This window comes from Pinus tabuliformis, chromosome 2_1 (assembly GCF_031772625.1).
Source record: "Pinus tabuliformis cultivar Carrire ecotype Pingquan chromosome 2_1, CPIR1, whole genome shotgun sequence".
NCBI lineage: Eukaryota > Viridiplantae > Streptophyta > Pinopsida > Pinales > Pinaceae > Pinus > Pinus tabuliformis.
In genome coordinates, this window is record NC_142299.1 from 631,712,389 (window position 1) to 632,000,746 (window position 288,358).

At 40.0% G+C, this 288,358-nt stretch overlaps 1 protein-coding gene across 1 annotated transcript; it reads left to right on the forward strand.

The window, feature by feature from the left end:
• Positions 1-3,161: 3,161 nt before the first annotated feature.
• On the forward strand, positions 3,162-118,849 carry EMB3113 (Ribosomal protein S5 family protein). The gene is made up of 2 exons (XM_089403084.1): positions 3,162-4,015; positions 118,616-118,849. The coding sequence occupies exons 1-2, from the start codon at positions 3,192-3,194 to the stop codon at positions 118,812-118,814; spliced, it is 1,023 nt and encodes a 340-aa protein (XP_089259210.1). The 5' UTR covers positions 3,162-3,191; the 3' UTR covers positions 118,815-118,849.
• The last annotated feature ends 169,509 nt before the right edge of the window (positions 118,850-288,358 follow it).

Below are 288,358 nucleotides of genomic sequence, written 5' to 3' on the forward strand. Positions count from 1 at the left end.
ATTCCCATTATCGTACAACCAATGGGGATGTATCATCACCCCAACCCACTACATTTTTCCAATTTTTCTCCCACCATGCCTTTATCCATCACCCCCGAACCATGCCTATATCCATCACCAAGTGCTCCACCATCTACCGAGGAAGGGCAGTCTTCTCCATTGCCATAGATATTCATGGTGAGAATGAGTAGTTGATCAAAAACTTATCATTAATTAACAAAATTGATTATATGCATTTTGGATTTTACAACTAATTGGTTATTGAATTTTTGCAGCAATATCACTTTGGAAATGCACTTGGGAGTGCCGAGAGTGGCGATGGTGACTTATACACCCAATTTCTAGATTAGTCGTGAGGCGGCATTTCCATAATGTCATTCATGGGCATGAACTTCCATTATCTATGTTGGGAATGAAGTTCCATTTTGTAGAAAAGAAAAATGTATAACTAGACAAATTTGGAATACAAATACATGAATTTGAACTTGTGTGTATGACAATGTCTTCATTGACTTTTAAATTCATGATGTGGATTTGATGTTATATTCTATCAATGTTACATTAGTTTTGAGGAATGTAGTTAGAATGGATTTATTTGTTTCATTTACAAGTTATCAAGTTTGCAAGTTAAGTTACTTTTATATTTATATCTTACTCAATGTTGCACGCATGAAAAAACATATCATTACCAAGGAACTTTGCTTAGTTATAATAATAGATGTATCATGTACATGAAGAGATCATATATATGGATTTAGAATTATTTTAATTTTTTATTTATGAAAAAGAAAACTAATTAGTTGAATTTATGAAAAAGAAAAGTACACTATACATGCCATATAAGAAAATATGCAAAAATAGATAATGATTTGAGCCTTTACCACTTAACTACTAACATTTAAAGATGAAAACTTTATTGATAAGTGGTGTAATATTATTTAAGTTTTATTATATATATATATATATATATTAACAATTCCTTTATTTATCTTTGGAGCCCTGTAACATAATGTACACAACTCAATGCAACATAATGTCTTACATAAATTCCATTAGGTAGATCAAATTAAGTATCCTATTGAACTTTACAATACCTTATAGAATATGTGCCACATGTCAAGTTTAGGTAGCTCAAAGTGGATAGAGACAAAGAGAGCACAATTGAGAGGGTTTACATTTGTAATAGCCCATGGACCACATGTCTCAGGTAACTACATAGATAATGTCTTCTCCTTTGCACTTGCATTATTTCAATTCGAGATAAAAGAGGACATAGTAGATTCACCTTTCGAATGAATTTTCTTTTGAAAGGGTTTTCCATAAAATAATTGACATTCATTGTGGTTTGTGAGTGATTGTGAATAATTTTCTTTATTTTTCACATTTAATTTATTGCATACATAAACAACAAAATTGGTAATAAGGGATCTCGAATCTAAAGGAATTAACCCTTCATAGTATAGATTTATATTTAAGTAACATATATGTTTTGATGGACTATCTAGTGGAATATCCATGATAGTTTATAGATCAACTATGGTTAAGGACCTAATGTACATGAACAAGATAAACGACATGGATGATAAGAGAATCCTCAATTTTTTTTTGAACTCTATCCATTACTATCAACACCTTAAGCAAAGATGGCATCAAGATGATGTGCTGGTTAAATCATTAGGGAATATAGGAGGATGTCATCCTACCCATACGGACAATATTACAAATATAACTGTATCTAAATTTAAAGAGGATTTGTGGTGCAATGAAGAGGTAGACATTAAAAGGAAGCCAAGATATTACGAGGGAGTAACCCGGATTCTAAAAGATCAAAAATATCTTTTAGTTCTAACTAGTATAAAAAAGAAATCAACATTACTAAAACAAGAACCAACTCCCATGAACTACATAACTACAATGGTCATTGGGAAAATTCCTAAAACTGTGGGATGTAAAAATTTGTCACCTTTGTGATGGTTGAAGATGAAAATCAATTTCTCAAATTAAAACTCATTTACCTTTCTAACCTCCCAAATCTAAAAAACTATGATAATCTTGGAATGCTTCTCTTACAACTTTTAAAGCATAAAAACAAGATTTCAATGAATTTAAATAAACTTTCCCTTTTAAAAACAAATTTTTTTAAAAATTTAAATAATCTTTACCTTTTAAAAATGAGATAAACTAATTTTGATCTCAATGAACATGAATTATCATTATTATAATCACATTAACATAAACATTATTATTTGGTATTAATATAGATACCATTATTTCCATAATTAAAATCTATTCTTTATATTCAATGTATTTCTTCTTTATAAAAAAATGATAATAATAAATGAGATTTAAATAATAAGTTTGATGCCTATGTTGAATTTTGTCAAATTTTTTATAAATTATATATATATATATATATTTTTTTTTCTTTCTAAAATTATATCATATCCATATGTCAATAATTATTATTTATAAAAAAATAAAAATAAAAATTATTATAACATTTTAATTAACTTATAATCTTTAATTCATAAATATGTATTTCAAAATATTTCAAGTAATTGTAAAAATAATTATTTTTTATTAAATATAAATTATATTTTATAACATATTATTTTTTATTAAATTAATAATTAATAATAAATTATATATAATTTATTCTAAATTATTTGAAATATATTATAATATAAATAAAAGATTAGAATGAACATAGTAATTGAAATAAATATTTTTAATTTTTTTTTTTATAGGTTTAACATTACTCATTTTAAACACTTATCATAAATAAAATAAAATAAAAGTTTAACAAATATGATACAAACAAAAACCAAATTCCGATTGAATTGACAAGTACGATCGGAATGTAATATTTAATGTTATTATAATGTTGATGCTATTTTGGTTGATCTCATCACACGAAACCAGTAATATGTAGATGCCGTAACCACATTTATTGTGGCCGATTACCATGGCATGAAATGGCTATGGTCATACATAAAAGGGCGTACTATAAGGCATTAAAATCCCAATAGCATGGGATTTATGGCTTGCCGTTCTAAATTACCATTTGAGGTATTCAAGGTGCTACTTTGTGTAATGCTATCTCAAACTTAACCGTGCAATTTAGCTTACATGGAACTAACCGTGCAATTTAGCTTACATGGAACTAAGTTGAAGCACATTAAGGGGCTTGGATGATTGGATCACATTTTAGATGGTTGTCAGCGGGAGCAGCTGGAGGAAGCTCATCCCAAAAACGAGACTCTGTATCATCTCCAATGGCGACCTCCTCAATTTGCTCCATGTTCTCGGCTTTCTCAGTCTCCACTACCACCTCCACTTCCAACCATGCCAATTTCATCTGCAGCAGCACTTCTACCAAATTCTCCTCCATATCGCCATCTGGATTTTGCCCAAAACGTTCTCTGTTACTTCCCAGAACTAAGTTTTCCTTCCAATGCAGAACTCCTCGCCTTTCAATTGCAATGGCAGGGGCCTCGGAGCAACTAGCGGATCCAGAAGAAGAGGAATCAGAGGAAGGAAAAGGCGAAGGCGACGATGCAGAAGAAGAGGAAAGTCTGGAAGGCTCAGACCCTGTGAGCAGCACTAGTACTGTTTACTTCGGTAAAAAACGCCCTGAAACGGAACTAGAAATCGCTGCAGCGTACGAGGCCCTATATGGGCCGGGCTACAGTGGAATCAGTGTGCTGGGCAACGATGTGGATGCGGTGGATAAGAACAAGGAGAAGAAGGGATTTAGGCTGACGAGGAAGACAGACAAGATAAAGGATGGGTTCGAGGAGAGGGTGGTGCAGGTGAGGAGGGTGACCAAAGTGGTTAAAGGGGGAAAGCAGTTGTCCTTTAGGGCCGTGGTTGTGGTCGGCGACAAGAATGGCAAGGTGGGGGTGGGCGTGGGCAAGGCCAAGGAGGTCATTACTGCTGTGCAGAAGTCTGCTGTTGATGCCAGGAGACATGTTGTTACTGTGCCCATGACCAAGTATCTCACATTCCCTCACAGGTCTGAATACTTTCTGCCCTTCGTGCTCTTCTTTCTCTCCGATTTTGTTTTGGCCATTACGCGCAGTCCGATTTTTTGGTTTTCTTGTTTTTTGATATAGCTTTGTTTGATTTGGGTAAGGTTAATAAAGGCACAAGAGGCTTCCCCACTCCAACATTATGATATACAATCTTTGGAATTAGTTGCGTAAAGTATTTAAATTCATTCACATATATATGACCCTTCATTATTTTATCATTGGGATGTTCATTGAACTCAGCAAAATAAATGAAACAATTTGATTAAATAACTATAAGAAAATTGTGAACAAGCCACTGGAGCATAATATCTGCGACCTATGTAATTCTCATCTATAAATCAAAGTTTCCAAGGTCGAATTTCTATTATACAATGATTTGCTTATTTTAATCCCAATTTGAGCAAGACGTGCAGGCAAGTACCAAGTATACCAAAATTTTGAGCAAGAATGTATACTTAGATGAGTGGATTTATGTGTTGATTTTTTCCTTTCTCAATGTTTCGAAGTTCGAACCTTAAATAGGTTAATCAATGCTCACATTAATTCTATAGTACTTGGTTAATTATCAATAATAGTTCATCGAAGGATTATCGAAGCAGGAATTAATATTGGCTGGGTTAAGGTCTGTCAATATTAGAGCTATTGGCATAGTTCACGAGATGTTGAACTTCTGGTTTCCAAGCATCTTTTAAATTCATACCATTATCCAGGTTCATGTTTTTATTTCTTGTTATTCTTTTTATAGTAATGTGGAACCTTTGCTAACATGATGTTTGGAGGTGTGAGAATGCTCTGTAACGATGGATTTTTCTATTCTATTTTGTATTACAACTGCATTATGTTCTTTCAACCTAACTTGAATCGAACGACCAGTCTTGCCAGTGTGAACTTTGACATAATAACAAGGAATGTATGTTAAAACACATGGCTCAGCAAAACAATTCACTTGGACTTAGACTTGGAAAAAGCGCAAGAGCTAGACTTAGACTTGGCAAAAACTTGGCAGCGGGAATTGGATTTTTCTTTTCCCTTTTGGCATTTTTAGTTGACGCTGATGAGTTTTTCTATATGCCTGCAAGTTGGAGTATGGGTTCCCAGATAACCTGCAATCACTGTCAGGTCTGACTCAGTTCTGGCTGGTTTGACTGCCTGCAGAGAGTCAGAATCAAGACAATTTCTAGTATGGAATTCCTAGGAAAAAATTAGGAAAGGTCTAGTCCCAAGTCCCGATAGCTATGTGAAGTGCTAGTAAGACACTTTTGGTGGATCTTCTTGATCCAACGAAGTTAGATGACTCGAGGGAGATAACAACCAAAGGGACAGGCGCTGAAAGTTCAACCATCCATTGAGTCATCCATCCATCAAGTACTAAATTTTTTGTAATCTAAATTCTTAACCAATATCAGAAGATAGTTTTCAAGACTCCAAAAAAGGGTTCAAAAGCAGAGATAAAGAGGAGTGTTGATATGATCTTAGCTATGGAAATGGAAAACATATGCACATATGAGAGAAACACGAGAGAGTGTGTAAGTTTTGAGAAGAGCGTTGCTGCAACTGTACACATTGTACACTTTCCATTGTATTAGTTTGAGAAGAGCATTGTTGCAACTGTACACATATGGTACACTCTTCATTCTATTATCTATTTATAGAGGTACAAAATTGTTAGAGAGTGATCATCTTTGACCAAGTCTCCTAAGGTTATTATGAAAATATACATATTTAGATGGGTGATTAAATGTAACGAAGTCCTCTATGAATATGTGAATAAATAGCTTAACTAATTCCACTATGAATGTCATCAATTCTTCCCTATTGAGAGGAAAGTAATGTTGATGGTGTTTGGAGTCCAAGTGAGAATGACATAAGTTGTAGAGGTCTGTATGTGGGTTGAAATTCCCTGATGGAATACTAGAAGGCAAACCTTTACAAAAATTTAAGCTAGTGCAACCATTGATTTTTGGTTGGAAGAAGGGATGTCTTCCCCACTAAAGACTTATGCTCACCACATGTTGTTGAATGGCAAGTGTAGAAACTCTAACATGCAGATCTTTGTGAGAAGGAAAACTATGAATAGGAGTTCTTGAGAAAGATGCAATGCTATTTGGTTTGAAACTAAAGTACGACATAAAGCATTATGAGGAGTAGGATGTGGACTCAATGCTTTAAGTGGCATCTATATTGTGAAGCCTAAAGCCTATTGTAGAGGCTACAATAGGTCAGAAGGAATGAACCTTAGAGCATAACAAATAATTATGATATTGTGGTGGTTGACTTGCTTAACAACTTGTTGCCTATACTAGGGAGAGAAAATGTGATTTGGTAACTTTTAACATCCTTATGAACTTTGTAGGTATTGAATAATCCATCATACCATACCTTTTTGTTAAATTGGTGGAGTTGGCCAAGAAGTCTGGCACAACAATTCTAGGGTGTAAGATCATAGTCAATTGTATCTGTTACCTACCAAAAATGGGTAACTCATAGGATCAATTTTTTCTCCTCATTTGTCAGCTAGCCAGCCAACAACACTATGATGGACCACAAATATCTTTACATCAAAGCTCTCCATCTCTGATCCTATGAGTGCTCTCTCCCATCTGGCATACTTCTTGAAGAAAGGTAGGTCATCTATTGGAAGGTACATTATGTTGTTTTTCCACGATACCGAAGTCTAGGATAGAATGTTAAATCACTGACGCTACCAATCCAAGTATCACAACAAGACTACTTTGCAAAACAAAACAATATACAACAATAAATCTACTAGTGCATAAAATATATACAACTTTTTACAAATTTATACAACAACCCAACTTCGTTATATTAATCACCGATAATACAACATTCTAGGGCTCTCGTACCAGGGATAATAGCACTTAAAAATCCACTAGTACAAGAATACAAGGACAAGATACACTGACGATCTAGCTGATGTAGAGCTCAATCACAACTGCTTTGTCCTATCCTGAACACACTACAGGTCCTTTGCTTGTGTTTTGCAACACTGCCTCTTTTAACATACCAACTCCTTTAGACCATTGAACTTGGCTCTCCAATCTGCCCTCTAGCTGATCATAAGTCCATCTACAACTAACACATAGGGTCTTCACGCTCACTAGCTGCTCCTTCGTCCTTCAAGGCCACAACACTTCGAGTCTTCTTGCCCACTGTTGCTCCTTGACTACTTAGGGACTTCTTCCCACTATTGTCTTCCTACATTGCTCTAATGAAGACAAACATAGTGTTGAAAAGTATCGAAGGAATGGATTCCTTGATCTGTGCCTTGATTCAAGGAATCGATTTGGAGATCTTCTTAGTCATGTACGAGTTCCAGTGATGAGGATGAGTTCAGGAAGCAGTTTGACTAGTGCGAGTTTGTGGAGGATGAGTTATTTGTCCTCTAGTGTGAGTTAAATTGTGAATTGAGTGAACAAGTGGAGTTAGCCTCCTAAATTTTAGGAGGATCCAGTTAATTAAGTGTTGACTTTTGTTAACTAGAAAAGCTCTAGTTCAACTCCTAATTTAGAAAACTCACTAACAATAGCCTAATCAAAAAGCTTATAAGGAGATCAAAGGCACACAATTGCTCATTCAATTCTTGAGCACGAGTTTGTGAGCAAGAGAGCTTGCGGAGGAACAAGCCAAGTGTTCCTTGTGCGAATTATTGAGGAGGGCAATTTCTCTTTGGAGTGCACATAGAAATAGGGGAAATACCTATTTAATAAGAGCTCAATCAACACTAGGAATTAGGAGATTAGTTCCTAAATTTTTGTGCTGGAAATCAGAGCCTCTAGTGCGTATAGGAGGAGGAAGCGGGTCAACTATTTCAGGCCTAGGACAAGCAGGAAAATTATTTTCAGATTGGAACCAGATTGTATGTGTATCAAATCTGTTGCATAATTTTCCTTAATAAAATTCTGAAGCAAGTGAGGGTTTTCCTTGTTGGGTTCCCTAGAAAAATTGTGTGTTTTATTGTTTGAATTTTTTGTGAAGTTATTTTTGTTCTCTTCTGCTGTTATTTGGTAGAGAAATTTTGTGTTGTGTGAAAAGAAAATTTGTTTTCAGATTGTTCATAACAACCTATCATGATTTCGTGGAATTTCTACATGGTATAAGAGCTGTGAACAGAGATCAATTAGCACATAGTCTTCAAAGATGACAACTCACACATGATTGGGATTGTGAGAGCAAGATAGATTGGATGGCTCTTCAAATTTTGGTGTTTGGAAGGTCCACATATTATTTTTATTGGACAAGTTTGGGATGAAAGATTTCGCTGAGAAAGGTGTTGTAGAACCTTCAGATCCAGACGAGTTGAGGCTTTTGCAAAGACAGATGGTGAATACCAAGAGAATGATCTTGGATGGACTTCGAGATCATGTAGTTCTTCATGTTGCAGGTAAAGATACAACTAAGGACATGTGGGATGCCTTAGTCAAGCTCTACTAGAACCCTTTAGAGAATCGGAAGATGGTCCTCAAAGAGAAGCTGAGGACAATCAAGATGCAGAAGGGTGAGAGTGTAACTGCCTATCTCACCAGAATCCAGGAAGTTCGTGATGAGCTAGCAACTATTGGAGAGCAACCCATGGACACAGAGCTAGTGCGTGTGGCTCTGAATGGGTTTACCAAAGATTGGCATACTTTTGTTCAGAGTATCACTGGATGAGATAAGTTGCCGGATTGGGAACACCTATGGAGTGACTTCATCCAGGAGGAGCTAAGGCTCAGGCTAGTTGAGACTTCTAGCAGCAGTGGCAAGGGTTCCAAGGTTGAGAAGGAGGAGGAGAATCTTGCTCTTATAGGCAAAGGCAAGAAAGTCAAGGTGAAGAGCGAAAACAGTCAAAAGGGTGACAAGAAGAAGACAAATTTGAATAATATCAAAGGCTTCCATTTCCATACTTTCGGACACGATGCTTCCAAGTGTCCTAATCGGAAGAAGAAGGGGTCGAATAAGGAGCATGTAGCTGCATCAGCTGAGGTAGATGAGTTTGCCTCTTAGTTTGAGAAGGACTTCTCATTGATAGCTTGCATGGCAAGCTCAATAGGGAGCAGTACGTGGTATATTGATTCAGGAGCCTCTTTCCATATGACTGGAAATAGAGAGTATTTCAGCTAGCTGGATGAGAAGGATATGTAGGTGAATATCGAGCTTGGAGATAATGGCAAGTATGCTACCAAGGGAGTTGGTACTATCAGCTTTGAGAGGGAGTTAGGTAATTCTCTTCATCTCAAAGATGTGCTCTATGTTCCAAGGCTGAAGAAGAACCTGGTTTCAGTAGCTATCCTTGAGGATAAAGGATATGATGTTATCTTCAACAGAGGTAAGGCTTACCTCGAGCACTTGGCTTCTAGATGTAAGAAGCAGATAGGTTGGAGGGTGAAAAATCTCTACAAGTTGCATGTAGAGACTGATGTAGCCTTGAGGAGCAGGGTAGGATGTGCAGATGTAGGTGAACTTTGACACAAGTGCATGGGACACTTGCATCATGGGGCGTTGAAAATTCTACAACAGATTACCGGCAGGAGGCCTTGACAAGGGTGGAGTGTGCAAGGGGTGCATGCTTGGCAAGTATGCCAAGTCTTCCTTCCATAGTCAAGATAGCAGAGCCAAAGGTATTTTGGAGCTAGTGCATTTAGATGTGTTTGGACCCTTCTCTTCTCCATCACTGATGAGGCATAGGTATTATGTTACTTTCATTGATGAATTTTCTCGGAAAACTTGGATTTATTTTATGAAAAAGAAAGATGAGGTCTTAGACAGGTTCATGGAGTTTAAGGCCTTGGTAGAGAAGCAGATCAGGAAGAAAATCAAGACAGTGAGAAGTGATAATGGTGGAGAATATATCTCTAATGCCTTCAAGTAGTTTTGTGCAAAATAAGGTATTAGGAGAGAGTTGATAACACCTCATAACCCTCAGCATATCGGTGTCGCCAAGAGGAAGAATAGGAGCATTGTTGGAGCAACTTGAATGACTAAGATCTGCCTAGATTCTTGTGGGTAGAAGCATGCAACACTGTAGTATTTCTGCAGAACAAGGGTCCACATAGGGTGCTTGGACGAGTCACACCAGAGGAGGCTTTCATAGGCAAGAAGCCTGATGTTTCACACTTCCGGATCTTTGGCACAAAAGTCTATTGTCATGTGTCCAAAGATAACATGAAGAAGTTGGATGCCACAATAAAGAAGGGTATCTTTGTGGGGTATAGTGAGACATCTCAAGCATACAGGGCGTATCTTCCAGGACTTAAGAAGACAATTATCATGTGAGACGTGAGATTCTAGGAGATGTTGACCATGCCGCCTACACCTACCTACAAGTCAGTGAGAAAAGTCTTTTAACCCCACAAGGTGTGGTTGGTGGCAGGGAACTTAGAGAAGGGGCTGTCACACTAATCCCGACTCTCTCCGTTTGAGCTATCTCCTAGGTTAGCTAAGGGGGGTGGTCCCTAATGAAAAGTTAAGTTAAAAGATGTGAGTTTCTAGGAGAGTGTTATAGTGAAAATGGATTACTTTTAAGGATTTATGAGCAAATATGAAGTGAACAACTTGAAATAACAATGCCAATCATTAATATGATTAAAAACCATAAAACCAGTGCCTTATAAGGAATTTGCTCAACAATTTAAAGATATATTTGCTCAAAGTAAAATGCAATGCTCTCAAAAGAGAAAACAAAGTAACCCTGAAATGTAAATAAGAATTGTTAGCACAAGATATGTAAGATACAAATTGCTTTTGAGATGATCAACTTTATAAATCAAAATATGTGAAACATATCTTGGCAAAACCCAAAAATTAGTAATTAACTTGGAAATGTAAAAGAAAGGAAGTGCTAAACCAATACATCAATATGCAATTAGACTTGAAACATGAAAAGAAAACACTTGTTTGAAATGATTACAATACTTGCTTTTGGAATAGACTTTGCATATGAAAACTCAAACCATCAAGAGACAAGTAAAGTAAATGTAATGGAAAGTGCTTTTGGTTAATTTTATTAATTAGCTCTACAACAAGATTACAATTTAACTCTTCAATCCTTAGACCTAACCCTTGCTCAATGATATGGATTTCATAGTGAGGAGTCAATAGAGGAGTAGAGGATCCCTAAAATTGTCTACTTCAACCAAGTTATGTTGGAGGTAAAATTTTAATGAGGCTTGGGGCCTTCCTACACTAAAATGCCTAGATGAAATGCAAATTGTGTTAATTCCCCAAATTAAAATAATGATACATGCAAATGCTTCAAAGAGATTGATTTGCAATGCTTGAAAATGAAATAGTGTTCAACATAAGTTGCAATTATAACTTCAATTGGAGGAATAAAATTAGCTTACAAGTGTTGCATGTGTTTCATCAATGAATTAAAATGATACAAGTAATTTGCTTGAAAGTAAAATTTGTTTCAAATAGACAATGACAATAAATTGCTCCAATATTCAAGATAACAATGTAGCATAAAATTGAAGCATGTATTCAAGTGCTCATGAAACAATTTACCAAGGTAAATGGAAATGAATCAAAGTTTGTTAAGAATATAAAATGCTTGCATGTATAGGATGAATTGCTCAAAGTAAAGTGTAAGCTTGTAACTCCAAGCAACAATGAGAAAGAAAATGCAAAGCTCAAATGAAATTGTAACAAACTTTAACTTAATGAAATGTGATAGTGAGGTTGTGTTAATTCCCAATTAAAGCATGCAAGTGAATGAAGTATGAAAGCTTAAACCATGCAAATGTCAATCCACCCAAAAGAAACCTCCCTCTAAATGAGGAGATAAGATACCATGGGAGAAATCCCAAGCTCCCACAAGCAAGTTAGATCTTTTATTAATAGTACACTAAGAAGAGGGCCCTTCAAAGTTCTCAACTATATTTCAAGGAGAGTCCTCACAATAATTGCTTGAAACTTGGACACTAGACCTCCTTTCTTGAGAAAGTAGTGACAAGATCTCACAAAACTTATGCAAGGGAAACAAGGTGTGAGTTTCCTCCAAATGCCCACGGCTTAAAGAGGAAAATGGGCAGCCCTTTAGTGAATTCAACTTGGCCAAAATAAGCCTCAAAAGGGCTCACAACATCCTTGGAAATCGAACTCCCAACACTTGCCAAAAGTCCTGCAAACACTTGTTAGATGTTGCAGGAAGTTGCTTTTCAAAATCTGCCACACAAGAGTTAGCAAACAATCCAAACAATATCTGCAAAATAAGTTAAGTATTAATGGAAAAATCAGCAAGATAAAATGTATATGTACAATTATAATTTACAAAAGGCTAAGTTAAAGAGTGAGAGTAAACTCTCGTCTTTGCTTAGCCATCTTCAAGCTCTTAGATAACAAATGAAAGAAATGAAATACAATTTAGAAGTTCTCGGCTTGTGTACAAGCTATGTGCCGAAATCCCTACAAAACCACTTTGTAAGATAAGACTATGAAGGTTCAAAGAACAAATGAGAGCTCCTTTAAGAATGTATCAAGAGTGGGTTGGTCTCTCCAAAGACTTCCCCTCACGCTTGTTTCTGTAATCCCAGCAAGATGTTTCCTCTACAAAACTTCAATCAAGAATTAGTTCCACATAGATTTAGCAATAAACAATGATAAGAAACTCTAGAGATTTATTTAAAACCAACTAGAGCATTCTATACCTAGAGTATACTTCTAAATCAAATGTCAATGCAAGATAGCTTTACGTTAACAAATCTACAAGAGCATATGGAAGCAAATTAAATCAAAGCATGAGTAAAGAAATTATACCAATGTTCAACAATTCATCACACTCTAAAAGGAGGAACACCTCATGAATGAAACCCCAAAGTCTTTATTGATATTTCTGAAAGTGTACAAGGCAGCGGCGCTTCCGCAAGCACAATAGCTAGTAACAATATTATTCAATGTGAGAGCCTATGGCTCTATTATATAGAGAGTTGGGAGCAAATTCCAATGAAGAATGACAATGACAAATGGCATTGGAGGCAATTCCAATGAGAAATTCGAATTTGTTGAATGGAACTCCAATGCCAAGTGTAAAAATTGAATTCTGGCAAGTGGACATCATTTTCTTCTTCCCTTATGTGCCAAATTCAAATTTTATGGTGGAATGACAAGTGTATATGGGTGGTAACCCATGTGGGGACAATTTCCCACAAAAATCTCCACCAAATATTCTCCCAAATCCTCCCAAATGTGCATTAACTTCACAAATTGGAATTTCCAAACATCTTTTTCATTTAATGCCAGAAATTCAATTTTATTTGAGCACATGTCATTTCCTTGATTTTAGGAGTCCATATCACCTTGGGACTTCACTTTAACTCTCCCATAATTTTCCACCTCATTTCTACAACATTTAGCATGTGTGGATATTTATTTTTCTCCATTTATTTAATTTCTGGCTTAATTAATTGCCAAATTTCCCACTAAACTTAGGAAAAGTGGGTTTTGAGGGTCGAAAACACATTATTAACCCCTCAAAGTGTGTCATAATAGAAAGTTGAGGGTGAGAGGTGTAATTTTGATTACTCATACCCCATACAACTTCTCTAAACTACACTTATTACAATTTAAATACAATTTTATTTGCAATTTTTGACCTACGGCAAATCTAAAAAATTAAAAAATGACTACCTAGACCTAACCGAATTCCACAAATTTTTTTGTGTGATCTAGTATGGTAATATACATAGACTCTAGACACTACGATGTGTTAGGGCCTCAATCTTCAAACCGTCACCCCGGCTTTGGGGTAAAACGTGAGTGAAAAACCTAAAAAGTTATCCGCCTCTGAAAAAGAAGGGATAATTAACTAGATTAAAAAAACACTCCAAGGTGTACTCGTTCGCTGATCGAGTCCCAACATCCTAGGCCTGTTATAGACTCAAAACTCATCATTACTAGCATCACTTATTACAATTCTCCGTAGGGTGTGGAATCGGGGTACAAGAAAGATGATGAGAAAATAGAAGTAGAGTTAAAAAACTCTGTTGACTGACGATATCTGATGGTACCAGTGTCCTCTGGATCATCCTTGGGCATGGAGACTTCATATAATCATCAGGTCCCATTCTAGTGATCAACAGGAGGATCGGGTTCTGAGAGTTTCCTTAGAGCGTGAGCAGATTGTAGTACCTGAGGAGGAGCTACTCACTTCCAAACAGGAGGCACAACCAACACCTCAGAGTAGGCCACAACCACAGTCTAGTGGCAAGAGGGTAGCGCAACAGGATTTGCAGTAGGATGAGGGGGACAAGCCAGGTCGAGAGCAGATAGATCAACCAGAGCTAACTACCACAGGGAGGAAGAAGGCCAAGTGGGCCAAAAGGTTGCTCTAGGAGGCTAAGCAGTAGGTCGAGGCTCCTAGCACCATGTTTAGGCAGAGTAAACAGTTAAAGAGGTACACAGGTTATATGGCACTAATGACAGAGTTGGTGGACACTGAGCCTTCTTCTTATGAGGAGGTAGCTTCTCAACAAGTTTGGCAGGATGCCATGGTGGAGGAGTATTCCTCTATCATGAAGAATGATGTCTGGGAGGTTGTTCCACGACCTGAGGGGAAATCAGTAGTTGGATCTAGATGGGTGTACAAGCTGAAGCATGGAGCAGATGGGAGCGTGGAGAAGTTCAAGGCCAGGTTTGTGGCCAAGGGCTTCTCACAGATTGAGGGCATAGACTATGAGGAGACTTTTGCCCTAGTAGCACGATATTCATCCATCAGGACTATTTTGGCACTTGCAACACAGATGGGGTGGAAGATCCACCAGATGGACGTGAAGACAACCTTTCTCAATGGGGTTGTTGAGGAGGAGATCTATATAGAGCAGCCAAAGGGGTTCGAGCAGTTCAATAGAGACACACGTGTGCAGGCTGAAGAGAGCTCTTTATGGGCTCAAGCAGGCTTCGAGAGCATGGTACACTCAGATTGACAACTACCTTTGAGGATTGGGCTTCACTAAGAGTGAGGCAGATCCCAACCTGTACTACATCATGGTTGGAGGGCTTCTGCTCATTCTAGTTCTCTGTGTCGATGAATTTCTATTGATTGGAGATGAGAGCCTGATCTAGGATTGCAAGGAATACCTTGCAAGGGAGTTTGCAATGACGGATATGCACTATTTCCTTGGCTTGGAGGTTTGGTAGGGTGATGGTGAGATCTTCGTGGGACAAGGCAAGTACACAACAAAGATTCTCCAGAGATTTCATATGCAGGATTGCAGGCCCATGGCCACACCTCTAGTCACAAACTGGAGGAAGGTGGATGTTGGCAGAGGAGAGCGAGTGGATCCTACAATATACAGGCAACTCATTGGGTTGTTGATGTATTTGGTCAACACACAACTTGATATTTGTTTTGCAGTCAACCAACTGAGTCTGTTCATGGTTGAACCAACTAGAGTGCATTGGGTTGCTGCAAAGCATGTGTTGAGGTATTTGAGAGGCACAACATACTATGGATTGTGGTACAGACAGGTTGATGGAGTGAGGCTTGAGGGCTTCATAGATGCAGATTAGGCAGGGAGTTCCACAGATAGAAAGAATACCTCAGGTGGCATCTTCAACATTGGGTCAACAGTAGTTTCTTGGTACAATAGGAAGTAGAGATCAGTTGCATTCAGTACAACAGAGGTCGAGTATATAGCTGCTAGTCAGGTAGCTTGCGAGGCTATTTGGATGAGGAAGTTACTTGTGGGACTTTTCAGACAAGGGATGGAACCTACCATGATACATTGTGATAATCAGAGTTGCATTAAGCTCTTTGAGAATCCAGTGTTTCACGATTGCTCAAAGCATATCGAGATCTGGTATCACCATCTTAGAGATTGTGTTCAGAAGGGGATAGTCAAGCTATCGTACATTGCAACAGGGGAGTAGACAACAGACATCTTGACCAAGGCATTGGCAAGAGGTAGTTTTGTTCATCACAAAGATAAGTTGGGAGTTGTACAAAATCCCTTCCTCGCTAAGAGGTAGTGTTAAAAAGTAGCAAAGGAATGGATTCCTTGATTTGTCCCTTGATTCAAGGAATTGATTTGAAGATTTTCTTAGTCATGTACGAGTTCTAGTGATGAGGACAAGTTCAAGAAGCAGTTTGACTAGTGCAAGTTTGTGGAGGATGAGTTATTCTGGTGTGAGTTAAATTGGGAATTGAGTGAAGAAGTGGAGTTAGCCTCCTAAATTTTAGGAGGAACCAGTTGACTAAGTGTGTTGGCTTTTGTTAACTAGAAAAGCTCCAATTCAACTCCTAATTTAGAAAATTCACTAACAATAGCCTAATCGAAAATCTTATAAGGAGATCGAAGGCACACAATTGATCATTCAATTCTTGAGCATGAGTTTGTGAGCAAGAGAGCTTGTGGAGGAACAAGCCAAGTGTTCCTTGTGTGAATTCTTAAAGAGGACAATTTCTCTTTGGAGTGCACATAGACATAGGGGAAATCCCTATTTAATAGGAGCTCAGCCAGCACTAGAAATCAGGAGATTATTTCCTAAAGTTTTGTGCTGGAAAATTAGAGCCTCTAGTGCATAGAGGAGGAGGACGCAGGTCAACTATCAAGAAGAGGTTTTAGGCCTAGGACAAGCATGAAAATTATTGTATTTTTAGATTGGAACCAACTTGTATGTGTATTAGATCTGTTGCTTAATTTTCCTTAATAAAATTCTGAAGCAAGCGAGGGTTTTCCCTGTAGGGTTCCCTAGAAAAATTATGTTTTATTGTGTGAATTTATTTTTGTTCTATTCTGCTGCTATTTGGTAGAGAAATTCTGTGTCTATATGAAAAGAAAATTTGTTTTCAGATTGTTCATAACAGCAGATTAGAATTTCATGGAAATTCTACACATAGGGCAGGAGGGCTGCCACATATAACTGTCAAATGTCTCTTCTCCAACAATGAACTTGGGCTACAATCTGCTCCTTTATGACGTCCTTCTTTAGTCCTTCAAAGATCAGTCAATGAGCTCATCAACTCTGCCACTCCTAGCAGCTTATTAGTCCTTCAATGTACTGCACTTAGGGCTCCCTTGGTCCACTTTCTTGCTGCCCACCAACAGTCCACAAGTGTCCAATACAACTACCCTCTTCTAGGACCCATCCACCTAGCAACAATTCAACTTAAATACAACATCAACATACCTCAAATCTGGTGTATCTTTGCTGTAGGTTAGGCTGACTGGTTAGGGCAGCAAACAGTCTTTGTTTTAGCCCTTTCAAACACTCCAACAAGCCCTCTAACATCTGCAGCCTCCTTTCCCTGTCAAATCTGGATGGTCTGTTCCTCTAAACAAGTGTCATGACCCTCTTTAGGCTGCCCTAAATAGGTTTGACCTCCCTGCAATTGAACATATCTCCTGCAACAGTAAAACATAGATGAAATCAGCCACAATCCTCCACGAAAATAACCCAGAAATGATCCTTGAAGCTTCGACCTTCTTGCTTCTGCACTCGGCTCTCCAAACAGTCATAGAAAGACCCTAAACTCAGTTCCTTTCCTCCTTCATTTGGCTCTTGGGCTCTGCGGCTTAGCTTCAGATGATGTTTTGCTATGAATGTTGCACTTGGATGTGTGTCTCAAGCCTCCAACAAATCTTTATTTATATGCAACATGTGGGTTTCGTTGAACAACCGTTGTGACACTCTAACACACCAAGCCGCCCTGCTCTAGGTGCCACGAAACCTACCAACAACATCTAAAAATTAATATCTCACATTAGAGACCTCCGATTTGAGTAATTTTCGCTGCCCCTTGCTCCTCTAGGGATCCTCTTAACACCTCTATGTGTCAAATCACTCAACCTCCTCTTGGTTTTGGTCCCACATCGATGGGTACAAAACCCCAAGCTTGGGTTCTAAGCCCATAAAGCACTTTTGTGGCGCTCCAACCTCCAAACCCCGAACCCCAGGGCTTAGAGTACTTCCCAAGCTACCAAATCTTAGCACTCCCTCTTAGCAAGGGATGTACTTCCAAGACTAGGAAGTAACTCGTCATCATCACTGTCACTGCTCACAACACTCACCCAACTCTTGGTGCCCATAACTGCAGCAAACCCTGAGCACGGACTACGCCTCTCTCGGAAGTGTCACTGTCACTGGAAGCTTCCTGCTTCTTCTTCTCTTGAAATGTCTTCGAGTCTCTCCATGATTCCCTCTTGCTAGATGTAGAAGCACCCTTGCTCCCCACTGACCATGCGCTCTTCTTGGGCTGCACATTCTCCCTCTGAACTTGCAAACTCCCTCTAGAACTTGACTCCCTCTGAGCCTTTGGAACCTAGACCTTCTTCTCTGGAACCTGTACCTGCTCATTTGAAACCTGCACCTGCTTGTTTGGAACTTGTACTTGGTTCTGCTCATCATGATTTATAGGCTTGCCCATCAGCTTGTATAGACCATACTTTCTAACTCCAATTACGACACCTATGGAGCTAGAGCCTTTGGGCCTGAGTCTTGTCTTACCACTCTGGAACAAGACCTCAAACCCCTTTTGCTTGGTCGCTTAAACAAACACCACGTTGTATCCGAGTCTTGGTACAAATAATACATCTTGAACTCGCATCACCTGACCTGACTCCATCTTGAATGGCACAACTCCCGATCCTCTGATCTCTTTCTGACTCTTTTTGCTCAACACTATGTTCAACTTTGGGTCTCGCTCAGCTAGAGTCTCGAACACATCTTGTGACCTTGTCATATGCTTCGATGTTACACTGTCCACGTACCATGTAGCCTTGTCGATGGTACCCTGTGAGAAATGGGAGATCAAAGCAAAGTCTTCCTTCTCCAACCTCCTCTATCTCGACAGAAGTGGCGACACCTATGACTTGCTTCCATTTCTTCTTCTCTTCATCTCCCTTCTTCTTCATCGGACACCTCGTCGAGAAATGACCCATCTCGCCACAATTGAAGCACTCGATCTTACTCAAGTCCTTTTGCTTGCCCTTCATTCTTGTTGCAAGTGCCACGTCATCATCTGAAGCCTTCTTGTTCGAATGAAGATCCTTGTCTCACAACTCTTCCTGAATGAAGTCATCCCATTGCCTATTCCAGTCTGGCAGCTTGTCCTTGGCAACGATACCCTTAATGAACGACTTTCACTCTGGAGTAAACCCCTTAAAGGCAATCCTCACCATCTCAGAATTTGCAATAGTCACATCAACGACGACAAGCTCATCTTGAACTTGAGACAATATTGTCAGATACGAAGTCACCCCTTCACCCTGTATCATCTTGGTGGCCTTCAATTTATCCTCTAATACCAATACCCGATTCTCGTTCTTATTCTAGAACAAATTCTGAAGAGCCTCCCACATCTCATGGGCAGTGTTCTTCCCGGACAGATGAGGTATTAAGGAATCCTTGACACCATCTAGGATGATCAACTTTGCCTTTGTATCCAACTCCTTGTACACTTCCAACTCCTTAGGGTTTGTTGGCTTCTTGATTGCTTTCTTAGCGAACTCCCAAATCTTGTTGACCATCAAAAGCAACTTGATCCTTTCATTCCATACACTATAGTTGGACAACCCTTCCAACCTGTCCTCATACCAAATACCAACTTGCAACTTCGACATTGTGTGATCTCTTCAACAACAATGTGACCAACTATTTCTTACGCTGTACTTCGCTATGCACACTCTAATGCATTGGCCCTTCAAAGTAGCTTTGATACCATGTTGTTTTTCCACAATACTAGAGTATGGGATAGAATCTTAAATCATTGACGCTACCAATCCAACTATCACAACAAGACTACTTTTCACAATGGAACAATATACAATAGAAAATCTACTAGTGCACAAAATATATACAATTTTTCTACAAATTTATATAACCCAACTTCATTATATTAATCAACTAATAATACAACAGTCTAGGGCTCCCATACCAGGGATAATGGCCCTCATACATCCACTATTACAAGAATACTAGAACAAGATACAATGACTATCTAGCTGATGTAGAGTTCAATCACATCTGCTTTGTCATATCCTGAACACATTGCGGTGTGAAAAATCAATTACCTGATTCCTACTGCAACAACCGATGTTAATTCTTCTAATTGTTAATTTGATTAAACAATTTACTTGCTGTGTGCTATGACAAATATTGAATTAAATACACTGCAGCCTTCACAAATAAAAACTGCGGAAACTAAATACAACACAGGAGAGAAATAGTCTTCGCACATCTACACAATTATTTTTGGACAAATGTCCCCGGAAAAACCCAGTGTGGGAAAACCGGTGCAACAGTTGAGGGTTTGTATTATTAAGCAATAGTAATCTGAGTACAAATCTATGGATGCTTCAAAACTAGCAATCCATGCAGAGAAAATAACTGACAAACATCTAGTGAGAAAATTCTCACTTCCACTGGTGATCCGACATTGACCTTAGTTCTAGATGAGCTGCCCCTTGCTGCCTCTGCATCAGCTTGCTGGGACCAATGTCTCTCTCTCTTTCGCTGCTGATCAATTGTTGCTCTGGGAAATCGATCTTCTAGCTCTTCGAGCTCCCACTCTGGCTTCTGCCTTTGAAACTCGACTTCTCCTCAACAAATACAAATCTCCCTCAGAAGCTCTGCGCTGCCTCTCTGCACTGCGTCAGCCTCTCTGTGGAGTACACTCTCTTTGTTATGCACTCCCTGGATTTGGAAAACTTCCTTTCGAATACTATCCCCATCCCTCACTGCAAGAAATCACTTCGAATGTCTCTCTGGCAACTGTTGCGCTGCTCTCTTCAGAAATCCGATCTGTGATCTCTTACTTGATGTCATTTCCAAATGGCCATCAAGCCTCCTCTTATAATCCTTTAGTTGAGAACCAACGACCTAAATAGATGCTAAAATCAATGGCTCAGATAATTTTGGATTGATCCTCGTCTTCTTCTAGAAGTTTCACGCACAGTTTAATGAATACCCTTTAATTATTTTAATTTCCTAAGTTTAGACTTAGGTCTCCATTAAGAATAATTAATTATTTTAATAAAACTGTCTCGGTGGAATTTCCCAAAACGATTTCTGGGTATTGTGGAATACATGTGTCCAAGCCTTCTTGCAAATTTTGAGGCTTAGAGCACATCTGATGCTACCAGGAATCAACACTCCCTCTTAGTGAGGAATGTGCTCTAGTACTGCAACCTACTAAAGCATTACTCTGACTCTGAAACATCTCCCTCTGCGCTGCTGATGTCTGACATCGCTGCCCACCAACTACTGCTCAAATGCTGCATTTGTACTGTTGCTGACATTGCCACTGCCAACACTGCATCTGTACTGCAACCCTCATAAGTTCTGCGTCTGTGCTGTTGCTGACACTGCCACTGCCAACACTGCATCTGTGTTGCTGTTGGCACTGCCATTGCCACTGCCAACACTGCATCTGCACTGCTACCTTCTCCCACTGTTGGTTCTACTTCATCAACAACAAAAAAGCATCCAAAATTACTGAACATGTGTTTAGCATGATGCATCTGTTGCTAGAGTTCTGATTGTTGCTAGTCTCTGCGCTGACCCTCTGAAGCCTTTGCGTCGCCGCTGACTCTGCACTGTGCCAACTGCACTGCTGCCAACTCTGCTCTGTGCTGCTCAATCTCTGGCGCTCCTAGCCACTCTAACTGTCACTCCGACACTCCTCTGCACCAACTAACACTGGACCATCTTGCTACTATTGATCTGGGCTCCGGTAGCAAGGTATTGATACAAAAGGTGGACTCCTCAACGATCCTGCCCATTTGCAGTTCTTTCGAACTATAGTTCTAGATCACCCCACCTCTCCCCTGAAGGTATCTGGGCAATCATGGCAAACTCTTCCTCCTCGATCTTTGTGGATGCAACCTTCAGATCATGCTTCTCGTCCTTGTCCTTCTTCTTGAGAGGACACTATGTAGCGCAGTGACCAAGTTCACCACACCGGAAACACTTGGTCTTCGAAACATCTCTCTTCTTCTTTCGCTGCTCTTGCTGCCCCTTAGATACAAGGGCTGCATTCTCTTCCTCCTCCTTTAGCTTCGTCCCACTGCTGCTGCTGCTACTATCAAGGTTGCACTTGACTAAGTCTCTCCTCATCTCTTCCTGCTGAAGAGCAGCCCACATTCCTTCCTAATATGGAAATTTGTCTCTGCCCAAGATACTTTGGACAAACACTTGCCATTCCTTTGAGACTGAGTTCAGGGCCAACCTCTCCATCTCAGTACGCTGAGGGGTTGACCCCACAACTGCCAACGAGTCTCAGATCTCCTGAAACTTCGTAAGGAATGGATCAATGCGTTCCCCCTTATGCATCTGCATGTATCTCATCTTTGCTCCAAGTACATCTTTTGCTGCTTGGAAGATCCTTCGTATAGCGTGGCCAACGCTTCCCACATTTTTCGAGCAGTATCCTTGCCGACAATGTGACATACTACATGATCCCTCACTCCATCGAGGATCAACCTCTTGGCCTTCGCCATCTCGGCCTTGTACTTCTTGAGCGGATCTAGATTTGCGGGTACAACTACCACACTGTCGACATAGGTTTTGTGATCGTGCTCATCCAGAAGGCATGAGATCCTTGCCTTCCAAATCACATAGTTGGATGCACCCTCCAATTGATCCTGATCTTGCAACCCATGGTTTGCCATCTCTGCCAGTGAAATGTCGAATTGCCTCCTCTCTCCTTTGCGTTGCTGCTGGCCTGGCCTATGCACTCCCTGCTGGAGTTAGTAGATCTGTTGCTCCCTGTCGCTGCTCAACAAATGAGAATTCAGACTTCTTGGCTAGAAGTCCTCTGAGGAAGAATTCCCTCAAGTGTGTCTTCTTCTTCCCCACTGATGCTATTATGCCTGCAACTACTGCAAAATATCTGCGTCCCAGCTGAAGATTTGCTTTGTAAGGAAAAGTATGCTGCTCACTTCTGCCTCTGGAAAGCTTCGATCTGGAGATCAAATTTCTATGTCAACTCACTCAGAGAAATCATATTCTCCTCAAAACTTCGACCTCCTTGGCCCATGAATTGTGCTTCCTTGGGGTTTCGAATTGTTGCCTACGCAGTGTTTTTCAAACTCTCTCTTCTGTCTTCAACTGAGCTCTTCTACTCACGATCTGTGCTTTGATACCATGTGAAAAATCAGTTACCGGATTCCTAATGCAACAACTGATGTTAATTCTTCGAATTTCTAATTTGATTAAATAATTTACTTGCTGTGTGCTACCGCAAATATCGAATTAAATACACTGTAGCTTACAAAAATAAAAACTGCGGAATCTAAATACAACACAAGAGAGAAATGGTCATCACACACATCTACACAGTTATTTTTTTGACAAATGTCCTCGAAAAAACTCAATGTGGGTAAATTGTTGCAGCAGCTGAGGGTTTGTATTATTAAGCAGTAGTAATCTGAGTACAAATCTATGGATGCTTCAGAACTAGCAATCCATGCAGAGAAAATAACTGACAAACATCTAGTGAGAAAATTCTCACTTCCACCGATGATCCGACATTGACCTTAGCTCGAGATGAGCTGCCCCTTGCTACCTCTACGCTGCCTTTGCATTAGCTTGCTGGGACCAACGTCTTTCTCTCTCTTGCTGTTGATCAATTGTTGCTCTGGGAAATCGATCTTCTAGCTCTCCGGGCTCTCACTCCGGCTTTTGCCTCTGAAACTTGACTTCTCCTCAACAAATATGAATCTCCATCTGAAGCTTTGCGTTGCCTACCTGCACTGCGCCATCCTCTCCATGGAGTACGCTGTCTCTCTGCTATGCACTCCCCGGATCTGGAAAAACTTCCTTCCAGATGCTATCCCTGGCCCTCACTGCAAGAAGTCACTTCGAATCTCTCTCTGGCAACTACTACGCTGCTCTCTTCAGAAATTCGATCTCTGAACTCTTACTCCATGTCATTTCCAAATGCCCATCAAGCCTTCTCTTATAATCCTTCAGTTGAGAACCAACCACCTAGATTAGATGCTAATCAATGGCTTAGATCATTTTGGTTTGATCCTCGTCTTCTTCTAGAAGTTTCACCCACAATTTGATTAATAACCTTTAATTATTTAATTTCCTAAGTTTAGACTTAGGCCTCCATTAATTTTTTTAATTATTTTAATAAAACTGTCTCCGGGTGGAATTTCCCAAAACGATTTCTGGGTATTGTGGAATACATGTGTCCAAGCCTCCCTGCAAATTTTGAGGCTTAGAGCGCATCCGATGCTACTAGAAATCAGCATGTGGGTCCTTCGCTTCCGTTCTGCAACATTGCCTCTATCAATGTTCCAACTCCTTTAGGCCACTGAACTCGGCTCTCTAATCTGCCCTGTAGCTGATCATAAGTCCATCTACAACCAACACATAGGGTCTTCACACTCACTAGCTGCTCCTCCGTCCTTCAAGGCCACAACACTTTGAGTCTTCTTGCCCACTGCTGTTCCTCAACTACTTAGGGACTTCTTCCCACTATTGTCTTCCTGCGCTGCTCTAATGAAGACAAACATAGGGCAGGAGGGCTGCCACTTATCACTGTCAAATGTCTCTTCTCCAACAATGAACTTGGGCTACAATTTGCTCCTCTATGATGTCCTTCTTTAGTTCTTCAAAGATTAATTAATGAGCTCATCAACTCTGCTACTTGGGCTCCCTTAGTCCACTTTCTTGCTGTCCTCCAACAGTTCACAAGTGTCTAATACAACTATCCTCTTCTAGGACCCATCCACCTAGCAACAATTCAACTTAAATACAACATCAACAAACCTCAAATCTGGTGTATCTTTGCAGTAGGTTAGGCTGACTGGTTAGGGCAACAAGCAATCCTTCTTTTAGCCCTTCCAAACACTCCAACTAGCCCTCTAACAGTTGCGACCTCCTTCCCTGTCAAATCTGGGTGGCCTGTTCCTCTAAACAAGTGTCACGACCCTCTTTAGGCTGCCCTAAATAGGCTCGACCTCCCTGCAATTGAATAGAGCTCCTATGGCCCTAAAACAATGATGAAATCAACCACAACCCTCCATGAAAACATCCTAGAAATGATCCTTAAAGCTTCGGCCTTCTTGCTCTTGCACTTGACCCTCCAAACAGTTAAACTCAACTCCTTTCCTCCTTTGTTTGGCTCCTAGGCTCTGCGGCTTAGCTTTAGATGATGTATTGCTATGAATTGCACTTGGATGTGTGTCTCAAGCCTCCAACGAACCTTTATTTATATGCAACATGTGGGTTTCATTGAACAACCCTTGTGGCACTCTAACACACCAAGCCAACCTGCTCTAGATGCCACAAAACCCAACAACAACATATAAAGATTAATATATCACATTAACCTCTGATTTGAGTGATTTTCGCTGCCCCTTGCTCCTCTAGGGATCCTCTAACACCTCTATGTGTCAAATCACTCAACCTCCTCTTGGTTTTGGTTCCACATCGATGGGTACAAAACTCCAAGCTTGGGTTCTAAGCCCACAAAACACTTTTGTGGTGCTCCAACCCATAAACTCCAAACCTTAGGGCTTGGAGTACCTCCTAAGCTACCAAATCTCAACACATTAACCTTTTTTGTACTCATGTGCTTTCATTTAATGTTTTGGGGCACACTAATATGGATCACAGGCCAAGCTATATGATTGACTGTTCTTGATTGTACCCTTGTTCCCATGCTTCACCTGTGAGGTTATCCTTTGCCACTAGTCTAGTGTGACCTCCACCGAGGTCCTTTCTTCATGAGGGGCACTAATAGGATGCACTGATCGAAGTGGCATGCCGAAGGTGATCCATACCTACCACATTCCATGTTTCCCTTATTATACACATTCTTTGGGTTGATTTGTCATTAGGAATGGCACCTTACATCTTCATCTCTGAGTCACGGCCCAAAAATTTGCCCTAAGAGGTTGATGTAGTTGAAAGAATGATAAAAGTGTATGAAGCCATAGCTAAAGAAAGGAAAAATGAAAAAGAAGGCTAGGACATAGTAAGCGCATGGGGAAAGGCCTAGCATGAGCTCTGGCCCCCGCATTAGCCATCATCCAATTCCTTAGCATTTCATGCCAAATCTAGAAGGAACTCTTGAATGTCCCAACCTCCATGAGTGAGAAATTGTGACATCTTTAAGGGGTATTGGAAAAGCATAAAGAAAGCTTGGTTTCCTACACTATGCACAAAAGAAAGACAAATCATTAAAGAAAAAGGTGTACTAGAGGGGTGGAAAAATAGGCCGAGCAAAGGGGTAACTTGTGCCTCAACAATTGCGTCTTCTCATTAGAGAATTCAGAGATGTTGGACCGCCTCTATCTGGTACCATGGCTATGGCCATCTTCTTGAAGTCTTGCCCACTTCATTACAGTCATTATCCTATGCACATATGGATTGATGGGTCTACCTATGACATGTGTTTTCACTTGGTTGTTGGAAGCACCTAATAGGGTTGAAGGTATAAGCATCCCTAACACAAGTGTGGTACTTGCTTACAAATTTTGAGCTAGAAAGATATTGGAAGAAAAGGTTTCTGTGAACTATTTTTGTGCCCACATTGAATATGTCCACTATGATTCTTTAGTGGTTTTTATCCTTGATGATGTTGATCTCACTTGATCTTGAAGTATGTTTTAGTTTGTTCGTTGCTCATGCAATGAAGATCCTTTGAATGAAGACTTGGCACTTATCCAACACCATTCATACGACGTTTTGCCCATTCTTAAGAGTAGACATGACAGTATAGCCCCAATATTTCCCTTCTAAGATGGACGTTGGGCTTTGGCGAGCCTCCACATGGTTGTACCCCTATTGATACATTCCTAGATGTTGAAACGATGTATAAGCAAGCCAAGGCATTGGTTTGTTTGATGATGTGCTGAGATGGGCCCAAGTTGTCCCTTGGCTAGTCTTGACTCATTTGATGGATGTTGCTTTGTTCTCGAGCTTAAATGAGTATGGAGATCACTGAGATGGTTTAGGAGGGCTAGTAGATCATGCCAAGGTGCTAGTGCTTGCCTCAGAGCTTGCCACATCATCCCCACATGCTCCAAAGGGTGACATGAACCTTCTTGGAGATGATGCTATGGTGGAGATATAATCATGCACTTCGATGATTTTCTTGGAGTGAGGAGCACTCATGGACCACTTTATCACTTGTTTGATGGAGATTGTCCATTCTAGGAGGATGATGTCATCATGGAGAACAATGTTGATTTGGGGTAGCATCAGATGTGCTCTAGCCACGAAAATAGGTGGAGAGGCTAAAGCACATGAGATCTCCAATACCCAGAAATGGTTTGGGCAGAATCTAACCAGTTTGGGAGATATTAAAATAATTAATATTTTAATGGAGTCCCTAAGTCTAAACTTAGGGAAAATAAAATATTAATGTGTATTAATATAAAACTGTGTTAGAAAGGTCCAAAAGTCATGGATCAAGCTAGAATTAATCTTAGCCGTTGATTAGGGACTTAATCTCGGCTGTTGAATTGTCAATGAGAAAAGTATAAGAGGAGGCTTGAGGGTCACTTGGAGAACACACCGAGTTGATCAAGATTTTGATTTTCTGGGGTTGGGCTTGCTAAGGAAATCGAAGGAGTGATCAGAGTTACAGCTGAGGGGCAGTGAATATAGAAGCAGAGAGGCAGAGATGGTACCGGGAGGATCAGCGCAAAAGCCGGGAGAGAGGGACGCAGAGCTAGCCAAAGGTTCACATAGAACTAGCCAGGGCTCATGTAGAGGCAGCCAGGAGTTGCACAGTACCTCAGAGAGCCAGCGTGGGTGACGCAGAGGCTCTAAGGGTTGACGCAGTGCCTCCAGAGGCTGATGTAGGGTGAGCTAGGGTGACGCTGGGCCAAAAAGGGCTGACGCAATCCCTAGAGGCTGATGCTAGGGTTTTGTGGGGCAGATTGGAGCTAGGAGCTGTCGTTGTGTTTATCAGGGGTTTCAGCCAGAATACCTGCTTCTGAGTAGAGAGGTACTACTGCCGAGTTTATTCTCTGTTGGGTGAGCTGGTTTTGGCACCAAGATTGTATTAAAAAACTGCATAATAATAAAATCCTCATATAGCTGCACCGGTTTTCCCGCATTGGGTTTTTCCGGGGACATTGGTCCAAAAACAACGGTGTCACTTGTGTGCTTGTTTTGTTTCCTTCAGTTGATGATCTATAATGTGTTGAGCATGTACTTGTATTTATTTTCTGTATTTACATGGTAAATAGCTTGTTAATTAACAGAACAAGTAGGAAGAAATAAGTCAGAAAAGTACATGAAGGGTTTCTAACGGGTTAGACTTAGAAATTCCAACAAACATTTTTTTTAATAACTGGTGGAATCACTGACGCGCCACCTCTCGTACTTGCGTGACATAGGGTCGATCCCCGGAGGTTGCCACTATAACCTCCAGTTGCAACTACATCGCCCCCAAGCACAATGCACATGTAAGTGGAGGATTGAACTTGTGACCTACATAGCGGCACGAACGCATTAGCAATGCGTTCGCTAGCCAACAGGCCGCACCCCTAGGGGCTATCATGGAGAGCATTTATTCGCACACGTGTAGGAGATTTTGGTGTATTTATCATGTTTTAAAGCTATCTTAAGGTCAGCTTGTGACCTTTAGGCCTAGTTGAATGCTCAAGTGAACTTTTAGGGCTTTTACTTGTGAATTTATGAAAAGCGGCTTGGTTGCCCTCATATAAATAGAGGGAAATCACTTTCATTTGTATCATCACCACACATTCATGACACTTCTCTCTTTCTTAAGAAGTCCACATTAGCTATCTTGTCTTTTTCTCTTGGTCACTATGGATGAATGATGGAGCAAATTGTCTTGGGAGGGATATTTTTGCATGAGGAGACTATCTTGGATTGATGAAGTGATTCTTGATTGAATAGTGTAAGTTTATTGTTGATTTTCTTCCATTTTGCATGCAATTTTATGAAATTAGGGTTTTTATTGTGCCATATTAAAAAGTGCAAAATCTTTCATGAAATCTTGTTTCTATATGTTATGCAAAATTTGTCTTTCAAGAATCCATCAAAGGAACTTGGTATATGCATCCTTTGATCTTAAATCTCCACCTTTAGCTAGGGTTTCTAAGAGAGGATGTTTAGTCTTCCACCCTCCCCATATAGGTCCTTCTATCTTTGACGGTTGACCTCACCATTATTGACTCCATTGCCCAATTGAGAAAAGGCACTAGACTAGTTGCCAATGATCATCTTAATTTCTCCTTTTTCTTCTTAATTCATGGCAACTAGGGTTAGGGTTAGTTTAAATTTGCATTTTATAGCAATTTTATGTCTATTTGGTTTTTCCCTATTGATAGGATTGCATCTAGTAAATATAAAAAGGCAAAATCTAGCATTAATTGCATATTTTCACCCCAAAATTATGGTTGACGTCTAGATAATTATTGCTGTGATATTCATTTTCAACCATAAAACTTAATTATTCAACTAACCCTTGCTTGCCTCTCTAAGAGTTTTTGCTCCTTTGTTGATCTTATCATTGATAAGCTAATTCTCAAGCTGTTATATGCCATTGTATGCCCTCAATCGACATATCACAAATACACTTATAATAGCTTTCTTCTAAATCATAAAGGTCTTAGGAAAGAGTACTTGAACTTTTGCAACTCTTATCTTAGACTTTTCAAGGTTTGGCCGATACCTTTCTCTTTAATCATTAGACATTATATCTCCCTTGAGCCTTCCTTTGTTGAATATCTTGTTAGTGATTTCTTTAGGGAAGCCTTCCTTGTGGAGATACAATCTACCACTAAATAGCTAGAGAGAGGCCACTAAGGTGACAATGTTGGCTGATCTCTTGTTGCCATAAGACTTAGGTTGCCTAGTGAGGATCTGCACTAGGCTTGCTAGATTTTGCGTTAACATTTTTGGCACTATTACCAGGGAGGAGTTTAGTCCTCGTGATCCGATGTCTACTCTTCAATTCTCTTTGAATGAGCTCGTCCCAAAGCCAAGGAAAAATATGTTCATTTGGCAACTCTATAGGAAGAATGAAGCCCTAGTGATTGATTGATCTTCAAAGATTCCATGCCTGTAGGGTAAAACAAGCATCCTCTAAGGCATTTAAGTTCACCTTGACAAATCTACAGTTGCTTGTTATGCAAAGTTCAAGGAAATGGCTCATTGGGATTTGCATGAAATGTACCCTTCTTTGGATGTCAAGGATATTTCTAGATATCCTAATTGTTATGGTACAAATTGTATAACAACTATTTTAAAATTTGATGGTGATCCTTCTTCAACCATTGATCATATGGTAAGATTCTTAAAATATGCTCATTTGGAAACTCTATAGGAAGAATGAAGCCCTATTTCTTGATTGATCTTCAAAGATTCCATTCCTGTAGGGTAAAACAAGCATCCTCTAAGGCATTTAAGTTCGCCTTGACAAATCTAAAGTTGCTTGTTATGCAAAGTTCAAGGAAATGGTTCATTGGGATTTGCATGAAATGTACCCTTCTTTGGACGTCAAGGATATTTCTAGATATCCTAATTGTTATGGTACAAATTGTATAACAACTATTTCAAAATTTGATGGTGATCCTTCTTCAACCATTGATCATGTGGTAAGATTCTTAAAATATAATTCAGAGATCAACATGGTTCATGTAGATGCTCTTATGAGGCTGTTCGTTGATTCTCTTGGAGAAAATAAGAGGAAACGGGTTAAGTATTCTAGTGAATTGAAGGCATGCCTTCTATTAAAGTGTTTATTGAAAAAATTCTCGAGTAGTGGGGACCAATGTTTCAAAGTTATGAAGATACCCTTCAAGACTTGGATGAGGCCCTTCAATAGGAAAACCTTTTAGACCTTTTTGAAGACATAGAGGAAGTTGATGAAGGAGATTACCATAAACAAGAAGAGGTCCTTCTCTATCATCAAGAGAAACATGTTGAAGAAGACCTTGATAATTTTCTAAGTGTCAATCATATTTATTTTCTCATGTAATTATTTAATGCCTAGAAATTTTCTTTTACCAGTAAATAATTTTCTGCTGTAAATTTTAATTTTTGTAAATTATAAACAACGATACTTGGCACTTTCAACAACAATTTTATTACGAAAACAAAATAGAAAATAACCCAAAAAATCGAATGGAACAACAACACAATTTTGCCCTCCAACTTCGCATCATATTCAATTAACTTAGAGAAATCACTGGGCTCACTAACCAAGGAAATGGCCCACAGAAAATACAAAGAAATTACAACAAAACTAGAGCAAAAAATTTAGCCTCCCAAACACACGTGGCCCTCCTTCAGCCTTCTGCGCGTCACATGTGCAACCCAATTTGCTAACCGCTTCACATGTGCAGCTCTCCTAGCTGCACGACCCTCATGGATTCACACATGCGACGTTTACCAAGTTGTCACATCACTTGTGCGAGCTTCTCCTATGCGCAGAAACCCTTCCTGGCCTCACACGTGTCGCCTAGTTCCTGTAGAAAGTCGCTCTTCCTTCTCACGTGTAGGTTCCCTAATAGTTTTCTTGTTGCTAAAAATATGCTCCTGTTATCTTTTCTTCTTTCCTTAGCCATGTGACTCACAAAAATCTGCAATTTAGAAAATCTCTCTAAATTTTCTCACTCTCAGTTAAGTAGTTGTAATGTGTAATGTGTCTTCATCCTTTCCCTTTGGCTCCTTTTATAATTTTCTAAGGCTGAATCCCTAATCTTCAAAGTGATCGAGGGATTGGATTAAATCCTACCTCACATAGATTAATGGTAGATATTAGATCCAAGTCACTTAAATAATTAAATATTTTGTTGAAGTTTCCAACTCTAATAGTTAGAAACCCTCCCTGCACTTTACGGATTTATTCCTACCTACTTGTTCTGTTAATTAACAAGTTATTTACCATGTAAATACTGAAAATAAATACAAGTGCATGCTCAACACATTACAGATCATCAACTGAAGAAAACATAAACAAGCACACAAACGACACCGTTATTTTTGGACTAATGTCCCCGGAAAAACCCAATGCGGGAAAACCGATGCAACGATCTGAGGGTTTTATTATTAAGCAACTCTTTTCTGAGTACACTGGGTGCCAAATTGGCTAACCCGACAGAGATAAAAAAGAAATCTGGGAGCAATACCTCTCTTCGGAAACAGGTATTCGGAAAGCCTGCTCCACGAAATCCCTCTCTAGCACAATCTGAAGCTCAGCGTCAGCCTGAAACCCTTTGCGTCAACCTACTGAGGCTCTGCGCAGCCTCTCTGGCTCTTTGCATCACTCCTGCAGCCTCGTCGCAGCCTCTCTGGCTCTCTGCATCACTCTTGCAACCTCTGCGTGGATGACACAGGCCCTTCTAGCTCTGCGCATTCTCTGCTGCTTCTGCATGGCTCCCTTTGGCTCTATGTTTGCCTCTCTCTGCTTCTGCGCTACTCTCTCGGCATTTTCCTTGCCTCACTGCCCCTTGCTGCAACTGATCATTGATTCTATCTCTCTTAGCAAACCCCGCTCTAGAGAATAGAATGACTGATCACTCTGGTGTGTTCTCCAACTGACCCTCAAGCCTCCTTTTATACTTTTCTCGTTGACAAATCAATGGCCGAGATCAAGTCCTTAATCAACGACTAAGATTAGATCTGGCTTGATCCATGTCTTTTGGACCATTCTAACACAATTTTATATTAATTCACAATAATATTTTAATTTCCCTAAGTTTAGACTTAGGAACTCCATTAAAAATATTAATTATTTTAATATCTCCCTAATTGTTTAGAATCTGCCCAAACCCTTTCTAGGTATTGGACATCTCATGTGCCCTAACCTCCACCAAATTTCGTGGCTAGAGCATATCTGATGCTACCCCAAATTAACACTCCCTCTTAGCGAGGACTGTGCTCAAGCAATACTTCTTACTGAGTATCACTCTGATCATTTGGCATTGGTCCCTGTGCTGATGTTAGGTCTGCTGCCCATCATCCTCTGCACTGTTGCCCATAGCTCTGCCACTGCCATTGCTTCATCTGTATGACAACTCCTTCTGCATCTATGCTGCTGTCCATGGCCCTGTCACTGCCACTGCTGCGTTTGCACTGCATCTCCTCTCATCATGCTGCATCGTGCTGCCCATAGCACTCCCACTGTTAACTGCTGCACTGCAACTCAGTTACTGAGAAGTAAGTAACTGATCTCCCAACTTTGACTTCTCTGTCAAGCTAGAGTACACCTGATGCTGAAGCTCCCTCTGTCGCTGACAAGTGCTCCCTCTCTGACCTTTGCGCTGCTGCAACAACTCCCTGCATCTCACACTGTTGCACACCTCTCTGTGCCATCTTGCACTGGTGCAACACTCCCGTGCCTCTCGCACTGTTGCAGCCTGCTAGCCTCACACTGTCCTGGGAATTTTGCACTGTAGCTCTCTTTGCCACTTCATCCGCATCTGTCTCTACCCACATCTGCCAGTCCTGCTACTCCTCTTCGGGGCTCCTGTAGCATGGTCTAATCCAAGAGGTTGGGTACCTCAAGGATCCTGCCCCTCATCGCCTGTAGTCTTCTTGACTACAACTTGATGTCTCCCCACCTCTTCTCTAGAGGTACATGAGCACTCATGGCACAATCATCGTCTGTCTCCACTTCCTTCTCTGCCCTTGCTGGCGCTGCCTTGGTCTCGGAGGCCTGTCCCTTGTTCTTCTTACTTGGACACTGGGTCGCATAATGACCCAACTCCCCACAATGGAAGCATTTGATCTTGGAGAGGTCCTTCTTCTTCCGTTTCTCTTGCTTTCCCTCAGATGCTAGGGCAACATCCTCCCCCTCCTCCTTCTTGACTCTGATCCCCTTGCTGCTGCTTCTCGTCTTGCTTAGCCTTCTGATCTCTTCTTGGCGAAGAGCCGCCCACATTTCCTCCCAATGTGGAAGGGTCGCTCTGCCTAGTATACTTTGAACAAATACCTCCCAGTCTTCTGACACTGTGTTCAGCGCTGTTCTCACCATCAATTCCTGATGCGGCGTGGCCTCTATGGAAGTCAGATGATCCCGGATCTCATTTAGTTGACCGAGGAAGGTGTCGATCAGTTCTCCCTTCTTCATCTAGTATGATCGCAACTGATTTTCTAGTAACATCCTTCTCTGCACATAAGTATGCTAGTACAATTTCTTTAGGGTCTCCCACATCTCATTTGCCATTTCCTTCTCGGCAATGTGTGGTACTACATGGTCCTTGACCCCGTTAAGGATGATGCTCTTGGCCCTGGCCATTGCCTCCTCATACTTATTGTTATCAGCTGGGTCAACTGGGATCGCTATTGTCCTCAAGATGAAGTGTTTGACACGATTTCTGTCAAGTACGGATAAGATTTCGGCCTTCCAGACTGCGAAGTTTGAGGCTCTGTCCAGTCTGTCCTCGTCTCTTATTCCGTGTAGTGCCATGCTGCTCTTCTACTTCCCTTTTGGAAGTTCTCGATGTGACTCCCTCTGAGCCTTGATTTCCCTCCTAGAAACCCTTCTGCCGATGTCGAGATGCCCCCTACTCTGATCGTCTATGCAATTGCACCACTGATCTAGATTTCTCGGCTAGAAACCCTCGGTAGCAACTCCCTCCTCCTTGGCCTTGCCCTGTTAGGTACTGTTCTGACTACAGTACCCCACCAGCTCCACTCTGCAACTTACCCACAGCCTCCTAAACCCCAACAACCTGAAGGTGAGAGCTCCTAGGCTCTGCGCAGTCCCGAGACCGGCAAACTAGCTCCCTCAACCAACTGCGTCAGCCCTCTTGGCCTCTGCGTGACCCTGTCTTTGGCTCCTTTAACCTCTGCGCAACCTCTTATTGGCTTGAACTTGATGACACAGGCACTGCGTCACCCCTTCCTTACTGCTTTGCTACTAGGAACAGTTTCTGTCACTTGGGACAACTGTTTTCTGCGGCTCTGCTCTGCTTTGCTGATGTCCTCAGTTCTCCTGTGATCTACAACCACCCTTTGATACCATGTTGAAGTTTCTATGCCTAACAGTTAGAAACCCTCCCTGCACTTTACTGATTTATTCCTACCTACTTGTTCTGTTAATTAACAAGTTATTTACCATGTAAATATTGAAAATAAATACAAGTGCATGCTCAAAACATTACGGATCATCAACTGAAGGAAACAGAAACAAATACACAAATGACACCGTTATTTTTGGACTAATGTCCCTGGAAAAACCCAATGCGGGAAAACCGATGAAATTATTTGATGGTTTTATTATTAAGTATCTTTTTTTTGAGTACACTGGGTACCAAACTGGCTAACCGGACAGAGATAAAAAAAATCTGGAAGCAATACCTCTCTTCAGAAACAGTGATTCGGAAAGCCTGCTCCACAAAATCCCTCTCTAGCATACTCTGAAGCTCAGCATTAGCCCTGCTGGCCTCTGCGTCAGCCTACTGAGGCTCTGCGCAGCCTCTCTGGCTCTTTGCGTCACTCCTGCAGCCTTTGCGTGGATGATGTAGGCCCTTCTGGCTCTCCGCAGTCTCTACTGCCTATGCGTGGCTCCCTCTGGCTCTGCGTCTGCCTCTCTCTGCTTCTGCGCTGGTCTCTCGGCACTGTCCCTGCCTCTTTGCCTCGTACTGACTGCCCCTTGTTGCAACTGATCACTAATTCTATCTTTCTTAGCAAATCCCACTCTAGAGAATAGAATGACTGATCACTCTGGTGTGCTCTCCAACTGACCCTCAAGCCTCCTCTTATACTTTTCTCATTGACAAATCAACGGTCGAGATTAAGTCTCTAATCGACGACTAAGATTAGATTTGGCTTGATCCACGTCTTTTGGACCATTCTAACACAATTTTATATTAATTCACATTAATATTTTAATTTCCCTAAGTTTAGACTTAGGTACTCCATTAAAAATATTAATTATTTTAATATCTCCCTAACTATTTAGAATCTGCGCAAACCCTTTCTGGGTATTGGAGATCTCATGTGCCTTAACCTCTCCACCAAATTTCGTGGCTAGAGCACATCCGATGCTACTCCAAATCAACATATTTATCCTTAGATAAAACATTAGCCCAAGCCTACATTAATCATTTTAATTGATCAATGTACTTTTTCTAAGTTAAACTTAGGAAGAAGATCATATTAGTTGCTCCTCTTAAACAACCACTAAAGAGGACTTCACTTCCAAGCCTATGTGGAAGACCTTCCGATGCTACAAAACTCAACACTCCCTCCTAGCAAGGAAGGGATTCTACACCACCCCCAACTTGTTTTTGTAGAAAACAAATTTCTCCTTCACTAGAGGCTTGGTGAGAATATCTGCTACCTACCCCCTTGTGGAACTGTACTACAATCTCACAGCACCTCTGTGAACCTTGCCTTTGATGAAGTGGTATTTGATTATGAAGATGTAACTAGTGTCGATCTTCATAGTTGTAATTTGTATCATGACTTGATGTAATCATTGTACCTGTCAAAAGAAAGAAAAATAAAATATATTTTTGTAAAAGCAAAAATTATTTATTTGTAAATGGGTTTCTTGCCCATGATTTTTGGTCTTAGGTCAAGCACCCATTGAGTTTTTTAGGGAGTCAAGTCAAAGTCATAACATATTATGTAATTGAAAAGTCTAGAAACCACCAAGATGATTAGGTCGGCCAACCCTGTATGTCGACCTTGAAGAGGCATGTGCAGTGTGCACCCACAAGAAGGCCTATAAAAAGAAGAGGATTCAACCTCTTTCAATACACTTGAGTACTCGACTTTCTTGAGCATTATGAGGTTGGAACAGAGGTGCGAAGAAGAGCAGAAGGAAAGTAGCAAAGGATCTCTCTTTTTTTAGTCTTGGACGAGTTTCTCTCTCCTATCTCACATGTGTGAAGTACAAAAAAGAGGGTGCCTGGCTTGATTCTTATTTGATGGTTTGGTCTTGGAAGTCTTTATTGAAAGTGATTCTATAAGAGTTCTTTGTGTTTTCCCCTTGGTGGGTTTTGCTTTGGCTCGGAGCCTATTTTTGGTGTCTCTTGCATTGTGATCTTCTTGTTTGGCATTTGTTTTGATGTTGAACAAAACGTAATAATGATGATGTACTAATGTAATAATAATCACAAGCACCTGTCAAAGTTAAAAGAGAATTCTGTAATAAAACCTTAATATATCTCGACCCTAGATTTCTCAACATGGTATCAGAGCTTGGTTCACGTACATAAGGGTAGGAAGGAGATCACAAAGGATTACAAGACAAGCAAAGGAAGTCTTTTACTTGGGGCCGAGCTCCTAGAAAAGGAAGATCCGAATTCTTGGCCTATTTACAAGCCCTAATTACAGTGATAAGACTGAAGTCCTGAGCAAATAGAGTGAGGGTTTTGAAGAGTTTAAAAGCTCTGTTTTAAGGGACCATGAGGCTAATCTTCTAGCCCAAAGAAGGCCAAGTCCATCAAGCCAAGGATCGAAGTCTTGGGCACATTCTACAAGGGCTGAAATCATTGCTAAAAGAAGTTTGAAATCTGGTGCTATCTCAGAGATCCGAATCTCACATGTTCTGGGTACTTTTTGTTTCTCATAGTAATCAAGGAATAACCTTTATGATCAATTAGAAAGGCAAGCTAGTGCGAAGTGTTTGTAAGACTTATAGGGCTGGTTGGAAGATTCACTTTGTAACTACAATCACTATAAGAGAGGGAGCCGAGCCTCCTTAGACCTGGGCATGAGCCACAATCATCTTGTGAAAGGGTCGAGACCCATTCTAAACATGTGCATTGAAAAACGAATTGTTTAGAAGGCTTGTCATCTATCCTTAAGCTCACTACAGTCACCCTAAAGGAGGAATCGAAAGTTCTGGGCATAAGTGTTTTGGATAAAGTATATCCACAATCATATTCAAAGAAAGTTGAGATTCCTATTGTAAAGAAGCTTCAGTCATTTGGAGAAGGAGCCGAGCCTTCTACCTTAGTCTTGGGCTTAAATTTATTCACTGTCACCTTAAAAAAGGTTGAGACCTTTTCTATAGACCCGTGCATTAAGAAAACTGTGGAACGAATTAAGTTTGTCATCCATCTAAAGGAGAAACACAAGTAGTTCTATACATACATATCAATAGTGATATAGAGGACAAGAATTTATGTCAAAAAGGCAATAATCCTATAGCATATATACACAGAGTTTGAGCTTGAGAAGTCACATAGAAAGCCAACCTTGTGACACCTGTTTCGAGCATATATACATATATCTCGAAGTCAGTGTCTTGGAAAGCCCTACTTATAGGGTCATCTCAAGTCTTTGAAACCTATTCTCCTTGTCACGTTTAAGGACAAATATCCCTATAGTGGAGAGAGGAAGAAGCTACAAGCAATTATGATTATTTAACAATGGGTTTCTAAGTTTTTGAAGGAACAATCTCCTATATACAGTGGTGGGAAGCTTCAAGATCCATCTTGAAGTCCTGTAGCAGAGCATAGATACTGTTGAAGATATGTTGAGAGATAATCTTGGCAAAGATCTTAGATCTCTGTCTCAAGAAAGGAAGAAACCACAATCTTGTATCAATGATAGAAAAAAAAAGATCTTTGAAAAGGAATAGTCTCCCTGGAAGCAGTGATAGAAGATCACCTTGAAGACCTAAAGTTGTCATAAAAGTCAAGGGTAGCAACACTATTGTTTGGAGGAAGCAAGTCTGAAGCAAGTCAAGGTCTCAAAAGAAATGTCTGACCGCTTTTTGATAAGAAGATCATGGCATCTTGGAGCAGGCCTTATAGCAGCATCTATGATCATGAAGGACAAAGGTATGTAATCATGAGGTATGTACAATATGTTTATTTGTTAAACATGAAATATTTTAGGGTTAGTTGGTTGTATGGTTTTAGGGTTTGTAGTTTTCGTTGTTTTTGAAAGTTGTTGATGTCTAGGATTGTGAACCCTAGATGGTATGTGGAAAGCCCTAATCATATGGAAACCCTAACCCTAACCTGCTTGTTCCCTCATCAAAACCATATTTCTTGATTTCTTGTATGGATTGATGAGGAGGATAAGTTGAATATGACATCACGTCCCATGATCTAGGGTTTGTACTTGAAATACCTAGGAGTACATTCTCTAATTTTCCACGAAAACCCTAGATTGACAAATTGACATCATGCTTTTGTTATCACATATTTTGCTTGGTTGTACTTGTCAATGAATACTGCAGGTATAGGAAGTAAAGGAAGATGATGGCTAAGTAAAACAAATCCTTTGTTTTTGGCAAGCATGATGAGAGGAGGGAACTGTAAGGACCCTGGAAAATGGTATATTGGTAATCTAGTTGGATCCTTGGGCACTCTGATATAAAGTAAGGTTCGTAAGGAGAATGGTCATGAAAATATGAATGCCTAGTAAAGAAGATTATCTAGAAAAATCGTTATACGAAATCCTGATGCATTGATAGTAGTCATCTAGCACATGATAGTAAAGAAGCTTGTGCAACACTTGGTTAGTGAGGGTCACTCAAGGATCCTCCTTCGAATGACTTCATGGGAAGATTTCTTCACTTGGTGGAAAAAGGACCATGATGATATTGCAGACATTTTCTACTCTGTCAAATTTAGAGCAAGCTTCCTAGAAGTTTGTCGGTTTGATGATATGGAAAGAGATGGTGTACCTTGTCTTGTTGAATAAAGTTGTTTATGAGGAAGGGCTCTGTGATGCTCAAAGAGGTCAAAGCTCGCACGTGTGATGATGATAGAGCCCTAATAGCTACTATTATGATCTTGGAGATCATAGTAGTTGATGATGGACACATCTCCCTAGATGAGAGGGAGCTCCTCCCTGTTTGAGAGGGAGTGATAAATATGGTTCTTTGCTTCATGTGTCATGCACTAGACCAGGACTAACAACCATAAGCCTTAGTGAAGGCCATGAGGAGAGAATGGAGTCGAGAGAATTGGGTAAGCATCCGAGACTAATACTTCTTGAGGATTGTAAATCCAAGATGGGTAGTAGTCTCGTCACCGACACTCTTTGAGGATCTGACGGGGTATCCAAGACAAGAGTGTTCGAAGAGGACCGATATTCTTTGAGGATCGGGAATCCAAGATAAGAATAGTCCTAGAATGACATACCTTGTGAACATCCAGATGGGGTATGTGCCTTGAGAGGTAGTTTGGTGTCCCACATGAATCCTCCCAGCATTGTGGTCTGATCTATTGAGAGATAGAGCTTGTTAGTCAAGGCCTTGGTATGTTGACAATGTTGGTTGTATATTGATCATAATGTTGATGCTTACAAGATGGCTTACCAATCCGATTCTTCTGATGAGAACTTTTCAATGGAAGTACTGTCCTTGTACCTGTGGTCAATTATGAATACCAACCTAGTTAAGAGGGAGTGTTGGAGATGTAACTAGTGTCTGTCTTCATAATTGTAATTTACATCATGATTTGATGTAATCATTGTACTTGTCAAAAGAAAGAAAAATAAATATATTTTTGTAAAAGAAAAAATTATTTATTTGTGAATGGGTTTCTTGCCCTTGATTTTTGGTCCTAGGTCAAGCACCCATTGAGTGCTCTAGGGATTCAAGTTGAAGTCATAATGTAAAGTCCTTTGTGGGCTTATGTATCAATGAAAAAGAAACATATTATGTAATTGGAAGGTCTAGAAACCACCAAGGTGATTAGGTTGGCCAACTCCTTATGTCGACCTTGAAGAGGCATGTGCACCCACAAGAAGGCCTATAAAAAGAAGAGGATACCCACAAGAAGGCCTATAAAAAGAAGAGGATTCGACCTCTTTTGATACACTAGAGTACTCGACTTTCTTGAGTATCTTGAGGTTGGAATAGAGGTGCGAAGAAGAGCAGAAGGAAGGTAGAAAAGGATCTCTCTCTTGTTTGGGTCTTGGACGAGTTTCTCTCTCCTATCTCACATGTGCGAAGTACAAAAAAGAGGGTGTCTGGCGTGATTCTTTTTTGGTGGTTTGGTCTTGGTTAGAGGTCTTGGAAGTCTTCATTTAAAGTGATTCTATAAGAACAGTTCTCTGGGTTTTCCCCTTGGTGTGTTTTGCCCTGGCTTGGAGCCTATTTCTAGTCTCTTTATGTTGCGGTCTTCTTGTTTGGCATTTGTTTTGATGATGAAAATAACATAATAATGATGATGTACTAATGTAATAATAATCACAAGAACTTGTTAAAGTTAAAAGAGAAATCTGTAATAAAACCCTAATATATCTTTGCCCTAGATTTCTTAATATTTGAATCTCTGCGTGCTTGGACTTGCCATAAAACATTGGATTCTCCAAAAGCTTGATGCAACTTTGGTTATCACAATGGATCATTGTAGGTCCCATCTTAAGACCAAACAACCCTATGAGCACCTTGTGAAGCCATATGGCTTCACAACTTGCTAGGTTTGTTGCCATGTAGTCGACCTCTGCTGAGTTAAGTGCCATTGTGTGTTGCTTCCTGTTGAACCATGGATCATAATTGAGCCCAAGCTAAAACAACATCCAGGGGTACTCTTCTTGTCCATTGCACTCCTAGCCCGGTCCAAATTTGTATAGCCCTGCAACTACACTCCACCAACTCTGACATATCTCAATTCATAGTCCACTGTACCAAGGAGATACCTCAACACATGCTTCACTCCCACCCAGTGAACCCTCCTAGATGCCACCAAAAATTGGCTGAGTGTATTCATTGCAAAGCATATCTCTGGTTTAGTAATGACTAGATACATCAATGACCTAATCAACTAATTGTACAATGTGGGATCCACCAACTCACTCTCAAAAGCATCAATCTTCCTCAAGTTAGTGATCATAGGTGTGGACATAGGTCTACAATTTTCCATCTCGAACCTCTTCAGGATCCCAACTACATACTTGCCTTGCCCTAGGAAAATCTTTCCTCCCTGTTGTCACACCTTCAGTCCGAAAAAGCAATGCATTAATCCAATATCCTTCATCTCGAACTCCAATGCAAGGTCCTCCTTGCACATTCCAGTGAGCTTCTCTGATCTTGTCAAAAAGAGATCATCAACATACAGTACCAAGATAAGTGGCTCACCATCAACAAGTATATGGTAAGTTGGAGTCTGCCTCAATCTTGGTGAAGCCCAATCCAAGTAGGTACCCATCAATCCTAGAGTACCATGCACAAGGTGCCTACTTAAGTTCGTATAAGGCCTTCTTCAGTTTGCATACATGGGATTCCCTCCCATGCACCTCAAATCCCTGAGGCTGCTTAATATACACCTCTTCCTCATTTACCCCATTGAGGAATGTAGTCTTCACATCCATCTGATGAATCATCCACCCCATATTTGAGGCGATAAATATAATTGCCTTTATAGATGCATAACTGGTGATAGGAGCAAATGTTTCCTCATAATTAACTCCCTCCTCCTAGGAGAACCATCTTGCCACAAACTCACTTTATGCTTCTTGATACTGCCATCTGTTGCATGCTTGTTCTTGAAGATCCATAAAGAAATGACCACTGACTTCCCCTTAAGCCTTAGTTCTATTTCCCACAAATTGTTCCTCTTGATGGAACTATACTCTTCCACCATCGCGTCCCTCCAAACCCGCTAGTTTGTTGCCTCCTTAAAGGTAGAAGGAATCAGACTCACTAATGCTGCCCATTATGGCCATATAACTGGAAAATGTGGCTAGTGGTCTACTTTCCTTGAAGGTCCTACTAGTTGCCTCCATATTCTCCTCCACATTCCTCATGGTCTGCTTGGTGCATCTCGGCCTTCTCTTGGTAAAGATCGAAGGAATAACTTGCTCCTCTTCCTGATCAGAAGGCTATTACCCTGCTGTTGGTGCTGTTGGTCCTTGCTCAACCTTTGGAGCCTCTTGCTCCCAATCCTCTGCCACTACTGGACCTATCTCATGTGACGTCCTAAAGGTCTTACCCTTCTCAAATCTGACATTCCAACTCATTACTATCTTCCTCTACCTCGGAATGTAGACATTGTAGGCCTTTGAGATCTCACTGCATCCAACAAAAATCCCTTTCTGAGGTGAGGTTCCTAGCTTAGTCCTCTTCTTTGATGGAATATGTACATACACTGGGCTATCCAAGATGTGAAGATGGCTCACCTTTGGTCTCACCCTTGTAAATGCCTCCTTAGGAGTCTTGTCCTCCACTGCCTTGTGAGGACTCTTGTTTTGTAGGTACATTACTATGTTACAAGTCTCCACCCACAAGAACATATGCAAGTCCTCATCATGGATCATTGCCTTTGTTGCTGATTGTAGGGCACTGTTAGTTCTTTCTTGATTCTTGACTCCCTGCAGGAACCCTTGAACTCATTGGAGGTGTACTCACCTCCATTTTTTGATCTCAGGTTTTTGATCTTCTTCCTAATCTGGTTCTCCATAAGAGCTTTAAACTCTTAGAACCAATTGAAGACCTCATCCTTGGCCTTAAGGAAGTAGATCCATGTGCTTCTTAAATAGTCATCTATGAAGGTCGTAAAATAACTAAACCCAAAGATAGACTCCACTAACATAGGACCACAAACATTGGAATGCATCAAATCCAACACTCCCATGCACTCAGTCTCATTGTTAGGAAATGCTACATTGGCATGCTTGCCAAGTGCACATATTTTGTACACACCATCTTGCTCCACACTAAACTCTGGAAACCAAGTGACCATCTCCCATAATATTGGTAGAGCCCTATAGTGTAGATGCCACATTCTCTTATGCTAAAGCTCACTCTGGCTGTCACTGTCATATACAAGGGCCTTCACTGGCTTCCCTTTCAACAGATACAAGTTGCTTTCTTTACTGCCTATCACTCACATCACGCTAGGATCAACTCCTTTCGGCCCACCAGATACCTCACCTTTTGTGAAATTGACCTCAAGTCCTCTGTTCTCCATAGCCGAAACAAAGAGCAAGTTCTTTTCCAACCTAGGTACATACAAAACTTCCTTCACCTCCCTAGGACTGCTAGGGTCTAGCTAGAATAATATGCCGCAATCACCCTCCACTGCATATCTGGTGTTAATTTTACACTGCTCTATGCTGTTTCAATTACTTTAGCCCAATTCAATTCTTCAATTACAATAATAATTAATACTTTTCATCAATCAATAGTAATTGAAGATAAAACAATAATGCAATGACAATAGGAGACAATCAACACATCAACAAGAGACACCAGATTTGGTCAAAGACCGGGGAAAAACCCACTATGGGGAAAACCCTTTGAAATTCTTCTTCTATTAGATTGTCATAAAATGTTCAACAGAGAGTATAATGAGCCCATACAAAAGTATCCAACAATATCAACCAAACAATATCAGAAATATGATCCCAACAACAATACTGATCAAAGATAGCTTTCCCAATTTGCGGTCAACTATGGTCAACTGCAGTCAATTGTCAAATTGTAACCCTAGGTCCCAACTGCATGGAAGGAGAGTTATGCGTGCGGTTGAGAAGCTCCAACCACACAGATGAGCTTGTGTGCCTGTGGTTATGATCGAAAATTGCCTGTGTCAACCCTGCGGCTGGAAACCAAAAACCCTAATCACACGGGCGAGCTTTGGATCCTGCAATTTCAGATCTGTACGAACCAAACTCCACGAACGTACTTCAAACCTGTGCGAACCAATCAAAGAAGAGAGAAGAAGATGCTTGATGATGATGTCCAAATGAGCTTGAGGTCACTTGTATTTATAAGCTTCCAAGGGTGTCCAATTCCCCGTTAGGGCCGACTTGTCCTTTTGTGATTTTGTGGGCTTCAATTCAAAAATACACTTTCCCTTGTCCAAATTGAGTGCTTTGAAAGTCAAAATTGGTCCTCTTGAAAAGAGGAATCTAGTTCCATGATTGGAATTTGTTACCGAGCTGCCAAATTAACACTCCCTCTTACGCAGGGAGAAATTCCAACTGCATCATGTTCCAAATTGAGTGCTTCAAAAGTCAAAGTTTGTCCTCTTGAAAAGAGGAATCTAGTCCCATGATTGGAATTTTTCATAGAGCTGCCAAATTAACACTCCCTCTCAGCTAGGGAGAAATTCCAACTGCATCATGTGATCATATTAAGTATCCTATCATCATCTCATGTCTCATCTCTCCTCAACTTGATTTGCTAAATCATTCTCGAATCTAAAGAAGAAGAATTATTGGGGAGCATCAACTACCAACCTCTCAGGACAATGAGGAAGGTCCTATGGGACACTCTCTATGGGACACTCTCACCTCATGTCATCTCATGGGGGAGCATACGTCTTCCACCCTATGTCAAGCAATAGGCGTGATACAATATCTCATCCATCCTATTGCTTCTTAATCTTCCCAAAAATGACCCTCAAGAGTCATGTGGTAGAACACCTTGCATCATAAGCTTGGGTGAGATACCTGACTTACCAAAGGTAAGGATCACACACCCCCAAGCCCTCTCAACCCATTGGCCAAATGGGGAGCGATAATCCCAACAAGCCTAGCTTGTGGGTATGATGAAAACTGGGGTATACTATGCTAGACCAAGATAGGGGAGCAACATCTTCCACCCTATGGGTGACAGATAGGGATGATACCCTATTGTCCAGAGATCCCTCAACCCTAGGAGCCCTACATCTCAATTCCTCGCCCTGGGAGCTCAGACAGGGGGGAAGAGCTGGCTCAATGTCCTCGATTAGTGATGCCCCTTATTAGAAGGGGTCACATCCATCAGTCCAAGCTACTCTCTGAAGACCAAGAACTTCCCTTTCGACAAAGCCTTGGTGAGAATATCTGTAATCTGCTTATCTGTTGATATGTGATGGAGTCTAATGGCTCCTCTCTGCACCATGTCTCGAATATAATTATTTCGGATCTCTATGTGCTTGGACTTGTCATGAAACATGAGATTCTTTGCCAGACGGATCCCACTCTCGTTTTCGCAGTATATCATTGTAGTGTCTAAGATCTGCTCAAACAGCTCTCCAAAGAGCTTTCTCAACCAAACTGCTTCGTAGCTAGCCATGCTAGTGGCTATATATTTTTCCTTTGCGGTACTCAATGCCACAGACTTTTGTTTCCTGCTCATCCAAGATATCATGGCATATCTAAGGCTAAAACAACTTCCATAAGTACTCTTCCTGTCTACAACATTTCCAGCCCAGTCAACATCGGTATATCCATGTAGTCGAACATCTCTAGCATAATATCTCAGACCAAGGGTGATCATCCCATGCAAGTATCACAAAATGTGTTTGGCAACAACCCAATGTGCATGGAGAGTTCGGTTGTGAATTGACCCAATGTATTCATTGCGTAGCATATGTCCGGTCGAGTGTTCACTAAGAACATCAGAGCCCCGATCAACTGTCTATACTCGAATGGATTTGCAAAATTGGGTCCTGCAGCGTCTCCACATAGCTTCTTGAAATTCATTTCCATTGGTGTGGCTAAGGACTTGCATTCCGTCATTCCAAATCTCTCCAACAACTTCACGACATATTTTCCTTGTGAAAGTAAGATCTCACCAAGCCTTTGCCACACCTCAAGGCCTAGGAAGTAGTGCATGAGTCCAAGGTCCTTCATCTTGAATTTAGAGGCTAGCTCCCTCTTACACTCGATCATCAGGGGCTCACTACCTATCATAAATAAATCGTCAACATATAAAACCAAAATCAATGGCATACCTTGGACCACTTTGAAGTAGAGGTTGGGATTGACATTGCTTCTTGTGAATCCAAGCTTCATCAGGTAACTATCTATGCAGGTGTACCATGCTCTAGGGGCTTGCTTCAAACCATACAATGCTTTCTTCAACCTGCAAACAAGTGTCTTTCTATCCTCTACTTCAAATCCTCGTGGCTGCTCAACGTACACTTCTTGTGACATACAATGAAGGAATGTTGTCTTCACGTGCATCGGATGAAGGGTCCATCCTTGACTTGCAGTAAGGGTAACTATCAAACGAATGGTGGTGTGTTGTCGCGCGAATTGACACGACAACGCTCAGACCAGGGGCTGTCACTCTTATCCCCGATCCCTCCGTTTAAGCCTGTCTCCCGCGGCTAAGGGGGGTAGTCCCTGTGAGATGATGAGACCAACTGTCGACCAGTTGGTTGGGAGACACGAGACACGATATGAAAAGCACTCGATGGATTTGATTAACTTAGCAGACCAGTGCCTTAAGAGATTGATTACTTGTTAAATGATATAAAATATGGACCATGAACAGCAATCATTTGTTATGAAAAGGTGTCAGCTAAATCATATGATCAAAACGATATCCGACAACTGAAAACTTCGAAAAGATAAATGCTTAAAACCACCACGAGAATCGTAAATCATTAACCAGATATCAACTTCGCATCTCGACTTGAAAATTTAGATCTCAGCGTGAAAAATGATAATTTCCGAAGATAACTGGATCTGACGAAATTTTTTTTTTTTTTTTTTTTTTTTTTTTTAATGAAATCTAAAAACTAAATCTAAAATCCTCCTCTTTTTTTTTTTTTTTTTTTTATATAAATTTAAAAGAAAATGAATTTAAAATGAGACTTAACCTAAAAAAAATAAAACTAAAATTTTAAGATCTAATTCTAACTAAGATCTAAAATTCTAAGTCTAAACTAAACTAAAAGTAAACAAATTAAAATCTAAAAAAGAAATAAAATGAAGTTAAAATCTAGAACCAAACAAAGCCTAAACAATGAAATGCCTTTTATATTATTATTATTTTTTTTTATATGAATTTATATGTAACAAAATGAAACTAAAAAAAAAAACAGAACTAAAATCTAAATACGTAAAAAAAACTATAAAAGAAATTTTAAATCTAAATCTAATCTAACCTAAGCTAAACTAAAAGAAATAATTTAAAATGAAATTTTATGAACTAACTAAGGACTACAAGTAAACAAAATCTAAAATATATGCTACCCTGCTTAATCGCTATAACCATCCGAATATATTTCATGCCATTGATACCTGTGGCGAGTTCTGCAAGCGACGGCGGAGATCGATGGTGATACGTGACCGCAGCAAAGATGACAACAGACCTCTGAAAACGCTGGGGAGGATACACGCAAAGGGTTCCGGGAACAATACCTTGCAAATGCGTTTCAGGTGTAATAGTCTGGTTTTATGCACAGTCGACGGCGGAAGAGGATAACTGAGGATCCCGATTTGCAGATCACCTGCGTGACTGCTGCGCTGAATGAAATGAGCGTTTATGAACACCACCGAACCCTTACCATACCCAATACGCAGCAAATCGCAAGGAGAAACGCAGCCACGTTTGGAAAAGCATATGATCATAGGACGAGCGAAGATATGCAACGTTAATGCCCCTACCCTTACGATTTATTAGAAACAGGCATACCGGTGGTGGAGACAGCAGATAAAATGCGAAATTTCAAATGAAAACGATGCTGCGTATCACCCTGAGCCAGTTCTGCGTTTGAATGATGCGGATATGACTTGCTGCGGATGCCGTTTTGAGATAGGTTCAGCTCCAAAACGTGCTCATCATACCCTTGCTGGATCCATATTGAAGCACAATGTTGATGCCAGAAAACGCAGGAGGATCAACTGATCACCGGAGTTTTGGAGGCTGGCGTGATGAAAACTCATTTTCCTTGCTCACGGATGCACTTCGACGGACAGGCATACAGATTTATAGCTTCCAAAGTTACTCATTACACAGGATGTCTGCTGGCATTTGCTGAGTAATTGGACCGTTTCATGTGAGACTTTGCCTGATGCATACACGTGATGGCCTGGCTTTGTTACGCTTATCAAACTTTCTCAAGGGTATTGCACAACGACTGTGTCTCGCCAACTGATTGCAAAACGATGCAGCTAGTGATGGAATAGGAGGGAGCAGCGAAACTGTGTCATGTGCCCTCAGATCGATATTTGGTGTTTGCTTCTGCCACCTGAAATCACCCCAAAAATAGTATGTACATAAAAACAGATTCAAAACCCTAAGTAAACCTGATCTAAGCAAACTCTTGAAACCCTAATGAAAAAAAAATTGTGAAAAGCAGAAGCTTGAAAACCCTAAAAAAAAAAATGAAACCCTAAGACAGCTTAATAATTTACAGATTTGGCCCCTTTAACAGCGAGATTTAACAATAAGAACAGGAAAATTTTTAAAGATAAGAAATTTCAGATTGTCACTGTGAGAAACTTCAGAAATTTTCTCATGCAAACTAAAACATAAAACCGAATGATAGACCCAGGATCAAATCCAGCTGGGCTCAACAAAAAACGCTTGTGGGAGTTGGCTGGTTCAGCCGAGAACTTCCCCGAACGCCCACAAAATTCCTTCAGAAAATGTTTTCTGCACAGCTCAAAACAACCGTCAACAAAGAGGGCAAAAATGCTGCTAGATCTCAAACAGTAATGGAGATACCTGCCATTACTTCAGAAACCCTAACAGCACCCAAACCCCAGCAAGTGAACAAGATACCTGTGCTCACAATACTCTATAAGAAGCTAATATTAATGGCTGAAAATAACATATGCAAAAAATGAAATGATCTCACAGCATTCCAAGAGAGTAACACCAGCAAGATATGGACCCCAAAGTCTTCCTTTATTGACCAGAAACAGATTTACAAGAGAGCTTCTTCAGTCTTAGACTCACAGATCGAATGAATCGAAAATGACTCCTAGCACCCTATTTAAAGGAAATGATCCAACGGCTAGTTCGATTGATCCATGTAGAAATGATCTCGACCGTTGATGAGGATCAAGACATCTCTTGATCTCATCCGTCGATTTATTCACTTAAAATATTATTATTTTATTAGTTAGGGTTTTTTGCTTTATTTTTTATTTATTTAATTTTTTTAATTTTTTAATTTATTTTATTATTTTTATTCATTTTTTAATTTTTTAATTCATTTTAAAATGGATCATCGAACTAAGCCTTCGGAAACATCACCTAGGACCTAGGACTTAGGACTCATGAGGGGATTTAGAACACTTTTCGACCCTCAAGACACATTACATCATGACTTTTACAACTTACATCTCAAGGGGACAAGCCCACTTAACACAGACCCTCATAAATCACCCAGTTCTGCGACACAACTATAATCTAGCAGATTAACACACTAGGATTCTCCTAAAGTTCTAATGACAAAATCCATCCCGGCTTTGGGGTCAGGTTTGAAGGAAAACTCTGCCGATCCATGGATCGGTGAGACGAAAAACCTTCCGGGACATAGATTATCATAGAAAGTTAGGTTCACCTAGGAAATTTACATACATGACTCTGATCTGCTTAGATTATTTACAATTCATACATGCAGACTGGGTTTACAATGAAAATGATCAAGCTGCTGATGACTGCTGGATGGCACGGACACGCTGATCAAGTGCTGCCCTTTTCTTGCAAAGAAAAAGGGGGTGTACTGCATGGGTAGTTGACCGGTAGAGGTCAACAGTGGTGTATCAAGCTACATGAGCAAATATATCATCGTAATCTTCTCCCTCTTTCTGGAAGAATCCTCGGGCTCGAACCTTGCCTTGTATTTCTCAATGTTTCCATCGACTCCATGCTTGATCTTGAATAGCCATTTTGAGGTCACGACAGATTTCCCCTTCGGTCTTGGCACAATATCCCATATGTTATTCTTCATAATTGATTCATATTCTTCAGCCATAGCATCCTTCCAAACTTGTTCTTTCATGGCTTCTTCAAAGGTGTGGGGCTTAGCGTGAATCATATTGCTCATAGCTACAACATATCCTTGGTACCTGCATGACTGCTTGCTTTCTCTAAATGATCTTCTGGCGGGAATGTGTCTCTCGACATCATGTAATGTATCACGAAGCCAAAGTGGTCTCTTCCGGATCACATGGAGGAGGATCCAAGGGGACCATGGGCTCCATGGGATCATCAACAATGTCTCTCGGATTTAGGCACGGAAGGACCATCTAAAATATCCATATCATCATTCTTTTTCTCAGGCGAAGGAGGCAGAGAAAGGTCCCTTGCTTTCCGAAGGGCAACATCTTCATCGAACGTTACATCCCTGCTAATTTCAACCTTCCTTTGACTAGGAATATATATTCTAAATGCTTTAGAATCTTCACAATATCCAACAAACATACCTTTTCTTCCCGTGGCTTCCAACTTGTTCCTTTTGTCCTTTGACACATGAATATATATGGGCAACCAAATATACATAGGTGACTAACATCGGGTTTGACACCTGTGAATACTTCTTCGGGAGTTTTGTTTTCCAATGCTTGATGAGGCACCTTGTTTTGAACATATACAACTGCATTAGTTGCTTCCCCCCAAAGGAACTTTGACAACTTTTGATCATGGAGCATGACACAGGGAACTTCTACAGTAGACCTGTTCTTCCTTTCAACTACTCCATTTTGTTCGGGATTATAGGGCACACTTGTCTCTTTCTTGATGCCTTCTTGCAAAAATCTATGAATTCATTGAAAATGCCGTCTCCACCATTGTCAGACTTGAAGATCTTATTTTTCTTCCTTGTTTAATTTTCGAGTCGACTTGTTGAAGAATCTAGGGAAAATTAGGTGTAGTGTGATTCTTCGTTACTTGATAACAATTTGTGGAGTCCTTTTACTTTTCTTCTTAGCTTAATCTTCTTCTTCTTCTTATTAATCCCTGTGTGTGTACTTCATCAAATTTCTACCAAAACATAAGAACAAGAACACAAGATGTTGGCTCTCTGCCAGGGCCAAAACCTCTCTTCTCTTGAGAGGAAAACCCTTGAGTGAATTTCTCTTATTGAAGCTTCTATTGATCAATGCCAAACCCTAGACCCTTGACTAGAATATCCTCCAAGCACAAGTCAAGTCCTCTCCTCCTTTCTGCACTTTGTTCCCCGGCACATAGGCTTCCTCCTTCTGGCACTTCGTCCTCCTCCTTTGTTTCTTGTCTAGAGATAGACCTTCCTTGAGTGAGCCTTCTAGATGAGGTTTTCCTCTTCTATCCCTTGCTCAAGTAGACTTCTAAAGTTTTGATCCTTCTTGATGTATGGGTGTATGACTGTACTGCTGTTTTGCTGCCCTAGTTTTCTTATGTGTAGAAGGTACCCTTAGTGAATTAGGGTCATTCCACCTTCACTAGAGAGATAGGCTCCTTCGCTAGGCTTGGGAGTCCTTGTAGACTTGATTTCTTACCCAAACAATGATATGTCATGGACTGTTTACCAGCTGCAGACTTATCTTCTTCTTTTCTGCACATGTGACTGTTTCTAGCCCTAGAAACAGTCCTCTTCTCCTCGACCTTATTCCTTCTTCCTTCGTTTGTGAGGGTCTCTTCTTCGCTCTTAGAGGGAGGCCTTATAGACCTTAATTTCTAGCCCAAACAGTGATAAGTATGGGACTGATGTACTATTGTTGTTATGACCGCATATAGGCCTCCTTCCTTCGCACGTTTGGCTGTGTTTTACCCTTAGAACAACCCTCTAACCTTCAGTCTTGTAGCCTCTTCCTTCACTGCCCTTGTAGACCCTTTACTTTGTCTTTCTTCGTTCTTTTCTTGCCTCCTTTGCATTGCAGATTTCAGAGCTCATTGAGTGCGTTGTATTGGAGTGGACAACCTCTATAAATAGAGGACTGTCCCTCCTTTTAGGCCGACTTGTAGGCCAACTAGTTGTCCTTAGGCCGACTTGACTTTTCCTTCATTATTTTCTTTGTTTTGCTTCTTGAGGAGGACGTTGCTGCATGGAGAGGACTTGCACTTGTCTTGGAGGTATGTATTTGACCTTTATACTATTTTATACAGTGTAACATGCCCTCAAAGGGTCTTACATAAATACATTTGACTCTTGACTTCCTAGAAGCACTTAAACATGTGCTTGACCTAATTCAATGAGCAAGAAACTTATTGACAAGTATCATAAAAATAATTTCTCTTTTCTTGAATAAATACAAAAGTCAAACTTACATTTATGAAGACCGAACCTAGTTACACTTCCTTCAACACTCCCTCTTAACTAGGGAGGTATTCATACAACAATACAAGGTGTTTGGCTATTATCAATCTTGAAAAATTCACATAAGAGAAACCGGATTTGCAATCCATCTGTTATAACGTTATATCCATCAGCATTGTCATAGTGCAAGGCCTTGACTAATAGCTCCATCTCTCTACGAGACCATGAGCTACAATGCTGGCGAGACCAATGATTTATAGACACCTTCATCATTGTCTCTCAAGGTACATACCCACCCAGGTGTTCACTGAGTATGACCTTCTAGGACTATTCTTATTTTGGGTTCCCAGCCCTCAAAGAATATCGGTCCTCTTGCCTACCCTTGTCTTGGATGCCCTACACATCCTCAAAGAGTATCGGATGCCAGATGATTACCTAATCCTCCCATTCTTTCTTCCCAAGTGAAGACAAGAATGTTGTGTCTATCTTGTGTCTACATTTCCTTTCATGGCCTTCATCTAGACTTATGGCTGTTAGTCCTGGTTTAGTGCATGACCCATGAAAATGGAAAAACACAATTGTCACTCCTTTGTAATCAGGGGTGATCCAAAACTCCCTCTTGATCAGGGACCTGTCAGAGCTCCCTCTTAACTAGGGACTCTTTCCTTCGTCAACAACTTCTTCTTCGTGGGTTCTTCAACTGCTTGATTTCCTTCCTTTCTTTGATGTCATGAAGTCTTTGTTCGAACTTCTTCTAGGTAGGGCACCATCCATCGATCACTTTCCTTCCTGGTTTGTCATGTCATTGCTTCCTTCGTGGAAAGTGTCTTTCTTGCCATACATCAAGTTTCGTCATCTGGCTACTCTTTTGTCATTTGTCCATGCTTCAGAATACTCTTCTCATGGATGCTTTGTTGTACTTGCTTCGACCTAGTAGCCCATCATGACTTTATCTTGATATTGCTTCAACGTTTCTTTTCTTTTGTTGGATGGCTTCTTCATGACGACATCTTTGTAGAGTAGAATTAATTATCTGCATCTTTCATATCTCCAAGGCCTTCATAGGTGTCAAGGGTCCTTCCTTCCTTTGTCAGAGTTGTCTTGCCTTCTTTCAGGAGATATCTTCAAAGTATTTTATCAGATAGTGATTCTCGGTGATCATGGTGTTCCTCACATGCTTGATCTCTTTCTTCATTTGCTCCTTCTTAGGTAGATAGGTCAACCATCTTATGCTTCTTGTGAGAGTATTTCTTCCTTGCTTGTTTCCTGGACTAGTCAACATTTCTTCTTGTTTTGTAGTCAGCAATCTTATACTCCTTATGTGAGCATATTCTTTTGTTGACCTTCATTGCATTGTAGTACATGCCTTCGAACATGTTCTTGGTGAAAGAGATTCTTTCATACTTGATCATGTTATAGAACTATTCCCATGACTCAATAATATACAAATGATAACATGACTAAACTTTGATGCATACATACCTCATCTTGATTCTCCTTTGATCACCTTAGCTACATTTGGTTGTCCTTGGTGTGGCCCTTCTTGCTTCATCTTAGCTTGCCTGTATATCATCCTCATCTTGATTCTCCTTTGATCACCTTAGCTACATTTGGTTGTCCTTGGTGTGGCCCTTCTTGCTTCATCTTAGCTTGCCTGTATATCATCCTTTTCTTGAATCCCATGAATGGGATTCCCAATGAGACATTTGCTTTGGTTCATGAACCTTCTTTTGAAGATTCCATCATAGGATCTTAGAGACCCTTGCCTTGCAAATGTTCCTTTCCTTTTGATGATGGAGGTCTTCTAAGATTCTTAATTATGATAAATTTTCTTTTCATCATGGATGAGGTCCTATTCTAGGTATGCTCCTTCTACATGAATATCTTGAGCTATATTTGCCATGCTCCTATATTCTAGAAGATATTTCTACCCATGCATTTTTGTTCTTATTATAAATGCTACATCTTCATGAGTATCTAGAACCCTATGTATATCATGCTTCTAGATTCTAGAGGATGTTTCTAGCCATGCAATTTTATTCTATTCCTACATGCTCCTATGCTACTCAAAACTTTGAAAGAAGACTTGAAGTAAAGAGTTTGACCTAGTCATAGTAGAGATCCGAAGGATCTTCCTTCTTTTGCTTCTTTTCTTCTTCGTGCACCTCTTCAGCCATGTGAGCTTCTTCCCTCTTTCTTTTGTTGTTGTTGTCCTTCTTAAGCTTAGGACAATTCCTTTTGTAGTGTCCATATTCTTGACATCCAAAACATTGGATTTTGGACATGTCTTTGTTGTTTGTTCTTTGTGGACCAAACTTGCCAAATTTACCCTTTCTCTTGGCCATGGTAGCAAATGCTTGCTCCTTTGATCCCACATCTTCTTTTGCCTTGAGTCTGGTTTCCTCTGTCCTGCATAGAGACCACATTTCACTGAGAGTGGTTGCTTCCTTCTTGGCATATATGCTTGATGTGAAGTTGCCCCAATCCTCAGGTAGAGCATTGAGTACTACAATGGTCATTTCTTTGTCAGACATGACTTCCCCAAGCTCTTGAAGTTGATCTCTCATTTCAGAGATTTTCATGAAGTAGGGAGCTATTCCTTCCTTTGTTATCTTCATCTTGTATAATTCATTCCTCAGAGATATCACTTCTCCGGTTGTGGATACCGAGAATAACTCTACTAGCTTATCATAAATTTCTTTCGATGTCTCAAATTTGGAGACATAGGGAATGAGAGAGTCTTTGATTGATTCTATCAGAATCCTTTGAGCTCTTGTCTCATCCTTATTGTACTTGGCTAAGGCTTGAGTTTGTTCCTTAGTAGGAACAGTGATATTCCCTTTGACATGTTCTAGGAGTTCATTCTCCTTGAGAAGTAGATCAATCCTCTTCTTCCATGCAAGAAAGTTATTGGTACCTACCAATTTATTGCTTTCCTTGCAAAAAGACATTGATGTATATTTAGAAGGGGACATGTACTTACTTGATAGATTTTGAGATGTAATGGATTTGCTTCCTCCTTGAAGACTTGATGGCTTGCCTTCCTAGGATCTTGATGTTCTTCAGGTTGCCTTCTTCAAGTGGACTTGCTTGATGACGAGATTTGCTTGATGAATTGTAGCTTGATGTAAGTCCTGCTTCAATATGCTCTTCTTTGTAGGTGCCTTTATGTAAGGCTCTTCTTCTAACTTTGTAGACCTCCTTGATGAATGATGGATTGTATACCCTTCTTGTCCTTGAAGTGATTAAGACTTCTCGGCTTGATGTTTCAACTTTGTAGATGCTTCTTCTTGATGAGTGTTCTTGAGTTGCCCTTTCCTTAATGTGTCACCTTAGTTCTGATACCATGTTGAAGAATTTAGGGCAAATTAGGTGTAGTGTGATTCTTTGTTACTTGATAACAATTTGTGGAGTCTTTTTACTTTTCTTCTTAGCTTAATCTTCTTCTTCTTCTTATTAATGCATGTGTGTGTACTTCATCAAACTGCTACCAAAACATAAGAACAAGAACACAAGATGTTGGCTCTCTGTCAGGGCCAAAAATTCTCTTCTTTTGAGAGGAAAACCCTTGAGTGAATTTCTCTTATTGAAGCTTCTATTGATCAATTCCAAACCCTAGAACCTTGACTAGAATATCCTCCAAGCACAAGTCAAGTCCTCTCCTCCTTTCTGCACTTTGTTCCCCGGCACATAGGCTTCCTCCTTCCGGCACTTTGTTCCCCGACACTTCGTCCTCCTCCTTTGTTTCTTGTCTAGAGATAGACCTTCCTTGAGTGAGCCTTCTAGATGAGGTGTTCCTCTTCTATCCCTTGCTCAAGTAGACTTCTTAAGTGAGATCCTTCTTGATGTATGGGTGTATGACTGTACAATTGTTTTGCTGCGTTAGTTTTCTTATCTGTAGAATGTACCCTTAGTGAATTAGGGTCATTTCACCTTCACTAAAGAGATAGGCTCCTTCGCTAGGCTTGGGAGTCCTTGTAGACTTGATTTCTTACCCAAACAATGATATGTCATGGACTGTTTACCAGCTGCAGACTTATCTTCTTCTTTTCCGCATGTGTGACTGTTTCTAGCCCTAGAAACAATCCTCTTCTCCTCGGCCTTATTCCTTCTTCCTTCGTTTGTGAGGGTCTCTTCTTCGCTCTTAGAGGGAGGCCTTATAGACCTTAATTTCTAGCCCAAACAGTGATAAGTATGGGATTGATGTATTGCTGCTGTTATGACCACAGAGAGGCCTCCTTCCTTCACACGTGTGGCTATGTTTTACCCTTAGAACAACCCTCTAACCTTCGGTCTTGTAGCCTCTTCCTTCGCTGCCCTTGTAGACCCTTTACTTCGTCTTTCTTCGTTCTTTTCTTGCCTCCTTTGCATTGTGGATTTCAGAGCTCATTGAGTGCATTGTATTGGAGTGGACAACCTCTATAAATAGAGGATTGTCCCTCCTTTTCTGCCGCCTTGAATTTTCCTTCATTATTTTCTTTGTTTTGCTTCTTGAGGAGGACGTTGTTGCATGGAGAGGACTTGCACTTGTCTTGGAGGTATTTCTTTGACCTTTATACTATTTTATACATAGTGTAACATGCCCTCAAAGGGTCTTACATAAATACATTTGACTCTTGACTTCCTAGAAGCACTTAAACATGTGCTTGACCTAATTCAATGAGCAAGAAACTCATTGACAAGTATCATAAAAATAATTTCTCTTTTCTTGAATAAATACAAAAGTCAAACTTACATTTATGAAGACCGAACCTAGTTACACTTCCTTCAACACGACCAAAGCCTTGAAAGTCTTCAACAAATAGAAGGCCTCATCCTTATGCTTCAAGTAATATATCCATGCTTCCTTGAGAAATCATCAATGAAGATAATGTAGTAGAGATGGCCACCAAGAGAGTGTACGGGCATCAAACCACATATGTCGGAATGAATGAGTTGGAGGATGTCATTTGTCTTGTTCTTACTAGAGGGGAATGGTCCCCTTGTCTTCTTTCCATTGGCACATCCAAGACATACTCCATCGTGTTGGGCTTGAACATCGGGAATTCCAGAGACCAATTTCTTCAATTTCAGAAGGGCTTCATAGTGTATATGGGCCAATCTTCGATGCCATAGCTCGCTTTGATGATTAGTATCATGGACCAATGCTAGAAGAGGTCTTCTATCGATTTTGTAGTGTCCTTCAAATCTAGATCCCAATGTGAATTCATCTTTCATAGGGCTTCCTACTAGCCAAGTAAGTACTTTTCCCTTGATGACGACAACCCTCATCCCGTTGTCTTCCAAAGCAGATATAGATACCAAATTCTTCTTCAATCTTGGCACATACATCACATCATGAAGTAAAATAGATTCCCCAGAGTCCAAATGAAATTTAACAGACCCAAAACCTTTCACGAGATGAGTGGAGTTGTCTCTAAGAATAATTTTCAAACTTGACTCCCTCTCCACCAAATTAGAGAGAACTTCCTTATACCCAGAGAAATGATGAGAGGCCCCACTATCAACCAACCAACTATCCCAAGTATTCAGAGGAGAGGAACTAGAAAGTGCATAAGAATATATTTAGATTGATTTGCAACATTACTTTCATACCTGGTGTTTCTTGACTTCTTTTGAGGATGGTGGTCTTCTTCATGATCACTTGGAGCATCTCTTCTTCTTCTTTCATCTCTTCCATTACGATCATTCCTTCAATCATCTCTTCTTCTTTGATTATTAAACCTACTATTGTTGCTTCTAGTGTTGTAGCGTGGACCATTGTTCTTCTTAGGGCAATCTCGAGCATAGTGACCTTTCTTGTGACAATTGTAACATTCAATGTGTGATGCTTCTCTTTCATTCCTTCTTTTTGAATTTCGAGGAGGAGGCTTCCTTGAATTTGATGGACCTCCTTTTCCCTTCTTTTTCTTGTTATGAGTGACGAATGCAATGAGTTCTCCTTCTTCATGCTTTTGTATCCTGCCTCTAGAAACCATCCTTGATTCTTCTTGAGTGAGTTTTCCAACGAGCTTATCAAATGATGGGACCACATTGTTATTGCTTATAGTGGTAATGAAGGTTTCCCAAATAGGAGGGATACCTCTAAGGGTCACAATCACCAATTCCCTGTCATGCACAGTTTCCCCAACTCTCTGCAATTGATCTTTAAGACGAGATATCCTCATAATGTAGGATTGCACAGACTCTCCTTTATTCATCTTCATATCTTTGAGTTGATCTTTCAAGGAGATGATTTCATTCAAATTGTTGACTTCATACATGCCAGCTAGCTTATCATACATATCCTTAGACTTTTCCAATTTCCAACATATGCAAGAAAATGATCTTGGAAACCATTAGCTATAATTTGTTTTGCTTTCAACTAACCTTTCTTGTACTTGTTTTTGGTAGCAATGGAAGCATTTTCCAGAGGCTCAAGTATCTTTCCTTGAATGTATTCTAAAACATCATTGTTATCAACTATGATTTCCAACTTCATTTTCCAAGCAACAAAGTTAAATGAGTCACCCAGCTTCTCATTTTCCTTGAAGAAGGAGGAAGACATCTTGACATGATTAGATAGGCTTTTCAAAGATGATTGCTCTAACTCTCGTCTCCTTTGGGCTTGTCCTTCACCTTGGCTCTCATTCCATGTAAATTTTACACTACTCTATGTTGTTTCAATTACTTTAGGCCAATTCAATTCTTCAATTTCAAATTAATAATTAATACTTTTCATCAATCAATAGTAATTGAAGATAGAACAATAATGCAATGACAATAGGAGACAATCAACACATCATCAAGACCAATGTTTTAAAACTCCGACTTCGGTTCGGAAACGGTCGAGGGTCAGCTCCGACTCTGACTCTGACTCGGTATCGACTTGCCCGGTTTGATTTCAATGACTCGGTTGTTGTAAAAAATACATTAAATATTTATTTCTTTATAAAAAACATAATTTTAAAGATTTTCTTTCATGTTTCCAAACACAAAGCTTTAGAATATAGAGAGAAGACAACATATGATCAAAGTAGGCTCATGAATATATCCATTATATCAAAATGGCACCCAGTGCACTGTCCAATACATACATGATGATGATATAGAGATCAAAACAAAAACACATAACCAAGGAGGCTCTAAATGGCCTCTACAACAAAAGTAAACTGTGAAACATCACTAGTCACCACTAACCAATACTACTGGCTACTGCTAGAGGAGCCAACATCATCTGGCTCAACCTCTGAATCAGAGTCAAACAGGGAAACCCATGGCTCCTCCTCAACATCATCTCCAACTGCAACTGTAGTAGTGGTAGCACTAGCAGGCTGTGCAGCAGCTGCACGTTGAGATAGACGAGATATGCGCTTCCGTTGTGGCTGAGTAGAGGAAGCGCCTGCAACTGGAGGACTTGGGGCTGGGCCTGAGGTTGGTACAAGTGGATCTGCATTCAACTGAACATTATGTTCGAGTGATGCCTCCACTTGTAAATCCAAATCAAGATCCTCATCAGAATCAAACTTTGCTGGATGACTCTCCACTACTCAATCTGATGTTGGATGAATATCTTCCAACACAATGGGATCTGAATCAGGTCTTTTGTTCAACAATTGGTTGCCTCTGAGTCGGAGGTTGTATTGGACATAGACTAGATCATTTAACCGTTTTTGATCCAAACGGTTTCTTTTCTTCATGTGAATCCTCTTAAAGACAGACCAATTGAGCTCACACCTATTAGCACTGCAAGTTTGACTCAAAATACGAATTGCAAACTTCTGCAATTGAGGACAATGGCTACCGAAAGCCTCCCACCATTGTACTGCAAAAAACATAGTAGTGTAATGAGTTAGCTCAAGTTTCAACAAATTATATCCAACTTTCAAATTATAAATAATTTAACAAAATAAATATTAAGAATTTGAAAATTGAAATTTTTGTTTACCTGGTTTATCTGCTCCCCTTGCAACCTTTGCTAGGTTCTTCCCAAAGGTACCTGTGGTTTTGCTGAAGGTTGTGACCTGTTGATGTATCTCCAGCTGATCACACTTTAATGGGATCATGCGATCAATGTAGTCAATCAATCCATCTCTAACCTCCCCACTCAAAGCTCCTGCCTTTAGAGCTTTATAATTATACTGTGGGTTCAAAAAATACCCAACTGCATGTATAGGGCGATGGAGTTGATTGTTCCATCTTTCATCAATGTTGCCCAAATGGGCCCATACTTAGCCACTCTATCCTTGTATGCCCTCTTTATTTGCTTCTTTGCTTGATCCATAGCCTCATAAATGAAGCCCATAGCCAATATTTCCCCATCCACCAACCGCAACACCTTAACCAGTGGCTCAACAACCTTCATAATCTCTGATGCCTTTCTCCAAAATATTTCTTCATTAACTTTCTTTTTCAATTCTTTGCCTTCCTGTTTGAGAGACCATTGGCTTTGATTCCAATCATCACTGGAAAACATCTTTTGCAAGTTTCTATGTTGTGAAAGCATAGATTGCAATGTCAAAAAATGAGTTGCAAATCTAGTGATGGCAGGCCTAATAATATCTCTGCCCCTTATGTGTTTCCTCATCATGCTCAAAATCCATGAATGATTATAGATAAATTTTGTTATGCTTTTGGCATGATCTACAGTGTTCTTGACCCAATCTAATTTGCTAATATCCTCAAGCATGAGGTCTATGCAATGTGCAGCACATGGGGTCCAAAAGATGGTTTTGTGTTTTTCCTCTAACAGTTTACCAGCAAGAACATATTTAGAGGCATTATCTGTGATGACTTGAACAACATTAGCCACCCCCGCCTCCTCAACAACCTCATCCAATAGATGAAACAACAATTGTCCATCTTTCACCCTATCAGATGCATGAACTGATTTTAGAAACATGGTTCCCTGTGGGCAAAAGATAGGAAATTTTATGATGGTACGGTTCTTTTGATCAGTCCATCCATCTGACATGATGGTACATCCTGTTTTTGCCTGTGAGTTCTTGAAATCTTTCAAATACTCATTAATGGAGGAAATTTCTTTCTGGAAACAATACCAACTTAACTCATGCATAGTAGGGCCTTTGAAACCCTTTCCAGCAACAAATATGGCATCAAAGATAGGTTCATAATATGGTGAATGGGAAGCATTGAAGGCGATATCAACATCATACCACCATCTAGATATGTAATCACAAGCAGTCTCCCTCAATTCTTTCTTCCAATGGTCATCTAAAGTGGGTTGCAAAGTTCTACTAGCTTCAGGACCATGTGCATTTGATGGAGAGGAGGGTGTGACAATGAAATAACTTTTGATATTCATATCACCCTTCTTTTTTGTTTTATCCTTACCTTTTTCTTGAATAGACTCCAAAGAGGGAGGAACATAGCGGAAGGGGTTGGATGCATCAGTACAAGGGATAGAAGAAGAACCCTCAAAATCAAAATGGGGGTTGGTAGCCATCATTTTTTGTATACTCCTCTTCCTCCCAATTTCAGCCTCTATTTCTTTTTGCCTAACTTTTTCTTCCTGAAACTTCTCAAAGCTATTTAACAACTCCTTCCTAATCTCCCCAATTTGTGGTGATTCACATGGAGTAATTTGGCCTCTAATCCCTGCCAAGTGTTGTTTCAACCTATTAATGCCTCCAGGACCCTCAATTTTTCTATGGAAAAAATTGCAATGCATTTGATTATCAACCATTTCAGCATACACGCAAGCAACATCTTTCACTCTAGAAGCCATTTTTTGACTTGGAAATGAAAGGAAAAATTCTGAAAATGAAAACAAAAAAAATAGCATTGCTTCAATCCTCATTTCTTTTACAAAAAATACTCTTTTCAATTTTCAGATTTGCACAAAAAAATAAATAAGCAAAAACAGATTTTAGAAGTGAAAAAAAAAATACCTCTAGGCACAAACTGCCTCCTCAAAGTTGCTCCAACAAACCAACTCCTCAATGCTGCTCTAATGGCTGCCCAAGAAGCTCCTCACTCTTGCTTCAGTGCTTGCCCAAGACTCCTCACTGTTGCTCCAAAAACAAACTCCACAACTCTTCACAAACTCCTCACAAATTCTCACTCAAATGCAATGATATAGCTGTGAGGAAATGAGAGGGGTTGGGTAGCTTTTACAGGGTTTGGGAGAGGGAAATGGACCCCAAAGAACCCAAAGGCATAAAAGAATGGACTTTGGGGTCTTGAAATCCACGAAAAAAAAACAACGCTTTTTGGCCGCATCCACCGAGTCGACGGAGTCAGTCACCGGCTTGGTAACAACTTGGTTGGCCGAATCGATTTGGTCACCACGCCGACCCGGCCAGGCCCTGGCTCGGTTTGGCTCGACCGTTTCGGTTTCGACCAAGCTGTTTTTTAAAACAGTGATCAAGACACACCAGATTTGGTTAAAGACCAGGGAAGGACCCACTATGGGTAAAATCCTTTGAAATTCTTTTTCTATTAGGTTGTCATAAAATGTTCATCAGAGAGTACAATGAATCCATACAAAAGTATCCAACAATATCAACCAAACAATATCAAAAATATGATCCCAACAACAACACTGATCAGAGATAGTTTTCCCAAACTGCGGTCAACTACGATCAACTGTCAAATTGTAACCTTAGGTCCCAACTGCATGGAAGGAGAGTTATGCGTGCGGTTGAGAAGCTCCAACTGCATGGATGAGCCTGTGTGCTTGCGGTTATGACCGAAAATTGATTGTGTCAACCCTGCGGCTAGGAACCAAAAACCCTAATCACACGTGCGAGCTTCGGACCCTGCAATTTCTGATCTGTACGAACCAAACTCCGCGAACTTACTTCAGACCTGTGCGAACCAATCAAAGGAGAGAGAAGAAGATGCTTGATGATGATGTCTAAATGAGCTTGAGGTCACTTTTATATATAGGCTTCCAAGGGTGTCCAATTTCCTGTTAGGGCTGACCTGTCCTTTTGTGACATTGTGGGCTTCAATTCAAAAATACACTTTCCCTTGTCCAAATTGAGTGCTTCAAATGTCAAAATTGGCCCTCTCGAAAAGAGGAATTTAGTCCCATGATTGGAATTTGTCACTGAGTTGCCAAATTAACACCTGACATTATTACCAAGCTCCATACACATGTCATGGTGCTTGAAAGACATGACACCAATGCAAACTCCTTGAATTTCTCAACTAGCTCATCTATTTGCGTAGATACAAATGTTTATGTCTTCCCTTTGCCTTTCTTCTCACTGGGGCATTGTCGAACATAGTGACCATACTCGTGCGATGCAAAGCACTTGACTTTGCTCATGTCCCTCCTTTTCTCTCCTTGTGAATATCCTCCTCAACTCTAGTTTTGCTTGGCTTTGACCTTGCCCTTCTTTGCTTGCCCAACAAGAGCAAGTTCATCATCTCCACCTCCAAGGCTCCACCTATACACTGTCCACTAGATATCGAACTCTCCTATATCTCTTTTTGGGTGAACTCATCTCACAACTTGGTCCAATTTGGAAACTGTACTCTAGCAAGGATGCCTTCCACAAGGTAGCCCAATGCTTTGTACAACTGCTTAGGGCGGTATCTTTACAAGTTCCTTTTCATCCACAACCTCCCCAACTGCTAACCATTCATCATAAATTTGCTGGATTCGTGTGAAGTGTGAGGCTATAGTCTCATGTCTACTCATTCTTACGTTTCTTAGTTTCTCTCTCAGCACCATCTTCCTGTTTTGGTTGTCACTTTGGTATAGCTTTATCAAAGCTGACCACATTTCATGAGTTGTTTGCTTCCCTGTTATGTGAGGGATTATGTGATCCTTCACACCATCCAATATGATGCCCTTAGCTTTTACATCCTTTAATTTATGTTCAACTACTTGTGTGGCATTTGAAGGAACTTGGATCTCTTGCTCTGCAAATTTCACAAACCATTAACCATCAAAACAATGGTGATCCACTCCTTCCATGGACTGAAGGTTGCAGCCCCCTTCAACATGTCTTCAAATCTCAGACTTGATGATGCCATCTTACTAGATCGATTTTAGCCACAAAACCCTTGATGCAAAATAAAAAATTCAGTTTGGAAAAAAAATAAAATGTTGCTGTTTGAAACCTTCATAGAGCTTGCTCAATGTTCTAATACCATGTTAATTTTCCAAGTGCCAATTAGATTTACCGTCTCTTGTAATTATTTTATACCCATTACCTGTAAATAATTTTCTGCTGTAAATTGTAATTTCTGAAAATTACAAACAACAATACTTGCCACTTTTAACAATAATTTGCGGTGGAAACAAAACAAAAAATGACCCAAAAAATCAGATTGAAGAACACAAATTTTCCCTCCAACTTCTCATCAAATTCAATTAACTTAGAGAAATCATTGGGCTCTCTAACCAGGGAAAATGGCCCACAGAAAGTACAAAGAAATAGTAGCAAAACCTAAGGAATTTTCCAACAAAAATTCTAGCCTCCCAATCACATGTGCAACTGTCCTTTAGCCTAATGCGAGTCACATGTGCAGCCCTATCTACTAGCCACTTCACATGTGTGGTTCCCCTAGGTGAGCGACCCCCTAGGATTCTCACATGTGTGGCCTCTAGCCAGCTGTTGCCTCAAACGTGTGAGCTTCTCTTGAGCCCAAAAACCCTTCTTGATCTCACACGTGCGGCGTAGTTCCTGCAGGGAGTCACTCTTCCTTCCTACGCGGGTTCCCTACTAATTTTCTTGTTGCCAAAAACTTTCTTCTATTGTCTTTTCTTCTAAATCTTTCTTTGAATTTTCTCACTCTCACTTGAGTGGCTGCAATATATAATGTGTTTTCATCCTCTCCCTTAGGCTCCTTCTATAATTCTTGAAGGTCAAATCCCTAATCCTCTCCCTAGCTGCATTGCCCTCCTGGATTCACATGTGTGGCTTCTACCAAGCTGTTGCGTCACACGTGTGAGCTTTTCCTATTCCGAGAAACCCTTCTCGGCCTCACATGTGCAGCCTAGTTCCTGCAGAAAGTCTCTTTTCCTTCCCACGTGCAGATTCCCTGTTAGTTTTCCTGTAGCTAAGAAATTTCTCCTGTTGTCTTTTCTTCTTTCCTCAACCTTGTGACTCACTCACAAAAATCTGCAATTCAGAAAATATTTCTTTGGATTATCTCACTCTCACTTGAGTAGTTGCAATATGCGTTGTGTCTTCATTCTCTCCCTTAGGCTTCTTTTATAATTCTCGAAGGTCTAATTCCTAATCTTCAAAGTCATTGAGGGCTAGGATCAAATCCTAGCTCACTTAGATCAATGGTGGAGATTATATCTAAGTCACTTAAATAATTAAATATTCATGCTTAGATAAAACATAAGCCCAAGCCTACATTAATCATTTTAATTGATCAATGTACTTTTCCTAAGTTAAACTCAGGAAGGAGATTACATTAGTTGCTCCTCTTGAACAACGACCTAAAGAGGACTTCACTTCCACATGCTAAGACACCAAGCCCATGTGGAAGACCTTCTGATGCTACAAAACTCAACAGAGCTAGAGGAAAATCATGATCCTTATAAGGATTTTATCTATGAAGAGGATAATGATTTAGCCCAAGCCTACATTAATCATTTTAATTGATCAATGTACTTTTCCTAAGTTAAACTCAGGAAGGAGATTACATTAGTTGCTCCTCTTGAACAACGACCTAAAGAGGACTTCACTTCCACATGCTAAGACACCAAGCCCATGTGGAAGACCTTCTGATGCTACAAAACTCAACAGAGCTAGAGGAAAATCATGATCCTTACAAGGATTTTATCTATGAAGATGATAATGATTTGAGTGAAGATCCTAATAGTGATAAAGTGTACTCTATTGAAGATGATGCCTTATCACATACAGACGAGGTAAGTTGCATCCTTTCCATGTTTGTTGAGCTTGATGATAAATCTTTTGAAATCCTTGAGAGGAATAATCTCATTGATCTTTTAAAGAGCAATATTGATGATTTATTTCATATGGAAAAGGGTAAATGGGATGTGAGTTGTTATCACTTTGATGAGGGTCCAATTTATGATATCGACAATGATGCAATGCATGAAACTGATGATAGCATTCTTTTCCAACCTTACTTATCATGTGGTGATCAAGATCTTTAGCATCACGAATAGGATATGATTATGGATTTGTTTGAGCCATCTATACCTCCTTTTTATGCCAATTTTTAGTCATATTTAGGTTCAAAGGATTGTCGATGTGATAAGCTAACTGCGGTTAACCCTTTTGAATCTGTCATTTATGAAGTGCAACAAGTTTTTTAGTATGAGGTCCCTCGGCCATTTCTTCTTCCATGCCGTCATCAACTTGTTCCCAAGGGTACAATTGGGAGTTGTATGTTTGGTACGTGTTACCCACCATTTTGTGGGTGATATCCCTAGGAGATTTTTTTTTTTTTCTCCATGGTGGTCCTCACTCGACAACCAACAACCCCTTGCAACCACCATCTAGCTCATTGTGCCATTTCTCCGCCACCTTAGCTAGCCATGTGGTCCCTCACCCATCTGTCATGATTGTATGTTTGAAGGTGGGCATCCCAAACCTAAAGGTATGCCTTGTCATTTGGTGATTGAGTATTGTAATTTATTTATCATGGAAACTCTTGGGCATGGATTAATGGGGGGATTTGGCGGAAAGAGTGGACTAGGTCTCTTTTGTATGTTAGCCTTGGACTCTTGAGGGTCAAGTTGGGAATATCAACAGACAATAGGACAGTCTATGATCCTTACCTCACGATAATTGGTATCCTGCCTATTGTCATAGGTCAATAGGATAGAGTGTGATCGTTACCTCTCGGTAAGTGGTATCTTGCCTATTGTTCTTAGATAGAGGGTGGTAGCTTGAGCTCCCCTATGATGCCAAATTCTTCTTCTTTTAGATTCGGGAGTGTTCAATAGATGATCTAAGATGAGTCGAGACGACATTTGATGATGACGAGACATTTGAGATGGGACATATGATGTAGTTGGAAATTTCTCCCTAGTTGAGAGGGAGTGTTAATTTTGGTGGCTCAAGGATAAATTTCCTCATTTGGATAACCTTCCTCATCCAGAGAAGGCCCTCGTTGCCCTTGGAAGAATTTAATTTGGTCAAGGAAAAAAATATTTTTAATATAAAATTCCACATTGCACAAAAGTTCAGGGCGGCCTAAAGGACAAATTGGGTCTCCAAGGAAGCATATAAATACAAGACAAGTCAACCTCATTTGGCATCACATCAACTCATCCATTCTTCTCTCTCTCCTCTTGTGCTTGGTTTGTACATCTGAAATTGTAGGTCTCACACGTGTGAAGGAAAGGAAGGACAATTTTAAAATTGCATTGACTTTTTCGGTTGGAACAATTTGACCATCTGTTGACCACCTTGACTTGGCATTTTGACTTGGTTTGACTTGCATAATTTCGATTTTGGGAGGTCGAATACTTTGGCATAGAGATCAAGGTGTTCTAGGCAGTTTGACTATAGTTGAGCGCAGGAAATTTGCGTTTCACTGTGGACTTTCTTTGTCCTTTGACTGTGGATTTTTGGCACTGTTTTGGCTAACTTTGACCAACTCGAAAGGTCATATTGACTGGCAGTTTGATTGAGACTTTTGGAGGGCTATTGACCGTTAACTTGAGGATTGGTGAGGGCATCATTTGATGTTGTTGACTTTGACCAGATTTGACTTTTGGCTCATCATTTGGATATTGGTTGGTTGATTTTGTTGGATAGTAAAAGGATTGAATTTGACTCTTGGTTGATGAATTGGATCATGGTATCTCTCTACTGAACATTTTATGACAATCTAATAAGAAGAAGAATTTGAAAGGGTTTTCCCCCTTGTGGGGTTTTTCCTTGGTCTTTGACCAAATTTCGTGTCTCTTGTTATTGCTCTTGATTGTCTTTTACTATCATTGCATTTACTGTTCTATCTACAATTGCTATTTATCATTGGAAGATTAATTGATTGCTAATTGAAAATAATAATTGGGCTAAAGTGATTGTAACAAGATAGAACAATGGAAAATTAATACTTAATGGTAATGTTAAATTCTTAAAGTAGAAGTGACATTCTCCTTATCTTTCATTTTCAATCCATTTACTTAAATTTCTAACATTACCATGAAATGACTTGGAATGTTGGAGAGTGGTTCCAACCTCATCGAACTCATATGGAGAAAATAGAAATTCACATCCCATTGAAAATTCAATAGACTTAACAGTTTTGAAGATTTCAGGATCAATCGGATTGTGGCATTTTATTAGATTATATCACGGATGACTATATGTTCTTGGCATTTAATCAAGAGCACCGAGCCCTATATGTACCCCAATGTTGGTGGTGTTGATTGTTGAAGTCCTTTGCCATGGCCTTAGCAAAAATGTACTCTTCACTCAAGTCAAAATGATTGATCAGGCATCTTAAGCCTTTTCTACCATATTTTAAGACTTGGATTAGGCAATTTGACTAATGTCCCTAGAGAATTGAGGTAGAGGCAAAGGCTAGACAAGAGGAGAAGAATCTAGATTCTAGATGGTTGATGCTCATTAATCATTAATGTACTATGCATTTCATTTCTATCTTGATTTATGTAAAAGTATGCATGCTTTGACATATTCTACAACTAATTTGATGCTTCCAGGATGCTTTGCCTCCGAGGTTTTTGGAAAATAATGCTTCTGACACTTCACTTGAAAAAACACAACCACTTTGTGCAACATTGGTTACAGGGCCTGAAAAGCAATCTTGGTGTAGGTATAAGACTTCTCTCCAGATTTTTGATTCTAATTGGAAGAAGAAGAGTCTAGACTATGGGGGATGGTACATGTGGTGCAACATGTGACAGGTAAAGGATAGTGCAAACCAAACTAGATAGGTTTATAGCTCACAAGATGGTCTTTGTAAGCTGTAGACAGTGGGTGTGATTATGAATATGGTTGATTTTAACGATCATCCTTTCATCGCTATTATATGCTTTGGGTAGACCCCTAATGATCTTACTTCTTCCATGGTTAAGTTTAATGTTTCCAATCTAGAATCTAAATATTTCAGATGCATTGTTCATAGGGTTGGGTTCTAGAACCTTTCACTTAGGCCTCAGGGAGGGGGGTTGATCCTATGGTGGGAGTCAACAATTCATAGGAATGTGAAGTTTATGCATGGTTGGAGAAGAATGATGTCTTAGAATTGTAAAGAAAGATTGAGTTTTAATTTGATTTTTAAAGAAAAAGAATGCTTCAAAAAGGGTCTCTCCCTTGGATAGGAACAATTTGAATAATGATATCTAAAAGGATGAGCTCTTGTGTTCCTCAACATCTATAAAGTATGATAAATTTCTTAGTTTGAATAGACTCAATTTTAATTTGATTTTTAAAGAAAAAGAATGCTTCAAAAAGGGTCTCTCCCTTGGATAGGAACAATTTGAATAATGATATATAAAAGGATGAACTTTTGTTTTCCTCAACATCTATAAAGTAAGGTAAATTTCTTGGTTTGAATAGACTCCCCCAGGAATTATGAAAAAAATTGTGGGATATTGTGGGCAAGGATTTGTTTGAGACGGAAAGAGGAGCATTCTCTTCTAGTCACCTCACAATTTTTTTAAATCATGGGTTGATCAAGAGACATTTAGAAGAATTCGGCCATGGATACTTTTGGGTAGTGGAGACAAACTACTCTTTTGAAAGTTTTCTATAAAATTCTTGCGAAGGTTGTAGTTCTCTACATTCATAAGATTGCCTATTAGGTGGTTCGACAGGAGCAAATAGTGTTTATTTAGGGGATATTTATTTGAATACTATGATCTTGGTATGGGATGCCATGGAGTCACAACATAACTCTTTTCGTCAAAATTGACTTCGAAAAAACATATGACAAGATTCATTGACCTTCTATTAAAGAATTGCTTCTTTGCCTTGGATTTGGGTCCAAATGTTTCTCCATGGTGAATGCCCTTTTTTCATAGGTTTCCGCATTTGTCTTGATGAATGGATACTTCCCTAACAAGATTTTTCTACACTATTATATTAGGAAAGGGTGCCCCTTAGCCCCCTACTTGTATTGTGCTTATGGCTGGTGCCTTAGCCTACCTATGGGAGTTTGCTAGAATTTAAAGGAAGACAAGAAAATTTCTCTCTTGGGAGGGTCTTATATAGTGTGATATTTGCTCAAGTTGACAAAACTTAGTTCATTTGGTTAGAGAGTGCCTTTATGTACTTTTGCTATGGTTGTGAGTGATAAAAAACATGCTTTTGGCTGCTAGGTTTGGATGAGGTTCCTAGATTGGATACCTCCTGGCTAGAACTTTATTTGACCTAGGGTAATTTGGGGATCCCTTTTGACATAGGTCTTTCTTCCATGACCATGTGGAAATGGTGTTTACAAAAGCATAAGATAAAGCTACACTACTAGGAATTCAAGGACCATCATTTGGCAGGTAATTTGATAATCATTTCCATAATTTTACATGCCTCATATTTACTATGTTTCTTCATTCTTGTTGCTTGCCTAGTCATTGTTAGTTTTAATAGGTTGGAAAAACTCTTGAGGACATTCCTATTGTCGAAATATGGTGGAGACCATGGGTTGTTGATGGTCTCATGCATTAGTTTTTGATGGATATGGTACCATCATACGTGTTCTAGTCTTAAATGATGCTAAGAGGCTAAGGAACATGAGATCTCCAAAACCCATAAAAGGTTTCGCGAGATAAGCTTGGGAAACACCTTAATTAAATTAATTTGCCATAATTAAATTATTTCTTAAGTCTAACTTAGGAAAAGTGGTAAATTAAAGTTAATTAATTAAGGATGTTTGAGATTGCTCTAGAGACTTCTATTGATGAAGTCTAATTGATCTTAGCTATCGATGGAGATTAAATCGTGGTCGTTGAGACTCCAATGAGAGATTATAAGAGCAAGTCGAAGGGCTTGGAGATAACATCAGTGTGATCATTGTGAGCAAGGCAGATTGAGCTACCCAGTTTGTAGTTTTTAGTGAGAGCACAGTTCGAGCCAGGGAAAGAGCATTGGAGAGAGGGAGCAATAGAGATCCAGAGGAGTTTTTCCGCAATTTTCTAGTGTCCAGGAGTGAAGAAAAGAGGTGGCCGATTTGTGCAGTGCGAGTTATCCAAAAACCCCAATAGTGTGAGTTGCCAAAAGAGGTTCATTTTAGTTGCCGGAGGCTGGATCAGTATCCCGGAGGCTAAGTGAGTCATTTCCAAAGGCAGAGGGAGGCAGTACGACTCACCTAGAAGGGTTCCAGGGGCTGTGCGAGTTTATCCAGAGCCACTAGTGCGCATTCTGGGCAGAGGTGCAAATAGCCTAGAGGAGATGCAAGTCGCTGGAGAGAGGCTAGCGTGATTGTAGAGAGAGACAGATTGTCTCTAACATATTTTGCTAGTATATTGCAGGAGGCTTACTAGTTGGGCAATCGGTTCTAATTATTCTCTCAAATTGTTGCATAATAATAAAACCCTCATTTGTTGCACCAGTTTTCCCTTCGGGGACGTTTAGTCGAAAATAATAGTGTCATTATTTTGTGTGTCTGTGCATCTATTTCTCAGTTCCTATTTTATTTCCGCAACATATTTTATTGGTGAAGAGTTGCAGTGTGGTTTATTCGTTATTTGTCGTAATAATAATTACATAAGACAAATAAACTATTAAAGTTAGGAGAATAATATCTAGTTGCTATAGTTCAAGGAATTTTCACATGGTATTAGAGCATTGAAGATCATATTAGTGGATTAGAAGCGAAGTAAGCAATTTTGTGTAGTTTTAGAGGGAGATTTGAAGCACCAGTTTCTAGATCTGCGCAGGCCAACCAGAAAGTGCGAATTGCTGGGGAAGGAAAATCAATTTCCAGTTCAGAGTGAAGGAAAAGTTCGATTTGCCTTAGAGCAGTAGAATCAGGTAGTGTGGTTGCCGTGAAGAGATTCTGGAGAGCAGATCAGCTAATTTGCAGAGTAGATCTGGGTGCAGAGATTTGCAGCAAGGGTTTGCATTCGCAGATTTGCATAGGGTAGGAAGAGAAAATCACACAAGCGAAATTACAAGCTTATTTTTCAGGAGGTTTCTAGTTTTTCCAGCTGCAGGAAAGGAGGCACTGATTTGTAGTAGCAGAAGGCCATAGGAGACTTGTCAGCCCAACCAGTACGAGTTTTAGGGTTAATTAGTGTGTGTTCTAGAATCTGGAGAAGTACATCCGAGAGTTAGAGCGAGTTACCTAGTAGAAGTAGCAGGCAATGCGAATTCCGGGGAGGACACCGAAAGGCAAGTGTAGAAGTAGATCTGTGCATTCTAGGGGGAGTGTGTGTAGTAGAGAGAAGGTCGAGTTGTTGGAAGAAGGAGATTTCCGGCATATAGTTCTCCATTTTTTTTGAGTTTTACAAAGATGGCTACAGTAGGACTCAAAGATAAGGATAAAATTGACGAAGCCTCAAACTTTCGTGTCTGGAAGGCCAGGATGCAATTCCTTTTGGATGAGCATGGTCTGATGGAGTTCGCGACAACAATTGTCACTGAATTAACAAACCCTATCCAGTATCTTGATTACAAGAAGGATATGGCCAAAGCAAAGAGGATGGTCCTAGACAGGGTTCAGGATCACATTGTCTCGCATATTGCAGACAAGAATACGACAAAGGAAATGTGGGAGGCTGTTGTGAAGCTATACCAGGATCCATCTGAGAATCGGAAAATGATTCTCAAGGAGAAGCTGAGAATGACCAAGATGCAAAAGGGTGAGAGCGTAACTTCCTATCTCATTAAGATTGAGGGAGTTCGAGATGAACTTGCAGTTGTTGAAGAGAAATCAACAGATAATGAATTGGTGCGAATAACTCTAAATGGGTTTACCAAGGAATGGAAAACCTTCATTCAGGGAATCATTGGATGAGATAAGCTACCAGATTGGGAACGCCTATGGAGTGACTTCACTCAAGAGGAGCTAAGGCTCAGTCTCACAGATGGTGCTACCAGCAACAGTAGCAAGGGATTGAAGGTGGAGAAGGAAGAAGAAAATGTAGCCCTTGCAGGAAAGGGAAAGGTGAAGAAAGGTCCCAGTCAGGGACAAGACTCAAAGGGAGAGAAGAAGAAGAAGGACTTGTCGAAGGTCAAGTGCTTCGAATGTGGTGAGTTTGGTCACTACGTCACCCAATGTCCAAAGAGAAAGAAGGACAAGAAGGGGCAACAAACATCACTATGACAGAGATAGCAGCAGTACCTCCAGATGGAGGAGCATGATGCTTTAGATGTCCAGTATGGGTAGGGTCCATGGGTGAGCAACAAGAAGTTTAGATCAGATCCAATTACTGTTCACATGGATTAGTACCTTTGCTACAGGGGCCCACAGTAGTAAAGTAGCAGGAGGATCGAGGTTTCAGCAAGGCATAGTCAGATCTTGAGGGACAGTGCAAAGCTAGTTGCAGTGAAATACTTGAGAGGCAGTTGCGGAGCCAGTTGGGCGCAGTTGGGTACTCAATAGACAATGCAGTTCTAGTTGTAGTCAGAGGCTCAAGGGATGGTTACAAAGGCAGTTGCAGTGACATAGTAGATCAGTGAGAGTTTGAGACTTAGAGGGAGTCTAGCTTCAGAGGAAGCAACCCTATGAAAGGTTGATCTTTGGGTTTCGAGCATATCAGTACACATAGTTGCAGTGGTAGCAGCAATGTAGAGGCAATGCAGTAATAGTAGTGCAGAGGTACCAACAGTGTGAGATCAGATATTGGTTCAGCGATAGTTAGTGGTAGGTGAATTAGAGTATGCACAGTAATTGATGGACGATGTTTGCTAGATTGACTTCTTCCCAGTGATTTACAGTGATAGGGATTCAAATCAATTGAGATGTGAAGAAAGGAGGTAAAACAAAAGTCAAACATTAGCTGCGTGGAGTAGTCCAAGTACATGTTTCCCATCAGAGAACAGATGGAGTATAGTGGAGAACGCCTTCCTTGTTAAGAGGGAGTGTTTTTGATGGATATGGTAGCATCAGAGAGGTGCTCTAGTTTCAGATGATGCTAAGAGGCTAAGGAACACAAGATCTCCAAAACCCAAAAAAAGTTTTGAGAGATAAGCTTGGGAAACACCTTAATTAAATTAATTTGCCATAATTAAATTATTTCCAAGTCTAACTTAGGAAAAGTGGTATATTAAAGTTAATTAATTAAGGATGTTCGAGATTGCTATAGAGACTTCTATTGGTGAAGTCTAATTGATATTAGCCATCGATGAAGATTAAATCGTGGTTGTTGAGACTCCAATGAGAGATTATAAGAGCAAATCGAAGGACTTGGAGATAGCCTTAGTGTGATCATTGTGAGCAAGGCAGATCGAGCTACACAGTTCACAATTTTCAGTGAGGGCATAGTCCAAGCCAGGGAAAGAGCATCAGAGACAGGGAGCAACAGAGGTTTGAGAGAAGAATTTCGGAGGAGATTTTCGTTAGTTTTCACGTGTCCAGGAGGCAGGAAAAGAGGAGGCCAAATTTTCTGCAGAGGAGGCCACCTTGTGCAGTGCGAGTTAGCTAGAAACCCAATAGTGCGAGTTGCTGGAAGAGGTTCGTTTCAGTTGCTAGAGGCCGGATCAGTGTCCTAGAGGCAGAGGGAGTCATTTCCAGAGGCAAAGGGAGACAATACGACTCACCTAGAATGGTTCCAAGGGCTGTGCAAGTTTATCCAAAGCCACCAGTAGGCATTCTGGGCAGAGGTGTGAATGGCTTAGAAGAGGTGCGAGTCGCTGGAGAGAGGCCAATGTGATTGCAGAGAGAGATAGATTGTCTCCAACATATTTTGCCAGTATATTGCCGGAGGCTTTCTAGTTGGGCAACCAATTGTAATTATTCTCTCAAATTGTTGCATAATAATAAAACCCTCATCTACTGCACCAATTTTCCCTTTAGGGTTTTTCTGGCGACGTTTAGTCCAGAATAACAATGTCATTATTTTGTGTGTATGTGCATCTATTTCTCAGTTCCTATTTTATTTCCGCATCTTATTTTGTTGGTGAAAATTTGTAGTTTGGTTTATTCGTTATTTGCTTAATAATAATTACAGAAGACAAATACATTGTTAAATTTAGGAGAATAATATCTAGTGGTTGCAGTTCAAGGAATTTTCACATCATGTGATGTTTATATTTTGCCTAATAAGGGTGGCTTGGGATTGATTGATGTGGTAGCTTAGGGTGAAGGCTTAACAACGAAATGGATTATGAGGTGCTTTGAAGGTTCAACATCTTGGTAGATTTTATTGAGATCTAGGTTTTTGATATTTATAGGCTCAACATGTGCACAAGATCTAGGTTAACTTCAACGTATGTAAAATTATGAAACTTTGCACCTTTTCCTAGTCAGAGGATCATCTATTATAAAATGTGGTTTGGTTGGAAGAATGCTACCAAATATGTGTGTTGGCATTACATGCGTAGTAGATGTAGTTGAGACTCAACACTATGACCAATCCTGTGATGGAAATATCACAACCAATGTCTTGTGGATAATGCTCAATATCAAGCTTTGCAGACTAAGCATGAAGGGCATATTCCTTTGGAAGGACATGTGGGATTTAGATTCAAGATCATGTGAAGATTGGAAGGTGCCAACTCATCATATAAATCTCCTTTTTTGAATGATCATTGGGAGATCCAAAAGATGATCCCCTCCAAGGATTTATTTAAGATGAACATTCAAATGCTAGGCCTCATTTGGAGGGATTGGCGTTAATCCTTTGGTAAGGCAATCCAAAGTTATGATGTGGGGAAGCTCTACTCCTTGCTACATCAGAAACACCTTTTGGCCGCATTCTTGAATGGTAGATGAACCTCTTTAAATCTAGAGACCAATTGGATACATAGATTGCATAGTTTGTGGTCTTTTCAACTATCCTACAAATTACAAGTTTTTTCTTGGTTGGTCATCTACTAAGGTTTAGGCAACAAAATCTTGTTGCGAAAAAAGCGGTTTTATGAATGCCCAATGCTTGATTTGTTTCAAAATGGAGTCTTTGAAGCACATTTTGTGGGAGTGTCAGATTGCCAGACGTTGTTGGTAGTAGGTTTAGATGCAGGTTTCTTTTGTTTTTAGGGTGTTATCCATTGGATGGCAACCCCGTTGGGTGACACCAAATAGTTAGTTCTTTCAATGTTAATCGAATTGTGGAATTGCCACTTAATTTCTGCTTTGTTCTCTATTTGGAAATTTCAAGTTTTTTCTTGGTTGGTCCTCTACTAAGGACTGCCAACAAAATCTTGTTGAGAAAAAAGTGGTTTTATGAATGCCCAATGGCTGCTTTGTGGTAAAATGGGGTCTTTGAAGCAATTTTGTGGGAGTGTTAAATTGCCAGATGCTGTTGGCAGTAGGTTCAGATGCATGTTTGTTTTCTTTTTAGGGTGTTATCCATTGGAGGGAAGTGTTACCCACCAAAAGTGGGTGATCCCTAGGAGAATTTTTTCTCTTATTCATCTCTTCCAGTCAGTAGCCAACAACCCCTTGAGCCACTGAGTAGCTGATGTGATGTGCCATCGATATCTTCGCCACTTGCATCAGTGATATATTTCCTTGTCCAATTGCCAAGACCACATTGGAAATCGGGCCTCTGATGAAAAGGTACTTTATTCATTTTGCAATCGGGTGCTTATGCTTGTTTGTATTTGGGCAGTTCGACATGGATTATGGGCTAATTTGAAAGAAAGAAATGTCTTGGCCGTAGTCTTGTTCCCTCATTTGAAATGGGGGGTTAATATTCAATCCTAGTCTAGTGGGACTTCCCATAATGGCCCATGGATTTGGGAAGGGACACTACTTGGGAAACCATGATTGAGATAGCACAGCCCCATCTAGCCCTATTCCATACTTACCACTTTCCATCTTACATTACAATCCCTTATTCTACCTCCCTTCTTCGGGTTCAACTGACCATTGGTTCATTGGGATTTGGCATCCACACATCCCCATACCTGGGTAGGGCCTGGAAATGTGCCGTGGGAGCTTTATGCAGCTAAAAGAAACAAAAAAAGCATATGATGGCACAAGAAAAACAAAAGAAGAATCTAAATGCAAAGGATGGTTGGGACTTACAAATTAGCAAGTGGGCAAAAGCCAAGCATGAGCTCTACTTCTCCGATATGGCCATCACCCAGTTCCTGGGCCAATGTTGCCCTATATCATAGAAAACAAGGAACCCTTGCATATCCCAACCCCTAATGGGCGATGAATTGCCCCATCCTAAAGGGGGTAATAACTACTATACATCATACAAAGCAAGCTCTCATTCCTCGAGCTACGAGTAGTAATACAAGGAAAAATAAAGAAAAAGTAAAAGGAAATATAGAAGGGTGGAAAAACAAAGGCCGAGGTAACTCATGTATCCACGATTGCTCCCTCCTCACATCTATACACCCAAGATGAAGTTTCACCATAGCTGGTCTCTTTGACTATGGCACTTGGCCATGAAGTCTTTTCCCCTTCGTTCCATCACTATTCACATGGCACCTATCGATTGACGGGTGGACCAAGGACGTCACATCCCTTTCGGGGTTGGGAATACCTAATAGAGTCGTCTATTAACCACTCCTACCTAGGGAGGTAACACCATTACATGACTAAGGCCCCAATTTTGGAAGAGAAGCCTCATATGAAGTGTTATTTTGCCCATTTCTTTCAAGCTTGGTTCACTTAGATGCAATAATGATTAATGTACCTGATGGTGAAAGTTGTAGCACTAGATATTGTGTGTAATTGGCAGGTGGTTCCATCTATAGGTTTGGGCAACTTAACTGGGATCTAGGTCCTCTAGAGGAACATATTGACATCCACAGGTGATGCGTTGAGATCCATGGGACTCCTGATAGTTTTAGAGCATCATTTATAGCCATGGGCACCTTGAGCACCCATAATGTTCTTGCATTTCCTTTATTATTCATGGGATGGTGCTCTTGGACTAGTGTGCGCCCCGCCGGTTTAGTAGTGATCACATGGTTTGGCAGTTGATCTAGGGCCTAAATGAGGCTTATCTCATGCCTTGAGACATGAGAGGGCTAGCACCATCTTCAGTGCCCTCAACGTTGGAGCAGAATCAGGGTTATTCATCACTTGGTGACCCATGAAACCCAATTTTGTGCTCCAAACCCACATTTGGGGGCTACAAGATGTTTTTCATAGAGATCTAGGGGCCAACCCCTAAACCTTGATTTTAGGAGCCCTCTACACTTGTCATGGCACCAAAGGAGCTTAACGCAAGCCCTAGAAGGGCTTACAACAACATGACATCAACACTTTGACCCTCTTGTTGGGAGATTTTTTATGATTCACATTGGCTACAAGGTCGGCTTATGATCTTAATTAGTTCTTGCCCATTATTTTAATGTTTGAGGGTCTTCTAGGCACAATTAAACGTTACTAGCATACATATATATTAGAGATCATTCATTTGTGATCTCTCATCATCTCATCACTTGGAATTTCGACCCTCTTGAGCGATTCACACATTTCTCTTGTGGAGGATTTGGAGTAACCTTGATGCAATTTGACATTTGGATTTGATTTGTTTATCTTTGGAGCTATTATTTGGATGAATGGAATGGATTCTTTGCATGTTATCTTGTAAGTGTAACTAGTTGTTGAAAATTTATTACTTACATGTTTAATGTGTGGAATTTTGTTTGATTCTAGTAATTGCAATTGTGCCCTAATTTGTTGAATGCCAAAGTAGAGGATCTATTGCATGCATTACTCATAAATAATATATAAATGAATGTCCTTAGTGGTGAACTCTTGGTAGCTCTCCCATGAAAAATCCATCTTCCATTGCATAGGTAATTGTTGAAACTTCGCTTGCTAGGGCATCAAAATTTTGGCCTCCTCAGAAGCTCTTGGCTGATCTAACGCATTGAGGACTCCATTCTCCCAAGGAACAAGGGACTGGTCCATTTGGTTGGTGATCACATCTTACTTTTATCCATTTTCACTTTCTCCTAATTCGGCCCTTTCAAGGCTAAGTTATGAAACTAGGGCTTGGTGTGAATCCCTAGGAAATAGTAATTTTGGTGGTTGGAGAGCCTAAATGTCAAAATAATAATATTTGCCAGTAAATATATCATTTTGTTGGCATCCACTTCAATTTCATCCATAAATTTCCTTGCATTAGTTGTTTGACTAAGAGGGAAACCCTAGTTCTCCTTCAACTTAAGGGTTTCTTTGAACTTTTGAAGGTTTCATGAGCCTTGGCATACCTGATATACATTGTAAGAAACCCTTCCTCCTTGCCTTGACCTTGAGTTTCGCCAACACTCGTCATATCTATCAAACCCTAGGTCTTGTGCCCTTGTTTCTAGACTCTTCATAGAAAACGAATTGCTTCCTTGTGAAGCTTTGAACCTAAATTGCGTCTTTCTTGAAGACTTCCCAGTGAGATCACTTCACACATTGACCCTAGAATACTTATTATAAGTGATCTCTTTATTACCGAGACTCATCCCATCAGTGAAAGTCCATAAAGAGTAGGGGGTTTTGGCTGTGGTGATGGTGGGCCACTACCCCATCGTTGCTTCTTGGTTTAGTTTACACCTTGTAGGGTTCCCCTCTTCAAGGCTTGCTATATTTTGCGGCAACAGTTTTGGCGCTGTTGCTGGGGACATAAAGCGTGTGTCTTGTCTTGATACAACAATATAGATCCTTGTTTGGCGACTCCATTGAAAGAACAAAACCCTTGTTCTTCATTGAACCTCAAATCCAATCCTTTATCTCTCTTTTCCTTCGTTGAGTATTAGGCTTCTTCTTCTAGCTTGATCGAACTTCTTGATGCTTGAATGAATGATCTTTTGGTGAGGTCGATGACTCTTATATATAGTCTTCCTTGGAGGTCGAATAATTGTTCAATGAGGCCGAATTGTCCTCTCCTTAGGCCGACTTGTGCTTCGCATGATGACAAGGTCTTGGAGGGTCTATTTTACACTTTGACTTCACATAAATTTTCTTTTACAATATGTAACATGCCCAAGAGGGCCTTCCATACATGACAATGACTCAATTGACTTGTAGACTCAATGACAAACCCTAGAAGCACTCAATGGGTGCTTGACCTATAAATCAAATAGCCTTGAGCATGAAACCCATGCCTCAAGAAATAACAATAATAATTTTATTTTTCTCTTTACATCAAATACATAAAATCATGATTACATATGTCATAATGAAGACCGAACCTAGTTACATATTTCAACATGAGCCATCTATCTCCTCATGCCCTGAGGATGATATGCCTGAGTTTTCACTTCATTGAAAGTTTATGAGCTTGATTGTTGAATTCTCCATTCTTTGGTTATAGGAGAGGATCCAATGGCGCAAGTTGGATTCCTCTTCCTCATCCATGATCCTTGATGCATGGTTTTCTTACTTTCCCACCTCCCACCCTTGTCATTCATGAAGCCAATCTTGCTAAGGAGGATGTGATATTTTGATGTCCTATCTCATAAGAACTCATATGAACAAAAGATGTTATATTGATCTAATGATATGTTGGTTACATTGGTTGCATGACTATACTTAGCTCATGCATTATATGCTAACATTGCATAGTAATGCAGGTACATTGATATTGTTTTCTTGCATAGCTAATACCATCATATCATGTTCTCATGTATACTAGAATTGCACTTAGCTTAGATTTACTTTTCTGTATGGATTATCTTTTTTATGAAAAACATGGGTAATACTCTACACCTAGTGCACATGCCCCCAAACAGTGGCATTGTAGTGTGCAAGTTACAGGCCTACGGTCCTAGGAGATTGCTGGAGTTCTCATGAACTCCCTGTTTGAGCACATGGATCATGTGCTCTATGGTCAGCTCATGTCCCAATTGGAGCTCGATGTTACCCACCAAAAGTGGGTGACCCCTAGGAGAAATTTTTCTCCTATTCATTTCTTCCAGCTGACAACCAACAACTCATGAGAGCCGTTGAGTAGTCGATGTGATGTGCCATCCATATCTCCGCTACCTGTATTAGTCATGTTATCTCATCTATTTTTAAGACCACACATTGGAAGGTGTGCTTCTGATCAAAAGGTACTTTCATTTTGCAATCGGCTGCTTATGCTTGTTTGTATTTGGGCATTTCGACATGGACTATGGGGTAACTTGGAAGAAAGAAGGGTCTTGGTCGTAGTCTTGTTCCTTCACCTTAAATGGGGTGTTAAGCTTCAATCATAGTCCAGTGGGAACACCCCTAATGGCCCACGACTTTAGGAAGGGGCATTGCTTGGGAAATCATGATTGAGATAATGTAGCCCCAATCTATCCCTATTCCATACTTACCACTTTCCATCTTACATTACAAGCCCTTATTCCACCTCCCTTCTTCGGGCTGACCAATGGTTCATTAGGATTTGGCACCCACACATCCCCATACCTCGGTAGGGCCTGGAATTGCCCCCCTAGGAGGTTGATGTGGCTAAAGGAAATAGAAAAAACATAGGATGACCACAAGAAAAACAAAATAAAAATCAAAATGCAAAAGATGGCCATGACTTACAAATTAACACATGGGCAAAAGCCAAGCATGAGCTCTACTTTTCTCAAATGGCCATCACTCAATTCCTGGACCAATGTTTCCCTATCTCATAGAAGACAATGAACCCTTGCATGTCCCAACCCTTGATGAGCAATGAACAACCCCATCCTAAAGGGGGTAATAACTGCTATACATCATAAAAAGCAAGCTCTCATTCCTCGAGCTATGAGCAGTAATACAATGAAAAATAATGAAAAGTAAAAGGCAATATAGAGTGGTGGAAAAACAAAGGCCGAGGTAACTCATGCATCCACAAATGCTCCCTCCTCACATCTATACACCCAAGATGGGGTGTTCCACCATAGCCAGTCCGTTTGACCATGGTACTTGGCCATGAAGTCTTTCCCCCTTTGTACCATCATTATTCACATGGCACCTATCGATTGATTGGTGGACCAAGGACATGTCACTTCCCTTTCGGGGTTGGGAACAACTAATTGGTTCATCTATTAACCACTCCTACCTAGGGAGGTAACACCATTACGTGACTAAGGCCCCAATTTTGGAAATGAAGCTTCATATGAAGTGTTATTTTGCCAATTTCTTTCAAGCTTGGTTCACTTAGAAGCAATAATGATTAATGTACCTGATGGTGAAAGTTGCAGCACTGAATATTGTGTGTAATTGGCAGGTGGTTCTATCTATAGCTTTGGGCAAATTATCTGGGGTGTAGGTCCTCTAGAGGAACATATTGGCTCCCACAAGTGATGCATTGAGAGCCATGGGACTCCGGACAATTTTAAAGCATCATTCATAGCCATGGGCACCTTGAGCACCCACAACGTTCTTGCATTTGCTTTATTATTCATGGGATGATGCCCCCGGACCAACATGTCCCCTGTCGGTTTAGTAGTGATCACATGGTTTGGCAGTTGATCCAAGGCCCAAATGAGGTTTGTCTCATGCCTTGAGACATGGGAGGACTAGCACCATCTTTAGTGCCCTCAACGTTAGAGCAAATCAAGCTTATTCATCACTTGGAGACCCACGAGACCCAATTTTGTTCCCCAAACCAATGTCACATGGTTCAGGTTCGAGTTTGGGTTCGACAATGATTGGGTTCAGTTTGAGTTCGAATTTTTTGATGAGGTTCGCTATTAGGTTCGTCTATATATATAAACATATATTAATTTAAAATGAATTATAGGATAAAATAGTAACAAATCAACATCAATAAACATAAAATATGCTATCACAAACTTGGAAACTGCAAGGATAAAATACAAGCTTGAGTTGTGACATGAAGTTATGAGTTTTGATCTATGGACTTGGTCATTGGCTATGAGGTTTGATGAGGTTCGCCAAAATTCGAACCTCAAGGTTAAAGTTCGACGAACCTTGTGACATAGCCCCAAACCCACATTTGGGGGCTACAGGATGATTTTCAGAGAGATCTAAGGGCCAACCCCTTGACCTTCATTTTAGGAGCCCTCTAAACTTGTCATGGCACCACAGGAGCTCAACGCAAGTCCCAGAAGGGCCTACGACAGCATGACGTGAGCACTTCAGGCCTCTTGTTGGGAGATTTATTATGTTTCACATTGGCTACAAGGTCGACTTGTGACCTTGATTAGTTCTTGCCCATTATTTTAATGTTTAAGGGGCTTCTAGGCATAATTAGGCATTAGTAGCGCGCGCGCGCACACACATATTAGAAATCATTCATTTGTGATCTCTCATCATCTCATCACTTGGAATTTCAGCCCTCTTGAGCAATTCACACTTTTCTCTTATGGAGGATTTGGAGTAATCTTGATGCACTTTGACATTTGGAGCTGATTTGTCTATCTTTGGAGCTATTCTTTGGATGAATGGAATGGATTCTTTGCATGTTATCTTGTAAGTGTAACTAGATGTTGAAAATTTATTTCTTACATGTCTAATGTATGGAATTTTGTTGATTCTAGTAATTGCAATTGTGCCCTAATTTGTTGAATATCTATTGAATGCCAATCTAGATGATCTATTGCATGCATTACTCATAAATAATGTGTAAATGAATGTCCTTAGTGGTGAACTCTTGGTAGCTCTCCCATGAAAAATCCATCTTCCATTGCATAGGTAATTGTTGGAATTTTGCTTGCTAGGGCATCAAAATTTTGGCCTCCTTAGAAGCTCTTTGGCTGATCTAATGCATTGAGGACTCCATACTCCCAAGGAACAAGGGACTGGTCCATTTGGTTGGTGATCACATCTTAATTTTATCCATTTTCTCTCTCCTAATTCGACCCTTTCAAGGCTAAGTTAGGAAACTAGGGCTTGGTGCGAATCCCTAGGCAAGAGTAATTTTGGTGGTTGGAGAGCCTAAACATCAAAATTATAGTATTTACTAGTAATTCTATCATTTTGGTGGGCATCCACTTTAATTTCATCCATAAATTTCCTTGCCCTAGTTGTTTTCCTAAGAGGGAAACCCTAGTTTTCCTTCCTTCAACTTAAGGGCTTCCTTGAAGGTTTCATGAGCCTTGGCATAGCTGATATACATTGTAAGAAACCTTTTCTCCTTGCCTTGACCTTGAGTTGCTCCAACACTCACCAAATTTATCAAACCCTAGTTTGTGTCCTTTTTTCTTGGACTCTTCATAGGAAGCGAATTGCTTCCTTGTGAAGCCTCAAACCTAAATTGTGTCTTTTTTGAAGACTTCCTAGTGAGATCACTTTACACATTAATCCTAGAATACCTATTATAAGTGATCTCCTTATTATCAGGACTCCTCCCATTAGTGAAAGTTCGTAAAGGGCGTGGGGCTTTGGTTGTGGTGACAGTTGGCCACTGCCCCATCGTTGCTTCTTGGTCGAGTTTACACCTTTTAGGGTTTCCCTCTTCAAGGCCTACTAGATTTTGTGGCAATAGGAGCCTTGTTGGTTGAGTCCAAATAGTTAGTTCTTTCAATGTTAATTTGATTGTGGAATCGCTGCTTAAATTATGTTGTGTTCTCTATTTGAAAACAAAGGTGTAAGTGCATTTTTGCCAATGAGGATAGTTGTGTGTCAAATCCCACTAGTGTGATTGAATTTTAAGGGTTTCGTTCTGTAAGGCGGCCAAGGTTTGAAACTTGCAGTAGTTGGGAGGAGACACCAAAAAAACTCCAACAATGTTAAGGGTTGGTGTGGCCCAAGCCAGTTGCGATCCCTGGGTAATTTTGGTAGCTTAGATTTGTTAATTTTTACAACTAGGGTCAAATTCCACCTTGGATAGCTCAAATGACCGAGATGATGATTGCATTAAATTCCTCTTTTCGAGAGGACCAAAATTGACCTAAAGATCACCCCATTTGGACAAGCGGAAGTTGATTTTTGAATTATTTTATTCATTCATGTATACTGGAATGGGTTGCCCTAAGCACATGTGAAATTGGTTAGGTTAGCCTCAACCCCAAGTGGACCCTCATGAAAGCCTATAAATAGAAGTGACCTCAAGCTCATTTCTACACATTGATCAAGCCATCTTTTACTCTTCTCTTTTGTCTTGGTTCACACAGGTCTGACGGATGAAGTTCGCGCAAGGGTCCAAAATCACAGGGGTGAAGCTCGCACGGATCTAGGGTTTCTGTTTCTGGGATGTAGGCATGTAACTGAGCTTTTCCAACCTTGGATGCATGCACAAAGTAGCTAAGGGAGCATCCAGGAAGTCTCAGACGCTCGCACAAAGGCCTGAAGGGAGTGTCCAGGGTTTCAGAGGTAGATCAAATAGTATTAGTCCCTGGACGCTCGCATAGAGTGGTCAAGGGAGCGTCCAGGCAGTCTCGGACGCACGCATAGTAACTGGAAGAGAGTGTTTGGGGGTTTGGAGCGGATCTGAGTGAGTTTGACCTCGGACGCACGCACACAGTTTTACTTAGAGCGTCTGAGCAAATACATACACCCTCACACAGTGGCTGAGGGAGCGTCCAGGGAGTTTCAGACGCACACAAATAGTCTTGCTGAGAGCGTCCAGGGTTTTGATCTAAATTTTGACAGTTGAATTCAGTTGGCTTCAGTGGTTTGATGGATCAAGGGTTTCTCTCTGCTGTTTTGTAGATCTGCAATATGTTCCTGTAAATCTCTGTTGCAAATTTATGTATTGGGTTCATTGTACTCTGCTAAAAACTTTCTATGACGATTTAATAAAGAAGAAGGTTTGAAAGGGTTTTACCCTATGTTGCAGGAAACGTAGGGCAAGGGGGTTTCCGTACGGAAACGGGTACAAAACGTTGAAACACGTATAGTACGGCCCTGAAACGTGTTTCAGGCCGTACTGCCACGTTTCACAAAACTGAAACGTGGCCAGTACGGCCTGGAATGCGTTTTAGGGCCGTACGACTCACGTTTCAACTTTTTACTTGTGTTTTTATTTTTATTTTTAATTTGTTTTCTAATTTATTTTTAGGTTATCCTAGTGACTTCTAGTTGCTTCTAGATGCCTGTCTAAAGTTATAAAAGTGAACTTTTGCCTTAGTGTTGATATGCAGTTCATGGTAATGTTAAATTCTTAAAGTAAAAGTGATATTCTCCTTTATTTTTCATTTTCATCCGTTTACTTAAATTTTTAACATTACCATGAAATGACTCAGGATGTTTGAGAGTGGTTTCGCCCTCATTGGATTTCATATGGAGAAAGTAGACTTTTAGATCTCACTCAAAATCCAGCAGACTTATCTGTTTTTCAGGATTTCAGGGTTTGGGGGATTGCAATGTTTCCATTGGATTTTATCATGTCCTAGGGTATGGAACTTGTATTTAATCAAGAGAACCAAGCCCTCTATGCAGGGGAGGCTCCCAATAATGAAGAGCATGTAGGGTACTAGGGTATGAAACTTGTATTTAATCAAGAGCACTAAGGTCGTTCGACTATGTAGGAAGAGACTCCCAATCAAGCACGAGACAAGAAATTAGAAATTTCTCGTGGCTGATTTTGGATATTTCTATTTTCATTATGTGATCATTCATGAGTAAATGTGATGTAAATTTAGAGACTTATAGTTTATGTATTGACAATTGACAATTTTATCATAATGTAATAAATTAGAATGTATCATATATGCTTTATGATTGCACATATTTCTGAAATGTCCATATATATATATATTCGCGTTTCCCCGTTTCCAAAATTTGGGGAGGTCGTGTTTCGTATCGGTTCCTTTTTCGGAAACTCGTACCCGTTTCCTCGTTTCGTGCAACCTAGGTCTTACCCCTTGTGGTATTTTTTTCTTGTCTTAGACCAATCCACTGTCTCTTATGGTTGTGTTGTTGTCTTCTTTGTCATTTCATATATTGTTCTATCTTCAGCTATAGTTTATGATTGGTTACATTGGTAATAATCAGATGCATTGTTAATGAAAAAGTAAATTGGCTAAAATAATTGATACAACATAGAACAATTTGAAAAATTACCATGGTATAGGCGCTGAGGTGAAGGACAAGCCCAAAAGAAGAAAAGCATTGAAGCCCTCATCATTAGAAACAAGATTGTCTAGTCAAGGTCAATATGTCTTCCTCTACCTTCAAGGAGCATGAAATGTTGGGTGACGCATCAAACATTGCCGCATGGAAAGTCAGGTTGGAGATCATAGCTGGCAACCATAATGTGCTGGAATACATTCAAGGAAGGATGCTCGAGCCTCTAGAAAATGCTTCCGCTTCCCTCAAAAATAGGTACAAGAAAGGTGAGTCCAAAGCAAAGCAAATTATAGTTGATGGTTTACAAGATCATTTACTTGCATATGTTGGGAATTTAAGAAAGTCTAAAGACATGTATGACAAGATAGCCGACATGTATGAAATCAACAATTTGAATGAGATCATCACCTTGAAAGATCAACTCAAGGAAACCAAGATGAACAAAGGAGAAGCTGTTCAATCCTACATTATGAGGATTTCTCACCTTAGAGATCAATTGTAGAGAGTTGGAGAAAATGTGCTTGACAGGGAACTAGTAGTTGTGACTCTTAGAGGTCTCCCTCCTATTTGGGAAACCTTCATTACTACAATCAACAACAACAATGTCCTTCCGTCATTTGATGAAATTGTTGGGAAGCTTACTCAAGAAGAATCGAGGATGATAGCAAGAGGAAGGATTCAAAAGCATGAAGAGGGAGAGCTCGCTGAATATATCACTCATGACAAAAAGAAGAAGGGAAAAGGAAGTCCGTCAAGGAAGCCTCCTTCTCAAAATGCAAAAGGAAGGAATGACAGATCGTTATCTCATATTGAATGCTACAATTGCCACAAGAAAGGTCATTATGCACGAGACTGTCCCGAGAAGAGAAAAAGGCCACGTTACAACACCAGAAGCAACAACAATAATAAAAGAAGAAAAGATAATCAAAGGAATAACCACGATAGAAGATATGAAAGAAGAAGAAGGGATTCCTCAAGTGACCGTGAAGAAGATCATCCTCCTCAAAAGAAGTCAAGAGCTCCCAGCTATGAAAGTAATGCTGTAAATAAATCTGAATACATTCTTATTTCTGCCCTTACTAATTCTTCTCCACCGGATTCGTGAGATGGTTGGTTGGTAGTGGGGCTACTCATCATTTCTCTGGATACAAGGAAGTCCTATCTAATCTGGTAGAGGGAGAATAAGCTGAAGATCATTCTTGGAGACAACTCCACTCATCTCGTGAAAGGCTTTGGTCCGTCAAATTTCAGTTGAATTCTGGGGAATCAATTATGTTGCATGATGTTATGTATGTGCCAGGATTAATGAAGAATTTGGTATCTATATCCGTTTTGGAAGATAAAGGGACGAGGTTTGCGTTCATCAAAGGAAAAGTTTTGACTTGGTTTGCTGATTCACCTATGAGAGATGCATTCACATTAGGATCAAGATTTGAAGGACTCTATAGAGTCACTGGAAGGCCTCTCCTAGCATTGGTTCATAATACCAATCATCTGAGCAAGTTGTGGCACCGCAGATTGACTCATCTACACTATGATGCTCTTCCGAAATTGAAGAAACTGGTCTCAGGTATTCCCGATGTTCAAGCTCATCATGATGGAGTTTGTCCAGGTTGTGCAAGTGGAAAGAAAACAAGGGGACCATTCCCCTCTAGTGAGAATAAGACAAATGACATCCTCCATCTCATTCATTTCGATATATGTGGTCCAATGCCTGTGCATTCTATTGGTGGTCATCTCTACTACATCACCTTTATTGACGACTTCTCAAGAAAGACATGGATATACTACCTTAAGCACAAGGATGAAGCCTTTGAAATGTTCAAGGAATTCAAAGCCTTGATCGAAAATCAAACAGGAAAGAGAATCAAAGTATTCAGGTCTGACAATGGAGGGGAATACATGTCAAATGAATTCATAGCATTTTGCAAGAAAGAAGGGATCAAGAAGGAAACAATTGTGCCATATACTCCTGAACAAAATGGTTTAGTTGAAAGGAAGAACAAGTCTATATTAGAAGCTGCTCGTGCCATGCTCCATGATCAAAAGGTGCCAAAGTTCCTTTGGGCTGAAGCCACACATGCTGCTATATATGTTCAAAACAGGGTGCCTCATCAAGCATTAGAAAACAAGACCCCTGAAGAAATATTCACGGGTGTCAAGCCTGATATTAGCCATGGAAGTCCCGTGTATTTTCATGTGCCGAAGGACAAAAGGAACAAGTTGGAAGCTACAGGAAGAAAAGGTATGTTTGTGGGTTATTGTGAAAATTCTAAAGCATATAGAATATATATTCCTAGTCAAAGGAAGGTCGAAATTAGCAGGGACGTAACATTTGATGAAGATGCAGCTCTTGGAAATGTGAGACCTTCCTCCGCCTCCTCCTCCCAAGAAGGAGAATGATGATTGGGATATTCTATATGGTCCTTCTGTGCCCAAGTCCGATATTGTTGATGATCCCATGGAGCCTATGGATCCTTTAGATCCTCCTCCAAGTGATCCTCCTACTAGGAAGAGACCACTTTGGCTCCGTGATACTCTACAGAATGCTGAAAGAAATGTTCCCATTCGTAGATCATTTAGAGAAAGGAAGCAACCATGCAGGTATCAGGGATATGTTGCAACCATGAGCACTATGATTCAAGCTGAATTGTCCTCATTCGAAGAAGCTGTAAAATAACAAGTTTGGAAGGATTCTATGGTCGAGGAATATGAATCGATTGTGAAAAATGATGTATGGGATGTTGTGCCAAGACCAAATGGGAAGTTTGTCGTGACTTCAAAGTGGCTATTCAAGATCAAACATGGAATTGATGGCAGCATTGAGAAATACAAAGCAAGGTTCGTAGCTCGAGGATTCTCTCAGAAAGAGGGAGAAGATTATGATGACATATTTGCTCCTGTGGCTTGATATACAACCATCCGTTCGATAGTTGCCCTTGCTGCTAGTCAAGGATGGACTCTTCATCAGATGGACGTAAAGACTGCATTCCTTCATGGCATGTTATAGGAAGAAGTATATGTTGAACAACCATAGGGATTTGAAGTGGAAGATCGAAGAATGCATGTTTGCAGGTTGAAGAAGGCATTGTATGGTTTGAAGCAAGCTCCCCGAGCTTAGTATGCATGCATTGACAGTTACTTAATGAAGTCGGGATTCACAAGAAGCAATGCTGATCCCAACCTCTACTTCAAGGTAGTCCAAGGTATGCCATTGATTTTGGTTTTATATGTTGACGATCTATTCTTGACCGGTAGTGAGCCTCTAATGATAGAGTGTAAGAGGTAACTAGCCTTCGAATTCGAGATAAGGATCTTGGTCTCATGCACTACTTTCTAGGCATTGAGGTGTGGCAAAGGCCTGGCGAGATTTTCCTTTCACAAGGAAACATTGTGAAGTTGCTAGAAAGATTTGGAATGACTGAATGCAAATCCATGGCTACACCGATGGAAATGAACTTCAAGAAGTTATGTGGAGACGCTGCAGGACCTGATTTGGCAAATCCATCCAAGTATAGACAATTGATTGGGGCTCTGATGTTCCTTGTGAACACCCGTCCAGACATATGCTATGCAGTGAACACATTGAGTCAATTCATGACCGAGCCCCTCCATGCACATTGGATCACTACCAAACATGTATTGAGATATTTGCATGGGACGATCACACTTGGTCTGAGATATTCTGCTGGAGATGTTCAACTTCATGGATACACTGATGCTGACTGGGCAGGAAATGTTATCGACAGAAAAAGTACATCTGGATGTTGCTTTAGCCTTGGATCTGCCATGATATCCTGGATGAGCAGGAAACAAAAGTCTGTAGCATTGAGCACCGCCGAAGCAGAATACATTGCCGCTAGCATGGCTAGCTGCGAAGAAATTTGGTTGAGGAAGCTCTTTGGAGAGCTATTTGAGTAGGTCCTAGACACTACAGTGATATATTGTGACAACAAGAGTGGGATCTATTTGGCAGAGAATCCCGTGTTTCATGACAAGTCCAAGCACATTGAGATTTGATATCACTTTATTCGAGACATGGTGCAAAGAGGAGCTGTTAGACTCCATCACATTTCAACAGATGAACAGATTGTAGATATTCTCACCAAGGCATTACTGAAAGGAAAGTTCTTGGTCTTCAGAGAGCAACTTGGACTGATGGATGTGGCCCCTCCGGATAAGGGGCAACACTGATCGAGGACACTAAGCCAACTCTTCCCACCCTGTTTGAGCTCCTAGGGTGAGGAATTGAGATAAAGGGCTCCTGGGGTTGAGGGATCTCTGGACAATAGGGTACTCCCCTATCTGTTACCCATAGGGTTGGAGATGCTGCTCCCCTATATTCATAGGGTCAGAGATGCTGCTCCCCTATTTGGTCTATGTAGAGTATACCCTAGTTGGCATCATACCCTCAAGCAAGGCTTGTTGGGAATACTGCTCCCTGTTTGGCCAACAGGTTGAGAGTGTACTTGGGGTGTACAACCCAAGTCGATTATGATGTAGGTGTTCTACCACATGACTATTGAGGGTCATTGATGGGAAGATCGGTAGGCAATAGGATTGGGTTGAGACTTGCTCCCCTTTTGAGATTCCGGGTTGAGAATGAGCTCCTCGATGAGATTCCAAGGTCGAAGATGTGCTCCCCTGTATGATTAAGTTATCCTATTGCTTGGTATGGGTGGAAGCTATTGCTCCCCGATTCTTCTTCTTTTAGATCCAAGAAAGTTTCAGCAGATAGAGTTGAGTAGAGACAACCAAAGCATGACGACAACATGACAGGATGATGTGATGATCAATAGATAGATATTGGCAGGTGGAATTCTTCCTAGTTGAGAGGGAGTGTTAATTTTTGCAACTAGGGTCAAATTCCACCTTGGACAACTTAGATGACCGAGATGATGATTGCATTAAATTCCTCTTTTCGAGAGGACCAAAATCGACCTAAAGATCACCCCATTTGGACAAACGAAAGTTGATTTTTTTGAATTGCTTAGGTCAGCCTCAACCCCAAGTGGACCCTCATGAAAGCCTATAAATAGAAGCAACCTCAAGCTCATTTCTACACATTGATCAAGCCATCTTCTACTCTTCTCTTTTGTCTTGGTTCGCACAGGTTTGATGGATGAAGTTCGTGCAAGGGTCCGAAATCACAGGGGTGAAGCTCGCATGGATCTAGGGTTTTTGTTTCTTGGATGCAGGCACGTAACTGAGCTTTTTCATCCCCGGACGCATGCACAGAGTAGCTAAGGGAGCATCCAGGAAGTCTCGGACGCTCGCACAAAGGCCCGAAGGGAGTCTCCAGGCAGTCTCAGACGCACGCATAGTAACTGGAAGAGAGCGTTTAGGGGTTTGGATCGGATCTGAGTGAGTTTGACCCCGAACACACGCACAGTAACTGGAAGAGAGCATTTGGGGGTTTGGATCAGATCTGAGTGAGCTTGACCTCGGACGCATGCACACAGTCTTCTTGAGAGCGTCCGGGCAAACACAGATGCCCTCACACAATGGCTGAGGCGCATCCAGGGAGTTTCAGACACATGCAGTCAGTCTTGCTGAGAGCGTCCAGGGTTTTGATCTAGGGTTTGACAGTTGACTTTAGTTGGCTTCAATGGTCTAATGGATCAAGGGTTTCTCTCTGCTGTTCTGTAGATCTGCAATCTGTTTCTGTAAATCTCTGCTACAAATTTATGTATTGGGCTCATTGTACTCTTTGTTGAAAACTTTTTATGATGATCTAATAAAGAAGAAGATTTGAAAGGGTTTTCCCCCTTGTGGGGTTTTTTCCTGGTCTTGGACCAATCTGTTGTCTCTTATGGTTGTGCTGTTGTCTTCTTTGTCATTGCATATATTGTTCTATCTTCAATTACAATTTATGATTGGTTACATTGCTAATAATTGGATGCATTGTTAATGAAGAAGTAAATTGGGCTAAAGTAATTGATACAACATAGAACAATCTGAAAAATTAATAAGATTCCCCAAGGTCATAGTTTCTTAGACCACAAGCTAGTCATGCAAGTCACAAACACAATAGCAAACAAAATAGAATGAGAATTGTGTGTCTGCATTTTGTGGGATTTTGCAGGAAGAGGTTTGTAGCTAGCTCCATTCTAGCTATCTCATAGTGAGGGAAGCCAAGCGTCTGGATGCTTTAGTCTATTTTGATTCGATTTCCACTTTACTAGAGTTAAGAACTTGTTGGACCTTTTCTGTTAGGGTTATGGTGCATTATGTGGACAATTACTGGAGGTCCAAGAAACCATGGAATTTAAAGCCAACGATGATGATGTTGTATTTATATGTATATCGCCTTTAATGTAATTGGATTTATTGCCAATTCCTTTGTTCTGTCAATGCATTCCAACAGTGGTATCAGAGCAAAGCACATGTCCTTAGGCTTTCTGAGCGATGGGTTTTGTGTGGCCTTTAGGTGTGTGAGGTGTTACCACAAAATCTAGCAAGCCTTGGAGAGGGAAACCTTACAAGACAAGAGCTAGACAAAGTGCTAACAATGGGGTAGAGGCCCAATGTCACCTCAGCAAAAACCCCCTGCTCTTTACGGACTTTCATTAATGGGAGGAGTCCCAGTAGGAGGGAGATCACTTAAAATAGATATGCTAGGTACAAGGCACAAGGTGCTCAAGTTAGAGCTCATTCAAGGGAGAGGCTCAATCATGGTTCAATACTTCAAGGAAACAAAACACTCTGTAAGAAAAGCCCTAGAAATCAAGGTTCAAGATGTAGGGCTTTGAGGCTTTTTCGATGGTGATAGGTATTCTCAAGGTCAAGAACAAAGAGAAAGGGTTTCTAGCAAAGATAATCAACTATTCCAAGGCTCATGAAACCCTCAAGAAAGTCCTCAAGTTGAGGGGAAAAGAGGCTAGGGTTTCCCTCTTAGAGCAATACCTAGGGCAAGAGATTTTATGGATGAAATTTGAGTGGATGCCCACCAAATTGATAGGTTAGGTAGCCTAGACCTATCTCTTGATGTGTAGGCTCTCAAATCAACAAAAAGCCTTCTCCCTTAAAGGATAAGTTACCGGAAAAGTCCCTTCCAAACCCCAAAAATGCCGTTCAGCATTTCAGAAATTGAAATGGGTACGATCCACCTTTGAAACGCCGTTGAAATGTTTCCGAGCTATTTCAGGTTTTTGGAAACACAGGGTTCAGGTTTCGAAATGTTTCAAGACTTTGTAAATTTACCCGTGAAGGTCAAAAACTTTTTTCAAAACCGCTTCTGTTTGTTCAGGTTCGTGTTTATTAGATTGCTGCATTATCCAAATTTCACTCTTGTAGTTTGAAATGCCACGTGCATTCACGAAGGAGCCATGTAAATTGAAAAATTCCAACCCATCAATCCACCAATCAATTGAGCCGCTATTTAAAATTTACTTTCAATATATGTTTCAGTTGTTGCGAAAGGAGACATCGGGTAATGTGTAAAAGTTGATTGGTTTGTTTCTAGTCGTGTTGTCAAAAACTCATCCATTTTCTATGGTGTATATACCAGACCATTGGTATTCGTATTTGCATACATGGCCCACTCAATATTCCACCGACGGTGCCATGGTACGGGCCCTTTGTTTACAGATATTAGACTCGAAGTCTAAGTGTGAACAGGTATTCCCTTCCGTGGAAAGATGTATCACTGTGATGCCGTAATTAACAAATGCACTAAGCTTTTAAACACATGCAATAAGCTTTTAACTCATTAACTTATGTCTCGCTGCTATTGAAAACCATAGATAATTAGATATATAACATAAATTATATAAATGTTTATTATATAAGTTACAAATTTATAATATGAATTTATATATCGCTTTATAAATATAATATTTAATATGTAAGAAATTTTATATAGTTGAAAAAAATGGATTAAATTTTTTATAAATTAATTTATTTAAAAATTATATATATATATTGAATTAATATTTAAAAAAATTATATAATAAAAAATATTTAAATTAGAAAATTTATAAATTAATTTATATAAAAAATTATATATATAGGCTTTGCGATGAGAGATGAGAGTTGATTAAGGTGAAGGGGACCTGGCAACAAAGGGAAGAAAGAGATCAGGCCTTCCATTGTAGAGAGGAAGTTGTTGTTTCCACTCATAGAGAAAGACAAATGCCTTTCTACTTTTGAACATTGAATAATATGTCATATGATAGTACACTGCCAGTCATAGTTCATTTTGTAATTTGTATTATGTACTCTGCATTATTAATTTTGGTGATGATGTTGATGATTGAAATTGGAAACAGAAACTTGATGATATATTGAATATTATAATAATTACTAATGACGATGATAATGTTTATGTTGAATTGATGATGATGATTTGTTTATGTTGAATTCATGATGACGATTATATATTTTTAAATATAGAGTCTAGATTCTAAAAGATGAATGGTAGTATAATTTTTTAATTGTCATATATATATATATATATATATATATATATATATATATATATATATATATATATATATGCTGTTTCCTTGCCGTATCGAATCCAAAATTTTTGAAAATTTGACGTATCCGTTTTAGTGCAACTTAGCTTAGAAGGACGAAAATTTAGAAGAAATTTATGGATGAAAAATGAGAATGATCATCAAAGACTTGGACTAGTGTGTTCTTTAGGCATATGGAATCGAGGATGTGATAGATAAGCCAAATTTGTTGCTAAGGAGGCCGAAATTTGAAGCCCTAGGTATCAAAATTCCAGCATATACCCTCTTAATGATGAATGGGGTTTGATGGAGAGTTATAAGAATTCCTCCACTAGGAACATTCATTACATGTTATACAATGAGTAACTTATGCAACTAGATAGCTTTCCAAAAATTATCTTCAACAAATTAGGGCACAAATAAGCATAATCTAGAAGCAACAATTCCATACATTAGACATATTCAAAACTTTAACAATAGGCACTTACAAGATAAAATGTAGTATATCCATCCATTCAACAAATAAATAGCTCCAAAGACAATCCAAAATAGCTTTCAAACATCAAAATGCATTCCAAGAATCTCTAATAGCCAAGTAGGAACAAGTGCAAATTCTCCCTTGAGGTTCGAATTCTCCAAATGATGATGATGAGAGAGTGAAATTACCTCTCTCTTATTTATACTAGCTTAAAGGCGCTTCAAGTTGTAAAATAATGGGCAAAACTAGGTGTGGTTACAACCCAACCTCATAGCCAATGCAAAACATAAAAATTAACTCACAAAATAGGCTGAAACGCTGATGTCATGCATGCGTAGGCCCTTCTAGGGCATGTGTTGGGCTCCTCTAGTGCCAATTCGAGTGTAGAGGGCTCCAAAAATATGAATCTAGAGGGTGGCCCTTGAATCTCCATGCAAATCATCTTGTGTAACCTAGTTTTGTGTTTGGGGCACAAAATGGGTCTTATGGTTCTCCTAGTGATAGAATAAGTTGGTTTTGCTCCAATGTTGAGGGCTTAGAGGATGCTGCCAGCCCTCCCATGTCTCAAGGGATGAAACAAAACTCATATGGGCCTCTGATCAATTGCCAAAACTGGTATATATTGCTAAGCTGATTGGGGGCACGCTACTCCAAGTGCAACATCTCATGAATAATGTGGGGCAAAGTGCATACTGCCGGGGCGCTGTAGGTACCCATGGAATCGAATGATGCTTTGCAAGTGAGAGGAGTCCCATGGCTCTCAATGCTTTGTTGAATTTTGTAGTGATGGTCAGTCTTGATAATATTCATTCGTACTTGTAATAATGAAATATAAATTATATTTGTCACAAAAGAAAAATTATTTGAAGCGTGTTCTTCATATGAAAATTTGGATGCCCAAATTTCTACTGCAACAATTGATTACGTTTCTCGTATTTGTTAATTATTGAACCAAATTATTTACTGTTTCCTACTGTAAACACTGAAATGAATACACTGCAACCTACACCATTTAAATTATAAGTGGAAACAAGAAACTGAATAGCAAAGAAATACAACACATCTACACGGTTCTTTTTGGACAAATGTCCCCGGAAAAACGCAATGCGGGAAAACCGGTGCAACAGCTGAGGGTTTTATTATTAAGCAGTAGTAATTTCTGAATATAATCTCTGGATGCCTTCTCGACAATCCAGTTATAGAGAATATCATTGACAGAAAGATAAGTGATGTTACCTCACATTATCACTGGAAATCTTGGCTGATTCAGCCACTGAATGGCCAGCGCCTGGCTACCTCTGTGCAGTATCTACGCAATAACTACGTAGTCCCTGCGCCACAGCTACTGGGGTTTGCGTCACTCCTCCTGGCTGATCGATTTGCCTCTGAGATTTCGACATCTGCCCTTCCGGTCTCACACCCCAGCTTTTGGCTCAGAAATCGATCTCCTCGACAAGTTTTCGAACTTCCTCAAGGCTCTGCGCTGCCTCTGCGTGGCCTTGCGTCAACCCCTTCTGGCTCTGCGCTGCCTCTCCCAAATCTTTCTCTGCCTCCTCTGCTAAGTATTCTCTGACTGGGAAAGATTTCCCTTCGGATATTATCCATGCCCCTCACTGCAAAAGATCACTATTGAAAATCTCTCTGACAGCTGCTCTGCTTCAAAAAATTGAACTTTTGATCTCCCCTCTGTGTGTCCTCTAAGTTCCCCTCAAGCCTCTTCTTATATCTTTCTGTTGGACAATCAATGACTCATATTAACTTCTAATCAAGGGCTTAGATCATTTTGGCTTAATCCTCGTCTTCTTCTAGAGAAGTTTCACTCACAGTTAGATTAATGCCCTTTAATTATTTTAATTTCCTAAGTTTAGACTTAGGGTCCCATTAAAAAAATTAATTATTTTAATAAAACTGTCTTCGGGTGTATTTTCTCAAAACGGTTTTTGGGTATTGGAGAATGCATGTGTCTAAGCCTCCCTGCAAATTTTGAGACTTAGAGCACATCCGATGCTACCATAAATGGACACTCCCTCTTAGCGAGGAATGTGCTCTAACAATGCACCCTGCTGAAGCATCACTCTGTTCTGTAACATTTCCTTTTGCGCTACTGATGTCTAACATCCTATCCACAAACTACTATGCAAATGCTGCATCCGTACTGCTGCTGACCCTGCCACAGTCAATACTACATCTGTACTGCAACTACCTCTCAATTCTGCATTCGTGCTGCTGCTGGCACTGGCACTGCCAACTGCATCTGCACTGCAACCTTCTCCAACTATTGCTGCTACTGCATCAACAACGGAAAAGCATCCCAAATTACTGAACTGGTGTTCAATATGATGCATCTCGTTGCTGGAGTTCTGACTGCTGCTAGTCTCTATGCTGACCCTCTGAAGCCTCTGCGCTACTGCTGACCTCTGCTCTGTGCCATCTGCACTGCTGCCAACTCTGCTCTGCGCTGCTCAATCTCTGGCACTACTAGCCACTGCAACTGTCACTCTGACACTCCTCTGCACCTATTGAAACTGGTCCATCCTACTACTTTTGATTTGGGTTCCCGTAGCAAGGAATTGATCCAAGAGGTGGGATCTTCAAGGATCCTGTCCATCTGTAGTCCTTTCGAACTACAACTCTAAATCACCCCACCTCCCTCTTGGAGATGCTTGGGCTATCATGGCGAACTCCTCCTCGATCTTCGTGGCTGCAACCTTCGGATCATGCTTCTCATCTTTGTCCTTCTTCCTGAGAGGACACTATGTTGTGTAGTGACTGAATTCACCACACCTGAAGCATTTGATCTTTGAAACATCTTTCTTCTTCTTCTGTTGCTCCTGTTGTCCCTTGGATACGAGGAATGCATTCTTTTCCTCCTCCTTGGGCTTCAACCCACTGCTGCTGCTTCTGTCAATTTTACAGTTGACCAAGTCTCTCCTCGGCTCCTCTTGCTTAAGAGCTACCCACATTTCATCCCAGTTTGGCAAAGTCGCCCTGCCTAGGATGCTTTGGACAAAGGCTTTCCACTCCTTAGATACTGAATTTAGGGCTAGTCTTACCATCTCGAAACCTTGAGGTGTTGATCCCATAGCTGCCAACTCATCTCGGGTCTCCTAAATCTTAGTGAGGAACGGATCAATGCACTCCCCCTTTTGCATCTGCAGAGATTTCATCTTCTGCTCTAAGTACATCTTCCGCTGCTCAGAAGATCCTTGATACGCGTCGACAATGCATCCCACATCTCTTTGGCAGTGCCTCTGCCAACGATGTGACAGACTACATGATCCTTCACTCCGTTGAGGATCATTTTCTTTGTCTTTGCCATCTCTTCCTTGTACTTCTTGAGCGGATCTGGATCCGCGGGCACAACTACCACACTATCGACATGGGTCTTGAGAAAATGCTCATCTAGAAGGCATGACATCCTCGCCTTCCAGATCACATAGTTGGATGAACCATCCAACCTATCTTGATCTCTCAACCCACTGGTTGCCATCCCTGCCAACGAAAAAATCGAATAGCCTCCTCTCTCGTCTTTGCAGCACTGGCCTACACACTCCTTGCTGGAGCTTGTAGATCTACCCTTCTCCGCTGCTGCTCAACAAGTGAGAATTCAGACTCCTTGGCTGGAAGTCCTGTGAGGAAGAATTCCCTCAACCGTGTCTCTCTCTTCCCTTTGACGTCTTTCTGCCCAACAACTGCCTATAGAAAACTACGTCACACCAGAAGCCTCCTCCTCGCTGAAGCTTTTGCGTTGCTCCCTCTGACACTGGCAAACTTCGATCTGGAAGTCTTACCTCTTTGTTGACTCACTCAGAGAGAGCCCTTCCTCGAAAATTTTGCCCTCCTGGCCTGGACTGCGCAATCCTTCTGGGGATTTGATTTGTTGCCTACGCAACACTTCGACCTTCCTTCTCTTCAGCGCTGGGTTCTTCTGGCTCTACTCTCTTGCTTCACCTGCAACTCTAATACCATGTGAAAATTTGGATGCCCAAATTTCTACTGCAGCAACTGATTATGCTTCTCCTATTTGTTAATTACTGGACCAAATTATTTATTGTTTCCTACAGTAAACACTGAAACGAATACACTGCAGCCTACACCATTCAAATTATAAGCGGAAACAAGAGACTGAACATGAAAGAAATACACCACATTTACACAATTATTTTTGGACAAATATCCCCGAAAAAACCCAATGCGGGAAAACTGGTGCAACACTTGAGGGTCTTATTATTAAGTAGTAGTAATTTCTGAATACAATCTCTGGATGCCTTCCCGATAATCCAGTTACAAAGAATATCACTGATAGAAAGATAAGTGAGGTTACCTCACACTATCACTGGAAATCCTGGCTGATCCAGCCACTGAATGGCTAGCCCCTGGCTGCCTTTGCACAATCTCTACGTAATCACTGCATAGGCCCTGCATCACAGCTACTGGGGTCTGTGTCACTCCTCTAGGTTGATCGATTTGCCTCTGAGATTTCGATTTCTGCCCTTCCAGTCTCACACCCCAGCTTCTGGCTCAGAAATTGATCTCCCCAGCAAATTTTTGGACTTCCTCAAGGCTCTGTGTTGCCTCTGCATCAGCCTACCCTGCCTCTGCGTGGCCCTGCGTCAACCTCTTCTGTCTCTGCGTTGCCTCTCCCAAATCTCTCTCTGCCTCCTCTGCTGAGTATTCTCCGACCGAGAAAGATTTCCCTTTGGATACTATCCCTGCTCCTCACTGCAAAATATCACTATCGAAAATCTCTCCAGCAGCTGCTATGCTTTAGAAAATCGAACGTATGATCTCCCCTCTGTGTGTCCTCCAAGTGCCCTTCAAGCCTGTTCTTATATCTTTCTGTTGGACAACCAACGACCCAATATTAACTTCTAATCAATGGCTTAGATCATTTTGGCTTAATCCTCGTCTTCTTTTAGACGTTTCACCCACAGTTAGATTAATACCCTTTAATTATCTTAATTTACTAAGTTTAGACTTAGGGTCCCATTAAAAATAATTAATTATTTTAATAAAACTGTCTTCATGTGGAATTTCTCAAAACAACTTCTAGGTATTGGAGAATGCATGCCTCTAAGCCTCGCTACAAATTTTGAGACTTAGAGCACATCCGATGCTACTAGAAATCAACACTTCATGCTTGCAAGAAAAATAAAATATTTATGTTATATCCAAAAAGAAATTTTACAAGGCATGTTCTTCATGACCTTATCAAGAGTGGGAAAATGAAATTTGAATTTGTATTCTAGACACCCCAAGATGCCTAATTCAGCCTCCCAATGATGAAGTTGGCCCTGCCCAAGAGACACCTATTTGACCCCTCCAGTGTGTATATATAGAGGGCACTTGTCTCCACTCCAAGCAAATTCACACCTTAACAATCAAGTAAATTTTTTGATCTAGCATAGCGAAGGAGGACTGGGAAGGAGGTTGAGTTGAAGAAGAGGAGGTTGAGCTCTAGGAAAAGACTCCTTGCATGTGTGATCTCTCTCTGTTGCCCTCGAACGTGTGAAATTGCAGGTCCGAACTTCTGTGGTAAAGTCTGGTCATAAGTCCAAAAATTCTTAGGTGAAGGAGAGGCTGAAATTCAGCCCTAGTGCAGACCTAGAGTGAGTTTGTGAAGAGGCTCCTTGAAGTGATTTGAAGAAGTTCGACTTGGCATCTTGAGGCATCTTGTGGTTGTCATCTTGTTGGTTGGTTTGACTTTGATGTATCTCTTGTTGTATTGTTTCTCTAAGGAAAAGGTTGGCTGGGATTTTCCCCCTAGTGGTTTTTCCCATGGTAAAATCTTGTTGTCTCTTTGTGCATTGTGATCTCTATTGCTCTATTGTCTCTATGGTTGAATTCCTGAATGTGTAATTGCTTAATGATACATTGAAAGTACAAAATAATCATCTACATCATTGGAAGTAATTATGAAGTTTCAGAAATAAGTGCTTGTATAATTTGCACAAGAAACATCAACACACTTCACTTGTAGGGTGTCATAATGCTCCTCTAGTGGACTTGGGCCCCAATTAAGTTGCTCATCCCATGATGAAAACCACCTGCCAATCACATACAATGTCCAGTGTTGCATACTCACCATTAGGTACAATTAATCATTTGTGCATCTAAGTGAACCAAGCTTGTTAATCAAGGGAAAATTGACACTTCATACGTGGCTTTTCTTCCAAATTTAGGGCTTTGATCATGTAATATTGTTAACTCCCTAGGTAGGAGTGGCTAATAGACGACCCTATTACGTGTTCCCAACTCCTAAGGAGAAAGACATTTCCCTGGTACATCCTTCAATCAATAGGTGGCATATGAATAATGATGGTACAAAATGGGGATGAAGGGGTCTAAGGGCCAAATGCCATGGACCAAGGGGTAGCAATAATGAGGAAATCCACATATCGGGTGTACAAATGTGAGAAGGGAGCAATCGTGGTTGCATGAGTTACCCTAGCCTTTGTTTTTCCACCTCCCTTGATTTGCCTTTTGTTTTTTCTTGATTTTTCTTTGTATTACTGCTCAAAGCTCTAGGAAATGAGAGCATGCTGTGAATGATGTATAACAGTTATTACCCCCTTAAAGGTGGGGTAGTTCATCGCCCACCAAGGGTTGGGACGTGCATGGGTTCCTTTAATGATGTGATGGGGCAACTAGGCTCGAGGAACCAGAGTGATGGCCATAATGATAAGGGGTAGAGCTCATGCTTGGCTTTTGCCCACGTGCTATTATTAATGTCTTGACCATCTTTTGCATTTTATGATTTTCTTTTTCTTTTGTTTCTTGCTTGTGGCCATGATATGCTTTTAACTTTCTTTTAGCTGCATCAACCTCTAGGGCAACGTTTCCAGGCCTGACCCAGATATGTGGACAAGGGACAGGGGTATGCCAATGCCTTGTGGACCCAATGGTCATGTGGACCTAAAGAAGGGAAATAGTGAATAGGGCTCATAATGTGCGGAGGGAAGTGATAAATATGGAATGGGAAAATGGGACCACGCTACCAAAATCGAGGTTTCCCAAGTAGTGCCCTTCCTAAAGCCATAGGCCAATAGGGGAGATCCCATGGGACTAGGATTGAAGATTAACCCCCCATTTAAGGTGAGGGAACAAAACCATGGTCAAAGCCCTTCCTTCTTCCAAGTCACCCAATAGTCCATGCCGAAATACCCAAATGAAAAACAAGCATAAGCACCTGATTGCACAATGAAAAACATACCTTTTGGGTCGGATTTCCCACCTTCTAACATGTGCTCTTGACAAATGGGCGAGGAAACATACAATTGATGCAGGTGGCGGAGATAAAGTGGCACATCACATCGGCTACAAGGTGGCTGTTAGGGGCTACCGGTTGGAAGAAGATGAATAGGAGAATTTCTCTCCTAGGGTAAACCACTTTTAGTGGGTAACATGAGGCACAGGTTGTGGCCTTTCCCAAGTAGCTCTACAGTCTACTTGTGTAAGTGCGTTTTCACTGTGCAAGAGGTTAAGCAACACATGGTTCTGACTTATGGGGAATGAAGAGCAGAGAAGCATTGATAATAGTAAAGTGTAAATGTGCTTGCGACAGATATTCATCGGATGTAAGTTGGTAGGGCTTTGCTTTTGTTATTGAGCTTTTCTTTTGTATGTGGGAATTGAAACTACGCTGTGAGTTGCAAACTTGCGGCTCCTCGCATTGGGATACTGTTAGTGGAGGTTGCCTCCATGTTCCTTTAAATGAAGTTGTAGCGATTTGAAGATTCAACAGATAGTAATGGCTATCGACAATGCGAAGAAGCTGGCCTCAATTTCTACCATGAAAAGGATTGGCTCAATTAAGAAGCCCCTTGAAACCAGATTTACTGACAACACAATGAAAAGATCATAGGCTTCCAACCCAGTCTTTGTTTTTGTCTGCGCAAACTGCGTCTCTACACAGAGAGAGCATGAGAAGCAGATCCACAAAGTGTGGATGAGTCATCAGACAACTTTTCTGCAATTTAGTTGGGCAAACATCAACGTCCCAAAGTATTTCTAGACAGACGATACAAGAGAGCAGAAGTCTATTATTATTTGTGAGTATGCATGTCCCAATGATGATTGTTTGAACTTCATTGCTCCAACAACGCCGTATAATCTTCGGTAGAGCTTGAGCTTAATTTATAAGAGAGGTACAAGCCAATAGATAAAAGTACCATTGTTGATGCCACGATCACTGTAGAAGCTATCCCTACTATGTGCTCAGAAATTTTGAAGTACAATGAGAATGATTTTGAATTCATTTCTTTTGAAATGCCTAGGTGGAAAAGGTAGCGAAAGATACAACGTTTCATGCTCAAACTTGGTGGTGATGCCCTCCAAATTCAAATTATGAGCTAGGATCCTCGTCGAATTTATGAATGCATTGTTGTTTGTCCATGTCGCCAACATCGTAACTGAATTGATGGTCAATTACTAGCTTCAAAGATTCATCAAGTGAGCCTGAGCCATAGCTTGAACCAGAACCAACTGCCAGAGCCTAGAGCTAGAGTCAGCCATATCCAGATTCAGAGTTGTAGCCAGAGACAGATTCATGCTCCATGAACATGCTTTTTGGTTGGTGGCCAACCTTAAACCACCACCTGCAGAAGACTTTGGTTTCTACTACATCAGTTTGTGTTCATCATTGAACTGTTCTAGGAACTGCTTCGAGCTTTAGATCCAGAGTTGGTGGTGAGCCTTAAACCACCACCGGTAGAGATGTCGTGTTCTTCTACCTCATTTGGTTTGTCATCTTCCTTAAACTACTACTGGTTTTTGGTCTTCCTTAAACCACCATTTCATACAGCACATTCAAGTTTCAGCCATTGGTTGCCATGCATTTTTGCACTTTAGCTCTCTTCTTGGACTCATATACACCCCTTCGGATTAAAGGTGGGAATGTTGGAAACCTAATCCATTAGGGTTATGGTGTGTTATGTGGACAATTACTGAAGGTCCAAGAAACTTTGGAATTTTAATCCAACGGTGATGATGATGTATTTATATGTATATTGCCTTTAATGAAATTGGATTTATTGCCCATTCCTTTGTTATGTCTGCGCATTCCAACAAAACTTTTTATTTATTTTTCTTCTCTGTCCATTATACATATTCTTCCATGATGCTGCCCTTTGTAGATGTTATCAAGTTTAATATAAGATGTATTTAAAAGAAAACTTGTAACAAGGTAAATTTGCCTGATGTTCAGATAGAGGAAATGTTGCACAGGTCAAGACATTCATTGTAGAAAACAATGTTGCAGGAAGCGTCCCCCTCCCAGCGGTTTTAATGCCCGAAGCGCGTCCCGTGCGGATGCGTCTAGGAAGCATCCCCGGAAGCGCGCTTCCGCCTGTTTTGGACGCTTCTTGGATGCTTCCTAGACGCTTTCGCCTGTTTTGGACGCTTCCGCCTGTTTTGGATGTTTGTTTCGAGTATAAATGCAATATATATATATATATATATATATATATATATATATCTATATATATATATATATATATATATATATATATATATATATATATATATATATATATAGCAGAGGCTTCGCTTCCTAGATTTTTGGAAAATGACGCTTCCACGTCCCCGCTTCCAAAAAACGTCCCCGCTTCGTGCAAAATTGGTAGAAAATACAACATTGGTTGTATTTGCATTCACCTAATCTCTCTGAGGAAACAATGATGGAGCAAATCATGCAACAAATTTTCCCTGTCTACCTACCTTGTAACTTTTTGATTATCACTATCCCATAATTGATCACAATGTAGTACAAACTCAATGAAATATTATGTCAAACCAATCTAGTATGAACTCAATGGCATAGAAGGTAAAATAAATCCATGAGTATTGATGTCAAAACTCCTTTAGTTAAACATAAGTATTCAAAATAATTATAACAGAATTCTCATGTCGGCATGAGAGAAGCATCCATTCTGGGGTCGGGGATCCTGCCCAGGGACATACTTTTTATGGCAGCCAAATATTCAGTGTAACTAAGTACAACTGTCAGTGCCCAGTAATATTGGAGCTCTACTTGACTTTGTGTCTTAAGTCAAGGCATTGGATCTCATTAAACCATTCTCTGCTCTATATAGTATAGACTATAACGTAGGTACAAGAAACAGAATGGGGAGGCAACATTTAAGGGTTTAGAAATGGAAAATAGGTTAGAAATGGAGGTTCCAGCTTACATTTGTAGTTTCTTGACACATAACCCTTTTGCCAATAAAGAAAATGAATCATGAGAAACAATCTTGGTTTTTCCAGATGGCGAGGGAAGGTTATAACTCATGGAAATTACTGTAGTGAAGGGCAGCTACAAAATTATGGAGTTGTCTTTAGTGCGACTTTTTGGAGTTTTCGGTGCTGGAATCCGGTGGAAAAATTTGTGGTGAAATCTTGATTTGTGTTATTTAAACTAGTTTTTTGACTGTATATATGGATTCAACACCATGAAAAACCCCTAGGGCACTTCTATTGTGCAGGGTTTACCCATCAAACTTGTGATTTCAATGAATTCCTACCGAATTTTAGAGAAATTAAACCGGAAAAATCCACCGGAAAAGCTTCCAAAAAGTCACACTAAAGACAACTCGCAAAATTATAATCCCGTTATGTAGGTTGGAAGACATGTGCATTTTTAAAAGAACTCAATGTCCTCTTTCAAATACCGCAATGCATAACGCCTTGATGCTGCATGACATTTATAATTTCCAATTCCAATTGTCTGAACACAAGGGAATTTGCAAGATTTTATGTTAATCTCCTCATTCACTACACTATGGGCTGAGCTTGTTACTAACAGTAGAAGCATAACATTAATCCCCTCATTGTCCATAGCATCTACCCTGCCTTCTTATGTTTCAAACCAAAAAACTAGTCGTCTCAATCACACTATGACTAGATTAATCTCTCATTTCAAAACTTGTTCTTCCGTCGTGTGATTTAATCAATCCCCTCTTCTTCAACTAGCCTAGGTGGCTCAATTACATCAACGCATCAGTAAGTTCAAGTGTTTGACATCACCGCTTATTATGCCATAACAAGGCTTGAAAAGTAACATTTAAAATTTTCTAGTAAAAATAATATATGAGATTATTCCTCTCTTTGGAATTCTTTAAAATTTTCCCTCTACTTAATCCAAGTATTCTGTAGCATTCAACACAGATAAACCAGCCCTAGGCACTGCCAAATATATGCTAAAGAAAATATAGTAAAATTATAATCCTTCTTACAGCTATGGAGTAGTCCACTCTTCAACACAAGGATTCTAGCAGATAGCGGAGACTTTGATGGAATCGATCTTGACAACATCTTTTATCCAAAATCAGCTGCAAAGCAATATTATGCCCTAATGACAACCATTCTCTATTGACCCGAAGTCAGTCTGAGATAAAAGAGAGTGTCTCATACCACTATTATTGACCTGAAGTCAGTTCCAATCAAAAGAGAGTGTCTCATACCACTCTCACTGACCCAAAGTCAGTTCCAATTGATCCCAGATCAATATCGGTCATCTTGGCATAGGGAGTACAATAGTACACGATGCATCCATCTGTAGTACTATGGTTCCTATCCACGTTTCCCTACTCATTGGCCAGATGAGAGGTACTTCCCATGAGTCCCAGACTGCATGGGTAGGATGTCTCAACAGAAGAAGGATGAACCACTCATCCGACCTACATGACGCCATAGGGTATCACAAGGGAAGGTTGAACCACTCACCCTGTACACAACAAACCACTAGGGGAAGGCTGAAACACTCACCCTATGGTTGCTCATCGCTCCAAGAAGTACCCCAAGCCCCCCAGAGCTTCCTAGAGCTCAATGTCCATATCATACAGGAACCTCAGAAGAGGGTGTCTCCACGACTCCGAAAAATCCAAGTTGTTTTCGGAAGGCTAAGAACTTGACCTTCCCTAGGGGCTTTGTCAGAATATCGATGACCTACTCATCAGTCACAATGTGATGGAGCCTTATTGCTCCTTGTTGTACCATATCCCGGATAAAGTGGTACCCGATATCTATGTGCTTGGAGTGATCATGAAATACACGATTCTCTGATAATCGGATCCCACTCTGGTTGTCGCAGAGGATCACGGTGGTATCCAACACATGTCGAAATAGCTCATTGAAGAGCTTCCTCAACCAGAGAACTTCACAGGAGGCCATACTAGCAGCGATGTATTTGGCCTCAGCGGTGCTTAAGGCAACCAATTTCTGCTTCCTGCTCATCCAAGATATCGAAGCAGAACCCAAAGAAAAACAACACCCAGAAGTGCTCTTGCGATCCACCACACTGTCGGCCCAATCAACATCAAAATAACCATGCAGCCTCACATCTCCGGTAGTGTATCTCAGTCCATGAGTGATTGTGCCCCGAAGATATCTCAAAAGATTCTTGACACCAATCCAATGTATATGATGAGGCTCAACCATATATTGGCTCAACGTATTAACTGCAAAACATATGCCCAGATGGGAGTTCACCAAGAACATCAGTGCTCCTATGAATTGACGATACTGAAAAGCATTCCCAATTCAGGTTCGACAGCGCTACCACATAACTTCTTGAAGTTAAGTTCCATCAGGGTAGTCATAGGCTTGCAGTCCACCATCCCAAATCTTTCCAATGTCTTCACAACATACTTTCCTTGAGATAGGAAAATTTCTCCTGGCTTTTGCCAGACCTCCAACCCTAGGAAGTAGTGCATTAGTCCTAGGTCCTTCATTTCAAATTTAGAAGCCAACTCCCTCTTACATTTGTGAATGAGAGGGTCTGCACCTGTCAAAGAGAGGTTGTCCACATAAAGTACCAGTATGAGAGGTTTATCATTTTCAACCTTAAAGTAAAGGTTCGGATCGACTTCACTTCTAGTGAATCTCAACTTCATTTCGGATCGACTTCACTTCTAGTGAATCTCAACTTCATCAAATAACTATCAATCCTCTCATACCAAGCCCGGGGTGCTTGCTTCAAGCCATAAAGAGCTTTCTTCAACCTGCATACATGAGATTCCCGGTCATGAACCTCAAACCCCTCGGGTTGTTCCACATAGACTTTGTCTTTGATCGAACCATGCAAGAAAGCGGTCTTGACATCCATCTGATGTAGGTTCCATCCTTGCGAGGCAACAAGGGCTATGATTGAGTAGATGGTGGTGTATCGGGCAACAGGTGCAAATATCTCATCGTAATCTACACTTGCCTTTTCAGAGAAACCTCGAGCAACAAAGCGAGCCTTAAACTTTTCTGCACTTCCATCAGCGCCATGCTTGATTTTGTAGAGCCACTTAGAGGTGACAACTGATTTGTCTTGGGGTCTAGGGACCACATCCCAGACATCGTTCTTCATAACTAACTCGTATTCTTCATTCATAGCATCCTACCATATTTGTTGCTTCACGACTTCTTCAAATGATGAAGGCTCATTTTGAATGATAGTGCTCATGATGGTCAAGTATCCTTGATACTTGTTCGACTTCTTGCTCTTATGGAAAGTCCCCCTTGGTGCAATATGTCTCTCAGCATCTTCGAGAGTCTCCCTAAGCCATGAGGGTCTCCTCTTGGAGGAGGAGGGTTCTTGGGGAGGAGGATCAATAGGATCCATGGGTTCATCAACATCAGGCATCATTTTGTCCTCTTTTTCACCCTGTTTTCCTGTGTCAGTTTCTTTGTCCTTCCTTGGGATAGGAAGGTTGTTGATCTTGCTGAGGGCCATATCTTCGTCAAAGGGGACATTATGACTTATCTCGACTTCCGTTTGACCAGCCACATAAATTCTATAGCCCTTAGAATTTTCACTATAGCCCACAAAGATTCCTTTCTTTCATGATGCACCCAATTTGCTTCTTTTCTCTTTCTGCCCATGAAAATATACGGGACTTCCAAAAATTCTGAAATGAGAGACATCGAGTTTCTTACCAGTGAACATTTTTTCGGGAGTCTTGGAGTCCAATGCTTGATGAGGGCATTGGTTTTGAACATACACAATGGTATTTGCAGCTTCGGCCCATAGAAACTTCGGAAGCCCTTGATCATGAAGCATGGCACGAACAACTTCTACAATAGTACAATTCTTCCTTTCAGCTACACCATTATGCTCGAGAGTGTATGGTGTTGAGGTCTCCCTCTTAATGCTGGCTTCTCTGCAACAGTCAAGGAATTCATTTGATTCGTACTCAGTGCCATTATCAACCCTCAATATCTTGAGTCTCTTCTTGGATTGATTTTCGATCATGGCTTTGAAGTGACGAAACCAGGTGAACACTTCATCCTTCTTTTTCAAGAAGTAGATCCAGGTCTTGTGAGAATAATCATCTGTAAAGGTGAGATAATAATAAATATAAGTATCCTCCCAAAGAGTTTACAGGCATCATACCAGATATGTCAGAGTGGATCAATTGCAATATATCTGTGGTCTTTGTATTACTTGAGGGGAATGGTCCCCTTGTAAGTTTTCCTTTGGTACATCCCGAACATACACCTTCATGCTCTACTTTGAACTCGGGCATACCTATCACCATCTATCTCACATCGGGTAGGGCCTTAGAGTGAAGATGGGCAAACATTCGGTGCCATAATTCAAATTGTAGAGATGTGTCGCAAGACATGGCTCCCAATGGACTTCCCCCAACTTGATACGAAGTGTCAACCCTGAACCCAAGAGTAAAAGCATCTTTAAAATTTCTTTTCCAAACACGTACCTTTCCATCGATGAATGCCACCTTGTATCCTTTGTCTTCCATTTCCAAAATGGACACTAGGTTCTTCTTGAGATTAGGTTCACATAGAACTTCTTGTAAATGAATCATGTTACCTTGATTCAATTGAAGAGTAACATTCCCTACTCCCTTTACAGGATAGGTGGCATCGTCTCCAAGGATAGTCTCCAAGGATAATCTCCAAGTTGGTCTCCTTCTCTATCAAATTAGAGAGAGCTTCCTTGTATCCGGTGAAGTGCCTTAAGGCACCACTATCAATTAGCCAATTCCCCAAAGTGTCCGGCGGAGAGGTAGTGGAGAGGGCCGATATAAGATAGTATTCCTTTTGCTTATTGTTAACAGCATTTGATTCTTCATATCTGGAGTTCCTTGCTTTCTTGGAGGGTTGACCATTTCCTTGATGTCTCGCATTCCTTTTTCCTTTGCCATTGAACCTACCATTCCTTTGGTTGTTGTTGTTGAAGTTGCCCCTGGAATGATTGTGATCATCGTCATGTGATGTGCCCTTTCTATTTGGACATTCCCTTGCATAGTGGCCAAACTTATTGCAAACAAAGCACCTGCCCTTCCTTCCACCCTTAGATCCAGGATTTCCATTGAAATGACCTTTAGATCTTGCATTATTTCTCCTTTTGGATGAGCGGAGAGAGCAGTGGGGTTGCTTCTATTAGAAGGCATTTCGTGCTCCACCATTCTTGTTTCTTCTTGAATGCATCTCGACATCAATTCTTCAAATCCTGGAATTCGATCATTATTGAGAATAGTGGTTCTAAATATATACCACTCGGGTGGGAGTCCTCCAAGGGTGGTGATAGTAAGTTGCATGTCAAGAATGACCTCTCCAATCGTAAGTAGATCATTCTTGATCTCAGTGATCCTTAAGAAGTAGGATTAAATATCTTCGTCCTTTCCCTTCTTAATATCCTTCAACTTATTTTTGAGAAATAAAATTTGATTTGCATCACTAACCTTGAACACGCTGACCAACCTGTCATAGATCTCCTTGGAGGTGTTCAAATCGGAGATGTAGGCCACCAGACGCTTGTCAATAGAATCTTTGATAATCTTCTTTGCTTTGACTTCAACCTTATTGTATTTGGTCTTCGTAGCAGCGGGTGCATTTGAAGGAGGCTCAGGGATTTTACCCTTTACATAATCCAACACTTCTTCTTCTTCCAAGGTCAAATCAAGAGACATTTTCCATCCATGATAGTTAGACTTTATATGGAGCTTGTCTTCAGCCGGGAAGTGGGATGAGGAACCCATTGAGCCTTTAGTCCTTGGCCAAATGTGTTTGGTGATTGCTCTTTCACTCTTGCTTGGGCTTTGTCTTCACCTCAGCTCCGATACCATGTTAATTTTAGGTAACAATGGTATGTTCTATGCTTAAGAGCAATTTACTTCAATTTCTTTATTAGCCAAATATGAATATCCAGTTTAGCAATCACATCAGCATGATAGTAAAATGCAGATAGAACATAAACATAAATAGTAGAAGATAAGACAAAACAAGAAGACACAAGATGTGGCACCAACTAGGGACAAACCCCAATGTGGGGAAACCCTTGATCAAGTCTTCTTATATTCCTGAATAGTTTAGCAGAGAGATACAAATTACAAATCTAATAATTTATGACAACAACAAGAAGCCCTAACCAAAAAAGTCAACACTGGTCAAATAGGGCAAAATTCTTCCTCTAAACAGCTCGGTCAAGCCCAGACAACTTCGGCCTCCAACAACAAGCCCAAACAGCCCAAAATAGTCCGAAAAAGTCTAGTCAAAGGCTAGTCAACGAAAGTCAAATTGCAGCCAACCCTAGGACAGTCAACGTTGGTCAAATGAGAGGTCAGATCACCTCGATTTCAGTGCCCAGATCTGCGGCCTACCAAGGAGAAGATACCTCACCCAATCCGCAGTCAAAACGGGTCAACGCTAGCGGTCAATGCAGTCAAACAACAGTTCTGTAGTTTGGTCAACGTTGGTCAAACAGTGAAACAAAAAATCGTCCTCCTTCCTTTGCACGTGTGAGAGACAGCTGCTCAGATTTCCGTACCCAATCAAGTGAGGAGAGAGAGATGTGTGAAGATGAGATGATGATACAATGACTTGAGGTCTCCTTTGTTTATATGCAACGTTGAGGATGAGTTGGGGTTTTGAATCCTTGTTTTGCTTGCTAGTCGACCTTGACAATTTGTCTATAATATAAATAAATCCATATCTTCATTTTTACATGTCGGAATCGGATGATCTTTAGATCAATCCTACATCTCTCGGAGAGAGGAATCCAAGAAAAAATATCTGTTGTCATAAATAAGATGACCCATGTGGAGTTTGGCCCTAGTTCCCAATTTTAACAAACTTCTAAGTGATGTAGATAAACAATCATTAGCAAGAAATATGAGACAATTAATGGCAAGATATAAGGAAATGAAGAAAACAAAATCCACATTGCAAGTTGAAAGCCCATCATCACTCCTACCAAATGATGTAATCCAGTGTACCAAGAAATTGCAGCTAGAAGATCAAGAGAATGGAAAAATAGCCAAACTTCAGCAAAACAAGAAAGCGTTACAACACAAACATAAAAATCTTGTGGATATGCATTACAAAGAAATAATGGAAAAAGATGAAGAAATTTCTCGCCTCAAGGACCACGTTGAAAAATTAATTGCACAAGTCAAGAAGACTAAAGTCACAAAGAAGGAACTCAAGCAGCACTTATCAGAACAAGAAGAGGAAAATTTACTTTTAAAGAACTTTAATAATTTTTTTTAGAACAAATCAGAGATCTAAAAGATGAAAACCTTAAAAGTCAAAACACTGAAAATAAGGTTGATAAATCAGAAATCAAAGAACTTTTACGTCTGAGAAACCATAATCAAAGTCTACTCACTCAAATTAAGAAACTTAAGGATGATAAGAAAACATTAAAAGACAAGTTAGAACAATTTACTCAAGAAGATGTATCGAATGAATACCGATCCAGTGAATATGAAAACTCAAGAAGACAAGTCAGTTGAAGAAACGACACACTTAGATGTTGCAGTTCAGATGATAAACATCCCAAGTGAAGGTTTTGTAACCAACTCAACAACATCGTCCCCTGAAGTAAATAAAAAAATTCCACACACTTAATAAGGGAATGTCAAACCAAAAAAGTTCCCTATCGACATTCGAATCATGAGAGTAGACAACTCAATCATTCCACGTATCGGGGCCATTCAGAACAGAAACAACAAACTGATGTTTCAAAGAGTAGTGATGTAACCTCAATCCAGTCCTATGATGACAAGTCGTTACGAAATTCCAGTCATCAAAATATTACACAGAAGATTAATCTAGGATGGTCTGATCCCTTCTCAGTGCGACAATTTTGTTTGTTACTTAGAAGATCATATCAACTTGTATCGATGAAGACGACTGTTCTGAGATGAAAAGACATTTGAAACCGGAAAACAGATCAAGCCTTTTTCATCGATAAGCTTCGAGGACAAAGCTTTTTGGGGAGGAAGGCAATGTTATGAATAAATATATAGGAAATAATGTAAAATAATGTAAATGATAATAATCATAAATGATGATTAGTTAATTAGTAATTAGGTTGAAGAGTCATGTCTAAATGAGACATGATTCTCCATGAAGAGACACCTGCTTCGTATATAAGCAAGCCTCTCTCTCATTGAACATCATTCTTATTCATATATTTAATATAATATTTATATCCTCAATGGATAACTTCATATTCCAAGTCTTCTGGAGTAATTAATCTGAAGAAGGGACTTTGTTTGCTTCACTCTGGTCCTCTTTAATGCACGTTGATCAATTTGGACAACAGAAAATTGCTAGAAATTGCACCAGGAAATCTGATAATCGCATTGAGGGCTGAGAGAGATATTCAGTCTTCCTTTATATGGCGGTTTTCTTTTATATGGCTTTTGGGCACTCAATTGGACCTTGCTGGCTAAACTCTCCTTTTCAAAACCAACATGCCATGAATTCTTACAACAGGTAGAATGCGTCACTGGAAGGGTTAGTGGGCTCTACACAGGGTTCTCAGCTTTCTGGCTAGCGTCCTGGTCATCTTAGTGGTCAAGACGGCTCTTGGAGATGCTAATAATAATCCCAAGACTATCTTGCATGCCTTTAACTAAGTTTGCCAGGTTTCTCTGCATTAATATCATTTTTTCATCTTTATCCTTGTGTGTAACACCCCTCTATTCAAGGCTTGGACAAATAATTTTTTATCATAAAAAATTGAGATTTATATCTTTTGTCTTTAAAATTATCCATGACGAGTGGAGTATGGATGAGCAAGATATGTTCCCAGTAAGTTCAGGTATCATCTGAGCATTCTGTTCATTAGATTTTGGTCAAGTTGTATTTGGTTCTAGCTAATTTCATAATTCTCGGGAGTCTCCAACTAGATTACTTGGACTGTATGGGGTCTGCCATAATCAGTTACCAGAAAATTACGTCTGCTGGACTTCATGCTCATGTTAGATCAATCTAGAGCCAGACCAAGTGAGCCTCAGTCCAGTGTGCAATTGAATACACCACCAAAATGTTCTCAAGATGATCCATACGCCCAGAATATTCTTCAAAGTTTTGAAGCAATGATTCGAAATTTATATTTCTTTTTATTAATGGTTGTTATTCATGCTGCTAAATCAAAGACTGTCAGATCTGCTTGGTTTGCGTCGTGATACTGCTTTTTAGGGTGACTTTGTATTACAGATTTGTCAGGTGACCTAAGTCTTTTATTTTTATTTTTTTACAGTACTGCTATTGAAGTGTTCTACAACTTCCATGCAAATTGACTTGAAATGTGGGACTCTCGTCACCTTTATATCGGCAGCTTTCATGCGTATTTTTTTTAATATGGCAGCCTGCATATGTCATACATTTTTTGTTCTGTTCTTATCAGTGTTGATAATATCGCCGAGATATCGGCGATATTCGGAAATATCGCGATATTTTCGGCGAGCCGATATATCGCCGACAAAATATCGCGATATTTTCGGCTTTTGAAAATATCGCGTGATTTCCGAAATATCGCCGATATTTCGGAAAATATCGCGCGACAATCGAAAATATCGCCCGGTGACTGTAAAAAATTTCTGCACGGCCTATAAAAATCCGATTTTGGTTTTTTTTCATATCATTTTCATTTCTGATTGCTGGAGAAGGAAGGGGAGAGCTATGTGGTTGCTGCCAAGGAGGGTTTGAGCGTTCTAGGCCCTAGTATTGATATGCTATTCATGGTAATGTTAAATTCTTAAAGTAAAAGTGACATTCTCCTTAATCTTCATTTTCATCCTTTTACTTAAATTTTTAACATTACCATGAAATGACTCAGGATGTTTGAGAGTGGTTCCAGCCTCATTGGATTTCATATGGAGAAAGTAGAATTTTAGATTTCATTCAAAATGCAACAGACTTATCAATTTTTTAGGATTTCGGGATTGGGAGATTGTAATGTTTCCAGGTGACACCACCTGCCCGGGCTACCCCTGCCACCAGTAGAGGACGTGGTCTACCTCCTATAGCTCCTACTTCTAGTTCTTCAGCTTCTAGAGCATAGCAAACTCCACTGCCAACTCCACCAGCATCAGCATCTACATCTAGAGGGAAAGGGAAAGCTGTGGCATTTTCTCGCAAGAGGGGCAGAGGAAATCAATAGGATTACACTTTAGTTATTTTCTTATGTGCTTGTAAGTTGTACATGAACAATGAACATTGAATATTCAAGAATCAAGACCAAGCATATCACATTCTAATTTCTAAATAGTAAATTTTGATTCTATTTATTTTTTTTAAGTGAACTATGAACTTTGAGAAGTAATTATATTTTAATTTGATTAGATAAGCTGCAACCTGCAATTTAATATGGATAAAAAACTATATTTTGGTATATATATATATATATATATATATATATAACGTGTCCCCTGTGTCTTGTTTCCAGGTCGTTGTGTTTCGTATTGAATACTCGTATTTACGTGTCCTCTATGTCTCGTGTCCTCGTGTCATGTGACTTAGCTTAGACAATATTGATGTATTGTCTCCGTGGAGGGTGGAGTCTGAGGAGCCCCTCTTGGAGGAGTCACCTTCATGGTTAGAGCCAGTGGCAGATGATCCATTAGAGCAGGGGCAGCAAGAGGAGGACTCAGAGTCAGAGGAGCAGCAGCACTCAGAGGAGGAGCAGGAGGAGGAGGAGGAGGACACTACCGGAGCATCATCGTCAACACCATCTGGTATAGATATAGGAGAGCATAGCCCCATACCTAGCACTCATTATTTGACATTAGGTGCAGAGGGGTCAGGGCCTCCTAGTACTAGGGGTAGGCTTGGCAAACAGCCCATCATGTTTTCCCGTAAAAGGGGGAGAGGGCAGTGATTTCAGATAGATAGCTGCTAGTTTTATTTGTTGTGCTACATATAACTCATGATGATGAGATACTTTTATATATGTGATTTTATTTTGTATTGGTTCTCCACATTTGAGTCCTTGAATGGACAATTATCAGGGATCAGCAGGATTTGGTATCGCCTTTGATGTATCATTTCTATTTGACATCATATATATCAGTGTTTTCTTCATATTTATGTGCCAATATATTTATTTCATGTTGTTATTGCTTTATATGTTTAAAAATCTGAAAAAAATGAATATATTATGCATTTTTTATGCTTGCCGATATTTGCCGATATTTTGCCGATATTTTCGCCGATATTGCCGAGAAGATATTTTCTAGACCCTCGCCGATATTTTCCCGATACCGATATTATCAACACTGGTTCTTATTACCATCTTTTATGCAGAACAGACATGAATACAAGGAAACAGAAAAATAGTCCATAAGTTGTGCTCCAGAAGCTTCAACACTTCAATTCTTTCAGCTGCTTATAGGCTGGGAAGTTGGAAACCCTTGGAAAATTAGGTACCCATCAAAATGTGAAGAAGATACCGTGAAATTTTTTTGACTGTTCTCTCTCTTTCTATTTGTTGTGTATAATACTTTTATCTATGAACATTTTTTTTGGTATTCTCAGTGAAGACGAGATCAATGAATTTTTCTGCCCGCAAATTTCAATCGCATTTCATGGATTGTCAGCTTGACAAATTCTGTATATCCTTTAAACACAACGCTGCGGAATTATAAGCACACTAACTTGTTTCTGTTTCAATTGTCTATTATTTATGCTTAGCTTTCTTATCTCACGTTATGATTGCAGGGCTGATGGACATTATGGTGCTGCTAAGGTGATGCTTAGACCGGCTACTGCTGGTACTGGTGTCATTTTAGGAAAACAACTAGGGAGTGATAATCCTCTCAATAATGCTAGGGCAGTTATTGATGCTGTTTCGCAAATAAGGCAGTTCAGTGAAGTCGCAGCGTACCGTGGTATTCCAATGGAGGAGCTCTGGAAATGAGAGGAGATTTTTGCAAAACCTTTGTATTATGTTATTCATGTCTTCTAGTAACTTCATGAAGAAGAGAAGAATTTCTTACATGCTTTCCCGTAGCTGAAATAGCTGGGCAATCTTGTTTTGACCTTTGTGGCCATGTAACTATCCTTTTCACCGCCACGAGATATATGTTTTGCTTCTTTCCATCCATTGTATGCTTTGGGTTTCAGCCCACAGTGTGGAATCAGACTTTTATTTTGTCTTTGTATTAAAAGCGAAGGGGCCACACTTGAGTCGATTGATTTAGTTATTGAGCTATCTTTCGAGGTTCAATTTTCTCTACGAATGTTCACTTATTGACTCTGTAAGCATGCACATGTGCAGCTTCTTGGTTGACTATATTGTTAAATAGTTTGAATCAGTCTTCTTCATTGGATGAAATTGAATGAACAAATGTTAATACACATCCATGCATTTCCAAGAAATTCTCGTTAAAGTAGTGCAGATTTTGATTTTAATATTATACCTGATTTTTTTCTTTAATTCTTCCCAAGGTCTTTGTTAACATGTGATGTTAATTTATATTAATTTCTAATTTATAGTGTTGCAGGCTGTTTGATATTGTAAAAGGTTCGGTTGAAAGCTACTTCAAAACTTATGTAAATGCTTTTTGGGTGAAAATAAAGTTTGCAATAGGGAAGAAATGCCTGCGAAATATCTTCAATAATATGAACAGAAACGCTTTGTAATGGGTAGAGTGAATGATATGCACTGGCAGGAAGTTTTGCATTTGGAATTTTGCTCAATTATAACTTTCCGGTAAGCACCAACTCTGGATGTTGATTGGTGCACCTTCATCTTTAGGAGAATTTAAAGTAACTTGGTGCTACTTATATATTTTCCTTCATTTAACAACCCTTTTTCTTAAGGATTTAATAATGCTTACATGATGAGATCGAGGAGTTATATTGTTGATGGAATGGGTGTTATTAGTTCCAAAACTGAGCTACATAATAGAAAGTATTCCTACGAGTTTATTTTTGATCTATTAAAGTGTTCATTAATGATCTGTAATTGAGGGACTGAGAGTTCACACAATTTGCCAACAATTGTAAACTTGGTTTCTGAGAAGGGGGTTTGAGCTTGGTCTACTAATTGTGTTGCCAAATCCAGTGTTCATCAATTAATCTAGTGAAAGTGCTTCAATTTGGATTCAAAACTTAATTGGTCTGTTGACAAACTGATGGAACTCTGTTTTCTACAGTTTGAACACATTCAATCGAGAAGCTTGGCTGTATGTTCAGTGGCTCAACACAAATCTCATTACACCCAATCTCATTTCTCCATCAAGGAGTTAATACGGGTGATTTGAGAAGGGGGTTTGAGCTTGGTCTACTAATTGTGTTGCCAAATCCAGTGCTCATCAATTAATCTAGTGAAAGTGCTTCAATTTGGATTCAAAACTTAATTGATCTGTTGACAAACTGATGGAACTCTGTTTTCTACAGTTTGAACGCTCATTCAATCGAGAAGCTTGGCTGTAGGTTCAGTGGCTCAACACAAATCTCAAAATTCATAACATCCAATCTCATTTCTCCATCAAGGAGTTAATACTGGTGATTTGAGTCGAATTCCTTAGTGCAGTGCAATTTGAATGATTCCATGTAGTTTCCAACACTGTAAAAATTTAACCACTGCGGTGTCTTACCCAGGGCGTCTCTCATTCATAGACAAAGATCCATAACCTTTTGGCTTGCTTAGCACTCAAAATATGGCGAGGGTCATGTTAGTGTTTGTAACTCAGACAGGTATTTCCATGATGGTGTCTACTTATGGAAATCTTTATTAAATGTATCCTATGCTTTTTCCAGATTAAAGTAACTTTTAATTAATAAAGTGACTAAAGTGGGTCACCTGATTTAATTGAAAGAGACCCATTGATCTCGTGGTTAGATCTTAACCGTTGAAGATTAGGTTTTTGGCTCAAGACAGAGAAGGCAAAGGATAAAGACATAGAGAGCATTCATTTCACAAATCACAGGAGTGAAGGAGAAAATCAGAGATCTGGTTTTTAGCCATTGGCGAGGAGTTTCAACAGTGGTTCAGCAAAGGTGAAGGCACCCAGGCAACATTTAGGAAGAGTAGCCATATAGCCCAGCAGAGCAGGCCGTATGCATTCCATACAGCCGTACAGATTGCAGAGCAGGCTGCACGTGTGGTGCAAAATTACCTCGATTTCTATGCAGATTGGAATTTTCCAAGTTTGTTGTTTGTTTGTTAATTTCTCAGAGTATTTTTCCTTGTAAGGGAGCTCTTGTAAGTTCTGAAGATATTTTGAATGATGAATTGATCTAGAAGAGCAGAAATAATTGTGCACTATGTGATTGTTTTTATTGTTTTCCGTTGCATATAAGAGTTAATAATTCCAACAAGTAACTAGATCTGATTTGTTTGCTTAGATAACTGGTTTTAGGATAATTTAACATGGTATCAGAGCAATTGCTTTGAGAGAAAAACAAATCTATTGTTTTCTAGGTTACTTCAGCGAGCTTGAGAGACAAAGCTCAGGACAACCATGTCTGTAACCAGTGTGAAAGTTGAGGATCAACTTGATGGAGTTTCAAATTTCTTGTCATGGAAGAAAGAATGTTAGTGATCTTGAAGGAGCAAGACTTGTGGGAAGTTGTGTCCAACCCTCCTCTAGCTCCAATTCAGGCCTTGGGGAGCATGCAAATGCGAGTAGTGGTAACACTGACAATAGTAGAGTAGTGCAAGCAACGTGGGATAATAATGACATAAATGCATAGAGGCTGATCCTTGAAGATATTAAGGATCACCTGATTCTGCATGTATGTTGCAGAAATAAGACTAGATCTAAGGAGATGTTTGATGCCCTCGTATCACTTTTTGAAAGTGAAAGCATGAGTTGGAAAGTGATTCTCAAAACTAAGCTTAGAGAGTGAAGAATGAACCCTTACAACAATGTGACCAACTACCTTATGAGGATCACACAAATCCGTGAACAACTTGCAGCTATTGGAGACGCTATATTGGATGCAAAGCTAGTGAATGCTACTTTGAATGGGTTCACGAATGCTCGGGAACCATTCATCATGTGCATCTGTGCCGGGAGCATCTTCGTAAGTGGGAGAGACTTTGGGATGATTGCATCCAAGAGGAGACTCATAAAGAGTCTAGGACCAACAATTATTAGGGAGAAGGAACAACAAATAAAGATTTGGCCCTGGTCGGCAAGACGAAGAAGACCAAAGATAAAGTTTCCATCAAGGGTGACAACTAGGGACAGGAATAATAGTCCGAGCAGAAGAGAGATATGAGCAAGATCAAATCTATATCTACCATAAGAATGGCCCTTTTGCTTTTCAGTGCCCAAAGAGGAAGAAGGGCGAGGGGAAATTGCAAACAATTGCAGTGACAACAAAGACATAGTTGAGCAAGTTTGCTTCCAAGTTCGAGAGTGTTTTTTCACTTGTGTCTTGCCTTTTTACCCATGCTATTACTAGAAGTGCCTGCTACTTGGACAATGGTGCCTCCCACCACATGACAAAGGCTAGAAAGATATTCAATAGTTTTGCAGAGGGCGACTTAAGGATCCATGTTGAGCTTCGTGATGATACCAAGTATGCAGTTAGGGGACAGGGGACAGTTCAACTCCAACTTGAGTTTAGAGGGTCCTTTTATGCATACGAGGTACTCTATGTACTTGGCCTAAGGAAGAACCTTTTGTCCATCTTAGTCATGGAGGACAAAGGTTGTGAGGTTAACTTCCACAAGGGGCAAGTGTTCATCTGCCTAGAGGGAACCAATATAGACATTGCAATGAGGATTGGAGTTCGAGAGTGGAACCTATATATACTTTAGAATCAACCTGCTCAGGCACTAATGCAGACCAAGGGGAGCATATGCGAACTTTGGCACAGGAGGATGGGGCATCTCCATCATGGAGCTCTACCATTATTGAGATGGATAGTCATTGGGCTTCGAGACTCAAGTTTGGACCAACAAGGGGTGTGCAAATATGTGCACTTGGCAAGAATGTCAAGGCATCTTTCCTTAGCATTGAGACTCGATCGAAAGGCATTTTGGATCTGATCCATTTTGATTTAGTAGGGCCTATTACCCACCATTTTGTGGGTGATATCCCTAGGAGAATTTTTTTTCTCGAAGATGGTCCTTAGTCGGTAACCAACAACCCCTTGCAACTGCCAGTTAGCTCATTGTGCCATTTCTCCGCCACCCGAGGCAGCCAAATGGTCCCTCACCCATTGACCATGATTGTATGCTTGAAGGTGGGCCTCTCGAACCTAAAGGTATGCCTTGTCATTTGGTAATAGAGTATTGTAGTTTTCTTATCATGGTCACTTCTAGTCATGGGTTAATGGGGGGGGGATTCAGCAGAAAGAATGGACTATCTCTGTGCTCTTCTCCCCTAGACCCCTTTTGGATATTAACCTTGGATTCTAGTTCCATGGGATCTCTTTTACTGACCATTTGGCTTTGAAGATGGTATTTCACGGGAAACCCTGATTTTGGTTGTGTGGTCCTGCTTCCTTCGCTGCATATATTACTTATTTTCCGCTCGTTACTTCCCCATTCATCATTTCTCCCACCTGGGTTCACATCCCTCCACCTGGGTCCACATACCTCCAGAGTGATTTATTCATGGTTGAGTAGAACAAAGGCACGCTACTATAAAATGGTTTCTATGGGATCCAAGTATTTATGCTTAGTTGCACAGGACCATCATACTGGTAGGCAGATGTGGATTGCTTGAGGTGGGAGGATTTGTAATGTACCTTTTCCTAGATTCCCTTATGGTGTGGTCAGAATATACTTCTAGTGTTGGCGGCAGCCAGGTCACAGTAGTAGGTTTACTTCATCAGCGTACCCAAGATTTTGGAGAGGATTTATGGGATTTAATGGAGTTTGCTTACCATATTCCATCATCGTGGTCAGTTCTGCACAACTTTCTTTTTGGTTCCATTGCATTACAATAATCCCTGTAAAACGAGGTTATTATTGAGCCTAACTTAATTAATTATGCTTAAGATGGCATTTCAGGAAGAATAGTTGATATAATATCTTACCATAATAGCTCGTTGGAACTGGAACAAGAAGATCTACAAAATGGGATGGTGAGTAGCGACTTTTAGTGGTTCGAGGAGGGATGGTCGCCGTTTCATTATTTTTCCACATTAAAAAGGTGGTTTAATTAAATAAGAGCGAAAAGTACTAAATGGAGAAAAAGTCCAAGTGACTAAAATAATAATAAAATAAAGGCTTCTAGAGGGTTCTATTTGATCTATAAAAAGAGGAGATAATTTGGAAACATCTTGGAGTTGAGTATTTTTTTTTGTGGGGAGCTGTGGAGAACCGGGAGTTCCTAGCTTCATCTGTAGCCCCAGGATGAAAATTGTTAGGTGATTTAGTGAGGTTGGGCGAGGACCCATCTCTTCCCTAGGTGAATTCATCCAAAATTCATAGGTGCCCTCATCAGTTTAGTTTAGTTTGGTTTTGGAGGGCCGGTGCATCATTGCAACATATCATTTGGAGGTTAGTCTTTTTGTCTCAGCTATATCAATACATCTGCTTGTAAATCCTATTCAATTAATGAAATAACGCTGAGCGTATATTTGTTCATCGTGTTATGAATTGTCATGTTCTGTGTGTTGCATTTTACTGGAATTTTGCTGTTAAATGAACAAATTTTTTATATGAATAATTATGGTTGAATTAAGTTCCGAAAATTAGCCAAATATTCCATTCTGGAATATTACAGTGTTATCAGCATTGGTTTTCTTGCCATCCTGAGGGATTCTTTGTCGAATTAGCAGAAACAATGTTAGGGTCCAACCCTAACCCCCTTATATATGTAATAGGGTTGAGTCATAGTTATAGTTAGTTAAAGAGTCAATAAAGCCCATATTAATAATTGTAAGTGGTTGACCTGCATTTAAAGAAAGGGACCACAGTTAGTTGCAAATGGGCCATGGTATTAGATAAATGGTATTAATAGAACCATGGTACTAACCCATGGTATTGCATGTATGAATTCTATATAAAGGATAGAGACTCTCCATTGAAGAGTGTTATGTCTTATTCTGTAATCGAACACTGCTCTATTAGAGGTTGCCCCCTCGAAGAGGCAAGTGAACATTGCTTTCATCTCTGAATAATAAAATACATGTTGTTATTTCTCATTTTGTTCTGTGTTGTGGGTTGTATTTCTTCGCATATTTGGTATCCGGGCATCTTCTCGCAGGTCAAGAGAATAACAAGTGGTATCAGAGCGCTTTCCAGGGCCGGTGGTATCTCCATTTGTAGCAGATTTTTTTTTTTTTTGGCTAGAGACGTGTTCCGGTGTCTTTAAACCACGAGATCTTTTGTTGAGCGTATAAACCTACAGATTTGGCGAGGTATGCACGTAGGAAATACGAGAGGTGGTCACACTTGTTGGACTCCCTTGTAACCCCTGTGGGTACCTCTTCGAGTAGTAGCGCATTAGACAGAACCGCGCACGAACTGTCTTCCATGTACCCTCTGGGTATATCGGAAGCCCCCTAGGCTCACTTGAAACCTCGTCGTAGATAAACCGTTGACCGTCTTGCTGCTACAGTACACCAAGAACAACACTTAGGGAGATTACTCGCGCATACGGTAGGGTAGTCGGGTAGTACGACTAAGGGTACGGTTGATCCTCCTTAGTTAGTGCCCTGAAAGATTGGGCCGAGTACTATTGTTGGACCCTTATGTATATTGCGATCTCAGACACTCCTTGAGACCATAGTTCCCTTGTCTCTCTGAAGATCGCCCATCATCTTCTTTGCCAGATCAGATCTAGCAGATTGGGTTCTGCGCTGCTGCAACAATCAGATCCACCAGAATACCATTCAGATTTAGCAGCAGGGGTTCGGTCGCTGCCGCATTCCTACTCACACTCTGCAGTTGAGGGTTTCACAGACAGATCTGACCATTTGTGCAGGGAGGCTTGTGGCTCCTATACCTTGGGGTGATTCTCGTAGGACATTGGGCAGGATTAACCTTTCTGGGAATTGGCTACTGCAGTATTGATAAGTGGGGAGTAAAACTCCTTTCAGAGTAAAAAAAAAGAAGTCTGAAGCCCTCCTGGAATGCTTATAAGAGACTTAGTCCATAAGAATTAGGGCGACGGGCTGAGCGAGGTGGTACCATTCACTTGTCAGCTTCAATTTTTGGGCGGTCCCAAATTTTTTCACAGTGACAACCAGATCTGTGTATGGTAGAAACCAGAGCTCAAGCTATGGCTAATGAGAAGATAGAATCCCTTGAAAACAAGTTGGAGGAATTAACAAGGCAGATCCAGACATTGAACGACACATTCACAAAGGGCAAGTCGGCGGCACAATCGGAGGCATATGCTTTTAATGAAAATCATCAAGGAGAATCTAGTCATTCTCTTCACTTCCATGGAAACCACCAACATTCCCACCCTCGACCACCCAAGCTGGACATGTACAAATTTGATGGCTCTAATCCGGCAATATGGCTATCACAAATGGACCAATATTTCACGTTGAATCACATCAGAGATGATGAGACTAAGCTACGTGTGGGAGGCCTTTACTTGGACCAAGAAAGATGGCAATGGTGGCAGTGGCATAAAAAATGCTATGCAAGGCCAATTACTTGGCAGGCGTTCTCAAAATCCCTTTGTGAACGCTTTGAATGTGAATCCAATTTTTTGGGTCGTCTTACTAAGCTCAGACAGACAGGCACAATACACGACTATATTATAGCCTTTGAGAAATTAGCTTTCCGCACAGGAGGTCTGGCAAATGAATTCTACTTGGAATGTTTTATCAGTGGTCTCAAAGACGCCATCCAAGCTCACGTCCAGATGCACCACCCACCCACATGGTTGGAAGCTTGCACAACGGCTCGCGAAGTGGAACGCGTGTTAGCGGCCCAGTCGCCTCGTCCAAATTTCATAGCCAAGGGACGCCCCACCTAGGCTCCGGGCACTACCCAAACACTTAAGGTTCAAAAGGTGTCACCAACAGAAATGGAAGAAATAAGAAAGCAAGGATTGTGTTACTACTGTGATGACAAATACTCCTCGGGGAATAAATGCAAGGAACCCAAATTCTTTCAAATTGATGCTACTAATCACAGTTCATCTGAGGAAGCCCCATCCTTTGAGGGACCAGAGGAGGAAGATGAGGACAACCAACAGGACAATGAGCTCCCAACTACACCAGAAGAACTAGTTATCTCGCTCCATGCTTTGGCAGGCATTTCTTCTCCCCAAACTCTCAAAATCAGAGGTTTTATTAAACATCACCCTGTAGTAGTCTTGATTGATAGTGGCATCACGCATAACTTTATCCATCAGAGAGTCGCTGTTATCAATAAATATATGGGGAATAATGTGAATGATAATAATCATAAATAATGATTAGTTAATTAGTAATTAGGTTGAAGAATCATGTCTAAATGAGCCATGACTCTCCATGAAGAGACACATGCTTGATATATAAGCAAGCATCTCACTCTCATTGTATTATCATTCTTACTCATACATTTTAATATATTCTTGTATCTCAATGGAGATCTACATATTCCAAGTTTTCTGGAGTATTTAATCTAAAGAACGAACTTTGTTCGCTTCATTGGTATCAGAGCTTCGTCTGATCTGGCCTTTGGCCATTAACCTATCGTCAATTGTGTTGCCGTCGTGAAATTGGAAGTGTTTTGCTACCAAGGTTTCTGGAGGTTCTCCATTTTGCCATTTAGGCCTTTAGCCACTTAACCAAAAAAAAAAAAAACCTTAAAAAAGGAAAAAGGAGTTATATATTGAAAAAAAAGTTATAAGAAAAGAGTCAAAAAATAATTGACCATATATATAAACAAAAACAATTATATATTTATATTAAAAAATAAAATAAAAAACAAAAAACAACACAGTTGCAGAATCGACTACATAGACACCGCAGCAGACAATTCGTCGACCTGTTACCACTCAACTAGACCAAGTCGTCGCCCGCTTTGTTTCACTGGCCACCATACGAAGACATTTGAGCAGTCTCGCTAAACTCGCTGCCAATATTCTCACCAACACCATCAACCTCTCATTGCTACAACGACCTTTTCTCTTCCATTGTCGTGAATTCTACATCCGTCATCCACGACTTAATCACCGATGCACGCCACCGATAGGCCATAGTCCTCACCGTTGTGCGTCTATCTTTGCCATCACTACCCTCTCCATTGTGCCTCCCTCTCCGCCTTGACTTTTGTCGTCGTGCCCTCAGCCTTTGACGTCCGCACTGAATATTTATTCGTCTGCCACTGTTCATTTCGTTGCTGCAAGCATTCCAATCGTTGCCTAGGCCGCAGTCCTTCATCGCGACCTGCAACTTCAGAGGTCCATTGTCACCATCTACTAGAATATTTATTCGTCTGCCACCGTCACTTGAATTGACAGTGGCCATTCAACCTCCATTTCCAGAAGTCCCTATTGCCTTAAATCGTGCTGGTTGAAAGAATAATCACTAAAGAAAATAATAAATTTAATTCTATTTGACCGTAGGGATTATATCACCATAAAAATTAATAATATTAATCAATTTCCATCGAACCTATAGGTGGTACGTCATAGCCCATTGAATCGACAAAGTGATACGACATGGCTCTTGAAAGATCGAAGGAAATTGTTGTTTGAGGGAATATTCAATTCTCTAGAACTTAGTTACCTTATCACATAAAAAGTAATTAAGTGGATAAAACATTTCAACGCTTAAAAGAGTATTAAAACAAACAGAGGAAAAATGAATTTAAAATATATATATATATATATATATATATATATATATATATTGTCAGTGAAAAAAAGTATTATTACAAGATTTAAAAGGTCATTTTAAACCCTTTGATCAAAGTATCATTTGACGGAAAATAAAGTCAATCACTGAAGGCAAACAAAAAAAGAAGAAGATGATTTCCACAAAGTAACGGTTTCTTTGCAATATGTCTTTTTTGTTCAGAACAATACCCTAATTGTCAAGAATCATTCCAAAATCAAACTTTTACCTTAGTTGAACTTTTAAGTGATACAGAAAAATAATCATTAGCAAGAAATATGAGACAATGTAACGACCAAAAGTCGTATACGCAACATAAATATTAAAATACTTCGTAGACAAATACATCCATTGTAGGATAGTAAATGTAAATTGTATGTTATATAAAAAATTGATGTAGGATGAGTACAAATGACAATGAGGGTCCTGTATATATAGCCAGGTAAGTACCCTTTCACGAACAAGCATGTCTCTAAGACATGCCTTTTCATTATTAAATAACTAACCATTGGTTAATTTACTTATTATTTATTATTATATTTATATTATTATGATTATTATTTATTATCTATTTTTATTTATTTTTACATAATTTATGTTCATAACATTATGCTTTCTAGACTTTTTGTGTGGACACTTTGTATCATAGTGTCCAAATTATGACAATTGAAGCATTTTATTTTAGACAATTCTTTATTCTTTCCCCCTTTGTTGGATTTTGGTTTGGTTTGAGATTTCTTCCCTTTCCAACCAATGCAATTTTTTCTTCATCCTCTCCCTTGGATGAACCTCCATCTCTGGTATTTTGCCTGATTTCTTCTTATACCAAATCATACCATAAGCATTCCCAATTCGGTAATTTCTCCCTCCCGTTCACTGAGTCCTGGTAGCTATGCCAACTTTTGGGAAGGCCTAGAAGAGCTAGGCTCACCAGGTCATCTTTTGCAACATTCACACCAACCCCTCCAAGCTCATCCCGAACTTGTGTAAATTTGATGAGATACTACAGAATAGTATCATTCTTCTGCATCTTAATGTTTCGAAGTTTGTCTTTGAGGGCCAGTTTTCTATGGTCACTGCTATTCTCGAATAACTCAGTTAGTGCCTTCCACATTGCGAAAGGAGTTTCTTTCCCATGGAGATTTGAGACAATGTGGTCTCGCACTCCCTCCAAGATTATTCTCCTCGCCTTGGCTACATCTTTCTTCCATTGGGCTAGGTTCTAGGAATCAACTAATCTTGGTTTTGGAATTTTTGTCTTGACATATTCCAACAATCCATTGTCATCAAGTACTATCTCCATGCGATCCTTCCAGGCAATGAAATTCGAGCTTCCTTCCAAGGAATACTTGAATTCTAGAACGCTCTTAATATACGTCATAAATTACGTTAATGGAAAATTTCAATGGACAAGTAGCCATGGATTCTCACACTTATTTAAGATTTTGAGGATGAAGGTCATCTTATTTTCTCACAAAACCACTTTTATTAGATTTTCCTCATCATACTGATTTTGATGGTATATGGCATGTCACGAGGGTCCTCATGATTTGAGAGATAAGCTTGTTCAAAGATGAAGTCCCTTACTTGTGGTTGAAGTACTGTTGACGGTGCTGGACCTGCCAATATGTCAAGGGATCTCCCCGGTAAGAAGTCCCAATTAGACCTCAAACTATTTGGTGGAGGAGTCTCAGCAGTGGGTCGTACGGTCATGCCTTGACCGTGATTTTGCACAGAGGCAAGTAAGATAACTCTGTTGGTAGCAAGGGTGTGATAGCTGCAGTGAATCAAGGAAGGTGCATGGGAGGTTCTAACACATGGGGGTTGAGATGAGTACACCCCTTGGAAAATTGTGATAGCACTCGTCTTGGAAGGGAACACACGAGAAAAGATACATCACAACATGGAAGGCAAGTTAGCGAGCAATCCAAAGTGATGGTTAAACCAACAACACATTTCAGAAAGATTCATACATACTTATACATAATAGTCTATACATGCATGTGTAAGAAAACCAATACATATATCATTTAGAGTAAACTAGATAGCATAGAATAAAATAAAACATATGCATGAAATGTGTTGGCTCTTATTATATAAAGAAGTGTAAGTTCCAATCATACAATACATTCATGTCCAACCACTAGTCTCGATAGCGGAACGTTACAACCACAAGCGCCTTCTCCTCCAAAGAGATGTACTAGCTTTGCACAATGGAGAAGCCAAGACTCGTTACAATATTGTCCAAGCTCTCTCCAAGATAGTCTTATCAGAAGCTTGGCTGACCAAAAGCTTATACAATGAGTTCTGAGGGACTATTTACAACAAAGGGTGGGGTGACCCTTGACATTCCCCTTTGTGACAGTTCAACTACCCTCATGAATCTTCATCTACTCTATTGCTGCTCCATGTCTGCATCCAACTGTTGGAGTGTTTGTTCTATCTCAAGAGGGAAGTCTTGCTCCTGTGACGGTTCACCCTGTTTGCCTGATGCCAGCTGTTCTAATGAATCAACTACTTGTATGGGTGTTGTTTCATCTATTTGCACATGTTGCACCCCTTGTTGTACCTGTTGCTGCTGCGCTTCCCTCTCCTATTTGTGCAGCTCTTGTTCCTTCCGGAGTTGCTCCCTCAGCTCATGCAACTCCTTCTCTGCTTCTTCCATTCTTCTCTTATCCCTCTGCCTCTGCGCGATTTGCATGTCACGCTGGTGCCTCTTTGCCTCTATAGCCATAGCTGCTTTCTCTACTAATGGATATGATCGGAACTTGCAACTTTTCTCCTCCTCTATGCGATCGACAATCTTCCTCTTGCCCTTGTCGCGCATTGGTATGTTTGCCTCTACTACTAATGTTGCTACTAGTGTTGGTTCTATCTGAGATGTTGTTTCATGTCGCTTCGCTAGCCACTCCACAATGAAGCCAACCTATTCATTGAGTCTGGAGGAGTTGTAACAATATCTCCATGGGTCCTCCTCCGCCCAATGACATGCCCTGTGGATCCAGTGGAACTGTACTCTTGTGCAGTGATCTTTCACAATACAATGTGGGTCATAAAGATGGTAGCTTCGGAGGTCGAATGGATACTTATTCATCAATTCTGCTTCAGCATTCGCTTGCTTGATACTTCGGATCTCATATAACCCAATTCGCAATGGAAGAGCGGGCCAAGGTGCCTTATTCTTCTAGTGCAGTTTAGTTGTCAATCCTACCGAGATGTGATATGCTACTTCCTGCATGACAAGTATGTCCAAGGAAAACTTCGATAGAACATGCAGAGGCTTCTCCGCACTGAACATTCGAATGAAGGTGCCGGGCGGTGAGGCATACCAATCAACAATGTCTATCAGTGCCTCCATTGCTTCCTTTGACATGCAGGGTGGACCCTGTTCGAATATCATCTTCTAAAATGGGGTGACAAAATGATCAGATAGCTGTGTGATTACTCCTTTGAAGCTGCATTCAGACAACAATTTGAAATATGTGTTCACAACAGTCTCCACCGGTCACCATGCCCACTCCAAGCCCGGGAACTCTTGTCAGGCACAGATTACATCTAATATGTAGGCGGACATGTAAATTATGCATCCATACCTTCGGGTGACAATCGAGCCTTCGTTACTTGTTCCTTCAGCTTATGAGCTAACATGTCAGACCAGTTACATGGTTTTCCTTCTCTAGCCAGTTGGTCCAACGCGATCACCCAAATCTGTGGGAAGGTTTCTGTGCTTTCTTGGCCATACAGTCGACATGCAAATATGACCAAGTATTGATATGCCTTCCACAGTATCTTCATCTTGTAGATCTGGTTGGGTGTCAACTTGAATCGAGCCGACTCCTTTACCCAGTTCTTCAGAATGTCTCTGGAGTTAGCACTGCTGTTGGGTAAGCTGAAGGGAGTCTTCATGATAGTCGCGGGCTCTGAAATCTGATACATCTCATCATAATCTCATGCCTAGAAGGTTGCAAGCTTCGTCCCACTAACACTGCTCAAGGTCATCGTCTTGGGATCAGTGTGAGAGACGATCTAGTGTATCATGTCCGCGCATGGGAATGCGGGGTATCTGCATGCAATACGGTACAAGCCGGACTTGTGAATGTTCACATACACTTGACGGTCTTCGAGGTCTTCCTCAGAAGTTCCTTCGAATGCTTCATTAACCTCTTGTCACTTTAGTTTGATGTGCTTGTCTAGAAACAATTTGGTATCTTCATAGATTGGTAGACTAGAGGACACTCACTCAACTGCTGCTCCAGCTGCATTTCCGTCAGTGTCCTGTGATCCTACTCTCTTGGAGGCCATTGATCTTGTATTACTAAGAGGCGGATGAACACCTGAAATATTTGGAGACAAAGCAACATGCATGGCAAGAAATCTATCAGTGAAAACCAAAGCAAATTTGGGGAATGACATAGCACATACCTGGGGAACTGATAGGCAAGATTGCACAATTTCTTCTGGGAGGCTGGGTGACTGGCTACCAAAACTGCGCAAAAGGTAGTATGGGCTATCTGAGAGGCAAGACTGGCTACTGGATCTGTGCAATGCACAATCCAGACTGGTTGTTGACTGGTGGGATTGTGTAATGCACAATGTTGCACGAAACGGGGACGCGGAAGTGTCATTTTCCAAAAAATCTAGGAAGCGAAGCATCCGCGGAAGCGTCTGCTATATATATATATATTTATATTTTTTTGCATTTATACTCAAAGCAAACATCCCAAATACCAAATTAATTGTAGAAGACTTGAAAACATGCATATTTTTGCATAAATCAAGATAGATATGGCATCCATGATTCCATTGTAGTTACTAGTATGTACAACAATCATCTATATTATAGCTATTGCAAACATACATCAAATTTTTAAGCATATTATAAAACATAAAACATTTAAGCATATTATAAAACATAAAACATAGAGAATATTATGATTTATCTAGCAAGTGAACAACTGTCAACATTTGTCATGTCCAAAATTGAAATAATAATGTTTACAAAATATGTCATTTGGTCACCGCCAAGACAAAAAAAGTTCAAAATTCAAATTCACAAGCCTACAAGTCTAATGAGTAATCTATGACAAAAAGTAGTAGATTGTGAATATATCTACTAATCTCTCCTCCTTCCACCACGAAGAGAACGTGGCGGCAGGCCTCCAATGAAGAAGATGGTGCTTGTGGAAGTTGTGGCACTGAAACTGATGAAGAAGAACCCCTTGCTATTGGTGTTGAACCATGGAACCTAGGAACCAAGGGACTAGATGGGGGTGGGGGTGGCATATCAACACGATCATCATCATCCTGGAATTGCTCAAAAAATTCATGCAAAAAAAAAAAACACTATTTAACAAAAAAATTAAAAACGTGAATTAGAGAAATGCTTTATAAGGAAAAATTGGAAAATTCATACCACAATGGACATACCTAGATAAGAGCACCTTCTAATTGCTCTAATCACAACACTCCATCCTCCAAATTGGGGTCCTCTGGATTCTTGTCCCAAATCAACAGGTCTTTATTAGACTTTGCATATTCACAGTAATGGGACAACAATCACAAGTTGTAATGAACATAAACCAAGCTCTTTGCCCGGTCTAAACTCAACCTGTTTCTTTTAACACTGTGGATGAAAGAATAAGAGCTCCAACACCTCTCTGCAGAAGAAGTGTTTACCACCTGTGATAGCACCCGCAATGCCAAACCCTGTAGAAGTGGAGTATCCCCTCCATGCATGTTCCACCACTCAAGAGAAGAAAAAGTCTCTCGTCTTTAATTGCATGCATGCTCCCAAATGGACTAGTGTTAAGCGTATAGTTGCTCACCTGTCTCTGTACCAATGCAGCTTCCGCCTCATCAGGGATTAATTTACTCAATTTATCCATATATTTTCTATGAACCTCTTGATCTTGGTGTGGTTTTCTCCTGCTTCCCCACCCAGGTGCTGGTGTTGAAAGCCATGATGGATGATAGTATTTAGGTGTCAAAACATATGCTAATGCATGCAATGGAACATTTAGCATTTCCCATCGGTTTTCCACCTCTATACGAATATAATTGTACAAGGTGGTATCTCTAGGCTCAACAATGTCTTTAATCTGCCCCAACATGCTATCCATTTTCTCATACACCTCCCCAATTACTGGTCGATCTGAATCTGCAAACTTGATCATGTAATAAATTGGTTTGGTGAATTGCAAAACATATTTAACCTGTGCCCAAAAGTAACTGTCAAGAACAGTGTCCTTGACTGCATTAGCACCATCTATGTCAGTGTTAATTTCATCCCATGATTCAGCACACACCAGATTAGTTAAAGCTTCTCTCACCTTCACTAGCCGCCTAAAGGTGAGGTAATAACTAGCAAATCTTGTCTTTGCAATTTTAAGCAACTGCAACTTGGAGTAAGTGCCATAGAAGTAGTTTACCCTTGTATGCCGTGTGATGAATTTAATGAGTTGCTTCCCTCTCCTGTAAAGCTTAGTAATCCACCCACATTCTTTGTGCTTCACAATATCATGCATCAAAAGGTTCAATGTGTGAACCAGGCATCTACACCAAAAGATGTGTGGATGAGTACGCTCAATAATTTTTTCTGCTGCCTTACAATTTGCTGCATTATCTGTGATCACTTGAACCACATTATTTGGACCAACATCTTTGATTGATTGCAATAGGAGATCTGCAATGTTTTGTGCAGATGCACTGATTGGAGGAGGAGTCATGACATGTAATAAATATTGTACCACTAGAAGAAACACCAAGAACATTTATCAAATGTTGGTTTCTAATATTTGTCCACCCATCTGATACAATGGATACCCCAGAATCTACCCACTCATTTGTAAAACGTGTCAAAGCTCTTTTAACCTTAGCTTTTTCTCTTTCTGATAACACTGTTCTAGCTTTCTCATAGCTGGGGGCCTTGTATCCTTTGGGGCTTCATTGATGGCCTTTACCATTTCATGCCAATAGGGAGAGCGAAGCACATTGAATGGTACACTGCAAGCACAAAGAAAACAGACTATCTTTCCATCCACATCATCCCTCCCAACAACATTAAGGAAATCCCCTATTGTTCTTCTACCTCCAGAGCTTGCAGAAGTACCATGAGGAGATGAGCAGCTACCACATTTAGAGGTTGCACTTGATTTAGAATGAGTTTTTTGTTTCTTGTTTTTTTGTTGTGCAATTATGTCTATTTGGATGTATTTTCTTCTTTCTTCAGTTGAAATGTTTGGGCAAATTTGTACCCCCACAGGACCCTTTTTTTCATCACTGTCCAGCACCCCACAAAGATGCCTCATCAGACAGGTATATGAACCACAATATGGTTTTCCTCCATGACAACCATGAGGGCTCACAAATTTGTAAGATCCACCACCCTTTCCCCCATCAAGTTTGGTCACATAGTTCCACAAGGGTGTTGATGTAGCTTTCCCATCTTGTGTTTCAGTGTCCCCTTCAGGTTCATCCCCTTCCTCTTCAAACCCTTCCTCCTCATCATACATTGGGTCACTCATATTGGGACCACTGTCCTTTTGTGTTTCTTCCCTTCTATTCCTATTCCCCTTTGCCATTATTAAAACCAAGAGTGGAATGATACATAGAAGCCAAAAGAACACCATTTTGGAATATGGATATAGGTGGTGGACAACCTGTAAGTAAAGGAGCAAGTAGAAACAATGGGAAAGAGTAGGAGAGGGAGGAGAAAAATACAAAAAAATTGTCAAAAAAATAGGGGAGTTTGGGGTTTGAACTTACCTCTTTAGCTCTTGTAGATGAAGTCCTCCAAGCTCTTGCTCCAAGCTCCTCCTCCTTCACTCCTCCAAGCTCTCCTCTCTTCTCCTCTCCTTTTCTCTCTTCTCTTCTCCTCTCCTCTCTTCTCTTCTCCAACTCTCATAAACTCAAAGTGAGAAAATGAGGAATGAATGGGGGCTTTATTCTCTTCATTCTTCACCTTAACCTCACTCTAAGCTCACCCTAACCCACCCCCTTTATGTTAAGTTAACATAAATAAAAAAATAAAAAAATAAAAAAATGATTTTTTGCCTTACGCGCTGCCTCTTCCGGAAGCGTACGAAAGCATACGCTTCCTCCTCCGAAGCGCCACGCTTCCGAGCCCGAAGCGCCGTGTGAAGCGTGCTTCGGAGGCCTGGAAGCAGCGCTTCCATACCATGCTTCCGAATTTCCAGGAAGCGGCAAAAAATTAGGAAGCGGCGCTTCCGGCCAAGCTTCCTAGGTGCTTCCATACGGGACGCGCTTCGGGGCTTGGAACCGGGGGGGGTGGGGCGCGCTTCGTGCAACATTGGTAATGCACAATTATTGCTCAGGGACTGCATTGCGCAATTTTCTGGGCTAGCCGTCACTGTCCCTCAGAAATGCGAAAAAAGAGTCCTGGAGAACAATGCCTAGGCAGAAATGCACATTTCTGGAGAGGAAGACAGAGCCTTCCTTCCCCAGATTGCGCAATGTTGTCTCACTGAAGGCAAAGTCCGGGCCAAGGTTGGCCAGACTTGCCGACGGGCAACTGAAACAAATATGAAAGTGAATGCATGGTGACACCAAGTGAAAGCATAAGTGATTGACAGTGCATGAAAATATGAATAAAAGATTCAGTAAATGGATCAACATGCACGTGGGTGAAGCGAGTCACCGAATTGGCGACCGTTCGTGCAAAACAGTTTCATGCATGCGGTAGCAATGAGATAGCAACGAAAACTGAAACGGTGCTAGTAAAAGCTAGTATACATGTAAACGACAACAATAATTCAAAGAAATCAAGCAAACAACACTCGCACAAGAGAAAACACAAAAAGCGATACAAATGCTGAAAAAGACAAGTTGAGGCCACTTACCCATGAATAGCTGAGCCAAATGTATCGAAGAGTCCTGGATGTGCTGTGGGATGTCAGACCTACAAGATTGATGTGAAAGAATGAGTTCTGATGCATCGAATAAGTTTTGCGCTCATAACGCGCATGCCACAAATCTAGGAAAAAGTGAAACTTGGAGGAAAGTTCCTAAACAAAGTTTGCATGTAACCTCCAGCTACTAAAAATAGCTCCATGAATCATGGGATACCTTTTGCATGTGGCCTTTTGCTATTTTGGGAAAAAGCAAGACATGCATGCAAGTTGAGTTTCCTTGGTCCCCGCTGGAATTGGTCAACCAAATTGCTCATGCATGAAGCTGCTTAATTGCTGGAAGGAAATGCACATTTCTCTCTGGGAGCTGGGTTTGCTGCCCAAGAGATTTACACAATTTTTGGACGAAGCAGTTGACTGCTGCCTAGATTTGCGCAAATTCTGGTCTGAGCAACCCTGCTGGGGAAAATTGTGCAATTTTCACTGTGAGGGTTGACTGTGAGAATTGCACAATTCTAGAGCCCAACAAGCTACCAGACAGGATTGCACAATTTCTGGAGGGAAGGTTGGTTGCCCTCTAGAATTGTACAATTTCTTGGGGGTGCTGCTCAGCCTGTAGCTGGACCAAGTCCAGATGAGCATCTTGTGAGGGGAATGCATCAAGTTGTGATCGATAGGCTGCCTTTGTGCAGGAAAAACACTGAATCTTGTGTACTTGACGAAGCGAGACAAGGTGTTGTGAAAGATTGGTAGTGAGGCTCCAAAATGACGCTAAGGAAAACATTTTGGAGGGTGGTTGTAGCTGCTACAACACTTGGCAACACACTGGTAGAACTTCATCTCTCTGAACGGACCTTGTTCGTGAAAAGCAAGTCTAACGCCTCCGGAAGTATTGTTCAGTTCTCAGTTCGTCTTGGTTTCACACTAGATGGATTGTAAGATGTAGGATCTGCCAAGCTCTTGGTCGATTGACACACATTCCAAGCCAAGGCAACATAGTTGTTTCGATTGGGGTTGAGGGGTATATTAGTGCACAAGCAGTATAGTCGTCAGAGTCTTAGTTTCATCTCTGGTGTTGCTCCGCTGCCAGCAGTCCTGGAGAGTACCTCGACGGAGTCACATAGGAACACAAGCATGGCTCCGCTACCAGCGAGCCTAGTCAGTACCCCGGTGGAGTTACTTGCATCACCTCTTTGTGCAGGAAGCCTTTATCTTCTTTTGCCTTATTCATTTTCATTTTGAATTTTTCTTACTTTTCATTTTTTATTTTTCTCAACTATGCATGGCACTTATTTATTTTAGAGGTGGAAGAGGGATCCCGACTTATTGAGAGCATAAGAGGTTGTTCTAACAGAGTAGTAATTTGTTATACCTCTGACATTCCTGTTAAGGTTTTCCCCCTCACCTTACTCTACTTGACTAAGCTGACAAGGATTAACCCAAAAACGACCGACTATAGTAGGTGACACTAGTTAGCGCGCAAGAGTTGTGTTTTCACCAAGGTTCACTTTGAACAGTACATATATTCCTTCGACGTATCATGGACTAAAAGTAACAAGATATTCATACAAAGGCAATATGACAGATAACTAAGCAGTGATAGCTGTACAAGCCCTCTTGTACTTTACCCAACTCGTTTCAAGAATCATACATGGTTTCATGCGAAACTAACCTATGAATGAAACAAGTGAACTAACTAACAACAAAACAAAGCAAGAGCAGAAGCAAAAGCGAGTAAGAAAACAAGAAAGCAAACAAACAAACAAACAAAGCAAGTAAGCAAACAAGAATGCAAGAAAACTAACTGAAAGCAAATACTAATCCTACTCCTAAGCTAACGATGCATGGACCTAATTACGTGAAGTGATATTTCTAATGCAGCCACCAGCACATTGGTTGACCCATGTTGGTGAAGGCTTGGTCTATGAGCAACTGAGTTGTGCGAACCAACAAGCAAGAAAGATATAACAATGAAGACAACCACACTTCGTGTTTCAAAGTGCCCACATGACATAAGTGAGTACAAGTGCATGATAAGCAGTCCGTGGACTTATCATGAAGTTGTGCGACACTGCGTGCAACTTTGAAGCATAAGCACACTCTTGACCGTGACATGCAAGAAAATGAAAGAAACAAAGACAACTTGCATCGTACACGTGTGCTTGCAATGTAAGACTCCTCCAATGCATGAGCGATAGGATCGTGTAGTTCCGGTGGAGGAAGTATGATCTGTGTATGAGATGGATCTTCAATGCATACATATGAGTGATGAGGAGCCTTGTGTGATTGAACAGTTTCCTAATCGGAAGTGAGACTAACCCGAAGAGAGCGAGGACTTGACATAACCATAAGCTCGGGCTGAAGTGCCTCGACAGTCTTGGGTGTTTCAATTTCATCATCAGATAGATCATCATAGACCGGTGGCTTTAAAAGATAAACTGTGATAGAGTGATGATCGTGATCAAATATGGGAGTAAATGGATCACGATAGACACGATCAGAAAATAAATGATTTCATCGACATCCTCATGATCAGATGAATCAAATAGAGGGGTAGATGAAAAGTGAACAAAATCATCCTCTGTGTTTCCGGAAAAGGCAGATGAAAGATCAAAAGGATTTTCAATGAATAACTTATCCTCTTCATTGTCGAATGATGGACCAACATCCGATGTATCATGCGAGTGATCAACAATGGGTGCATCCGTGGATGAATATACACATGCAAAATCATGGATGGTAGGTTAACCAAAGATGTCAGGAAGGAACGGAGGGAGGTTAAACGGAAGGGAGTCATCCTTTGCCAAGTGTTGATGCTCAAGTTCCCACTCATACTCTTCGTGAATGACAACACATGTTGGTTGTGCAACACCAACTCCATCAGTGGCTTGTTCCTCATTCACAATAAGTGTAGAGTCTGACATAGAAGAACACAAGACAATATCATCCGAAGGAACAACCGAGTGCGAAGACGGAGGTTGTGGAGAAAAATTCATATGATAACTCGAAGGACTCACAACCAAATCTGCGCAAAAATTTAGTGAAGTGATGTTGGGAGGATGTTAAAGCTGAATATGTGTGTGAGCATGATCCTCAACATCACTTGATAGTGGTGGAGCTGTTTAATGAGGAGATGGCGGGCATTCACTCGTGACAATGACAACATCCGTCTGAGATTGCGCAACTCCATCACTGAAGAAGGTTGAGCGAGGCTTGATTTCAAAATTCTTCTTGGGACGAGGAGATTTCTTAATATTATACTCGAATCGATCCAAAAGATAGAGGAATTTCATCTGGCTCTGCAGAGCTTGAAACTGCAAGTCACGGAAGCGCTGCCAAAAATCCATAATCAATTCATGCGGAGCCTTCCGTTGTTGTAATATTTTTTGGTCAAGATGGTTTGGATCAAAATGATAGTAAGTGTCTTCAATGACATCACAGAAGTGCTCAAGTGAGTGCATGTTTTCAGTCGGTAGGTTGAACAACCATCAAAGTGGAGATTCACGAAGTGTGTATGCAAGAAGCAAGCTGGCTTGTTTGTTAGTACACCCATCTTCCTCATGAAGCATAGAAAGAAAACCGTGTAAGTACTTAGGCCAAGCCACTTCACCTTCACCATCATACGTGTAAGTGGAAAAATGATCGAAAAAATCCCTCATGATGGTGACATCTTCATGATTCGAAAAACATCGCAGAGGGAGAAGAGTGCAAGAATCCATGAAAGATATGCAAAGGTTCAAAACAGGATGAGAGGACATAGCTTGTCATCTAGCCCTCCTCCTAGTGCCAGAAATGTTGACGGTGCTGGACCCACCAACATGTCAGGGGATCTCCCCGGTAAGAAGTCTCAATTAGACCTTATACTGTTTGGTGTAGGAGTCCCAGCTATGGGTCATACGGTAATGCCTTGACCGCGATTTCGAACAGAGGCAAGTAAGATAACTCTGTGGGTAGCAAGGGTGTGAGAGCTGCAGTGAATCAAGGAAGGTGCATGAGAGGTTCTAACACATGGGGGTTGAGATGAGTGCGCCCCTTGGAAACCTGTGATAACACTCGTCTTGGAAGGGAACACATGAACAAAGATACATCACAACATGGAAGGCAAGTTCGCGAGCGATCCAAAGTGATGGTTAAACGAACAACACATTTCATAAATATTCATACATACTTATACAAAATAGTCTATACATGCATGCGTATGCAAACCAATACATATATCATTTAGTGTAAACCATATAGCATAGAATACAATACAACATATGCATGAAACACGTTGTCTCTTATTATAAAAAGAAGTGTAAGTTCCAGTCATACAATACATCCATGTCCAACCACTAGTCCCGATAGCGGAACGTTACAACAACAATTGCTTGCTCCTCCAAAGACATGTACTAGCTCTGTGTAGTGGAGAAGCCAAGGCTCGTTACAATACTGTCCAAGCTCTCTCCAAGATAGTCTTATTAGAAGCTTGGCTAACCAAAAGCCTATACAATGAGTTATGAGGGACTATTTATAGCAAAGGGTGGGGTGACTTGTGACATTCCCCTTTGTGATAGTTCAACCACCCTCATGGCTCTTCATCTACTCTATGACTGTTACATCCAACTATCGGCACTTGACTTACACTTGACAAGAAATTACATTACAATGCATATGTACCCATGTGAAACAAAATGGCTTGAGCAAGCCATGCTAGACATCACTCTGACTTAGACAACCATGGAAGTCCAACTCCTCAACATCTTCATGCTGATCGACAGTAACATATTGATGCCAAGATTGGTAGTCCTTGATGGTGTCCGTGTGCTCCACGGTGACATCTGTTTGAAACCTGACTCTTGCCTCCATAGCATCCGAGTACACTGCTCGAGCTCCCTTGTCCAACTCGTTTGAAAGCATGCACATCATTGTCTTCAGTGTGGTCGGAACAACAACATACTTGTGGATGGTCTGCACTGATGGGAAGGTCTTGGCTGGTGGAAATGCGCATCAACTCGTTGAAGTACGGGTTAAGCTCTAGTCAGACATGTGCCTTTATATTCACATGGGTGAGAGTCCCAAAAGATGGGATTACATGTGTGCGCACCACAACATCCATACTCTTGAATACTCGTGCATGGGAAGCTTGTATGCTAGTGATGAGCTGTGGGAGCTCGTCATAATTCTGGATCTGACTCCAGATATGTGCGTTCAGCTCGACCGCATTGGCCCTCATCATCTTAGGTAAGTGAAGCGGGGCTCCCTTGTATTTCTTCGTCCATGTGTGCATGTCATCAACAACAGCATGCAAGTTCATTAAGATACGTGCTCTTCTAGCAGATCGTTGTTGCCATCCATTGAGATGGACAACTGCCTTATGCACCGTACCAAACTAGGAGTACAAAGTTCGCATAACCGTATCAAGGGACAATACTTCATCTAGTATTTCCTTCTTAAGTGCAGCGCGGCGGACGCTGTCACCAACTCTCCTGCTTGTTTGGACATCTGCAGTTCCTTCACCATTTGCTCATTCTCAGCGATCAGAAAGTGAACACTTGAGCTAGTGTCTTCGGCATACACTCTGGTTGTATTGGCCAAGGCTGATGGATGTTTGCGCACATCAGTCAAGATCACTCGTTCCTCAACTTATGCAGGAGATGTATGATCCTCCAGAGTTGACACTCTGCGATATTGCACAACTCTATGTTGAGATTTGTCGAATGAGAAATTGTGCATCTCTCCTTCCGGCTGATCACCAAGGATCTCAGTGCGTCCTTGGTCACTTGAGACTTGCTCATCATCTGGATGCAGTGAAGCGGGTAAGTCGACCCTCTTGGTGATGAGGCATGATTTCAGTGTCTCGTTCCAACTCTTGCTGCTCCATGTCCGCATCCAATTGTTGGAGTGCTTGTTCTATCTCATGAGCGAAGTCTTTCTCTTACGACAGTTCATCCTGTTTTCCTGATGTGTGTTGTTCTGATGAATCAACTACTTGTACGAGTGTTGTTTCATCTATTTGCACATGTTGCACCCCTTGCTGTACCTGCTGTTGCTGCGCTTCCCTCTCCTATTTGCGCAACTCTTGTTCCTTCTAGAGTTGCTCCCTCAGCTCATGCAACTCCTTCTTTGCTTCTTCCATTCTTCTCTTATCCCTCTGCCTCTGCATGATTCACATGTCGTGTTCGTGCCTCTTTGCCTCTATAGCCATAGTTTCTTTCTCTACTAATGGATCTGCTCTGAGCTTGTAGCTTTGCTCCTCCTCCATGCGATCGACAATCTTCCTCTTGCCCTTGTTGCGCACTAGTATGCCTACCTCTGCTGCTACTCCTGGTGCTGGTGCTGGTGCTCTTCGAGATGTTGCTTCATGTCGCTTCGCTAACCACTCCATAGTGAAGCCGACCGGTTCATTGAGTCAGGAGGAGTTGTAACAATATCTCCATGTGTCCTCCTCTGCCCAATGACATACCTCGTGGATCCAGTTGAACTGTACTCTCGTGCAGTGATCTTTCAAAATACAATGTGGGTCATACAGATGGTAGCTTCGGAGGTCGAATGATACTTCTTCATCAGTTCTTCTTCGACATCCGCTTGCTTAATACTACGGATCTCATATAACCCAATCCATAGCGGAAGAGTGGGCCAAGGTGCCTTTTTCTTCCGGTGCAGTCTAGTTGTCAATCCTGCTGAGATGTGATATGCTACTTCCTGCATGACAAGTATGTCCAAACATTGGTAGAACATGTGGAGGCTTTTCCGTGTTTAACATTTGGATGAAGGTGCCAGACGGTGAGGCATACCAATCAGCAATGTCTATCAGTGCCTCCATTTCTTCCTTTGACATGCAGGGTGGATCCTATTCGAATATCATCTTGTAAATTGGGGTGACAAAATGATCAGACAGTCATGTGATTACTCCTCTGAAGCTGAATTCGAACAACTTGAAATATGTGTTCACAACAATCTCTGTCGGTGACCATGCCCACTCCAAGCCTAGGAACTCTTGTCGGGCACAGATTGCATCTAAGATGTAGGCGGACATGTAAATCTCTGCATGCATACCTCCGGGTGACTGTCGAGCCTTCAATACTTGTTACTTTAGCTGATGAACCACCATGCTAGACCATTTACATGGTTTTCCTTCTCTAGCCAGTTGGTCTAGCGTGATCACCCAACTCTGTGGGACGGTTTCCGTGCTTTCTTGGCCATACAATCGACATGAAAATATGACCAAGTATTGATACACCTTCCATAGTATCTTTGTCTTGTAGACCTGGTTGAGTGTCAACCTGAATTGAGCAGGCTCTTTACGCAATTCTTTAGAATGTCTCTGGAGTTAGCACTGTTGTTAGGTAAGCTGAAGGGAGTCTTCATGATAGTCGCGGGCTCTGACATCTAATACGTCTCATCATAATCTCATGCCCATAAGGTTTCAAGATTAGTCCCAATGACACTGCTCAAGGTCATCGTCTCGGGATCAGTGTGAGAAGATCCAGTGTATCATGTCCATGCATGGGAACGCGGGGTATCTGCATGCAATTTGGTACAGGCTGGACTTGTGAATGTTCACATACACCTGACGGTCTTCGAGATCTTCCTCAAAAGTTCCTGTGAATGCTTCATTAACCTCTTGCGACTTCAGTTTGATGTCCTTGTCTAGAAATAGTTTGGTATCTTCATAGGTCTGTAGACTAGAGGACACTCGCTCAACTACTTCTCTAGCTGCATTTCTGTTAGTGTCCTGTGATCCTGCGCTCTTGGAGGCCATTAATCCTGTACTGCTAAGAGGTGGATGAAAACCTAAAATATCTGGAGACAAAGCAACATGCATGGTAAGAAATCTATCAGCGAAAACCAAAGAAAATTTGGGGAATGACATAGCACATACCTGGGGAACTGATAGGCAAGATTGTGCAATTTCTTCTGGGAGGCTGGGTGACTGGCTGCCAAAAATACGCAAAAGGAAATTTGGGCTGTCTGAGAGGCAAGACTGGCTGTTGGATTTGCGCAATGCTCAATCCAGACTGGCTTCTTACTGTTGGGATTGTGCAATGCACAATTCCAGCTGGGAGTGACTACAGGCTCAGGGACTGCATTGCGCAATTTTCTGGGCTAGCAGTCACTGTCCCTCAGAAATGTGAAAAAAGAGTCCTGGAGGACAATGTTTGGGCAGAAATGCACATTTCTGGAGAGGAAGACAGAGCCTTCCTTCCCCAGATTGGACAATGTTGTCCCATTGAAGGCAGAGTCCGGGCCAAGGTTGGGCAGACTTGCCGACGGGCAACTGAAACAAATATGAAAGTGAATGCATGGTGACATCAAGTGAAAGAATAAGTGATTGACAGTGCATGAAAACATGAATGAAAGATTCAATACATGGATCAACATGCAAGTGGGTGAAGCGAGTCACCGAATCGACGATTGTTCGTGCAAAACAATTTCATGCATGCGACAACGATGACATAGAAACAAAAACTGAAATGGTGCTAGTAGAAGCTAGTATACATGTAAACGACAACAAGCGTTCAAAGAAATCAAGCAAACAATACTCGCACAAGCGAAAACACAAAAAGCGACAGAAATGTTGAAAAAGACAAGTTGAGGCTACTTACCCATGAATAGCTAAGCCGAATGTGTTGAAGAGTCCTGGATGCGCTGTTGGATGTCATAGCTCCAAGATCGACGTGAAAGAATGATTTATGATGCATCGAATAAGTTTTGAGCTCATGAGATGCATGCCACAAATCTAGGAAAAAGCAACACTTGGAAGAAATTTCCTAAACGAACTTTGCATGTAACCTCTAGCTGCTAAAACTAGCTCCCTGAATCATGGGATACCTTTTGCATGTGGCCTTTTTCTATTCCAGGAAAAAGAAAGACATGCATGCAAGTCAAATTTCCTTGGTCTTGGGTGGAACTGGTCAACCAAACTGCTCATGCATGACGCTGCTCAACTGCTAGAAGGAAATGCACATTTCTGGCTAGGTGATGGGCTCATTGCCTAGGAGATTTGCACAAATTTTGGGCAGAGCAACTGATTGCTACCCAGATTTGTGCAAATTCTGGGCTGAGCAGCCCTGCTGGGGAAAATTGTGCAATTTTCACTGTGAGGGTTAACTGTTACAATTGCGTAATTTTGGATCCCAGCAACCTGCCAGACATGATTGCGCAATTTTTGGAGGGAAGGATGGTTTCCCTTCAAAATTGTGCAATTTCTTGGGGGAGATGCTCAGCCTACAACTAAACCAAGTCTGGATGTGCACCTGTGAGGGGAATGCATCAAGCTGTGATCGACAGGCTGCCTTTGTGTAGGAAAAACACTGAAGCTTGTGTACTTGATGAAGTGAGACAAGGTGTTGTGAAAGGTTGGTAGGGAGGCTCCAAAACAAAGCTAAGGAAAAATTTTGGAGGGTGGTTGTAGCCGCTACAAGTACCCAAAGGGTGATAATGCGACAACATTTGATTGAGTCATCTATGGAACATTTTATAAAGAGGTAAATTTAATTATTGAAATAAAAAGAAATTTTATGAATATTTTCGAACTCAAATGGAGGGAAAATTTTGGCTCTACTATTCGAATTTCAAAATTAATTTTGGTTCCTTTGTGGGTAAGTAGGCCTTCTAAGTGCCATACTCTCTACTATAAATTGGTGATCAATCTTCTTCAAATGGGTAAGAAAATAACTCACATTTTCTCTTTGAAATTTGACCTTGTATACTCACACTTATCACAAGAGGAGGTTGAAATATATTGCAGAAGGGTTATTGTTTTGGTTACTCTTGGGCTAAGGGTTTTAATGGAAGTTTTTTTTCTTTGTAATAGATCTTAGGGCCTCATCATATGGATACAAATCTCCCTTGAGAGGGATCCAATATATTGATTCTTGTATCAACAAAGGAAGGGTGGTTCGTTCTGGCTGAAGCTGACCTCATAGACAAATTTAATAAATAACTATTGCCCAAATCATCTTGAAAAACATAGTCTTCCTTTGCGGCCTAGAAGCAGTGAAGTCGTTTGGGCATTCAAGAGTTTAATTTTCATTGGGCACATCTCTACGACATTGTTTTGTGGCATCATTATCACATATTGTGACATCAAGTTTGTTTTAATATTTGAACAAAGTCTACAATTATTGTTCTGGCCTAGGTTGTGGAATAATTGGTTGTTGATCCATAGATTGTTTGTTAATATATAAAATGTGCGCATATTACCTTTGTTTGAAGTGCGTGTTGAATTGTTGAATGGAGAGTGTGATATGACTAGTGCATATAGTCTTAATTAATGAAGGAGGTTTCTTTCACAATAATTACGATGTTTTCTTGTGCATCATAATTTATGCACACTATGTCAATTGAAAATCCTTGTTGTGACACACATGTAGGGCCCCTATAGTAATTTGTTTAGAGATCATTTGAAGTGATTTTGCAGATCTTAATGTGCACACTAGAAATCCAAAGTGATATTATGAAAGAATATTTGTTATGCTTGCATACATTGAATGTCAATGAAGAGATTTGAAGTATCAAGTCATTATATAAAAATTGCAGAGGTCGTTGAGATTGTTGGATGAAATGAATGTACAATGCAAGAATTAATATGAAAATAAAAGGACAAAGACTAATGAATTTGATGTATTTCTACTTGCCTTTTGAAGCGAGCATACAAATGAATGTCTTGCAAAAGTGTGTCTTGTTGAATGCATAGGACAAAGATCTATTATGCTGCTGATTTCCATTGATATTTTCACTAGGGCGTAGTGGTTGGAAATATTATTTGATTACTCATATCATTGGGGTATGTATATGTGGCTGCCAATGTATTGTCTCTTATCTGTGAGCATGAAGAAAGAATGTTGTTGCTGAGATAATGAGTTAGAAGAAGATGCATGAGTGAAGATAATATGATTTTGTGAGTTATGGATTTGATCCCATGGGTGAGAAGAGTCATTAAATGTATGTTTGTTGTCAGTTCTTTACAAATTGGCATTGTTGAGAAATATAGGGGCAACAAGGTAGGTGATTTCGCTTCTTGATAACTTCTTGTGATGTGTTTTTACTCCACTTAGTTACCTTCTTTTTCACTTATTATTATTAGTATTCTCTATCATCAGACAACTATCAAAGCATAAATAACAATGAGACAATATGACACAATACATAGGTTATCATTCAGGGCCAAAACCTTTCCAACTGAGAGGAAAACCCATAAGAATTCTTCTTATAGAATCTTCAATTGACCAATTCCAAGACCTAGACTCTTGACCAAGACCAAGTCAAATCTTGCTTCTATTAACTTCTGCAAATTCTGACTTCCAACAGCTTCTTCTGCAACTTCGACCTGCCCAACAACTTCTTCTGCAACTTCGACCTGCCCAACAACTTCTTTTGCAACTTCGACCTGCCCAACAACTTCTTCTCCAACTTCAATCTCCCCAATAGATTCTTCTGCAACTTCGAACTACTTAGCAAATTCTTCTGTGACTTCGATCTATCCAGAAAAATCTTCTACAGGAACCCTGGATCTTGTTCCTTTCTTCTTTGCTTGTATAGATTCTCTCTCCTAGATAATTTTGCTTCCAAAATAGCTCCTTTTGATGACCTAACTTCACTTCTGCGACTCGACTTTTCTGCAACAACAAGAAACCCTAATTCCTTCGCACATGTGGAGAAAATTAGCCCAAAAACAATCCCAAAAAATTGAATTTCTTTTCCTCCTTCGTCCTTTCCTCTTTTCCGCACTCCTTTACTCCTTTGTGATCGAACTTAAGTGTGAGTGTTGCGTGTCTCCAAGTGAGGGCGAGATATCCTTTATATAGGCTTTCCTCTAGGTCAAATTGCTCCTCTTTAGGCCGACTTGATCATGAGTTTAGGGTAACGTGTATATCGCATCATGACTTGGTCTTGGAGGGTTCTTTGACTTTATTTCTACTCAAATAAATTCTTTTTACAATATGTAACATGCCTAAATGGGTCATTCATATATGATAGCGACTCATAAGCCCTAGAAGCTCTCAATGGGAGCTTGACCTATAAAAATAAATTTCCTTGAGGATGAAACCCATGTCTCAAGAACAACAATAACAAATTTATTTTTTCTCATTACATCAAATACATAAAATCATAATTACATATGTCATTATGAAGACCGAACCTAGTTACATATTTCAACACTCCCTCTTAACTAGGAAGGTATTCATAATTCATACAAGGTACTTGGACATTTTCAATCTGAAGAATTCTCATAAGAAGAGTCAGATTGGTAACCCATATGTATAGCATCATATCAACCAACATTGTCACATAGCAAGTCTTTGACTAACAATTCTATCTCTCCACAAGATTAGAGCACAATGTTGGCGAGACCAATGATTTATAAACACCATCATCATTGTCTCTCAATGTACATACCCCACCTAGGTGTTTCACAGGGTATGTCCTTCTAGGACTATTCTTATCTTGGATTCCCAATCCTCAAAGAATATCGGTCCTCTACGACTATTCTTATCTCGAGTTCCCTACCACATCCTCAAAGAGTATCAAATGTCATATTCTTACCCAATCCTCCATTCTTTCTTCCCAAGTGAAGATAAGAATAATGTGATTATCTCTCCCTCTAAACTAGGAAGGATATACCCATTCCCAGGAAAAAATGTACTCATTCCTATAAAAGGAATGAACCCAATCTCCCTCTCAACTAAAGACTTGTCCAAGATCCCACTTATCTAGGGACTTGCTTTACAAGTTTTAACCAGAAACTTATTGATAATTCAATAGGGCAGTAAGTAGGTTAATTATCTTAACTTGATAACTATTTGTGTTACCTTTTTACTTATTAGTTTTGTTCCTTATTATTATAGTGTGTGATACATCAAAAAACTACCAAAATAATAAGAACAATGACATAGTATATAGGCTGCAAGCCAGGGCCAAAACCCCTCCTCTTGAGGGGAAAACCCATAAATCTCTTCTCTTCTTATAGATTCTTCAATTGATGAATACCATGATCTAGTGACTCAGACAAATACCCTCCAAGATCAAGATCAACTCGGCCTCCTGCTATAGTGACTTCGACCTCCCACTATAGATAAAAATTCTAGCTCATGGCAATTGCTGCATTGTTGCTGCTTCTCTTGGAGACTTTGATCTTCCTCAAAGATCCTTCTCCTCCCTTCACGTGCCTTTACTTCAGTCTTAGGGCTAATGAGACACCCTTAGAGACCTTCTATTTCCTTTCCTTCTCTTCTTCTTCCAAGATCGAACCAGAGATAGTCCCAGTGCAGAAACCCTAACTTTAACCTTCTCAAGAGAGAGATATCTAGCCCAAGCACTTCGACTCTTCGACTTCCTCTTCTTTGTACCCTCTTCTTTGACTTCTTCTCTTACTATTCTTTGCATAGAATGAGATGAGTTAATGTGTAGAATGGAGGATGAGTTCCTCTCTATATATAGGCTCTTCCAAGGGGTAGACATGGCTCTTCATGTAGGCCGACTTGATCTTGGAGGTATTTCGACACTTCAGATACAAAATAATTTTTTCTTTACAAGATACAATGTTGTCATAGGGTCTTCAATATATTACAATGACTCTTTAACCTAGGACAAACCCTAGAAGCACTCAATGGGTGCTTGACCTATAAAATAAAATAACTTGAGCATGAAACCCATGCTCCAATAATAATTTATTTTCATTTTATTATTTACAAGAATACATTTCATACTTATGAAGAACGAACCTAGTTACACATTCTTCAACACTCCCTGTTAACTAGGGAGGTATTCGTAAGAGGTACATGGCCATTCTCAATCTGAAGAGATATCATAAAAAAACGTTGGATTGGTAACCCATTTGTTTAGTATCATATCCATCAACATTGTTAGATAGCAACACCTTAACTAATAGCTCTTTCCACATGGTCAGAGCACAATGTTGGTGAGACCAATGATTCATAGACACCAAAATCATTGTCTCTCAAGGTACATACTCCACCTGGGTGTTCATATAGTATGACCTTCCATTGGACTATTCTTACCTTGGCTAGCTAATCCTCAAACAATATTGGTCCATGACTACTCTTGTCCTGAATTCCTTGCAACATTCTCACAGAGTATCGAATACCATATGGTTACCCAATCCTCTAGTGTTTCTTCCCAAGTGAAGACAAGATTGTAGTGTCTATCTCTCCCTCTCAATTAGGGAGGATATATAAACCAAACCAAGCTTGTCTCTTAAGTATACAAGCTTCTTGTTTGGAAGTGGTTTCGTTAATATGTTAGCTACCTACTCATCAGTGGAGACATATTGTAGCTTCAACACACCATTTTGTACTAGATCTCGAATATGGTGATACTTGTTGTTTATATGCTTAGTATTTCCATGAAACACTCGATCTTCAGACAAACGTATACAACTGGTGTTATCACAAAGTATCACTGTAGGGTTCATCGGTCCTTCAAACAAGTCAGATAACAACTTCCTCAACCATACTACTTCTATGCTTACTTCACAGGATGCAACGTATTCAACTTCAACGCTACTCAAATCAACTGTGTCTTTCTTTCTGCTCATCCACGAAACCATGGAGGATCCCAAACTGAAACATCCTCTCATAGTTCTCCTTCCATGTTGTTCACTGCCTCCCTAGTTAGAATCTGTTTATCCAATCAGTTGGACATCATTTCTTCAGTCATGCTTCAGACAATAACGAATGGTTCCCTGTAGATGAGTGTTGCAAGAACTATCCCCCCCAAGGATCTAGAGGTATATCTGCGTCTCATACGGATCTGCCACCGATCCTTCGGCGAAACCGCGGATCGGAAAATCAGATCCGTGATTCCACCTTTTTTTGGCGATTCCTGGAAAATTGGATTCATGGGGGCCCGATCTGTGGTTCCTACTACTCGATCTGCGGTTCTTACTATCCGATTCGTGGATCCAGAAAGGATCAGGTGCGGATCTGTGGAGGTTCGGGTGTGTATCCACCGCAAATTGCGAGCGGATCCGAGAGAAGGTGAACGAATATGTGGGGATTCTTTTGTTTTTTTTTTTTGAAATTTCGAACTATTATGTGAGGAAATACATTTTCTGAATACTCCTAAGGTGCCCCTTGATGCTACCTAGATGCTTAATAGATACTCCCTAACGGTAATGTTAAATTCTTAAAAGTGACATTCTCCTTTATCTTTCATTTCCATCCTTTTACTTAAATTTTTAACATTACCATGAAATGACTTAGGATGTTTAAGAGTGGTTCCAACCTCATCAGACTTCATATGGAGAAAATAGAATTTCTTATCACATTCAAAATTCAACATACTTAATAGTTTTCAGGATCAATGGGATTGTTGTGTTTCATTGGATTATATGATGTATGAGGGCATGTGATTGACATTTAATAAAGAGCACCAAGCCCTATATGTACCAAAATGTTGGTGTTATTGATTATTGAACTCCTTTGTCATGGCCTTAGAAATTATGTACCCTTTACTCAAGTCAAAATAATTGATCAGGCATGTTAATCTTTCTCTATCATATTATAAGGCTTGGATTAAGTTGTTTGATCAAAATTAGGCAATGTTGACTAAAGTCCCTATAGAATTGTAGAGGCAAAGGCTAGACAAGAGAAGAGGAATCTAGATTGTAGATGGTTGATGCTAGAATAATTAATCATTGATGTACAATGGATGCCATATCTATCTTGATTTATGTAAAAATATGCATGTTTTCTTGTCTTCTACAACTAATTTGGTATTTTGGATGGTTTTTTTAATATAAATGCAAATATATATATAGTAGACGCTTATGAGATGCTTCGGTTCCTAGATTTTTGGGAAATGATGCTTCCACGTCTCCACTTCCAAAAAATGTCCCCGCTTCATGCAACATTGCTGCAAATATCTCAGAATATGTTTTGCTGCCACCCAATGATCATGCTTCGACTTCACTTGGAATTGATTGAGAACATTTATTGCAAATCATGTGTCTGGTTGAGTATTCACCAAGTACATCATTGAGACAATGAGTTGCATACACTTGGAAGGATCCACAGGGTTAGATTCAGAAATTCTTATTCTCTTCAAGTTAGTGATCATCAAAGTAGTCATAGGTTTGCAGTCCAGCATGTCAAATCTTTTCAGTATCTCGATCATGTACTTTCCTTGTCCCAAATAAACTTGATTAGGACCTTTCCAAACTTCTAGTCCCAAGTAATAATGCATCAACCCAAGATCTTTCATGTCAAATTTTGTTGCCATTTGCTTCTTACATTCTTCAATTCGGCCTTCTACGCCTATTAAGAGGAGATCATCTACATATATAAGAATCATTATAGGTTCTCCATCTACAACCTTGATATAAAGGTTTGAATCAACAAAACTTTTTGAGAAGCCTATTCTTTGTAGATATGCATCCATTCTAGCATACCATGCCCTTGGTGCTTGCTTGAGGCCATATAATGCTTTCTTCAATCTGCAACATATGCATTTCTATCTTTAACTTCGAATCCCAAATGTTTCGCTATGTAGACTTCTTCATCTATTGTGCCATTCAAAAACACAATCTTGACATCCATTTTGTGGATGTTCCATCCCATCGATGCCGCCAGAGAGACTAATGATCAAATTGTTGTATATCTTGTCATTGGAAAAAATGTCTCTTCATAGTCGATGCCTTCAAGTTGAGATAAATGTCTAACCGCAAATATTTATTTATACTTATCTATACTTCCATTGGCTGCATGCTTGATCTTATGGATCCAGTTGGAAGTAACCACAGATTTGTCTTCGGGCCAAGGTACGATATCCCAGACTCCATTCTTCATTATAGATTGGTACTCTTCATTCATGGCATCCTTCCATTCTAGATGATTTATAGCCTCTTCAAATGAGGATGGTTTTGCTTCTATTAGTTTTTTCATTTATGCAACATACTGAAAATATCTCTTTGGTTTCTTGCTTTCTCTAAATGAGTTTATCGCTGCTCCATGACCTTCTGCATCAAGTAGCGTAGACTTCAACCAATTAGGTCTTTTCCTTGTTTCAAGAATGACAATAGATTCAATAGGTTCACAGGGACCTTCTTCTTCATGGTGTGATTCTTCATTTCCTTGGTCAACTTCTTCCTCAAATATGGGAAGTTCTTCATCATCAGAGTCGATGGAAAGTTCCTCTGATTTCTTGAATGCAATGCTTTCATCAAATATGACATCATGATTGACTTCTATGTGATGTCCATCTTTCATGTAGATCCTATAAGATTTTGATGAGTTTCTATACCCCACAAATGTACCCTTCAGATCAGAAGGATCCAACTTCTTTATTTTATCCTTTGGTATATGGATATATACAGGAAACCGAAAGATCCAAATATGATCTACATATGGCCTCTTTCCATTGAACACTTCTTCCAGAGTTTTGTTGTCTAGAGATATATGGGGACTTCGATTTTGAATGTAGACGACTGTCTTTGTGGATTCTCCCCATAGAAACTTAAGTAGATCCTGATCGTGTAACATTGCCTTTACACTTTCTCCAATGGACCTATTCTTTCTTTCTGTAACTCCATTTTGTTCAGGATTATATGGGACTACCAGCTCCCTCTTAATCCCAGATTCCTTACAAAATTATATAATCTCTTTGGATTTATATTATCTTCGATTATCAGATCTTAGTATCTTGTTTCTCCTTTCTGTAAGGTTTTCCACTTCAGCTTTGAATTCTTGAAATTTTGTAAATACTTCATCCTTGGTTTTCATTAAGTAAACCCAAGTCTTTCTTGAATGTTCATCTATAATTGTGACATAATATAGATGTCCTCCAAGATATTTAGGAGCCATAGGGCCACATACATCAGAATGTATGAGATCCAAGATTTATTTTGACTGTGAAGCACTTCTTCCAAATGGTACCTTGGTATTATTACCCAATGCACATCCCTTGCAGACACCTTCATGATCCTCCTTCAAATTAGGAATTCCATATACTATGGAGCTTAGAGTTGGAATGATTTTGAAATGTAGATGACCAAATCTTCAATGCCAAAGCTCACATGGGCTAATTTCAATGTGAACTAGGGCTTGGGCCATAAGAGATATTAATATGTACAGTCTTCCTTCTCGGATTCCAATGACCTTGGTTTGATTATATTTGAGTCTTTTCCCCAGACAACAACCTTTCCATCAATGAAGGCTATTCTATCACCCTTATCTTCTAGACTTGAAATAGAAAGTAATTTATTATGTAAACCTGGAACAAATAGAATGTTGTTGAGGTGTATGTTGCTTCCATCTTCCAACTTTATGGAGGTTTATCTAATGCCTTTCACGGGATAGCTCTGGTTATCTCCAAGTTCCAATGAATAAGAAGATTTACCTTTTGATAAGGTCTTCAATCAGTTGGAGTGGCCAGTCATGTGCCTTGATGCACCACTATCAATTACCCAAATGTCTTCATCTTGAAATGTGTTAGAGAGAGCCGAGAATAAACCTTCATCCCTTTATTTGATTGATACCTTCCTTGTAGGGAATACAGAATTCCATTCTTCCTTACTACCTTTCTTGAGATGGATTTCAATCTTCTTGATGAACTTCTTCACTGTAGAAGAGATCTTCATGATGCTCTTAGATAACCTTAGCTCTAATACCATGTTGAGAATTCAATAGGGTAGTAAGTAGGTTAATTCTCTTAACTTGATAATTGTTTTTGTTACCTTTTTATTTATTAGCTTTGTTCCTTATTATTACAGTGTGCGATACATCAAACTATCAAAACAATAAGAAAAGTGACATAGTATATAGGCTGCAAGCCATAGCCAAAACTCCTCCTCTTGAGGGGAAAACCCGTAAATCTCTTCTCTTCTTATAAATTTCAATTGACGAATACCATGACCTAGTGACTAAGACAAATATCCTCCAAGATCAAGATCAACTCGACCTCCTACTATAGTGACTTTGAGCTCCCACTGTAGATCAAAAATTCTAGCTCACGACAACCACTGTCATTGTTGTTGCTTCTCTTGGATACTTTGATCTTCCTCGAATAGCCTTCTCCTCCCTTCGAATTCCTTTCCTTGAGTCTTAGAGATAACAAGACACCCTAAGAGACCTTCACTTGCCTTTCCTCCCCTTCTTCTTATAAGATCGAACCAGAGATAGTTCCATCACAGAAACCTTAACTTCAACCTTCTCAAGAGAGAGAGATCTAGATCAAGCACTTTGACTTCTTCCACTTCCTCTTCTTCGACTTATTCTATTCCTCTTCTTCATATAGAATGAGATGAGTGAATGTGTAGAATGGAGGATTATTTCCTCTCTATATATAGGCTCTTCCAAGTGGTAGACGTGGCTCTTCATAGGCCGACTTGATATTGGAGGTATTTCGACACTTTGCAGACAAAATAATTTTTTCTTTACAAGATACAATGTGCCCATAGGGTCTTCAATATATGACAATGACTCCTTAACCTAGGAAAAACCCTAGAATCACTCAACGGGTGCTTGACCTATAAAATAAAAGAATTTGAGCATGAAACACATGCTCCAAGAATAATTTCTTTTCATTTATTATTCACAAGTATACATTGCATGCTTATGAAGAATGAACCTAGTTACACATTCTTCAACAAAACTTGCTTCCAGGCTCACTCTTAACTAGGCACCTATTTCCTGCAACAACTATCTCTTCTTTGGTGGAGATCATGGGACCTTCAACTACTTGTAGAGAAACTTCATTCACCGTCATGAATTTTATCTTATTTTTCTTGTAGGGCATCAGTCATCCATCACTTTCCTTCATGAACCATGTTAGTCATGTCATTCTTCCTTTCTTCGGATAGTGATCTGTTATTCCATATCTAGATTTCCTTCATACAACTACCTCTTCCACATCATGTATCCTTCAATATATTCCATCCTTCCACATAAGTACTTATTTGTAGATGACATCCACAATTCTCTTTTGAGAATCATGTATTAACCCATATAGATATTGTTCAAAAATCAAAATGAACATTACATCAGAAATTACCTTTGTGATGGCCCTTCATCTTGACATCTGCTTGTTGCAACATCAACATCCTGCATATATATTGACACATCTCCAAGATATTCAATTGTTAAGGGTCTTATTTCTTTCCATACTTTTCCAAAGCCTTTGTATCTTTCCCATGGAGATATCATGGTCAATTCCTCTAATCATTAGATGTTGATTTCCTTTTCTAGGTGACCATAGTTTCATCTTTCACAGTATCTTTGTTATGAAACCAGCTCAAGAAAAGATAGAAAAGATAGATCAACGCCTTAGAATTCAGCGTCTTCGAGGGGGAAACCTCCTTTACATTACATAAATGAACAATTCTTGGATGATTCAAATGAAAAAACCTCCTTTCTATATATATGATTCTAAGGAGTCACAATATAATCCAGCCGAACTAACAATAATAATATAAAACCACAAAAATAACAATAGAGGGATTCTATTGGGCACAGTAATAACAATATGGGGGCAATAGGGGCACAACAATATTAATAAGGGGTATAACTACAATAGTAATGGGGTAATCACTAGTATTATAGGGACCCAACAATCTTCTTGTCTTTATTCACATATTGCTTCCCAAGAACTTCCAGTCATAGTTCCTTCATCTTTGTCAACCACCTCATATTTCATATGAGGACATATTATGTTGATTTCATCTAGTCAATATGTGAACCCTGCCTTTATGCATTTCTAGAAGAAAACTCTTTCCTTTGATCCTACTCATGAGATAGAGTATCCATCCATGCTATGATGGAATGACCTAATGTATTAAACATATGCATACATACCTCTTTTATTCTTTTGTTCATCTAGACAAACTTCAACAATTTCTTTCCCTTGATCGAAAGTACTTCAATCATCTTGAAATGATGTATTCCTTTGTGTTCATATCATTATTCTTCCAAATAATGAATCCCATCCAAGTTGGAATTCTTAGTGAGCCAGTGGCTTCTTCTAAGAGATGAACCTTCTAATGAATATTCTAGCGGAGGATCTTGATTATCCTCATCTTGTAAATTCTCCTTACCAATGATGTATGATGAGTTCTATACTAGATGAATTTCTTCTATTCATAAGTACTACTTATGCTTCCAATGAGGTTACCGATAGCTACTTCCTTCTAATGATGACTGCCATAGACTTCTACTTCAACTATCTTTCAAGGTTTTGTTAATGATGTCATGAGATCTCGCTTCATTCATTTTCTCTTGTGATGCCATCTCCTAAAACAATGCATCCTATCATGCTTCTAATGCTTCCTACCATGGTAGTTATACAAAAACTGAAAAGAACTTGGTGAGTAATATTGTCTTAATCATAGTAGATACCTTTCACTCTTTCCTTCTTTGACTTCTTCTTCTCAACATCTTTCACTTCTTTTGTTATATGGGCTTCCTCCCTTCCTCTTTTGTTGTTGTCCTTCTTGATATTTGGAAATTCTCTCTTGTAGTGCCCATATTCTTGACAACCATAATATTGAACCTTCACCATATTATTCTTCCTTTTTGGAGGACCATATTTCCCAAACTTTCGTTTTCTCTTTGCCATGACAACAAATGCTTGTTTTTTCTCGTTTGATCCTACATCAATTTTTTTCGTTACCCTGATTTCTTCAATTTTTCATAGTGACCATAGTTCATTTAACATAGTAGCTTCTTTATTTTCATAAATTCTTGATGTAAAGTTGATCCATTCCTCTAGTAGTGCATTGAGCGCTATAATTTTCATTTCCTTATCAGATATTATTTCTCCCAACTCTTATAGTTGGTCTCTAATTTATGACACCCTCATAAAGTATGAGGCTATTCCTTATTCTTTTGATATATTCATCTTGTAGAGTTATTGTCTTAACGAGATCACTTCTCCTGTAATTCTTACAGAGAATAATTCTCCAAGTTTTTCATATATTTATTTTGATGTTTCTAATTTTGATACATAGGGTATGAGGGGATATTTAATGGATTCTATGAGAATCCTTTGGTCCCTTACTTCTCCTTTCATGTAATTTGCAAGAGTTTGATATTCTTCCTCTGGAGGTATAGTGATGTAGCCCTTAACATGATTCGTGACAACTTCATTTTCTATGAGGATCAAATCTATCCTCTTCTTCCATGCAAGAAAGTTTGATGCCCCAACCAACTTGTTTCTCTCAATGAAAATATCTTCAACTCATTTCCTTCTTGATTTTGATGATGATATTGATAGTGTAAGATGACTTCTTGATGCATATGTCTTCCTTCAAAAGTGGTCCTTCAAAGAGAGGGAGATCTTGATGATGAAGACAATGCATTCTCCTTGATTTTCTTTGATGTAGAAGATTCAAAATGCTCCAATTTGTAGTTATTATTTCTTTGAGTAGGGTCTTTGAGGTATCCTTCTTCTCAAGGTGATGATTGCATGAGGTTCCCAAGAATGCTCCAAGTATAGAATTCTTCTTTGAACGAACTAGGGTTTGTAGCTCTTCTTCTAGTTACTTTCTTCAAGATGATGATTTAATCCTTGTCCTTGTAGTGACTTTGATATGAGAGGTCCCTTTTGATGGTTAATGCTCTTGATGATCTTCTATTGCTTTGGTACTTGAGTTTCCTTCTTTGAGCCGCCCTTCCTTGCTTTGTCACCTAAGCTCTGATACCATGTTGAGAAATCTAGGGGAAGCAAGGTAGGTGATTTCTCTTCTTGATAACTTCTTGTGATGTGTTTTTACTCCAATTAGTTAGCTTCTTCTTTGACTTATTATGATTAATATTCTCTATCATAAAACAACTATCAAAGTATAAAGAATAACGAGACAATATGACATAATATGTAGGCTATTAGCGAGGGCCAAAACCTCTCCAACTGAGAGGAAAACCCATCAGAATTATTATTCTTATAGAATCTTCATTTGATCAATTACAAGACCTAGACTCTTGGCCAAGACCCTCTAAGACCAAGTCAAAACTTTCTTCTAAAAATTTTTGCAAATTCTAACTTCCAACAGCCTCTCCTACAATTTCGACCTGTCCAGCAACTTCTTTTGCAACTTTGACTTGCCCAAAAACTTCTTCTGCAACTTTGATTTTCCCAACAATTTTTTCTGCAACTTCGACCTGCCCCACAGATTCTTCTACAACTTTGATCTACCTAGAAAAATGTTCTCCATAAACGATAGATGTTGTTCCTTTCTTCTTAGCTTGGATATATTTTTCTCCTAGAGAATCTGACTTCCAAAATAGTTCCTTTTGATGACCCGACTTCACTTTTGCAACTAGGCTTTTTGCAGTAGCAAGAACCCTAATTCCTTCAAACGTGTGTAGAGAATTAGACTAGAAACAATAAAAAAAACTCAACTTTCTTTTCCTCCTTCATCCTCTTCTCTTTTTCACGCTAGTTTTCTCTTTTGTGATCGAACTTGAGTGTGAGTGTTGCGTGTCTCCAAGTGAGGTCGAGGTCTCCTTTATATAGGCTTTCCTTTGGGTCGAATTTCTCCTCTTTAGGCTGACTTAATCATGAGTGTAGGACGACTTGTATATTGCATCATGACTTGGTATTGGAGGGTTCTTTGACTTGATTTTGACTCAAATAAATTATTTTTACAATATGTAACATGCCTGAATGGGTCATTCATACATGAAAATGACTCATAAGCCCTCAAAGCTCTCAATGGGAGCTTGACCTATAAAAATAAATTTCCTTGAGCATGAAACCCATGCCCCAATAACAACAATAACAAATTTATTTTTTCTCATTACATCAAATACATAAAAGCATAATTACATATGTCATTATGAAGACCAAAACTAGTTACATATTTCAATAGGCACGAGCTAAAGTTTGATGTTCGTAGAGGGTTTTGAGTTGTTTTACTACTGATTGTTAAAGGATGTCTTGATAAGTATGTTCAGTGTGCTGATGATGGTAGAGTTATGAGAAATCTGTGATATGGTAATGTACAACAATTGAGTTTTTACATAAAATATTGTAATTAGTACAAAGAGGGTTTTGTATTGTTGAGAATTTATTTATTGCTGATTTCCAAGGGATGCCTCGATGAGATTGGTTGGTTTTGTGTTCAACTAGGGTTTGACAATCTAATTAGTAGTTTTTTGTTGTTGATAAAAGAGTTATTGCAGTGAGAATTTTGTTGACATTTGTGCAGGGGTCAGAAGTGTATTGAGTAGAGGCATAATGGGTTAGAGTTTTATCTTTATTACTACTAGGTAGTGAAAGATGATGTGTGCCAGGGTTCTCTCAACATTTATACTATTGGAGAGTTGATGATGTATTGATGATGAAAAAAACATATTTAATGATTGGACAAATATTGTATTGTAGTTGTTTGTGTTCTATTGATTCAGTTTCAAAATTGTGAAAAGTGGTCCATCGATTGATCAGGGTGGTAGAGTGGTGCAAGGAAATAGAGTGGAGTCTCCTTCAGGTTATATCTTGAGAACACTTCAGGGTGGTAGGGTGATTTTAGGGTAAGTTGGAGTCTGCATATGGCGTTGGAGTATCCTTCTAGTTGGAGCTAGTAAACCAAGGTATTGGAGTGTCCTTTAGGTTGGAGCCTCCCTTAGTTGGAGATGAAAATACTAGAAGTTGGAGGTTCCTATTGATGTAAATTTATTGAAGACAAATATTAAGAAGTGTTCGATGGTTTTTCTGTCGGAAGGGTTTCCACCTAAAAATCTCTAGTGTCTACTATCTTTGATATTATGGATTGTTGAATGGTGTTGATGTATGTTATGATCTAATTATAATATTAAATAATTCTCTGTAAAGTAAACTTAACTAATTGAAGAGAAATACCGATTCACCCCCTCTCAGTTTTTCCAATAGATGGCAACCTCACCTCTTTTCTACTCTCTTCCAAGCTTCTAAAAATAGATACTCATTTTCTATCTACCTTTTCCTCCATTGGAATGGCTTCATTTATGATTCCTATTTCCTTGCCAAAAGTGGCTTGAGTTTCACTTGTGCTAGCTTCTTGTCCACTGAATCCTAAGGCTTCATGCCTGGGTATTTATTGAGTTAAAATGGGGTTCAAAATCCCTTGGCCTTCCTTGTCTAGCCCTTGACTATTATAACCCATTTTCCTCATGAGCTTGGAGCCAATGCCTCTCGTGTCATTTTCAAATTCACCAAAGGTCTCTTGGAGAAGGGTCTCAAAAGGTGAGTTTACCATGGTCGACTCCATCATGGTGTTGGTGTCCTTACCCTTCATTACCAACAGTTGTGTTACCAGTTTTGTTAATGCAACAATGTGATGCTCCAGGTAGGAAAATTTGACCTTTGAGTCTTCCTTTTCATTTTATTCAAGGTTTCTCCTTGCCATTAGTGGTCTTCTCCTTGTTCACTACTTTAGTTCTGGCTGCAAATCGTTACTATGTAGGTGTTCTCCAAGTCTTTGGAACTCTCTTTGATACCATATGTCCCATCACTGAGGGACTAATAGTCCGCACAATTAAATGACATGAATCTTCTATGTAATAAACACATATTTATTTATAAATTCTATTTTTGAGAAGGGGTTTGAGCTTGGATTGTTAATTGCATTGCCAAATCCAATGATCATCGATTTATCTAGTTAAATTTCTTTAATTTGGCTTCATAACTTTATTGTTTTTTTTGTTTTCACGGTAACTGGTAAATTGGTAACTTTGGAGTATTTTTATGGGAAAGACACAGGATCGAATCACAACGACTGCCACTATTCACCTTAATATCAAGATATTAAAATTTTTCTTGCCCAATTAGGACTTATAGGAATTACTCATCACGGTTTTAAACTTGTTAAAATTCATGCCACATAGGCTAACATGTCTTTGGAGAATAGAACCTAGGTGGAGGAGGAATTAAACCCGTTATCTACCACTCGAGATATTTTCCTTAGAAAAAATTTCATTGCTCTATCGAAAAAATGATGGAACTCTATTTACTACAGTTCAAACCCTCATTCAATAAAAAAGACTAGCCATATGTTCAATTTCTCAACATGAATCTCAAAATTCATAACAACTAATCACATGTCTCCATCAATGAGTTAGTATGGCAATTTATTAATGCAAGGAGTCAAATTCCTTGAGGCAATTCAAATGATTCAATGTAGTTTCCAACTTTCCAGTGCTTAGAAAATGTGCCCACTGTAATCTCTTCCCTGCAACATCTCTTGTTCATAGACACAGATCCATAACCATTTGAATTCCTTCCTTAGAACTCAAAATATGGAGAGGGTCATGTTGTTGCTCAAATATAGGATGTGGCAATGCTTAGGGCAGGGGCTATCACTCTGATCTCAACCCTATCCATTTATGTTGTCTCCCTAAAGAAGGCTAAGGGGGGAGTCTCTATGGATGTGATGATGAGTTCGAGAGACACAATTGAATGGCCTAGCAAATTGTTTAACGATAATTGACAAGTATGATTATCTAAGCATCATTTGATTAGATTTATTGAAATTATTAATTAGAGACCAATACCTTAGGAGTATATTTACTTGCACAATATGAATAAAAATTCCAAGCTACTAGGTAAACAATTGTTGTAGGATGCAAATATATCCTATATGAAGTGAAAATCCTAGATCTAAGTGAAATGCAAGATCTTGGTAATTTTTATTTAAATTCCCTATCTAGGCGAGTCCTTACTCTCAACTGTTTTGAAGTCAGCCTCAAATGTAGGTTGTATAGAGAGTCCCATAAGAAGGAGGCTATGGCCTCATTAACAATACCTCCCGTGAGGTTCTAACCACCCAAATGCATCTGTTACTAGAAGGGATTGTCCACAAGAGAACGACAAGGTCACCAATGTTAACCATAAATGAGGGTCTAAACTTCGCAAGTTGGGTGAGAAAGGTAGCCCTATATGTTTACAACAAAGATTATGCTTGGAGGTATATTTTAAAATTACACCTCTAATCCTAGAATGAAATGAAAAATGTGAGTCAACGCTTCAATAAGATTACTAATATGATTAACTACTTCAGATGATTTTGATTCACACACTTAAATATGAGAGCAATTAGATGAAGCACTTAAGTACTTATCCCAAATGAAGCAAGATGGAATACAAGGGAGATCATAATTAACAAAAGATTGATAGGTCTTGTTATCACTTATGATAACAATAACACCTAAATAACCAAGATTAGCAAACAATTTCAAGAGCTTATATTGTGATTAGCAATATTGGGAAATCAAGATATACAACAAGATTGATTGGATTTCAAACACTTCTACAATTAACAAGAGGATTTTGAAATCACAATGTTTTAAGATATGATGCCCAATTTGAATTACTCCACTAACTCAATTCTCATCAATGATTTTCAATTATGAGAAAATAATTGACAAGATATCAATAACAAGATCTCTTTAAATTTGATATGTCAATATTGACATCCACCACAATGACTTTCTAAGATTACTATTTATGCCAATTAAGAATGACATTAATTCTTATTATGAGAACATAATTATCTTGAAAAGAGATTGCTAACAATGATATTTATCATTAGAGCACATTTACCATCAATGAAATGCAAGAAACTTAAATGCAATTATGAGATCAAGGATGCAACCAATCAATGATGTTATGCAAATGATGCAATATGCAATATGAGAATGAGATGAAATCATAGATCTTTTCACCACTTAGATCAACACAACATAAGATGAAAATGATTCAAGATAAGGGACACAAAGTCCTCTAAGGCTAGAGATGAGTTATTATGAGTTTAGAGCCTCTTTAGGTGTTCTTTTTCCACTGATGCAAATGTATATCAAACTTCAAAATGTTTATAGCAGAGCTCCAAAATCACTTAGAAGAGGCACAAGAAACCAACACATGAGTTTATTATCCTTATTAGGTTAATGTGTAATTGTTATACCTTAAGTGAAAATGTTTTTAGGCTTTTTTAATGTGATTAGATCATATTTATTCCACTGTTATAAGAATGCTTCAGATCTAGTTATGGAAAAAAATGAGGAGAATAAAGGGGTAAGAGAGAAAACCCTAGGCCTAAAGGCCTTACTTGATGGAGAGATGGGATTCTTGTATGAACTAGAATTTATTCAACCACTTGAAACACAAGTATTAGCTTAGGGCTTCTAATGCTATTTGGTGGATTAGTATATCTCGAAGGCCTTGAAATCCCTCTTCAACTAGTGACAAGTTTGCAAAACAAAATGTTAGCCTAAAAATCCAATGGATCAATGGAAAAATGATATGGAAATTAATTCAACCCCTTGTTGAATTTACCATAAGCTTTCAAACACAAAGTATTAGTGAAAAAATCAAATTCCAACGCCATAATTATGCCAAAAATGGACTGCTATGAAGGGATAAAGGCCTAATTAGGCTAGCGGCTAGGGCTAGAGGGCCAAGTAGGTCTACGAATAGGGCTAGAAGTCCAAGTAGTCCTACGGATGCCCCTAAAAAGGAATCTAAAGCCTGTGTCAAGGAGGAAGAGTCCTCCTTAGGGTTGCGGGTGCCAAGATAAACCCTCAAAAGGGTTGCTGCTAGGGGAAATAATCCCAAAAGGGTTGTGCCTAAGGGAATGAGACCCCTTTTGGGCTGGGGCATAGAAAAATAGGCTCACAAAGGGCTACAGTCAGGCCTAAAAGGCCCTAAAAACCCTGTGACTAGCCTCCATGAGGCTCCAAATCCTCAAAGCCCCCTGCAACCACACAAATTTTATTTTTTACCTCAAAATCACTGTAAAAATGCCTCCAAGGGATGCAAGCCTCCTTTCTGAGCTAGACATTGAAAAATGTAGCTTGGGCAGGCTAGATATAGCCCTCAAGGCCTTAGATCAATCCTCAAAATCCCAACGATCTCTTCCTTCATCTTGGGCGACTTGCTCAAAGGGTTTAGATACCCTCAAAACCCTAGCCATTTAGGCTAGTGAGGCTAATGGCTTCTCAAAATTAAAAATATCTTCAAATCCTTGAGCCATTGTACTTGCAAAAATGAGAAATAGAGAACCAAGAACCCATGAGAAAAGTAAATAAATTTGGAGATAATGTGAAAATAATTTTAAATTTTTTTGCAATGCCATTTTTCATAAAATTTTCATTAGATCAAGGCTTGGAGCCAAGCAAGGGTGTGATCCCCTCACAGTCTGTGGAATTGGAGGCCAAGGGATGGAGCAACCTGTAACTCAATGCATTTCAAATGATAGATTATTAAACAAAAGGGGTTTGATTCACACAAGAGATCTATAAATTTGGAGATACCTACCAGACTTCGCTAGATCTAGAGTGCTTACTCTTTCCTTACACCTAAAGGTGGATACTTGTGCTAATAGATGTTCCTACTATTGGAAATTGAAATAATAGTCAATGTTATAATAGTTCAAAATATATCAATAAATCATCCAACACATACTACATATCAACAAACGAGAGACACTTTGAATTGAATCCCAAAGACTTTTTATTAAGTTCAAATAAATTCTAGTAGAGCCTTGCTCAATACATCAGATAATTGTTACATCATCCAAAGATGAAATGTGGAGCTTGATAGCTTCCTTATATAGAAAATGAGAGAAGACAACCCCTCCAAGTGGAAAATAATGGCTAGTTGGGTTGATCCTCATCAAAATAATCTCATCCATCGATCTTCATATGAAATAACTTGATATCCTTCGTTGATTTGAAGTTTTTTATTTTTATTTTTATTTTTTTTTGAGGAAAAATTCGAATTTCACTTAAAATCCCTTTTTTCCTAGTCATTTCTTTTTTTGAACTTTTAACCTCAAAAATCTCAATTTGACTTGACCACCAAGGTGCAAGGGGTCAATTTCTCTTAAAAAAATTCATCATTCCCCTGGTGGAGGACCTCCAAAATTTAATTGTTTTTTGACCCACAAATTTTTGATGATTTTCCACTTGGAGAGAATTTAATTTCTCTCAAATTAGTTTTTGACTAAAAAATAATTAATTTTCTAGCTAATCATTTCTTTTATTTTTTCCAAAAAATTAATTAAAAGATTCAAAAGGGGAATCTGTTGGGTCCCTATAATACTAGTGATTACCCCATTACTATTGTAGTTATACCCCTTATTTATATTTTTGTGCCCCTATTACCCCCATATTGTTATTTCTGTGCCTCATAGAATCCCTCTATTGTTATTTTTGTGGCTTTATATTATTATTGTTAGGTCGGCTGGATTATATTGTGACTCCTTAGACTCCTATATATAGAAAGGAGGTTTTGTCATTTGTATCATCTAAGAATTGTTCATTTATGTAATGTAAAGGAGGTTGCCCCCTCGAAGAGGCCGAATTCTAAGGCGTTGATCTATCTTTTCTATCTTTTCTTGAGCTGGTTTCATAACATTTGGTATCAGAGCTTTGGATTCTAGGGTTTCGCTGCTCCAAACAGGTCATCGTGGAATTTTCGCAAAAAAACCCATTTGAAAAGAAACCGCGTTGAACCTTAGGTCCGAATTTCAGAGCTTTTCACGCAATATTTGCGGAGATATGATCTGAGGAAGTTGGTCTTTTTGCAGACTCCTTAATTACATTCAAAACAGGTGACCTGGGGAAAATCGTCATAACTTTCTCTCTGGGGATCGGATTGAAATTTCGTAAGAAGGTATAGAAAGAGGACGGACTGTAGTTTTTTGTGTGTGTTTCAGATTCAAAGGTTGAAACAGTGACTCGTGGCACGTCGTACAAGTTCGCTCTACTGAACCAGTCTAAAAGCAAGTCACTGCGGGAGATTTAACATAACTCTTCATTGGAGAATCCAATTTCGCTCAGACTTGTGGCATTGGAAAGAGGACGCAGAAGGCTACTACAGGTAGCAATTTCAGAATTGGATGATCCGAAGTTACAGAGATACATCAGATTCAATATTAGGCTTCTATAAAGTGAAAAAAAGGTGTGTAGTTTTTTTTAAAATTTTTGTGTAAGCTTGGTTTAACAGAATTCAAAGAGCATAGTAAAGCATGATTATCGGTAACTGATGCCCCAAGGAAAGAAAATGCAAACACCTAGTAAGGAACCTGAAAGCTCTAGCATGACTCATGAAGAAGAGGAAGAAATGCTACATGATATATCAAAATTACAAGAATAAGTGCAACAAATGTCATGCTCACAAAAGCTAACAGAAGCTAAGATAAGTGGCGTGGAATCTAAGATAAAGGGCATGGAAGCTAAGACGGATGATTCGAAGACAGATTTGAAGAGAGACATGGCAGATTTGATGATAGATTTGAAGGTAAACATGGAAGAATTGAAGAAGTTGCTACAAGAAAGGGTCACTAATGGTGAAAAGGTAGTAAATGAAACTCATGATGAGAACAAAAGAAATGTTAATCATGATTCCATAGACGCTAATGTTGGATCGAAGAATCACCATATTCCAAAAATCGATATGAGGAAGTTTGATGGCAAGGATCCTACCACATGGATATTACAGATGGAGCAATTCTTTGATCTCAATAATGTGCAAAACGCACAAAAGGTACGTATGGCAACTGTATATTTGGAACCAAATCAGTTTGTATGGTATCAATGGCTTTGCTCTCGTAAACAATTTATCACTTGGGCAATTTTTACGGAAGAATTGATAGCACATTATGAAGATACAAAAAGCAACACTTTTTTTAGCCAATTGATAAGTCTCAAACAAAAGGGTTCAGTAATGGAGCACATTGAGGAGTTCCAAAAATTGAACATAAGGGTAAAAGATATTCCAGAGGAGCATAGGATTGACGTGTTCATAGGGTCTTTAAAGGATAATATCCAACATGATGTTCGCCTTTGGGAACCTGATTCATTAGAGAAGGCATTCAGGTTAGCAAGAAAAATGGAAAGCAAAATTATGGCAACCAGGAAGCATACCACTCACAACTATAAAGACGGAAGTGTTGTTGCCCCTAGTCTTCCACAACCTATAAGGTTGACACCACAACAATTGGAAGAAAAAAGAGCAAAAGGGCTTTGTTACAGTTGTGATAGCAAATACACTAAAGGTCACAAGTGTGCTGAGAAGAAATTATTCTACATAGATTGTGAAGAGGAAGAAGAAAAGGAGCAAGAAAGGTCAAAAGAAGAAGATATACTCCAGGAACAAAGCCTAGATGAAGAACAAATAAATCCGACCATATCTTGTAATGCATTGGCGGGAATTACCGCTCCTCAAACCATCAAGATAGAAGGACAAATCAAGAAGAAAAAGGTAATAGTGTTGATTGATTCAGGAAGCACCCACAATTTTATTCATTGTAGGGTAGCAAAAGAATTGAATTGCTTCCTATATCCAGCACCAGAGTGTCACGTGATGATTGCAAATGGAGGAACAATAAATTGCTCTGGAAAGTGCCATAATATCAAGCTATCCATGGGAGAATATGTATTGACTAGCCCAATGCTTTCCATTCCAATGGGAGGTGCTGATGTTGTACTAGGAGTCCAATGGCTACAATCCTTGGGTACAATAGCTTTTAATTTTCAAGAACTTTTCATCAAATTTTCTACGGAAGGAAAGGAAGTTGAATTAAGGGGTATTGCAGGGAAACCAAGAAAGATAATCAGCTCTAATGGCATGACAAAGCTTCTAAAAAAGGAGCAAAGAGGTGTAATTGCACAATTATGTTCGCTAGATGTTTCTACATTGGAATCATCTATTTCTCCAGATCTCCAAAAAGTCCTGGACAATCATTCCAAGGTATTTGAGACTCCAAAAGGTCTCCCACCTATGCGTGATCATGATCATGCTATTCATCTGATTCCAGGAAGTGTTCCTCCAAACATCAGGCCGTACAGATATCCTATGTCCAAAAAAGTGAAATTGAACGTATGGTTGCAGAAATGCTAGAGGCTGGTATAATTCAACCGAGTCAAAGTTCTTTCTCAGCTCCAGTAGTATTGGTGCACAAGAAGGATGGATCATGGTGCATGTGTCCGGATTATAGGGAGCTCAACAAGCTCACTATTAAAGATAAGTTCCCCATTCCTGTTATTGATGAATTACTGGATGAATTGCATGGATAAATTTACTTCACCGAGTTGGATCTTCGTTCGGGATATCATCAAATCAGAATGAAGATTGAAGACATTCCGAAAACGGCATTTAGAACTCATGAGGGTCATTATGAATTTTTGGTCATGCCTTTTGGCCTTACCAATGCACCTTCAACATTTCAAGGTTTGATGAATTCAATTTTCAAACCATTCCTTAGAAAATTTGTGTTAGTATTTTTTGATGATATACTAATCTACAGCAAGTCTTGGAAGGATCATGTTGAACATGTTGACAAGGTGCTACAACTATTGGAGGAGAAACAATTATATGCAAAAAGATCCAAATGTTTCTTTGGAGTCCAGGAGGTGGAATATTTGGGTCATATTGTATCTCATGAAGGAGTTAAGGTAGACCCTAGCAAAATTAAAGCCATTAAGGAATGGAAAATCCCCACATCCATAAAGCATCTGCGAGGATTTCTTGGGTTGACAGGGTATTATCGCAAGTTTGTTAAGAATTATGGGAGAATAGCAGCACCTCTAACAACATTATTGAAGAAAGATTCATTTTCATGGACTCTGGAAGCAACAAAGGCCTTTGAACATCTTAAAGAGGCAATGTGCCAAGCACCGGTCTTAGCTACACCGGACTTCACAAAAACCTTTATTGTGGAATGTGATGCTTTAGGAAATGGAATTGGTGCTGTTCTAATGCAAGATGAAAGACCCATTGCTTTTGAAAGTCATCCAATCAAGGGAAAGTTTTTAAGCCAAGCTATTTATGAGAAGGAAATGTTGGCAATACTCCATGCACTTAAGAAATGGCGACCCTACCTAATGGGAAGACACTTCAAGGTAAAAACGGATCATGATAGCCTTAAATACTTTTTAGAACAAAGATTATCCTCTGAAGAACAACAAAAGTGGGTCACAAAGATGTTGGGTTATGACTTTGAAATCATCTACAAAAAAGGGAAGCAAAATGTGGTGCAGATGCACTCTCAAGAAAGGATGAGGATGTGGAAGCCTTGTTGTGTGCCGTTTCTATTATCCAACCAGATTGGATAAACGAAGCAAGGGAGGAATGGAAGAATGACGAAGAAGTGTGGGCACTTATTTGAAAGCTACAACAAGATTCCAGTACTTCTGATACATTTAGCTAGCAAAATGATTCGTTATGGTACAAAGATCGCTTATACCTCTGTAAGAATTCCCAGCTAAAACAAAAGATTCTTATGGAATTGCACACTTCTCCCTTAGGAGGGCACTCAGGATTTTTAAAAACGTACCACAGGGTTAAGAAGGAATTTTTTTGGGATGGCCTTAAATCAGATATTCAAAAGTTTGTGGCGGAATGTTTGGTTTGCCAGCAAAATAAAGTTGAAACAATTAAGACACTGGGTCTATTACAACCTTTATCCATTCCAAGCCAACGTTGGGAGGAGGTTTCAATGGATTTTATCACAGGTTTACCCAAGTCTGAGGGAAAGAGTGTCATCATGGTGGTAGTTGACAGACTTACCAAGTATGCACACTTTTGTACATTATCACATCCATTTAAAGCCAATACAGTTTCTACTGCATTTATGGAAACAGTTCAAAAGCTACATGGAAACCCAAAGATTATTGTAAGTGACAGAGATCCCATTTTCACTGGAAATTTTTGGACAGAATTATTTTCTTGTCTTGGTACTCAGTTAGCTCATAGCTCATCTTACCATCCTCAATCTGATGGGCAAACTGAGAGAGTAAACAAATGTTTGGAAGGATATCTTAGTTGCTTTGTATCTGATAAACAGACACAATGGGTCAAATGGTTGCCTCTGGCTGAATGGTGGTATAACACTTCCTTCCATACAGCAACAAAAATGACCCCATTTATGGCACTTTATGGGTATCAACCACCATCCATCACATCATATTTAAGAGAAAATTCTAAGGTTTAGGCAGTGGAACATCACATCGAACATCAACAACAAGTCCTCCAACTCTTAAAGGATAACCTCGTGTTGGCACAAAATAGAATGAAACAACAGGCAAATCAACATCGCAGTGAAAGAAGTTTTGATGTAGGTGATTGGGTATTCCTACGGCTACAACCATATAAGCAAATGTCCCTAAAGCAAGCTAAGAAGGATAATAAATTATCACCAAAGTATTATGGTCCGTACAAGGTGTTGCAAAAGATTGGTACTATGGCATACAAATTGGAGCTTCCTGCAGCTTCTCGATTGCACCCAGTTTTCCATGTTTCATGTTTAAAGAAGGTTATAGGTGACAAGCTCCCAATTCAAACAATATTGCCAGAACTTGACGAGGAAGGAAAAATTATATTGGAACCGGAAGCAGTCACAGAAACAAGAGCTCGACAGCTACGAAATCGATCAATTTCAGAGTATCTTATCAAGTGGAAGAACTTATCCGCTGATGATTCCACATGGGAGGATGAGAATTTTATGCAGAAGTATCTAGAACTACTCAAGCGTTGAAGACAACACTTTTTTGAAGGAGAGGGGCATGTTGGGTCCCTATAATACTAGTGATTACCCCATTACTATTGTAGTTATACCCCTTATTTATATTGTTGTGCCCCTATTACCCCCATATTGTTATTTCTGTGCCCCATAGAATCCCTCTATTGTTATTTTTGTGGCTTTATATTATTATTGTTAGGTCGGATGGATTATATTGTGACTCCTTAGACTCCTATATATAGAATGGAGGTTTTGTCATTTGTATCATCCAAGAATTGTTCATTTATGTAATGTAAAGGAGGTTGCCCCCTCGAAGAGGCTGAATTCTAAGGCGTTGATCTATCTTTTCTTGAGCTGATTTCATAACAGAATCAATATTGTTCCACCCTATAAGTGCATCTATAATAAAAAAAATTAGCCATGGTGTTTAATGTGAGTAACCATGCACTAAATTATTCCTAGATACACTTTTACATCAAAATATTACAATATCAACCCTTAGAAGGGAAAATGCATATTTGACATAGACCCTCAAGACTTTACCCAATTTTGTGACAAGGCAGATGATCTTTTATGAAAAATACATAGACTTATAAACGCTAGGACTCACTTAAGACCTCCCCAATGAGTTCCACCCTAGCTTTGGGTATATTTGGGAGAAAAACTCTGCCGATTATTTGTGTTTACAAACACACATAATCAAGGAGGTTAAAAAACTCCTTGCGATGAAACCCTTTGAGAATAATGATATGCTTACCTGGGTGTTATTACATGGATTAATAGTCATACTAGAGTCATTTCCAACATAAAAGAAGAAATTGGGTTTACAATGATGAAAATGATGTTGAATGATAGCAATTATTTTTGAAAAATACCTTCCATTGCTTTGTACTCTGCTTCTCGGACTGTTGACATGTACATGGTCAACATCTGGTTCTACTTGGGGACACGTTTCTTTGTTGAAGGAATGTGAGAATTCAAAATCTTGTATCAAAGGAAACAAAGCAACATAAGGTACATATCTAATCTAAATCAAAATCATAACACACACACATATAAAATATGAAATCATCTACTAGAATATAATTCCTATTCTAACAATGAAACATAGAACATAAAACATAAACACTGAAATAAACATTATCTAATGGAAAAAATAAAATTCTATCTAATGATAGAAATAAAAGCTATCTAAGAGAGTAGGGTTAGAGATACAATACAGAATATGCCCTATGGCATCATATGTCATCCATTTGGCTCAATCCGGAGAAGTTTTCTGCTAACAAGTGGATCCATTAGTTGCTTGTCTGATGTCCCCTGCTAAATCCTTATTTTTTTAGGCCGATGAAGGTTCTCAGTGTTGTACTGCAAAGTCTCATCAAATCTCTTCATCTTTCCCTTTTTGTTTGTGAAACGAGATGAAGTGGAATGTTGGATATGTTGAAAGAACTCTGCTACAACTGCATTGTATTCTGTAGGATGTCCTTGTGCTTCAATATCTTCATTGTCAGGCCTACTCAAATTCTCAACATGATGCCTTCTTTGAGCTTCCCTATATAATCTGACCATACAACCCTCAGTTGCAAGAATAATAGCATAGGAAATATCTAATTGGATGCATCCTCCAAGATTAGCTGCAAACTTTCTTGACAAGAGCATCCCCTAGACATTTGGCACATCAATAACATTGATATCCATAGTGATAATCCAGGATGGGAATTTTCCCAAGAAGACCTGCAAATATTTGATTACGTCAAGAAATTCAATATTCTTTGAATCCATGGAATAGATATTATGATAAGACCTAGATATTCTCAAGTTCAATTGGTCCATAACCTTCTTAGTCATGACATTGGTTAAAGCTTTGGAATCTAACATACAATTGTGCAACAGACGATCATTTACCATCAAATTCAAGAAAAAGGGTTGATGATATTCATTCATCATATAACAATTGAGATCATTTAACTTGATTTCCTCATCTTTATGGTGATCATCAATCTTATCTTGTTGAGCTATGCCTATGGCCTTTAGAAATGCAACCCTTTGAGAAGGAATATTTAGGAGTTCTAGGACTGGGATTTTTTTATTTTTTATTTTTGCATTATTTATCCATGTGGTCCAATCAATGTTTAGTCCTAACTGAAAAGCTTTAGAGGAAACCTGTTTCTTATTCTAATTCTGATCTTTGCTTTTCCTTTGATATGTGTATCCCTTACTTTGAGAAATATCTAAGATCTTTTCCTGAGACGAATTTTCGCCATATATCTGCGTGATTGGATCCTTTTCATCGCTAAAAATATTTATGGTGAAGGATGAAGGGATCATTTCCATGAAATAATATTCACCCTCTGAAGACGAGTCAACCCTTCGATTAATTATATTAATTTTCTCGTTCATTCCTTCATCAAGGATCCTTCTAGCAAAGGCACAAGAGCTTTCTTCGTGAAAACTCTCACATGGTCTGTCAACCCTTTGATTAATTATATTAATTTTCTCGTTCATTCCTTCATCAAGGATCCTTCTAGCAAAGGCACAAGAGCTTTCTTCGTGAAAACTCTCACATGGTTTGTAGAATGGCACCGGTTGATCAATAATGTTGGTAGATTCCAGAGGATTAGGGGCCTTTTCTCATTTGAAGGATTCTTCTTTGGCCATGCATTATTGTTACTCATGTTATTATTATTTCTAGGTTAAATATTCCGAGCCTGGGATTTATTCATTTGAACTATCCTAACTTACATGACATCCATTTATCTAGTATGCTCAATTTTCATATCTTTAATCAGCTGAGTTAATTCCTTGATAGGATCATGTTCAACTTCCTTGACCTCTTTAGCCTTAACCTTAATTGGAACTCTTTCAAAACCATGAATCTCAGACTTCCTAGATGCCTTTATCCTTTTCCAAATCTTCAGCTAAAGTTTGAGCAACCTTTAAATAATTTGGTTTAGCACGCCTTAGCTCATAAGAAGTGTCAACCATGAATGCATCTAGGTAATATTCTAGAAAATACTTATCCGTTGGTTTATAATCTTGATGCATCTCCTTGAAAATTCCATTAAATTTCTTATTAAATTTATTAGCAGACTCATTCTCATTTTCTTTATGTTGCTGATGGTTCTAAGCAAATACCTCCCTTCCCTTTTATTTCCATACTTATATTTGAAGGAATTGATAATGGCTTGTAGAGAATCAAATGAGTTGTTAGTCCTACCCAAATACCAGTCCATTTCATCTTCTTTTAAAGAAAGAACAAAGAACTTCATCTTAATGTCCTCTTGATTGTAAGCAAATCTAATAGTATGCTTCACCGAGAAGGTTGTGAATGCTTTGAGATGTGTCTTAGCACTGATGGCATTATTCCCATAGAAATTAGGCATCTTATCCAAACCAGATTCTAGGAGATCATGAGGCTAGCCCTGGATGTTGCCAAAGTTTCAAAGGGAAAACAGGTCCATGATGTCTAGCCTGACATGGTCAGGGAAAAGCAGATGGATATCAAGGAGGGCTTACTAGAATGTAATTTGTTTAACCGAGCTCTAAGAACCTTTTCAGGTTCGGAAGCGGGGTTAAGCAAGCTACCAGGATTTATTCTAGTATAAGCTCTTATAGATGAATGAATAAGTGGAGTTTCTACTAAAACAAGAAACTAACAGGCAAATTTCGAGGTGCTAAAGAAGAGTGAGATAGTGAGGATGAAAATATTGAGTGAGATTAAGGATTAAAAGAATACACCTAGCTACCATAAATTGTTGTGACGATGTTAGATTAAGGATGAAAATAAAATGAGAGATGTCGAAGCACTGAGAACAAGATAAACTTATCCCCGACAACAATCATAGAAAATGTTGTTGCTCAAATTGTATAACAAGATGAGACAATGCTCGGGGTAGGAGCTATCACTTTGATCCCAACCCTCTCTATTTAAGTTGTCTCCCTAAAGAAGACTAAGCGGGTAGTCCCTATGGATGAGATGATGAGTTTGGGAGACACAACTGAATGGCCTAACAACTTGTTTAAGGATAATTGACAAGTATGATTATTTAAGCACCACTTGATTATATTTATTGAAATTATCAATTAGAGACTGATGCCTTAGGAGTCAATTTACTTGCACAATATAAATTAAATTCCAAGCTACCGGGTCAACAATTGCTGCAAGATGCAAATCTATCCTATATGAAGTGCAAATCCTAGATCCAAGTGAAATGCAAGATCTTGGTAAATTTTATTTAAATGCCCTATCTAGGCGAGTCCTTACTCTCAACTATTTTAAAGTTAGCCTCAAATGTAGGTTTTAGAGAGAAGCCCACAAGAAGGAGGATAATGCCTCATTAACTATACCTCCCATGAGGTTCTAACCACCCAAGTGCCTCCATTCCTACAAGTTATTATCCGCAAGAGAACTACAACGTCACCTATGTTAACCACAAATGAGAGTCCAAAGTTCACAAGTTGGGTAAGGAAGGTGGTCCTATCTTCTTACAATCAAGCTTATGCTTGAAGGTATATTTTAAAAGTAAACCTCTAATCCTAGAATGAAATGCAAAATGTGAGTGAATTCTTCAATGAGATTACTAATATGATTAAGTACTTCAAATTATTTTGATTCACACGGTTAAATATGAGAGAAATTAGTGTTGAAAAGTGTAACTAGGTTTGATCTTCATAATGACATGTGTAATTGTAATTTTATGTAGTTGATGAAAAGAATAAAGATAAAATTATTGCAATGCTTGTTTCATGGGTTTCATGAGCAAGGAATTTTATTTTAGTGATGGCTCCCATTGTGAGCCTTTAGGATTTGTCATCTAGTCATAAAAGTCAATTTGACTCTATGTCATGTATGAAGGACCCTTATTGGGCATGTTACATTTTGTATGAGTCATTAGATAAGTATGAAATCCCTGCAAGATAAGCATAAGGCATCTCACTTCAAGTCGGCTCTAAGAAAGATAATAACACCTCTCCAAATGACACGTCGGCCCAGTTTGCAATCATGTCGGCTTATTATGGTGGCAAACAACTATAAATAGGGTTGTTCGGATTCCATTTCAGAGCATAAATTTAGAGAAGTAATTCGGTCAAGGTCTGAAGTTTGCAAGTAATGCGAAGGTGATAAATAAGGAAGCCTAAACATCATTTAAGGGAGAAGGATGTAGAGAAAAATTCTAAGCTTTAGTTTTGGGTCTGTCTTAGGGTGATCTTGCTATCACACGTGCAAAGAAAGAGGGGATCATCTGTTGTAGTAAGGCGAAGATCCAAGGTAACTAGATTGAGATAAGTTCAAGTCTTAAGGAAGGCTGAGTCAAGCTAGAAGGAGACTCCATCACAAGCAAAGTAAATCAAGGCATAAGAAAAGGTCTTATGTACAAGTTAAAATTTCTGAATTAGGATTGCAGACCTAATTCTAGGAGGCCGAAGGTTTGAAGCAGAAGAAGGTCAAAGTGGAAGAGGAGCCGAGACAAAGGAAGGAGTACAAGGTTGAATATCATCAAGGGAACTTGTGTCTTGGTCTTGGAGTGGAAAATAGGTCAAGGGTCTTGGTCTTGGTATTCATCAATTGGAATCTCTATAAGAAGAAGAATTTGTTCAGGTTTTCCTCTCAAGAGTGAGAGGCTTTGGCCATGGCTAATAGCCTATATTTTGTGTCTCTTTTCTCTTTATGGTTTATGCATTGGTAGTTGTTTGATGAAAAAGAACACTAATAAAGGAAGATCCTAATCTAAGAAAGTAAAAGGCAAATGCAAGTAGTTACTAATAAAAGAGAAATCACTTAATCTCTATACCCTAGATTTTTCAACATGGTATCAAATCTAAGGTGACTAATTCAAGAAAGGGCATCTTATCAAGGGACACTCAAGGATCAAATCTCGAGGAAGGCATTAAAACAAATATCATATTTAAGACAAGATCTTCAAAGGAATAATTATAACCCTAGACCGAAGAAGGAGTCTACAAAGAAGTCTTGGGATCATCATCAAGAAAAGAAGGCCAAGTTAAAGAGATCTTCAAATCAAGGTCCTTACCATTGAAGAGGACCATCCAAGAAGCATTAAGACATATTCATCAATCATTATCAAAGGGATCAATTTGAATATTCTATCTTCACTTGACAAGTAAGTGTTGTTTCTTCGGATAGATATAGTCCTCGAAGAAAATGAAGTTATTTATCATGTCAATGGAAAGGTCTCCAAACCATCAAAAGGAAAAGCACTATCTGAATACACCGAAAGGGATCTAAGGGCTCAAGAGATTCTTATGGAGTTTGTCAAATATCCCCTCATTCTCTATATAGATAAACCGATAGAACTATTCTCTGAAAGTGCCATAAGAGAGATCATATCACTTAGATTTGATCTACATAAATTAAAGATATCAATGTTAATATCTAGTAGCATCAAATGTGCTCTAAGTATCAAAATTTGTAGGGTGGCTTGGACACATGTATTCCATAATGCCTAGAATTCATTTTGGGAAATTCCACCTGGAGACAATTTTATTAAAATAATTAATTATTTTTAATGGGACCTTAAGTCTAAACTTAGGAAATTAAAATAATTAAAGGGTATTAATCTAACTATGGGTGAAACTTTTAGAAGAAGACGAATATTGAGTCCAAATAATCTGAGCCATTGATTAGAATCTAATCTGGGCCGCTGGTTCTCAATTGGAGGATTATAAGAAGGACTTTGATGGGAATTTGGAATATACACTAGGCAGATACTTAGTTACCTGAGTAAAATTGATTTTCTCACTGGTCAAAGTTCGATTAGAGGAAATCGATTCAGAGGGAGAGTCGCAGGTGAGGAGGAGAGAGAGGGTAGCAACATCAGTCGGGAGTGCAAGAGCAGAAGATGCAGATAAGAGAAGGGACAATGTGAAGGCTATGACACAAAGGTACAGTGTAGAGGCTGATGTTGGGACTACACAGTCCTCATGTAGAAGCTAACGTAGTGAGACGCAGAGGGGGCAATAGGTCCTCTCCTAGATTAGAATCTTGCCTGGAAGAGTGAGAGAAGTGCCAGTAAATTTTTCACAGAGATTCCTCTTCTATTTTGTTGGTTGTATCTTGTTCATGAGATTTTTGTTGAAGATAAATAAAGAAACCCTCATCTGCTACATCAGTTTTCCTGCAAAGGGTTTTTCCGAGGATAATTGTACAAAAATAACTATGTCGTTATGACTATACTTGTGCTAGTATTTTTCCTTGCATTTACTTTCCGCATTATTTTAATTGTTAAGGTTGCAGTAGAATTTATTTTGATATTTTCCATAGAAACACTGTGAATAACTTATTTATGAATTAATAAGTAGAAGAAATAATAGCAGTCACCATAGTTAGATTTCTATCTAGAAATTTTCACATTGTGTCATAGCACATATCGTAAGCAGAAGAGCTTAGAAGTAGAGATGAAAAGGATTTCGAAATTACTGCAGAGGAAATAATTTGAAACCCTAGAGGGCCAAGGAAGACAAAGTTTTGAGGAGAAATCGATTTCTCTGAGTGAGTCGATAGAGAATTTCGATCTCGAGATTGAAGCATACCAGAGGAAAAATGGAGCAACATATTTTTCCTTGCAGAGTAGATCTTCAGCTGGAACATAGATATTTTGCAATAGTTGCTGGGGCAGAAAAGTGTCAGAAATCGATAGGAAAATATCACAAAGAAGGATGGAAAATCAATGTCTCTGGATTATCTTCAGATTAGAAGAAGAATTCGCATGCTTGGAAATTTTAACATCAACAGATGTTTGGTACATTGATAGTGGAGCTTTAGCCCATATGACTGGAGTACGAGAATATTTATCGAGCTATCAATAAGAGAAAATGGACTTCCAAACTACTACGGGAAACAAAACGAAGTGTACTCCAGTAGGGAGAGGCACCATAACATTTCATACAGAAGCAGGAACCAGCATCTGAGCCACTAATTTTTTGCATGTGCCCATGTTAGGAATGAATATGATTTCAGTGTCCCAATTACAGGACAAGGGATATGATGTATACTTAATTGGAAAGAAAGTATATGTCAAACATCCAAGCTGGAAGAAGAAGAGACAAACTGGAGCTTGAAGCAACAAACTGTATAGGTTGCATCTCGAGTCTCCAATGAAACTAATAGGCAGAAATATTAATGGTGAAAAGGAACTGAATAATTTATGACACAAGTGAATGGGACACTTACACCATGGAACACCGAGGATGCTTAGAGAGACTGTTACATGAGTTCCAGTTCTTAGTACTGAGCATGATGATATATGTAGATGATGCGTACTAGGGAAGTATGCTAAAGTATCTTTTTCCAGTAGGAAAAATGGAGCAAAGGGTGTATTGGGATTGATACACTCAGATATTTGTGGTCCAATGTCCACAAGATCTCTTAGTGGTGGCGAATACTTCGTCACCTTTATTGATGATCACTCTAGAAAAACTTGAATCTATTTCTTAAAGACCAAGGATGAGGTCTTTGATCGATTCAAAGAGTTTAAGGCTCTCGTTGAGAACATGACAGGGAAAAAGATAAAGGTATTGTGTTAAGATAATTGTGGAGAATATACAGACAAAGACTTCACAGATTTCTGTGCTAAAGAGGGCATCAAAAGAAAATGGACAACTCCATATAATCCAAAGCAGAATGGAGTAACAGAGCGTAAGAATAGAACTATTATTGGGGTGACAAAGGATTATTTGTATGTTCAGGATTTTCCTAGATTCTTATGGGCGGAAGCTTGCAACACATTGATGTATATCCATAACAGAACTCCTCACAGAGCTTTGGGGAAGAAAAAACCTGAATATGTCTTCACAGGGAAGAATCCGAAAGTCAGTCATATCAAAATATTCAGAAGTGTGGCATATTGTCACATTCCAGATGAGAAGCGTAGTAAAATGGATCAGACTGCAGAAAAGGGGCACCTCATAGGATATAGTGAGACCTTGAAGGCAAGTAGAATCTACATTCCTAGCAGCAGAAAGATTGTCGTAAGATGGGATGTGAAGTTCATGGAGGATAAATCTTTCAAGAAATCCCGAGAGATGCCATCATAAGATCAGTCACTAGATATTCCTTTAGTCCATTAGTAGTAAGGGCATCAAGGAGGACAAGCAAGAGGACATACACCTGGAACTAGCATAGTGACCAGTACCAGTATTTCCCAAGATGAAGCAAATCCAAGTAGTTCTCAGTAGGTGGAACGACAGGAACAAGAGGGGGATTTGATCGAGCCTCCCACCACCAGTGATAGAACTAGTAGAGAAGTAAAATAGACTTTGAGGGATGCACATGAGTTTGTTAAAGATCCTAGAACCGAAAAGAGGCAGCGTAGATAGCCTGACAGGTACCAAGCCTTGGTAGCATAGGTTGAAGAACCCTCTAACTTTCAGGAAGCCGTACAACACCAAGTATGGGTGGATTGCATGGTAGAAGAGTATAGTTCTATAATGAAAAATGATGTCTGGGAAGTGGTACCTAGGCCAGAGGATAGATCAGTGGTAGGATCAAGGTGGATCTACAAGATCAAGTATGCTACAAATAGCAGTATAGAGAAGTATAAGGTTAGTTTTGTTGCAAAGGGGTATGCACAAAAAGAAGGAATAGACTATGAAGAGACCTTCGACCCAGTATCCATATATACCTCTATCAGATCCATTATATCCCTAGTAGCTCAAATGGGATGGGAGATTCACTAGATGGATGTCAAGACAACATTCTTGATTGGGGTGATAGAAGAAAGGTGTATATAGAACAGCCCGAAGGCTTTGAAACTCATGAGAAGAGAACTCATGTATGTAGGTTAAAGAAAGCCCTGTATGGGCTCAAGCAGGCACCCAAAGCATGGTATGGTTGGATTGATAGTTACTTGCAGCAATTGGGATTCATCGAGAGTGATGTTGATCCCAATCTCTACCATATAATGGTGGAGAATGAGCCACTTGTTCTGGTATTATATGTGGATGACTTGTTTCTAACAGGGTCATCTAGGCTCATAAAGGACTGTAAGAAGAACCTTGAAGAAGAATTCAACATGAAGGATATGGGGTTGATGCATTATTTTCTAGGGTTGGAAGTGTGGTAGAAGGATGGGGAGATCTTCCTTGGATAAGGAAGATATGCTACAAAGATTCTGAAGAGATTCATAATGCGGGGTTGTCGGCCCATGGCTATGCCCATGATCACCAACTGAAAGAAAATAGATGCATCAGGATACAAGGAGGTGGACCCCACCTTGTAAAGACAACTCACTAGGTCGCTCATGTATCTGTTCAACACTAGGCTAGACATTTGCTTTGCTTTCAACACCCTTAGTTAGTTCATGGTGAAACCGAAAAGGGTGCATTGGGTAGAAACTAGGCACATTCTTTGATATGTGCATGGAACAGTCAGATATAGGTAGTTCAATAGACCGGAGTAGTATGTTCAAGTATTTCTTTAGTGTTGGATCAGGAATGATCTATTGGTGTAGCATGAAGCAGATGTCAGTAGCTCTAAGCTCCGCAGAAGCATAATATATGGCGTCTAGAACAACTACGTGCGAAGATATATGGCTTAGAAAACTTTTATGAGTTTGTTCAGGAAAAGGATGGAGGTGACCAGTATTTTTTGCAATAATCAGATTTGTATTAAACTATCTGAGAATCCATCATTTCATGATCGGCCGAAACACATTGATATCAGATGTCACTTTATCAGAGACTATGTTCAGCATGGGTAGTACAGTTGCAGTATGTCTCCACAGGAAATCAAGTAATAGGCATACTCACAAAATCTACCGAGTCCTGAACTTCCGAAGCCATTTTGAGGCCCTAAACAATGTTTTTTTGGCAATATTGTTCTAATCTACCTCATTTATTGCCAAAAAAATGTCAGTTAGGGCCTCAAAATGGATCTGGAAGTTCAGGACCCGAAAAACTGACAAAAATAGTAAATTGTGCTACAATTAAGGAAACTGAAAAAAAAAAAAAAAAAACTGAAAGAAACAATGGTGGGGGTCCACATGGAATAGGCGGGTGGCCACCAATATCCACTTGGATCATTCCTCCGCCTTATTAAGCAATGGTATCCATTGCGTTGAGTTCCTCCATGAGATGGGGAAACTTCTGCTGAACTTGGTCCCTAATGAGCCATTTTCCTTGGTGCAAGAGTTGGTCAAATTTGACAACTCGATACAGTTAGATCTTCTGATAGCGAGTGTTCTTGATCTGTGTGTCCATGATCCGATCAGTTGCAGCTTGTTCCATGCAGTCTGGATTTAACTCTGTTGGTGTGAGTTGTTCTGCAATGTCGGATGTGTTCAATAATGGTGGAAAGTATGGCCGAAGGCGATCCACATTGAACACTGGGTGCAGGCCAAGGAATGGGGGAATTCTGAGCCGTGGTGAAGTAAACTTATAAGTGCGGACACGAACGAATTCCTCTAGCCCGATAATGGGTCTAGCCATAACAGATACATTCTATGGAAGATTTCCTTAGATTAGAATCAATCAAGAGGGCCTACCTCTTGGTCACTTATCCTACTTGATGATGTCCTCGTTTGCTTGCTCCAGCAATCTCTCACTTTCTTCTTTAAGCTCTTGAAACAAGTAAACAACAACAACACACAAACATAAGAATAGACAAATTGCAATTCAACCTACTTAATAAGTCAAGAAGCATCAAGACACGAATATGTAATGTTACAAAACATGTAGGAAATCAATCGATAGTTGCATATATTAATATCAAAGAGAGATTACAACCATTCATCTTGATGTCACAATATTCCTCTGACAAGACCAGGTTCCAGACACTTCTGCTAGCATTCCATGATGGCTTCAAACAATAATAGTTTAAAGGCTCTTCCCTTTAGAATTCACTCCAAACCAAACACACTTCTCCCTCACACAACTAGATGGCTACAACTAGTAATAGCTTGCTTGTCTAATCAAAGTAATATACTTACACTCAACCAACACTCTCACTAGCTTGTGCTTGGGAAGAAGGGAGGTTTATATAGGAAATATGGATGGGAGATGGATCCTCTTCTCAAGGGAGAAGGACTTATCCCTTGAGGTAGTTCCATCATTATAGGGGAAAGGAGCCCAAACTGTCATCCTTGACCCCATCCGGCCAAACCATTTCCCGGAGTTCTGTTATGAAGCTTCTAGAGTTGGAAGCTTCAGCTCTAATTTAAAAAACTTTCCATAACAGGACCAACGCAACTGGAACACAACTCAGTCACATCGATCGGCGCGGGGAATAGTGATAATATCTGCACATCGACGTGGGGGAGACAAAGGTCATTAGTGTCAGCCTTGTAAACTGGGAAAAAAAAAGTTTCAGAGGAAATGGTGCAAAAGGGAAACGATTTGCTCATGAAGAGGGACATAATGGGAGTTTCTTCATGAAGGAAAAGCATGTGGGGTTCACTGTAGAGGTTCTCCAGGATCAAGGAATGGGGATTACATGGAAAGTGACAAAATGTTGTGTAAAAGATGCCCCCTAAAGCGTGAAGGCCGAACCAGAGTGAGGGATGAAATGATTTATAAATCAGTTTTGGGAACCGGTCTGCCATCAAAAAACCTACAAGCAAGTACAGATACATATACATAAATTGATATCTCTGTCAAATGATGCATGAATCGTGGCATGGACGCAACCATCTAGAGAATGATCACGTAAATGGATCCAAGTATGGGCGCAACCATCCGTCAAAGAGGATCATAATGAAACCAAGGTATGGTCGCAACCATCCAATAATAAGAAGGATCACATATGATAACTCATGGTCTGGTCGCAACCAGCCATCTGAAAGAGACATGCATATCATCACAATCATGTCACACCACTTCAAAACCTGGATTTGTGTGATCTGAGCCCAGGGTCTTGTGCTCCAACACGACCCGATCAAAGTAAAAATCCTAACATGCGAATAGATGTGTTGAGGTCTAACATGCTAGAAAGTCGCTTGATTACCAGTCAATGATGTAAACTGTTAACAAGTGTGAGAGAAACCACCAATAATGACAATGGCCCTCAAGGTACTATCAGCACAATTCACGGAATGTGAATACAGGAACTGAAGTTGAACACCCGTGAAATCACTCGATCGAAAGCCAATGATGTGAACTTGTCGTTGAGTGTGAAGAACTTGCCATTAGGGCATGCAAGCTCTAAGGTACTGGAAGGGAGTCTCTCGGTCAACTTCCCAGATAATGAGTCGAAGTCGACGAAAAGCAACCGTGTCGAAGGAGGGCCATAATGAATCCCACATCATCGACACAAGACGAGAGGATGTAAAATGATTTTGGATGATACAGAGAATCAGAGGTAAGTGCATCTATAGAAGGAAAAATCTTGAACATATCGGCGACACAACTGAAAGTTTGGCAGCTTTTGGATCCATGGGATCGGTGGTCATATTGACATGGCAGAGATCAAATGGAAGGCAAAAATGAACGGCCCAAACTCAGGAAGGTCAATGATGCAAAGGAGGATGTCCCAACCCGACACGAAGCAAAGAGTGTAATGTTCAAGAGTAAGCTACCAACACGACTTGATAGATTTCCAAATTTTCCCCCACCATTTCTGGCGAGTACCCCAATTATTTTTTTAATCGCAAGCTTGAAGGGGATAACATATGCTTGCACTATAAGTTCATTCTTCGGGTGAATCTGACCTAGTAAGTTTAACAAGCCCTAGGAAGGAGAAGCTCGTGTTCATCATGGTGACAAATCCGATGTCGTTTAATAGTTTAACAAGTCTGAAAAAGGTGTAACTTGGTATCTTTTTCATGTTTAGATAGTTTTCAAAAGACACGTAAAAGAAAACTCCTCATCATCCCTTTTTGTACATTTGTGTCTCTCGAGCCCGCAAAGGTAGAAAACAACACTTAAGAGAACCGCTTGACCATTTCAGTCAAGGAGTACCTTTTTCGTAAATAGTGCCTCCCATCCCGAAAAATGGATAAACTTATACTGGGCGCATGACATTTCGCATCCATTAACGAGTTCAAAACAACAAGGGCTCGACCATCTTTTTTATTTTAAAGGGTCGGAAAAGAGCTGAAAGTGAACCCCCACTTTTATTCTCTTTAACGAGTAAAAAAGGGAAAAATACTTGACAATCTTTTCATATGAGTTTAACGAGTCGAAAAAAGAGCTGAAATGTGACTCACCGTCATCGTCGAACATCCATCACCTGTCACTGCACAAGCAAGGCAAAGTGTATTATTGAGTCCTTGAGGAAAAATAGGTCAAAAATATTTACAAAACCTGATATTTTCATGAAAAATGAATAAAAAAGGGGAAAAGTAAATATATTTTTACCATTTACCATTTCACCTTTGGAGTGAAGACCTTTTACCCACTTTTGCCCTAGTTTTTCCGAAACGGATTACGTGAGATCCGAGACTTCAATCAACGAGTCGTCAGTTCCAGGTAACAGCCGAAGCCCTGAGCTCCATTTTCATGCCATTCATTTATGTTTTTAGCCATTTTTTTAGGATTTTTAGGGAGGTTTTTGAGAAAAAAATTTGCCCTTGGTCGGCACGATTTCCGGGCACGGGATCGTGCTGGCCAAGGGTTATTTGCATAACCATCCGCGCCGACCGGTGTGACTATTTCTAAAATAGGCGTGCCGACATCGTGGATAGGGAAAAATCATCTTTCTTCAAAAACTGACCATTAGAACTTGAATTTTATGTGCCAAAATTGATGATTGACTCAAATAAATGGCTTTTGCAGGAGAGAAATTGCCGAAAATGGTGGATTGGAAGGAAAGAGAACATGAAGATGTTGACACCCAAGCATTGAATGATCCAAATTTCCTGGAGGCTTTGAGGGCTTGCAAGCTCCTCAAATTTTTCCTTACACTAGGGATGCGGGCCCAGCCCGAGTTGCTTCGATACTTGATAAGCCTTTGGGACATCAATCACGAGATTTTTTTCATTGGGGACCAGGAGCTGGAGTTGACAACTTCAAATATCTACTCCATCACTAGACTGTCTTGCAAAGGTGAGACAATGAACTTGTATGGTTCACGTCCGGTCGGGGCAAGCATATCTTCCCCGCTTACTAAACATTGTCCTGAGGCCTTGAAATCCAAGAGTGGGAAGATAGAAATTTCTAGTGTGCGAGATTTGACACTGAGGGTGCTTTTGTTGACTATCAACAGAGTGGCGGGGTCCCAGGCAGAACATGAGACTAACAAGTCGAAGTTCCTTTATGCTATTGACTGCACAGCTCCTACGGTCTTCAACTGGACAGAGGCCATGAAGATGAACATCAAGCGCCAATTGTCCAAGGCCAAGACAAGGAATATGAGGCAATTTGGCTTCAGATCGGTACTTGTGAATTTCTTCCTGGAATGAGTGCCACTTTTCCAGTATCAGTTGACTGAGGTTGATCCTCTTGCGCCATGTGATCCGTGGATGGCCTGCTGGAGTCGTTTGATGCCTAGGATCATTGGGGGTCAGCATATGTCATACTGACCAACATTCTTCTCATGGCTACGATGACAGAAGATCGTCGTGGAGCACTGGCCGTACAACAGCACTGATTTTTGTGGAGACCTAGATATGCCCTTACCAGATGGAGAGGACTTCGATGACAAAGGTTCAAATCAAATTTTTGATTTTGATGTTTTTATTTTTTTTTGGTATATGCATGCTTATAACATTTCTCTTGTCTATGCAGATGTTAGACTATAGCGTCCAGCCGAGATTTCCCCGATAGCCAGGCGCATCCCTCGTCCTATTGATGTTGTCGCCCCTTATCAAGAAGGGAGTGATAATGAGGAGGAGATCACGTGGAACCTTGAGGGGTTGACTCATGGTATCCTAGAGTATGCTCGGATAGGAGACATGCCTCAGTGGTACCAGAGGCACACAGTGGGAGTCTCAGATCGGATTCGATGATTACTGAGTCATGTTGCACGAGTTGTCTCGTGCTATCATGACCACCATGCTCAGTAGTTCTTAGGTCCAGTAATTACATATTTTTTGAGGCCTGCATGCCACGAATGTATGAGGCCTGCGAGTCACCGATGTTATTATAGACACATATTATTTTTTGGGTTTTGATGTATCAAACTTTCTCACATATACATATGTGTGTGTGTGTGTGTTGTATTTTTTTGTCTATTATGGTACAAATGGTTTTTATTTTCTTTCACATGCTTCCTAAATGTCTATCCAACACGTAATTAGCTAATGCATCTGTCAATGTATTCATGCGTCTAGGAATATGATGATATGTAATATAATCAAAATGTCTTTCCAATAGACGAATACAGAGATACATTCGTAATATTTGAGGGTTCCTGATGGAATATTTCCCGTTGAGTTGAAAGACGACAAGCTGTGAATCCAAGTTGACAACCAATTCTTTGATGCCCAGAGCAATGGATTTTTACAACAATTTGATGACCGCACTGTATTAAGCAATGTTGTTGGTTGTACGACCTAGGCATATGCCTTGAAGGTCAATCAACTCAATGTTAGGGTTGTAGATAGCCCATGTCATGGATGATAGGTTCCGAGTACTTTGGCAAGCACCATTGGCGAAACCAACGTGAGGAGTTGCAAACATCTACAAAGCAAGAAAAGCATAGTAAACATGAAAGTTGTTCGAAAACTATCACACAAAACCACATTGTACAAAAAATGAATCACAAACTAACGTACATAAGTAACCATGCAAGATGTCCTAAGCATAGTACTTTTTGAGGTAAAGCCTGTTTCAGGGCTTATCGAGAGGATTTCCTTCATAATCAATAAGCTCATAGGCTCCTTTCTACAAAACATGTTTTACAATATAGGGCCCATGCCACATAGGTTCGAACTTGCCTGCCCCCAGCTTATCGTTAGCTTGGTCGTATAGCAGGACCAAATCACCCTCAGAGAAAGCGCGAGGGGAGACCAACTAATCGAAATGGGATTTGACCTGTTTCTTTTGTGCTTCGATGACCAAGGCAGTGAGACGGTGAGTCTCGTCCAATCGTTCTAAATATAAGAGGCGTTCCTCTTGAGGTGATGTTTCGGGGAGGAGTTCAACAACTAACTTGAGTGAAGGAATCTCACATTCGATCGGCAATGTTGCTTCCAGACCATAGACCAGCTGGAATGGTGTGAACCTAGTTGCGTCTTTGGTTGAAGTTTGGTAGGCCCACAGAGCTGAAAAAAGCATGAGATGCCAATTTGACTTGTGCATCCCAATAGTACATTGAAGCATGGTGACCAAAACCTTGTTCACGGCTTCAACTTGGCCATTGGCCTGAGGGTAATATGGGGTTGAGCCATCATGGCGCAAGCCCAATGCAGATGTCAATTTTCCCGTCACGTCATCTCTGAAATGGGATCCATGGTCTGTGACAATGGCTTGGGGTACACCGAACCTGGAAATAACATGGTTAAAAATGAATTGAGCTGCCATCTTACCATTTTCCAAATATGTAGGCATCACTTCGGCCCACTTGGTGAAATAATCCACAGTGACGATAATATAGCCATGCCCCTCGGCCAAACGAGGGTTACATGTCATATAACTGATGCCCCATTTGGAAAAGGAAACAATGGTAATGACAAGGTGTAGGTGAGTGGGTGGGGTGCGCATCTTGCGTTGGTAAATTTGGCATCCGTGACACTTGCAGACAACAAGAATGCAGTATTTGAAGATATACGGCCAGAAATAACTAGTGCGAAGGATTTTTTGAGTTGTAGCATAACTAGACATATGACCACCACATGCCCCTAAGTGGCAATCATTGAGAGCTCTTTCAGCTTCCTCGATCGTGAGGCATCAACGAAGGACGGAATCAACGCCAACACGGTATAAAGTATCGCCAATAATAGGGTAGGGTTGGGAATGATGTCGAATCCTTGGTAAATGTAGACTGAAATGTGGAGTTTTGGAGATACATGATGATATCACCATACCATGGATCAAGGGTGCTAATCAAGAAAAGGGTCTCATTTGGGAGTTGTTCATCTACACCAGCAGGGAGAGCTTTGGAGGGAAGGGAACAAATCAATTCAGTGAAAACAAGTGACTTCTTAGATTTGGCCGTAGTGAAGACCAAATCGAATTCTTGCAGGATAATGATCCATTTAGAATACTTGTCCCCTAGAAACTGACGAGTCAACATATAGGTCATACGGTTGCATTCAAAAATCATTGTAGTTGTACGTAAAAGAATATAGTGTCGAAAACATTGAACAGCCTGAATGGCAGCCAAAGCCAACTTCTTGACATGTGCATAACGTGTTTTAGTGTCCAGGAGATTCCAACTAAGGTAGTAGATCACATGTTTGCCGCTTTCGTCGTCGTCTTAAGCCAACACCATAGCGATGGTGCTAGGCTATGCAGATAGGTAAAGGAAGTAATCTCGATAATAGTCTGGTGGATGCAACAAAGGAGCATTTATGAGGATGTCCTTAAGATCATCAAAAGATTTTTCGACCACCTCGTCCCATGCAAACTGCATTCCTTGTTTGAGCAACTGAGTAAATCCTGTAGCTAGCCTGGCGTAGTTGGGTCTAAAGTGACGGAGAAAGTTTGCTTTTCCTTGTAGGCTCTGGAGTTGGTGCAGTGAAGATGGAGGGGGTAAATTTACAATGGCCTCGACTTTTAATGGATCCAGGCGAATTCCGTCCTTGGAGATGATAAAGCCGAGGAGTCATCCTGATTCCACGCAGAAAACACATTTGTGTGGATTTAACCGAATGTTATAGTGTTTGCAGTGTAGAAAAATCTGTCGAAGATGGTCTAGGTGGTCTTGGCGCTTACGAGAATGGGCAAGAAGGTAATCCAAGTAAGGTTGGACAATGTCGCGAATATCATGAAACGCATAGGACATTTCCGTTGAAATGTGGCTCCAACATTTTTGAGGTTGAAAGGGAGCTTCTTGTACGCGAACGTAGCCCATGGGAAGATAAAGGTTGTCTTCTCTTGGTCGACCTGTGCGATATTGATCTAGTTATAACCAGAAAAGTCGTCCATAAAGGAAAATATCTTGCTCCCAGCACATTCATCAATGCTTTGATCAATGAAGGGAGTAGGATAGTTGTCTTTAGGAAAGGCACTATTAAGATCTCGATAATCCATGCAAACGCAAATTGTGCCTTATTTTTTAGTCACCAGGACAATATGGGACACCCAGTCTGTAAGGGGGATGGGATAGATGAACCTAGCTTTGAGAAGCTTTTCAACTTCTCCCTTAATAGTAGCGGCCTTCCTAGGGTGCACCAGGTGAAGTCGTTAGCGAACGCGCTTCTTATTTCATGCACCACAATGCTAGGATTGATGTTAGGCATTTCTTCATAAGTCCATGCAAATACATCATAGAATTCTTGAAATAGACGAGTATATGTCTTGATCTCATCCGGAGAACAAGATACCCCAATATGAACATGTTCAACAACACCAGGTTTGATAGAAATGTTAATTGATATCGTTTGGGTAATATTACCCAAAATTTCCTTCTGACCATACTTCATGAGTAACAATCTGTGGCGGAAACGGAGAAGATGACTCTTCAAAAGCGGTAGACATGATTGCTAGGCGAGGTAGGAACGAGGAGCAATGATGGGTATTAATCCATGGCGGTTCCTCGAGAGACATGACTTCCATGATACCTTCATTGGTGAGGAAGGTCTCAGCTAAGGGATCATATGATTCCAAAGTGCCAAGCCAGGGGGATTGAGAATACATATCGAGAGAGGTCTTTAGCATATGAGAATCGGAGGATGCATATTTCGAAGCTGAAACAATTTCCACGTAATTGACTTCGGTGAGACTAAGCGACATGACCTCGCCCCAAGCATCAACAAGATCTGGTGCAGGTATGACCCTGGGATCATATTTGACTGAGACCATGTTGACGGAGAAAACATGAGGAGGTGGGAGTGGAAAAATTCCCATTAAGGCAGAATATTTGAAGAGTCCCGCCCCCACGCTCTCATAGGGAGCACCAGAGTGTTTGATGTATGGAACATTGCCATCCAAGGAGGAAGAAGCAAAGAAATACAACTGATCGACAGTGACAATCTTCCCTTGATGGGGAAAATGGATCACGTGAAACAAAGAGGAGGCCATGGCATGCATGGCATGAGTCCAACTTCGATCGAGTAGAAAATTATAATTGAGATTGGCGTCAACAATCTCTACTTCGAATTACATTGTCTTGCCTTCCATGGTGATGGCAAGGTTAGGTAAGACACTGAAGGGTCACGAATCGCACCCATCGAAAGCTTCCAAAGTGTTTAGAGATTGGTTCAGTGCAGGGGAACCAATAGCCTTCCAGCATGCAGTTGACATGATGCAGGTGGAAGCACCTTCATCTATGACAGTGCGGTGGATGGTCTTCTCGTTAATGATTACCTGAATAAGAAAGGCAATCTGATGAGGGAGCCACGGAACATGGTTCTCTAGATCGAAACAGATCAAATTAGAATCGGTGGGATTGATGCCCCCGATAGCTGACAACAAAGATTTCCGCTGTGATGGGCAGCTTTGGAGTACCTCGAGAGCCGACATGGCTAATGGCGCTTGAGCCAAATCCTCAACAATATTATAGTGCTGAGCGGCTCGGGTGTTGGGATTATATGAGGATTTCCGCAGCACACCTTGAGAGGGCGACCGAGTAGCGGAATCAGGGTTAGGGCGCTCGATTTGCAGAGGGCCAGAATTCAGGGTGGAAGAAGAAGAAGCAGCTTCTATTTCTTTCCCAACTACCAGAGCTGGAGTTTGATAATCTTTCAATCGGGTAGCCACATTAATGGGTGTGCTCATCATGAACACTTGAGATCCAAAGGAAGCAGATCGGGGTTGGTCTAACATTTGTGTCTACTGGGACGGAAATGGCTCTTTAAGAACAACAGGGGTCCCTTTGAGCAGGTGACTAACTTCGGATCGTTGTGGACAATCCTTAGTATAGTGATCCTCCTTGCAAATGAGGTAGGGATACTTAGGTTTCCGTTGCAAAGATTCACCAGCAAACGATTTGGGAGGACCCTGTTTCAGGGCATCAACTTTAGATTTGCCTTTGCCTTTCTTTTTTCCTTTCGAGGATTTGTCCATTGTGGTAGACTGGACAACGTGGACCTCTGAGGTTTTACCAGGGCTTGGAAGATTTTGAGATGAATTATTAGGAGCAACATTCGAGACTAACTTTTGTTTGGAAGAAGTTTTAGCGGGGGTCTGGGATACTGAACCAATAACTCCATCAACGGGAGGAACAACTGGTGACTTTGATGTTGTGGGATTGGATGATGGCTGTGGAGCATTGGGTAACAATTCGTATAAGGTGCTAGACTGAGAGTAAACCAAATCCAAGTACTGGGCACGGGCAATGGCTTGCTCTTTAGTGACACATCCACCCATAGCTATATCACGAGCAATTGGGGCTACGAATGATTTGGTAAACCATTCAGTGAGCAATTGATCAACTATCTCGAACTTGATCAGGCGACATCTATGTCTCCATTCATGGATATGATCAGAGATGTGCATCGCAGTGTCTTGCTTAAGCAATGTGAGCAAATAGGTGCCAGTTTCATAACGAACCGACAGCTGAAAATGCGTGAGGAAAGCCATGGCTAACGAATTGAAGTCATGGAAAGTACTTCGAGGTAGCTCGATGTACCATTTCGTTGCGGCACCCGTGAGGGTTCGTTGGAAAAGACGAAGACGAATGGAATCGTCCACATATGAGTTCGATGAGCACCAGAGCTGATATGTCATCACATGGGCCTGGGGATCTTCTTTAGCTTTTCCTTCAAACTTTGGGCAATCACTTGGTATCTTGGACGTCACTGGAGGTCAGTATGGTGAATGAAGGATCGGATCATTCGTAAGACGCGATATGTCTGGCAACTCAAGTGTAGCTAAGAAAGGTAATTGAGTGTTAAAAGGGATGGGAGGTCAATAAGCGGGCCCATGGGGAGGAGCCCATCCCTGCTGGTAAGGGTTTTGGCCCCACAGTGGGGGATTTTGGCCATATGGCATCTTAGGCTACCCCCATTGCTAATTACCTTGACTAAAGGGAGGATTCGGACCTTGAATACCTTGAAATTTTCCATGCAAAGGTTGCTGGTAGGCAACATGTGGGTTAAAAGGTTGCTGAGCTTGTTGACCTTGGACATATGGGTATGGGACCTGTTGTCCTGGAAAGTAGGGTTGTTGGGCCTATTGTCCCTGAACAAGAGGGTTTTGGACCTGTAGTCCTTGGGCAAAAGGTTGATACACTTGTTGCCCTTGGATTTGTACCTGGTGCCCTTACCTGGCAAGATTCTAAAACTGTTGACCTCGGATAAGAGGATTTTGCGCCTGCTGCTGCAGGACTTGACCTTGACCTTGTCCCTACAAAGGTTGACCTTGTTGATATGTATACAAGGGTTGTTGTTGCCCGGGTTGGTTCCATTGTTGCAAGGGCTGACCTTGTGGTTTCAAAGTTTGTCCCTGGCACTGCAGAGGTTGGCCTTGCAAGGGTATGGGTTGAGAGGTATGTAGAGCATATTGCATCTATTGCTGCATGGCCTGCTACAACTGTTGAAAGTACTGACCTTGCGGTTGTTGCAGGTCACCTTGCTACGAGATAATCTACCCTTGTTGTTGCGCGGAAAGCCCTTGTTGCAACAAAGGTTTCCCTTGCGGTAACAAAGGCTACCCTGGTTGGTGCAAAAGCTACCCTTGCTATTGCAAGGGTACTTGAACAGTGCCCAGGAAATTACCGAATTGAATCTGGCCGAAGCCAGGTTGGATGTACTACCCAGGTTGGAGGGTGTAAGGTTGATTAACCAATCATTGAGAACCATATGGAACATAAGGATTTTGGTATTGGACTTGAGCCCCATAGGGCTGATGATAGTGAACATTGCTTGATCCAGACAAACCACCAGGATTCTGAACCTGTTGCTACTAAACATTGCTTGATCTAGTAGGGTCAGCAGGGTTGTAAATAATACCAGAAGAGGGTTGGTTTATACCAAGAATCTGAGACACTCACATTAGTGGCACCTGACACCATACAGACATTCAAGTTCTGCCCCCCAGGCGGTGGCACAATTTGGCCACTGACTAATGGGACAGAAGAACTGGCAGAGACAATCTTTGAAACCGCCGATTGAGACTGACGCGTAACTATGATTGATGATACAAGAGTGTTCGGGATGACGGGTTGCACCGGGACTGAAGTAACCACTGGTTGGGAAGTCGTGTTCGTGATGAACGGACCTGACGTAGACCTGATGCCTAATGCCCAAACAGAATTATGGTAGAGTGATGAGGCACTAGGTGTGCTTGAAACTAAGTGTCCCAAAGACACCTAGCGGGTGGCAAACTAGCAGGAATACCCTTTGAATAAGGGAAACCCTCGGGAGGGAACTGCAACAGCAATTCCTCCCCCTCAACAATGTGTGGAGTAGAAACTTTGAACTCATCTAGAGAAGTGACTGGGGCATCGTCTTCGGATTCCATGTCTGAAAACAAACGACGACGAATGGTCGAACGTGTACTGGGGGATAGTTCCAAAGGAACACCCGGTTGGTCGTATGGACTGTAAGGACGTAGTGGTGATATCTCAACAATTTCAAACAGAGGGTTCGAAGAATAGATAACCAGTCCAAGCTTAGCATCAGTGGTCGGCGATTTCTCTGGAGTTCGAACGGGATTATCTGGAGATTCCGGGCCAAGATCAGCAGATGACCCTGAATCGAAAGTAGGCGGAGGACGATATGACAATGGTTGAACTATTAAAACAATTGCGAGTTCAACATTTTGGTCCTCAAGTGACTGGTAACTCAGGAAACAACTCCTCAGACAATCTTTCAAACGAAGGAGAGGAAGAGGAATTGGTTGAACAAGATGGTTCAGCCATGATGACCTTGTCTTAGTCGATAGAACAAGTAACTTCAAGGCTTTTAAAAATGTCCATTTAAGGGAACTCACAATTTGGTCAAAAATACTAACAGGATGTTTTGGATCATGGGCAATCAATTATTACGACGCATAAAAGACTGATGTTCTTTCATTTTTTAAGAGTCGAGAAAGAAACAAAGATGACTCTATCACTTTTGATTGGAAACGAGCTCGAAATGACAAGTGCTCGAATGATATTTTAAGTTTAATGAGTCAAAAAGATCAAATGACTACTCTGGATGATCTAGGTAAACATGATTACCAAGCAACTGTGAACTGCAGAATACCTCCTGGCGAACCAAGAAGTACGAGCAGGCAATCTCCCCGAATGTTGTGTTCATTGTATCACACTCGTAAGGCGACCGACTCAGCTTCCTAAGGATAAAAGGATTGCAGCCTAGTGGGGTCTCCCGTTATATACTCGATGGTATGGGGAGCACAAATCTGTGCTAGCGTTGTCTAATGCCGAAGCTAACGACAACTACTAGGTTTACAGATGCCGGAACACGTCTCTAGCCTAGACCTTCTAGATATGATCATTAATGTCAAATGCGCCTTAGGTTAATTGAATTCATTTTAGAGTTAATCTTGAGTTAAGTTTCAGTTTTCAGGTCTTAGCAATGCTACTCGAAAAACCTAAAATGCAACTAAATGGGACAAGACCCTTTCAATTCGATGAAATTCCTACACTAGAGAGGGTAGAAACTACTCAATCAAATGCAAACAATCAAGCAACTGAAAACGAAATGATCTTTCACTACTTCACTTTTTCAAAAAATAAACTAATGAAAAATGCATTCCAATTCCTAATTTCCTGACAAGCACTTATCTATCAATCCTTTCGAAATGAAAAAAAAAGAGTCTTCCTATTTCAAATGCTGATGCAATTCTAGTTTTTTAAGAGATGCAAATCATAATGATGCAACAAGCTAGAATTTCATATTTTCTCATGAAACAACGAAACAAACTTTTCACATATAATATTTCAATGAAATTTTTTTTTAGACTATGAGCTCTTCAAGCAGATGCAAACATGAAAAGAGAAGTTCATTTAGATCAATGAAACACCAACTTTACCAAACACAAGATCGACAATGTAATCTATGCCGAAAAAGATGTTCAAACTAGTAAACAAAACTTTTTCAAACTTGTGCAAAAAGAGGTCAAAGTCGTAAGAGGGACCAAAAACAAATGCAAGGAGCAAACACACCCACAACCGGACTTGATGAGTCCACAAGCTGCTGAATGGGCGACTAGCTAGATGCCCTAGTGTCGCTAGCCATTCAATGACTTGATCAACAAGACAGCAAGATGACAAGCCAACAAGCAAGCAAAACCAAATGAAAAGTAGCTTCCTAATCAGGGAGAAAACAACCAAACGGGCTCACAAGGTCAAAAACACAAGAGCAGAACACACTGGCCAAGATTGGGGTCTAGCCCTAATCTTCACTTACAAAGATTGGCGTGACTGCCTAACTGACAACAAGCGCTAGAGGCGGGTCAGTGCGACTGTTCCTTTGCAATTCACGCTGTTCAGCATGACTGTTCCTCCGCAATTCGCACTATTTGGCGCAACTGTCAGCTGATTAAATGCACTATCCGAGGGAACTAAGGAGAAAAAAAAACAAACAAACAGGGACCAAATCTGCTACTATGAATTTTAGACATAGGCTAGTAAGCAGGAAAAAAGAAATAGAACCAAAGGGAAAACGTGAAACTAGCAAAGTTCTAACGAAATCATGAAATCCAAAAAAAAAAAAAAGATGGGATCTCCCCAGCAGAGTCTCCAATTTGTGGTGAAGTAAAATTATAAGTGCGGACACGAACGAAATCCTCTAGCCCGATAATGGGTCTAGCCACAACAGATACATTCTATGGAATATTTCCTTAGATTAGAATCAATCAAGAGGGCCTACCTCTTAGTCACTTATCATGCTTGATGATGTCCTCGCTTGCTCACTCCAACAATCTCTCGCTTCCTTCTTCAAGCTCTCGAAACAAGTAAACAACAACAACACACAAACATGATAATAGACAAAATGCAATTCAACCTACTTAATGAGTCAAGAAGCATCAAGACACGAATATGTAATATTACAAAACATGTAGGAAATAAATCGATAGTTAAATATATTAATATCAAAGAGAGATTACAACCATTCGTCTTGGCGTCGCGGTCTTCCTCTGACAATACCAAGTTCCCACACACTTTTGCTAGCATTCCATGATGGCTTCAAACAACAATAGTTTAAAGGCTCTTCCCTTTAGACTTCACTCCAAACCAAACACACTTCTCCCTCACACAACTAGATGGCTACAACTAGTAATAGCTTGCTTGTCTAATCAAAGTAATATACTCACACTCAGCCAACACTCTCACTAGCTTGTGCTTGGGAAGAAGGGAGGTTTATATAGGAAATATGGATGGGAGATGGATCTTTGTCTGATGGGAGAAGGACTTATCCCTTGAGGTAGTTCCATCATTATAGGGGAAAGGAGCCCAAACTATCATCCTCGACCCCATCTGGCCAAACCATTTACCAGATTTTAATTTAAAAAACTTTCCATAACAGGACCAACACGACTGGAACACAGCTCAGTCGCACCGATTGGCACGGGGAATAGTGCTAATCTCTACACATGGCGGAGGGGAGACAAAGGTCATTAGCGCCGCCTTGTAAACTTGAAAAAACAGAAGTTTCAGGGGAAATGGTGCAAAAGGGAAATGATCTACTCATGAAGAGGGACATAATGGGAGTTTCTTCATGAAGGAAAAGCATGCGAGGTTCACTGTATAGGTCCTCTAGGATCAAGGAACGGGGAGTATAGGGACAGTGACAAAATGCTGTGTAACATGAGCTCAAAAGCATTATCTCCCACAACCTTGGTGATGGTTTATGGCCCATATCGAAGCAGGCGAATCTTGCAGTGGGGCCCACCGAGGCGCTCCTTCTGCAGATGTAGCCAAACTTTGTCACCCACCTAGAACTTGTGTTGCACCTGATGTTAATCATGTCGTTGCTTGTACTTATCATTGGCTTTGTCCAATATGTTGTGGACCTATTGGTGGATGTGTTGAATGTGCTCAATGAAGCTATTTGCCTTGTCGGCTTCGGATTGGACATAAGCCGAATCTACCTGAGTCGTTTCAAATGGTATGGCCACATCAATGGGACATAGTGGCTGGAATCCCAAGCCCACCTGAAAAGGGTTGTGGCCAGTTGAGCTGTGGAGAGCCTGGTTGTAGCTGTGTTGGACATAGGGGAGGCTCTCATCCCATGTGCGTGGATGTTTTGAGTTGTACATGCGCAGAATGTGTACGATCATCCTGTTGATGGCCTTTGTCTGACCATCAATTTGAGGATGGAAAGTTGTGGACTTAGTGAACTTGGTGTCCAGCATCGACCAAACACGGGACCAAAATGTACTGAGGAACATGCTATCCTGATCTAAGATGATAGACTGTGGGATCCCCAAGTGTATCCACACCCATTCAAAGAAGAGTTTAGCAGTGACTTCTGTTGTGATACTCTTCTTGCAGGCCGCCATAATGACCATCTTCGAGAATCTATTGATGACCACAAAAACACAGTCATTGCCATGATTAGTAGAAGGAAGGCCTGACATGTAATCCATGGAGATAGATTCCCAAGGTTGATTAAGGATAGGCAGCGAAGTATAGAGACCTTACTTCTTGATGGTCGATTTGGCAATGGCACAGGAAGTGCAGGATCTGATGTACTTCTCAATATCCTGTGGAAGATTTGGCCAATAGAACTACTTCTGTAATAATGCCACCGTTTTCTCGACCCCAAAATTCCCAGCTGCCCGACTGTATTGTGCTTCTCAAATCATCTTTGCACGCTCACTTGAAGGAACACAAAGGTGTCCCAGGTGGCATAATAGAGCGTCCTGGAGATGAAAATTTGGAACTTGATGACCCTCCAAGAGCGTATGGTATGTGTGGCTGAATTATGGGTCGTTTTTGTAGAGAAGTGGCCAATCAGAAATCTCGTGCCCACAAGAGTTGAGCATGGTGGTTAACGCTATGATCGGTGGTTGGTTGAGGCAATCTGCAACATTATTTGTGCTTCCCTTCTTGTACTTTATATTCAAATGGAATTGTTGCAGGTATGTGGACCAGTTCTAATGGTGATCATTCTGCAACTTCCCTTGCATTTGTACGAACTTCAGTATTTACATGGTAAATAACTTGTTAAGTAATTAAACGAGTAGGTGAAATAAACCAAATAGTACAGGAAGAATTTCTAACGGGTTAGACTTAGAAATTCCAACACTACTGAATCTTGTAATGCTGCCCATGGCCTTGCCACTGCCACTGCTGCATCCGTACAGTAGCTCCCTCTTCATCCGTGTTGTTGTTGGTCCATCTTGAAGTGTAGGATCTGATGTACTTCCCGACATCCTGTCAAAGATTTGGCCAATAGAAATACTTCTACAGTAATGCCACTATTTTTAGACCCCGAAATGCCCAGCGGCCCAACTGTAGTGTGCTTCCCAAATAATCTTCGCACGCTCGCTTGAAGGAACATAAAGGTGTCCCAGGTGGCATAATAGATCATCCTCGAGGTGAAAATATGGAACTTGTTGACCCTCCAAGAGCGTATGGTATGTGTGGCCAAATTTTGGGTCATTTTTGTAGAGAAGTGGCCAATCAGAAGTCTCGTGCCCACAAGAGTTGAGCACGGTGGTTAACGCCATGATCAGTGGTTGGCTAAGGTAATCTGCAACATTATTTGTGCTTCCCTTGTTGTACTTTATATTCAAATGGAATTGTTGTAGGTATGTGGACCACTTCTAATGGTGATCATTCTGCAACTTCCCTTGCATTTGTATGAACTTCATTATTTACATGGTAAATAACTTGTTAAGTAATTAAACAAGTATGTGAAATAAACTAGATAGTACAGGAAGAATTTTCTAACGGGTTAGACTTAGAAATTCCAACACTACTGGATCCTGTACTTCTTCCCATGGCCCTGCCACTGCCACTGCTGCATCCGTACGCAGCTCCCATTGCATCCGTGCTATTGCTGGCCCATCTTGAAGTGTAGGATCTGATGTACTTCCCGACATCCTGTCGAAGATTTGGCCAATAGAAATACTTCTGCAGTAATGCCACCGTTTTCTCGACCCCGAAATTCCCAGCGGCCCGACTATAGTATGCTTCCCAAATCATCTTCACACACTCGCTTGAAGGAACACAAAGGTGTCCCAGGTGGCATAACAGAGCATCCTGGAGGTGAAAATCTGGAACTTGTTGACCCTCCAAGAGCGTATGTTATGTGTGGCCGAATTCTGGGTCATTTTTGTAGAGAAGTGTTCAATCAGAGGTCTCGTGCCCACAAGAGTTGAGCACGGTGGTTAACGCCAAGATCGGTGGTTGGCTGAGGCAATCTGCAACATTATTTGTGCTTCCCTTCTTGTACTTTATATTCAAATGGAATTGTTGTAGGTATGTGGACCACTTCTAATGGTGATCATTCTGCAACTTTCCTTGCACCTGTATGAACTGCAGGGGTTGGTGGTCTGTGTGGATGACCGTTTCCTTCCCTAAAATGTAATGCTTCCATTATCGGCAGGCCTACACAATGGAATACATCTCTTTTTCATAAGTGGGATACTTCTGGACTGTGTCTGAAAGTGTATCTCTGTGATATGCCACTGGATACCCTTGTTGAGTACGGACTGCCCCAATAGCATAGTCATAGGAATTTGTCTCGATCTCAAATGGTTGTTGTAATTCTAGTAATGTGAGCACTGGTGCAAAGTAGAGGTGATGTTTCAACTTTGTGAATGCCTTCTGTTGAGATTCAAACCAAAATAATTTTTCCTTCGATCCTCCTTTGGTGACTTGACTCAAGGGCCAAGTGACATGAAAGAACCCCAACATGAACTTTCGGTAGCAATTGGCACGACCCAGAAAGCTGTGGAGATCCGTCAGAGTGGTTGGGGCTGGCCAATCCCGAATGACTTGGATCTTGGTTGGATCCACATGCACCCCCTATTCATCAATAATGTATCCCAAATATTGAACTTGGGTCATGCCAAAAGTGCATTTCTCCAAATTGGCACACACAACTTGTGTTGTCGTAGTGTTTGGAGAACCTATCTGATGTGGTGGAGGTGCTCTTCCCAACTCTGGCTGAAGATCAGGATGTCATCCAAGTATATCACTACAAATGAGTTGGTGAATGGACGCAAGATGTCATCCATAAGCCTCTTGAAGGTTGCAAGAGCATTCGTCAACCCGAAAGGCATAACCAACCATTCGAAAAGGCCCTCCTTGGCTTTGAAGGCAGTCTTCGACACATCGGAGGGTTCAATTGGTTCCTGTTGATATCCAGACTTCAAGTCAATCTTGCTGAAATATTTTCCCCCCTCGAGTTGGTTCAGAAGGTCATCAATCCGCAAGATCAGGTACCTATTTCGAACAGTGATCTTGTTCAGCGCCTGATAGTCAATACAAAGTCTCCAAGTCCCATCCTTCCTCAGTACCAACATGATCGAGCTCCCACGGGGTGATGAACTTGGCTGAATGTTAACTTTTTGCAGTAGCTCCTGAATTTGCCTCTTGATTTCATTGTTATCTAGAACAGAGCGTCGATATATTGGTCCATTGGGTAACGACGCACCTGTGGTCATATCGATGGAGTGCTTAACCTGACAGTGCAGAGCCACCCCTATGGGAGAGGTGAAGATGTCATCATACTCCTCCACGACCTTGTCCATCTGTTGTTGTCATGCGGAGGGGCCATGTTTGGAGGTCGTGGCCACCGTCTTCTTCTTTCCTTGAGGGTGTATCATCGGGAAAACAAATTTCCCGGTTTTTGAAATGAGCTTATTGCATTGTTTTGTAGTAACCAGAGAGATGGTGGTAGGTGGTGCTACCTTCGGTATCACCACCTAGAAATTTTCACATTGTGTCATAGCACATATCATAAGCAGAAGAGCTTAGAAGTAGAGATGAAAAGGATTTCGAAATTACTGCAGAGGAAATAATTTGAAACCCTAGAGGCAGCACAGGACGAAGGCCAAGGAAGACAAAGTTTTGAGGAGAAATCGATTTCTCTGAGTGAGTCGATAGAGAATTTCGATCTCGAGATTGAAGCATACCAGAGGAAAAATCGAGCAACATATTTTTCCTTGCAGAGTAGATCTTCAGCTGGAACATAGATATTTTGCAATAGTTGTTGGGGCAGAAAAGTGTCAGAAATCGATAGGAAAATATCACAAAGAAGGATGGAAAATCAATGTCTCTGGATTATCTTCAGATTAGAAGAAGAATTCGCATGCTTGGAAATTTTAACATCAACAGATGTTTGGTACATTGATAGTGGAGCTTTAGCCCATATGACTGGAGTATGAGAATATTTATCGAGCTATCAATAAGAGAAAATGGACTTCCAAACTACTACGGGAAACAAAACGAAGTGTACTCCAGTAGGGAGAGGCACCATAACATTTCATACAGAAGCAGGAACCAGCATCTGAGCCACTAATTTTTTGCATGTGCCCATGTTAGGAATGAATATGATTTCAGTGTCCCAATTACAGGACAAGGGATATGATGTATACTTAATTGGAAAGAAAGTATATGTCAAACATCCAAGCTGGAAGAAGAAGAGACAAACTGGAGCTTGAAGCAACAAACTGTATAGGTTGCAGCTCGAGTCTCCAATGAAACTAATAGGCAGAAATATTAATGGTGAAAAGGAACTGAATAATTTATGACACAAGTGAATGGGACACTTACACCATGGAACACCGAGGATGCTTAGAGAGACTGTTACATGAGTTCCAGTTCTTAGTACTGAGCATGATGATATATGTAGATGATGCGTACTAGGGAAGTATGCTAAAGTATCTTTTTCCAGTAGGAAAAATGGAGCAAAGGGTGTATTGGGATTGATACACTCAGATATTTGTGGTCCAATGTCCACAAGAGCTCTTAGTGGTGGCGAATACTTCGTCACCTTTATTGATGATCACTCTAGAAAAACTTGAATCTATTTCTTAAAGACCAAGGATGAGGTCTTTGATCGATTCAAAGAGTTTAAGGCTCTCGTTGAGAACATGACAGGGAAAAAGATAAAGGTATTGCGTTAAGATAATGGTGGAGAATATACAGACAAAGACTTCACAGATTTCTGTGCTAAAGAGGGCATCAAAAGAAAATGGACAACTCCATATAATCCAAAGCAGAATGGAGTAACAGAGCGTAAGAATAGAACTATTATTGGGGTGACAAAGGATTATTTGTATGTTCAGGATTTTCCTAGATTCTTATGGGCGGAAGCTTGCAACACATTGATGTATATCCATAACAGAACTCCTCACAGAGCTTTGGAGAAGAAAAAACCTGAATATGTCTTCACAGGGAAGAATCCGAAAGCCAGTCATATCAAAATATTCAGAAGTGTGGCATATTGTCACATTCCAGATGAGAAGCGTAGTAAAATGGATCAGACTGCAGAAAAGGGGCACCTCATAGGATATAGTGAGACCTTGAAGGCAAGTAGAATCTACATTCCTAGCAGCAGAAAGATTGTCGTAAGATGGGATGTGAAGTTCATGGAGGATAAATCTTTCAAGAAATCCCGAGAGATGCCATCATAAGATCAGTCACTAGATATTCCTTTAGTCCAGTAGTAGTAAGGGCATCAAGGAGGACAAGCAAGAGGACATACACCTGGAACTAGCATAGTGACCAGTACCAGTATTTCCCAAGATGAAGCAAATCCAAGTAGTTCTCAGTAGGTGGAACGACAGGAACAAGAGGGGGATTTGATCGAGCCTCCCACCACCAGTGATAGAACTAGTAGAGAAGTAAAACAGACTTTGAGGGATGCACATGAGTTTGTTAAAGATCCTAGAACCGAAAAGAGGCAGCGTAGATAGCCTGACAGGTACCAAGCCTTGGTAGCATAGGTTGAAGAACCCTCTAACTTTCAGGAAGCCGTACAACACCAAGTATGGGTGGATTGCATGGTAGAAGAGTATAGTTCTATAATGAAAAATGATGTCTGGGAAGTGGTACCTAGGCCAGAGGATAGATCAGTGGTAGGATCAAGGTGGATCTACAAGATCAAGTATGCTACAAATAGCAGTATAGAGAAGTATAAGGTTAGTTTTGTTGCAAAGGGGTATGCACAAAAAGAAGGAATAGACTATGAAGAGACCTTCGACCCAGTATCCATATATACCTCTATCAGATCCATTATATCCCTAGTAGCTCAAATGGGATGGGAGATTCACTAGCTGGATGTCAAGACAACATTCTTGAATGGGGTGATAGAAGAAGAGGTGTATATAGAACAACCCGAAGGCTTTGAAACTCATGAGAAGAGAACTCATGTATGTAGGTTAAAGAAAGCCCTGTATGGGCTCAAGCAGGCACCCAAAGCATGGTATGGTTGGATTGATAGTTACTTGCAGCAATTGGGATTCATCGAGAGTGATGTTGATCCCAATCTCTACCATATAATGGTGGAGAATGAGCCACTTATTCTGGTATTATATGTGGATGACTTGTTTCTAACAGGGTCATCTAGGCTCATAAAGGACTGTAAGAAGAACCTTGAAGAAGAATTAAACATGAAGGATATGGGGTTGATGCATTATTTTCTAGGGTTGGAAGTGTGGTAGAAGGATGGGGAGATCTTCCTTGGATAAGGAAGATATGCTACAAAGATTCTGAAGAGATTCATAATGCGGGATTGTCGGCCCATGGCTATGCCCATGATCACCAACTGAAAGAAAATAGATGCATCAGGATACAAGGAGGTGGACCCCACCTTGTAAAGACAACTCACTAGGTTGCTCATGTATTTGTTCAACACTAGGCTAGACATTTGCTTTGCTGTCAACACCCTTAGTTAGTTCATGGTGAAACCGAAAAGGGTGCATTGGGTAGAAACTAGGCACATTCTTTGATATGTGCATGGAACAGTCAGATATAGGTAGTTCAATAGACCAGAGTAGTATGTTCAAGTATTTCTTTAGTGTTGGATCAGGAATGATCTATTGGTGTAGCATGAAGCAGATGTCAGTAGCTCTAAGCTCCGCAGAAGCATAATATATGGCGTCTAGAACAACTACGTGCGAAGATATATGGCTTAGAAAACTTTTATGAGTTTGTTCAGGAAAAGGATGGAGGTGACCAGTATTTTTTGCAATAATCAGATTTGTATTAAACTATCTGAGAATCCATCATTTCATGATCGGTCGAAACACATTGATATCAGATGTCACTTTATCAGAGACTATGTTCAGCATGGGTAGTACAGTTGCAGTATGTCTCCACAGGAAATCAAGTAATAGGCATACTCACAAAATATCTATGATCCAGGTGGATATTGGTGGCCACCCGGCCATTCCACGTGGACCCCCACCATTGTTTCTTTCAGTTTCCTTAATTGTAGCACAATTTACTATTTTTGGCAGTTTTTCGAGTCCTGAACTTCCGAAGCCATTTTGAGGCCCTAAACAATGTTTTTTTGGCAATATTGTTCTAAGCTACCTCATTTATTGCCAAAAAAATGTCAGTTAGGGCCTCAAAATGGATATGGAAGTTCAGGACCCGAAAAACTGACAAAAATAGTAAATTGTGCTACAATTAAGGAAACTGAAAAAAAAAAAAAAACTGAAAGAAACAATGGTGGGGGTCCACATGGAATAGGCGGGTGGCCACCAATATCCACTTGGATCATTCCTCCGCCTTAGTAAGCAATGGTATCCATTGCGTTGAGTTCCTCCATGAGATGGGGAAACTTTTGCTGAACTTGGTCCCTAATGAGCCATTTTCCTTGGTGCAAGAGTTGGTCAAATTTGACAACTCGATACAGTTAGATCTTCTGATAGCGAGTGTTCTTGATCTGTGTGTCCATGATCCGATCAGTTGCAGCTTGTTCCATGCAGTCTGGATTTAACTCTGTTGGTGTGAGTTGTTCTGCAATGTCGGATGTGTTCAATAATGGTGGAAAGTATGGCCGAAGGCGATCCACATTGAACACTGGGTGCAGGCCAAGGAATGGGGGAATTCTGAGCCGTGGTGAAGTAAACTTATAAGTGCGGACACGAACGAATTCCTCTAGCCCGATAATGGGTCTAGCCATAACAGATACATTCTATGGAAGATTTCCTTAGATTAGAATCAATCAAGAGGGCCTACCTCTTGGTCACTTATCCTACTTGATGATGTCCTCGTTTGCTTGCTCCAGCAATCTCTCACTTTCTTCTTTAAGCTCCTGAAACAAGTAAACAACAACAACACACAAACATAAGAATAGACAAATTGCAATTCAACCTACTTAATAAGTCAAGAAGCATCAAGACACGAATATGTAATGTTACAAAACATGTAGGAAATCAATCGATAGTTGCATATATTAATATCAAAGAGAGATTACAACCATTCATCTTGATGTCACGATCTTCCTCTGACAAGACCAGGTTCCAGACACTTCTGCTAGCATTCCATGATGGCTTCAAACAATAATAGTTTAAAGGCTCTTCCCTTTAGACTTCACTCCAAACCAAACACACTTCTCCCTCACACAACTAGATGGCTACAACTAGTAATAGCTTGCTTGTCTAATCAAAGTAATATACTTACACTCAACCAACACTCTCACTAGCTTGTGCTTGGGAAGAAGGGAGGTTTATATAGGAAATATGGATGGGAGATGGATCCTCTTCTCAAGGGAGAAGGACTTATCCCTTGAGGTAGTTCCATCATTATAGGGGAAAGGAGCCCAAACTGTCATCCTCGACACCATCCGGCCAAACCATTTACCGGAGTTCTGTTATGAAGCTTCTAGAGTTGGAAGCTTCAGCTCTAATTTAAAAAACTTTCCATAACAGGACCAATGCAACTGGAACACAACTCAGTCACATCGATCGGCGCGGGGAATAGTGATAATATTTGCACATCGGCGTGGGGGAGACAAAGGTCATTAGTGTCAGCCTTGTAAACTGGGAAAAAAAAAGTTTCAGAGGAAATGGTGCAAAAGGGAAACGATTTGCTCATGAAGAGGGACATAATGGGAGTTTCTTCATGAAGGAAAAGCATGTGGGGTTCACTGTAGAGGTTCTCCAGGATCAAGGAATGGGGATTACATGGAAAGTGACAAAATGTTGTGTAACAGATGCCCCCTAAAGCGTGAAGGCCGAACCAGAGTGAGGGATGAAATGATTTATAAATCAGTGTGGGGAACCGGTCTGCCATCAAAAAACCTGCAAGCAAGTACAGATACATATACATAAATTGATATCTCTGTCAAATGATACATGAATCGTGGCATGGACGCAACCATCTAGAGAATGATCATGTAAATGGATCCAAGTATGGGCGCAACCATCCGTCAAAGAGGATCATAATGAAACCAAGGTATGGTCGCAACCATCCAATAATAAGAAGGATCACATATGATAACTCATGGTCTGGTCGCAACCAGCCATCTGAAAGAGACATGCATATCATCACAATCATGTCACACCACTTCACAACCTGGACTTGTGTGATCTGAGCCCAGGGTCTTGCGCTCCAACACGACCTGATCAAAGTACAAATCCTAACATGCGAATAGATGTGTTGACGTCGAACATGCTAGAAAGTCGCTTGATTACCAGTCAATGATGTAAACTGTTAACAAGTGTGAGAGAAACCACCAATAATGACAATGGCCCTCAAGGTACTATCAGCACAATTCACGGAATGTGAATACAGGAACTGAAGTTGAACACCCGTGAAATCACTCGATCGAAAGCCAATGATGTGAACTTGTCGTTGAGTGTGAAGAACTTGCCATTAGGGCATGCAAGCTCTAAGGTACTGGAAGGGAGTCTCTCGGTCAACTTCCCAGATAATGAGTCGAAGTCGACGAAAAGCAACTGTGTCGAAGGAGGGCCATAATGAATCCCACATCATCGACACAAGACGAGAGGATGTAAAATGATTTTGGATGATACAGAGAATCAGAGGTAAGTGTAACTGCAGAAGGAAAAATCTTGAACATATCGGCGACACAACTGAAAGTTTGGCAGCTTTTGGATCCATGGGATCGGTGGTCATAATGACGTGGCAGAGATCAAATGGAAGGCAAAAATGAACAGCCCAAACCCAGGAAGGTCAATGATGCAAAGGAGGATGTCCCAACCCGACACGAAGCAAAGAGTGTAATTTTCAAGAGTAAGCTACCAACACGACTCGATAGATTTCCAAATCTTCCCCCACCATTTCTGGCGAGTACCCCAATTATTTTTTTAATCGCAAGCTTGAAGGGGATAACATATGCTTGCACTATAAGTTCATTCTTCGGGTGAATCTGACCTAGTAAGTTTAACAAGCCCTAGGAAGGAGAAGCTCGTGTTCATCATGGTGACGAATTCGATGTCGTTTAATAGTTTAACAAGTCTGAAAAAGGTGTAACTTGGTATCTTTTTCATGTTTAGATAGTTTTCAAAAGACACGTAAAAGAAAACTCCTCATCATCCCTTTTTGTACATTTGTGTCTCTCGAGCCTACAAAGGTAGAAAACAACACTTAAGAGAACCGCTTGACCATTTCAGTCAAGGAGTACCTTTTTCGTAAATAGTGCCTCCCATCCCGAAAAATGGATAAACTTATACTGGGCGCATGACATTTCGCATCCATTAACGAGTTCAAAACAACAAGGGCTCGACCATCTTTTTGATTTTAAAGGGTCGGAAAAGAGCTGAAAGCGAACCCCCACTTTTATTCTCTTTAACGAGTAAAAAATGGAAAAATACTTGACAATCTTTTCATATGAGTTTAACGAGTCGAAAAAAGAGCTGAAATGTGACTCATCGTCATCGTCGAACATCCATCACCTGTCACTGCACAAGCAAGGCAAAGTGTATTATTGAGTCCTTGAGGAAAAATAGGTCAAAAATATTTACAAAACCTGATATTTTCATGAAAAATGAATAAAAAAGGGGAAAAGTAAATATATTTTTACCATTTACCATTTCACCTTTGGAGTGAAGACCTTTTACCCACTTTTGCCCTAGTTTTTCCGAAACGGATTACGTGAGATCCGAGACTTCAATCAACGAGTCGTCAGTTCCAGGTAACAGCCGAAGCCCTGAGCTCCATTTTCATGCCATTCATTTATGTTTTTAGCCATTTTTTTAGGATTTTTAGGGAGGTTTTTGAGAAAATTTTTTTCCCTTGGTCGGCACGATTTCCGGGCACGGGATCGTGCAGGCCAAGGGTTATTCGCATAACCATCCGCGCTGACCGGTGTGACTATTTCTAAAATAGGCGTGCCGACATCGTGGATAGGGAAAAATCATCTTTCTTCAAAAACTTATCATTAGAACTTGAATTTTATGTGCCAAAATTGATGATTGACTCAAATAAATGACTTTTGCAGGAGAGAAATTGCCGAAAATGGTGGATTGGAAGGAAAGAGAACATGAAGATGTTGACACCCAAGCATTGAATGATCCAAATTTCCTGGAGGCTTTGAGGGCTTGCAAGATCCTAAAATTTTTCCTTACACTAGGGTTGCGGGCCCAGCCCGAGTTGCTTCGATACTTGATAAGCCTTTGGGACATCAATCACGAGATTTTTTTCTTTGGGGACCAGGAGCTGGAGTTGACAACTTCAAATATCTACTCCATCACTAGACTGTCTTGCAAAGGTGAGACAATGAACTTGTATGGTTCACGTCCGGTCGGGGCAAGCATATCTTCCCTGCTTACTAAACATTGTCCTGAGGCCTTGAAATCCAAGAGTGGGAAGATAGAAATTTCCAGTGTGCGAGATTTGACACTGAGGGTGCTTTTGTTGACTATCAACAGAGTGGCGGGGTCCCAGGCAGAACATGAGACTAACAAGTCGAAGTTCCTTTATGTTATTGACTGCACAGCTCCTACGGTCTTCAACTGGGCAGAGGCCATGAAGATGAACATCAAGCGCCAATTGTCCAAGGCCAAGACAAGGAATATGAGGCAATTTGGCTTCAGATCGGTACTTGTGAATTTCTTCCTGGAATGAGTGCCACTTTTCCAGTATCAGTTGACTGAGGTTGATCCTCTTGCGCCATGTGATTCGTGGATGGCCCGCTGGAGTCGTTTGATGCCTAGGATCATTGGGGGTCAGCATATGTCATACTGACCAACATTCTTCTCATGGCTACGATGACAGAAGATCGTCGTGGAGCACTGGCCGTACAACAGCACTGATTTTTGTGGAGACCTAGATATGCCCTTACCAGATGGAGAGGACTTCGATGACAAAGGTTCAAATCAAATTTTTGATTTTGATGTTTTTATTTTTTTTTAGTATATGCATGCTTATAACATTTCTCTTGTCTATGCAGATGTTAGACTATAGCGGCCAGCCGAGATTTCCCCGATAGCCAGGCGCATCCCTCGTCCTATTGATGTTGTCGCCCCTTATCAAGAAGGGAGTGATAATGAGGAGGAGATCACGTGGAACCTTGAGGGGTTGACTCATGGTATCCTAGAGTATGCTCGGATAGGAGACATGCCTCAGGTACCAGAGGCACACAGTGGGAGTCTCAGATCGGATTCGATGATTACTGAGTCATGTTGCACGAGCTGTCTCGTGCTATCATGACCACCATGCTCAGTAGTTCTTAGGTCCAGTAATTACATATTTTTTGAGACCTGCGTGCCACGAATGTATGAGGCCTGCGAGTCGCCGATGTTATTATAGACACATATTATTTTTTGGGTTTTGATGTATCAAACTTTCTCACATATACATATGTGTGTGTGTGTGTTGTATTTTTTTGTCTATTATGGTACAAATGGTTTGTATTTTCTTTCACATGCTTCGTAAATGTCTATCCAACACGTAATTAGCTAATGCATCTGTCAATGTATTCATGCGTCTAGGAATATGATGATATGTAATATAATCAAAATGTCTTTCCAATAGACGAATACAGAGATACATTCGTAATATTTGAGGGTTCTTGATGGAATATTTCCCGTTGAGTTGAAAGACGACAAGCTGTGAATCCAAGTTGACAACCAATCTTTGATGCCCAGAGCAATGGATTTTTACAACAATTTGATGACCACACTGTATTAAGCAATGTTGTTGGTTGTACGACCTAGGCATATGCCTTGAAGGTCAATCAACTCAATGTTAGGGTTGTAAATAGCCCATGTCGTGGATGATAGTTTCCAAGTACTTTGGCAAGCACCATTGGCGAAACCAACGTGAGGAGTTGCAAACATCTACAAAGCAAGAAAAGCATAGTAAACATGAAAGTTGTTCGAAAACTATCACACAAAACCACATTGTACAAAAAATGAATCACACACTAACGTACATAAGTAACCATGCAAGATGTCCTAAGCATAGTACTTTTTTAGGTAAAGCCTGTTTCAGGGCTTATCGAGAGGATTTCCTTCATAATCAATAAGCTCATAGGCTCCTTTCTACAAAACATGTTTTACAATATAGGGCTCATGCCACATAGGTTCGAACTTGTCTTCCCCCAGCTTATCGTTAGCTTGGTCGTATAGCAGGACCAAATCACCCTCAGAGAAAGTGCGAGGGGAGACCAACTAATCGAAATGGGATTTGACCTGTTTCTTTTGTGCTTCGATGACCAAGGCAGTGAGACGGTGAGTCTCGTCCAATCGTTCTAAATATAAGAGGCGTTCCTCTTGAGGTGATGTTTCGGGGAGGAGTTCAACAACTAACTTGAGTGAAGGAATCTCACATTCGATCGGCAATGTTGCTTCCATACCATAGACCAGCTGGAATGGTGTGAACCTAGTTGCGTCTTTGGTTGAAGTTTGGTAGGCCCACAGAGCTGAAAAAAGCATGAGATGCCAATTTGACTTGTGCATCCCAATAGTACATTGAAGCATGGTGACCAAAACCTTGTTCACGGCTTCAACTTGGCCATTGGCCTGAGGGTAATATGGGGTTGAGCCATCATGGCGCAAGCCCAATGCAGATGTCAATTTTCCCATCACGTCATCTCTGAAATGGGATCCATGGTCTATGACAATGGCTTGGGGTACACCGAACCTAGAAATAACATGGTTAAAAATGAATTGAGCTGCCATCTTACCATTTGCCAAATATTTAGGCATCACTTCGGCCCACTTGGTGAAATAATCCACCGTGACGATAATATAGCCATGCCCCTCGGCCAAACGAGGGTTACATGTCATATAACTGATGCCCCATTTGGAAAAGGAAACAATGGTAATGACAAGGTGTAGGTGAGTGGGTGGGGTGCGCATCTTGCGTTGGTAAATTTGGCATCCGTGACACTTGCAGACAACAAGAATGCAGTATTTGAAGATATACGGCCAGAAATAACTAGTGCAAAGGATTTTTTGAGTTGTAGCATAACTAGACATATGACCACCACATGCCCCTAAGTGGCAATCATTGAGAGCTCTTTCAGCTTCCTCGATCGTGAGGCATCAACGAAGGACGGAATCAATGCCGACACGGTATAAAGTATCGCCAATAATAGGGTAGGGTTGGGAATGATGTCGAATCCTTGGTAAATGTAGACTGAAATGTGGAGTTTTGGAGATACATGATGATATCACCGTACCATGGATCAAGGGTGCTAATCAAGAAAAGGGTCTCATTTGGGAGTTGTTCATCTACACCAGCAGGGAGAGCTTTGGAGGGAAGGGAACAAATCAATTCAGTGAAAACAAGTGACTTCTTAGATTTGGCCGTAGTGAAGACCAAATCGAATTCTTGCAGGATAATGATCCATTTAGAATACTTGTCCCCTAGCAACTGACGAGTCAACATATAGGTCATAGGTTTGCATTCAAAAATCATTGTAGTTGTACGTAAAAGAATATAGTGTCGAAAACATTGAACAGCTTGAATGGCAGCCAAAGCCAACTTCTTGACATGTGCATAACGTGTTTTAGTGTCCAGGAGATTCCAACTAAGGTAGTAGATCACATGTTTGCCGCTTTCGTCGTCGTCTTAAGCCAACACCATAGCGATGGTGCTAGGCTATGCGGATAGGTAAAGGAAGTAATCTCGATAATAGTCTGGTGGATGCAACAAAGAAGCATTTATGAGGATGTCCTTAAGATCATCAAAAGATTTTTCGGCCACCTCGTCCCATGCAAATTGCATTCCTTGTTTGAGCAACTGAGTAAATCCTGTAGCTAGCCTGGCGTAGTTGGGTCTAAAGTGACGGAGAAAGTTTGCTTTTCCTTGTAGGCTCTGGAGTTGGTGCAGTGAAGATGGAGGGGGTAAATTTACAATGGCCTCGACTTTTAATGGATCCAGGCGAATTCCGTCCTTGGAGATGATAAAGCCGAGGAGTCATCCTGATTCCACGCAGAAAACACATTTGTGTGGATTTAACCGAATGTTATAGTGTTTGCAGTGTAGAAAAATCTGTCGAAGATGGTCTAGGTGGTCTTGGCGCTTACGAGAATGGGCAAGAAGGTAATCCAAGTAAGGTTGGACAATGTCGCAAATATCATGAAACGCATAGGACATTTCCGTTGAAATGTGGCTCCAACATTTTTGAGGCTGAAAGGGAGCTTCTTGTACGCGAACGTACCCCATGGGCAGATAAAGGTTGTCTTCTCTTGGTCGACCGGTGCGATATTGATCTAGTTATAACCAGAAAAGTCGTCCATAAAGGAAAATATCTTGCTCCCAGCACATTCATCAATGCTTTGATCAATGAAGGGAGTAGGATAGTTGTCTTTACGAAAGGCACGATTAAGATCTCAATAATCCATGCAAACGCAAATTGTGCCTTATTTTTTAGTCACCAGGACAATATGGGACACCCAGTCTGTAAGGGGGATGGGATAGATGAACCTAGCTTTGAGAAGCTTTTCAACTTCTCCCTTAATAGTAGTGGCCTTCCTAGGGTGCACCAGGTGAAGTTGTTAGCGAACGGGCTTCTTATTTCATGCACCACAATGCTAGGATTGATGTTAGGCATTTCTTCATAAGTCCATGCAAATACATCATAGAATTCTTGAAATAGACGAGTATATGTCTTGATCTCATCCGGAGAACAAGATACCCCAATATGAACATGTTCAACAACACCAGGTTTGATAGAAATGTTAATTGATATCGTTTGGGTAATATTACCCAAAATTTCCTTCTGACCATACTTCATGAGTAACAATCTGTGGCGGAAACGGAGAAGATGACTCTTCAAAAGCGGTAGACATGATTGCTAGGCGAGGTAGGAACGAGGAGCAATGATGGGTATTAATCCATGGCGGTTCCTCGAGAGACATGACTTCCATGATACCTTCATTGGTGAGGAAGGTCTCAGCTAAGGGATCATATGATTCCAAAGTGCCAAGCCAGGGGGATTGAGAATACATATCGAGAGAGGTCTTTAGCATATGAGAATCGGAGGATGCATATTTCGAAGCTGAAACAATTTCCACGTAATTGACTTCGGCGAGACTAAGCGACATGACCTCGCCCCAAGCATCAACAAGATCTGGTGCAGGTATGACCCTGGGATCAGATTTGACTGAGACCATGTTAACAGAGAAAACATGAGGAGGTGGGAGTGGAAAAATTCCCATTAAGGCAGAATATTTGAAGAGTCCCGCCCCCACGCTCTCATAGGGAGCACCAGAGTGTTTGATGTATGGAACATTGCCATCCAAGGAGGAAGAAGCAAAGAAATACAACTGATCGACAGTGACAATCTTCCCTTGATGGGGAAAATGGATCACGTGAAACAAAGAGGAGGCCATGGCATGCATGGCATGAGTCCAACTTCGGTCGAGTAGAAGATTATAATTGAGATTGGCGTCAACAATCTCTACTTCGAATTACATTGTCTTGCCTTCCAGGGTGATGGCAAGGTTAGGTAAGACACCGAAGGGTCACGAATCGCACCCATCGAAAGCTTCCAAAGTGTTTAGAGATTGGTTCAGTGCAGGGGAACCAATAGCCTTCCAGCATGCAGTTGACATGATGCAGGTGGAAGCACCTTCATCTATGACAGTGCGGTGGATGGTCTTCTCGTTAATGATTACCTGAATAAGAAAGGCAATCTGATGAGGGAGCCGCGGAACATGGTTCTCTAGATCGAAACAGATCAAATTAGAATCGGTGGGATTGATGCCCCCGATAGCTGACAGCAAAGATTTCCGCTGTGATGGGCAGCTTTGGAGTACCTCGAGAGCCAACATGGCTAATGGCGCTTGAGCCAAATCCTCAACATTATTATAGTGCTGAGCGGCTCGGGTGTTGGAATTATATGAGGATTTCCGTAGCACACCTTGAGAGGGCGACCGAGTAGCGGAATCAGGGTTAGGGCGCTCGATTTGCAGAGGGCCATAATTCAGGGTGGAAGAAGAAGAAGCAGCTTCTGTTTCTTTCCCAACTACCAGAGCTGGAGTTTGATAATCTTTCGATCGGGTAGCCACATTAATGGGTGTGCTCATCATGAACACTTGAGATCCAAAGGAAGCAGATCGGGGTTGGTCTAACATTTGTGTCTACTGGGACGGAAATGGCTCTTTAAGAACAACAGGGGTCCCTTTGAGCAGGTGACTAACTTCGGATCGTTGTGGACAATCCTTAGTATAGTGATCCTCCTTGCAAATGAGGCAGGGATACTTAGGTTTCCGTTGCAAAGATTCACCAGCAAACGATTTGGGAGGACCCTGTTTCAGGGCATCAGCTTTAGATTTGCCTTTGCCTTTCTTTTTTCCTTTCGAGGATTTGTCCATTGTGGTAGACTGGACAACGTGGACCTCTGAGGTTTTACCAGGGCTTGGTAGATTTTGAGATGAATTATTAGGAGCAGCATTCGAGACTAACTTTTGTTTGGAAGAAGTTTTAGTGGGGGTCTGGGATACTGAACCAATAACTCCATCAACGGGAGGAACAACTGGTGACTTTGATGTTGTGGGATTGGATGATGGCTGTGGAGCATTGGGTAACAATTCGTATAAGGTGCTAGACTGAGAGTAAACCAAATCCAAGTACTGGGCACGGGCAATGGCTTGCTCTTTAGTGACACATCCACCCATAGCTATATCACGAGCAATTGGGGCTACAAATGATTTGGTAAACCATTCCGTGAGCAATTGATCAACTATCTCGAACTTGATCAGGAGACATCTATGTCTCCATTCATGGATATGATCAGAGATGTGCATCGCAGTGTCTTGCTTAAGCAATGTGAGCAAATAGGTGCCAGTTTCATAACGAACCGACAGCTGAAAATGCGTGAGGAAAGCCATGGCTAACGAATTGAAGTCATGGAAGGTACTTTGAGGTAGCTCGATGTACCATTTCGTTGCGGCACCCGTGAGGGTTCGTTGGAAAAGACGAAGACGAATGGAATCGTCCACATATGAGTTCGATGAGCACCAGAGCTGATATGTCATCACATGGGCCTGGGGATCTTCTTTAGCTTTTCCTTCAAACTTTGGGCAATCACTTGGTATCTTGGACGTCACTGGAGGCCAGTATGGTGAATGAAGGATCGGATCATTCGTAAGACGCGATATGTCTGGAAACTCAAGTGTAGCTAAGAAAGGTAATTGAGTGTTAAAAGGGATGGGAGGTCAATAAGCGGGCCCATAGGGAGGAGCCCATCCTTGCTGGTAAGGGTTTTGGCCCCACAGTGGGGGATTTTGGCCATATGGCATCTTAGGCTACCCCCATTGCTAATTACCTTGACTAAAGGGAGGATTCGGACCTTGAATACCTTGAAATTGTCCATGCAAAGGTTGCTGGTAGGCAACATGTGGGTTAAAAGGTTGCTGAGCTTGTTGACCTTGGACATATGGGTATGGGACCTGTTGTCCTGGAAAGTAGGGTTGTTGGGCCTATTGTCCCTGAACAAGAGGGTTTTGGACCTGTAGTCCTTGGGCAAAAGGTTGATACACTTGTTGCCCTTGGATTTGTACCTGGTGCCCTTGGCTGGCAAGATTCTAAAACTGTTGACCTCGGATAAGAGGATTTTGCGCCTGCTGCTGCAGGACTTGACCTTGACCTTGTCCCTACAAAGGTTGACCTTGTTGATATGTATACAAGGGTTGTTGTTGCCCAGGTTGGTTCCATTGTTGCAAGGGCTGACCTTGTGGTTTCAAAGTTTGTCCCTGGCACTGCAGAGGTTGGCCTTGCAAGGGTATGGGTTGAGAGGTATGTAGAGCATATTGCATCTATTGCTGCGTGGCCTGCTACAACTGTTGAAAGTACTGACCTTGCGGTTGTTGCAGGTCACCTTGCTACAAGATAATCTACCCTTGTTGTTGCGCGGAAAGCCCTTGTTGCAACAAAGGTTTCCCTTGCGGTAACAAAGGCTACCCTGGTTGGTGCAAAAGCTACCCTTGCTATTGCAAGGGTACTTGAACAGTGCCCAGGAAATTACCGAATTGAATCTGGCCGAAGCCAGGTTGGATGTACTACCCAGGTTGGAGGGTGTAAGGTTGATTAACCAATCATTGAGAACCATATGGAACATAAGGATTTTGGTATTGGACTTGAGCCCCATAGGGCTGATGATAGTGAACATTGCTTGATCCAGACAAACCACCAGGATTCTGAACCTGTTGCTACTAAACATTGCTTGATCTAGTAGGGTCAGCAGGGTTGTAAATAATACCAGAAGAGGGTTGGTTTATACCAAGAATCTGAGACACTCACATTAGTGGCACCTGACACCATACAGACATTCAAGTTCTGCCCCCCAGGCGGTTGCACAATTTGGCCACTGACTAATGGGACAGAAGAACTGGTAGAGACAATCTTTGAAACCGCCGATTGAGACTGACGCGTAACTAGGATTGATGATACAAGAGTGTTCGGGATGACGGGTTGCACCGGGACTGAAGTAACAACTGGTTGGGAAGTCGTGTTCGTGATGAACGGACCTGACGTAGGCCTGATGCCTAATGCCCAAACAGAATTATGGTAGAGTGATAAGGCACTAGGTGTGCTTGAAACTAAGTGTCCCAAAGACACCTAGCCGGGTGGCAAACTAGCAGGAATACCCTTTAAATAAGGGAAACCCTCGGGAGGGAACTGCAACAGCAATTCCTCCCCCTCAACAATGTGTGGAGTAGAAACTTTGAACTCATCTAGAGAAGTGACTGGGGCATCGTCTTCGGATTCCATGTCTGAAAACAAACGACGACGAATGGTCGAACGTGTACTGGGGGATAGTTCCAAAGGAACACCTGGTTGGTCGTATGGACTGTAAGGACGTAGTGGTGATATCTCAACAATTTCAAACAGAGGGTTCGAAGAATAGATAACTAGTCCAAGCTTAGCATCAGTGGTCGGCGATTTCTCTGGAGTTCGAACGGGATTATCTGGAGATTCCGGGCCAAGATCAGCAGATGACCCTAAATCGAAAGTAGGCAGAGGACGAGATGACAATGGTTGAACTATTAAAACAATTACGAGTTCAACATTTTGGTCCTGAAGTGACTGGTAACTCAGGAAACAACTCCTCAGACAATCTTTCAAACGAAGGAGAGGAAGAGGAATTGGTTGAACCAGATGGTTCAGCCATGATGACCTTGTCTTAGTCGATAGAACAAGTAACTTCAAGGCTTTTAAAAATGTCCATTTAAGGGAACTCACAATTTTGTCAAAAATACTAACAGGATGTTTTGGATCGTGGGCAATCAATTATTACGACACATAAAAGACTGATGTTCTTTCATTTTTTAAGAGTCGAGAAAGAAACAAAGATGACTCTATCACTTTTGATTGGAAACGAGCTCGAAATGACAAGTGCTCGAATGATCTTTTAAGTTTAATGAGTCAAAAAGATCAAATGACCACTCTGGATGATCTAGGTAAACATGATTACCAAGCAACTGTGAACTGCATAATACCTCCTGGCGAACCAAGAAGTACGAGCAGGCAATCTCCCCGAATGTTGTGTTCATTGTATCACACTCGTAAGGCGACCGACTCAGCTTCCTAAGGATAAAAGGATTGCAGCCTAGTGGGGTCTCCCGTTATATACTCGATGGCATGGGGAGCACAAATCCGCGCTAGCGCTGTCTAATGCCGAAGCTAACGACAACTACTAGGTTTACAGATGCCGTAACACGTCTCTAGCCTAGACCTTCTAGATATGATCATTAATGTCAAATGCGCCTTAGGTTAATTGAATTCATTTTAGAGTCAATCTTGAGTTAAGTTTCAGTTTTCAGGTCTTAGCAATGCTACTCGAAAAACCTAAAATGCAACTAAATGGGACAAGACCCTTTCAATTCGATGAAATTCCTACACTAGAGAGGGTAGAAACTACTCAATCAAATGCAAACAATCAAGCAACTGAAAACGAAATGATCTTTCACTACTTCACTTTTTCAAAAAATAAACTAATGAAAAATGCATTCCAATTCCTAATTTCTTGACAAGCACTTATCTATCAATCCTTTCGAAATGAAAAAAAAAAAAGTCTTCCTATTTCAAATGCTGATGCAATTCTAGTTTTTTAAGAGATGCAAATCATAATGATGCAACAATCTAGAATTTCATATTTTCTCATGAAACAACGAAACAAACTTTTCACATATAATATTTCAATGAACCTTTTTTTTAGACTATGAGCTCTTCAAGCAGATGCAAACATGAAAAGAGAAGTGATCAATGAAACACCAACTTTACCAAACACAAGACAGACAATGTAATCTATGCCGAAAAAGATGTTCAAACTAGTAAACAAAACTTTTTCAAACTTGTGCAAAAAGAGGTCAAAGTCGTAAGAGGGACCAAAAGCAAATGCAAGGAGCAAACACACCCACAACCGGACTTGATGAGTCCACAAGCTGCTGAATGGGCGACTAGCTAGATGCCCTAGTGTCGCTAGCCATTCAATGACTTGATTAACAAGACAGCAAGATGACAAGCCAACAAGCAAGCAAAACCAAATGAAAAGTAGCTTCCTAATCAGGGATAAAACAACCAAACGGGCTCACAAGGTCAAAAACACAAGAGCAGAATACACTGGCCAAGATTGGGGTCTAGCACTAATCTTCACTTACAAAGATTGGCGTGACTGCCTAACTGACAACAAGCGCTAGAGGCGGGTCAGTGCGACTGTTCCTTTGCAATTCACGCTGTTCGGCATGACTGTTCCTCCGAAATTCGCACTATTTGGCGCAACTGTCAGCTGATTAAATGCACTATCCGAGGGAACTAAGGAGAAAAAAACAAACAAACAAACAGGGACCAAATCTGCTACTATGAATTTTAGACATAGGCTAGTAAGCAGGAAAAAAGAAATAGAACCAAAGGGAAAACGTGAAACTAGCAAAGTTCTAACGAAATCATGAAATCGAAAACAAAAAAAAAGATGGGATCTCCCCAGCAGAGTCGCCAATTTGTGGTGAAGTAAAATTATAAGTGCGGACACGAACGAAATCCTCTAGCCCGATAATGGGTCTAGCCACAACAGATACATTCTATGGAATATTTCCTTAGATTAGAATCAATCAAGAGGGCCTACCTCTTAGTCACTTATCATGCTTGATGATGTCCTCGCTTGCTCACTCCAACAATCTCTCGCTTCCTTCTTCAAGCTCTCGAAACAAGTAAACAACAACAACACACAAACATGATAATAGACAAAATGCAATTCAACCTACTTAATGAGTCAAGAAGCATCAAGACACGAGTATGTAATATTACAAAACATGTAGGAAATAAATCGATAGTTACATATATTAATATCAAAGAGAGATTACAACCATTCGTCTTGGCGTCGCGGTCTTCCTCTGACAAGACCAGGTTCCCACACATTTTTGCTAGCATTCCATGATGGCTTCAAACAACAATAGTTTAAAGGCTCTTCCCTTTAGACTTCACTCCAAACCAAACACACTTCTCCCTCACACAACTAGATGGCTACAACTAGTAATAGCTTGCTTGTCTAATCAAAGTAATATACTCACACTCAGCCAACACTCTCACTAGCTTGTGCTTGGGAAGAAGGGAGGTTTATATAGGAAATATGGATGGGAGATGGATCTTTGTCTGATGGGAGAAGGACTTATCCCTTGAGGTAGTTCCATCATTATAGGGGAAAGGAGCCCAAACTATCATCCTTGACCCCATCTGGCCAAACCATTTACCAGATTTTAATTTAAAAAACTTTCCATAACAGGACCAACACGACTGGAACACAGCTCAGTCGCACCGATTGGCACGGGGAATAGTGCTAATCTCTACACATGGTGCAGGGGAGACAAAGGTCATTAGCGCCGGCCTTGTAAACTTGAAAAAACAGAAGTTTCAGGGGAAATGGTGCAAAAGGGAAATGATCTACTCATGAAGAGGGACATAATGGGAGTTTCTTCATGAAGGAAAAGCATGTGAGGTTCACTGTATAGGTCCTCCAGGATCAAGGAACGGGGAGTATAGGGACAGTGACAAAATGCTGTGTAACATGAGCTCAAAAGCATTATCTCCCACAACCTTGGTGATGGTGTATGGCCCATATCGAAGCAGGCAAATCTTGCAGTGGGGCCCACCGAGGCGCTCCTTCTGCAGATGTAGCCAAACTTTGTCACCCACCTAGAACTTGTGTTGCACCTGATGCTAATCATGTCGTTGCTTGTACTTATCATTGGTTTTGTCCAATATGTTGTGGACCTGTTGGTGGATGTGTTTAATGTGCTCAATGAAGCTATTTGCCTTGTCGGCTTCGGATTGGACATAAGCCGAATCTACCTGAGTCGTTGCAAATGGTATGGCCACATCAATGGGACATAGTGGCTGGAATCCCAAGCCCACCTGAAAAGGGTTGTGGCCAGTTGAGCTGTGGAGAGCCTGGTTGTAGCTGTGTTGGACATAGGGGAGGCTCTCATCCCATGTGCGTGGATGTTTTGAGTTGTACATGCGCAGAATGTGTACGATCATCCTGCTGATGGCCTCTGTCTGACCATCAATTTGAGGATGGAAAGTTGTGGACTTAGTGAGCTTGGTGTCCAGCATCGACCAAACACGGGACCAAAATGTACTGAGGAACATGCTATCCTGATCTAAGATGATAGACTGTGGGATCCCCAAGTGTATCCACACCCATTCAAAGAAGAGTTTAGCAGTGACTTCTGTTGTGATACTCTTCTTGCAGGCCGCCATAATGACCATGTTCGAGAATCTATTGATGACCACAAAAACACAGTCGTTGCCATGATTAGTAGAAGGAAGGCCTGACATGTAATCCATGGAGATGGATTCCCAAGGTTGATTAAGGATAGGCAGCGAAGTATAGAGACCTTACTTCTTGATGGTCGATTTGGCAATGGCACAGGAAGTGCAGGATCTGATGTACTTCTCGATATCCTGTGGAAGATTTGGCCAATAGAACTACTTCTGCAATAATGCCACCGTTTTCTCGACCCCAAAATTCCCAGCTGCCCGACTGTATTGTGCTTCTCAAATCATCTTTGCACGCTCACTTGAAGGAACACAAAGGTGTCCCAGGTGGCATAATAGAGCATCCTGGAGATGAAAATTTGGAACTTGATGACCCTCCAAGAGCGTATGGTATGTGTGGCTGAATTATGGGTCATTTTTGTAGAGAAGTGGCCAATCAGAAATCTCGTGCCCACAAGAGTTGAGCATGGTGGTTAACGCTATGATCGGTGGTTGGTTGAGGCAATCTGCAACATTATTTGTGCTTCCCTTGTACTTTATATTCAAATGGAATTGTTGCAGGTATGTGGACCACTTCTAATGGTGATCATTCTGCAACTTCCCTTGCATTTGTACGAACTTCAGTATTTACATGGTAAATAACTTGTTAAGTAATTAAACAAGTAGGTGAAATAAACCAAATAGTACAGGAAGAATTTCTAACAGGTTAGACTTAGAAATTCCAACACTACTGAATCTTGTAATGCTGCCCATGGCCTTGCCACTGCCACTGCTGCATCCGTACAGTAGCTCCCTCTTCATCCGTGTTGTTGTTGGTCCATCTTGAAGTGTAGGATCTGATGTACTTCCCGACATCCTGTCAAAGATTTGGCCAATAGAAATACTTCTACAGTAATGCCATTGTTTTTCGACCCCGAAATGCCCAGTGGCCCAACTGTAGTGTGCTTCCCAAATAATCTTCGCACGCTCGCTTGAAGGAACACAAAGGTGTCCCAAGTGGCATAATAGATCATCCTCGAGGTGAAAATATGGAACTTGTTGACCCTCCAAGAGCGTATGGTATGTGTGGCCAAATTTTGGGTCATTTTTGTAGAGAAGTGGCCAATCAGAAGTCTCGTGCCCACAAGAGTTGAGCACGGTGGTTAACGCCATGATCAGTGGTTGGCTAAGGCAATCTGCAACATTATTTGTGCTTCCCTTGTTGTACTTTATATTCAAATGGAATTGTTGTAGGTATGTGGACCACTTCTAATGGTGATCATTCTGCAACTTCCCTTGCATTTGTATGAACTTCATTATTTACATGGTAAATAACTTGTTAAGTAATTAAACAAGTATGTGAAATAAACTAGACAGTACAGGAAGAATTTTCTAACGGGTTAGACTTAGAAATTCCAACACTACTGGATCTTGTACTTCTTCCCATGGCCCTGCCACTGCCACTGTTGCATCCGTACGCAGCTCCCATTGCATCCGTGCTATTGCTGGCCCATCCTGAAGTGTAGGATCTGATGTACTTCCCGACATCCTGTCGAAGATTTGGCCAATAGAAATACTTCTGCAGTAATGCCACCGTTTTCTCAACCCCGAAATTCCCAGCGGCCCGACTATAGTATGCTTCCCAAATCATCTTTGCACACTCGCTTGAAGGAACACAAAGGTGTCCCAGGTGGCATAACAAAGCATCCTGGAGGTGAAAATCTGGAACTTGTTGACCCTCCAAGAGCGTATGTTATGTGTGGCCGAATTCTGGGTCATTTTTGTAGAGAAGTGTTCAATCAGAAGTCTCGTGCCCACAAGAGTTGAGCACGGTGGTTAACGCCATGATCGGTGGTTGGCTGAGGCAATCTGCAACATTATTTGTGCTTCCCTTCTTGTACTTTATATTCAAATGGAATTGTTGTAGGTATGTGGACCACTTCTAATGGTGATCATTCTGCAACTTTCCTTGCATCTGTATGAACTGCAGGGGTTGGTGGTCTGTGTGGATGACCGTTTCCTTCCCTAAAATGTAATGCTTCCATTATCGGCAGGCCTACACAATGGAATACATCTCTTTGTCATAAGTGGGATACTTCTGGACTGTGTCTGAAAGTGTCTCTCTGTGATATGCCACTGGATACCCTTGTTGAGTACGGACTGCCCCAATAGCATAGTCATAGGAATTTGTCTCGATCTCAAATGGTTGTTGTAATTCTAGTAATGTGAGCACTGGTGCAAAGTAGAGGTGATGTTTCAACTTTGTGAATGCCTTCTGTTGAGATTCAAACCAAAATAATTTTTCCTTCGATCCTCCTTTGGTGACTTGACTCAAGGGCCAAGTGACATGAGAGAACCCCAACATGAACTTTCGGTAGCAATTGGCACAACCCAGAAAGCTGTGGAGATCCGTCAGAGTGGTTGGGGCTGGCCAATCCCAATGACTTGGATCTTGGTTGGATCCACATGCACCCCCTGTTCATCAATAATGTATCCCAAATATTGAACTTGGGTCATGCCAAAAGTGCATTTCTCCAAATTGGCACACACAACTTGTGTTGTCGTAGTGTTTGGAGAACCTATCTGATGTGGTGGAGGTGCTCTTCCCAACTCTGGCTGAAGATCAGGATGTCATCCAAGTATATCACTACAAATGAGTTGGTGAATGGCCGCAATATGTCATCCATAAGCCTCTTGAAGGTTGCAGGAGCATTCATCAACCCGAAAGGCATAACCAACCATTCGAAAAGGCCCTCCTTGGCTTTGAAGGCAGTCTTCGACACATCGGAGGGTTCAATTGGTTCCTGTTGATATCCAGACTTCAAGTCAATCTTGCTGAAATATTTTCCCCCCTCGAGTTGGTTCAGAAGGTCATCAATCCGCAAGATCAGGTACCTATTTCTAACAGTGATCTTGTTCAGCGCCTGATAGTCAATACAAAGTCTCCAAGTCCCATCCTTCCTCAGTACCAACATGATCGAGCTCCCACGGGGTGATGAACTTGGCTGAATGTTACCTTTTTGCAGTAGCTCCTAAATTTGCCTCTTGATTTCATTGTTCTCTAGAACAGAGCGTCGATATATTGGTCCATTGGGTAATGACGCACCTGTGGTCATATCGATGGAGTGCTAAACCTGACAGTGCAGAGCCACCCCTATGGGAGAGGTGAAGATGTCATCATACTCCTCCACGACCTTGTCCATCTGTTGTTGTCATGCGGAGGGGCCATGTTTGGAGGTCGTGGCCACCGTCTTCTTCTTTCCTTGAGGGTGTATCATCGGGAAAACAAATTTCCCGGTTTTTGAAATGAGCTTATTGCATTGTTTTGTAGTAACCAGAGAGATGGTGGTAGGTGGTGCTACCTCCGGTATCCTATACAACTTATTTCCCAATGTAACAATAACAACACGAGGCCTTGACTCATACACAACATGTCACTTCCACAAGTATGGTTTGACTAATAATACATCACAAACATCAAGGGGAGCAACGTCACATAATACCTCATTTGTGAAGGGTTTGATGTTGTATAGAAGGCAACATTGTTGGCTCATGCGCAGATCTTGTCCTTGGTAAAGCCACTGTAGAAGATTTGATGGTAGGTTAACCTGATAATGCAATATAAATCAAAGTAGAATGTTATAACCTACTTCTACTATCAATTTTCGGAAGCTTAAATATCGAGCTGAACAATATAACTAGAAGAAGAAGAATCAATCACACAATATACATGAGAATACTTTGGGAAAAGCCTCAACTCAAAACCCCACTATCTGTAATATATCATACAAGGTGGAAATACATAGGAATTATACAAAGCCTTAGCTCTCACAGCTAGCCAGATCTCAGTACAATGCTCAGAGGAAATCTTGGCTTCTCTGCAGCCTTCCTTTCTACCTTCCAAGCTCCTATTCCTTGCGCTATTCCTTGTGGATGGTACTCCTGTTACCAAGTGGATGGTCAAGCCTCCAAAACTGCGCAATCCTCAAGGATGATCCTTGACTGCATGCATGAGTTTTCTTCATGAGAACACACATGCAACTGATAGTACACTGTCCTTGACTTTAATCTCAACTGGGTCTTTCTCATAATAGACATGCATGAGTTTCTGATGAGGGAATGTTTAGTTAACTGGAGTAGCACTAGTTGGTTTCATGCATGCATCAACTGACTGTTAATTCACCATTAGTTCCTCAAACAGTTTGGAACTAATTTAACTGGACTTAACTCAGTAAACTGAGTTAACTAATTACAACTACAATATAACTCAATATTATCTCCTAAATTTAAGGGATAACTCTTACATGACTTCAGAAAGACTTCTAACTTGAATTTCTCCAACTAATTAATTTAAAATTAATTAATTAATTATTTCCAAGTAGCTGTTAAGACTAAATTCGATTTTAATTCACAATTTAAATCAAGGACAAATTAAATTGGAATATTCTTATTGCCATATTTCAACACTCCCTCTCAACAAGAAAGGGATTATCTGCCGCCCCGATCCTGTCTCTATGGAACTTTAATTTACACTTTGACAATGCCTTTGTCAAAATGTCAGCATCTTGCTCCTCTGTCGAAATATACTACAACAACATGATCCTCTCGACCTGTGAAAAGCCATGGGCAACAAATCTTTCCTTATGCTTCTCCACACTACCATCAGCAGCTTGCTTTACCTTGTAAAGCCAACGAGAACTCACAACTGACTTGTTCTCCGATCTTGGAACCACGTCCCAAACACTGTTACGAACTATGGAGTCATACTCCTCCACCATAGCATCAACCCAAATCGGTTGTTGCACTGTGTAAAGTTTTGTAGATGTTCTATGCTAAGAGCAATTTCACTTTTCTCACAGCAATCATACAAGTAGTTAAGCAAAATGCAGATAGAACATATAAGCAGATCTTACAGAAGACAAATCAGAAACAAGAAAAATGTGTGTGTTCGTTTCGGCGGTCAACAGGATGCTTCAACCAGCAAAGTCTCCTTTGGTCAGCCAGCCCAGATGTGTCACAAGATCCCTCCAACTAGTAGATGAGTCAACCCAAGTCAATTCTACAAAAAGTCAACGCTGTCCTGAAAAGTCAACGCAGGGGCAGCAAGCTAAAAGTCAACGCAGCAGCAAAACGGTCAACCCTTTGACCTCGATTTTTGTGCCAGATAGTACGGCCTTCAAAAATCGAACTTTCCACCAATTTTCAGCTTGATTGGACCAAGCGTTGACCAAAGTCAACGCTAGTCAAACTTTCTGCGAAACCTAGCAGCAGAAAATCTAGCAGCAGAAAATCTAGCAGCAGAAAATCCGTACGGTCTGTCCTCTTCATCCTTCCCACGTGTGGCTGAAATTCGTCCTCCAGGTAGCGTACTCTCTAAGATGAGAGAGGAAGATGTGAGTTGAGTTGTAATAAAATTCTCTCCAACTTTTCCTGTATATATATCCATCAATGAGGGTGTGTGACACATCTGTTGGGCATGTGAGCCTACATTACAAAACTGGCTGACCTTGCACATATAATTTATTAAGAATAATAAATTCACAATATAAGTTCTGCTCATCGGATTAAGACTATTTTTATATGGATTTTACACCTCTCAGAAAGAGGAATCCAACAAAAATATTAGCCTCTTAATCTGAGCATCAGAACATGGAGTTTGGACCTAGTTGTCCAAATTTAACACTCCCTCTCAACTAGGGAGAACTCCATTTATTAGTGCAATCAACATCGTGAGTCATCCCGCCGAAACTTGCTTTGCTGGCTTCTTTATTTCAGAACAGAAGTGGGTCAGTCACAAAGACATCATTCCCCGACTGACATAATCAGTCCAGAGGTCCCAGACCTCACAAATCTTGATCCCAGATCAAGAGGTTGGACCATGCCATCCTAGATAGAGAGTACGGCAATCTCTGATGCGTCCATCAGTCTTTGCTAATAGTCTCTAGCTTTTCCACACCTCATTGGCCAAATGAGAGGTACTTCCCATGAGCCCTGAACTCAATGGGTAGGATGCATACGGGGCACAGATTAAATGAGTGGCGAACCAGCTCAATAATCACAAGGGTGGGGCAGAAGCATTATGAGTACTTATAGCTTCGAGAAGCTATCCCCAAAGCCCCCCAGAGCTCCCAGAGCTCATCATCCAACAGGACCCACATCATAGGGTCTTTCCACGACACCAAGACTCTCACGGAAGGTTAGGAACTTGACCTTCCCCAGGGGCTTAGTGAGAATATCCGCGACCTGCTCATCAGTTCCTATATGATCGAGCCTTACGGCGCCTCGCTGTACCATATCCCGGATAAAGTGGTACCTGATATCAATATGCTTGGATCGGTCGTGGAACACAGGATTCTCAGTCATACGAATCCCACTCTGATTATCACAGAGTATTACAGTGGTATCTAGCACATGTTGGAACAGCTCACTAAAGAGCTTCCTCAACCAAACTGCTTCACAACAGGCCATACTAGCAGCAATGTATTCGGCCTCCGCGGTGCTCAAAGCCACCGACTTCTACTTCCTGCTCATCCATGAGATCGAAGCAGAACCAAGATTGAAACAGCATCCAGATGTGCTCTTACGATCCACCACACTGCCAGCCCAATCGGCATCAGTATATCCCGGAGTATCACACTCCTGGCAGTGTATCTCAGCCCATGGTTTATCGTGCCCTGAAGATATCTCAAAAGATTCTTGGCACCAACCCAGTGAAAATGATGAGGCTCAACCATCTGTTGGCTCAAAGTATTCACTGCAAAACATATGTCCGGACGGGTGTTCACTAAGAACATCAAAGCTCTTATGAGTTGACGATACTCAATAGGATTGGCCAAGATAGGCCCTGCAACGCTGCCACTCAACTTCTTAAAGTTGAGTTCCATTGGTGTCGACACGGACTTACAGTCCACCATCCCAAATCTTTCCAGAAGCTTCACAATATATTTTCCTTGAGAAAGGAAAAAATCTCTCCAGGTCTCTGCCAGACCTCTAGGCCTAGGAAATAGAGCATCAGTCCTAGGTCTTTCATCTCGAACTCAGCAGCAAGCTCCCTCTTACATTGATGAATGAGAGGGTCACCACCTGTCAGGAAGAGGTCGTCCACATACAGCACTAGAATGAGAGGCTTTCCTTCCACAACCTTAAAGTAAAGGTTTGGATCAGCATTGCTTCGAGTGAAGCCCAGCTTCATCAAGTAACTATCCATCCTCTCATACCAAGCTCTGGGTGCTTGCTTTAACCCATAGAGGGCTTTCTTCAACCTGCAGACATAAGTGTCTCGATCTTGAACTTCAAATCCCAGAGGTTGTTCTACATACACCTCTTCCTTTATTGCACCATGCAGAAAAGCGGTCTTGACATCCATTTGATGAAGACTCCATCCTTGCGTAGTAGCAAGGGTTATGATGGATCGGATGGTGGTATATCGAGCCACAGGTGCAAATATATCGTCATAGTCAATTCTCAATCATCATGGATCTGCACCTCAATGACTGTAATGTTGCTCTCATTATACAGCATCACATTGCTACCCCAAATCAACAAGAATGACAGATCTGGTCTTTTCATTGTAATATACTCCTAGTGGAGATTCATATCTTCTTTGCTGTCTATGCATCATCACGCTGCATGCTACCCATGCTGCCTTTGCATCATCACGTTGCAACACTACAACACAGTCAGATCTGCACTAATTGAGGCTTACGATCACTCAATCAAGCCTCCAAATTTGCTCCCACAGGTTGCCCAACCATCTGATCCAAAACTGATCAAATTCCTTGACCCAACACAAGGCATAAATTGTTGTTCCAATCTGTTTTCGCTGCTGCTCCTAATTGTGACTGGTTAGGGCATCCATATGCTGCAACAACCCTTAACCAAGTCACCAAACAGCCTTCAAAAACTACGTGCTACCCTTGTATAAGTCCTCTGCATCCACGTTGTTGATTAGGGCTCAATCTAGCCCCAAAACAGTCCCACGCAATGCCTTTTCAGTGGGGTAAGGGCCTGCGGCCTACCACAGGTGGCTTCCTGTACCCACGGCCTGCTGAAACAGAGTTTCCAGCCTGCACATAATATTCAAATCAACCCAGAATTTTGTCTCCTTTATTGAGGCCTTTCTGCTGGTTAATTTTCACTCCAAAACAGTCATAGGAGTGACCTAAACGTCCCCTCTTCCTTCACTGGAAATGCCCTTACCTGCACCCAATAAAACAGAGATTTAGGGCCCAATATACTGCAGATTTAGGGCTCCTGTTCTTAGCGTGTAAGGGCCTCTTGGGACAGCGTATGAGGGCTCTTTAGAACTGTGGATTCTCCTCTAGATCTCTCTGTCCACAAAACCCAAACACGTGGAGAGAGTGCAGTGGTAGTCTCCCTCTTAATGCCAGCTTCTCTGCAGAAGTCTTTGAACTCATTTGACTCATATTCAGTGCCATTGTCAGTCCTCAAAATCTTGATCTTCTTTCCGGTCATATTTTCCACCAAGGCTTTGAAGGTACGGAACCACATGAAAGCCTCATCCTTCTTTTTCAAGAAGTATATCCAGGTTTTGCGAGAGAAGTCATCAGTAAATGTCATATAGTAAGAACATCCCCCCAGGGATGTTACAGGCAACATACCAGAAAGATCAGAATGGACCAGTTGCAATATCTCAGATGTCTTTGTGACACTTAAGGGGAAAGGTCCCCTTGTATGTTTTCCTTCAGCCCTTACATACACCTTTATGATTATTTCCAAAATCAAGCAGCCCTTCATGTTCATAATCTTATAATGCTGCCTATGCATCATCATCATGCTGTCCTATATATCATTGTCACATCACAGCCATATAAATCACTGTCATACAAGAATCACTTCCATACATCAAGAAACATTGTCCAAATATCACTAAAGTCGCTGCCCAAACATTATTGTCATAGGAACAAATATCTCTTCCATATATCATCTCCATTTGTCAAGAGAACAATATCACTGCTATGCATAACTGTTATAAGAGTAAGTGACACTACAATGAGTGCAGAAGATCACTATCAAAAACTCTGTCATATTGTCATATTTCACTGTCATACGTACAGAAGATGGGGTCTGATAATAAGCCCAATTGACTACCCTTAAGCTCTTCCATATATCCATTTTTAAGACTCCAAATCATCTACCTTCTAACAGCCCTTGTTGTCCTTCTCAAGGGACTATACTTGGAGCTTTACCAAGCATCTTCTTACAGCCCATTATACCAGAATTTCAAACTGTCTAATCTGGACCATAGTATCTGGCAAATTCATCATTATAAAAGACAAGCACATACCTGTGATAGACGTCATATTTCTGTCCACAACTACATTTTGACCAATGCATAGGACCCTGAAATTTCGGCCCTAGTTAGGGCTTTCTGTGGCTTCTACGACAGCCCACTATACAGCCTTCAAACCTCTTTAATTCCTACGTTGATGGTCAAGGGTACTGCGACCTTCTTCCTGCTCCTTGCTGGGCCTCTCGGCCCTCTCAAAACAGACTTTTGTCCCATTGTAAAACTCAAAAATCACTCAATGGCCTGTGCATAGAGAATAACCCTTGCATTTATGCTCAGAACTCCTCTTTACAAGCTCAGCTAGCCTCCTTCCTTACTTGGCCAATCAGATCATAAACAAAAGACACAGAAATACTCCTCTTCGCACTTTGGCCAGAGCCTTAAGCCTGCAGATACCTCTTCATCACTACGACTTGACTCTTCATGACTGCAGCCTCATGTCCTTATGACTGCGGCTTCCTTTACTGCCTAAACATATCCTCTACAGCTGTGCTGTATATCTTTCCGTTACAACGTATATCATTGATAGCGTATATAATCCTCTATGTACAGCGACACAAAGGCATCCATTGACTTCGATTAGGGCATGATTATTTCGATGATGATTGCTATAGATAGAGTTTGTCTTCACCTCAGCTCCGATACCATGTAAAGTTTTGTAGATGTTCTATGCTAAGAGCAATTTCACTTTTCTCACAGCAATCATACAAGTAGTTAAGCAAAATGCAGATAGAACATATAAGCAGATCTTACAGAAGACAAATCAGAAACAAGAAAAATGTGTGTGTTCGTTTCGGCGGTCAACAGGATGCTTCAACCAGCAAAGTCTCCTTTGGTCAGCCAGCCCAGATGTGTCACAAGATCCCTCCAACTAGTAGATGAGTCAACCCAAGTCAATTCTACAAAAAGTCAACGCTGTCCTGAAAAGTCAACGCAGGGGCAGCAAGCTAAAAGTCAACACAGCAGCAAAACGGTCAACCCTTTGACCTCGATTTTTGTGCCAGATAGTACGGCCTTCAAAAATCGAACTTTCCACCAATTTTCAGCTTGATTGGACCAAGCGTTGACCAAAGTCAACGCTGGTCAAACTTTCTGCGAAACCCTAGCAGCAGAAAATCTAGCAGCAGAAAATCCGTACGGTCTGTCCTCTTCGTCCTTCCCACGTGTGGCTGAAATTCGTCCTCCAGGTAGCGTACTCTCTAAGATGAGAGAGGAAGATGTGAGTTGAGTTGTAATAAAATTCTCTCCAACTTTTCCTGTATATATATCCATCAATGAGGGTGTGTGACACATCTGTTGGGCATGTGAGCCTACATTACAAAACTGGCTGACCTTGCACATATAATTTATTAAGAATAATAAATTCACAATATAAGTTCTGCTCATCGGATTAAGACTATTTTTATATGGATTTTACACCTCTCAGAAAGAGGAATCCAACAAAAATATTAGCCTCTTAATCTGAGCATTAGAACATGGAGTTTGGACCTAGTTGTCCAAATTTAACACACTGCTTCCTCAAAGGAAGATGGCTCGGTCTCAACACATTCCCCAGCAAGGGCCATGTATCTAGTGTACCTCTCAGGTGACCTCCTCAGTCTGTGCTGAGAAGATGGTGCTCCCACATTCTCTCTTGCATCCTCCAACAATCTATCAGCTTCTGTTGTGCGCTTTCATCCATCTCTAGAAGACTCTGCTTGAGCGGATGTCTACACTCCTGGAACCTCTGCATGCAGCTGCTTCACATCAGTCTGAGGCTCCTCCTCCTTAGGAACCAACAGTTTCTCCACAGCTTGTAGTTGGAGCTCCCTCTCAAGGGAAACTCGCATGGCCTTTTGCTCATCAAACTTGAGATCTCTGCAAACCACTGTCCTCCGACTGGTAGGCAAGTACACTCGATAGTTGTGAGGTGTATCAGTGTACCCCACAAATATCCCCAACTCTGTTGTCGGCTCAAGCTTCTTCCATGCATCCTTTGTCACATGGCAATATACCGATGAGCCAAAGATCCTGAAGTGACCCACATCTGGTCTCTTACCAGAGAAAGCTTCCTCTGGTGTCTTCATCCCAAGTATGCGATGCAGGCTTCTATTCTATAAATAGACCGTTTTGTTGCATGCCTCAACCCACAAGTGAAGTGGTAGGCCTTGGTCATGCAGCATTGCCCGTGCTGCCCCTACAATAGTTATGTTCTTCCTCTCGGCCACCCCATTCTACTAGGGGTTATGAGGTTCCGTTAACTCTCGTTTAATTCCTTCCGCCGCACAAAAGTCCTTAAACTCTTGAGAGACATATTTTCCACTGTTGTCACTTCTCAAGGCCTTGATCTTCTTCCTTGACTCTTTCTCGACCAAAGCTTTGAACTCACAAAACTTTGTGAAAGTTTGGTCCTTCTTCTACATGAAATAAATCCATAATTTACGGGAATAGTCATCAATGAAATCACATAATACCTTTGCTTCACTGTGGATGTCATCGAGAATGGTCCACACAAATCAGTGTGAACTCGCTCTAAGATAGCCTCTGCTTGACTGTATCGATCATGAAAGGAAGACTTGGTGTACTTTCCCAAGGTACAACCTTATCATGTGTCAACTTGCTCAAGTTTACCTTTGGGAAGTCCTATAGATATCTGTTGCATTATCTTCAAAGCCCCATGATGCAAATGGCCCAACCGCCTATGCCACAACTCACCAATGTCTTGGCTTTGCACTAATTCTGCTTTCATACTCAATGTTGCACAATCATCTACCTCTAGTTTATAGAGATTCTTCACCTGAATCCCTATCCTCTTGGTCTGACCCGTGGCTATGTGTCTTAGGAACGCCTTTCCTTTACTGAAGACAACATCGTATCCTTTGTCCTCCAACATCGTGACCGATACGAAGTTCTTCTTCAGTCCGGGCACATACTTCACATTTGTCAAGGTGATAGGAGATCCATGCTCCTTCTAAAAAGCAACCGTGCCCACTCTTGAAACACTATACCTTCCATCGTCACCCATCTCTATGCGCATCTTGAGGTATTTCTCCTCTAAGGCACTGAATAAATTTTTATCACTGGTCATGTGGAATGAGGTTCCATTGTCAAGATACCAGACATAACCCATCATCGATGACACCATGCATGTGATGAGGGTAAAGTCCATTTCGAACTGAGAGGCTAATGCCTCACCTTCCGATCCTTTCGATGATCCCTTCTTGGGCTTCTTCGATGGGCAATTAGTCGCATAATGTCCCATCTTGTGACAATTAAAGCATCTTACTTTAGACATGTCACCCTTATTCCCTCCATGAGAAGAATTCAATTTGAAATGGGAAGCCTTCCCCTTCCCTTTCCTTGCCTTACTTTCTAAGGCTAGATTTTGTTCATCATCATTCTTGGATGAAGAACCATCTCGTATGCTCCTCCTGATCTCCTCCTACATAAGATCCGACCACAGTCGTTCCCAATCTGGAAGTTTCGCCCTTCCATTCACAGAGTCCTGGTAGCTATTCCAACTCTTTGGAAGGCCAAGGACAGCAAGGCTCACCATATCATCATCGATAGTAGTTATTCCCACACTGTCAAGCTTATTTCTGCAGGTGGTGAGCTTGTTCAGATATGTGGAAATACTTTCGCCCTTCTCCATCTTGATTCTTCGAAGCTTATCCTTGAGCGCCAATTTCCTCTAGTCGCTATTGTTCTGGTAGAGGTCCTTCAATGTCTTCCACATTGAAAATGGAGTATCCTTCCCATGGAGACTCGAGACAATATGGTCTCGAACTCCCTTAAGGATGATCTATCTCGCCTTCGCCACACACTTCTTGCACTCAACCAACTCTTGTGCATTAGTTGAAGCTGGCTTTGGGATTTCTTGATCAATGAATTCCTTCAAACCATTGTCTTCTAATATAGCCTCCATTCTATCTTTCCATGCTATGTAATTCGAGCTACCTTCCAAGGCATACTCGAGTCTCAAGCCATAGAACGCCATTGGCCAACCTTGAAGTATGATATGAATTCGATTTGCACCTGCAACCCCAAACTTCAAACTTCAAATTCTCTTCTCAGTATACTGTTCATAACTCTAATACCATGTAGAAAATTTCTACAAATCCAACTTTGATACCATGTAGAAAATCTAATGGTAGGTTAACATGATAATGCAATATAAATCAAAGCAGAATACTATAACTTACTTCTACTATCAATTTGCGGAAACTTAAAGCTCGAGCTGAACAATATAACCAGAAGAAGAAGAATCAATCGCACAATACACATGAGAATACTTTGGGTAAAGCCTCATCTCAAAACCCCACTATCTGTAATATATCATAGAAGGTGGAAATACATAGGAATTGTACAAAGCCTTAGCTCTCACAGCTAGCCAGCTCTCAGTACAATCCTCACAGATGCTCATAGGAAATCTTGGCTTCTCTCCAGCCTTCCTCTCTACCCTCCAAGCTCCTATTTCCTTGCGTTGTTCCTTGTGGATGATTCTCCTGTTACCAAGTGGATGATCTCCTACCAAGTGGATGATCTCCTACCAAGTGGATGATTAAGCCTCCAAAACTGTGCAATCCTCAAGGATGATCCTTGACTACATGCATGAGTTTTCTCCATGAGAAAACACATGCAACTAATAGTACACTATCCTTGAATTTAATCTCAATTGGGTCTTTCTCAGAATAGACATGCATGAGTTTTTGATGAGGGAATCTTCAGTTAACTGGAGTAGCACTAGTTGAGTGCATGCATGCATCAACTGATTGTTAACTCACCATTAGTTCATCAAACAACTTAGAACTAATTTAACTAGACTCAACTCAGTAAACTGAGTTAACTAATTACAACTGAAATATAACTCATATTATGTCCTTAATTTAAGGGATAACTCTTGCATGACTTAAGAAAGACTTCTTACTTGAATTTCTCCAACTAATTAATTTAAAATTAATTAATTAATTATTTCCAAGTAGCTGTTAAGACTAAATTCGATTTTAATTCACAATTTAATTCAAGGACAAAATAAATTGGAATATTCTTATTGCCATATTTCAACAGCCACCTAATGGTGTACGATTGTGGGTGTGTTGTGGTCGGTAAGCCCAACCGCTTCACGACCTCTACTGCAATGAGGTTCTTTTGGCTCCCGATGTTGACAATGAACTGTAGCGGGGAACTCTTTACCCACATCTGGGAGTGGAAGAGATGCTCCTCCTCTTTTGGATCTTTGGGTTCCTCCTTCTAGATCTTTGTGGTGGTGACGGTGGTGTTGGGCTCCACATCAATAATCTGCTTCCCTTTGTCATTCCCCTTGTCGGGTTCTGACTTAGCGTTGAAACATGCATTTGATTCTGAAGCCTTTAGTTCGGCCACTAGTGACTGCTTGGCCCAACACTCACTTGTGTTGTGGGTGGAGATCTTATGGAACTCACACCACTTTCCGATGTCCTTCTTCGGCTTCGCAATGTTGTCTTTTGCTTGTGTCCTTTACAGTTTCTCCTAGGCCATCCTGCCTTGGCTTTGTCCTTTGTTCTGCGGTTTGGGGGCACCTTTCCCTTGCTTCGGATTTGCATATCCAAAGTCTCGCTTCTTCTGTTTAAACTTCTTCTCAATCTTGACGACGTATCGGTATGCCATGCCGAGCGAGGAGATGTCCAGGAACTCCATCTCATCCTAGATGTATCTATGTAGGCAGTTGCGGTACTTGAGTACCAAATGTTTCTCAGAATCCTTGATACCCAACTTCGTGCGAAGGGTATGAAAAACATTGGTAAACTCCGACACATCTTGGTCCCTTCCCTGCCGCAGTGTGGTCCACTTTATGTATTTGTCCTCGTAGCTCCCGACAGGGTAGTACTGCTCCTTGATGGCATCCTAGAATGAATTCCAAGTGGGAGTGGCTGAAAACAGTGAGGTCGTACTTTCATCCTTCTGCTCACAATAGGTTTCCCACCAGTCCTTGACATGGGGGGTAGCTTTGAGAAGAGAAAAAGTAATATTTTCTCGGCTAGAAAAATCATGAACAGAAAAATATCCTTCTAGTAGATTCAACCATTTATCTATTGCATCTGCATCTATTTGGCCCTCAAATATGGGAATGTCAAAGTTTACTTGTACCTTAAAAGGTGTGGAGCCTCTAGAGTGACTATTAGATGTGGATGCGCCGCCGGTGGGCAATCGTTGAAGGATCTGGGAAAAGTTATCCATCATCATGTTCCTTTGTTTCTCGAGGGCCTCCTCGAGAAATATTTTGATAGGATCTCCTACTCCCTCGTCTTTCTTTTCTTCCCCCATGGGAGGCCATCGGGATTTCCGAGGCTTGTCTTGCAAAGGTTCGAACAGTTTCAAGCCCTAACTCCTTATATCCCGACCTCGTTAGGGTCATGCAAAGAAAAGCAGAGAAAGATAAGACTGCTATGATACCACTGATACGAATTTAAATAAGAACACAACAAATTATAAATATAACCATAAATATAGAGATGTAGCAGAAATAACACTATCTTTCATTAATATCAAATAATGAAATATGCTTACGAACAAAATGGAAATGAGACTAGCTCGAGCGCTGGTAGTTTATCTCTGAGAAGAGATGTAGCAGTTACATGCCTCTGAACTGAGTTACAATGAGGCTCAAGGGCCTTTTTATTATTGAACAATAAGAGAAAACCCTAAACAACCAAAACCCTAACTCGAGGAGATGTAACGCCAAGGGTTTATGGGCCCTGTTGGGGTTAGTTGGGAAGCCAACTTCCTGGGGTCGTAGCATGGTCACATTATCTCTGTTTGATGGGCATGATACCTCGTTAGAAATATCTCTCCGAGGAATACAATTGAAAATGCGATCGCAATGAGATCGAAGTTAGCAGCCCAACTAACCCCAATGGGGCCCATAAACTCTTGGTGTTACATCTCCTCAGGTTAGGGTTTTGGTTGTTTTCTCTTATTGTTCAATAATAAAAAGGCCCTTGAGCCTCATTTTAACTCAGTTCAGAGGCATGCAACTACAACATCTCTTCTCATAGATAAGCTACCATCGCCTGAGCTAGTCTCATTTCCATTCTGTTTGTAAGCATATTTCGTTATTTGATACCAATGAGAGATAGTGTTATTTCTACTGCATCTCTGTATTTATGGTTATATCTATAATTTGTTGCATTCTTGTTCAAATTCGGATAAATCTAGGAAGAGATAGGTTCATCCAGTTCAGGGAGAGGATGGATATGGTAGAGAATCCGTTTTAGTAGAAGAAATAGACTGTTTCTCAGTTGCAGTGGTAGGAAGTTGCAGTACAGAAGCAGTGTTGGAAGTGGTAGGGTCAGAAGCAATACAGATGTAGCATTTGTGCAGTAGTTGGTGGGAAGTGATGTCAGACATCAGCAGCGCAGAGGGAGATGTTATAGAATAGGGTGATGCTTCAGCAGGGTGCATTGATAGAGCACATTCCTCGCTAAGAGGGAGTGTTGAGTTATGGTAGCATCGGATGTGCTTTAAGTCTCAAAATCTGCAGGGAGGCTTGGACACATGTATTCCACAATACCCATAAATCATTTTGGGAATTCCATCAGGAGATAGTTTTATTAAAATAATTAATTATTTTTAATGGGAACCTAAGTCTAAACTTAGAAAATTAAAATAATTAAAGGGTATTAATCTAAGTGTGGGTGAAACTTCTAGAAGAAGACACAGATCGAGTCTAAATAATCTGAACCATTGATTATAATATAATATGGATAGTGGTTCTCAACTGGAGGATTATAACAAGGACTTCAATGAGAATTTGGAATATACACCAGGCAAATACTCAGTTACCCGAGTAAAATCGATTTTCTTACTGGTTGAAGTTTGGCAAGAGGAAATCGATTAAGAGGGAGAGTTGTCAGCGAGGAGGAGAGAGAGTGTAGTAGCATCAATCGAGAGTGCAAGAGAAGAAGATGCAAAGCAGAGAAGGGACAACGCAAAGGTCATGACATAGAGGGACAACGCAGAGTTTGACGCTAGGACTATGCATTCCTCACGATGAAGCTGACGCAATGAGACACAAAGGGGGTAGCAGGTCCTCTTCTGGATCAGAATCTCACTGGGAAGAGTGAGAGAATTGTTAGTAAATTTCTCACAGATATTTCTCTTCTATTTTGTTGGTTGTATCTTGTTCATGAGTTTTTTACTGAAGATTAATAAAGAAACCCTCATCTACTGCCCTGGTTTTCTCGCATTGGGTTTTTCCAGGGACAATTGTCCAAAAATAACTGTGTCATTGTGATTATAATTGTGCTAGTTTTTTTCCTTGCATTCAATTTCCACAATATTTTAATTGTGAACACTGTAGTAGAATTTATTTCAATATTTGTCGTAGAAACAATGTGAATAACTTATTTCTAAATTAATAAGTAGAAGAAATAACATCAGTCACTGCAATAGGATTTATATCTAGAAATTTTCACAATCAAAGGATGAAGGGATATCCTCATGTCTCTCAAAAGCATGTCAAATAAGATCTCAACTTCAAGATCTAGGAGAGATGATATCAGATAAAGAAATGATCTCCATTGTTCTAAATGGACTAACTAATGAACAAGGTAACCTCGTATCAAATACCTATGAGGACAAGAAAGCTATCCCATTCAACAACTTGTGTTCTATATGCAATATAGAAGAAGATAGGTTAAGGGAAAAAAGTGTTGAAGAATCAAATGAAAAGATTCAAACATTTGCTGGAAGGAAAGGGAAATTTGGAAAATTTGGTCCTCGAAATGGAAAGAAGAACATAGCTAAGATTCAATGTTATGGATGTAAATAATATTGGAATTATAGGAAGGATTGTCCCAAGTTAAAGAATGGAAATAACAAGAGAGATAGAGAAGAAGCCCATATCATCGAAGAAGTGGATGAAGCTGAAAAGAAAAATTTCAAGAAAGAGGAAGTAAGAGCTCTCCACTATTGAGATAGTCTTCCTCACATAAGTTCTTTTCAAGTTCCTAATTATTCTATTGTAAGATATGGCTATCATGGTTCACTAAGTAAAATAATGGGATGCATCAAGGAATCATATAAGCATTGAAAGAAAGAGCTCGCAACATCATCATAGAGAAACATGAAAGATGGTTAGAATCTATGGAAGTCAAGGATATAGCTCTTGGGAATCTCATTGAAAACACAAGTGGAAAGGTAATCTAGTACAAGGACCATCATACATATGTCAAAAGGAAACATTTGTTGATGGGGATACCTTAGATCCTCAAGATTCTATGATGGAATCTTCATTAAAAGGTTCACCGATCATGAGGTAACAAGGATAGTTGTAATAATGATTAGTTAATAATAATTAGTAGTTAGGCTGAAGAAGCATGTCTAAATAGGACATGACTCTCCATGAAGAGACGCTTGATATATAAGCAAGCCTCTCGTTCTCATTGTAATTCATATCATTCATTCTTATTCATATATTGAATATAATATTTATATCCTCAATGGATATTTTCATATTCCATGTCTTCTAGAGTAATTAATTTATAGAATGAACTTTTTTCACTTCATTTGGTATCAGAGCAATCGATCCTCTGGCTACTTCACCGTTGCACAGAGCCACGCTCTTCGATCCAGGCCCTTGGCCATCGACTCTTCGTCAGAATTATTGTTGTTGTAATTCAAGCGTTTCACTATAGAAGAGTGGGAGTTTCTTCTTCACTGATTTTTTGTCAGAGGCCCTTGGCCATTAAAAGTATTTAGTAAAAAATAAATAAATAAATCAGTTAAAAAAAAAAACAAAAAAACAAAAACAAAAAAAAAAAAAAAACAAAAACAAAAACAAAAACAAAAACAAAAACAAAAACAAACAAACAAAAACAAAAACAAACAAACAAACAAAACAAAAAAACAAAAAAACAAAAACAAAAAAAAACAAAAACAAAATAAAAAACAAAAAACAAAAACAAAACAAAACAAAACAAAAAACCAAAAACAAAAAAAAACAAAAAAACAAAATATAAAAAACAAAAAAACAAAAAAAATCAGCAGCTATTGGACCACCCCCATTACAACTATCCAGCACCAACATAGCCATTGAAGTCTACTGCAGAACGCATCAGCCACCGGTGCAAATCCATGTCTAGGCCCACGCCCACGTCTACGTCCATACATACCACAACGCTGCCCCAAATCCACTGCTGCGACTACGCTCCACCATCACTGTCTTACCACCGATCATCCTCAACATTGCCATACGCTGCAACAACCCCCGCCACTCTGCAAGACATTTCCGCACCTACTAATCTTATTCCTTGTCGCCTTCTCTCCTTGCCGTTGGCGTATCTCGACATTTCCTAGCCTTGTTGTTGGGCCATCTCGCTGCATAAAATGCCATACAGTGAAAGGAACATCCGCGCTTCCATCCAAACTTTACCCATTTTGTTCTATTCGCATTATCCATTGACTCATTCAGTAACAATACACGCAATACATTGCATTTAGTTCAAAAAATACGCCCCCATCACATACACACCTGGCCTGTCGTGTTCCTCACTACTGCAAATCGTGAAAGTCCTTTTTGTCCGTCGCTACCGTCTTTACATATCGTATCCCTGTCATTCACATACGTCCCTCGCTGGCCACACCCACAACACCAACCCATTACCTCCGCTATACTACAACGACATTTGCCAAACGACTCTGCCCTTGCCACCCCACCCTACCGAATACGAGGACCAGCAACCAAGGCATTGGTCGACACCGTTTCCGCTCTGTTGTTGTCCGACAACCGATCGATACCCCAGCCATTCGACTTCCCCCACGTCACTGCAACTACCAGTTTGAAGCGATTCATTTTTTTTTTTGTCAATCCATAGTTATTTTGACGTGAGAGTGGATTGTGACCGTACCAAGAGTCACGTCTCATCCAAATTTTCTGAGAAAAAAAAATTAATAATAATAATAAATAAAAATAAAAAATAAAAAATAAAAATATATATATATATATATAAATAAATTATTATAATTATAAAAAAAAAGGATACCATATAAACTTTATATAGTTACATATAAAAGGAAAAGTAGTTCTCAAAAATATATATATATATATATATTATATAATTATAATTTTATAATATATATAAAGTAAAATTATAATATATATATATATATATATATAATTTATAATTATATATTAAAAAATTTATTATTATATAAAAAAAATTAAGAATATATATATATATATATATATATATATATATATATATATATATATATATATTTATTAAAAGGGTGAACCAAAAAAAAAGAAAATTTTAATTAAAAAAAAAAAGAGAATATTTGAAAAATATATATAGAAGAACTAAGGGATATTTTATAATAAAAATAGCTCAAGTTGACATATTGTACGTAAAAACATCAACGCAAAATGGAAACTAGTGAGAGAAGATTTCCTAAAACCTTTAGTAAATGTGTTGACACATTATTTAAAATCGAAGGATCACTCGTAGAAAGAGATATCATAATCTCTATCAGTCCTACTAAAAGAAGTAAGTATGTTAGTCCCAAATGTGCTAACCAATTAGTGATTCCTGAATCAAATATATTTGAAACGATTTTTGTTGACACATGTGACAAACAATACAACATAAGCAATTTACACCTAAGTATTGGAGATTATACTTTTACCTCGCAATTCACTGTGAAAACCTTATTTTTTGATGATAGTGACATTGTTTTGGGCTCACCCTCGATGGAAACTCTAGGGTCCTTTATTTTATTTACGAAGAAAAAGTTTTTAACATTTTCTTACAAGAAGAAGAAAATAACACTCCAAGATGTTACACTGAAACCAAATTCAGTAACGCCAGAAGATATATCAGATATTTCAAAAATAATTTCTCAAGAAGGTAAAAAGGTATTACAAAACATGCAAAATGAAATTGACAAAATCACTGTTGACAAAAATGAAGAAGTTTCTCGACTTAAAAACCATAGTGAAAAATTACCGACGCAAATTAAGAAACTTAAGAAGGATAAGAAGTCATTAGAAAACAAGGTACAACAACTTATCAAGAAGGAAGCATCAAATGTAGGAATTCAAGTTGATGACAAAATAACAGATATCGATCCAGTGAATATCACAACTCAAGAAGAAGACAAGTCAGTTGAAGAAATGACACACTTAGATGTTGCAGTTCAGACAATGAACACCCCAAGTGAATGTTCCATAACCAACTCAACAACGTCTTTGCTAGAAGAAAATATAAAAATTGCCACATGCCCAATAAGGGAAAGTCAAACCAAAAAAGTACCCTATCGGCATGCGAATCATGAGAGTAGACAACTCAACCGAGCTACATATCGGGACTATTCAAACCAGAGACAACAACTGACGTTTCATATAATAATGACGTAAAATCAATTCCATCTTATGCTGACAAGTTGTTACAAAATTCTAGTGATCAGAATATTCCAAAGAAAATTAATCTAGGATGGTTTGATCCCTTCTCAGTGCAACAATTTTGTTTGTCACTTAGAAGATCATATCAGCTTGTATCGACGAAGATGATAGTTCTGAGAGAGAAAGTCATTCGAAGCCGAAAAAGAGATCAAGCCTTTTTCATCGACAAGCTTTGAGGACAAAGCTTTTTGAGGAAGAAGGCAATGTTACAAATAAAATATATAAACAGTATAAATATAAGTGACAAGGATAATTGTAATAATGATTAGTTAATAATAATTAGTAGTTAGATTGAAGAGGCATGTCTAAATAGGACATGACTCTCCATGAAGATACACTTGCTTGATATATAAGCAAGCCTCTCATTCTCATTGTAATTCATATCATCATTCTTATTCACACATTTAATATATAATATTTGTATCCTCATGGATATCTTTATATTCCAAGTCTTTTGGAGTAATTAATTTGTAGAAGGAATTTTGTTCACTTCAGAGGGGAAGCAAGTGTTTCATCAAGAATTCCAAACTTGTGGAATTCATGAGATGATTGTATGATGAAATAAAAGTGAAGAAGATCAAGGGATTGGAGCTCTTTCAATCAGGGAAGCTATTGTAGGTGACCCAAAGGAAAAATGAGGTACGTATGCTTAAATTTGATATTATGGAAGTCATGTCATATGGTAGCACATATCATTGATCCGGATTTAAGCAGGAACGCAATAGATTACAGAGATAACCATAAATACAGAGATGCGATAACCATAAAAACAGAGATGCAGCAGAAATAATACTTCATTTCAGTAATGGAGAATACTGAAATATGCTTACAAATAGAAATAACCCAGCTAGGGCGATGGTAGCTTATCTCTGAGAAGAGATGTGTTGGCTACATGCCTCTGAACTGTTTTGAACTATGTTACAATGAGGCTCGAGGGCCTATTTATTGTTGAGAAACAACGTAAAACCCTTCACATTCCAAAACCTAACCCTAGAAGATGAAACGCTAAACTGTGGGCCCCGTTTTTGGGTAAGTTGGTACATCAACTTCCCGGGGTCGCGAATTGGTCGTACTATCTCCGTTTGACGCGCATGATAGCCCGTTGGAAAGATCTCTCTGAGGACTACGACGGGAAAGACGATTTTTATCAAAAAAATCGTTGCCGGTGGATTTCCCAAAAAACGTCGTTTAGGGCCTCAAAATGGCTCCGGAAGTTTAGGACCCGAAAAACTGCTAAAAATAGTAAACTGTGCTATAATTAAGGAAACTGAAAAACTGAAAGAGACAGTTGTGGGGGTCCAAATGGGATAGGTGGGTGGCCACCAACATCCACCTGGATCATTCCTCCCCCCTTAGGAAGCAATGGTCCCCATTGCGTTGAGTTCCTCCCTGAGATGAGGAAGCTTCTGCTGAGCTGGGTCTCTAGTGAGCTGTTCTGCAATCCCTGATGTGTCCAGAAATGGTGGGAAGCATGGTCGACGATGGTCCACATTGAACAATCGGTGCAAGCGAAGGAATGGAGGAATGGTGTGCTTCAAAGCATTATTGCCCACAGCCTTGGTACTGGTGTAAGGACCATGTCGAAGCGGTCTGAGTTTCTGATGGGTTCTGGTAAGGCGTTCTCTCTGTAGATGTAACCAAACTTTTTCGCCCACCTGAAACTTGTGTGGTACCCCTCTGGGTAAGGAGAATTTGTTCCTGTGTTCTGTCATGACTGTATCCCTATGTTGTTGTTGTTGCGTGGAGGAACCCTTTGCGAGGGTCATGGATGTAGCAACGATCTTCCCCTTACTTTGGGAGCGAACCAAACAGAAAATAAATTTCCTAGTCCGTGAGATGAGCTTGCTGCCTTTCTCAGCAGTGATCAAAGAGGTGGTGGTAGGTGGGGCTACCTCCGGTATTCTGTATAATGAATTATCCAAAGAAATAATGACAGTGAGAGGCCTTGACTCATACACAGCATGTCGCCTCCACAAGTATGGCTGGCCTAATAGTACATCACAAACATCCAGAGGTGTAACATCACACAATACCTCGTCTGTGAAGGGCTTGATGCTGTAAGGAAGGTGGCACTGCTGGCGAACTTTGAGATCTCGTCCTTCGTGAAGCCAACCGATACTGTATGGCTGTGGGTGTGGTGTAGTTGGTAGGCCCAACCGCTTCACGACCTCTACTGAAATGAGGTTCTTTTGGCTGCCACTGTCGACAATGAATTGTAGTGGCGAACCCTTCACCCACATCTGTGAGTGGAAAAGACGTTCCCCCTCCTCTAGATCTTCGGGCTCATTTTTCTGGATCTTGGCGGTAGCAACAGTGGCGTTGGGATCTGCATCAATGATCTGCTTCCCTTTGTCATTCCCCTTGTCGGGTTCTGACTCAGAGTCGGAACATGCATCTAATTCGGAAGCCTTCAACTCGGCCACCAGCGACTGCTTGGTCCGACACTCACTTGTGTTATGAGTGGGACTCTTGTGGAACTCACACCACTTTCCTGTGTCCTTCTTCGACTTCGTGGTGTTGTTCTTTTCTTGTGGCTTCGACGGGTTGTCTTGGGTCACCCCGCCTTGGCTTTGTCCTTTGGGCTTTGGATTTGCAGATCCAAAGTCTCGCTTCTTCTGTTTGAACTTTTGCTCAATTTTGACAGCGTATCGGTATGTTGTGCCGAGTGAGGAGATGTTTAAGAACTCCATCTCTTCCTGGATGTATCTGTGTAGGCAGCCGCGGTATTTGAGTACCAGATGCAGCTCAGAATCTTTGATACCCAACTGTGTGCAAAGGGTATGAAAAATATTTGTGAACTCTGGTACATCTTGGTCTCGTCCCTGCCGCAGTGTGGTCCATTTGATGTATTTGTCCTCATAGCTTTTGACAGGGTAGTACTGCTCCTTGATGGCATCCCGGAAATCATTCCAAGTGGGGGCGGCTGAAAACAGTGAGCCTGTACTTTCGTCCTTCTGCTCGCAGTATGTTTCCCACCAGTCCTTGACGTGGGGGGCTGCTTTGAGAAGAGCGAAAACAATCTTTTCCCGACTTGAAAATTCATGAACAGAAAAATACCCATCTAGCAGATTTAACCATTTATCTATGGCATCTGCATCTATTTGACCCTCGAAGATGGGGATTTCAAAATTAACTTGTACCTTAAACGGTGTGGCGTTTCCAGAGTAGCTGTTGGAAGCCAATGCGTCGCCTCTGGGTAGCCGTTGAAGGATCTGTGCAAAGCTATCCATCATCGCGTTCCTTTGCCACTCGAGGGCTTCTTCGAGCAAGATTCTGATAGGATCTCCTGCCCCCTCATCTTTCTTCTCATCCGCCATGGGAGGTCGTCGAGATTTGCGAGGCTAGTCTTGCAAAGGTTCGACCAATTCAAGCCCTAACTCCTTATATCCCGACCTCGTTGGGGACATGCAAAGAAAAACAGAGAAAAAGCAGACCGCTCTGATACCACTGATCCGGATTTAAGTAGGAACGCAATAGATTACAGAGATAACCATAAATACAGAGATGCGATAACCATAAAAACAGAGATGCAGCAGAAATAATACTTCATTTCAGTAATGGAGAATACTGAAATATGCTTACAAATAGAAATAACCCAGCTAGGGCGATGGTAGCTTATCTCTGAGAAGAGATGTGTTGGCTACATGCCTCTGAACTGTTTCGAACTATGTTACAATGAGGCTCGAGGGCCTATTTATTGTTGAGAAACAACGTAAAACCCTTCACATTCCAATACCTAACCCTAGAAGATGAAACGCTAAATTGTGGGCCCCGTTTTTGGGTAAGTTGGTACATCAACTTCCCGGGGTCGCGAATTGGTCGTACTATCTCCGTTTGATGTGCATGATAGCCCGTTGGAAAGATCTCTCCGAGGACTACGACGGAAAAGACGATTTTTATCAAAAAAATCGTTGCCGGTGGATTTCCCAAAAAAAGTCGTTTAGGGCCTCAAAATGGCTCCGGAAGTTTAGGACCCGAAAAACTGCTAAAAATAGTAAACTGTGCTATAATTAAGGAAACTGAAAAACTGAAAGAGACAGTTGTGGGGGTCCAAATGGGATAGGTGGGTGGCCACCAACATCCACCTGGATCAATCATGAACCAATGCCCTATCTTAAGAGTGTGATAAAAAGAAAGGATATCCTCCCTCAAGGGGATCCAAGAATGCATGGGTCACAGATTCACTAGATGAAAACAACATAATATGTCCTCATATGAAGTATGAGGTGGTTGACTACAATTGAGGAACTATGATTGGAAGCTCCTGAGAATGAAATGTGTGAAGAAAGGTAGGAAGTGATCATGGAATATGCAACAATGGTAAAGGAAATAAACATTTGAAAGACCAAGAGGATATCTCCATGGAATATATGAAGACTCTTATGGAGTTTGGAAAAGAAGATACCCTTGACAATATATATATTTGCGAGATGTATTGATATGTATGTAGGATGTTGATGCAAACTAGAAGATGTCATGATGAAATACCATCACAAAGGTAATTTTGATTTTAATGTTCATTCCTTTATTTTTGAATAAATATCTGGATGGTTTATGCAAGGCTACCAAGGGAGGATTTATGGATGTCTTCCACCACTGATGCACATGTAGTAGGATGAAAGATCCTTAAGTAAACATGGCATGAAGGAAGGCTAGATATCGACTGATGGATCACTTTCTGATGATGACATGGCTGACTCATGGATGAAAGTGATGGATGGTCGACACCCTATGTATAAGTCCCAAACATGAAGACTCCTAGATGATAAAAAGAAGTTCATGACATTGTGAAAAGGAGTTCTTTAAGCAGCTATTTGTTCCATCATCTCCACCTAAGGAGCTGATGTAGGTCCCTAATTAAGAGGGAGCCTATAAACACATTTCTTACTTGGAAGAAACTTGGAAATTCCTAAGCCAAGAGGAAGATTAGGTACATTCATTTCGTAGGAATGAGTACATTGCTTTATTGGAATATATGTGTCCGCCCTAATTAAGAGGGAGAGATAGACACATCATTCTTGTCTTCATTTGGGAAGACAAAATGGGGGATTAGGTAAACATCTGAAATCTGATACTCTTTGAGGATGAGTTAGGGAATCTAAGATAAGAGTAGTCATAGAGGACCAAAATTATTTCAGGATTGGGAATCCAAGATAAGAATAGTCTTGGTGGAACACACCATGAGAACCCGAGTGGGGTATGTTCCGAGAGAGACAATTATGAGGGTGTCTATATATCATTGGTGTCGCTAAAATTTGTAGAAATTCCCACCGTAGATCACCAGATAATGAAATATACTAAAGAAAAATACTAGACCTAATTCTACAATCAAACTTTGCGGAAGCTTAATCAATTTGAGCTAGATCAATCAGAACACATATAACAAAGAAGAAGAAATCATACACATGAAACACATAAGAATACTCTGGGGAAAGCCTCAGCTAAAAACCCTGATATTTGTATTATCATACAAGTGGAAATATGTTCGGATTACACAAAGCACTAGCTCACAAGCTATCCTGCTCTCAGTACAATCCCTCTACTGCTCATAGGCAATCAAAGGCTTCTCAAAAACCTTCTCCTCTGCCCTCCAAGCCTCCTATTTCCTTGTGCAATTTCTCCTCGGTCCTCTGGCTGCCACCTGTGTAAATTCACCTCTCACACAACTCACCAAACTCAGAAATAACTGCGCAATCCTGAAGGAGATAATTCCTTCTGCATGGATGAGTTTCCTATATAGGAAAAATCCTCTAACTGATAGTACACTATCCCATCCTCTGATCTCAATTGGGTCTTTAACTGAACTGACATGCATGAGTTATTTATGAGAGAATATTCAGTTATTTGAAGTGCAGCAATTACATGCATGCATGCATTAACTAACTGAACTCACAATTAATTCCACAAACTGTTGGAACTAAACTAACTGGACTTAACTCAGATAACTAAGCTAACTAATTACAACTCAAAGTACAACTCATCATGATCTCCTTTTATCAAGGGATAACTTCCTCAATCAATGGAGAAACTGTTGCATGTCTTCACATAGACTTCATGTTTTATTTTCTACAACTAATTTACGCAAGATGAATTAATTAATTATTTTACAAACAGCTGCTAAGATCAAATTCGAATTTACTTCTCAATTTTAATTAAGGGAGTAACTAAAATTGGAATCTATCCTGAAATACTATTTATAGCAATGTTATTTTTAGCACTTCCATTTTTCATTCCTTGTTGTTATGTCCAACACTGGTACCTAAAATGCTATTTTTAGCATTTCTTGTTGCTATTTCCAACACTCCCTCTCAACAAGAAAGGCATTCAACTTGAACCCGATCCTAAACCTTTGGAATGTTCTGCATGCAACACTTCTCCCAAGTGTTGTTGCTCCAGCAACTCTAGAAACAAAAAAATCTCCCAACTAACCTCCCTGTTGGGCTAGAAACATCCTCTGATGCTGAAGCTTCATCTGCCGCTGACAAGTGCTCCCTCTGTGACCTCTGAGCTGATGCAACACTCCATGCATCTCTCACTGTTGCACACCTCTCTGTGCCATCCTGCACTGGTGCAACAGTTCTGTGCCTCTCGCATTGTTGCATCCTACTAGCTCTGCGCTGTCTTGGGATTCCTACACAATAGCTCTCTCTGCCTCTCCATCCGCATCTATCTCTACCCACTCAGCCAGTCCTGCTACTCCTTATCAGGGCTCCCGTAGCAAGGTTTAATCAAAGAGGTTGGGTACCTCAATGATCCTGCCCCTATTCTAGCCTTCTTGGGACTGTCACTCCACATCGCCCCACCTCCAACCTGGAGGTATGTATGCATGTGATCCCTCTACCCACTTGGCTCAAAATCTCCCCCTACTGGAGGTCTCTTCATGAGTGGATGCCTCCACTCGTTCTCCTCTTGGCTTCTCCAGTTGTGGCTACTCCACAACCTCCTGAAGCTTCTTCACCAATTGTGGCTCCTCCACAATTGTCTGAGACTTCTTCTGGTGCTGCATGTTGAGAGGTAATGTACTCTCCCTCTCAACCACCAAGTCTCCGGCAGTTTCCTTGCTCCTCAAGGCTTTGCATGCATCTTGAACCTCAAGACCATACAGGTTCTTGACTCGTGAACCAATCTGCTTCACCTGTCTCGTGGTGACGTGTCTAAGGAAAACCTTCCCTTACTAAAGACTACATCATAGCCTTTGTCTTCTAGCATTGCGATCGATACCAAGTTTTTCTTCAATCTTGGCACATACTTTACATCTATCAAGGTAATGCGAGCTCCATGCTCCCTCTAAAAAACAACTGTGCTTACTCTTGAGACACTATACTTTTCATCATTACCCATCGCTATGAGTATCTGGAGATCTTTCTCCTCTAAGGTACTGAACAAACTCTTATTGTCGGTCATGTGGAATGAAGCTCCACTGTCAAGAAACCAACCACATCCCACCATGGATGAAACCATGCATGCGAAGAGGGTGAATGTTAGGTCCCTATAATACTAGTGATTACCCCATTACTATTGTAGTTTTATCCCTTATTAATATCATTGTGCCCCTATTGTCCCCATATTTTTATTACTGTGCCCCATAGAATCCCTCTATTGTTATTTTTGTGCCTTTATATTATTATTGTTAGGTCGGCTGGGTTATATTGTGACTCCTTAGACTCCTATATATAGAAAAGAGGTTTTGTCATTTGAATCATCAAAGAATCATTCATTTGTGTAATGTAAAGGAGGTTGCCCCCTTGAAGAGGCTGAATTCTAAGGCGTTGATCTATCTTTTCTATCTTTTTGTGAGTTGGTTTCATAACATTTGGTATTAGAGCTTTGAATTCTAGGGTTTCGCTGCTCCAAATAGGTCATCATGGCATTTGCGCTATAACTTTTTTTCTGCGACGTTTCAAATGCTAAAAAAAAAACCCATTTGGGCTGAAATCGTTCTGAACTGTAGGTCCAAATTTCAGAGCTTTTCGCACTATATTTGCGGAGATATGATCTGAGGAAGTTGGCATTTTTGCAGACTCCCGAATTACATTCCAAATAGGTGACCTGGGGAAAATATTCATAACTTTTGTTTTGAGCATCAGATTGAAATTTCGTAAGAAGTTACAGAAAGAGGACAGACTGTAGTTTCCTGTGTATATTTTTCAGATCCTAAGGTCAAAACAATGACACGTGGCACTTCCTACAAGTTCGCTCTTCTGAAAAGGTCTATAATCAGGTCATCTTGGGAGATTGTGCATAACTCTGCTTTGGAGAATCTAAATTCGATCAAACTGGTGGAATTGGAAAGAGGACACAAAGGGCTACTGCAGGTCGTAATTTTAGAACTGGATGATCTGAAATTACAGAGATACATCAGAGGCAATATCGAGCTCCTACAAAGTGAAAAAAGGTGTGTAAATTTTTTTAAATTTTTGCTTAAACTTGGTTTGAAAATTTTTTGTGAAGGAATTCAAAGGGCATGTAGAGCATTATTATCGGTAACTGATGCCCCGAGGAAAGAAAATGCAAACACCTAGTAAGCAACTTGAAAGCTCTAGCATGACTTATGAAGAAGAGGAAGAAATGCAACATGATATATCAAAATTACGAGACCAAGTGCAACAAATGTCACTCGCACAAAAAGTAACAGAATCTAAGATGGATGGTTTAAAGAAAGATGTAGAAGCTAATATGAATGATGTGGAAGCTAAGATGGACGATTTGAAGATAGATTTAAAGACAGATTTGAAGACAGGCATGACAGATTTGAAGAAAGATTTGACAAATTTTCTACAAGAAATACTTACTAATGGTGAAAGGGTAGTAAAGGAAACTCATGATGAGAACAAAAGAAATGTTAATCATGATTTCATAGACTCTAATGTTGGATCAAAGACCCACCATATTCCAAAAATCGATATGAGGAAGTTTGATGGCAAGGATCCTGCAACATGGATATTACAGATGGAGCAATTTTTCGATCTCAATAATGTGCAAAACACATAAAAGGTATGTATTGCAACTTTATATTTGGAACCAAATCAGTTTGTATGGTATCAATGGATTTGCTCTCGTAAACAAATTATCACTTGGGCAATTTTACGGAAGAATTGACAACACACTATGAGGATACAAAAAGCAACACTTTTTTTAGCTAATTGATAAGTCTCAAATAAAAGGGTTCAATAATGGAGCACATTGAGGAGTTCCAAAAATTGAACATAAGGGTAAAAAATATTCCAGAGGAGCATAAGATTGATGTGTTCATAGGGACTTTAAAGGATAATATCCAACATGATGTTCGCCTTTGGGAACTTGATTCATTAGAGAAGGCATTCAGGTTAGCAAGAAAAATGGAAATCAAAATTATGGCAACTAGGAAGCATAACACTCACAACTACAAATATGGAAGTGTTGTTGCCCCTAGTCTTCCACAACCTATAAGGATGACACCACAACAATTGGAAGAAAAAAGAGCAAAAGGGCTTTGTTACAGTTGTGATAGCAAATACATTAAAGGTCATAAGTGTGCTAAGAAGAAATTATTCTACATAGATTGTGAAGAGGAAGAAGAAAAGGAGCAAGAAAGGTCAAAAGAAGAGGATATACTCCAGGAACAAAGCCTAGATAAAGAAGAAATGAATCTGACCATATATTGTAATGCATTGGCTGGAATTACAACTCCTCAAGCCATCAAAATAGAAGGACAAGTCAAGAAGAAAAAGGTAATAGTGTTGATTGATTTAGGAAGTACCCACAATTTTATTCATTGTAAGATAGCAAAAGAATTGAATTGCTTCCTATATCCAGCGCCAGAGTGTCAAGTGATGGTTGCAAATGGAGGAACGATAAATTGCTCTGGAAAGTGCCATAATATCAAGCTATCCATGGGAGAATATGTATTGACTAGCCCAATGCTTTCCATTCCAATGGGAGGTGTTGATGTTGTACTAGGAGTCCAATGGCTACAATCCTTGGGTACAATAGCTTTTAATTTTCAATAACTTTTCATGAAATTTTCTGCGGAAGGAAAGAAAGTTGAATTAAGGGGTATTGCAGGGAAACCGGGAAAGATAATCAGCTCTTGTTGAAAAGTGTGCAACAAGAAATGCTTGTTGAAAATGCAACAAGATGATGGAGCTTAGTGGAAAGGAGTTGCCTTCACTAAGTGGGCCCGCAGGAAAATTTTGGCGCAAAGTCTATTTTTTGACTATGTCTATTTTTAGTCATATGGATCATGGTCTATGAGGATGTTGTTTATGGATGATTGGTCATGTTGGGAAAAATAGATGGACTTCTATTTTTGGTTCATAGCAGTGTGATCGGAGTCTATTTTTAGACTGCCATGCTAAAAATAGAAAAGTCAAATATTATTGTCTCATAATAATATTTAGACTATAAACTTTATCTTATCCTCTTGGAGCACTTCAGTTTGAGCTACAGATGTGGCACATGCAGCTGTCAGAAGGAAATACGCTTTTCTTTGTGTGTTAGTTGAGTTATTGCATGCAGGACTTCAGTTAGAACTCAAGCAGTTGAGTTTGGTGGAGTTGGATGTGGAGTTGTGTTCAGTTTGACTTAGTTGAACTAGTTGTATTTAGTCTAACTAAAGAATACACTAGTGATGAGTTGTGTGAATTAATTGTTAATTAATTCACTAATTATTAACTCATAATGCAACTGAAGAATACATCAGTTAACTCAGTGCATGTACAGTTCAGTGGAGACAGGTGTTATAGGTTGAGATTGCTATCAGTTGTGACTATAGTTGTGCATGAGATCTTGCACAAGCAATGGATTGAGTATGCCCATGAGGATTGCACAGCATATGCCCAGTATTATAGCCTGTGCTCACGTGATTTTCAGTGTGAGTGATTTTCACAAGGTAAATAGGAGTTTGGATCAGCCATCCATCATTCATCTCAACAGGTATTGTGCAGTGGAGGTAGGCAAGCAACGGAGGAGATTTGGAGATCATATCTGAGCTGTATTGTGTGTAACAGGTGGAGATAGTACTGAGATACTTGTGAGGAGTATTGTACTATGTAATGTTACATGTTCTCAATCATTAATATACAGATAGTGTGGGGTTTTTAGCTGTAAGATTTCCCCGGGTTACGTACTGCGTTAATGTGTGCATGTGATTGATGTTTCATTGTTTTTAATGCTGCTAAATTGATGATCAACGTAGAGGAGGTTATGTATTATGCATGCATTCTGCAATAGTGTATAATCGGGATAATCTCTGTGAATAAGTGTCATATTATTCAAAATTTCTACATGGTATCGAAGCTGTTGATCATCATATCTATTATTCAAGAAGTGTTTACATCTTGTTTCTTCAGGTACAGTCTGTAATCGGGGCAGGTAGCCTCTGGATTCATCCTTTCTTTGGAAGGTGAGATATCCGGTAAAAGCCCATAGAGTCAATCTTTGTACGAGAAATACTTTGTTCTCACGAATTCTAGATCAGAGGCGGTTGAGTTTGGAGCTGGTGGAATTCGAAGCAGTGTTTTCTTGGTGTCAACGTTGCAATGTCTTTTAATGGATTGCGATTGGAGTATGCCCTTGAGGGCAGCTCGAACTATATTGCATGGAAGGACAGGATGGAGGCGGTGTTAGATGATAATGGGTTGAAGGAGTTCATAGACGCGGATGTCCCAAAACCTACTGATGCTGCTTAAGTCGGGGACTGGCAAAAGAAGACAGAAAAGTGTCGAAGGATTCCGTTGGAGGGCGTGAGGGATCACATTGTGTCCAGCCTCCATGGAAAGGTTTCTCCATATTTGATTTGGAAAACGTTGACAAAATTATTCCAAAGCAAGAGCGACCAGAGGAAGTTGGCGCTCAAGGATAAACTCAGAAACATTAGGTGTGAGAATGGAGACAGTATGCCCCAGTATCTCACGAAGTTCACCCAATGCCGGGATGAGCTGGGAAGTGTGGGGTTAACTATTGAGGATGAGGATATGGTGAGTCTAGCACTCCTTGGCCTTCCTAAGAGTTGGCATAGCTACCAGGACTTGGTGAATGGAAGGGAGAAATTGCCATGATGGGAGAGACTTTGGTTGGGTCTTGTGCAAGAGGAGATTAGACGGCGCACCAGAGACAGTTCTTCATCTATGCATGATGAGGAGAACTGTGCCTTAGCGAGCAAGGTGAAGAAGGGGAAGGGGAAGGTTTCTCTTTCCGAATCCAGTTCTTCCAATGATGGGAAGATGGTTGAAAAGTCAAAGGTGAGATGCTTTCGTTGTCATGAGTTGGGCCATTATGCTACTAATTGCCCAAAGAAGAAGTCCAAGAAGGGATCCGGGGAAGGATCTGAAGGTGAGGCACTTGCTTCACAGTTTGAGATGGATTTCACACTCTTCGCATGCATGGTTTCATCCATGATGGGATGTGGTTGGTTTCTTGACAGTGGAGCTTCTTTCCACATGACCGGTGACAAAAGTTTGTTCAGTACTTTGGAGGAGAAAGATCTCCAGATACTCATAGGGATGGGTAATGATGAGAAGTATAGTGTCTCAGGTGTAGGCACGGTTATTTTTCAGAGGGAGCATGGAGCTCACCTTACCTTGACCGATGTCAAGTATGTACCAGGACTGAAGAGAAACTTGGTGTCGATCGCGATGCTGGAAGATAGAGGATATGATGTAGTCTTCAGTAAGGGAAAGGTTTTCCTTAGACACATCATAACTAGACAGGTGAAGCAGATTGGTTCACGGGTCAAGAACCTGTATGCTCTTGAGGTTCAAGATGCATGCAAAGCCTTGAGCAGCAAGGCAACTGATGGAGACTTGGTGGTTGAGAGGGAGGGTATATTACCTCTCAACATGCAGAGCCAAAAGAAGTCTCAGACGATTGTGGAGGAGCCACGATTGGTGCAGAGCTTCAAGAGGTTGTGGAGCAGCCACAATAAGGGAAGCTGAGAGGAGATTGAGTAGAGACATATACTCATGTAGAGACCTCCAGTAGGGGGAAAATTCGAGCCAGGTGGGCTGGGGGATCGCATGCAGCCATACCTCCAGGTAGGAGGTGGGGTGATGTGGATTGATCATCCCAAGGAGGAGGGGCAGGATCCTTGAGGTACCCAACCTCTTGGATGAGACCTTGCTACAGGAGCCCCGATGTGGAGTAGCAGGAATTGGCTGATTGGGTAGAGACAGATGCAGATGGAGCAGCAGAGAGAGCGACAGTGTAGGGAATCCCAGGACAACGCATAGCTAGCAGGCTGCAACAATGCGAGAGGCACAAGTGTTTTGCACAGTGCTAGGTGGCACAGAGAGGTGTGCAATGGTGCGAGATGCATGGAGATGTTGCAGTAGCGCAGATGTCAGAGAGGGAGCACTTGTCAGCAACAGGTAGAGCTTCAGCATCAGAGTATGTTCCTAGCCCAACAAAGTGGTCAGTTGGGAGTGTTTTTGTTCCAAGTGTTATTGGAGCAAAGTGGACCGGGCAGATGTGTTGCACGCAGAACATTCCAGAGTTACAGGATCAGGTTTGAGAGGAAGCCTTTCTTGTTGAGAGGGAGTGTTGAAAAGTGTGCAACAAGAAATGCTTGTTGAAAATGCAACAAGATGATGGAGCTTAGTGGAAAGGAGTCACCTTCACTAAGTGGGCCCGCAGGCAAATTTTGACGCAAAGTCTATTTTTAGACATATGGATCATGGTCTATGAGTTGCAGGATGCTGTGTATGGATGATTGGTCATGTTGGGAAAAATAGATGGACTTCTATTTTTTATTCACAGCGGTGTGATCAGAGTCTATTTTTAGACTGCCAGGCTAAAAATAGAAAAGTCAAATATTATTGTCTCATAATAATATTTAGACTATAAACTTTATCTTATCCTCTTGGAGCACTTCAATTTGAGCTACAGATATGGCACATGCAGCTGTCAGAAGGAAATACACTTTTCTTTGTGTGTTAGCTGAGCTATTGCATGCAGGACTTCAGTTAGAACTCAGGCATTTGAGTTTGGTGGAGTTGGATGTGGAGTTGATGGAGTTGTGTTCAGTTTGACTTAGTTGAACTAGTTGTATTTAGTCTAACTAAAGAATACACTAGTGATGAGTTGTGTGAATTGATTGTTAATTAATTCACTAATTATTAACTCATAATGCGACTGAAGAATACATTAGTTAACTCAGTGCATGTACAGTTCAATGGAGACAGGTGTTAGAGGTTGAGATTGCTATCAGTTGTGACTATAGTTGTGCATGAGATCTTGCACAAGCAATGGATTGAGTATGCCCATGAGGATTGCACAGCATATGCCCAGTATTATAGCCTGTGCTCACGTGATTTTCAGTGTGATTGATTTTCACAAGGTAAATAGGAGTTTGGATCAGCCATTCATCATTCATTCTCAGCAGGTATTGTGCAGTGGAGGCAGGCAAGCAGCGGAGGAGATTTGGAGATCAGAACTGAGTTGTATTGTGTGTAATAGGTGGAGATAGTACTGAGATACTTGTGAGGAGTATTGTACTATGTAATGTTACATGTTCTCAATCATTAATATACAGATAGTGTGGGGTTTTCATCTATAAGCTTTCCCTGGGTTACATACTGTGTTAATGTGTGCATGTGGTTGATGTTTCATTGTTTTTAATGCTGCTAAATTGATGATCAATGTAGAGGAGGGTATGTACTATGCATGTATTCCGCAATAGTGTATAATCGGGATAATCTCTGTGAATAAGTGTCATATCATTCAAAATTTCTACAGCTCTAACGGTATGACAAAGCTTCTAAAAAAAAACAAAGAGGTGTAATTGCACAATTATGTTCGCTAGATGTTTCCACATCGAAATCATATATTTCTCCAGATCTCCAAAAATTCTTGGACAATCATTCCAAGGTATTTGAGACTCCCAAAGGTCTCCCACCTATTTTTGATCATGATCATGCTATTCATCTAATTCCAGGAAGTGTTCCTCCAAACATCAGGCCGTACAGATATCCCTATGCCCAATAGAGTGAAATTGAACGTATGGTTGCAGAAATGCTAGAGGCGGGTATAATTCAACCTAGTCAAAGTTCTTTCTCTGCTCCAGTAGTATTGGTGCACAAGAAGGATGGATCATGGCGCATGTGTCCGGATTATAGGGAGCTCAACAAGCTCACTATTAAAGATAAGTTTCCCATTCCTGTCATTGATGAATTACTAGATGAATTGCATGGATCAATTTACTTCACCAAGTTGGATCTTCATTCAGGATATCATCAAATCAGAATGAATCCAACTTGAACTGTGAGGCCAATGCCTCACCTTCAGATCCTTCCTTGGATCCCATCTTGGATTTGTTCAATGGACAATTTGTTGCAAAATGGCCCACCTCATGACAATGAAAGCATCACACTTTTGACTTATCAAACTTCTTCCCACCATGGGATGAACTCGATTTGGGATGAGAATCCTTCTCCTTCCCTTTCTTTGCCTTACTTGCTAAGGCGCGGTTTTCTTCATCCTCCTTGGATGAAGAACCATATTTGGTGCTTCTTCTTATCTCCTCCTGCATCAGATCCGACCAAAGTCGTTCCCAATCTGGCAGTTTCTCTCTTCCATTTACCGAGTCTTGGTAGTTATGCTAGCTCTTAAGAAGACAAAGGAGAGCAAGACTCACCATGTCATCATTGGCTGTCATGATTCCTACACTTCCAAGCTCATCCCTACAGGTGGTGAGCTTGTTCAGATATGTAGAGATTGTGTCGCCCTTTTCACCCTTGATTTTATGAAGCTTGTCTTTCAACGCCAGCTTCCTCTGATGGCTGTTGTTTTGATATATATCTTTCAATGTTTTCCACATTGAAAATGGTGTCTCCTTCCCATGGATGCTCGAGACTATGTGTTGTCGAACTCCCTCCAGGAGGATTCTCTTCGCTCTAGCCACACATTTCTTCCATTCCGCTAATTCTGTAGCATTAACTGCTGCTGGCTTGGGGACTTCTCGATCAATGAAGTCCTTTAGACCGTTATCCTCTAATACTGCTTCCATGCGATCCTTCCAGGCTATATAATTCGAGCTGCCATCAAGGGCATACTCGAGTCTTAAACCGTTGAACGCCATTGGAGAAATTTGAGATGTGATAAGAATTTGAATTCTATAATCAGGAACTTGAAACTTCGAACTTCTCCCTTCTTTGCATATTGTTGTTCGCTTTGATCACCTTTGCTCTGATACCATGTAGAAATTCCCACTGTAGATCACCAAATAATGCAATACACTAAAGCAAAATACTAGATCTACTTCTACAATCAAACTTTGCGGAAGCTTAATCAATTTGAGCTAGCTCAACCAGAACACATATAATAGAGAAGAAGAAATCATACACATGGAACACAGAAGAATACTCTGGGGAAAGCCTTAGCTAAAAACCCTGATCTCTGTATTATCATACAAGTGGAAATATGTCCAGATTACACAAAACATTAGCTCACAAGCTATCCTGCTCTCAATACAATCCCTCTGCTGCTCATAGACAGTCAAAGGCTTCTCACAAACCTTCTCCTCTGCCCTCCAAGCCTCCTATTTCCTGGCACAGTTTCTTGTGGGTCCTCTGGCTGCCACCTGTGTGAATTCACCTCTCACACAACCCACCAAACTCAGAAATAACTTCAGAATCCTGAAGGAGATAATTCCTTCTGCATGGATGAGTTTCCTATATAGGAAAAATCCTCCAACTGATAGTACACTGTCCCATCCTCTGATCTCAACTGGGTCTCTGACTGAACTGACATGCATGAGTTATTTATGAGAGAATATTTAGTTATCTGAAGTGCAGCAGTTACATGCATGCATGCATTAACTAACTAAACTCACAATTAATTCCACAAACTGTTGGAACTAATCTAACTGGACTTAACTCAGATAACTAAGCTAACTAATTACAACTCAAAGTACAACTCATCTTGATCTCCTTTAATCAAGGGATAACTTCCTCAATCAAAGGAGAAACTGTTGCATGTCTTCACATAGACTTCATGTTTGATTTTCTACAACTAATTAACTCAAGATGAATTAATTAAATATTTTACAAACAACTGCTAAGATCAAATTCGAATTTTACTTCTCAATTTTAGTTGTGGGAGTAACTAAAATTGGAATCTATCCCGAAATTCTATTTATAGCAATGCTATTTTTAGCACTTCCATTTTTCATTCCTTGTTGCTATGTCCAACACTGGTACCTAAAATTCTATTTATAGCAATGCTATTTTTAGCATTTCTTGTTGCTATTTCCAATAGAATTGTGCTCAGATCTCCTGGAGAGATAGAGCTATTATTCAATGCCTTGCTATGTGACAATGCTGGTTGATATGATGCTAAACAAATGGGTTACCAATCTGACTCTTCTAATGATAAATCATTCAGATTGAGAATGACCAAGTACCATTATGAATACCTCCGTAGTTAAGATGGGGTGTTGAAAAGTGTAACTAGGTTCGGTATTCATAATGGCATGTGTAATTGTAATTTTATGTAATTGATGAAAATAAGAGAAATAAAATTATTGTAATGTTTGTCTCATGGGTTTCATGAGCAATTAATTTTATTTTAGTGATGTCTCCCATTGTGAGCCTTTAGGATTTATCATCTAGTCATAAAATCCAATTTGATTCTATGTCATGTATGAAGGACCCTTCTTGGGCATGTTACATTTTGTATGATTCATTAGATGAGTATGAAAGCCCTCCAAGACAATCACAAGGAATCTCCCTTCAAGTTGGCTCTAAGAAAGATAATAATACCTATCCAAATGACATGTCGGCCCAACTTGCAATCACGTCAGCTTATTATGGTAGAAAACAACTATAAATAGGGTTGCTCGAATTCCATTTCAGAGAATAATTTTAGAGAAGTAATTCGATCAAGGTCTGAAGTTTGAAAGTAACGCAAATGTGATCAAGAAGGAACCCTAAACATCCACAAAGGGAGAAGGAAGTAGAACGAAATTCTAAGCTTCAGTTTTTGGGTCTATTTTAGGGTGACCTTGTTGTCACATGTGCGAAGAAAGAGGAGATCATCTACTGTAGTAAGGCCGAGATACAAGGTAACCATATTGAGATAAGTTCAAGTCATAAGGAAGGATGAGTCAAGCTAGAAGGAGAATCCATAACAAGCAAAGTAAATCAAGGTATAAGAAAAGGTCTTATGTAAAAGTTAGAATTTTTGAATTAGCATTGCAGACCTAATTCTAAGAGGCCGAAGGTTTGAAGCAGAAGGAGGTCAAAGTGCAAGAGGAGCCAAGACAAAGGAAGGAGTACAAGGTTGACTATCATCAAGGGAACTTGTGTCTTGGTCTTAGAGTGGAAAATAGTTCAAGGGTCTTGGTCTTGGTATTCGTCAATTGGAATCTCTATAAGAATAAGAATTTGTTCAGGTTTTCCTCTCAAGAGTGAGAGGTTTTGGCCCTGGCTGATAACCTATATTATGTGTTTCTTGTCTCCTTATATTTTATGCATTGGTAGTTGTTTGATGAAAAATAACACTAATAATCTAATTAAAGGAAGCTCCTAATCTAAGAAAGTAAAATTCACTCACAAGCAGTTACTAATCAAAGAGAAATCACTTAATCTCTAGACCCTAGATTTTTTAACAATTAGATGAAGCACTTGAGTACTTATCCAAAATGAAGCAAGATGGAATACAAGAGAGATCACAATTAGCAATAGATTGATAGTTCTTGTTATCAGTTATGATCACAATATCACTTAAAGAGCCAAGATTAACAAACAATTTCAAGATCTTATATTGTGATTAGCAATATTAGGCAATCATGATTTACAACAAGATTTATTCAATTTCAAACACTTATACAAATAACAAGAGGAATTTGAAATCACAATGATTTAAGATATGATGCCCAATTTGAATTACTCTGTTAGTGCCAGTCTTTGCAGCCTTCCACCAATGATCAAACATGCTCTTACAAAGTGGTCTTAGGGTGTCAAAGTCAAATTTTGTCATTTCAGTGAGTCTTCAAGTAAAATTTGGTCACTTGGTATTAGGTCTAGGATTGTTTTCACCCCTTCCAAAGTTTTCCAAGTATTGGTTCATGTCACCATTTGGCTTAGTGTACCATCATTCATAGATTTTTCATCATTATTGCAAGTTCCAATGGGTCATTTTACACCTTGTTTGTGCTTTAGTTGTGCTTAGGTAAGGCTCATTTCCCTCTCCTAGGGTTTTGAAGGTAATTTTTCTTGGATGGTCAAATCATCAACAAAACTTGTATCTTGATGCTCATACACCTTCCCCTATCCTTAATGTACCTTCTTAAACACTTTCCATCACTAATATCCCTCAAATTCATCATTTTCCTACAAACCCTAGACTATTGCTACAATTTGACACTTTTCTAGGTTAGGCCTGTGTTTTTCCCTTTTTGACCCCTTCCCTCACTCAATCCTTGAAATTACACTTTCCCCTGCTTCCTAACATCTCTCCCTACTTCCAAAAATTTTCTCAAGAAATTAGAAGCCCCTCATCCCCTTCATTTCCCTTCATTTCTACAAATCCCCTGTTCCACACATCGGGATAGGTTTTATTCAAATGATGTTTTTGAGCAAGAAAAGATGAATTTGATAAAAGTGAGAGAGGTTTTTGTCCACCATATACCCAATAATAAAAAACTCCTTTCTTTTTTACACAGGTCTCATGGTTGGGAGAAATGTCCAAAACATCATTTGCCTCAGGAGAGTTGATGCACTTCTGGAGTGACCTTGGGAAAATCAATATTTCTCCTAGCTGGAGTGACCAAATGACTTTCTTGATGAGTCAAATGATAACTAGACACAGAGATATTTCTAATGAGCTATCATGAGCTCAATTTGGAGTTGAGGAAGACCTCCAAAAGTTGACTGAAACAACACTCTGCATTTTGGTAGCCTCATTTTTCACATTTTGACCAGTCTTGGGAGATTGAGCTTTTGATAGGGAAAATGAGCTCCAAATTGAAAAATTCAAGATGTTCTGGAAATTATACTTGAGAAGATTTCCAACAAGATATCCCATGCTCAATTTGAACATCAGGAAGGTAGTCAAAAGTTGGATTGAAGTGGAGCTGCGCGTTCAGGAGGTGGCGCTACGCATCTGAGCTGGGCGCTGCGCGTTCAGGAGGTGGCGCTACACATCTGAGCTAGGCGCTACGTGTTCAAGAGGTGGCACTACGCATTTGAGCTAGGCGTTGCGCGTAGGGAGGTTTCAGCAGTGCAAAATTACACTGCGCTGCGCATTGAGAAGTGGCACTGCGCATCTGTAGTTGGCACTACGCATTGAGCAGCAAAGACTAGAAAGCCTCCAAAATTCATAAAAACTTCCAAAGACCCCTCTCATCTCTCAAAAAAGTAAGTGCACTCCCTCTACCTCATCATTGAAGTTGCATTTGAAGTGTTTGAACGAATTTACCATGAAAAATGGGAAACCCTAGTTGCTTCCTCAATTATACCCTAGAAACCCTAACCCCTATTTCTCCCATCACCTATCACTAAAGCCCTAAACCCCTCCCCTATATCACTCCATAACACTCCATATCCCTTTTTCCTTCATTCCTAAAGCAATACCATAAAACCCTAACCCCTCTCCCTCATTTTCATAGTTCATACCCTCCCACTCATTTTCATGTTTACCTAGTCCACCAAATACCTCACAAGATCACCTCCCCTTCCCTTGTTCCTAATCACTCTTTCTCACTCCCTCCATCCCTTTTCTAGGAGTGCACAACCTCAAAACTTGCAAACATGGACAGGGAAGACATTTATTGATCATGACATCATCAGGGGTCCTCAAATTCCTCCACCATCATCTCAAGAATCAAGAGGACCTTCTAACAGTGCTCAAGTAAATAAATATGAGAAGGCCAAAGAGAATAAAGCCATGGAGGTGCCTAGGACCTACATGAAATATTAGAGGGGCACAAGGAGATTATTTTCAGTTGATAGGCAACTGTTTGCTCGACAGAAAGTGGAAGAGACCTTGCCTTCTTCATCAACTCATAGGCAAATGCTAGCTCCATAGGATGTGGAAGGGGCTTTGCCTTCTTCATCAACACAACAGGTACAGGTGAAACAACTGCACAAAGGGAAGGAAAAGATGCACGTGGAAGATCTTGGTGATGAGGAGGAAAGAGACTTTGATTTGACAGAGCATGATGATGCAGAGCAGCATTATGCTCATTATGGCATGGAAACAATTGACTTAGAGGCTCAGGATGAAGAAAAAATAAATGACATCATCATACAAGAAAAGGAGGCTCAAGTCCAAGCATTGATGGAAAATTTGGAGAGATCCAAGTATGTCATCACATATCTGGAACAAGAGAACAAGCAGTTGAGTGACAAGCAGGTCCTCATGTAGCTGGAACTTCTCAAGATAAAACGACAAGGTGACAAGGAGGCACCGGTCACTTTGACTCCTACTGAGAAGGAAATTGAGGATGATAGAGAGGTTTGGCTTGAAAGAGTCAATTTGCACCTAGAGAAGCTGTTGAAAAAGGCCAATAGGGACAACTAGATCATCACGCACATGGCCTACCACTATAGGACCTATAACAAAATTTGCAACATGAGGGTCAAATAGATGAAAGCAAGGTTAAGACGGGCTCAAAAGGGAAAAAAAGAGGAGGATAGGCTTAGGTCGCTTGTTGAAGCTTCCTTGTCTCATCAAGATGCTTGATGGTGGTGCTGCTCACCAATTTTGGTCAGTTTGGAGTAGATTTTGCTTTTTGCAAATTTTGGGAATTGCATACACAGAAAATTTGGCTCAATGCGTAGCGCGGGGCACCCAATGGACAAATGGCTTGCATTTTTGGATTCAAAGGGATGAGTACATGCACCCTATGGATTTTCTAAGTTTTTGGGGCAGAACTGGTCCACCAAAAGGTATAAAAAAACACCCTAAAAATGACCTTTCTGCCACTTTTTGGACACACAAAAGCAGTCTTGGGAAAATCAACTTTTGAGGGGTCAAATTAGCTTCAAATGAAGAAATTCTAGGTATTTTGGAAAGTAGACTTGAATACCTTTCCAATGAGCTATCATGAGCTCAATTTGGATGTTGGGAAGGATTCCAAAAGGGACCTGAAAGTGGCACTGTGCGTAGGGAAAATTTTGCACATGATGGCTATTTTTCTATGTTTTGACTGTGTTCATGGATTTTCTCTCATGGAGGATGTTTTATTGATGTAAATGATGACTTGGCTTGTAAATATGATGGATAATTATTAGTAGAGGGTAGATTCTTTAGATTAAAATTCAATTTGAGCTTAAATGAATCAATTTTTTCACTTTGAGAGGCAAGTTGTTAAGATGCCTATATTCCAGTTTCTTGTTCAAAGTTGGTTAGATTAGCTCCTCATCTTAGGGATTTGACCCCTGAGGATTGGAGGAGGTTGAAAAAAAGCCTATATATTCTTCTTCTTTCTCATTGTAAAGGGTTTGACTCAGCTAGATGCTTATGCCTTGATTGTACATCATTTTGTAGCAATCTAGCAGGAGATTAATAAAAATTGCAGCCATTTCTTTGGGATCCATGTGGTATGGAGTTTAGTTCAATTTCTTATCTTGTGATCATATGTTAATATGTTTTATGTACTTCATTAATCATTTCATTGCTTCTAAGTGAATGTTTTCAAGTTGATAGGCAGAATTCATAACATCACTGCTCTGCTTTGGGGAAATATTCACCATTATATGTTTTCTACAGTTTAGGAAGGATCCATGGTAATCACATGCTCTTCCTAGCCTCTCACCAGTCTTAAACACCTCACCCATCAAGCCCTAGAGTGCTAAAACTTATGCCTACCTTGCCCCATTGAACACCCTGCAATTTTGACCTAATTCCCTAGCCCTAAATTGTCCAACTCCTCCTGATCCAACAAAACCCCTTAAAAATCCAATCAAAACTTCGTGCTACTATACCTAGCCTAAAATCCTTTTCCTGATCTAGTCATCTTGGCTGAGATCCTTACGGAGAGAGCCCTCTCTTGGCCTAGTAGGGCTAGCTACTTGGCTAAGCGTGGTTTGTGGTTACCCTGGCATTGCCTTCCTTCAGCCTGAGGTTCAATCTAGGTGATAACATACTCCACTAACTCAATGTTCATCAATGATTTTCAATTATGAGACAATAATTGACAAGATATCACTAACAATATCTCTTTAAACTTGATATGTCAATAATGACATCCACCAGAATGGCTACCCAAGATTAATATTTATACCAATTAAGAATGAAATTAATATTTATTATGAGAGCACAATTATCTTGAAAATAGACTACTAACAATGATCTTTATCATTAGAGAACATTAACCATCAATGACATGCAAGAAACTTAAATGCAACTATGAGATCAATGATGCAACCAATCAATGATGTTATGCAAATGATGCAATATGCAATATGGAAATGAGATGCAATAAAAGATATTTTCACCACTTAGATCAACTAAGAGATCATTGATGCAACCAATCAATGATGTTATGCAAATGATGCAATATGAAAATGAGATGCAATAAAAGATATTTTCACCACTTAGATCAACACAACATAAGATGAAAATGATTCAAGACAAGGTAGATAAAGTCCTCTAAGGCTAGAGATGAGTTAGATGAAAATGATTCAAGACAAGGTAGATAAAGTCCTCTAAGGCTAGAGATGAGTTATTCTGAGTTTAGATACTCTTTAGGTGTTCTTTTACCACTACTGTAAATGTATATCAGACTTCAAAATTCTTATATCATAGCTCCAAAATCACTTAGAAGAGGCCCAAGAAATAGGCACATGAGCTTATTAGCCTTATTAGGTTAATGTGCAATGATTATACCTTAAGTGAAAATGTTTTTAGGCTTGTTTAATGTGATAAGATCATATTTATGCCACTTTTAGAAGAATGCTTTAGATCTGGTTATGAAAAACAACGAGGAGAATAAATGGTTAAGAGAGAAAACCCTAGGCCTAGAGGCCTTGGTTGATGGAGAGATGGGCTTCTTGTATGCACTATAATTTCTTCAACCACCTGCAACACACGTATTAGCTTAGGGCTTCTAGGGATGATTAGTGGATTAGTGAAGCTCCAAGGCCTTGAAATCCCTCCTCAACTAGTGATAAGTCTGCAAAAAAACATGTTAGCTTGAAAATCCAATGGATCAATGGAAAAATGATATGGAAATTAATTCAAACCCTTGTTGTATTTACCGTAAGCCTATAAACACAAAGTATTAGTGCCAATATCAAATGCCAAAGCCACAATTATGCCAAAAATGGACTGCTATGAGGGGATAAAGGCCTAATTAGGCTTGCGCTAGGGATAGAAGGCCAAGTAGCCTGCGGCTGCCCCTAAAAAAGCCTCTAAGGCCTACAACAAGGAGAAAGAGCCCTCCTTAGGGTTTTGACTGCCAAGATAAGCACTCCAAAGGGCTGCCACTAGGAAAAATAAGCCTGGAAGGGTCGTGATTAAGGGAATGAGGCCCCTTAGGGGTTGCAACCTAGAAAAATAGGCCCAAAAAGGGTTGCGTCCAGGCCTAAAAGGTCCTAAAAACCCCGTGGCTAGCCTCTACGAGGCTCCAAATCCTCATGCTCCCTTAAAACCACATTTTTTTTTATCTCAAAAATCATTGCAAAAATGCCTTGCAACCCTCCTTTCTAAGCTATACGTTGAACAAATGAAACTTGGGAGGGCTAGATCTAGCCCTCAAAGCCCTAGATCAACCTTCAAAACCCCAACGATCACTTCCTTCAGCTTGGACGACTTGCTCAAAGGGCTTAGAAACCCTCAAAACCCTAGCCGTTTAGGCTAGTGAGGCCAATGGCTTCTCAAAATTAAAAATCTCTTCAAATCCTTGATCCAATGTTCTTGCAAAAATGAGAAATAGAGAGCCAATAATCCAATATACATAAAAGCCCCAAATAACTATATAAAAAGATAGGTTAGTATTTAAAAATACATGGGTTAGTGGAAAACTAATTTTACAAATATTTGCAAAATAGAATTTGCTCTCATTAGCTTATTAAAACTTTACGACAAAAGTAAATAAATTTGGAGATAATGAGAAAATAATTTTTTAAATTTTTGCAATTCCCTCATGCATAAAATTTTTGTTAGATCATGACTTGGAGCCAAACAAGGGTGCGATCCCCTCACAGTCTGAGAACTTGGAGGCCAAGGGATGGAGCAACCTATAACTCAATGCACTTCGAATGCTAGATTATTAAACAAAAGGGGTTCAATTCACATAAGAGATCTATAAATCTTGAGATACATACTAGACTTCACTAGATCTAGAATGCTTAATCTTGCTTAACACCTAAAGCAAGATACTTGTGCTAATAGATGTTCCTACTATTGGAAATTGAAATAATAGTCAATGTTATAATAGTTCAAAGCATATCAATAAATCATCCAACACATACCATAGATTAGCAAACAAGATACACTTTGAATTGAACCCCAAATACTTTTTATTAAGTGCAAACAAATTCCAGTAGAGCCTTGCTCAGTACATCGGATAATCGTTATATCATCCAAAGATGAAATGAGGATCTTGATAGCTTCCATATATAGAAAATGAGAGAAGAAAACCCCTCCAAGTGGAAATAATGACTAGTTGGGTTAATCCTCATCAAAATAATCTCATCCATTGGTATTCATATGAAATAACTTGATCCCCTCCACCAATTTGAATTTGAATTTTTTTTATTTTTTATTTTTTTTTTCTTTCTCAGGAAAAATTCGAATTTCTCTTAAAATCCTTTTTTTTCTAGCCCAAAAAATATTTTTTTGGACTTCTATCTTCAAAAAAATCAATTTGACTTGACCACTAAGGTCCAAGGGGTCAATTTCTCTTAAAAAATCCATTTTTCCCTTGGTCGAGGACCAACAAAATTTAATTCTTTTTTGACCCATGAATTTTTTATGATTTTCCATTTGGAAAGAATTTAATTTCTCTCATTTTTTTATTTTTGACTAAAAAATAATTAATTTCTTGGATAATTATTTCTTTTATTTTTGCCAGAAAAATTAATTAAAAGACTCAAGAGGGGAATAAATATTTCTCCATCCTCTAAGTGATTCTATAATAAAATAATTTAGCCATGGTGTCTAAATATGAGTAACCATGCACTAAATTATTTCTAGATTTACTTTTACATCAAAGTATTACAATATCAACCCTTAGAAGGGGAAATACACATTTGACATAGACCCCGAAGACTTTACCCAATTCCGCAACAAGATAAATGGTCTAGTACGAAAAATACATAGACTCAATAAACACTACGACTCACCTAAGACCTCGTCAATGAGTTCCAACGTAGCTTGGGGGTATATCTGAGAGAAAAACTTTGTTGATTATCCATGTTTACAAACACACATAATTCAAGGAGGTTAGAAAACTCCCTAGGATGAAACCCTTTGAGAATAATGATAGGATTACCTAGGTGTTATTACATGGCTTAATAGTCATACTAGAATCATTTACAACATAAAAGCATAAATTGGATTTACAATGATGAAAATGATGTTGAATGATGACAATGATCTTTGAAAAAAATTGTCCACTGCTTTGTACTTTGCTTCTCAGACTATTGACATGTACATGGTCAACAGGTCACTTGTGATGGATCTCTTCAACTCTAGTAGGGTATTGCCGTCAGTGGACAGTAAAGAAACTGTCCCAATATCTTGTGAGATCACTAAACAACTTGTGATCAAAACTTTAAATGCTCATCACGTAGTTTCCCCTTGTATCTTAGAGAATCCATATTGTAGTGTAGGATTTTGATTCTCCTTCCCATGTGCAAAAAAAACCTCCACAAAGGATTCCAAACCATTTAATATAGACGTTACTTAATAATATTTATTTTTAATATATTAATAAACTAATATCATAATTTGAATATTATTGTTCAAATATAGCCGCTACTTGAAATTATGGTCTCTACATTGCTCTCTATTTAAGCCTTTGTCATGGTTTGCCTCTTCATCTGGTCCTGATTATGAACCACACTTGTTGGTTCGAAACGCATCAGCCAAAAAATTCTCTTGTGATTTCTACCAAAAGACTTTGCTTAATTCATTATGGATCGCAGAACCCTGAATACAAAAAAAAATACTCTTTATTATTATTATTACTATTAAACCATAAATATATCTAACCTCTTTTGACTTAAAATTTAAATTTTTTTCCTCTTTGTTAATTATTTAATTATTATTATTCAAATCTAAATTGTTAACTTTTTGACTTGACCCTTAACGACTTCTTCATTAAATTATTATTTTCCCCCAAGGACTAATTACTTTCTTATCTTTTAAAAACTCACTAGAACTCGTTTATATCCATTTTATACTCTCTGGTCCCTGATAATTAGTGTCCACCCAAAATGTTGAACAAGATTAAATATCATATACACACTTTCATCCAATATTTATATAAAAATTACAATTCTTGATTAATTATAATTAAAATTATATACATAGACTTATCTCTATTTGAAATTTATTATAAGAACACAAAAAATCAATAAACCTATAAACAAAATATTTACTTAAGAAAAATGAAATAATTTATATCCCTTTCTAAAATTGTGAACCAAAGAAATTAACCTACATTAATAGATAATCAAAGATAAATATTAAAATATTGGGTGACAACCTTCTACACATAATATATTCAAGTTTTTATATTTTAAAGTCCCCATAATCAAGTAATATTTATATACATCCATCCCTATGGACACCATAAATTCCAAATGTAAAAATGTCAAAAAAAATATTACACTTGCTACAGATAATTGAGGATAAATATTGTGTAACAACCTTCAAGAAATTATTAGGCTCTTGTTAACATACAAATAGAGTAGAGTAATCTCGATAATCATCATTGAATCATTAAAAATGCAAAAAAACTGATATTTTGTTTCTTCATTAAAATATATTTGAGAAAATTCTATACTACAATTAGTATGTTTGTTAGGGTTATCAATGTTTGAGGCTAGATATTAACCAAAAAAAGTTGTGATAAAAAAGTGAAATCTCATTTTGAATCCCAAAAATGTGCATATTACTTTAATAGATATATATTACTTTAATGTTACGAATATTTTTGTTTAGAATGTTGTAGTTCTTGAAAGGCTCTGATGTTTTCGGATTTCTATAAATTCTAGGTTCAAAATTAAGATTATAAATTTCTTATGCGTAAGTACTTTATGGTTAGATTGAAATGAAAGCGTAAGGAAAATTAGTAACACAAAAATATAGGTTTATCTTTTGTTGCATATGTATAAATCAGCTATCTTAGTCAATTTTGAATGTATAAATTAGCTAGTTTACTTAGTTTTAAATTTAGGAAGCAAGGATACAATATTCCAAGGAGGTAAGGATACTTAATATTTCAAGGAGGTAAAGATATGCAAGGGTTATACAGATTCGGGTAGGTTTAATTCTCCCTTTTAAATAGTCTATATTTTACATGAATACCATGGGTCAATAGGATGGGTCATTTTAATTTTATTAATATTTTATTTTTATAGGATTATTTTTATTAGTATTTAATTTTACCAAGTCAAAATGTTAAACATGATAAGGCAAGATAAGACAAGACAAGACATTATAACATCTAGGAGTGCCACTCTGCACAAAGAGATGTAATTTACTGTCATGTCCTATTTAACGTTTTGACTCTGTCAAATTATGTAAAAATAAAAATGAAAACAAATTAAATTAAAATCCTAATAGGAAGAGATGTATTAATTTTTTGTCCTATCCTATTAAACATTTTGACTTAGTCAAATTACTTTAAAAAAAATAATAATAAATAATTAAAATAAAATTGAGGTAAATTAGATGTTATTTGTTTTTTCTCCCAATTCTTAACAACCTATGGTTTTTCTCATGATATTCTTCTCTAATGTAGTTTATTAGAATTATCAAATTTTATCAAATATATAACAACCATCATATTGTGTCAAACAACACATTAGCGATTTTGTAACTCTGGATTTTGTGAACCTATAATTTTTCTGATTATATTATTATCTATTTAAAAACATAAAATTGAATAAATAAAATTTCATAAATAATAATATGTATCTATGAAACCAAACGTTTGGATCATACTATATGTCTCCATGAACAAAAAAAAAATGTTTCTCCAACACGTATAGTATACATTTTTTATTTCAATGTTATCAAGATTTTCATGAGAAACTAATACTTTCATGTAATCATGTTCTACTTATAAGGGAATTCATGTGACAAATTCAACTGCGATGATGAATCAAAGGTTAGCTAATGTAAAAATTTCTGGAATCCGCTACAAAAATAAGACTCATGGAATGTTCTACCAGATAATATAGTTTAACTTTGTCTGTGTAAGGTGAAGAATGAAATTTGCTTCGATATAGTTTAACATTATCCAACTAAGATGGAGCATGAAGTTGGTTTAGATATAGCTTCTTCTTTTTTTCCCTAGGGTGATCGTCTATTTTTTTGGTATTTGATGGATATATTTTTGAAGGAAAATTGAAAATTAGTAATTTTTAGAGTTATATTTGCTATGTAATATATATAGTATGAAAATTAAATATTTTAAAATATAATAATAGTTTGATTTTTGTTTTGAAATATTATTAACTTGTAGTATTTTAGTAGATCAAATTTATTAGTCGATGGTGTGTATGTTGATGAAAATTTTGGAAATAATGTTATATATTTTAAAAGGATAATAAGTAAAAATAAATATAATGACGAATGTGTATTTCAAAATAATTTCTAGAAACATTTTCTTTTTCTTTTTTTTGCTAATGCAAGAGTCGGACCTTCAATTCATTAATAAAGTACAAAATTTACAACTGTCCACAAGGAGTTGTGGACCAAGGAAGAGACCCCCAAACCCGACAGAGAACGGGCCCGAGGCAAAAGCCCCTACCCTGAAAACCCTACATCTAAACTCTTAAAATCAAAACGAAGAAGAAGCCTGCAGCAAAGCCAAAACAAATAGCCTCCCGCCTGAGACCAAAACCTCCCAACAAGAAGAGGAGCTTAAACACTTCCCGCTAACTCCCAAACAAGCCGCATTAAATGTCACTATTGTTGAAGAGCTCGCTGACCCAATCCGACGGCAGAGGACTAATTCGCCCAGTTAAAAAGCGGAAAACTTACCCGCCAATCTAGCCAACTTGCTCATTCAATCGCAGCCGTCGATCCACCTCACTTGATCTGACGGCAAAGGTTCATATCGCGACGGCCAAAATGCTGAACTTTAGCTTGCGATGAGGGCGGTATTTTAGCCAACCCCACCGCCACGTGTAGCCTACTGTATGGGATCGCTCCCAAAACAGAAATACCACTTACCACAAGCGAGGCCCGCGATCACCGGAAAACAACCCCCGATCCGGTATAATGTTCTCGGGCGGATAACCCATGGTAATACGACCGCCATTTACCCCTGTGGACCCACCAACTTGCTCGATCCATACGAACCATAGATCCTCCTCGCGAAATCCTACGGTTGAGGTTCATATCGCTCTGATCAACATCGCCGAACATTAGCGTGCGATCAGAGCGGTATTTCATCCGACCCCACTGCCACGTGGTGTTCATTGAATGGGATCGCTGCAAAAAAGGGAAAACTGCTTCCCGCTCGCGAGGCTTGCGATCATCCCAAAACCACCCTGGCCGTGGTATTCCGAACAAAGGTGAAAGAATCAGGATTTCAGGGACGCCACGGGTTCCCGACATCCAATCGCTCGCCATATCTGCTTTACCTGTGCCATTGTGAGAAGAGGCTTCTGCCAGCCTGCCTGAAACCCAGAGAAATAAAACTCCCGCTCTACAACCACTAATAACCTGATTGAGCGTATTACTTCGAACAACAAAGGTCCTCTGAAGCACAACACTCGCTGGATAATCAATTATGTACAGTCTGTTGTCATCTATGCTATCCTCCATGGCCCTGCTCCGAAACACCAACCAATCTTCCTTAGCCTGATCGTGGCACTTTTCTTTTAGCCTATGCTGAGGTAGATCTTGCCATTTCATTGCAAACCTATTTTCTGTGCAGTTCACTCCTTGATTGGCTAGAAGATCCGCCAGTTTATTGGCCGATCTGCGCACATGTTTAAAATTAACTGTGCAGAGGCTCAGAAGGTGGCTGTGGATCCGTTGAAAGATCTGTATCAGCCTCCAGTTCCTTGAGGCCTTTTCCGACACCATACCCCAACTGATTCTCTTGACCGAGTTAATGATTAACTCGGAATCTGCTTCCACAATCACATTGTGTCGATTATCCTGAATCAGGAATTCTAAACATTGCTCCATAGCCATAACTTTTGCCATGTTATTGGTGGCTCTCCCTAGGTGACCATGGAAAATGAACAGAATATCTCCTCTTTCATCTCTTAAAACCCTGCCATGACCCGCAGTACCCGGGTTCCCCTTTGAGGCACCATCAATATTGAATTTTAAAAAACCCTTTGGGGGGGGTGCCAAAAATCAAGCTCAGAGTCTCTAATGAGAATCTTCCTTTCCAGGCCCTGAGGAACAAGACCCTGCAACCCTAGCTGACAGAGAATCCTCAATTCTAGAGCCGAAGGTGGATTCTTAGGGAGATTTCAGACTATAGTACCCACGGTCTCCTGAAGCTGTTTTAAGATCTGATCCAAAAGGTAAAGGGATGGTTTTTTAACATCCTTGAAGATTCTATTATTCCTTTCTTTCCAAATATTCCAGATAATGAAGCTTGGCATTAGAGCCCAAGCTGAGCCAAGGACTTCATTATTCGAAAAATTACTTCTCCACTTGTTTAGGGTATTGATGATGCTTCCTTTGTCCCTATCTGACTATTGGAAAATGGTGGCAAAAGAATCCCACAACCTGGAGGTAAAGGTGCAGTTGTTGAGGAGGTGCTCCATTGTTTCTTCTTGAGCTTCACAAAGCTGGCATCTGGAAGGCCCCAAAACTCCCCTCTTCCGGATGTTGTCCCAAGTCAAAATCTTCCTATGCTGGACCAGCCACATGAAGAGTTTAATTTTCATCCAACCTTGATGCCTCCATAGTCTTTGCCACGCTGTGTCCGGAGCCTGGGAGGCCAAACCAAGGAGAATGAATTTAGCTTCCTTAATATTAAAGGTGCCCTTGTTGTTGTTGCCCCACCTCAGCTGGTCATTCCCTTCTGACACTATAATTTTTATTCGATCTAACTCTTGCATAAGCATCTCAGCTCTATCTTTTAAGGGGTTGTCATCCCTAAAATCAAATTTCCTCCATTTTCTCCATTTTCCTATACTGTTGGTTTGATCCCAGAAATCCTTAACCTTGTATAATCCTTTAGCATCCGTCTCTGCCTTAAGATCCTTCAATTCCTCTCTTAATAGAATGGGTTCTTGTTGCCATCTATCTTCCCAGAACAGAGCTAAGTTTCCCTCTCTAATTTCCCAGAAGCCATTATCTTGGACTAGTCCTCTATTATCCCAGGCCTTGTTCCAAATGTGAGATCCCTTAATATTTCCATCCATTCGAATATGGTCATTACTTTGCCATGAGCTGGCGTATTTTTCTTTCCAAATTATAGCCCACTGAGCCTTTGGTTCTTTTATCTAGTGCCACCATAATTTAGCCCCTAAAGCTTTGCTTAAAATTTCAGGATCATCCAAACCAAGACCCCCATGTTTTCTAGGTTTGCAGATTTTTTCCCAAGCTACCAAGGCCCATTTCTTCTTTTCTTGCCCCTTGCCCCAAAGAGAGTCTCTCTGTATGGTTCTGAATAGTTGCAAGACTCATTTAGGAGCAGGGAGAGTGGAAAGCATGAAAACTAGGATTGATTTTAGAACAGCCTTCATGAGCACCAACCTACCAGCCAAGTTTAAGGTCCTCATAGTCCATTTCCTAATTTTGTCTTGCAGTTTGTTAATGACTAGCTCCCAGATGCTCTTGTCTGTCTAATGGCTTAGCAATTAGAGGAACCCCCAGATATTTTGAGGGGAGAGAATCCCTTTGAAAGCCCAAAATTTTAGCAATGTTCCTCTGAATGGCAATATTAGTGTTGAAGAAAAAAATCTTAGATTTGGAGAGATTAAATTCCATACCTGAAGCCCTGGCAAATTCATTTAGAATTTTTTTGTATGCGAGAGCTTCTTTGACTGTGGGGATTCCCTGCAGCATGGTGTCGTCCACAAACTATTGATGTGTCCAAGCCTGTCCCCTGTCAGAAATTTTGAGACCTTTGATCTTACCAACTTCTTTAGCATGCTTGATAAACTAACCCAGTCCTTCCATCATGAGGATGAAGGGAAAGGGAGAGAGTGGGTCCCCCTGTCTGAGGCCTTTAGAAGGAATAAAAGTTTCAAATGGAGAGCCATTGACCAGAATTGAGAAGCTGGAGGAAGTGACCAGGGCCAAGACCCATCTCACCCAGTTATGATCAAACCCAAAAGCAATAAGAATTTTCCTAATATAATTCCAATTCAATTTATCATAGGCCTTGGCTATGTCCAATTGCATGATCATACCAGCCTTTCTGTTGCTAGTCAAAGAGTGTACCACCTCATAAGCTTGAATAATATTATTAAGAATTTTCCTTCCTTCCACATACCCAGATTGTTCCATAGAGACGAGGGTAGGAAGGAGAGGTTTGAGTCTGTTGGCCACCACTTTTGAGATAATCTTGTAAACCACATTGCATAAAGCTATTGGTCTAAACTTGTCAGGAGTTTGGGCTACCTCCTGTTTAGGAATCAGGGCGATGAAGGAGGTGTTCAGAGCTTTCAAAATAGTTCTGTTCATCCTAGAATCTTCTACAACATGCAGAATATCCTGTTTTACAATATTCCAACAAGCCTTGAAGAAATCTACATTGAACCCATCTGGGCCAGGTGCTTTACCATTTTTCATTTCTTTGAGCACTTCCCTGACCTCTTCTTCGGTTACTGGCTTGTTAAGGTTGAAATTGTCCTCTCTGGACACCAACCTAGGAATATGTCTGGTGAAGTCCCTGATGGAGTTTTCTCTATCATGACAGGTTTCCTTGGCTATGCCACGAAAGTGCTTAACAAGAACTGCTTCTATCTCTGCATGAGAGTTGTGAAGATTACCTCCCTCGTCCTTGATCAGTGAAATTCTATTGTGCGCTCTGTTCGCCATAGTGGATCTGTGGAAAAATATGGTATTGCATTCTCCTTCTTTGAGCCATTGAACCCTAGATTTTTGCCTCCAAAATATTTCCTCCTGTTTGCATAAATTCTCCCAATCTTGATTATATTTAGTAGCCTGATCATTTTTGGCTTCATCGAAGCCATCTATGATAAGGGCTTGGTTGAGTTCCTGCATTTTACCCTCCACAACTTTTTTAGCCTAAAAAATGTTGCCATATTCATTCTTATTCCAATATTTGAGCCGGAGCTTGATATGTTTTAGTCTTTTCTGAAGAAGGAACATTCTTGTGCCCTGAATGTTCAAATCCTCTGACCACCACTTGGCTATGTTGTTGATGAAATCTGGATGGGAAAGCCAGATGTTTTCAAATCGAAAAGGTCTGTTCCGGGGTGTACCAATACTCTGCACCTCCAGATGAACCGGCCAGTGATCAGAGCCTCCAAAGGGGAGAATTCTTGCTAATATTTCCTTGTCATTGAGCATAAGGTCTTCTGAGATCACGAATCTATCTAATTTTGAAGCCACCTGAGACTCTCCTCCTCTTTTGTTGTTCCAAGTAAATATGCCATTACCCGTTACAATATCCACTAACTTCATAGTATCTATAAAAGTCTGAAACTTCATAGAGTCTTTGTTTAGAATTCTGGTTCCACCTTTTTTCTCTGAACGTGATTTGATCATGTTGAAATCACCTCCCAATATCCAAGGAATGCCTGAATTTCTATATCTGAGGTTCTCTAGAGAATCTATAAATTTGAGTTTACTCTCCAGTCTTTGGGGGCCGTAAATATTTGTGATCAGGTAGGTTTCTTTATCTCCTACAGGCTGTATGACCACTGATAAATATTCTCTAGATGCCTCAGCATCTAAAACGTCTATTTTTTTTTAATTCCAAAGGGTGAGTATACCTCTTGCTGTATGCTCTACTTTGACTTCCAGAAACTCATAACAATTGAGCCATTTTCTATGAATCTCTTTTATTTTTTGAATGGAACATTTAGTTTCCTGGATGAAGATCACATCTGGAGCTGTTTGTTTCATTCTATTACTAATCAGTCTCTGTTTTCTTTTACTACCTAGACCTCTAATATTCCAAGAAGTAAACTTCATTATTAAAGATTGGTAAAAGAGTGGTTGGTTAGGTCTTTCATCTTACCTGAGTCTATCATTAGCTTTCCACATTCCATCAATAGTTCGTTCTTCCTTTTCCTGCCTCTTTTCTTTCCTGGGTTTCTGGGTGCTAATCCTGGTGTGGTTTTCACCATTTTTACCCCTTCGCTATTCTACTTCTCCTTGTTTCTTTGCCTCTGCGGCCCTTTGTTTTGGGTTCTCCATATAAATAACTGTTGGACTTTGCTGAACTCTTTTGGAGGTGAAGAGTCTATCCCTTATTTGGTTCCTTGAATCAAGAAATCCTCCAGATCTAGGTTTTCTTTCTCAAGAATCTCCTGAAGTTCTTGATCCTCCGTTTCCATCTCACTTTGGGTCATCTCATGATCCATTTTTGTTTCTACATCACTCACCATCGCTTCTATCTACTGATTTTTATCTGGTGTTTGTTCCCTGTCCTCTTCTTTCCCTTCCTCCATTAAACCTTCTCCCTTCATCTGGTTTGCAGTAGTAATCCCTTCCTCCACTTCCAGGACTTGGAACCTGTTTTGACTGGCTTGTTGCCCATCAGATTTTTGTATCTTTGACCCCCTCTTGCTTCCTTTTCCTTTGCTTGCCACTTTGTGAAAGCTTTCAGAGTCTTTCATTGCAATAGTTTTACTCTTATTCTCTATTTTAGTGAGAGGGCAGTCCCTGAATAGGTGCCCATGCTCATGGCATTTGCGACATCTGAATGGAATATGTTCGTAGTCCACAGTTTGCACCCATTCTTCATCAAATACTTCTAAGATTACCTCATCTGGTAGAGCTCCAGAGAGATCCATCTCCACACATATTCTAGCAAAGGAAGTGTACTTTCCCCTCCTAGTGGCTTCAGAAGCTTTGACAAAACATCCTAACTTGTTTCCTATGGCTGATAAGGACTCTGTTTGCCAATAATCAAGAGGAAGAGAATAGAGTCTTACCCAAACTGGGACCAAAGTAAAGGTCTCATGTTTTGGAACAAAATTCATGATCCAAGGTCTCATATAGAGACCTGCTGCAGCATAAAAGTAGGGCCCGCCTTCAAAAACTCTATCCTTGTCTTCGATGTTTGCGAATACCACTGTGAAGAAACCCTTTGACCCAAGGTGTAGGTCAATGCTTCCTTTTGGTTTCCAATGATATTTTATCCACATTTGTAAGGCTTTTTCAGTGGGCCATAAACCCATGAATTTACAAATGATAGCATAAGTTTTCATATGGTCCCTATGCACCTGTAGAGCAGGCTCATTTAAAACAACTCTGGGAGTAACAGCAGCTTTGGGTTTACATGGACCCATGTGTGCTTTGTTTTTTGTTCCTTGTTCCTTGTCTTCTTCCTCATTTTCTTTAGTGATGTTGTTCTCCTTTGACTTTTGTCCATCTTGTTCCTCTTCATTGTTCCTATTCCTTCCCTTTGAAGAGCCTCTATCATATTCCATTGGTTTTTTACCCCTGCTGGTCACAACCTGTTTGAAGGAGGGAGTGGAGCTCCCTCCTTTTCGCCCTTCCATGGAGAACCGCCCCTGCAACAGCCCTGAAACCCTAGTTTATTCTACCTCTGTCGCTTCATCACTCCACCTTGTCTAGTATAGTCTTCATCCGGTTTCAACATGCTCGCCAATTTCTAGAAACGTTTTCATTTTCTTGAACTGAATTTATTTTTAATGAGCTTTCCCATTGTTTAAATTTATTTGTGTATATATTTAAGTATATGTATTATGTTATAGTAAAGTTAAAACTATGAATATTTCTATATATATATAGTGATGAACTAAAATGTATATATTCATAAATAATATTGGGGAATCTTTCTTTTAGAAAAAAACTCAAATTATAGGAAACATCAAACATTTTAGGTGGACACTTCATCAATCATTAAGGATGCATTAAGGTTACATAAATATTTCTCTATGAGTAATGAGTGCATGACCCCCTTAAATAGAATATTAGGTTAATAGTAAACTCAAGAGATATGTTAGGATTGGGTAAATTTGACAAAAAATAACATTAAAAATTAGATTACGCTTTGGCCAAACAACAAGGAAGATTAGAAAGGGACATGAATAATATTATTAATAATCAGGATATGTGCATATTAACTCCAGATCTACCAAGTGTCTAGAGGAATCAAATCTCTTGAGTTAGAAAACTTTCCTCGAGTTTTGCACTCAAAAAAATGTTTGCATCTTGAGATATTTGAAACCTATGGATGCTTGATAGATCTGGAATTAAGATGGATTTTACTATGAATATGGTTATCCATGTATTTATATATAAATTAATTTGTGGAAAATAATTATAGGATTAGTGTAATATAATTGTAAATTATGTTAATTAATTAATTATATTTATAAGGTTAATGTAAAATTTTATTTAAAATCCAAAAATTGTGATTAATATCACTAATAATATAATAATAATGTTAACACTTATAATATTAATAACATTAATAAAAGGTATTAACACTAAAACTAATAGTAATAACAACATTAATATTATATAGTATTATAATATTAATTGATTTAATAGAACAAAATATCATAATATTAAATATTAACTAACCATGGATAAGTATAGATATTTCTTTATTTCTATGAAATCATGCACTTTGCTTCACACTAAATGAGGATTACTTGGTCTGCTTGAAAGGAAACCAGACCAACAATATAAGTTTAGAGTCTTGAAGTTGTTAAGGCGCCATATAAATAGAGCATATTGTAAATATAAACTTATAAAAACAAGTTAGTTGTGTCAGACCTTGATATACATTGACATGAGAAGACGAAAAAGAATTTTATTGATGCAATAAAAAAACTAGTGAGTCATAATAACTATTGGGAAAAAGCTCTAGGCATCTGCATTGGCTGGTCATTAGCCTCATTTGAGGAAAAGGAAATATTAGTTGTTCTCTTGGATATATTGCTCAAATTTTGTTTTATACTATCAATTTTCTCCTTTAGATTTGTTAATTTGATAGAATTCTCTTGTTAAGTCCTCTTGTACCTCCCTATGCGTTCTGCAATATTTAAGTGACATTTAACCTTATGCCAACTTCGTCCCATGATTGATGAAGTGATGGGAGCACATGCAATGCACCAAGTATAGTGGGAGTTGCAACCCCCTTTCATGTGAGTTCACATAAGACCGAGGGGGAAAATGATATGCAGGGTCCTAACTCTAGCTTAGGTTACTTTGAGATTAAAATTTTGTTTTTTAACTATAATACATGTATTGATTTCAATCTAAATATTAATTTCTAATCATATTTCATTGATTGCATTAGATGCATTGATTTTAGTGTAGATGTTGATTTCTAATCCTATTTGATTGTTTACACTAGATGCATTGATTTCAATGCATGCACAAAGTAACAATAACAACGCTCATTGAATTTTATGTTACAATAATTCAAGAAAATATTGAACGAAAAAGAGCATATCAAAGAGAATATGAAATAACTTATCCACAAATAAGGGTACAAGAAATGACCATTAAAGAATGTTAAGAGAAAATAATACAAGAAAATGAACAATGAAGAGGAAATCAACAATAATAGGTAAAGGAAATAATAACCAAAGAGCATGAAAAATAGAGGAAATGAAAAGTTCAACAACAAAGAGCATGTCAACCCTATTAAACATATTCACTTATTTTTATCTTGTTATTGCTTAAATTTGAAGGGAGCCAAATCTTAAGACTCACTAGAATTCATGAAAAAACCACTCCATATTCCTACAACTGTTCTTGTTATTTTGTATCTGCATTGCACACAAAATAAAACATAATAACAAAATAGCATTAAACAACACAACCAAATGTTGAAAAAACACAAATAAGGAATAAATACCTTTTCAATCCTATTGACCATCTGTTGTAGGAGCTAGTCAGTGTGACTGACTAGTCGGATGGAAAAAGGACTAGCCATCCCTGCCGACTAGCCCAAGTCAAGTCGACAGTCTGTAATATGATGTAAGGTTAACTAATGATATTTTAAGCAAAATAATCAGTCAAACAATTCGACTTACATAACTGTCTCGTTAGTCTATATAAATTTGTCTGTATAATGTAAAAGGTTGGTTTGATACATAATAAAGAATATTTATTTGTACATATTGACTATCTCTCCATTATTGTATTTCTCAAGTCTCTATATGCTTACTGTATAATTGCTTGAAGTCTGTCTACTTGTAACAATGTAGGTTTTTTTGCTAGATTACAACATTGGTTCCGTTGTCGGTAGACAAAACTTGAGTCATATATTATATAAGTATAAATGTTAACGTTAGACGAGATACATTTTTGGTGGGAAGCAAAGATTAATAATTATTTGAAGAACTATGCATGAAGGAATCAGTTGTCACTCTTGGAGTCCAAAGCTAACTTTTTCACATAAGCACATGAGCATTTTATAGAAGGTACCCCAACAAAGAATAAAAAGTTCCTCGATAGTGTCGCCCATGAAAAAAACTCAAAATGAAAATGGCGCCTGACTTTTATTAAAATTGTCGAACAATGATCGAACGAAGTTGCATGAGTGGCTAGAGTCGATTTTGGAAGACCACTACGAAGAACAAGCCTCGGAATACTGGACTTCTACGTAACATATAAAAACTAGATTCTATGATGACTTACACAATGGTTTCTTCTACACAATTCCACCCTTACTACACAAATTCCTTCTTAACAAAGGTGCGGGCCACATCGTCAGGACCTCAAATTAGCACGGATTGGAGAAAGGAACAAACAAATTGGCATAAATTCCTCGATGCTCACTATAAACATACAAAATAAGGTTGGGATTATTTTTTAAGAAAATAATTATGAATGACGGATACTACCTTGCGAACCAAAACTAGTCAGGTTATCATGGGGGGGGGTAACAAATCGTGATAAATAAATATGGACAATAAAAACATAAGAGACAAAGTTGGAGAAGTAGTTATAACCGACAAATATGGAAGGAAGGAAGTTATCTGTGAGGGAAAAATAATAAGAAAATAACTGACCAAGTAGTGATCAACATTACAAACAATCGAATGACGTATAAAAAATATAAAGGGATAAGAGACAATGATGATGGGAGAAAATTACAGAAAAAGAACACCTGAGAAAAATAATGAAGAATCGAGAGTGTGAGAGAGAAGATGCATGGGACTCCTCAGAAGAGTTAAGAATCTTAGCATCATCCACACCAACAGAGAATGAAGGTCTACTAATAAACCCTAGAGAGCAAGTAGACACAATGGAAATCAACAACTCTGGTCTAGAAATAAGGAACACTCTAATTAGATCTATGTCAAGTCCTAGTGTTTAAGAATTTCTTCAGCCATGAAATTATTCTAATATACATGCATTATTACAGACCAAATACCAACAAGGAAACCATCAAACGGATATTTTATCCAAGATCAATCAAATAATAACAATGAATTAGAACAAATGCTTCTCCAACTAACTAATCTCACAATCATACCCCCCTTGTCGCAACTTATATCCATTGAAGAAACCAAAATTTCAGAGTCGTTTGATGAAGAGTCACGACCACAACTAAGTTGTTTCAAAGAATACATAAATAGGGCTTCTCATACCAGTGAGTCATTAGATCGAGGCATCAATGATAGCGAAGAATTTAAAGATACAAGCTCCAATGCAGAAACTAACGAAAATGACCAGTCTCACCTAATGCTACCCCAGACGAGCAAGATGGGCCTGAATCATATACTGATCTATGAAGGTGATGAAGACCCAAAAATACATTGGTTTGTCTATGGAAATTTTTGGACCGCAAATGACGTCAACGATGAAGATAAACAAACAATGTAGTTCACTGCAGCTTTAAGGAAACATGCTCTAACATGGTTCATGAACCTAATCAAAAAACAAAACAAAACAAAAGATGAGATTAATACCAGCTTCCTCACATTCTTCAAATCACAAGACTTTAAGCATTTGGGAGCATAAAAACTAAAGGAAATCAAGAAGTGACCAAATGAATCTATCTGAGAATACAACAAATGATTCAAATACTTACTAATCCAGATCCCATATGCTATTGATAATAATCTTCTAGTACAAGGGTATGTGGATATGCTACTTTAGAAAATTCATGGAATGCTATGAATGCATGAAGTCAAAACATGCAGGAAAGCCCTTAAATTAGCATAGCGAATCGAACAAGACGATGAAGGTTAATCAATCATCGAACCAACTGCCAATAATATTGAAGATAAATTAGAACAACTACAAAACTCTTTGATGTAGTTATCACCTCAAAATAATCATTTGTGATGTACCAATTGTCATATGGAACGCCATATGAAAGACACCTGTAAGCTCTTAGACTATTTTGATCAAGATGTTAGAAGAATAAAAATTGAGGTATATTGTGATATTTATCAAACTGCTTCTAGTCACTCTACTAAAGATTTCCATTATAATTTACAAAATTCCAAGCCAAAGTGGTGTGCAATGTACAAAGATAACGTACATTCCACTTAGGAATGTTTAATAAACAGGAAAAGTAAACCTAACTACCACACTATCTACCATACTTAGGCTGCCGATGAACTCCTACAATCATCCTCATTCACCGGAAGAGGATGAGGTCGAGGAGGTTATGGAGGAGGTCGAGGTGGTCATGATAGCAAAGGCCATGGTCGTGGCCAAGGATGAGGAATATTTTATTGCTATAATTGATGGAAAGAGGGACATATTGCGACTAAACACCCCTTGAAAGATAAGACTAATTTACACTTATGTAATATGTGTGGTCTAGGCAACCATTCATTGGAATATTGTCCTAAAATTATAGAAAAAGTCTTAAACAAAAGATCTGTCAATTTACTACAAACTGTTCCAAAACATGAGATTCTAAATTCTAAAAACCTTCATGTAGTCACAAGGTTTGGTGCAGGGAGAAATAATAACAATCAATACCACCAAGTAATTCATCCAATCAAGAATATGACAAAATATCCTGATATGCAAGGTCACAATGATTCAATGAAACAAGTTGTTGAATTTTTTATGAAAGAAAATGAAGAACAACGTTTATATAAGGATTTAATCTTAGAAGAATTCCTTGAACTGTTAAAGGAAGAACATTTTGTCGCTCGTCTTGTCGAATTGCTAAATATGTTGAAAAACTATAATGAAAACAGAGAAAGAGGAAAGAACATCAAACAACTATCACAAGGAAATTAGATAGAAGATCATGATCCATAGGTGGATTTGGAAATAAATGGTTTTATGGTTAAACAAGTTGTTGTTGATTTTGGATCGCAAGTAAATATTCTCCCAAGGGAAACATGGATTAATATGGGACGACCAAACTTACACAAAACATATAACTATCTTAAATTGGCTAACCAAAGATTTATTGAACCA

Coding starts and splice junctions, on each gene's coding strand:
- EMB3113 (XM_089403084.1), top strand. CDS start 3,192: ATGATTGGATCACATTTTAGATGGTTGTCAGCGGGAGCAGCTGGAGGA. Junction 4,016..118,615: donor TATCTCACATTCCCTCACAG/GTCTGAATACTT, acceptor TTATGATTGCAG/GGCTGATGGACATTATGGTG.